The sequence below is a fragment of the Myotis myotis genome, unplaced genomic scaffold (assembly GCF_014108235.1).
Source record: "Myotis myotis isolate mMyoMyo1 unplaced genomic scaffold, mMyoMyo1.p scaffold_m19_p_2, whole genome shotgun sequence".
Taxonomy (NCBI): domain Eukaryota; kingdom Metazoa; phylum Chordata; class Mammalia; order Chiroptera; family Vespertilionidae; genus Myotis; species Myotis myotis.
The window spans coordinates 78,811,219-79,099,576 of NW_023416324.1; the positions used below are offsets into that span (position 1 = coordinate 78,811,219).

The following is a 288,358-nucleotide window of genomic DNA, read 5'->3' on the forward strand; positions in this document are numbered from 1 at the left end:
ATCATTACATAAAAGGGTACGGTCTTTTTTTTTTTTTTTAGTTTTATTCATTTCAAGCGGGCCGTAGTTTGCCCACGGCTGGTCTACAATCATATAATTGAAAAACACTCAAACTCTTGTTATAAACTTAATAAACGTAAGCCCATTTATTACAGTATGCCATGAAGAAAAAATACCATCTTAAAAATACTATATTAAATGGTATAACTTATGAACTGTATTGATTACTTAAAAATTTATCATTTTTATAAGTATATAGTAGATTAAGATAAGAACTTACGTTGTAATGCTAACATTTGAGGAAGGAATCACTAAAACCCGACTTGGTGCAATAAGCACTGACGTGTCACATGTCACAACTCGAAGCCCCAGCAAGAACTTCCCTGGGGTAGCTCCGCCTGCTCCCCAAATGCAAATTATCTAAGGAAAGAAGGATAATTTAAAAATAATTTACTAGCTCAGCCATACCAATTTTAATTTTTTTCAAACTGATTTTAGAGAAAGAAGAGGGGAGGGAGAGAAACATTGATTTGTTGCTCCACTTACTCATGCATTCATTGGTTGTTTCCTGTATATGCCCTGTCTGGGGATTGAACCCACAACCTTGGCATACTGGGAGGACTCTCTAACCAACTGAAGTACCTGGCTAGGGCTCAACCACACCAATTTTAAGGTTAAGCTTTCCTGCCATGTTATTCATGTTTTAAAAATTTCAAGTTGGAGGAATTTCACAGAATACGGAAAGGTTAACCTTTTAATGTGTATTACTGAAGATATAAGAGATCATTTTCAATACTACCAGTTGTCTACTATAATATTTCTCTATGATCCAGTTGTTTCTATGGAAAAATACATCTCAATTTCCACAACCAATTTATAAATATATCTTTGGACCATGAGACTAAAATATATTACAACGAAATTATAAAATGTCTCCACTCAGAAAGTTTTAAAAATAAATTTATTTTTTAATCCTCACTCAATGATATATTTTACTGATTTGGGAGAGAGAAGAGAGAGAGAAAGAGAGAGATGGTTGCCTCCCGTACGCACCCATACTAGGGACCTGAACTCGAAACCTAGGTATGTGCCCTGACCAAGAATCAAACTGGCAACCTTTCTGTGCATGGGACGATGCTCCAACCAACTGAGCCACACTGGTGCCCAGGGCAGAAAGGTTTTTTTTTTAACTTGAGAAGTTTTATGTTAAAGAAAATTTGAAAAAAAGTAGACATTTGACAAATACACGATTAACTAAATTTCCACTGGTTTTGGGTTGATAAACTAAAATTAGACAGTTAAATATTAATATTTGCTGAAGTCAGTAGCTTACCTCATAGAAACAAACTAGTAATCTGTATATAAGAGCCACAACCATCATTTTCTGCAAGTCTTCCATTGATGTGTCTTCATCTATTTCTTCTATTATATAATGCATAGCAAACTTAGAGATATCCCTACACAAAATAATAGTGTTGGGTTATAAAGAATTATCAGAGCAGTTGCATTGATTTTTTCCCCCATTAGTGTTAGTCACAGACTTTATTTCAAATTCTAAACTAATCTTTAGGTGTTTCACAAAACAGCTTATTCAACATATAGGCAGCACTATCATGAGCAGGCACTGTACTAGCCCTGGTGAGTGAATTCACCATGGTCTCTGCTTTCATGGGACTCTAACCAAGCAGGGAGGGTAGGACAATAAGTGATAATAAAGTGAGATGAAGACTTGCGATAGGAAATTATAGTGTACTATGGAAACATACCAGGCACATTTAACTTGTGAAGCTCTCCAGAAGTGACATTTAAGCTGAGATCTGAAGGATGAAGAGAAGTTAGCCAGACTAAGGGAGAAGTTTCAGAGAGAGGGACTAACAAAGGGAGAAAACCTTGAAGCAAGAGTGATGGAAGCTATAAGCAGTTTGATGTGACTCAAATCTTAAGTATGAGTGGTAACAATGATTAAGAAATAAGGGCATCTTACTTAAAGTTAAACCATATGAAAAAAAACTTTACCTGATGGCAATGAGGAACCACTGAAGGAAGGATTTTAAGGCAGGAAAGGAGCAGAATCAATTTATGATCTCTTTGGTTTTATATCAGAGACTGGATTAAGATAAAACAGGAGACAAGGCTGAGATACCAGTTAGAAAACTTCTGCCATAATCCAGGCAAGGCATGACAGCAACTGGACTAGGGAAAAGCAATGATGATAAAAAATGGTCTGGGTTGAAGGCTATTCAGGAGATTCAACAGAAGGAGTTGGTATTTGGATATGTAGAGGGTAGGAGAGGAAGAGAGAGAAGGAACCACAGTTAACACTCAGATTCCTGGAAAGAGCCCTGAAATCTGACTACAAGGGTTTGTATCTTGATTCTGTCACTTATTATTACCTTTGTAACTTAGTAAATTCTGGGCTTAACTTCTTGTAAACCCAAATTTCAATCTCTATAAAATGGAGGTATTAAGCTCTGTGGTTCATATGGTGGTTAAGATTAAGAAAGAATCCCTATAAAGAGGTGAGCTCAAAAGAAAGTTGTTCTTTGGGAAGGGGGAGGTGAGAAGACACTGAGGTCAGAGCAGTTTTTAGAGCATTAAAGGGGTAAGAACGCTGGCCTTGGGACCTAACGCCTCAGTGAGGGGTCCCTTCACCTTGTCATAGAGGGGCTTTGCGAGAAGACTAAAGTTGGGAACCCAGAAGCCAAAGTACCCAGCAAGCCCAATAAAGGAGATATTTTTTGTCTAGAGGAGGGGACATTCATGGAGGAGACAGGCATTTACAGTCTAAGGCTCTGAAGAAAAAAAAGAGGTGAGTTCAGTGCCTAATATGTAGAGAGTACTTAGTGAGTAATAATTACTATGATTATTAATGTGAGGGGAGGATTATTCAAACAAATGGCTTACTTTTCAGTTCACTTGGGGACTTTCCTGATAGTATAAGCAATCCCATTTGGAAATGCCATCTAGCTGATTATTAATAGTTCACCTACCAAAACCTCTTTATGCATAGTAAGAGGGAGACGAGTTCTGCCTAAGAAAATAGCTGAATAAAATCAAGCCAGGCTTGGGGCTCCTCTTACCTACTTTTGACAGGTGAGATTCCCACAGATCTGGCAGAATTTATTGTGTTAGTCTCTTTTTTGTAGTTATTTCTTAAAACTAACAAGAAAAAAATCTCACAAAGCTCCTAAAGAAATCATGACATTGGCAAACCAATTATCCATCCAGTCACATGCAGGCATAAAAAGAACTTAACAAAATGAGATCTCTAGATAGGTTTTAATAAACCTTCCTGCAAATAGTCTTAACTTACTTTATTCCACTGAGGTGCATAATGCTTAAGACAATAGTTGCTTTTATAAAGAAGAGAATGAAGAAATCCACCATCTCTGCCATAAATCTGTGGGCCAAGGATGGAATAACATACTCTCTGCCTGTAAAAAAAAAAAAAGAAAAAAGAAAAGTTAGGAAAACTAATAATTTCACAGGCCTTGGGACCCAACCTAGGTAAACAAATGGGGAATGTAAAGTCAAGGTACAACTTACTAATAAAAAAAAATCCTTGCAACAAGCACTAGCATTGGCGCCACTGAAAGTACATTTTATTAAAATGTAGCATACTCCACTATTTTTGAAGAATTACCGTTTGCTTTTACCTCTGTTTAAAAAGTGATTTCACAGACAAAGTTAATTACTTAGGGTACTCCATGAATTTCACTAGGGACTCAAATGAGAATCCAGGTGATCACCGCCTATGACACAAAACCAACGTTATGCATAGAAAATTAGTACAAAGTAAATCCCTGTGTTATCTCGTATTCATTTAGTTTGTCTTGCTTTCTATGTAATAAATCAATCTGTCATACTAAATTCTGAATGGGATCAAATTCAGAAACTTATTCTAATCCCATATATATGTAAGCTGAATAAACAGACACTAAATGAAAAACTGTAACTAATGCAAAATATTCTAATTCTCATACAGACATAAACAGACACCATAAAGATCACTCAGCTAGGCCCAAAGGTTCATAACTCCATTTGTATTTACATAAATCTCCTTTTCTATCCATCAGTTCCACTGAACCTAATATAAAATATAGCATTGTTATTTCTGTAGTATATATTCTATAATAAATCCACGCCTGGTTATTTCCAGCATTGCCGTCAACTCCCTAACCCCCACCCCCACGTAGGTTTGCCATCTGAGAATTCAGCTGTGAATCTCATTCTCCAGAGCGTGGAAACCAAGAGGATAATTTAAGGAGCAGAAATTCCTTTACACGCGTTAAGGAGTAAGGGCATCGATTCGGAATGCCGGGCCTAAAGGAAAAGAAACGGTACAGCCCTCCGTGCACTTTGGGCATCTAAGGCTGGGGCACCGGCAGCCGGCGCGAGTGGAGGAGCATCCCTCGGAGGGGCACAGCAGCTACGCGTGTAAAACCGACCCCGCCCCGCCGCCCCGGCAGAGCCCCGCCGCCCCGGCAGAGCCCCGCCGCCCCGCCTCTCGCTCGCGCTGCTCACCTGCCTGGCGCCCGGTCTCGCTTGGGGTTCGAGAAGGGGCGGCGGACCCCGCCCTCGTTACTGGGGTGGCCCGGACAGCGGCCTGAACGTGAGGAGCCCGGGGCCCCAGGCCTGGGACTGGAGCAGGAGAGGCGCTGCCGGGAGCGGCCCCCGGCCCGGGCCCCGGGGCCGCGGCGCTCAGGAAGTAGAAGGGGCTGTAGTAGCCCGGCGGCAGGGCCGGCGGCGCCCCGGCCTGGGGGGCGGCGCCCCCCGAGGGGTAGCTGGGCGCGGGCAGCTGCGGGCAGTAGGCTGGCAAGGCGGCCAGGCAGCTGTGCCAGGTGAGGTAGCCGCAGTAGGACTGCCACAGCCACTCGTGCACCTGCCGCGAGTACTCGCGGGCGCTCAGCCGCGCCGGCTTCTCCCGCGGCCCCGCACCCGGGTCGGCCGCCGCCTCCTCCAGCATCCCGGGCTCGCGCGGCGGCTCCGACTCCCCGGCGGCCGCCGCAGGGGGCGGGAGGCCCGCGGCGGGAGGCCGGCCCGGGGCCTGGGGCTCGGCTGGCGGCCCGTCCCGGGGGCGTGGGGCGGGGGCGGCGGCGGCAGGAGGGCCTCTCAGGGAAGGGACGGGTTCGCGGTCCCCGCCACCGTCGCCCTGTCCCGGGGGGCGGCCGCGCGGCTGCTCCGGCCCCTCTGCCATCGCCTCAGCAGCACCCGCCGCTGTCTGGTTGCTGCGCCTCTACCTTCCCTGCTAGCCCCTCCCCAACCGCCCCGTCGCCACCGCAGCAGCCGAGGGCGTCAACAATCCGACACCGGAAGCGGAAACCCCGCCCCTCCGCAGCGTGGCCGGCGCGGGGGCGGGGCAAGGCGGGGCGGAGCGGGCGTGGGAGGGAGAGGGTGCTGGGGCTGCGGGCCAGGGCGCAGGCCGGGGGGCGCGTGGCTCCCCTGCTGGGTCCTCAGGGGGTAGATTTGGGGCCCACCAGCCGCCCCCCTCTAAGGCTTTAATGATGCCCGAGGCCGAGGCCTCTGCAGCTGGTCCCGGGGGCGGGGGCTTGGCCGGCGGGGAGGGATGCTGACGCGGGAAGAGGGTTCCTAGAGAGCTCCCGGGGCCAGCGCCGCCTGTTCGGTCACCCGGCCCCGCCCGTCTCACTCCCCGGGCGCGGGGCTCATTGCTTATTTCCGCTCGAATTCATTCCAAATAGCCCTCGGCCATTTGCATGCCAGGTGATACGGGACGTATCCCGTCAGAAGGAATGAATAACCTAGTTAAACGGACATTTGTCCAGTTCGTTTGGCTCCGCTGCAGAGAGTTGCATTGTGAGAGAAGAGGGATCGTGCTGATTTAAGAGCTAGACTGTCCTTATTCTGGAACTAACCTTTTAAAATCTTATTTTCCACTGCTGTAGACAGAAGCCTACTGCTCCAGCAGAACTGCGCCTTTCCTCAAATCCAGTGTCCCCCACCTTGGGTGCCTTTCCTTTTATTTTCTGTTAAGGCAAGACCTTTCATATCGCAGGGCTTTGGAGCCTTCTCTGAGTATATTTGTATTTTAATACACTTTCCTATGTCCTCAAGTTGATTAAGTGATAGCAGTATGTGTATGCGTTGGTGGTGAGAACAGCACCAGGTGTTAGACTGGTGGAGCCAGACCAGACCTTGGTTTAGCAACCTCGTACTTGAGTTCTGGCTAATTTAGAGCCAAGACTTAAACTATGAGAGAAAGTTTATTTAGAAAGTCACAGAAGTAGAAGTGAGCTGTAGAAGAAATGGGTGCAGGAAACAATTTACAGGGGCAAGAGAAGGGCCCTGGGAGCTTAGGAGAGAGAAAGGTAAAGGCAATGAACCCAGGGGTACAAAGAGGGAGAGGGGAAAATTGTGGGGATGCTTCCGGAAGGAGAGCGCAGCTGGGTCCTCCTGTCGTAAGGGCTTTTTTTTTTTTTTTAATCTTTAATTTCTTTATTGGTTGAAGTATTACAAATGTGTCCTTATCCCCCCATTAACCCCCAAACTCCCCCCACCCCCACTCATGCTCTCATCCCCCTGTTGTCCATGTCCATTGGTTTGGCTTATATGCATGCATACAAGTCCTTTGGTTGATCTCTTCCCCTTACCCCCACCCTCCCCTGCTTTCCCTCGGGGGGATTGATAGTCTGATGCTGTTTCTCTGTCTTTGGATCTGTCCCTGTTCATCAGTCTATGTTGTTCTCACATTTGAAGACCTATTTAAGACAATATTAGTATACTATGAATCTAAAATAAGGGAAAGGTCATGGTAGCATATAGCTAGAAAGGTTACCCTTACAAATTTGGTTTTAAAATAAACGAAGTGTAATGTTTAGACAAGCATTCCAAGTTTGGGTGGTGGAGGCAGGAGAAGCAGGAACAAAGAAATGAAGATGACATAAACAAGAGTGAAATATTGTGCTTATTGGACACATGGACTTTGTTTGGAACTCCACTGATTATATAGTAGCTGGCACAGTGCCACTCACATAGTAGACATTTAATCAGGACTATTGGTTACAATTGTCAGAAGTCCAAATGAATTTATTGACTTGCATAACTAAAAAGTAGAGGAATAGGTTTAAAGGATATCTAGTTACAGATAATCAAATGATAACTTCAGGGGTCACTTCTTTTTTTCTTTCTCTGACTTTGCCTTTGAGAAAAGTAAGAGTGTTTCTGTTTTAGTGTGTGTGTGTGGGGGGGGGGGGTACTAATTTTAACTTGCTTATGTAACCAACAAATTAAGAGGTTCTACATTTAAAAGGCATTTCAAAGGAGAGAAGAGAGGCAAAGTTCAAAGAAATGTTGGCCAATAATTTTCTAGAATTGAAGAAAGATGACTCTTTAGATGGAAGAAACACAAGTTGTTGTTTTTTTAAATATATACTTTGTTTATTTTTTGCAGAGAGGAAGGGAAAGGGATAGAGAGTTAGAAACATCGATCAGCTGCCTCCTGCACACCCCCTACTGGGGATGTGTCTGCAACCAAGGTACATGCCCTTGACCGGAATCGGACCTGGGACCCTTCAGTCCACAGGCCAATGCTCTATCCACTGAGCCAAACCAGTTAGGGCAAGAAACACAAGTTTTGAGAACATAACATACAATGTGATGAATATAAACAAAGAAAAAAAATTGACAATCTTAAGAGCAGCAATTAAAATATAACCTAGCTACAAAGAAGCGAGATTTAGATTAGAAGCCAAATTTTCAAAAGTAAAAATATGTGTGCAAAATATATATTACTGAGGGGAAATTATTGATAACCTAGAATGTTATAACCAATTGAATTATCACTCAAGAATGAGGTTGAAATATAATGCATCACTGCAAATTCAAACAACATCCTGATTAACCCTAGCTCCTTCCCATCATATCAGCTAAGGCTTAAAAGCTCAGGGATGTAGAAAGAGAGTATTCATGAGTCAAAATGTAAATGGATTCTGTAAATATGGCTGTACATGAGTTTTGAATCTCCACGAATCCCCACATAAACACAGAGTATACAGTGAAACCAAAAATGCATGGGACAATATTTGCAACAATACTAGATCACAGATAACTCCACAAACACAAAATACAAGAAGGTGGGGTCAAACTACAAATGCAAAACTTGCACAGTATCAATACTGAAAAAGTCCTATTAAAACTGTTAAAATTTTAAGAAAAGTATATAGGATATGACAGAAAAAAAAACCAATAAGAAAAATTCAGAAATGAAGTAACAACTTGGGAAAGAATTAGAAATAAAAGAAAAAAATACTAAACTAGAAGGAACACTGGAGTAAACAAACACAATGATAGTGCCTAAAGAAAGCTAGAATTTGAAAATAAGGTTTTCTTAAGTCAAAAAGAAATACAGAAAGACATAGAAATTATTTGAGAGAAATGATAAATATTAAAAATAGGCAAAGAAGATCCAACATATGGATAAAGAGTCTCTGATAAAGAACACCAATCTTGCTAACAGAACAAATACAACACATTATAATTCAAGAAAATTTTTCCTGAAATATATATTCTATTTACATATATTCACATATGTTTTTATATAAATATGTATATACATTTGAAACCATTTTTAGAAAGAGCATACTGTGTATCTGAAAACATTGAGAATGAAGAACAACAAGCTGTATTCTAGTAAAATTACTAGATTTCACAAATTTGAAAAGTAGTCATTAGGCCAAAAAAGTAACTTATGAGTGAAAGAAAATGAAATCATCATAAGACTGCAACCTTAACACTTCATGTGAGAAGAAATCGGTGAAACATTTAAAATATTCAAAGGAAGAAAAAGAGAACCAAGGTCTTTGTACCCAGCAAAACTGACTTTCAAGTATAAAAGCATAAGTATAATTTGTTTTCAAAATGAAAGAATGCAGAGAACATTATTCACTTGAATTCTTCCTGAGGAATCTACTGGGGAATGAATGATGCCACCCAAGTGACTGACAATGACAGGAGGACAATTGGTGAACATTAAATATTTAATTACATGTCGATTTAAGACTAAATGAAGGTTTGTTTTGGTCAGAGAGATTGAACCCACAAACTTGGCATGTCAGGGTGACACTCTCACCAACTGAGCTACTCCACCAGGACTAACATCACACAGTAATTTGAACAGAGAACATTTACTATAAAGAATTAATGGAATTGGAGTAAAGGGGAGTTAACTAGCATGAGGCAAACATAACTCCTACAATATAGGATTAGTAGATATAGAGAGCAGTCATCACTCCTAGGATAGAAATAGAGTGGCCAAGGTACAACCCTGCTGCACTTACCCCCACCCCCACCCACCCACAGGCAACTCGTTGCTGGAGAGGGCATGACTGTGGCTCACTGGTTGTCACAGAAGTTCACTGAGGAGTGGCCTCAGTGGGACTCATTAGAAATTTTCTCTTGAGAGTGTGGGAGAAGCTATCTACAGGGAGAGGCCTTTATCTCAGAATTCCTTGCAAAGTGTCAGAGAAGCCACTTACAGGAAGGTGCTTTGCCAGCAGCATAAAGCCATCCAAGAAGCAGTGTACTGGGGGGAACGGCCGTGGGAAGCTGCTGCTTGTTGCTGGTCATTGGGCACTGCTGAAAGAGACCATGTGCTCTGCAGGGGCCCAATGAGAAAAGCACATGAGAACCAGAAAGAGAAGCCTCTTCCTCCTCCAGTGGCATCCCAGTGCCCTCTACCAATAAAACATGTCAAACCTACTGGCACGGGAGAAGTATTGACAGAGTTCGGATTCGTTACTGCAGAGCAAGCAAATATTTGGAGCGGAGAGTCAATAAACTGATATATAAAACAGGGTTAAAAGAGAATATACTCTGACATGGATTTATATTCTGAAATATTGATACAAAGATTACTATAAAACGAGAGTATGGGGAGAACATCAGCAAACAGGGAGAACATCAGCAAACATTTTTAAACTTTTCAGTATATTGATGGTGGTAATAGTATTATTTTGACAATGTGTGTGTAAAATGAGTGATTATCATTAATATGAAATCTCTTTTCAATTTTATTTTTATTTTTTTTAATTTTGTTTTATTGCTTAAAGTACTACAAAGAGTATTACATATGTCTCCCTTTTTCCCCCCGCTTACATTCTCCCTGCCTCCCCTACCCCCCAGTGTCTTGTGTCCATTGGTTATGCCTATATGCATGCATACACGTCCTTCGGTTGATCTCTTACCCCTCCCCACCCCCCGAATTCTCTCTCTTAAAGAATTACAGAAACGTGATGACTATCAAAGTCAGGATAATGATTACTATTAGGGTCACCAAATGAGGTACACATGAGGCTGAAAGTGGTAAAGAATTATAACTTTACTAGAGGCCCAGTGCACAAAAATTTGTGTACTCGGGGGGGAAGGGGGTCCCTCAGCCCGGCCTGTGCCCTCTCGCAGTCTGGGACCCCTCGGGAGATAACGACCTGCTGGCTTAGGCCCGCTCCCGGGTGGCAGAGGGCAAGCCCAATCCCTAGGTGCAGCCCCTGGTTGGGCTCAGAGCAGGGCCGATTGGGGAGTTGGGGCACCGCCCCCTGTCATTCACAGAGCAGGACGGATTGGGAGGTTGCAATGCCACCCTCAGTCACGCTCAGGGTAGGGCCGATTGGGGGGTTGGGGTACTGCCCCCTGTCACACTCAAGGCAGGGTCGATGGGGAGGTTGCGGCGCCACCCCCTGTCATGCACAGAGCAGGGCCAATGAGGGGGTTGGGGCGCTGCCCCCTATCATGCACAGAGCAGGGCCCATCAGGGGGGTTGGGGCTCCGTACCCTGTCACGCACAGAGCAGGGCCAATCAGGGGGTTGGGGAGCTCCCCCCTGTCATGCACAGAGCAGGGCGGATCAAGGGGTTGGGGCGCCGCCACTGTCACACTCAGGGCAGGGCCGATGGGGAGGTTATGGCTCTACCCTGTTACACACAGAGCAGGGCCCGTGGGGGGGAGGGGGGGGTTGGGGCGCTGCACCCTGTCACACACAGAGCCACAGGGCGATCAGGGGGTTGGGGAGCCCCCCCCTATCAGGCACAGAGCAGGACTGATCAGGGGGTTGGGACGCCTTCCCCTGTCACTAACAGAGCAGGGTGGATAGGGAGGTTGTGGCCCCGCCCCCTGTCACACACAGAGCTGCAGGGCGATCAGGGGGTTTGGGCGCTGCCCCCTGTCATGCTGATCCCGGTGCCGGGAGACCTCTCGGCTCCGCTGATCCCGGTGCTGGGAAGCATATTACCCTTTTACTATATAGGATAGAGGCCTGGTGCATGGGTGGGGGGCGGCTGGTTTGCCCTGAAGGGTATCCTGGATCAGGGTGGGGGTCCCCACTGGGGTGCCTGGCCAGCCTGGATGAGGGGATGATGGCTGTTTGCAGCTGGTCACACACCCTTCAGGGTGGGGGTCCCCACTGGGGTGCCTGGCCAGACTGGGTGAGGGGCTGAGGGCTGTTTTCAGGCTTGTGGGTGACTGAAGCTCCCAACTGCTCCTTTTTTTCTTTTTTTTTTTTTTATTATGGGCCAGCTTTAGCTCTGGCTCCAGCTCTGAGGCCTCTGCTGCTGAAAGCAGGTATCTGGTTTGTTTGGGTTTTATAATCGAAACACTGTATCAACTCCAGCTCTGAGATCCCTGTGGGCTAAAAGCAGGTTTCTGGGGTTTTGTTTAGCTTCTATGTTTGTAACAATGTTTCAAACTGCAAGCTCAGAGGCTGGCAAGGCAGGTGGGGAACGTTGGTTTCCTCCGTCACTGAAGCAAGCAAGCCTCATGTTAGCTTCAAGCTGCCTGGCTGCCGGCCGCCATCTTGGCTGTTAATTTGCATATCGCCCTGATTAGCCAATGGGAAGGGTAGTGGACGTACACTAATTACCATGTTTCTCTTTTATTAGATAGGATTAGGTCATCTGGAAACCAAATGGGCTGAGCCCCAAAATGGCACCCATACCCAGGGATAGGGAGTAGAGATTTTAAAGGATTCTAGGTGGGCTTTTTTCAATTGGGAATTCTCTTGGCAGGTCCGGATCCTGAGCAAGTCCAGAGGGGAAAGTTACTGGTCTTAGTAAATGGAATGTGGTCTAAGTGAAAGGAAATGTTGGTTGTGAAATGATCTACTGATCAGTTTCCCAGGGAAAGGGTACCAATTCAGTTATGTGATCAGACCTAACAATTACTTTTGAGGGAGGGAAGGGTTTGTGATTGAGATGAAGCACACAGACAGGCTTCTGGGGTGGCTGACAAAATTCTGTCTCTTCATTTGGGAAGTGATTACAAGGATATTCACCTTATAATAAACCATCAAGCTGTTAGAGAAAGTGACACAAACGGAACCTCTTTCACTCACACACCTGAACTCTGAAGGATATCCTTCAGTAAGAGGGAAATGGAATTCAGAAGCAAGGAGTGAGATGTAAAAAAAAAAAAACAGACTTTAAGAAAATGAGATCCTGCAAGGATCTAATGAGTTAAATGAATTTGAGAAACAGAGTCTAGAAAAGCATGGTGAACTGATCATTGCTGGAGACCAGTTCCAGCATGTCATAATTTCAAGAGTTTCATCAAAACGTTGATGAGACTTGGGGGCTCAACAGGGTTGAGTCACACATGTAGTCACCTGTTGGGAATGGCTGAAGGCATTTATCCAAACCTGAATAGGATACATTAAACCAGCCGTGGGCAAACTACGGCCCGCTGGCTGGATCTGGCCTGTTTGAAATGAATAAAACTAAAAAAAAAAAAGACCGTACCCTTTTATATAATGATGTTTACTTTGAATTTATATTAGTTCACACAAACACTCCATCCATGCTTTTGTTCCGGCCCTCCGGTCCAGTTTAAGAACCCATTGTGGCCCTCGAGTCAAAAAGTTTGCCCACCCCTGCATTAAACTGATTGCTGGCTGCCAGACAGCTAAAAGGCATCTTAATCTACATGTTATTGCCTCCTACTGGCCAAACACCTGAACAGCTGTAGGCTAATTCCCCCATTCTGACAATGGACCCTGTAACAAACCCTGACCCTTTGAAGTGTATATCTCTGCCTTGCCTCCGGACAAGTTGTGTTAATAAAAATTATGGGGTCCTGGGGATGAGGAGAACCTAAGAACTTAGACTTAAGATCTTGGATCTTAGCTCCTTTAGCTAAGCTCCTCTGACTCCCAGTGCCTTTCAAAATTATATCTCGTCTCCAGACTCTTTATTAGTCTCTGGATTCCTATTAAATCTACGCACAGCCTTCTCCAGATTCTTGAACCCTTCTTGATGCTGGGACAAGAACCACGGCAGATCATGTGTATTAATTTCCTTTCCAAAATACCCATTGAAAAGAAACAAAGGACTAAAGTTGTAAACCTACAAGGCGAATATAGTTTTGCAAGGCAGGAGGCCATTGACATAAGGAGGAGAGACTCAGAGCTTGGAGGTGCATGAAAGTGGAAGTGAAGTACAGTAAGTTCACAGGAAGCAGATTGAGTAAAAGTCTGTATGCTAAATAGTGACTCCTCAACCCCACTCCCCCCTCCTAACTCTGTTCTTAAAATTCTATCAGCCAAACCTATGCCTCCAAAGCTAGATACTGAAATTTTTTGAGAAACTGAATGCTCTCAGAGAAAACCCTCTATATGTTGTCATTTGGGTATCCAAGAACCAAAGTTTGGTTTGCAGCTTATCACTCTCCTCTGAAACATACCAGGATATAAAAATAAAATGCTAATGTCTCAAGAGCAACAGTAGAATCTAATCTGTAAACATGTTTGAGATGGGAAAATAATATTGAGGAGCATTTAACAATTTAAAAAATAATTGCATAGATATACAAAAAACAACAACAACAAAAATTGAAAGGCAATCATTAAAACCATGAAGAGCAAGCCTCTCTGAGCTACCCAGAGAGTGGTCTATACTGCATTGTTCTGAGTTCCTGTTGTGACTTAAGAGAAACTTGCACCATGTCCGGAGGCTTTGATGTTCTGCAAAAGAAGGAGGAAGATGTCCTCAAATTCCTTCCTCCCCCGTAGGTGACACTAACCTTGATTGTACATTATAAATCTAGAGAGAACCTGGGATAAACTTCTGCTGGCAGCTTTTGCCGTTGTTGCCATTGAAACCGCGCTGATGTCAGTGTCATTTCCTCCAGAAATACTGACCGGGGAGCTGTGCTGAAACTGCTGCTGCTTCACTCCAGCTTTCTGAGAGCGGTGGTTCCTGATCCCGGGGCTGAGCACCAGCCTCTCACAGAGGTGTCTACGGTAGCCTGCTTACCGTTGCTCCGTGTAACCCAGACTCTCCTCTGCGCTGTGTGAACAGTGCCATCCTGTGAAACCACAAGGGAGCTCTCACTCAGTGGGTCTGATGTGGTGATCGATGCTGGCCCGGGAAGTTCTGCGCATGCGTGGCACCATCTCCAGTGACCACCGTGGGCGGTCATGCCTGAGCTCTACTTCTACAGCGACCCTGAAGATGTCGGAAAGAGCAGGCCACTGCTGAAAGGCTGTGACCAAGGAGGTGTTCCTGGGTGAATGAACCGCTCTCGCTCTCACAGTGACTGCTGCTCAAGTTGAAGTCACAAACTGGTCTGAAGGCATGCAGGTGCCCTCTGCGCCTGGTTCCCTACTGGGGCACTCAGCCTGCCACTGCCCAGAGCCCCGAATGGGCAGGAGCAACCACCGAGTGGCCTAAAGCTGTTCTTCCACAGACTCTTGAACAGAATGGAAATAAGGGTGATGAAAGTTAAACAGTTAAAAAATACCAGAAGAAAAGAAGAGCCCCAGGGAGCAGGATGGGGGCTGGGAACGGGGAATGTGGGGCAGGGTATCGTCATTTATCCTTTACTATATTTGTTTTTAAAAACTGTATATATGTTACTCTGACGGCAACAGAAAAGGAAGGCAGGCAGAAAAAAGAGAAAGGTGGGGCTTACTTCAGGTTTGGCTACATAGAGAGGGTGCAAATAATATCATCAGGACCTGGGTTCTGTCTCAGCAACGCAAGCTATTTTTTTTTTTTCTCTCTCTCATTAGAACTTGAATCTTGAATGGTGATGGGAAGTGGTTGGATATCTATCAGTCTAAAAAGACCGTTCATGAGTTTCTGTTACTGGATCCTTGGATTATCCTTGGTTCCTGATAATTTTAAGGTCCAGTTGTTCACCTTTCCTTTAGATTTTGTGAGCCTGATTCTTTGGATTTTAACCAAAGAATAGTAACTATAGCAGGATAATAATCACAAAATTCTGTATCAGTTGAACACATAAAAAAGAATTATTATTATTTTTTTGCTTTTCAACATCTCTTTGGAGAACTATACCTCCCTCCATTCTTAATCTATGTAGTTCGGATAAGATTGACTCCATCTCTGTGTCCCTAAAAGTAGACACACGAGAGTATTCATCCCCTCGCCACAGGTTCGGGGATAGGAAAGTGGTATGAACTGGGCCACACCGAGTCATCTTTGGAATTTTGCCATTTGAAGGAGATACTTCTGATTCGGAACCTATAGCTGCCAGTGGCCATTTTTTATGCCGCATCAGTTGACCTTTCCTAAAAGTGAAACCAACATAGAGAAAAGTGAAACTGTGAGATGGAGAGAAACAGAGAAAGTATTCTTGTGACATCCTGGATCCAGCTATATCTGAAACCATCTCCTGGAATTTTACAGTTGCCCAGGCTAATAAATTCCTCGTTCCTTTGTTTCTGTCACAACCAAAAGAATCCTAATGCAGACTGGGATTCCAAAGTTCTTCACATGCCTTTTTTTGCTTTGCCATTGACCTAAGTCACTCACAAGTTCTCTCCTGCAGCATTTTTCCATGAAGAGAAAGGTTAACATCACAATTTATAGCTTTTTACAAGTGTTGACTTTCAACAAAACCCCTTAGAGCTGGGTCGCACATATTTAAATGGTACCGTTTAAATGGTGGTGTTGCTCTTGAAAGCATTTCTCTTCATTGGTTACAAACCAGTGCTCAGGTCAGAGACCAGTGGTGTTAACTCTCTTCCTTTGGTGGGGAAGCTGTTTGCCATCTGGGCATTCTTCTCCTCATCATCCCATAGTCCAGCTGGTTTATGTCATGAGTACTATGTGCCAGGGGCTGCACACTACAATCTCTGAGGAGCCTTAAAAAACCACCCATGACTGGGTCTTATCCCTAAAGATTCTGATATAACTGGCCTTGGTTAGGGTGCAGCCATATTTTCTAAAACCTCCCCAGGCCATTCTATTGTGCAACCAGAGTTGAAAGAGCCGCTGGCACACACTGCATCTCTAGAGAAGCCTCGCCCGTTCTAACCAAAAGGTGTTGGTAACTGTTCGCCCTGAATTGCCCCAGTGAGTATGTAGACTTTCTTCACCTCCTATAGCCACAAATTCATTTCTATACTCATTTACTGAGCATTTATACTCATTTAAGCATTCCTGGATACTAGGAATACAAAGGTGAATTAAGCCATGTTTTTTTGTAGTTGAGGGACTACAGAGTAGATGGGAGAGATTGGTAGGTAAGCACCTACATGACAAAATGTGAGCCCAAAGGAGGGTACGGCCAGTTCTCCCTGCAAGGAGACAGAGTTGTAAATTGGAAAGGGCTTTATATAGGAGGTGACTTTGAGCTGAGTTGACTCTTAATTTTTTTATTGATCTCAGAGAGAAAGGGAGAGAGAAAGAGAGATAGAAACATCAATGATTAGAGGGAATCATGGATCAGTTGCATGCCCCCCACTGGAGATTGAGCCCACAACCTGGGTATGTGCCCTGACTGGTCAGTGCTTAACCACTGAACCATGCCGGCCAGACAAGCTGAGTTGACTCTTAAAAGTGTTTATTATAAGGACACAGTAGGGAAGGTTATTTTGGGAAGAGGGTGCAACATGAGCAACTTTCATGGAAATAGCTAAGCTGATATTTAAGGTCTGGGGTGAACTGAGTAGAGATAAATTTGGAAAAGTAGGGAGGGGCTGGATTAGGAAGGGCTTTTCTCTCTTATAAGAGAGTTTGGACTCTATCCAAATGCTGTGGACAACAGAAGCTATTGAAAAGAGATAAATCTGGTCAGATTTGTTTTTTAGAAATATCTCTCTGGTAGCCATGTGAGAGGTAGGTTGGAATGTTATAAATTTGGAGACAAGGACTCCAGCTGGGAGATTATAATCTGGGTAAAATGACGTGAACCTGAGTCAAGGCAATAGCAATGTGGAGTTAAAGGAGAGAAGGCATTTGAGTGAAATAAATGAAGCCCAATTTGCAGAATTCAGTGACTGAATGGATTTGGGGAGAGAGAGAAGCATCACACTGTCTTTGGTTTAGATGCCTGAATGAGTGGACTGTGATGCCATTCATAGAAATTAAGGAAGGCAGAAGGAAGCACAAGATGGGAGGAGGGAGGAGCAGTAAGGTGCCTGTGAGATGTCCAATGGATACTGGCTGTTGAATATATTGTATCATAAAGATACAGATTGAGGTGTTGTAAGCATACAGGTGGCCCTTGACAAGTAGGTGGAAAACTGTGAAATAAGAAGAAATGAAAGTCAAGAGCAAAGGCCAAGGGACTATTGAAGAAGAAGGAGGAAGAGGAGGAGTAAGAGGAGGAGAAAAAGGTGAGAAAGGATGCTGAGGTGGGAGGGAAAGTAGGATTGAGTAAGAGGAGAAATTTTTCATAAGAAAGGAAAACCATAAAGTGTCAAAACCATAAAGAAATCAAGAATTGTAGCAGGTGCCCAGCTGGTGTGGCTCAGTGGTTGAGTGTCAACCTATGAACCAGGAGGTCACAGATTCGATTCCTGGTCGGGGCACATGCCTGGGTTACGGGCTCGATCCCCGGTAGGGGATATGCAAGAGGCAGCCAATCAATGATTCTCTTTCATCATTGATGTTTCTATCTCTCTCTCCTCTCCCTTCTCTAAAATCAATAAAAGTATATTAAAAAGAAAAGAATTGTAGCAGGCATTTTTTTGTACCCTAGCTCTTTTTTCCTTCTTGTGGTAATAGCACCCCAATTTCCTCTTATCGAGTAACCCTTCTCTCAATATATGCAGTTGGGGAAGGACTATCAGGGCCTTCTACTCTGCCACTCCAAGCCATGTGGTGGGCATGTGACCCAAGCTCAGCCAACTGGACATGCTCACCTGGAACTTGGAAAGTTGGGCAGATGGTTCAGGGATGGTATAAATATAACACCGGCAGAGATTCCTGGTAATACTGTTGGTTATTTCTTGCTATCTATACTTCTTTCTTTAATTTCAGAAGCTGTGATATCCTTCCAATAAATTCCTCTTAAGTGTAAATTAGCAAGTGCTGGTTTATTATCCTTCCAACTGAAGAACCTTACATGAATTCAGCCATTAGGAGGTCACTGATGGTTTTGCCTGGTAATTTCATGGAGTGAAGGGTGAAAGGCTGATTGAAGAGGGAATAGAAGGTGAGCAAGTAGGGATAATAATTGTATTCTAATCATCAAGGAGTTTCTTTTGGAAGAGAAGGTGTTAGGGAAATAGCTAATTATTCTGAACCATATTTAAATCCATGCTTTGCTAGGACAACTGACAAGAGAGTTTCTGAAAGTTGGGTAGCCATGAATCTGTTATTTTAGTATTGATTTCTCAAGTTTTTAGTGAGATTTAGTTTATCAATATATTTTAACTCTTCTCACCAGTAATATATGAGAAAGCTACCCCATGATGACAAATTGCTCTTTAAAGTGTCTACTTCAGAACAAAAGTTTGTCTGATTTGATATCCTGATAGAAAACAATGTGAAAAAAATAAAACCACCATGAAAGGTTTCTTCTGACACATTGTCCAATGCACCCAATAAAAGATTAAATTTAAAAATAATTTAATTTCAGTACTTTTAGAAATACACATTAAATATCGTTTCTTTCTTTAGCCAAACATTGAGTGAATTACCATATGATGCTTTTCTGCCCTCCAGTGGTTGTTATAAGCATTAAGAAATTTATTATCTGTTTTTTAAATATTTTATATTATAAGAATATATTTTCTTTATAACAGAAATTTTAGAATTCAAAGTGATTTATAAATATATCAGCATTTACAAGAGGCGCATGTTATTCTTAGAAATGGGCAGCACTCATAAAACAACAGCAAACCTCATTCTATAAAGTCAACTGACTTGAGGCAACCAGTAGGTGGAGGAATTTCCAAAGCTAAGAACTCTACCATGCTATCCAAAACCAACTTCAGAAGCCAAGGATCTTAAAAATAACTGGTTCAGTCTTCCCAGTTTTACACTAACAGGAACTAAAGACTGCTGAATAGCCCCAAGCTATACATACATACATATACACTTCGTGTCCATGAAATTGTGGTAAAAGGAAAGACTATTCTAGATTAAGATTAGATTTTACTTGTGAAATATGAGACTTGGGGGTGAAGTGGAAACTTGTTAGGTATGGATAGCATGAAATAAAAAGCTGAAAGTAAGTAGGGTATATGAAGAAAGTTATTATGACAGTAGAGTCTCGATGCACAAAATTCATGAAAGGGGCTTGGCCCTCGCAGCCCTGGCTTTGTCCGGAAGGTCGTGGGGCTGTCTGGTCTAATTAGCATATTACGCTTTTATTATTATAGATAAGAGAGGAAAAGTGGCCGAAAGTGGGAGCCCTGATAAAACCTTAGTGTTATGATATGCGGAGAGGTAAAGGGAGGGAGGATGAGTTTGGCTTTGACCTGGTTAGCAATAAAAAGCTATTATGAAAGACAAATGACAAATATTTATAAAATATGAAGTGTGGGTACAAATGAATGTGAAAAGCACTGATTTGCCTCTTCCTGCTGCTCCTTTATTTATCAGCACTGGAAGCAACCAATGCAGAGGGAGAAGCCACAAAACCTCCTAAATACCTGGTCGATTTAGCCTTTCTATGCCGAACTCAAATTCCTTCCTTAGAATTTCTTTCCTAGCTGTGGTACCTCCCCTCCCAAACTTCTTCCTGAACTCCCTCCAAGACAGAGTCGACTAGTTACTCTCTCCCTCTCCATGATTGTTTACTTTATCTGCACGCTTTTCCCCAATTGTGTTACCATTTTCATAAAGTGGGACTGCACTGCCGGGCCAATGTGGAGTTGTAAACAGGCAGGACATGAACTGAAACTTGAATTCAGCTTCATCAAATTTCACTCTGTTCTTGGCCCTCTCTCTTGTGGTCAAAAGCATGAAAAAATTCCACAATTCTCCAGGTTTCTTCTCCATTTTCTCTTTTGTCATAGGGTTTTGTTGACCTGCACCCTCTTTTCTAAATTTAATACCCTGGCTCATTTTGTTCTTTTTTTTTTTTCCGTTTTGTTCTTACTAACCAACCATGATAACTTATCTTCTTTTTATATAATAGGCTCCCCTGCATTCTCGGTCAATTTTATGTACAGTTTTATAGGCCATATCATGTTTTTGCCTGGAAAAACTTACTAAGACCGATGGTACCCACTATTGTTGAAGTATGGAAAAATAGGTTCACTCATACAGTTTGTGGGAGTGTAAGTTCGCACAACTTTTTGATGGCTGATTGGTAGCATCCACCAACATTAAAAATATTGGAGACTTATGACTAATTAATGCCCCCTTTGGAATCTGCCTTTCAGAAATACGAGCACTAGGTAGGAAGATGCAAGTCTAGTATATTCCTTGCAGGATTAGTTGTAAATGTAAAGTAGTAAGAATAAATGAGATAGCCATCAGAAATGAAAAGATCAGAAAGCAGGATAGTATAATTTGTCAATAAATCCAATAACTAGATCTTTAAAGAAAAAAATAATAAATTCTGGCAATTTAATGAAGAAAAAAGAAGAAATCACAGTCATGGAACTTTAATAATAAGAAAGAACATATAGTGCTAGCCAGTTTGGCTCAGTGGATAGAGCGTCGGCCTGCCTACAGAAGTATCCTGGGTTTGATTCCAGTCAAGGGCACATGCACAGGTTGTAGGCTCGATCCCTAGTGGGGGGGCATGCAGGAGGCAGCCAATCAATGATTCTCTCTCATCATTGATGTTTCTATCTCTCTCTCCCTCTCCCTTCTTCTCTGAAATCAATAAAAAAATTTTTTAAAAAAAGAACATGTAATTTAAAATCCTGAAATAATTAAAAAATAAAACAGAATATGTTTAACATCATTCCAACAAATTTAAAATATTCGGAGGAAGTGAATTATTTCCTAGAAAAATAGAAATTGCCAAAATTGACTGAAGAAGAAAACAAAAACCTAAACATTTTTATTACCACTGAAAAAATTTAAAAATCAAAGAACTATCCACCAAATGGTTAATCTTTTAGTTATTTTTTAATTCTCATTTTCTAATTTCATTGTCTTGAGCTCAGAAACAATGCCTGTATATTTTTGCACTTTGGAATTTGACATATTAATATTGAACTATTACATAACTAACTTTTAAATGTGTTCTATAAGATGTTGGAAAAATAGTCTATACAATTGGCACTTTCTAGCTAAACTGCATAAAACCCCCACAATATTCCTTATTTGCCTACCTCTCACATATTTTCAATTACAAAAGCAAAAATATGATTATTATAACAAATTCAAACCATAAAGAAATATCTTTGCACCCCAAAGAGAGTTAAAAGGTCAGCCATAGAAGAGGTCAGAGAGACTGGACGTGAGAGTGATCCTCATGCTGGCCTTGAAGGAGGAAATAGCCATGCTGTGATCTATCTATGGAAGGGACCATGAGGCAAGGACTTGGGGGATGGCTTCTAGAAGCTGAGAGTGGTCCCCAGACAACATCCAGCAAAAAAAACCCAGAGACCTAACTCCTACCACTTCAAGGAACTGAATTATGCTAATAGCCAGGATGAGTTTGGAAGAGAACCCAAAGCCTTATATGAGCTCTAGATGAGAACGCAGCTCCATGCTACATTCATTGATTTGATTTCAGTCTTACCTGACTCTGACCAGAGCACTCAATTACATCATGCCCAGACTTCTGACTGCAAAACCTAGGGGATAATAAGTGGGTATTATTTTGAGCTACAGAGTTTGTGGTAATGCAGCAATAGAATAATACAAATACATAAAGACTTCTGAAAGTTATATTTTCAGTGTGAATTGTATTCATTATTATAAAATAAACTTTAATTTTCTATTTAATATATTTAATTTTCTATTTAATATATTTACTTTTTAAATTAATTTTCTATTTAATATATTTACTTTCTATTTTATATATTATTAATGTTGTGACTCCTGCTTCTTGTTTGCATTTATTTAATATCCTTTTGCCCATTTTTTTTAGATCTAACTTTTTATGATGCTTTGTTTAGATGGGGCTTTAAAAAACCGTGTGGAATATCCTCCCTTATTCATGGTGTGTACATTTCTAACATCCCCAATGGATGCCTAAGGCTGCAGATACAATCAAACCTTATATATACTATGTTTTTTTCTTATAATACATACCTATGATTAAGTTTAATTTATAAATTAGGCACAGTAAGAGATTAACAACAGTAGCTAATAATAAAAAGAATAGTTATAATAATACTAGAGGCCTGATGCACGAATTTGTGCATGGTTGGAGTCCCTAAGCCTGGCTGGCGATCAGGGCCAATCGGGGCCATCTCAGCCAGTCCCAATTGGGGCCGGACCACGGGAGGTTCGTCAGCCGGCTGGGGGGAGGGACCATGGAGGTTGGCCGGCATTGGGAGATTGGCTGTGGGAGTGCACTGACCACCAGGGGGCAGCTTCTGTGTTGAGTGTCTGCCCCCTGGTGGTCAGTGCATGTCATAGCGGTGGGTTGACCGGTCATTCCGGTCGTTCTGGTCTTTTGGTCATAATGGTCATTTAGGCTTTTACATATATAGACTAGAGGCCCGGTGCACAAAAATTTGTGCACTCGGGGGGGGGGGCGGGGGGGAGCCCTCAGCCTGGCCTGTGCCCTCTCGCAGTCTGGGACCCCTCAGGGGATGACCACCTGCTGGCTTAGGCCCGCTCCCCGGGGGATTGGGCCTAAGATGGCAATCAGACATCCCTCTGGCAGCCCGGCAGCCCTCGGGGGATGTCCACTTGCCAGCGGGGAGCAGGCCTAAACTGCAGTCGGACATCCTTAGTGCTGCTGAGGAGGCAGGAGAGGCTCCCACCACCACCGCTGTACTGGCAGCCATCAGCCTGGCTTATGGCTGAACAGAGCTCCTCCCATGTGAGAGTGCCCTGACCACCAGAGGGCAGCTCCTGCATTGAGCATCTGCCCCCTGGTGGTCAGTGTGTGTCATAGTGACCAGTCATTCCCAGTCATTCTGCTGTTAGGGTCAATTTGCATATTACCCTTTTACTATATAGGATAGAAGCCTGGTGCATGGGTGGAGGCCGGCTGGTTTGCCCTGAAGGGCATCCCGGATCAGGGTGGGGGTCCCACTTGGGTGTCTGGCCAGCCTGGATGAGGGGATGATGGCTGTTTGCAGCTTGTCACACCCCCTTCAGGGTTGGGGTTCCCACTGGGGTGCCTGGCCAGTCTGGGTGAGGGGCTGAGGGCCGTTTTCAGGCTGGCGGGCGACTGAAGCTTCCAGCCTCTTTTTTTTTTCTGGGATTTATTTACCTTCTATGGCTGTCACTGGAGCTGAGAGCCGGCTCCAGCTCTGAGGCTGTGGCTGGCTGAAAGCAGGTATCTGGGGTTTGCTTAGCTCCTATAATTGAAACTCTGTTGCCATCACTGGCGCTCTAAGCTCTGAGCCTGCTGGCAGCTGAAAGTAGGTTTCTGGGTTTGTTTAGCTTCTATAATTGCAACATTGTTGCATCCGGAGCTCAGAGCTGGGCTGCGGCAGGCGGGGAACCTTGGCTTCCTCCGTCACTGGAGCAAGCAAGCCTCATGTTTGCTTCAGCTGCGTGGCTGCCAGCTGCCATCTTGGTTGGCAGTTAATTTGCATATCTTGCCAATTAGCCAATGGGAAGGGTAGCGAAGTTACGGTTAATTACCATGTTTCTCTATTATTAGATTGGATACTGTAATAAAAGTTATGCGAATCTGGTCTCTCTCTCTCTCTCTCTCTCTCTCTCTCAAAATATTCTAATGTACTGTATGTTCAGTGTGGACAAAGAGGTGGTTCACATCCCGAGGAGGATACAGAGGTGAGAAGCAGCATGAGATTTCATTACACTACTCAGAATGAGACCCAATTTAAAACTTACAAGTTGTTTATTCTGTACTTTATGAGTTGTTTATTTCTCTAATTTTCCATTTAATATGTTTGTACCACAGTTGACTGCAGGTAACTGAAACCACAAAAGTGAAACTGGGGATAAAACTACTGTATATACCTGTTGAATTGAGTTTCTGTATTCTCATGGTAAAATTTGTCACATTTATACCTATTTTTGTAATATCTTTGGTTTTATTTTTTATCTTGCTCCATTTTCTTTCTATCTTACTCTTCCTTTTATTTTCTGTATTTTGGAATATAAATTTTTTTTGTTTTCTCTTTTCTAGTGTTTTAGAAAGTGTGCATTTATTTTTTATAAATATTTATAAATTAAGGTTCTCTAAAGAAATCCTCAAGACAGAGACTATGAATCTGGCCTCCTTATATCCTCAGTACCAATTACATAGAAGTGTCTAAAACACGTTTAATTTGATCAATTGATATCACTAACATCTATGCAATTATACTAGCTTTTGCCACTCTTTTGTTCCCTTTGGAATATATTTTTTCATGTTAATTATAAAACATGAAAAATATTTTTTTACATGCTCATTAGAATTAAGGGGGAAGGTTTTTTTCTAACCCCATACTCCAAAAATAGGCATTGTTGCCATTTAAAAAATATTTTTATTGATGTCAGAGAAGAAGGGGGAGAGAGAGAGAGATAGAAACGTTAATGATGAGAGAGAATCATTGATTGGCTGCCTCCTGCACGCCCCACACTGGGGACTGAGCCTGCAACCCAGACATGTGCCCTGACCGGGAATCAAACCATGACCTCCTGGTTCATAAATCAACACTGAACCACTGAGCCATGCCAGCTGGGCGGCATTGTTGCCCTTTTAGAGTATATCTTTCCATATTTTTCTCTACTTTTTAATGATGATAACAATAATAATAATTAATACTTATTTAACCTTTCTATATACTATATGTATATTGATTAATTAAGTCCTCAAAACAGTCCAATGAGTAAGTACTATTTTTACCATCTCTGAACTAGGGATGAACAAACTGAGGTGTAGAGAAGTTAAGTGATTCCCTGCCCCCAAATTATGCAGCCAATAAGTGATAAAACTATGATCCATTCTCTCAACCATATATTAAACTGTTTCATCAAATATATTTATATAACTTTATATACAAACTAAATATAGTTATTTTAATTGACTTACATTCAATAAAAATGTTCTTATAATCTATTTTTCTGTTACACTAGAGGCCTGATGCATGAAATTTGTCTGGAAGGACGCCCGCAAGGTCATTCAGCTGTCCGATCTAATTAGCATATTATGCTTTTATTATTATACATGCTCATTTTACTTACTGTATTTGTATATATTTCCAAATTTGCTGAAGGTATTTCTGGTGAGTGAAGCAGTAAATCAGAGAATTCCTTAGGTGGCATATTAGTTTTGGTAGGCTAAATTTCTCTGATAAGTAAATCCAAATAAAGTTTATTTCTCATGCAACCACCTAGGGCAGGTTCAGATCAGTGAGTGGCTATTTTCCATATTGTGACGCAGGGGTCCAGGCTAACTTGTTCTTCTTGCATAAGCAGAGTATATTGTCATTTGCATGATTGAAGCTGGATGTCATGTCCAGTATTTGGTTGGTGGAAAGGAAAGGGAACATGAAGAAAACATACTTTAACAGACTGAATCCTGAAGTAGGATTTATATTGCTTAACACTCATATTCCTTCAAGGAGAATCTAGTCATGTGGCCATTGGAAAGAAAATAGATTTTGATGGACAGCTAGTGACTGCCACAGGCAGTTTTGTCGCATATTTGTTTTATCATATTTGAAAAAGAAATTTAACACAATTATCTCATTTTTAAAGAATTACATGTTTTTAAATGTATCATAGGTATTTGTTAAATGGACACACACCTCTGGTTAGTGGCAGATCCACAATAGAAACCAGATCTGACTCCCAGGCCAAAGCTCTTTCTAATTAATACAAGACGTACTTTACTTTTTAAAAAAACTTAATGAAATATGAAGATATTTTTTTTCCTGGTGAAGCCAAGTCCTGAGGTGTTGAAGAGAGACTTATTTCTGAAAATGAAAGAGTATGGAATTAATTTAATTTGGGAAAACAGCTGTCTAGCCTTTTGGCAGAAGCAGCCTGCAGAATGTAAACCATATTGCTGGTATAATTATTATAGTTGCTAACAAATGAGAGAACATTTTGATAACTGTAGAGAGCCAGATTTTAGTTGTTAATAGTGGGACATCACTCTCTGAATTCCACAGCCACTGAATGGGCTTACATTAAACTATTCTTTCTTTTTTTAAAAAAAATATATTTTATTGATTTTTTTACAGAGAGGAAGGGAGAGGGATAGAGAGTTAGAAACACCGATGAGAGAAACATCTATCAGCTGCCTCCTGCACACTCCCTACTGAGGATGTGCCCACAACCAAGGTTCATGCCCTTGACCAGAATTGAACCTGGGACCCTTGAGTTCGCAGTCTGACGCTCTATCCACTGAGCCAAACTGGTTAGGGCTAAACTATTCTTTCTTTATTCTTCAGATACTTGCATATCAGTGGTGATTGAGCATAGAGGGAAGTACTGACCACTTACGAAGTGATTTAGAACAGTTAATTTAGGTAACTTAGGTTTTCAAATAGTATTTCTTTTTCAAAAAGCATATGTAATTTATTTCTTTTTGCTTAAATTAGTCAGATAAATATAAAAATCTCTCTTTCAATTTATCATTGTAGTTAGAACTAAACAAGTGAGATTTTCAATGGTGGAGGAAATTCCTGGTTATTGCAGCCAACTTTTTTCTCTCAGGATATGGAGAATACATATAACTTACTGCTCCTTTAATAACATATTACAATAAATTTATATCCTTTTAAAAAATATGTATCGTATGTGGCTCTTATAAAATATGTCTTTGGATCTCTATACATCTTCCAGTAATACTACAGGACAATGTCTTTAAGTATCCATGCAGGAGGATAGATTTTTATCATGCTTGATTGCAGAAGGCAATCACTTCCCTGGAACTGACCATCTGCATCAGCCTAACTCTTATATTTTCTCTTTAGCTTTTAAATTGGAGAAGAATGCCCAAAGTAGGGATGTCATAGTAGCATCAGCTGCATGCAGGACATGTGTCATTAGCTCCCCCTTGCCAGGAATGTGCCATTCATTATGTGTGGGTACGATGCTCATAAGGACAAGGAGCAGGAAAAACCAGTCTTCCCAAACAAATCTCATTCCTTCCAAAAATATCTATAGAACTGTTATGTTCGTGGGAAGACTTTCCATTATAAGTTTATTGGCTTATGAGCTGAAATGAGGTCAAGACGTTATTATTAAAAATAAAAAATTAAATGCATATTTCTAATTAGTCTTTAAGATTAATTATTGATATAATGGAAAAATCACCAACTGAATTTTAATGAAAAAAACCTCTATGATATTGGTGAATGGGATTTAAAAATTAACATTATTGTTTAGTAAGTGTGGTCAGTGGTGCCTCTCTTTCATCTGGATCTTCACATCAGTAAGAAGTATTATTTTTTGACTATGATGGTGCTAAAAGCAAGGTATTGAAATAAAGTGGACTTAAAACTAAAATATTGAAAGTTGTAGTTGAAATTTTTTAAAACAAATTTATCTTTATTGTTGAAAGTATTGCAGATACCCCCTTTTCTCCCCCTTTGATTCCCTCCATGCAATACCCACCCTCCCAGGCCTTCACCACACTACTGTCTGTGTCCATGGTTTATGTGGAGAGCAGCTACAGCGTTCGGACAGGTTCAAGCCTCAGACTGATGAGAGGGCATGGTCCTCTTGTGGCAAAACCACACACAAGTCCCAGCTTGGAAGGCAAAGCCCTCCCAGCACAATTATAGCCAAAGGCTATGGTTATAAGCTTGACCTTATGGTCCGACCCTGTGGTCCTAGGTGGCTGAGGGATGTGGGCTGCGGGAGGTGCAGCAAGTGCTTCCAAAACAAAGTTTGATAGAGTTCAGATAAGTGCAACAACAGGAAAGAAGTAGATTTGAAACTCGAAAGAACATTGTAAACATCTTGACCACTTCTTTGTTGTGCTTTGTGTGATCTGACTATAAAATAAAGACTCGGCTTACAGGCTGTGTCACTGTTTCCTCATCCAGGTGCAGTGATCCACCTGGCCCCAACTATATTCTCTTGTTTGTTTTTTAATCCTTCACCGCTCTCCTGACCCTCAGGTTCACCACTGGCCATGCTGGACATGGTTCAGTTTAGGCATATATGCATATAAATTCTATGGTTAATCTCTCCCCATCCACCCATTTTAGATATAAAATAACATATTGTACTGGAAGAAAAGCTGAAAAAAATTATCTACTGATAGGAAAATGTTAGCCTTTATTAGTTGCATATTCTTTGCTAAGTTACTAAAAAAACAAACCATTTGCAGAAATCTGGATGAATTATCGCTGGTTAATTTGAGCTGCCTTACTTTCCACTTGCAGCACAGGTATAAGCTTCATCATGTACAGAAACATTGAAATGGTTAAATTTGCAAAAGAAAACTTTAAAAGACTTAAATCAGCTTATCTCAGTTGAAACAATGAAGCCCTTAAAATTGCATTTGTATCTGAATTGGTGCAGAAAGTGCCAATAGTTTAAAATAATTCAAAGAGAAGGCAGGGGTGGGTGAGTGGGTGGGGGAGAGATTAGCCAGGGAACTTATATGCATATAAGTAGAGCCATGGACACAGACAACAGTGTGGTGAAGGCCTGGGATGGGCGGGTACAGGGTGGAGGGAGTCAATGGGAAAAAACACAAAGGGGACATCTGTAACACTTTCAACACCAAAGATAAAATTTAAAAATAAAATAATTCTTTTGAAATAAACATGATTAATTAAAGTCATTTTTTTGGATATTAAACTTACAAAATACTTCCAAAGGATTTGAAGCAGAGACAATGGAAAAGACTCAAGACCCACATCCACCTGCCAACTCTCAATTTCCAATGAAATATCACAAAGATGCCTTGTTAAACATGTTCAAGACTGAACCATGGGAGAAAAACTAAGATGGCGGCATAGGTAAACACCGGGAAATTGTCGCCTCACACAACAATTGAAAATTACCGCAAAGGACTGAGCAAACATCATCCAGAACAACAGGAAGGCTGGCTGAGTGTAAATTCTACAACTAGAAGGAAAGAAAAGCACGCTGAGAGCCAGAGGCGCTGCGGAGGTGAAGTGCAGAGGTACGGCGGCTCGCGCGCGCGCGCGAGGAAAGGGGGTGGCGCCTGAGGACGCGGCTGTCTTTTTGAATCATAAGCTCCCGACTGCTCTGAACTCCGGTTCCGGGAAGTCTCTGGGGACCCAGGACTCATACGGGGAGAGGCTGGTCTGTCCGGCAACGGGCGAACTTGAGGGCGGCTTTCCCTCAGAGGTGCTTGCAGCCATTACCGGGACACTGAGACGCGAGACTCCGGGCGGAGAATCGGCCATAGCTCCCTGATCCGCCCTTTGACTCCCTGAGACCCCGCCCCACCCAGGCTGTGGCAGAGGCTTTTGCATGTGAATGTACCTAACTGCAGCCCAGGCAGGCAGACCCGGAACTTCCAAGAGAAGGCCCAAGGCCCCGCAGCGGCTTGCATTGCTTCACAGCTGAGCCTCTTCGTGGCTCCTGCTGTGTGGCCTCAGGCAGAGGCTGAATTAGCACCTCCTTAGATCCAGGAGCCACTGTACCCAGTGGTCAGAGGGGGACCATCCAGACTGCAACTCCTCAGATCCATAAGGGACACACTCAGGGAGCAGACTCAGTGAGCACCAAAGCCCCACTGAAGCAAGTCTTGCCCCAGAAGGGTGTCTTCAGCACAGAAGTTCTCCCACTTTAGACACAGCTGATTCTCACAGCCAATTGGCCTGGAGGTCAATTCCTCCCAGTGATTCTACAACAACCAAGGCACCAAGAGTGCACCAAGAGTGTCCACCCCAGGTAACTGGGGAGGCTGAGCTACTGGGCCCTACAGGACACCTGGCGCACAGGGCCACTCTATCAACACAGGGAAGCTGCCAAAATGCGGAGACAAAGAAACAGGTCACAAATGGCAGAAATGGAGGAAAGCAAACGATTGGATATAGAGTTCAAGGCCACGTTTATAAGGTTTTTCAAGAATTTTATGGAAACCGCCGATAAATTTAATGAATCCCTCAATAAGTATAGTGAGACCATGGAGGACATGAAAAAGGACCAACTAGAAATTAAGCATACACTGACTGAAATAAAGAATAATTTACAGAGATCCAGCAGCAGACAAGAGGATCCCAAAAATCAAGTCAAAGATTTGAAATACAAAGAAACAAAAAATACCCAACCGAAAAAGAAAAAAGAAAAGAGATTCCAAAAATATGAAGATAGTGTAAGGAACCTCTGAGACAACTTCAAGCGTACCAACATCAGAATTATAGGGGTACCAGAAGGAGAGAGAGGGCAAGATATTGAAAACCTTTTTGAAGAAATAATGACAGAAAACTTCCCATACCTGGTGAAAGAAATGGACTTACAAGTCCAGGAAGCGCAGAGAACCCCAAACAAAAGGAATCCAAGGAGGACCACACCAAGACACATCATAATTAAAATGCCAAGAGCAAAAGATAAAGAGAGAATCTTAAAAGCAGCAAGAGAAAGACAGTCAGTTACCTACAAGGGCGTACCCATACGACTGTCAGCTGATTTCTCAACAGAAACCATGCAGGCCAGAAGAGACTGGCAAGAAATATTCAAAGTGATGAATAGCAAGAACCTGCAACCAAGATTACTTTATCCAGCAAAGCTACCATTCAGAATAGAAGGTCAGATAAAGAGCTTCACGGATAAGAAAAAGCTAAAGGAGTTCATCACCACCAAACCAGCATTACATGAAATGCTGAAAGGTATTCTTTAAGAAGAGGAAGAAGAAAAAGGAACTCTGACCATTTGCCACAGCATGGATGGAACTGGAGAGCGGATAAATACCACATGATCTCACTCATTTGTGGAATATAATGAACAACATAAGCTGATGAACAAGGACTGATCCAGAGACGGAGAGGCATTGATTGGACTGTCGGGACTTGGAGGGAAGGTAGGGGAGGGTGGGGGTAAGGGGGAAAGATCAACCAAAGGACTTATATGCAAGCATATAGGCCTAATCAATGGACATGGACAACGGGGGGGTGAGGGCATGAGCGGGGGTGGGGGGGGGTGGGGATGGGGGGTAGAGGGTAACGTGGGGACAAGGACACATATGTAATATCTTAATCAATAAAAAATATATTAAAAAAAATAAATAAACAGTGATGAGAACTTAAAAAAAAAAAAAAAAAAAAAAGACTGAACCATGGTTCCCCTCCAGATCTGGTTGTTCTCCTTTGTTTCCTATCACAGGAAATGGCTGGTTTGAAATCTGTGATGAGAATTGACTAATTAGAAAGGTGTTCAATGAAGTAGGGATGGGCAAGAATACTCTGTGGACACTTGGAGTTAAGAATTTGGGGAGATGGACTTGGGTTGGAAATGTGGATTTGGGAGTCATCTACACTGAGGTGATAGGAGAAGTTAATGAGCATTTGAGAGGGGGGAAAAGTAGAAAGGAGAGAAGGCAGAGAAGTTTATTGTGTATCAAAGTCAAAAGGAGTTTAATAAGAAAAGGACAATGTCAAGAACCTTGATGGATGAGGAATGGGATAAAATGGGACTAAGTGACTTTTGGGAGGTTTAGAAATGCGGTTATAAGAGAAGCCAAATTACAGTAGTTATAAGAAGTTGTGTGTGTGTGTGTATGTGTGTGTGTGTGTGTGTGTGTGTGTGTGTGTGGTGTGTGTGTGTGTGTTCTAGTCCTTGCTTTATCTCTAACTGGTTGCTTCTCTAATGTCAAATTTCAAATGTCTAATGTCACAGAACTTTAGCCTTTCCATTTTTAAAATGAGGGGATTCCTTAGATAAACTCATCTAGAAGTTGATGGTACACATTTTCAATAAATGAAAGAGTGAATGACTAAACTACATGCATTTCCTATCAGTTCTAGAAAGAATTTCTATAGATAAGGAGAAGTGGTTAGTACCAACTGCTCACTTTAAGACGTCTTGCTGTGAAAGGAGGACTATCAGTAAGAAGCAGATTATCTAATGGAGTCAGTATTATCAAAGAAAGATTTTTAAAGAAAACAAAGGCTCTTTTGGATTATTTAAAAAATCATTTTGATCCTATAGCATGATACTTAATAATATGACAAAGTAAACAGATCCTTGCACTTAATTATTTTTACTGACATTTATTCTAGTTTTGATATTTTGTGAATTTGTATGACATGCAATTCTACTAAGTATGGACTCCTTTTCTTCCTCCCTCCCTCCCTCCCTCCCTCCCTCCCTCCCTCCCTCCCTCCCTCCCTCCCTCCCTTCCTTCCTTCCTTCCTTCCTTCCTAACTCTGGCAAGTGCTATTTTATTTAATAACTAGAGGCCTGGTGCATGAATTTGTGCATGGGTGGGGTCCTTCAGCCAGGCTGGTGATCGGGGTCCATCGGGGTTGTCTTGCCCAGTCCCGATAGGGACCAATCGGGGATGGCCCGCTGGGGAGAGGCACCACAGGAGGTTGGCTGGTGTGGGGGAGGGACCGTGGGAGGTTGACCAGCCGTGGGAGGTTGGCTGTGGGAGCACACTGACCACTAGCGGGCAGCTCCTGCATTGAGCATCTACCTCCTGGTGGTCAGTGCGTGTCATAGCTACTAGTCGACCAGTCATTTGGTGGTTCGATCGACTGGTCGCTTAGGCTTTTATGTGTATAGATGTAGCATATCCTTTTTAGAGTTTTTTCTTCCCGGTTAAATTTTTCCTCCAGAAGTTAATTTATTAACTAGAGGCCCAGTGCATGAAATTCGTGCACGGGGGTGGGTCCCTCAGCCCGGCCTGCACCCTCTCCAATCCAGGACCCCTCCGGGGATGTCTGACTGCCTCTCAGAATCCAGGACCACTGGCTCCTAACTGCTCGCCTGCCTGCCTGGTCACCCCTAACCCCTCTGCCTGCCTGCCTGATCGCCCTAATTGCTCCCCTACCGGCCTGATTGCTTCTAACTGCCTCTGCCTCGCCCCACACCCGGAACCCAGGATTCCCTCCTCTGGCCAGTTGCAGGCACCGAGGACCCGGGCTTCCCTCCCTCTGGCCTACCGCAGGCACCCAGGGCCCAGGCTGGCTTTGCCCAGGCTGTCCACAGCCGCAGAGGACCGTGGGCAGGCGGCTTTGCCTGGGCCACAGCCATGGGTGCCCGGAACCACAGGTGGGTGGCTTGTCCCTCACCCAGGCCGCAGGTGTAGGTGCAGCCACTGGTGCCTGGGACTGCAGGGCGGGCAGCTTGTCCTTCTCCCAGGCCACAGCCTGGCTGGTCCCCATTCCTCTCTTGCAAGCTCATTTGTGCCTGGCTGGTCTCCATTCCTCTCTCGTGAGCTCATTTGTGCCTGGCTGGTTCCCATTCCTCTCTCGTGAGCTCATTTGTGCCTGGCTGGTCCCCATTCCTCTCTCCCCAGTGTTGAGTGTCTGAGCCGTTATGGCGTGACAGTGTGAGGGTGTGATGGCCATTAGCATATTAGCTCTTTATTATATAGGATTGATTATAAAAGTTATTTATATTTATATTATACGTTAAAACATAGTATCTCTATATATAAAAGCCTAAGTGACTGTTCAACCGTTTAACCAGTCCCTATGATGTGCACTGACCACCAGGGGGCATATGCTCAATGCCGGAGCTGCCCCCTGGTGGTCAGCGCCACTCAGCTGACCAACGGGTGCCAGACGCTGGGCTCATGGCTGGTGAGCGCAGCTGCGGCGGCACAAGCCTCTCCTGTGGACACTCCCCTTGTGTGCCCCTCCCCCATCCAGACCGGGACCGGGATCGGTACTAGCATTGGGACTGACTGGGCATGAGCCTGTGGCCACTTCTCAGTCATGGGCGTGCTGGTATTGCCCTAGGACGGGTGCGCAGAGACTGCAGCGGAGTGGCAGTGAGCCTACTGAGTGGTGGCAGCGGCAGGTGCAGCGGGTCCGGGATGAGTGGTAGTGGCATGGCACCCGGCCTGGCCTCGGACTCTTCCCCAGCCACCTGCCGCTTCAGCACTACTATACCCCTCAGGGGATGTTGGACTGCCTGTTTCGGCCTGATCCCCACAGGCCATGCCAAGGGATCCCACCAGTGCATGAATCAGTGCACCGGGCCTCTAGTTTATAATACTTATAAATTAAATTTATTTTCTAGGGTTTACATTAACTAAGATCTATGAGGGAGGTTTTCTCAGTGAAGAGACCTTGAATTATAAAACAATTCTAGAATTTCCTGACTAACTATTCCAACTACAAATGGCTTTATGTGATATGTATCTCAGAGAAGCCATTCTTCAGAGAAGGTGAGGGCATGCTGGACATATTCTTTAATTCAACCAGAAAGACAGCTATCTTTCCTAAATCTGACAGATGAGCAAGAGGCAAATCAAAGGAGAAACAAAGAGCTTTAATACCCAGAAGTCATCATAGCATTTAAACGATTAGAATATTACTTTATTTCATAATAAATTTACAGTTGAAAAAAAGATATTTACTAAAGCCACAACATTATTCATATAGACAAAACTTTTATTGCAAAACCTTGGTACAGGAGCATTAGTAATTTTAATTCCATATGGATATAGAGATATTTAAAAAAACAGAAACAATGTATTCCAAAGGCTGTAATAGGCACAATATATATGCTTGTGTTTGGTCTGCAAGCATTATACTATAACTCAGTATATCTGATCTAAGAAGTTGCAGATTTTCATCCCTATGTACTAAAAACATACAAAAGAGTATCATACTATGTTGAAAAAGCATGTACTATCAATACTACAAAATAGGAGCAGCAAGCCAAACCAACAAACGATTCCTTGGGTTTTGGAAGAAGTAATACATTTATGGCTTTTTCATGTTTGTTTTTGAGACTGGTTAGCAAGTCTGGCAAGTGGAAAAGAAGAAAGTGGTCTATAACATAACATTAAAGACATCACTTACAAGGCATCTGATATTTAACAGGTGCATAATTAGAAAACAAAAATTGAGCTTGATCTTAGTGCAAAATTGTAAGGTAACATATCAGCTTCCACCCATCAATTTTTTGGCATAAAGACCTTTATGCAGAAAAGTAAAAGTTTTCCAAACGACAAGTGGAAATATTTAAGACAGATCATTAGACCTGACTTTTGGTTTTTAGTAACTGTAAAGAATACAGGTGTCCCAAGGACCAAGAAACTGGATATGGTCCTTTGTATGGGATTTTCTTTTGTTCTGTAAAAACATGGGTTGAAATATGTGTTCATGCTGACAGTGTATCCATGCTGATAAAGCTGAACATGTGGTAAAAATAAGAAAAAAAAAGGCAAATTTTTCAGAGCATACTATTGCTACATCATGTTGAGATTGTCTTAAAGGTAAAAATGTACATCTTAGATTCTCAAAGGTTTTATTTTCCAGCTAGCAATTAAATATAAGTGCAAAAGTGAACCATGCAATATTTTTACCTATCAGCTACTGTGCTAATGATATGAAGGGAACAGAATTCTTTTTTCCCCTTTAAATGCATAATGCTCACAAGTTATCATTGGAACTCAAGTCATACACAAAGGCAAATCATGAAGAAATGTTAAATATTTCAAAATGCCCATGAAAGCATGCCAGAAATGATGCTGTTTCTATAGCACAGAATTGTTGGAGGCCACTGCTAAAGCAGTGGGAGCGACTGCAACTTCTAGGTCTTTAACACTGCTTTTTTTGAGGGGGAGGGGGTGATACAGGTCAGGGAGTCTGGTCTCTCTGGAGGTTAACCCATAATTTCTGCAGGTTCAGTGACCAACTTGGATCCATCCCATGCAGTCTTGAATTGTTCAGGAATAGGGAATTCTCTCTGGAAAAAGGCAAGGAGAACTCAGTTATTTAAGAAGGCTTCCTTTTGCAAACAGATGAAAGGCTGATTAGTGTCATACGATGGACAAAGTCATTTTATGGAACTCAAACCTGTATCATGGAGACTTCTATGTCACATGAAGACTTGCATAGTCATGGATCAGTTTTGTGACTGTCTGCGAGTCTCATCATTAAAGCTAGGACTTATTAAGAACCAGATATATATTTTTTAATCCTCACCCAAGGATATTTTTCCATTGATTTTTAGAGGGAGTGTAAGGGAGAGGGAAAGACAGAGAGAAACACTGATGTGAGAGAAACACATTGATTGGTTGCCTCCTGCACGTGCCCTGACCAGGGCCTGGGCTGAGGAGGAGCCTGCAACTGAGGCACATGACCTTGACTGGAATCGAACCCGGCACCCTTTGGTCCACAGGCGGACACTCTATCCACTGAGCCAAACTGGACAAGAACCAGACATTTTTAAAGCACTGGATATACTAGTATGTGAACTGAGTCAATCGCCTACATCCCTGTGAGCTAGATACTGTTGAGATGCCATCTGCAGCAAACAGAGGCCTGAGAGGTTAAGCTATTATCTAGATGACGTTACTAGCAAGTAGAACAGCCAGACTTCACACCTAGATGGCCTTTCTTACCCATGACTCTCTACCAAATTCAAACATGTACAGGAATCAACTGTTAAAATGCAGATATGGATTCATAGATCTGGGGAAGAGAATGGCAATCTGCATTTCCAACAAGTTCCCAGGGGCCACTGGGCTACTCTTTGATGAAATATAAGATATGCTTTAGGTTATGCATCCATTTCTTACCCTTCATTCTGCCACCCTACTCTTCTCATTGTGAAATACATGCACACATACCACACACATACATCACACATGCAACACACACACACACACACACACACACACACACACACACACACGCAGAATAACCAAAATAAAAGTAGTTTAAACTCTCTCCTTTCCCCAGAGAGGTTCTCCAGTCATTTCAGAAGAGGATGAAAAAGGAAGGTGAGGAGTAGTCGTCCTTGGCCCCAGCTTCTGTGGCCTTCCTGGACTTCCTGTACACACAGCATTGCTGAAACCACACTGTCTGATAGTGGATGCCTGTGCTCACCATTGGTGAGATGTGAAGTTTCATGGGATACACCATGAGCCCATATCTTCCTAGATGTAGGATCCAACTATTTCCTCTGGAAGAAGCTATTTATTTATTTATTTATTTATTTATTTATTTATTTATTTATTTTAAAGCAGTGGTTCTCAACCTTCCTAATGCCGTGACCCTTTAATACAGTTCCTCATGTTGTGGTGACCTCCAATCTCACGGTTACAAATTGAAGATAATTAAAGCATAGTGATTAATCACAAAAACAATATGTAATTACTAGAGGCCCAGTGCACAAAAATTTGTGCACTCAGGAGGGTCCCTCAGCCAGGCCTGTGCCCTCTTGCAGTCTGGGACTCCTCAGGGGATGTCCACCTGCTGCCTTAGGCCCACTCCCTGGGGAATCAGGCCTAAGCTGGCAATCAGACATCCCTCTGGCAGCCCGGGAGCCCTTGGGGGATGTCCATTTGCCAGCGGGGAGCAGACCTAAGCTGCAATCAGACATCCTTAGCGCTGCTGAGGAGGAGGGAGAGGCTCCCGCCACTACCGCTGTGCTGGCAGCTGTCAGCCTGGCTTGTGGCTGAGCAGAGCTCCCCCTGTGGGAGCATACTGACCACCAGGGGGCAGCTCCTGCATTGAGTGTCTGCCCCCTGGTGGTCAGTGTGTGTCATAGTGACCAGTCATTCCCAGTCGTTCTGCTGTTATGGTCAATTTGTATATTACCCTTTTATTATATAGGATATATGTGTTTCCCGATGGTCTTAAGCGACACCTGTAAAGAGTCGTTTGACCCCCAAAGGGGTCACGACCCACAGGTTGAGAACCACTGTTTTAAAGGGAAGGTCCTTTCTATAGTGAGTGATGAATTCTTCTTGAGTGAAATCTGCAATGTAAATTTTGATGAAGCAAAGAAGCCACAATCTTAATGACCTTGTGTTTGTGTGTGTGTGTGTGTGTGTGTGTGTGTGTGTGTGTGTGTGTATAGCCAATACCCCTTCTGGGGCTCTTCTTGATGAGTAAAAGAATACTACTCTGGGGTGAAGGCACCTCTTTGATAATAACTGCACTGCAGCTGTTCCAAACTTTTTTGGGGGTGTAAAGTGAGAGTGATATGATGACAGATTTCTCTTGGGATGAATCATTGCTTCCATCCATTGCCAGATGACAGTGCCCACAGCAGGACTTCTGTATTGCTCTCTATGACCTCCACCTGGAAAATGCATGAAGACGGCCTAGGACAGAGGGCACAAGGTAATTTAGGAAGAGAGGGAAGACTACATTTTCATGTTCAGGTTTTGACCTGTACTCATTCTTTATATCAGTGGATCCCACTCTTGGCTCCATACTGAAATTATCTGGGAAGCTTTAACGAATACAGATGTCTGGATCCCATGCCCATGAATTGTAGCTTAATTACTATGGAGTGCTCATCCAAACCCAATGCTTTTCGTAGCAGATCCAGTCCCCATGCAACTGAGCCTTCTGCTTAAATAGCTGCAAAGGCCAGGCCTCACCCTCATTTTTGGCTCGCTTCTCTGGGGCCATTCTTTAGTGGCTATAGCACTTCAGTAGTTTGTTTTAGGTGGAGAACATGCAAGGAGCCTCCTCTAGCCCAGGGTTAGGCTGTCCATAGACCTAGCAAAGTGCTGGCAGAGTCTTGTTTTTTACACTTAAATGATGAACTATGAGCTGCAATATGTAGGTGTGTCTGGGTAGTGCTGGAGAACTTACTGAGAACTGGGGAAAGGAGACATTAGCAGGCATTGGTCCTGTCCATACTTAGAAAACATTCTTGAGTTCAAATAGTCCATAACATTCATTTCTAGTTTTGGTTTACATGATTAATATATAAAGAATACTACCATGTTTTAGTGACCTCATCATTGTGTTGAGGCTATATTGCCAATAATCACTCTTCTTGTCTCAGTAGCCTGGCTTGTGAAAGCACATGGAATTGGTAGGTGGATTGGGATTTGAATTTTGCAGAAGAGCAGGATTATATTTACTACTAGAGGCCCAGTGCACGAAATTCGGGAGCCCTCAGGGTATGTCTGACTGATGTCTTAGGCCCACTCCTCAGAGGGAGAGGGCTTAAGCCTTCAGTCGGACATCCTTAGCGCTGCTGCGGAGGTGGGAGAGGCTCCTGCCACTGCCCTTGCGCTCGCCAGCCATGAGCCTGGCTTCTGGCTAAGCGGCGCTCCCCTTGTGGGAGTGCCACCCGGGAGCAGCTCTTGCATTGAGCGTCTGCTCCCTGGTGGTTAGTGTGTGTCATAGCAACCGGTTGTTCCGCCATTCGGTCTATTTGCATATTAGCCTTTTATTATATAGGATGAGCCAAGTGTCTGCATGGACGTTTTGGACAGGATCAAACGCCTTGCAAGGAAAGGACATGAGAACAGTCATGTTGTCTAAGGAGATTAACCCAAGTGCTGACAGTGGTGTAGATAGTTGGTTGATTGACCCACAGGTTGATGGGGGCCTCTACATCCAAACGTGTGCCAGCTATGTCATGTTTTCTCCCACCCTCCCTGCTTCACTGCACCCTCACACAGTTAGAATCAGAGGGAACAATCTCAGAAGTAATAACTAGTGGGAAGCAGTACTTGCTTCCAAACAGTAACAACTGGCAGTCCACCACACTGGGGATGCAGAGAATATACTTCTTTATACTTCCTTGGCAATGTGTGAGGATATCCACACACTTCTGTCAGAGGCTGCTCTGTCGGGGAGAGGAGGCAAAGAAAATAAATGGTGGCAAAACCACGCAGGCTAGTGTTGCTCTGAGGGTTGCTGGGTACACTGTTGGCTTATTAAAATACAGATTCTCAGCTCCAAGTCTCCCAAATCCCTTTTGGGAGCAGGCATTTTCATGAAGTTTCCTAGCGAATTCGTGTGCTGAGTTTGAGAACCTCCCGCATAAGAATAATGACATACTTTGGTCTACTTATTGTTACTGCTCCCCCTCCGCTTTTCCCCCAAAGCATTTCTCCCTCGTTTCTGTTTGCCTCCGCCATAGCAAAGGACAATATTTACTCCTAACTAATATGGACTCCGATGTATGCTGTACAGTTTGATAAAAGCTAGCCCATTAAGCTAATGATTAGTGAACTGCCTTGAGTCACACATTTAGGAGTGAGCGTAGTCAAGGAAATTAAGAGGGGAAAATATATGGATTATAAATTAGGCAGCTAATTATGTAAAGGCAACTCTCGGAATGCCTTTCCTGTCTGTGAATGAGGCTACAAATGAAGCTCATAGATTGGAACCTAATTGAATCAATCTCAAAGAAGGTTAACGATAAAGGCTCCAGAACAATTCTTTAGTCTTTTGAAAGTTACTTACATAATCACCGTCCTGAGGGATAAGTATATTCATTTCAGATGACTTGGCACTCACTATCTCACAGTCTAATGCATCTTCACTGAGGTATATGTGGCAGCCTTCTGTCTTATTAATGGAAATTGTTGGCACTTTCCCCATGACCTGAAATAGAAAAAAAATAATCTAAGCAAAGAAATAAAGATTACAGTATCCCCAAATAAATACAACACATAGGCCTAACCAAGCATTAGGAATAGCAGGGTCAGAGCTGGAGGCTGGTTAAAGGTGCGGTCTCCAGGCTGAATTGGTGGTTGTCATTTGGGGACAGAATGAAAGGACCACACAAGGGGATTGTCAAACCTCAGGGTCTCTTTCCTGAGACAAAATAAAGGGATAATTTGAAAACAGCAGCTAAGTGTTGAGGAAAAAGTCTCACACCCCTGTTAGTGGATTTGAAACATATATTTGATTTCATGATAAAAAGTAACAAGATGCATTGCCTTTATGTGCTTAAAATTTTAGTTTTGACAAATCTCTGTAAAAGTTGGATTAAAAACAAGTGCTAATATTGTCATTTAAGAGCAAAGAAATTATTCTTGTAATTGAGATTTCTCCTGAACCTAAATAAGAAACACTACAATTCTTTTCACATAAGTCCTTTGCTAGATAAAAATCTCACTGGCTGAATACGAAGCTTAAATGAGAGAATGAGGGTCTAGGTATTTTGAAATGTATTCATTTCAGGAGTGAAAACTGGAGACTTCGTTCAAGCCACTCATTGTATAGGTAAAAGGGACCATACACAAGAGGAGGAGATGCTTTGTATTGTTTACAAAAATCTAAGTGCTATAAAAATTCCTATCAGCCTTAAATGTCTCTTTTACCAGTCAGTTTTCAGACGTCCCCCCCAAATCTCTATAGGGGTAGACTGTTCCCCCAAATGACCATATTACATCTCTATAATTTTCCTTTTTGTAATGGTAATTGAAGCGATAAAGACATCTCCTCTTTCCCCCTGAAGAAAAGACTGGATTGCAAACCAAAGGAGCAACTCCTGTTGATAGTGCAGGTGATGTAAAGAATTCCTTTGGGGGAGTCTAGCCAGGTCACCACACTTCTCTGTTTTCTCCTCTCTCCACAGAAACTGGACACTGATTTGGATTTGAGCCCCAGGCAAAAGAAAAAAAAAGAGAGAAAGGCAGAGGTAGTTCAAGGTCAGGTAAGCACAGGGCTTTGCCATAAATAAAATAGAATAATAATACATATATCTATATTTCAAAAATGTGTCAGCAATAATGTTTTGGCAATCTAGACTTGTGTATTTTATAATGCTGACGAGCATACACGTACTGACCAGAACTGTACGAATAGCAAAGGAATAAATTGCCAGTGAGTCGTAGGTGGTTTGTTTATGAGACCGAGTGAGGCCAGCACATTATGCTAATATACTGTATTTATATATTGCTATACTAGTGTTATGTTAATAATGCTGAAACGCCCTGAAAACCTGAAAAGCAATAGTAGAATTTAAGAAATAGCCCCGATATGGTAGGAATTGTCATTTCCACAGCATTTTGGTCGATACTGTAGAGAGTAGGTTATACACACGCCCTTCCCCCTGGTAGTCTGTGAACACTTGAGAACAGAGATTGCTTCTTATCAGAACTGGGCCAAAGAGTAGCTCCTCTGCTGAGTGGCAGGTGACATGTGACCATGCCCAGGCCAGCACTCCAGCATTTAATACATGTTTCTGGATGAGTTTTGCTTTTCAAAAATTTATTTCTCCATAAAAGTTTCCAAAATTTCCATGGAGTACCCTAGTCTCTTCTCTCATAACATGCACTCTTTTCTGGGATAGTTTGCCAAAACTAGAATTGCTGGATCAAATCAGATTAACTTTGGTCCATGCCCTTTTCTCCCTTTCAATCTTTTTAACAATATTCAGGTAAAATCTGCAAACATAACATTCACCTAGTCTAAGCGTACAATTTAATTATATTTAGTGAATTTACAGACTAGTGCAACCATCACTTCCATTCAGTTTTAGGCCATTTCCATCATCCCCCCAAATAACCCTGGTGCCCATTTACAGTCAATCCCTGTCCTCACCCCAGGAAACCACTAATCTGCTTTCTGTCTCTCTTGTGTCCAGGCCCTTTTAAAACAACATAGTAAATGTATTAAATAGATAATGACATTCACTTGGTTTGAACACTCAAAAGTTCAGAAAGCATTCAGTAAAATGTGTCTTGTCTCTGAATTACAGATAACATGGCTTACCCTTCCACATTATTTTTAGAAATCCTGACCATATCCTTAAAAAATTATGATATATTTTAAACATAGAAGGAATCTTGTAAAAATATATAAATATGGATATGCCTGCCAAACAGCTTTATCAGAGTTGAACATTTGGCTTATTTGCCTTTTTTAGGACTGTAATCTTACAATATCTTTGAAGATTACCACCCACCACCTCATTCACCAACCTTTTTCTCCCCCCAGATGTAACTAACTCTTCTGAATTCTGTGTTTATATAACCTTCTGTGTTTGTCCCTTGAGTAAAGTGACTTTGAGCCCTCATAAGCATAATTAACATGTGCGTATTGTTTTGCATGTTTTCAATCTTTATGTAAAGGGACACGTTGCCAATGTCTGATTCTGTAACTTGCATTTATTGCTCATTGTTGCTTTTGAGATTTATGTTTCTATACATGTAACTATAGTTCATACATTTTAACTACTGTACAATATTCTATTAGTGGAATTTATTTATTCACTCACCAGTTGGTGGACATTTAAATTGTTTTTTTTAAAAAATATATTTTATTGAATTTTTACAGAGAGGAAGGAAGAGGGATAGAGAGTTAGAAGCATCGATGAGAGAGAAACATCGATCAGCTGCCTCCTGCACACCCCCTACTGGGGATGTGCCTGCAACCAAGACACATGCTCTTGGCCGGAATGGAACCTGGGACCCTTCAGTCCACAGGCCGATGCTCTATCCACTGAGCCAAACCGGTTAGGGCTAAATTGTTTTTTTTTATTGTCATGCATGATACTGCAATAAACATTTTTACACATCTCACGGATGTATGTCGTAGAGCTTCTTTAGTGCAAAAACCTAAGAGTGAAGTTGATCGGGCACAGGCTATGAATGTCTTTGACTTTATTAGATGGTGCCAATTTACTCTGCACCGTGAGTGGGATAGATTTATTCTCCTAACACCAGGGTATCAGAGGTCCCATTGTTGCACTTCTTTAACAACCTTTGTACCATGAGGCTTTAATATACCACAGTCCGTAAGCTCACAGTTGTGACATACATGAGCTTCAGCTAATATGTCCCTTGTAAAGACAGCCTGAAAGCAAAACTTTTGAGTGTGAAAAGATATATGTAATTATAGTACTAATTTGTATTCCTATTTCTGTTAAGTGGGTCATGAATATTTTCATATATTTATAAAAAATTCAGTTTTTTTCTTCTCTGTATTGCCTTAATATTATTTGCCCATTTTTCTATTGGGTTATTGTTTTTTTTTCTCATAATGATTTGTGTTAAGTTCTTTATAAATTCTGGTTATAATCCTTTTTGATTATCTACAAGTGTCATTTTTCCACCCATGGCTTATCTTTTAGCTTTGTGTCTGATGTCTTTTACTATATAATTTTGAATTTAATGTAGAGTCATCTGTCCTTTTCTTTGCAGTTTGTGTTTATTGACCCCAAAAGCAACAAATGAACAAATAAAACAAACAAAGAAAGAGACAGACAAGAGGATGATGCTTACCAGAGGAGAAAAAGGCTGGAGAGATGGTGAAAAGGGTAAAGGGGGTCACATATATAGTGACAGAAGGAGATTAGGTTTTGGGTGGTGAACAAACCATGGAGTATACAGATGTTATATTATAAAGTTGTACCTCTGAAATTTATATTAATGTTATTATCCAACATTACTGCAATACATTTAATAAAAAATGTTTTTAAAGTGTCAGTGATGAAAAGCCCAGTAAAACAAGAAAGATCTATAAAACTAGAACAAAATTTTAACAAACATTATTAGGAAATATCAGATAATAAGGGGTAATTAGCAATATGAAAAGAGTGTAATCAAAGAAATAAGTTATACTTGGCCAAAGGTAAGAAGTCCTTTAACTTTTTGCATAGTATAAAAGCCCATTCAGCTAAATCAAAATTATTAAAGGGATGCAGATTTTCTCCTGTTTTGCAAATTCAATTTCAACCCTATTTTCCAGGTTGTATATCTGATCTCATTGACTCTTCAGAAAACACCTCTCTCCCCACCCCTGCTTTTCCTCAGAATCAATAGTTTCCTGAGGGGAAAGATTGTCTTCAGGATGGCGTTATTATGTTTGGAGAATCTCTTGGTATTTTTTGTTCATTCATTAGTTGATTCATTTAAATCTCTCTTTTTTTTATATATATTTTTTATTGATTAAGATATTACATATGTGTCCTTGTCCCCACGTTACCCTCTACCCCTCCCCCCCCCCCCGCTCATGCCCTCACCCCCCCGTTGTCCATGTCCATTGATTAGGCCTATATGCTTGCATATAAGTCCTTTGGTTGATCTTTCCCCCTTACCCCCACCCTTCCCTACCTTCCCTCCAAGTCCCGACAGTCATCAGCTTATGTTGTTCATTATATTCCACAAATGAGTGAGATCATGTGGTATTTATCCGCTCTCCAGTTCCATCCATGCTGTGGCAAATGGTCAGAGTTCCTTTTTCTTCTTCCTCTTCTTAAAGAATACCTTTCAGCATTTCATATAATGCTGGTTTGGTGGTGATGAACTCCTTTAGCTTTTTCTTATCCGTGAAGCTCTTTATCTGACCTTCTATTCTGAATGATAGCTTTGCTGGATAAAGTAATCTTGGTTGCAGGTTCTTGCTATTCATCACTTTGAATATTTCTTGCCACTCTCTTCTGGCCTGCATGGTTTCTGTTGAGAAATCAGCTGACAGTCGTATGTGTACTCCCTTGTAGGTAACTGACTGTCTTTCTCTTGCTGCTTTTAAGATTCTCTCTTTATCTTTTGCTCTTGGCATTTTAATTATGATGTGTCTTGGTGTGGTCCTCTTTGGATTCCTTTTGTTTGGGGTTCTCTGCGCTTCCTGGACTTGTAAGTCCATTTCTTTCACCAGGTATGGGAAGTTTTCTGTCATTATTTCTTCAAAAAGGTTTTCAATATCTTGCCCTCTCTCTCCTTCTGGTACCCCTATAATTCTGATGTTGGTATGCTTGAAGTTGTCCCAGAGGTTCCTTACACTATCTTCATATTTTTGGAATCTCTTTTCTTTTTTCTTTTTCGGTTGGGTATTTTTTGTTTCTTTGTATTTCAAATCTTTGACTTGATTCTTGGGATCCTCTTGTCTGCTGCTGGATCTCTGTAAATTATTCTTTATTTCAGTCAGTGTATGCTTAATTTCTAGTTGGTCCTTTTTAATGTCCTCCATGGTCTCACTATACTTATTGAGGGATTCATTAAATTTATCGGCGGTTTCCATAAAATTCTTGAAAAACCTTATAAACGTGGCCTTGAACTCTATATCCAATCGTTTGCTTTCCTCCATTTCTGCCATTTGTGACCTGTTTCTTTGTCTCCGCATTTTGGCAGCTTCCCTGTGTTGATAGAGTGGCCCTGCGCGCCAGGTGTCCTGTAGGGCCCAGTAGCTCAGCCTCCCCAGTTACCTGGGGTGGACACTCTTGGTGCACTCTTGGTGCCTTGGTTGTTGTAGAATCTCTGGGAGGAATTGACCTCCAGGCCAATTGGCTGTGAGAATCAGCTGTGTCTAAAGTGGGAGAACTTCTGTGCTGAAGACACCCTTCTGGGGCAAGACTTGCTTCAGTGGGGCTTTGGTGCTCACTGAGTCTGCTCCCTGAGTGTGTCCCTTATGGATCTGAGGAGTTGCAATCTGGATGGTCCCCCTCTGACCACTGGGTACAGTGGCTCCTGGATCTAAGGAGGTGCTAATTCAGCCTCTGCCTGAGGCCACACAGCAGGAGCCACGAAGAGGCTCAGCTGTGAAGCAATGCAAGCCGCTGCGGGGCCTTGGGCCTTCTCTTGGAAGTTCCGGGTCTGCCTGCCTGGGCTGCAGTTAGGTACATTCACATGCAAAAGCCTCTGCCACAGCCTGGGTGGGGCGGGGTCTCAGGGAGTCAAAGGGCGGATCAGGGAGCTATGGCCGATTCTCCGCCCGGAGTCTCGCGTCTCAGTGTCCCGGTAACGGCTGCAAGCACCTCTGAGGGAAAGCCGCCCTCAAGTTCGCCCGTTGCCGGACAGACCAGCCTCTTCCCGTATGAGACCTGGGTCCCCAGAGACTTCCCGGAACCGGAGTTCAGAGCAGTCGGGAGTTTGTGATTCAAAAAGACAGCCGCGTCCTCAGGTGCCACCCCCTTTCCTCGCGCGCGAGCCGCCGTACCTCTGCACTTCACCTCCGCAGCGCCTCTGGCTCTCAGCGTGCTTCTCTTTCCTTCTAGTTGTAGAATTTACACTCAGCCAGCCTTTCTGTTGTTCTGGATGATGTTTGCTCAGTCCTTTGCGGTAATTTTCAATTGTTGTGTGAGGCGACAATTTCCCGGTGTTTACCTATGCCGCCATCTTAGTTTCTCCCCTCATTTAAATCTCTTACTCATCAAACGTTTATTGTACACCTACTATGTGCGGGTACTTTGCAAATTCTGGGGCTGTAAAGATTAATGAGCTATTTTTGAAATAAAGGTGGTAAACCAGTATTTGGAGTGGACAATAGAATGTATTCTAATAGATTGAAAAGGATGAATCAACACTGCCTAGGAAGTAAGAGAGGGCTTCGGAGGGGAGGTGATGATAGAGCTGTGTTAGAGGAAAGGGAACAGGAGTGTTGTAGGCAGACACAAAGGGCTCTTGCAGGCAGACTGAATGGTCTGTGCAAGGCCATGCTGGGGGCAGAGCAGGATTAAAGGGCACTTACCTGCATCTGAATATCCTTAGAGTTGATCACTTCCACAATGCCCACCACATTGTCAAACACCAGACCAAACTTCTTACAGTTGTCTAGGAAAAAAACACTCCACTAAATATACACACCACATTCATACAAGCAACTTATCACGGTAACTACAGAGCCGTAGTTCTGCCCTACCAATTGTAATGGAATTTATTTTCCCTTTTATCTGTAGGGTAGACTTGTCGCACTTGAAAATGTAAGCCACTTGTTTCAGTTCAGTCTCTGAAATCACAAGGTCATTCCTGTCCTCTTGGTACTCCTGCGATGAAAACATATGCAAACATTAAATGTAAGGATGTGTAGATAAATTGAATCTATTGCATACTGAAATTACTATGGAGCTCAGCATGCATTCATTATAGCTTTTTATTTATTTTTTAAAAATATATTTTATTGATTTTTTATAGAGAGGAAGGGAGAGGGATAGAGAGTTAGAAACATCGATGAGAGAGAAACATCGATCAGCTGCCTCCTGCACGCCTCCTACTGGGGATGTGCCCGCAACCAAGGTACATGCCCTTGACCGAAATCGAACCTGGGACCTTTCAGTCTGCAGGCCAACACTCTATCCACTGAGCCAAACCGGTTAGGGCTCATTATAGCTTTTAAATATGTTTCTTCTTTTAGAACCATTTTCTTACAGCCCAAACCACAAGTCTCACTTTGTCATTGCAATGTTGGGATCAGATGGAACCACTGGTTGGAAGGGGGGTTGGTGCCAGTTTGCAAACAGTCAGGCATCAGGCACCCTGGTTAGGGGCTGGGGGCTGGAGCAGGGATGGGAGAGCTTGATGCTGAGTCTGGATGCTGAGTCTGGACTTAATGATGCTGCAGCAAAATCTGCTGTGCCAAGTACGAGTTGGGCAAATCTAGGTGTATTTTCAGACCATGGTAACCTTTCCTGTGGTTTTGGTCCTCAGTCTTTAGGGAAGCTCTGGGATTGGCAGGGGGGCACTAGCTTCATTCAACGTGTCTTTATCCTGCTCACGTGGTGGTGGCGGCGGGTGAAGCGGCAGGTTATATCAGCACCACCATCAGTGGGGTAGAATGAAACATTTTACAGCCGATCAGAATGGGGCGCAGATGAACAGTTTATGGAAAGAGTGGTCAGACTCATAGAGACAGAAAGCAGAGTGGTGGTTGCCAGTGGCTGAGGTGAGGGGGGTGGGGCGAGGAGTTTGTGTTTAAGGGGTATAGAGTTTCTGTTTTAAAGATGAAAAGAGTTCTGTGGATGGATGGTGGTGATGGTGGCACAAAGTATGAACTTAATGCCATTGAACTGTTTACTTAAATCAGTGGTTCTCAACCTTCTGGCCCTTTAAATACAGTTCCTCATGTTGTGACCCAACCATAAAATTATTTTCGTTTCTACTTCATAACTGTAATGTTGCTACTGTTATGAATCATAATGTAAATATCTGATAGGCAGGATGGTCTTAGGCGACCCCTGTGAAAGGGTGGTTTGACCACCAAAGGGGTTGCGACCCACAGGTTGAGAACCGCTGACTTAAATGTTAGGACGGTAAATTTTGTGTTCCGTTATTTTACCACAATTAAAAGTAATTTTAAAAGTTGAATGAAAGAATAAATGGGAAATAATGATAAAAAATGTTTATGGAAGCATCCAAAAAAGCCCTGGTTTCTAGTGTCGCCATTTCACTTGGATCTTTAAGGTCCTGGTACAGTTTTGCCTTTCGTCAGAGCGCGTCAGGAATAAAGGCTACAGGCTTCACTCACCACTCTCCATTTCTTCCCTTCCAGCTCGAACACAGGGGCATGTTTCTGAAGAGGATGTGACTGGGGAGCCTTGGGGCCCGGAGAGTGGCTTTTGGTGGGAGATGCAGTTTGTCCTCCTTGAGTTCGCAGGCTGGGGTTCTTGTATGTCTTCTGCGCATCGGTGACGTGCCGCAGCCCTGGGAAGGCAACGCAGAGACACAGTTCTGTGTAGGTTATGCAAAGGAAAACGTCCCTGTCTTCTTAGAGTGACACGTGTAAACAGCACAAGAATTTTTTTAATGCTATTTTCATAGCAGTCAAGTTAATATGCAGAATTTGAGACGTGTATAAGTTAGAGTTAATGGAAACACTGTAAGCATTTTTCAGTTTGAGGAACCTCTTCTTTAAGGAGATAAGATGACAGATAAAAGTTTTGCAAAAAGAAAACCATGGTGCCAAAATGGATCACTTGATTTATTTCTCCCATGGCTAAATCATTCCGCCCAATAGCCAAAAGGTAAGGGCATTCCAGTGAGTATATGTCAGAGTACAGGATCATTTAGGGTTACAGATCCATTCCCTTACTCTCCAGATGAGAAAGTGCAGCTAGTTGAAGCCAGAGAAAAATTCAGAATTTTGGGTTCTTAACTGCCATCCTAGTTCATAGGGACACTTATACTATAATTCCTATTACCCATGCAAAACTACATTTGCATAAGGCGTTTGGCAACAGGACTTTATTAAATGTGGTATGATTTTTAAAAAAATTAACTGTTTACTGTGAGGAGAAAGTAGTTCAATGATATGATTTCTTGATAAGCCTGTGCAAGGCTTGAGGACACAGGTGCTATTGTTTGTCATTTGTTATTTTTATTTCACTTGATCTTGATGCCTGGGTTGCAGATGGTGCCATAACATCAGGGGCTGAAGTGTTGAGGCAGCGTGCAGTGGTCGATTTAGAACCTAGGGTCTTTGAGTTCTTTCTGGTCCGGCCACTGAGTCCATCTACCCGAGATGAAGACACTGCAGGCTCCTGCCTTCCCACAGCAGCTCCCTGTGTGCGGGGGACTGGGATGGAAGGGTGCAGCCGTCACTGTGGGCTCTGGGGGACCTGTGTGCCTCCAGGGAAACAGCTCCAAGGTGAGAGCCAATGTTTCTCACCTTTCGTAATGGCCTCCCCTTGGTTCAGTTGTGCAAATAAAGCTGAGCGTGAAGGGGAGGACTGCTCTTTGCTGCCTTCAGTCTCAAAAAGTGGAGGTGGCCCGGGAGGAGGTGGAGGAGGCGGGGGTGGAGGAAGGCCAGGCCCAGGGGAGAGGGCAGACAACGCGGCTGCGGCGGAGGCCACCGGACCCTGTGGGAGAGAGCAGATGGAAAGCACTGTGTTGAAACTGATGTCCTTGCCCAGCACGGGGATTTTGTTAATGTCACTTACAACCAATGTTGCCAATGAGGAATTGGGGTGCAAGACTCACAAAGGGCACCCCAGAGGTACGCTTGTACATCATGGGTCTGTGGGATGACCTGGGACCCAGAGAGGGTTCACCTTGAGAACATGGAGCATGACTCAGCTGTCCAGACCTGTCAGTAGGAACTCCACACCCTGGATTCACGCTGCTAACTGAGGGGCAAACAAAGCCATACTCACAAGTTCATGTCTAAGGCTCAGAGTATGAAGGAAACTGAGCCTTTTGCCAATGGAGAAGCATAAGAAAAAGTGGTCCAACTGGTAAGAGGATTCCCTTTTTTGGGACACTGGGAATGGCCACCACCAAAGAGCGAGAGAGTGTTGAAAAGTATTCAGTGAGTATTAGATGTTTTTGAATCTTCTTGTGCAACTGAAGAAAGAGACACTGAAATCCTCTCTCTGGAACTCATTTTTCTAGTATGATGCCTCACACTGACCGCCACGCAAGGACCACGTGTGACCTGGATGCTGTCGTGCCTGAAGGTGGTCAGAGACCAGGACCCACCTGAGGATTTGGCTCCTCTAATGCTGAGGGTTAACGAACCAACTAGAAGCTGCGATATCTATGCTTAGTCTCACTTTCTTTGCTATGTGAAGTGCAACCCCTGTTCTAACAAATTGAAATGGCAGTAAAAGGTGATAGACAATAGAGAGATTTGTTTTATCACTTCGAGAGGACTGCGGCTTGAAACTGGCAGGAAAGAAACACATACACAATAAAGCTGTCTTACATACCATTTTACTTTTAAATTCTGAAGAAGAACACTGTATTCCTAGGATAAGGAATTTTTTTCCCCAATGGTCACACAGTTCTTGAGACTGACCAATTTTTTTGGATGAAAAAAAGTAAGAAATTTAAAAGAGAGTGATGGAAACATGGCTTAAGCTCAATTGTTTTCAATACCAAATGCAGTACGTGAAACATTACATAGTGCTAAATATTAACAAAGGTAGCATATCCTTATTTTCCTAAACAACTCACTATTACAGGGGTCAATGTCAGGTTTTTAATCTGTGGGTTTTTTAGTTAAAAACAACAACAACAAAAAACCCCACATGACTTTCAAAGTGCTTATATGATCCCTATTATGTGTAGAATTACCTTGAAATGAAAATTCTCTTAGTAAAAATTGCCAGTTACAAAAATAGTCATGGGGATGTAAAATAGAGCAGAGGGAATACAGTCAGCAATGCTGTTATAACTATGCCAGATGGATATTAGCTATACCAGAGTGATCACTTGGTAAGGTATATCAATGTCTATCCCTCTGCTGTACACCTGAAACCAATATAATATTGTATGTCAACTATGATTGAAAAATACATGTACAAAAAGATTCTTCTCTATTCATAATGCAGATCTTAAAAACCAAGCAGGCTGGAGATCTCACCTCCTGAAGGAATAATATGTGATGGGTTTTGTTTCTAAGGAAAACCAGCCTGACTCCATCAGGATTTTCGGGTCAAGCGGAAAATGATCACACAGTTCTTGAGACTGACCTTTAAAAAAAAAAAGGTATCTTAAATGTTTCTATTGTGTTACTGAGGTGAAATGAGAGACTTTGCTCTGAATCATAAAGAGCATAAAAGATAAGCTTTGCGCATCAAACAATATCCCAGCCCTCAGCTCCAGACACTGAGTATTGCTTTTACTCATAAGCACATAATAACTCAACTAGTCAGTGAAAGGACAGCCCTTTCTCCCCGTCTGAAACCCGGCAGCTTTACAGCCCTCCTATTTGTGGAAAGGAGAGACGATGCTGGCTTCTAAATCGCAGAGTGATTTACATGGCCCCCTGGCTCTCAGAATTCAGAGCCGCTCTCCAAGAGCCATAAAAGGACACTGAAACCAATAAGCCACATATTCAACTTTTTGGAACTTTGATACGTTCAGATGGCTGACCCAGGAACACTAAACAAAGGATTTACGGCAACAAATGTTGCATATAAAAGCCAAAAAATAAGAGAACTCAGGACCAGCTGAAACTCTGCCTTCGCCTTATCCTTTGTGCGTTCGGGCTCATGCCAGGATCAGCCGCAGGGAGAGCACAAAGCTAGGCTCTGGTTTCCAAGGGGACTTTGTAATTAGCATTCCGGGGCTTTGCTGTGTACGGTGCACTTGAAAGCAAACTCATTAGACATTCCCTTAACAGGAGCTCTGTGGGCCGCCCCTGGCAGCGCAGTCACTTCTTTCTCCTCCCCTCCTCCTGTAGGGCATCACAGCACGTGATACCAGAGCCTTCTGCGCATGTGCCCACCCATGAGTGACAGCCACATCGACTGGAATCACACCCAACGTTAAGTCTTCAGACGTTCCAATAAAAACAGAGGGGAGATGGTCAGGGAAGGGAAGGCAGCCAAACATGCTGGAAAGTCTAGTGTGGGCCAGGCACTAATTGTTTCCATTCATTTAACATATATTCAATGTTCATTATAGGAAGGCTTTTGCCAGTCTCGATGCCAAACTTGTCTGAACCTTAGCATCACCTGGGAATCTCTGAGAAATTGCAAACTCTGGGCCACGTTGCAGAAACACTCTCCGGGGAGGTGGGACACAGGCATCGGGTTTTTTGAAGCTCTCTAGGCCAGTGGTCAGCAAACTCATTAGTCAACAGAGCCAAATATCAACAGTACAACGATTGAAATTTCTTTTGAGAGCCAAATTTTTTAAACTTAAACTATATAGGTAGGTATATTCAACTTTAAATTCAACGTTAAATTCATGGTTTTCGTCTTCCGTCTTTCTTTGCTTCTTCTTTGTAGCCATCTCAAACAGGGCACCTAAAAAAATGTTTCATTTTATAATAATAAAGTCACCAACACAAAAGAATTACAATTCTTAAGTTGATGACAAAAATACCTGTAGGATTTGCAGCTGGTTGGAAAAATACAGGTCACCCGCGCGCGATTTGCGGACGCGACTAGCACTAACCACTGCACAATGAGACAGCTGACTGACTGGCTCACTCAACTAGTGCATGAATCACGTGCGCCTCCCCCGCGCTGTGTCTCCAGTCGCCTGCCCGACCGACACCCCCGACTTCTTCTAATGCCATTTCTTCAAAATAGACTCGCCCAGGCCAAAAACCGACTTCAGCGCATGGGACACGAAGTTTCAATCGCACTGTATGTGCGCGCCTGCATGTGGTATTTTGTGGAAGAGCCACACTCAAGGGGCCAAAGAGCCGCATGTGGCTCGTGAGCTGCGGTTTGCCAACCACTGCTCTAGGCGATTCCAATGTGCTGACAAGTTTGGGAAAACCATTCTATGTGCTGAGATTGATTATAGTCATCACAATAGTATTACCAGAACTGTATTGAAATCCTTTCTTGACAGAAAATAAAGCAGAAAGTCAGAAAGGCTGACCCAATATTAAACGGCCAGAAAGTGGCAGAGGCATAACTCAAGCACATACCTGCTTGATTCTAAAACCTTCAGGATTGGTGTTTGCCTGAGGTGGGGGTCCAGGGGAAATGGGTGAAGGGTGTCAAAGGTACAAACTTTCAGTTATAAAATAAGTAAGTCCTGGGGATGTGACTATAGTTAATAACCCTTTATTGTATAGTTGAAAGTTGCTAAGAGAGTACATTTTAAAAGTTCTTATCACAAGAAAAAATTGTAATTACATGTTGGATGGGTGCTAACTAGACTTACTGTGGTGATTTTTTTGCAATATATACAAATTTCAAATCATGTTGTACACCTAAAACGAATATAATGTTATATGTTAATTATAGCTCAAAAAATTATTTACAAATTAAAGCCTTCTTCAGGGAAATCTTTTATACCATATTTAGACTTTTAAAAAAACGAGTCACTAGTCGAATGAAAGAACCAGAGGTATGGGCTACCTGAAGACATACCAGGTATGTAGTGTTGCTCTTGGGCCTCTTGGAGTTGGTGTGAAACTGGCTTCATTTTTATCTCCACTACAGCTTGCTCTATCCCTCTATCGCCTAAGCAGCTGACCAGCGCCTACAGCCACCCTGGAACCAGGCTTGATCCTCTGAGGACATAAGAAGTCTTGGGTATTGTCCTAGCTGGTTTGGCTCAGTGGATAGAAAGCCTGCCTGTGGACTGAAGGGTCCTGGGCACATGCCCAGGTTGTGGGCTCGATCCCCAGTAGGGGGTGTGCAGGAGGCAACTCATCAATGATTCTCTCTCATCATTGATGTTTCTATCTCTCTCTCCCTCTCCCTTCCTCTCTGAAATCAATAATAAAAAAACAAAAAAAAAAACAACCCAAAAGGAAGTCTTGGGTGTTGACACTGGTACCTCAGCATCAAGTCACCGTTGATGCTGGTTTGCTGTGACTCTGTGCTCTGGATCTGGAAACTGGTCTCCTGCCTTACCCAGTTTTCCCGAGTATCCACAGGTTCTAGTAATGGGATACTTGCACCTAAACCTTGGTTCCCTGCCTATTGCTCAAGCTGTTCTGGGATGGAGACCTAATTCCCCTGCTGGGGATAGCTGTGACGTAAGGGCATTGCCTCTCAGTGTGGTTTCCTCTTAGAGAGAAACTCTCATGGCAGAGGTAGCGCCCCAGGTTGACTAGACTGAACAGGAAGCAGTGGCTCAGATCAGGGCCTGCAGCCTCAGTTGCCTGTTGAGGGTCCACTGCTGCTCATCCTCAGTGGGATGGAGGCCCCGTGGGAAGCAGAGCTAAGCAGGAAAGGGGCACTGGGAGAGGCAGGCTTGGCACGGCTCATACTCCGTTAGGTCTGTGTAGGGATATTAGAAGGATCACTTCAGAAGGGCAGGTTGTCTGGAGATGCTGAGACCAGGGCTCCAGGAACCCGAGAGAGTCCTGGGAGAGTCACAGGGCAACATCTCATTAGCCTGCAGAGTGCATTAATTTCTCAGGACAGCGGCCACGGTACGGGTCAGATTTCCCATGCAGAATAAAACTAAGACATCAAAAAGATGCTATTTACTTGTAAATTACCCAAATATTTCTGGTCCTTCTAAAAGAACCTGTTTCTTAATAAAAAATTCTTTCCTGGTATGTTTTACCCTGACAGTTACTTTAATGGTATTTCTATGGCGTAGAATTATACATCTAAAGCTCAGGTCCTACAGGACTGTGATAGCCTGGGACTGGCACAGGTCACGTGGATTGGAAAGTAAAGGGGAGGAACCTGGAGGGAGACCCAGCCTTGGCTCAGCAGCTATGCCTCCCTCCACCCCCAAATGCTTTTAAAGACACGACTTCATTAGGTTGATGAAATGAGTCTCGAGTACCTTAGAGCCCCAGACTAAAAAAAAAATGGAAAAAACAACATTTTATTCAAGTCATGTTAATAATGGCTTACAACCTAAAAAAAGAAAAGCAGCACATTTATGATTCTAAGTGGCCATATTCAGGGGACAAAAGTTCACTTATGTTGCAAGAACACAGCACAAAATCTAAAAATGCTGCTTTTGAAAGCTCTATTAAGATTAATTTTGAGAGCAGATGTTTGATTATATACTTTTTTTTTGGAGGGGGCACAAAAGACCTCAAAAAATGTCTGCAAATGCCTTTCTCTAAATTAATTTCAACTGTCCCGGGAACAGCTGCATCCTCTGATGTTAAATATACGAACTATAACTACCAGATAATGAAACCATTGTATGTGACATTTGGAAAGCTTGCCTTTTTTGCTTTATACAAATACATTATATAAAAATTATATATATTACATGTAATGTATTTATGTACCAATGTGCATCAACTTTTTCATTAAATGTTACTTGAAATAATTACTGATTTTATTACTTTATAATTTAGATTTTATTCTGAAAGGGAAAGTACTTCTAGTTCTTAAATGAAATCTCCACATTGTTTTGCTGTTGGCAATTACACATGTACTTAACAACCCATTTCTATCCCCAACGACAGACACATTTGCATTAGTTATCCAGTTAATTTGGGCGCAGTCTAGCTTTGGATCTAAATAATCTACAAAAAGGACTCCAATTTTCCATTTTGTAGAGTTTGTACAAAGCAGAATACTGGTACTTTTAGACAGAGGTTTTATGTCTTTGTGACAAAATTAAGCAAAATGTGAAACACTGCTGCTTAAGTAAAAAAACACACACACACACACACACAAAACACACACACACACAAAACACACACACACACACACACACAAAACACACACACACACACATACACAACACAACTATCAGCTACAAAGAGAAGTTTCCCATCTAAGATTTTCTGCTTAATAATTAAATTGGAGATTTTCAACTTTCACACTTTAAATTCTAAGATTTTTCAAACCCAACAAATTAGGGCATCAGATGATTTGGTCTAAATAGACTCTAACTCAGTGGTCGGCAAACTCATTATTCAGCAGAGCCAAATATCAACAGTACAACGATTGAAATTTCTTTTGAGAGCCAAATTTTTTAAACAGAAACTATATAGGTAGGTACATTGTTATTAACTTAATTAGGGTACTCCTAAGGCTTAGGAAGAGCCACACTCAAGGGGCCAAAGAGCCGCAGTTTGCCGACCATGGCTCTAACTCTTTAATAGATGGGTTGAAAAGTGAATTAGAATAAGTTGGGCTCATTTGTCAGTTCATCCAACTAATTTACCGAGGTCTGCCTTGCAAGGACCTGGGATACGATGAAGGAGGAGGCATGCATCCTATTTGTTAAGAGGTTTATAACCCAGTGGGAGTGTGAAGTATATAAATAAGTTAACTGCAGATGCAGCTGGACATGTGCCATGTGTCACATGAGCCAAAGACACTGGGGGCACACCGGAGGGTGTGGCCATCTCTCCTCAGGAGAGTGGGCCCAGGACAGGCTGCTGTGGCCACACCATCCAATTCTTTGTAGAGAACAGAAGCTCTACGAGAGACACTGAGGGGTTGGTTCTCAGCATGGGAGAGATGTAGATCTAAATAACATTAATCTCCAACTCTAAGAAGAGGTCAGGCAACCTATATCTTGGCCTATGTTTTTACAATTTTTTGAAAAAGCAGAGAGCAAGGAAATAAAAATAACACGTGACAGTGTCTTGGAACAAGTGGATTGTGTTTCTTATCACCGAGCTTTTGTTGATGTTTTTTTCTATAACATGAGCTTAGTGATAGTAATGTTCTGAGCCACCTGTCTTTAAATATTTGTGGAGAGCACAGATAAAACTGAAAAATAAAGCAGCTGACATGTGGTGGTGCTGTTTATGGGTTTTACCACTCCTGCCCCCATCCTTTCCTCATGTCCAGCTCCCCACCTCCTCCCCCCCAACACACACACAGCTGTCTTCTGTTTCTTGGTTATATTCTCTCTTTAGCTGTCCACCCTGAAGCCATCCTGGCCCACTAATCACCTGGTATCAGTGACAGTTGACATGTGCCTACTTACAGACTTTAAAGCAATTTAAAAATCTCCAAACCATTTTAATCACAAATACACTTACATTACCATGCTAAAACTACAGGAATTCACAATGTTTTATAACTGCCCGTTTTGTTCAAATGCTGTTTTATTGATTTTACCAAAGAAAATGAATCTCAAATGGTCCTGTGTAATATGAGAAAAATAAGAGGATGATTAACTTCTCATATACCAAAATAGGAGGGAGGGCTTAAAGCAGTGGTTCTCAACCTTCTGACCTTTTAAATACAGTTCCTCATGTTGTGACCCAACCATAAAATTATTTTCGTTGCTACTTCATAACTGTAATGTTGCTACTGTTATGAATCGTAATGTAAATATCTGATATGCAGGATGGTCTTAGGCAACCCCTGTGAAAGGGTCGTTCAACCGCCAAAGGGGTCGAAACCCACAAGTTGAGAACTGTTGGCTTAAAGGAAAGAACTATCAGTTTCAGAACCCAAAACTAACTTTCTATATACATAAATCAGAAAGTTTGCATAGCAGCAAGAAATGCTTTGCAAATTCGTGATTTGGGGTTTGTTTATAGTTTCGATGTCAAAACAAGTTGCTTTCTATTTTCTGAAAGATATAGTTTGATCAATAACTGAGTCAAATTGATACATTTCCAAATTTGTAAATTTCTATAAGTATTTGCAAATTTTACATTCATATTGATATCACACTTTAAAAATATATATTTTCATTGATTTCAGAGAGGAAGGGAGTGGGAGAGAGAGAGATAGAAACATCAATGATGAGTGAGAATCATTGATTGGCTGCCTCCTGCATGCCCCGCACCGGGGATTGAACCCGCAACCCAGGCATGTGCTTTTGACCGGAATCGAACCTGGGACCCTTCCGTCTGCAGGCTGACGCTCTATCCACTGAGCCAAACCAGCTAGGTCTGGATATCACACTGTTACTGGAAAACAACTATAATCAAGAAAAAAAGATTAATGGATGATCATCCTGTACAACATAAAGTATAAGCCAAAGTGAATTTATGACTTTAGTTTCTATTCTCTTATTTTTATCACTTCCTATAATTTTGGGACTTCTTCTGCCAATGAAAACAAAGTTTCTGTGGGCCTTTCCAAGGAAACAGAATTGTTAAAAATACAACAATGAAATGCTGTATTATATTTTAAGCATGGGTTTATTAATATTTTTTAAAAAGTCCACTTAGGGAATATTTCCCATTTCATCTGTGGCAACAGAACACCACTCCCAACGATAAGTCCATGCAGTTCAATAAAAAGGTGGTTCCACAACCTGAAGGAAATGTGGGATCACTTTCCTTCAGAGGCAAGACTCCAAACACCCTTATAGAAGTAAAGAGGGAGGTAAGGAAGACTCCAAATCTCATGACTTCATCAATGACTTCCGGTCGCCTCACTCTTCCAGTGGTCCCCACTCTCCCATGATCTCTGTAAGCTGTGTTTTTGATGACCTGGAGGGATGTGAGCTATGGCAGCAGATGAAAAAAAAACAAGAGAAAAATCCCTTCAGAGAAGGAAAAATCCTCTTGGGTTGGAAACCATCTGGGAATAACGTTCACAGTCTATAATAGTTTGTGGAAACTGGTAACTTTGTTTTTATGTTCGTTGCTCTTCTAATTTATATATTGAATGTGGCCCTTCATAAAACATAGGTGGTGATTCCTGTTTAACGAAAAGTAGAAATGTGTGATGGAAGCAGACCATGCCCTCAGAGCAGCTAGTCCAGAAGAATATATTGAACACTTTCTAATTTGCTCAAGCCATCCAGCTATTTTGCACAAATTGTCTTGATGAGTAGTCCCAATTATTAGTTTGGCCTTGCTTTGCTCCTGCTATCAGAACTAAATCTGGAATTTCCAGATCGCCTTTTCTTCTTGTCTGCCAGCATTGGCAGCTTGAAAATAAAATTTCTCATAAAATAAAAGGAAAGATAAAATTAATTTTCCATGGGAAAATATTCCAGAGTTAAAGATAGCAGAGTATACTCACCAAAGAGACAAACCACAGATAGACGACAGTTATATGAAGACCCAGAGCGACTGACATGCGGCTTGAATTATCTGGACACTTACTTTATTTGGACAGAAAAGCCTAGGTCCGAACTTCATTGAATTAAAGTCTTCGATTTTCGGGTCATAAAGAAACTCTTGTATTATTCAAATTATCCATACTTGGTAGATGGCAGAGATGGGGGTGAGGAGGCATAATAATAGCTGTTATAAAGTTGATTTACATTTGGCTCTGTTTTCTATCTTATTTTTTTAGGAAAAAATAAAAGCACCAATAGCTGCTGAGCATTACAGTTGAGGCATACTAACACAGTAACTTTTGTCTCGATTTCAGTTCCAAAAAATGCAGGAAAGGTTAATTGGCGCTTACTGGTAGGTCTGGGAAAAGGTCTGTTATTAGCCTAGCTTGCATCAAGGGTACAACCTGGACCAATACACTGTGGTCTGGCCTTGACCCTGTGTTATATTAAGAGTTTGGTTTTTTTTTGTTTTTTTTTTTTAAAATATATTTTATTGATTTTTTACAGAGAGGAAGGGAGAGAGATAGAGAGTTAGAAACATCGATGAGAGAGAAACATCGATCAGCTGCCTCCTGCACATCTCCTACTGGGGATATGCCCGCAACCAAGGTACATGCCCTTGACTGGAATCGAACCTGGGACTTTTCAGTCCGCAGGCTGACGCTCTATCCACTGAGCCAAACCGGTTTCGGCAAGAGTTTGTTTTAACTTCAGAACACAATCTGCACCTTTCCCTTATTCCTTCTCAAGAGAATCTTTTTGCTTAATCTAATATTACATGCATTTCCCGAGTTTATACCAACTGGGATTAAGGGGCATGCAGGTGGCAGGTGCAGGGGAGGCACTGATGACCAATACGCCCTTATAATAAAATGCATTGCTCATTTCTATTACCATCATTTGGTAGAAGGAAAAAATATGATTTATATGGCTTTTGAGCGATGGACACAATCTGTATAGGTAATGAAATAACACTATGAAAATTCCACTATGAAGAACTAACAAGTTCAGTTTAGCAAATGTATTTGGACTTGGTGTGTGTTTAAGGCCCTGGACCAGCCACTGCTGCAGATTCCAGCGGAACGGGAGAAGGACTCTGCTTTCAATGAGCTCCAGCCTTGGGGAGAGGAGACACTTCTGTTCTCCCCAACTACGGGCACTTGGCTGTAGGCCTTTGTGTCTTTGCTCAGCTGGGCTGTGCCTTCGTTTGGAAGGCTCTTCTTCAATTTACTATCTGGAAAATTCTTAAATATCCTTCAAGATTCAGCTCACAGTTCTCTTCTTTTGTAGGTTTTCTGGGGCTCTCCTAAGAGGAAATGTCCTGTATCTCTATTACAAGGAACACCTGTATTTGTCTGTGAATTCAGGTTTGTCACCCTAGCCTGGGTTCTGAAGAGCCACTCATTATTCATATTTTTTGTTTTGTTTTGTTAACCCTCACCTGAGGATATTTTTTCCATTGATTTTTTTTAGAGATAGTGGGAGGGTAAGAGACAGAAAGAGAGAAACATCGATGTGAGAGGGACACATCCATTGGTTGCCTCCCGCATTGACCCGGACCAGAGCCAGGTATTGAGCCTGCAACCGAGGTACATGACCTTGCCCGGAAGTGAATAAGGAACTGCTTTATAAGGTAGAAAGTGCTAAGCATCATGCAAAAAATACAGATTTTATTTATTGCTTTAATTTTTTCATTGATTCTTTTTGAGAGAGAGAGAGAGAGAGAGAGAGAGAGAGAGAGAGAGAGAAATTTGTTATTCTACCTATTTCCGCATTCATTGGTTGATTTTTGTATGTGCCCCCTGACTGGGGATGGAACTGGAAACCTTGGTGTATGGGGATAATGTCGAGAATTATAATGCTCTAATGAACTAAGCTACCTGGCCAGGGCAAGAAATACAGATTTTAGGAAGTGTTGCAGAGGTTCTGTGGAGGGAAAGGGTAACTTCTAGCTTGGGGACAGGCAGAAATCAGAGCAGCTTCTTGAAGAGCAGACCTTTTGAAATAGACTGTGCAGGATGAACGGATCAGATTTGATACAAGGAAGCAAGAGAAATGGAATTCCAACAGCAGGGACACAAGTACTGTCATTACAACACATACATGCAATTGGATTGTTAGCAAGCACACGGGAACGCACAGATCCACATTGTTACTGTCTTTCCACGCATTACCTTTGATGTGACACACCTGCTAATGAAACGGTCACTACTCAAAACGTTCTTTTAGAGACGCCTTCAGCCCTGTGTACCAAAGCATGCCCACCAAAAAACCACTCTGGCCTTCATACTTTCCTTCTTTTGACTAAAAAGAATATTATTCAGATGAATTTCTCTCTAAACAGGGTCTCAATGGTTTGTGGCCATTTGAAAAAGATAAAATTCACCTTTAAAGAAGGAAGATTTGCTACCACTGAGCATCCTAAAAAGGATTAGCCAGCCGGAGGCTTTCTGTCAAGGCCCTTTCTCACTGGGGAGGGACAAGGAGATGGAGAAAGCCATGCAGCTATGAAGGTGATTACTGGAAGGCCCGGTCTCAGGAAATCATGGTGGAGGGGGGTCCTGGAGGTGTGGAGGCTAAGAGGTTGAACCCCAAGGCAAGGCACCTTATTAGTTAATAAGAAGCTGGGGTGCCCACTGAGTCACTCAGGGTGTCCTCCACTCCAGGGACCCCAGCCCTCCTCTGGGAAGAAGCTCAGCATGCACCCCTAAATCACTGCCTCCTGATTTTCCCGAGAGGGGCTGGGGGAGAGACTGGGAAACAGGGCACCCCAGTTACACACTGCCTTCAACATTACACATTAAAGAATTTTATATAAGCTCACCTGAATTAAAATAGTCCTAAGGTGATGGTTTAAATGAATCAGGGACATATATTAACTTGCTGGCCCTCAGGTTTAGAGAGTTCAAGTTCTTGGTTATGAAAAAGTTCTGGCAAATCAAATAATCTTGATCATTAAAGCAGGCAGTTTTAAAAGCAACTACTGTTTTGATTTAGGGAGAGAAAGATTAAAACACTCTAAAAAACATGTGTTCTAATCAACTAACAAAACTAACAATAAAACTCAAAGGTATTTATGAGACAATAAAAATAGTTCTAACTATAAAAAGCTTACGGCTTTATAGTACAGATAATTCTAAACTATTGTGTATAAAATTATGGATATCTATTTTAACCTACACTTATTCTAGTGAAGATATAGCGCAGGTAAAAATAAAATCATCCCCAAACCTCAAAAGACAGACTTTGAAGTTATAGGCAGTAATCTATCAAATCAGACAGCTGGTCAGTAAATAACCAAGAGGTCATTACATAAAACCTTACTCCTTAATTCCTTAAACCTGCACCTACCACTAACGCTCCAGAAACTGCTTTCTAAAGGCCAGTGATAAGATAGACGGGCAGCCTTTCCCAATCTTACTCCCCCTGACTGGCCCAGTGATGGTGGCAACCAGCCTCACTTTCTTAGAGTCTGGACTCTAGTTGTCTTGTCTCCGTGACTGATTCACACCGTTCTCTAAATAATGGAGTCGTCCAAGCTTTTATTCTCCACAGTATTCTCTTTTGTCTCTGTTCTCATCTATTTAACTATCATCTCTAGGTCCTCCCCGCACGCCTTCAGTGATTTTTTTAAATTGGTTGCCTCCTGCATGTATCCCGACTAGGATTGAACCCACCTGACTGGGAATCAAACCTGGGACCTTTCGGTGTACAGAACGACGCTCCAACCAACTGAGCCATACTGGCCAGGGTCCCATTCAGTGATTTTCATACCTGCATTTCACCTGCTCACTACACCTATTCATCTCCATGGATGCCGCATCTGCACCCAAAAACAACACAGTGAGAGCTTGTGAGTATTTTTCATGCTCCTCTACTAACCCCTCCTGTTGATTTCCCTATTTTCGTTAATGTTAGTATGATTCTCCTAGACTTCCGGATTGGAAACTTTGTGTTTGGAGGTAATGTCTCTCTTCACCTCTCTCTCTGGCTCTTCCCTTTGTCCTCCAATTCGGGGTCCACTCCATCTCTTTCTTTGCATTTGCACCGTCACACTCTAGGTCACATACTACCCCACCTCCCCTGCCCATCCACTCGTCTCCTAACATGTACCAGGGCCTCTAATCTCTCCCCGTTCCATCTGTCTTGCACATCTCCGACATCATTACTTACAGTGTAAGGTTCTGAAACAAGGTCTAGTGTGAGGAAAAGAACCCTGCACATCACATAGGCACATCTTCTTAGGAACACAGAAGGCCCCGTCATTTGGCCCCGGTTGGCCTGTCTGACCTCACCTCTTGCCTCGTTCAACTCTGCGAAACGACCCGCTTTTCTCTCAAAGCACTTTGTTCACGTCCTATGTGCGTGTGCTGAATTCTCTGCTAAGAACTGCCCTTTCCTTTACTGCTGGCTCAGGAACACCTGCTCGTCCTTCAAGACACAAATCAAATATCTTGCCCACCCAGGAGCCCGATTAGCTAGGTTTATTTCCAACATAGCCCTGTGTTGTTGTTATTCATTTTTGCTTCATAATTAAAATCTGCTATTTGATGGCAAAAACTGAAGCATAAATATAATGCCTAATGTATGCTCTGTACACGGTAGGTAGCAATAAATAGTTATGAAATAAATGAATGAGTAAAAATTAATGATATCCCTTGAGTCTCCCTTAAGTTGGACTCCTTTGGTCTAACTTAAATACATGAGAGAAGTGCTTTTCAAACTTTAATGTGCATATAAAGCCCCTGGCAAGTCTTATTAAGAGGCAGGTTCTGATTCAGCAGGTCTGGGCTGGGGCCTTGGATTCTGCATTTCTAACAAGTTCCCAGGTTGCTGCAGGCTCAGGGACCAGGCTGCATTGCAGGATTGGGTGTCCCCCCCCCCATATTTTCCTGGCCTATGATGTACATCATGCTTCGTGTTCCCTCTAGCATGCTACTCATCCCATTATCACGTTGTATTGTTTATATATTCATCTAGAATGGGAGTTTCAGTGGACAAGAACTGTGTCTACTGAGTCATAGATCCCTCTTTGTATTCTCAGAATCCGGGGCATGGTAGGTGCGTCAGCGATGTTTAATTAGTAGTTTCTTTCTGGCTGAACTCACCACCATTTCCAACCTAACTCCATTATCTGTGCATTGGAGCTCATTTGTTAGTCAATGACCCTCCCAACTCCTTCTGGTCTCTTCCGTAGGAGAAGAAAGGGAGCTAAAAACCCAAGAGCAATGGAGCTGACTGAATGTAGCTGTGGTCAGGTAGACTGGAGAGAGCCAGTCTTTGTAGCCACTGAGATCGATGGGCTTGTGATCCAGACAACCGGCACACCATCCAGGCTTTATCCACTCACTATGATTAATAAACCCCAGGCAGAGGTTTGGGACAAGTTTAAAATATGGCGTGTAAAAAGCTTGTATCATATGTAAATAAATGTGCACTCTGCCAAAAAATAGCAAAAATTATTACATTTTTTCTTGAAAAAATACATAAAATAATTCTGTTTAAAGCCTAAATGAAAATTTAGATATAAGAGATTGAGTTTTTGCTTGTAAAATCAAGAAGAAGCCAGAGAGGACAGATGACTTGAAAATTTAAAGACATACATATTTAATGACATGCTAGAGCATCTACATTATTTATAATAGTCAGGGTACCCTCTGGCTGAATTTTAATTTGATCATAAGCAAACTGGTAAATTTTTGCTTTGTAAATGGACGTTTGTTCTTTATGTTGAGAAACAAGCTGAAAAGAAATATGTACCTGCAAGAAAAGGAGTGATTTCAAAGTCTCTTGCTTTGTGATAAATAAAACCCCACCTTGTATAATATTATAACCATTTCCAATGATATGCATTTTCTGGAGGTTCAGGGGAGGTTAGGATGGATGACAATTGGTATATAGGATAGATTTTTTTAAAAATCACCTTATTAGCAAAGCGAATTCCATCACCATTATATACTACTTTATACACATTCATCTTTGTGTAGTTTTATCCTGCTTTACAAATAATTATATCATAGTTGTTCTCAAAGCTAAAGTAGTTCAGACAGACATGTAAAAGGACAAAAATCCGTCAAGTTTAATATCAGAAAGTGAAGAAAACAACAGCACGTTATCCTATTTGTGTGAACTTCTTTTCATGACCTTTTTTCTGGCCAGATCCTCACAGAACAGAGTAACAGCTGGAATGTTGATCTGGGCAATTCATAGAAAGATCAGTTATTTTGGTAATTACAAGTGTAAAGATTAGGCCTTAGTGGTTCAGCGTTAGTTATCTGATTTGTAGGAACTGCCAACAGATATTACAAATCTGACCTACTGCCCAGGAAAATAATGAACAGTATTGGGTTCCTGCCAAAAGATCATTTTATTCCACAAAGTGCATTTGAGACTAGTGCATATGAGGAAACTATGTAAATTAATATGGAGAAGAGTTCCTGATCACTAAATTACCCCCAAACTGCAAGAAGTTTCTGGTGTAGAGTCCTAGTCCACGGCCATGTTGCAGAAAAGAGAAGATTCCATTTGCCACAGTGAATGTGAGGAGAAATTCCAGACGCATTACTTCACAGCTGCTTCTTCCCCCAGCGTACCCCCACCCGCGCCAGCACACTTGTGCACACAGGGACCCCTCGCCAATCACTGTCCTGAAAAACTGCTGGCCGCAAAGTTTTTATTTCACCCTGACAACTGAAGGCAGGAACAGTTGTCTGACACAGCTGCAGCCTGGACGCAAAGTTTAGGAGGTGGGAGCAGGCAAATACAGTTCCAGTGCTAATGCGGGGATGATCTTTCTTAGAGCATGTACCCTTGGAAACTCAGGCTCAGCAGCAGGCATGCAGTCAGCTGGTCACTCAAACCCACAGAGCGCAAATCTCAAAACCCAGTTTGAAAGAAGAAAACCTGTTACTTAAAATACTTAACATTTATATTTAAATTAAAAAATATAATTAAAAATATTTTTAATAGTTGTTTTTTACTCCAAATCTAAGAAAGGAACAAAAATATGAGGAAATAGGTTTCTATGTATACGTCTTAAAACTTGTCAGAAGACTTTGTACATATAATGTTATCTCTGGACCAACATTTTCTTAGCATAGTCATTTCTCACTTTTAATATCTGGCCAAAACTTTATCATACTGCTCTTCTATTAAAGAAATGAAGTAGATGCTCTGCTTTATAATGATTACCATTTTGAATAGAATTTTCCAGGAGCATGACATGTGCTCAATAAATAATAGCTGTCATTTTTTATTATGGCAACCCATGCTGCCCAATACATGCTCCAAGGATCATTTACATTTTGCACAAATATAACATTTTTTGTTTTATAACATGGTTTTCAAAATGTGGAATATGACCCCATCAGTGGGTCATGAATTTAGTGAATCTCAGCCAGAATTTTATAAAAAATGAAATAAAATGTAAAAGAAAATATCTGAATGCATATCATGTGGTAAGAAAAAGTATTGTTTCATGAAACTTATTTTAGTGTTGTGGGTACAGTGTGTGTGTGTGTGTGTGTGTGTGTGTGCAAAATGTATTTCTAACTATGGGTTGCCTTAAAAAAAGTTTGAAAGTCATTGTTACAAAGCATATATTTCTAATGAACATAATGAAAAGGTAAGTATTCACTCTAGATAGAACAAAGCAAATTACATTTATTTATCTATAATTAATAATAAATTGTTTTTAAAAATATTTATTGTTTCCCTAGCTGGCTGGGCTCAGTGGATAGAGCATCAGCCTGTAGACCTAAGGGTCCCGGGTTCGATTCTGGTCGAGGGCACATGCCTGAGTTGTGGGCTCAATCCCCAGTAGGGGGTGTGCAGGAGGCAACCAATCAATGATTCTCTCTCATCATTGATGTTTCTATCTCTCTCTCCCTCTCCCTTCCTCTCTGAAATCAATAAAAAAAATATTAAAAAAAATCTTTAGTGTTGAGAGTATTACAGATGTCCCCTCTTTTACCCCCCATTACCCCGCTCCATCTGGTTTCTGCCCCACCTCAGGCCTTCATCATCCTATTTTCTGTGTCCATAGGTAATGCATATATGCATATAAAATCTTTGGTTAATCTCTTCCTGCCCCTCCCCCCTGAGATTTGTCAGTCTGTTCCATGTTTCCATGCCTCTGATTCTATTTTATTCACCAGTTTATTTTGTTCATTGCATTTCTGTTAGTTTATTTTGATTTTTGATTCAATTGTTGGTAGATATGTATTTATTGCCATTCTCCTCCTCCTCCTCCTCCTCCTCCTCCTTCTTCCTCTTCCTCTTCCTCTTCTTAAACAGTACACTTCAACATTTAATGTAATACTGGTTTGGTGGTGATGAGCTTCTTTAGCTTTTTCTTGTCTGATCTTCAATTCTAAATGAGTGTTAGCTGGTTAGAGTAATCTTGGTTGTTGGCCCTTGCCACTCCCTTCTGGCCTGCAAAGTTTCTGTTGAGAAATCAGCTGACAGTCGTATGGGGCTCCCTTGTAGGTAACTAACTGCTTTTCTATTCATGCTTTTAAGATTCTCTGTCTTTAACCCTTGGCATTTTAATTATGATGTGTCTTGGTGTGGGCCTCTTTGGGTTCCTCTTCTTTGGGACTCTCTGTGCTTCCTGAACTTGTAAGTCTATTTCTTTGGCCAGGTAGGGGAAGTTTTCTGTCATTATTTCTTCAAATAGGTTTTCAATATCTTGCTCTCTCTCTTCTCCTTTTGGCACCCCCATAATGCGAATGTTAGTATGCTTGAAGTTGTCCCAGAGTCTCCTTACACTATCATCATAAATTTTTTTATTCTTTTTTCTTTTTGTTCTTCTGATTGGGTGATTTTTGCTTCCTCATATTCCAAATCATTGATTTGATTTTTTGAATCCTCTACTCTACTGTTATTATTTATTTCAGTTAGTGTATGCTTAATTCCTGTCTGGTCCTTTTTCATGTATTTGAAATTCTCACTAAGATCCTTGAAAGTTTCAGTAAGTCCCTTGATACTCTCATTAATTCCCTTGAAGCTCTCATTAAGTCCCTTCGAGCTTTCATTAAGATCCTTGAGTAACCTTAAAACCATTGTTTTGAACTCTGTATCCAGTAGTTTGCTTGCTTCCATTTCTTTCATTTGTGACATGTTTCTTTGTATCACATTTTGGCTCCTTCCCTGTGTTTGTTTCTATGTATTAGGTAGAGCTGTTATGGCTCCTGGAATTGGTATTAGGTGTCCTGTATTGCCCAATGGCTCAGTCTCCCCAGCCAGCTGAGCTGGGAACTCTAGGTAGGCCCCTGTGTGGACTGTGTGCACAGTCTTATAGTTAAGCCTTGATTGCTGTTGGTGTCCCTGGGAGGAAATGACCCCCAGACCAATTGGCCTTGAGGACCAGCTATGTCTACAATGGAAGAGCTGCTGTGCAGGAGGCACCCCTATGCAGCAGGACTTGCTTCAGTGGGGCTTTGGTGCTCACTGAGTCTTCCCTTTGAGTGTGTCACTTGTGGATGTATAGAGTTGTAATCTGGTATGGTCTAAAGCTTACCATTGGGTGCACTGGCTATGAAGCCTCCCAGGAGATACAAACTCAGACACTGCCTTTGTGAGATCTGCAGGTGGCTGCTACTTGTTTTAGGCTTGGAAGTGCCCAGACATGGCCCAGCTGTGAAGCAAGGTAAGCTGCTGCTAGTGCCAGGTCTTGGGCCTTTTATTGATAGGTTTGGGGCACGATGACACCAGCGGCTGCTTATTTGAGAGATTTTAGCAAAGTCTGAAGCCTGAGCCAGGATAGGCCATTCATATGGAAAAGCAGCTGCAAACAGCTTAGGTGGGGCTACATATTGGATTGGATGGGGTTTCAGGGAATCACCAGGGTAGAACAAACAGTGTGGGCCATGCTGATGGAAACTCAGATATGGCTGTCACTCAGCTCTGCAACAGGGGAAGTCTCAGCACAGGAACAATGACCCCTAGGAGCACCCCTGTCTGGAATAAAGACACCCCAAGTTTCTGACCTGATGCCAGACAGTCCAGTTCCTCCCCATATGTCCCTGGATTCTCCCAAAGTCACCACCCAGCTCTAGAGCTCAGAGGAAACAAGACCATATAAGTTTGTGTGTGGGCCCTTTAAGAGGAACACCTAGGACTCCAGCAGCCTTTATGTTACTCAGCCACAATCCCCACTGGTTTTTATATCCTAAAGTTAGGAGGACTTCTCTTTACAGCTCTGGGACCCTGGGCTGGGGGTCTGGTGTGCAGCTGGGAACCCCTGCTTCTCACAGGAGGCCTTGGAGATATACCTCCCAATTAAAAAGATGCCACATGTGGGTATTGGACCAGCCCGTTCTGCACCTCTGCTTCTCCTACCAGTGTCAATGTGCTTTCTTCTTTACTTCTCTAGTTGTAGGACTTCCATTCAGCCAGCTTTCAGATGGTTCAGAATGATGGTTGTTCAGTATTTTAATTCTAATTTTGATGTGGTTGTGGGAGGCAGTGAGTATAGGCATTTACCTATGCTGCCATCTTGGTTCCAATCCCAATCAATTCTTTTTTTACATTTAAAACAAAATTACTCAGCTCTGCATATTGCATTAAAGGTATTCAAACCATTTAAAATTAAATTTCTATTCATTTTCCATGGGCACCATTAGAGAATTAACATTTGTTCACATGATTATTTTCAATAAATTGCTGCTTATTCCTGTTTCATTTGAGATATCCAAAGACCATTGATGTTTAGTTTGTTATTTTCTCATGATGACCTATCTTCATGGCAAACTTGTGACAATTTTCCTTGATGACAGATTACAAAACAGCATCTCATTGGAAATGTATGAAAAATAATTCCACCTACACATTTCCACACATACCCTTCAAATATTTATGAACTCTTCTCTCAGAATTCATAACATTGTGAGCAAAAGAAAAATAATCAACTCAATTATTGTTTCTCACACTATACATTTCAGTTTATGGAGAAAATAGTCAAAGTAGAAAATAAAAAGAAGTGTCAGTCTTTAGGGGTCAATGTTAACATTTGTACAAGCATTAGGGAACAAATGCATAAATCCCACTCTCCCTTGAAAAATCACAAACTCTGCTTTCCTATTAAGCCTAATCTACTAACATTAACATTTAGAATGAGGTTAGGTCAGTGGTCGGCAAACTCTTTAGTCAACAGAGCCAAATATCAACAGTACAACGACTGAAATTTCTTTTGAGAGCCAAATTTTTTAAACTTAAACTATATAGTTAGGTACATTGTTATTAACTTAATTAGGGTACTCCTAAGGCTTAGGAAGAGCCACACTCAAGGGGCAAAAGAGCCGCATGTGGCTCGCGAGCCGCAGTTTGCCGACCACGGGGTTAGGTGATACAGTACAGCTATCAGGAAAGTGTGGGTTCTACCCTCAAATAGAATTCACAAATATGCCATTTCAACTCAGCATTTACTCTAGTTAGACCATCCACTGTGACCACTGAAAGGTAACATTCATTTCTAACAGAAGGGATTTTTCCATGAGAAGCATTTCCCAAACAGGTACATAGTCTTAAAAGGTCAAAGAAGATTCTAAAAGACCCATAATTCACAACTTAGTTCAAACTATTTGCTGAGCACTTACTCCATGCCAGGTACTATGGTAGGGGCTAAAGGTAGAGATGAGTTTCCAGTCAAATGAGAGAGCTCTGGAAGCACACAAAAAATTACAATTCTATATACTGAAGGCTATGATTGAGGTATAATAAAACTATGAAAGAGGCATAAAGGGAGGGCCATCCATTCCAGATGGAGAGCCAATAAAGATCGATGGAAAATTCTTGAAGAAGTGATGTTGAAGCTGAGTCTTGGAGAAGAGGGAAGGTGTACTTCCCCCAGAGAACTCAGGCCACATAACATACTATATGTTTGGGACATTGCAGTAAAGTCTGGCCCATATGAAATTTGAAAATTTTGAAATAATGACAATTTGATTTGGTTCAGCCTAAACATTGCATATGGTCAGGATTCCATGAGCAGTTTCTCAGTGTTGGGATGCAGTGAGATAAGGGAGGGTAAGAGAGGAAGCTGAAGAAGGCAAAGTTCAGATCAACATCTCATGCAGGAATTGAAGTGGGAACAGACACAGCTTGGGATTTTAACCCAGGACTAGGATATCATACAGACTAGTAGAATTGCTTAAGTATTCAAAAATATTATTTTATAAACTTTAAAACATCAGAAGAGAAAGCAAAAACATTACAAAAGACATTTTATTCATAATACTGTTTCCTTAAAATTAATAACAATTTGAAACCTTTCTACTTCCTTCCATTTTTATGACAGTTTTTTTTAAAAAAAATTAAATCTTTATTGTTCAGATTATTACAGTTGTTCCTCTTTTTCCCCCCATAGCTCCCCTCCACCCGATTCCCACCCTACCCTCTGCCCTTACCCCCCCAACCCCACTGTCCTCATCCATAGGTGTACGATTTTTGTCGTCTCTTCCCGCACCCCCACACCCCTTTCCCCCGAAAGAATAGTCAGTCTGCTCCCTTTCTATTCCCCTGATTCTATTATATTCACCAGTTTATTCTGTTCATCAGATTATTTATTCACTTGATTTTTAGATTCATTTGTTGATAGATGTGTATTTGTTGCTCATAATTTGTATCTTTACCTTTTTCTTCTTCTTCCTCTTCTTAAAGGATACCTTTCAGCATTTCATATAATACTGTCTTGGTGGTGATGAACTCCTTTAGCTTTTTCTTATCTGTGAAGCCCTTTATCTGACCTTCAATTCTGAATGATAGCTTTGCTGGGTAAAGTAATCTTGGTTGTAGGTCAGTGACGGCGAACCTTTTGAGCTCGGTGTGTCAGCATTTTGAAAAACCCTAACTTAACTCTGGTGCTGTGTCACATATAGAAATTTTTTGATATCTGCAACCATAGTAAAACAAAGACTTATATTTTTGATATTTATTTTATATATTTAAATGCCATTTAACAAAGAAAAATCAACCAAAAATATGAGTTCGCGTGTCACCTCTGACATGCGTGTTATAGGTTCGCCATCACTGTTGTAGGTTCTTGGTATTCATCACTTTGAATATTTCTTGCCACTCCCTTCTGGCCTGCAAAGTTTCTGTTGAGAAATCAGCTGACAGTCGTATGGGTACTCCCTTGTAGGCAACTGACTGTTTTTCTCTTGCTGCTTTTAAGATTCTCTCTTTGTCTTTTGTTCTTGGCATTTTAATTATGATGTGTCTTGGTGTGGTCCTCTTTGGATTCCTTTTGCTTGGGGTTCTCTGCGCTTCCTAGACTTGTAAGTCTATTTCTTTGACCAGGTAGGGGAAGTTTTCTGTCATTATTTCTTAGGTTTTCAATATCTTGCTCTCTCTCTTCTTCTGGCACCCCCATAATTTGGATGTTTGGTGCGCTTGAAGTTGTCCCAGAGGCTCCTTACACTGTCTTCATATTTTTGGATTCTTTTTTCTTTTTGTTTTTCCAGTGGGTGTTTTTTTGTTTCTTCATATTTCAAATCTTTGACTTGATTCTTGCAATCGTCTAGTCTGCTGTTGGAACTCTGTATAATATTCTTTATTTCAGTCAGTGTATGCTTAATTTCTAGTTGGTCCTTTTTCATAACCTTGAGGGTCTCACTAGATTTCTTGTAGATCTCATTAAGTTTATCGGCAGTTTCTAGAAAATTCTTGAAAAACCTTATAAGTGTGGTTTTGAACTCTATATCCAGTAGTTTGCTTTCCTCCATTTCTGTCATTTGTGACCTGTTTCTTTGTCTCCGCATTTTTGATGCTTCCCTGTGTTGTTAGAGTGGTTTTCTGTGCTAGGTGTCCTATAGGGCCCAGTGGCTCAGCCTCCCCAATCACCTGAGGTGGACACTCTTGGTGCACCCCTTTGTGGGCTTTGTGCACAGTCTTGTTGTAGTTAAGCCTTGATTGTTTTAGGTATCGGGGTGGGAATTGACCTCCAGGCCCATTGGCTGTGAGAATCAGCTGTGTCTGCAGTGGGAGAACTTCTGAGCTGGAGACACCCTTATGGGGTAAGACTTGCTTCAGTGGGGCTTTGGTGCTCCCTGAGTCTGCCCCCTGAGTGTGTCCCTTATGGATCTGAGGAGTTGTAATTGGATAGTCCCACTCTGACCACTGGGTACACTGGGTCTTGGATCTCTAAGGAGGTGCTAATTTAGCCTCTGCCTGAGGCTACCCAGCAGGAGCTATGGAGAGATCTGCAGATTCCTCTTCTTTGTTTGGGGTTTGGAGGTGCCCAGATGAGGCCCAGGTGTGAAGCAATGCAAGCTGTTGTGGGGCCTTGGGCCTTCTTTTGGAAGTTCTGGGTCTCTCTGACCCAGCTGCAGTTTGTTAGGTAATTTTCAGATTGCAAAGGGCCAGATCTTTCATATGCAAAACCCTCTGCTCACAGCTTGGGTGGGGTGGGGGGGGGGTCTCAGGGGATCAACAGGGTGGAGCAAGCAGCTATGGCTGCTCCTTAGTCCTACCCTAAAACCCCACGTCTCAGTGTCCCGGTAATCACTGCAAGCACCTCTGAGAGAAAGCCGCCCTTGAGTTCCGACCGATGCCAGACAGTCCAGTTTCTCCCCGTATGAGTCTGGGTCCCAGGAGACTTGCCCGGAACTGGAGTTCAGAGCAGTTGGGAGCTTGAGACTCCCTCCCGATTGAAAAAGACAACCATGTCCTCAGTTGCCAGCCCTTTCCACGTGAGCCTCAGTACCTCTGCACTTTACTTCCACACCTCCTCTGAGTCTCAGTGTGCTTTTCTCTTTCCTTCTAGTTGTAGAATTTCCACTCAGCCAGCCTTCCTGTGGTTCTGGATGATGTCTGTTTTGTATTTTAGTTGTATTTTTGAAGTGGTTGTGTGAGGCAGCAATTTCCGGTGTTTACCTGTGCTGCCATCTTGGTTTTCATGACACAGTTTCTTAATAATACATGCCATTTAGGATTCATAAACTTTTGCACTCTAGCGCTAAACTGACTACAAAATCATTTCCCATGTAATTATAATGTTACTAAGAGAACCAGTGCATTGAATTTGTGCACTGGGGCAGGTGGCGGGGGGTCCCTCAGCCCAGCCTGTGCCCTCTCGAAGTCCGGGAACCCTCTGGGGATCAGGCCTAAGCCAGTAGTCAGATATCCCTCTCGCCGTCTGGGGCTCTCATAGTCTGGGACCCCTGACTCCTTACCGCCTGCTGGTGGGAGAGGCTCCCACCACTGCCGCTGCACTTGCCAGCCGTGAGCCTGGCTTCTGGCTGACCAGTGCTGCCCCTTCTGCATTGAGCATCTGCCCCCTGGTAGTCAGTGCACATTATAGCAAGTGGTCATTCTGCTGTTTGGTCAATTTGCATATTAGCATTTTATTATATAGGAAAGGATTTTTAAAAAATATTTTATTGATTTTTTTACGGAGAGGAAGGGAGAGGGATAGAGAGTCAGAAACATCAATGAGAGAGAAACATTGATCAGTTGCCTCTGCTCACCCCCCAAGTGGGGATGTGCCCACAACCAAGGTACATGCCCTTGACCGGAATCGAACCAGGGACCCTTCAGTCCGCAGGCTGATGCTCTATTCACTGAGCCAAACCGGTTAGGGCTAGGAAAGGATTTTTAACACTTGCCCAGGGCTCTTACCATAGACAAGTTTTCTTCTCTCTTTTGTATGTCATGTAGGCAATTCCCAGATTTTCCTATGGCAAATGACATTTTTATAAGCAGTTTCTACATGTATGTTTTATCTTATGCTTTCCTTGAGGTAAATTCTAGTGTGAGGTTACTAGGCTACCAGAATGAATACTTCTGTGATGTTTTGCTAGCCAGGTGAAAGAGGGCTTGGTACTTACTATTTTGCTCCAAGTAAGGCCTGTGGTGTGGTGTTCCTTGATGTATGCTTGAAGCTCACTCCAGATGTTCAAATATGACTTCACCCAATCTACATGGCGTAAATCACTTTATTATGAAAGAGAAAAAATGAGAATGGAGTTAGGATCTAAAATCAGATTTAAAAGAAAAGCAGGGAGGCACATGATAATCCAGTAACTAAGGCTGGATGACCTTGGAGCCATTGTCTCTCTAGTTTGGTCACTGTGAACTGATTCCAAAGAGAACCTTGAAAGAAAGGCATTCCAGGTCTCTCCTGAGGGGAGCCAAGTGCCCTGGAGGTGGGGAACAGAGAGGATCAGGGAGGCGGACCCCACAGAACCAAGTTGATTCAGGTCACGTGTCCTCATGTCACCTGTAATGGGAAGATAACTGTAGAGAGGTGACTCTTCCTTTCTGTACTGCTTCCAATGCACAATGAAAAACTAAGTGTTTTCAGGAAGGACAGTGGAAAAGAAAAAATGTCCTTTGGTTTGTTTTCTAATAATTTGGTTGAGTTATTCAGTTGAAGTATAACCAAATTGGAGGATTTTCAACTGGTAAGGACACTGCTGTTATAAGAAAAATGATTTCGGCCCAGCTAGCGTGGCTCAGTTTGATTCCTGGTTGGGGCACATGCCCAGGTTGCGGGCTTGGTCCCCAATGGGGAGTGTACAGAAGGCAGCCAATCAGTGGTTCTCATTATTGATGTTTCTGTCTCTCTCTCCCTCTCCCTTCCTCTCTGAAATCAATATGCATATATATTAAAAAAAGAAAAATGACTTTCTACAAATGGGTATCATTTCATACATCTAAAGGTAACATTCGCCAAAACCGGTTTGGCTCAGTGGATAGAGCGTCGGCCTATGGACTGAAAGGTCCCAGGTTCGATTCCGGTCAAGGGCATGTACCTGGGTTGCGGGCACATCCCCAGTGGGGGATGTGCAGGAGGCGGCTGATCGATGTTTCTCTCTCATCGATGTTTCTAACTCTCTATCTCTCTCCCTTCCTCTCTGTAAAAAATCAATAAAATATATTAAAAAAAAATAAAGGTAACATTCATTTAAATTACCTTAATTTGATACTCACAACCACAATGTAAGCTAGGCGGGGCATTACCAGTACTTTTATCCCAATTTTGCTGAGCCAAGATGTAGTCAATGCTCACCTTTTACAACAGGATTAACATACAGGATTGAGCTGACTGTTAGAAATATTTAACTTGTAGACAGGCAAAAATAGTTGCATTTTCTTTGGATAATTTCCACCCACACATTTTCCCCACTTTGAATGAAGTAGTGGTAAATGAGACAATGATGAAATCTCAGTTAACAAAAACGTAATCACGAACCAGGGCCATTAATCTGAAGACAATCACTGAAGGAGAGCTCTATTACTAAAGCTCTTGTCAATAATGACTTTTTTCTGGATGTATTTTGTTTTGTTTTCCTGGAAATGCTCCATGAAAAGTACCACCAGCACACTAGAATCCCACTATATTAAGTCATGCCATTGAAGAAAAGTGAAATGGGGAATTGAAGTCATCATTATCTACCCTTCAAAGAGGAAAAATGTGAGTGTGGTTTTGTTCTATATTTTTAGATTTACTGATTATATTAATCAAATCTTTGAAAAATCTCATTTTCCCTTTCTTGCACTTTCAGAGTCAAAACCAGAAGGGCTAAGTGTAGTTCCATATGTCTCGTGCATCGGTTTCTTTATCCTATGAGGTGTGCGAGGGTCTTAGTATAGAGTGACCTGCACATAGGAGGCAGTATATACAACAGCTATTGTTAAAACACTAAAATCATTTCAATATAATGTACACACATATTTATATATGATTATTTAATACATATATTGCATAAGTACATATGTGTATGTGCATACAACACACATGTCTATAGACGTTCTAGAAATAGCAGGTTGCATATTTAATATATTTAAAAATAGAAAAGAATATATTTTCTATTTAAAAACTCTAACAAGCAATGAAGTTCAAACATGTATATGCAAATTCATTTTTAACTGTTATGATTTTGACTTGAAGAAAGTTCTATTGAAATAGTGAGGAATAACAATATGATATCTTCTAGCCTGAAATCAGCCTCTATGAGACAGCACATTGAGCAGGACCCAACGACACATCAGGAGCTGCAAACCCATCCTCAGTTTAATTTACTCTGGAGGAAGCTATGGTGGGGGCGTGCGATTTCAATGAGTATGACTCGGAGAGGCCATTCCTCTATAAAGTCAAATTTACTGAAAAAGAGCCAAACCAGCCGAGCCAGTCATAAGGGTTATTTACACAGAGGCAGAGCTCACTACAGCTGGCTTGGGTGCACCCATAAATGGGTGTTAGGTGAGCAGTGTGCAGCATTCTCCTTCTGTCAGGTTAGCACCCCTGGAAGTCCGACCAGTGACTTGGGACTGGTTTGACTACTTCTGGAAGTGAAGTGAAGGAATCCATACCTCTGGCTGCATTTCCCCAGCTTCTGATACAGTCTTCAGGTGGTCCATTAAGTGTCATTGAGTTGTCCCTGATGCTGCCAGCAGTATATTTTCTACTCAATAGCTGACATTGAGAGGCAAACACTGGGCTCTATTTGCATGTGTACAAAAAGCAAAAAACCACAACCCTCCTGGCTGTGCGGCCACCTGGAGAGAATCACACCCATGGCCCCAACACACACTCAGATAGGGGCTGGGAGGAGGCCAGGAGCTGATGACATGAGAGGAGAACAGAAATGACCTCCAAGGGTGATATGCAAAAGAGCAGAGACCTAGGTGTTGCCCAAGGGGTCCAGTCCTGAAAAAAAGGCTAGGCACAGAAGGTCTTTATGATGTGGAAGTCACTATGGGCATAGGTTCGTGCCAACATAATTTTTATGTCCAGCTTTTGTAACAGACTTCATTTCTGAATTGTTATTTTTATGTGAGAAGAGCAGGCTGTCTTGGATTGTTGATGCTTCTTCTCATTCATATTGCACAATTCTATAGTCTCTAATACAACACGGCAACATTTGGAGTTGTATCCTTGGGCACAGTCACCTGCACCACAGTCCTCTGGGTATAGGAAGTCTGTTACTGGGTATAATAATCACTTTATTGAAAGTTCCCGGGGGGTAAAAGGAAAGAAGCATGCTTAAATCTCCTACAGCTGCCCTTCTTAAAAGCTACAAGAACTCTTTTGCTAACATGGGATAAATGAACTATGAAGGCAGCACTGCAGTTTAGGAGGCGTTTTCCTGATATTCAGCTCTAGTGTCTCTCCATTTGGTCCCATTTTCAATTTTAACCCTAGTTTAGGTCTAACATCAATGATCTGGGTTGTAGAAAGCAACAATTTTAAAATTTAGAAGCTGGGTCTCTGGGCATACCCCTTGGTTCAGACTCATCTGCACTTCCAGCAGCCCTCTGAGTGGCTGCTGTTCTTACAGATGTCTCTCTGTCCACCCTGATTGTATTTCATCTTAACGCAATCTCTGGTTTCCCTCAAATTGGCCTGGTTTATCGTCTCATCTCATTTTTGTTCTTCATTTATACTTCATTTCCCGATTCCTCCTTTCTTCTCTCTGCTCACCCACCAACTCTACTTTGAACAGTGTAAAAGTTTTGGGGCCATATAGGGCCGGTCCATCACAAATCATCACAGAGCTCTCGCATTATTGTGGGAATTTGTAATAGATGACATGCATTCAAGTGGGAGAGTCTATTTATTCATTATAAGAAAACTAAGGCAGACTTTCTAAAACACACATATTATCTGGACAACTGTTTCACTTTCCATGTTGCTTTACCTGCAAAGATAGGATTTTTCATTAACATTTGTAGTAAATTAGCTAATAGCCCCTGAAAGGAATCAGGAATGAACTATGTTGAGTTTTAGGATAAATGCCTAATAAGCTATTAACTAGAAATTTAATTTAACACACTGCACATACCTGTGTTTGTAGTCCTTTAACACCCTGTTAGTGTAAAAGGTGGCGGCATCATTCATCTCCTTGACATAAGGGCCGGGTTTGGGGGACTGAGAGAACAGCACCATCACCCAAGCATAGAAGGGAAAAAAAATAGGATAAGAAATAAAATGCCTTAAAGAAGAAGAAAAGCAATGGAGATGTTGACTTGAAAGTTGGAGACAAATTTTGCTCTGTGAAGACTGATGCAACACTTTGCACATCGGAGAACACAAAGCACTGAACTTCAAACAGCACAAGAGCAGCACATTCCGCCTACACAGCCTCGGCCTTCAGTAGCAGACAGAGGACGGAGGCTGAAGGGAGCCGTGGCTTCTCTGAAACGCTCCACAAATGTGACGAGGTGCAGGGCCCACACTGCACCCGACTCACCACAGCTATCCACCCCAGCGCCGGGATGCTTTCGCTGACGGCTGAGAGATGGTTAAACATGGTGCTGCCCCGGTTCCTCTCTCGGAAAGTTTGGATTTCCTGAATCTTTTCCGATATTGGTTTCAGAAGTGCAGCCACGTCATTCTGTAAGCAAACATTGAGCACTGTTACTTAGGACGGGACAGAAGCAGGTGGCCTCCATGCTGGCGTGAGCCGTGGTCAGGACGCACCATTTGTCAGTGGCTTTCAGAAAAGAATGACATTTTTTTCGTTATGATAATGCTATATTTTCATTCTCTGAAATATGAAAATTGCACATAGTTTTAGCAACATTAATGTCTCCTGAGACATGGAAAACCCCCAGCATATGATACAGCCCAGTTAGAGAATTATGCATGGAACAGAGTGAAACTGGGTGAAGATCAGTTACATTTTAAAATGGGATGCGTAGCTCACATGCTGTAATAACACAGGTCTAAAATCAGGGTGGGTGAGAGGTTGGTAAAAGGACAGCTTCCTATTCCTGTGGGAAAATGATGTGAGGGAGGGTCCTTGCCTTTATTAGAGCTACCCTCATCCACGTGAAAAAGCAGAAATCTTTTGTTGAGGCTCTTTTTAGGAAAATGTGATGACATAATATTTATAGTTACCTTAAAGTCTGGTTTGACTTTTTCTACATGTCCTGGGTCAACTGCCTATGACGACTTCTGATTAATTCAACAACTGATTTCACCAGCTATATTAAAAATGACTTTCAAAAGCATGTGAACTGACTTATGGCGTATCACAGAGGTAGGTGCTTGCAACATCTCTCTGCCTATACCCTTCGCATCCTCTACTTTCTCTGGTTTTGAAGAGCAGATATAAGGTTACCTGATTTTTTTTTTGTGTGTGTGTTTGTGCTCCAAAGAAATAGCAAGTCTTGTACTTCAGCTTTGTAAAAGCAGTTGAAGAGGTTTCTAAGTCTTGTTTGCAGGAAGTAGAATAGAAAAGCTCCTAAAGCTCTTTAATTTCTTTAACCAAGACTTCAAAGGTTCCAGCCTTGGCTGCATATCGGAATCACCTGGGAGCTTTCAGAAGCAGAGGCCGGGTTTCACCCCCAGAGACTCTGATTTAACTGGTCTGGAGGTGACCTGGGGTGGGGGAGATTGGAAAAGTTCCCCAGGTAAGATTTTAGTTATTGTTAATCCTTACTTGAGGACATTTCCCCCTTGATTTATAGAGAGAGTGGAAGGGATGGGGGGGCCGGGGGCGGGGGGGAGAGAGAGAGAGATAGAGAGAGAGAGAGAGAGAGAGAGAGAGAGAGAGAGAGAGAGAGAGAGAAACTTTGATTGGTTGCCTCCTGCAAGCGCCCCGACCAGGGCCAGGGATTGAGCCTGCAACTGAGGTACATACCCCTGACTGGAATTGAACCCTGGACCCTACAGTCATGGGCCAATGCTTTATCCACTGAGACGAACCTGCTAGGGGCCAGGTAAGATTTTAATCACTGCTACAGTGGTGGATTAATATCCCCAAATACTAGGGACAGAAAACAATTAGGGAAGTAGTAGTTATGTTCACTGCTGCAGCTTCCAGACCTCACTTTTCCTTCTTGAACCCTAAAGATTCGCTCCCTTAAAATAAATGTATGTAAAGGCTTTAGAATTAGAAAGAATTTAGTTCAAATCTCAGCTCTGCCACTTAACTAACTTTGTGGCCTTAAGCAAATTACTTAATTTGAACAGTGGTCTCCTCATCTGTAAATCAGATATAATACTTATAGCCTATAAACTATAGGAGATACAGCATATTAAATCTCTGGCACATGGAAGGTACATAGTAAGTGGAAGTTATTATTATTACTATTATGCAATTAGCTCAGACTAGAGGTAAAAAGGATGTCCCTTGTAATATGTGATATTGATTTGCTTCAAATAAATGTATATTTGACATTTTTATTTTTCAATTACAGTTGACATTCAATATTATATTATATTCATTTCAGGTGTATGGCACATGGTTATATGTTTATACAACTTATGAAGTGATCCCCCAATAAGTGTAGTACCCATTTGATACTAACATAGTTATTACAATATTATTGACTATATTCCCTTTGCTGTACTTTACCTCCTTGTGACTTTTTTGTAAATGCCAATTTGTACTTCTTAATTCCTTCACCTTTTTCACCCAGTCCTCCAACTCCCCTATCATTTGGCAACCATAGTCTGTTCTCTGTACCTATGAGTCTGATTCTGTTTTGTTTGTTCATTTATTCTGTTCTTTAGATTCCACATATAAGTGAAATCATATGGCTTATTTCACTTAGCAAAATATCCTCTAGGTTTATCCATGTTGTCACAAATGGTAAGATTTCATTCTTTTTCATGGCCAAGTAATATTCCATTGTATATATGTACCACATCTTCTTAAGCAAATCATCTATTGATGGACACCCAGGTTGCTTCCATATCTTGGCTATTGTAAATACTGTTCCAACGAACAGAGGGGTGCATATATCTTTTCAAATTAGTGTTTTGAATTTCTTCAGATAAATACCCAGAAGTGGGATTGCTGGCTCATACTGTAATTCAATTTTTAATTTTTTAAGATGCTTTAGGACTTTAACATCCTTCACATGTTCAACATAAAGTACTAGCCTGCTGGTGTGGCTCAGTGGTTGAGCATCCACTCTTGAGCCAAGAGTTCGATTCCCAGCCAGGGCACATGATGGGTTTTGGGCTGAATCCCCAGCAGGGGGCATGCAAGAGGGTGCCAATCAATGATGTTTCTCTCTCATCCATGTCTCTCTCTTCCTTTATCTCAATAAAAATCAATAAAGCAGGAAGAGAAACTAAGATTGCGGCATAGGTAAACACCGGGAAATTGTCGCCTCACACAACAATTGAAAATTACCGCAAAGGACAGAGCAAACATCATCCAGAACAACAGAAAGGCTGGCTGAGTGTAAATTCTACAACTAGAAGGAAAGAAAAGCACGCTGAGAGCCAGAGGAGCTGCAGAGGTGAAGTGCAGAGGTACAAGTGCAGAGGTACGGCCGGCTCGCGCGCGCGCGAGTAAAGGGGGTGGCACCTGAGGACGCGGCTGTCTTTTTGAATCACAAGCTCCCGACTGCTCTGAACTCCGGTTCCAGGAAGTCTCTGGGGACCCAGGACTCATACGGGGAGAAGCTGGTCTGTCGGGCAGCGGGCGAACTTGAAGGCGGCTTTCCCTCAGAGGTGCTTGCAGCAATTAGCGGGTCACTGAGACCCGCGACTCCGGGCGGAGAATCAGCCATAGCTCCTTGATCCGCCCTTTGATTCCCTGAGACCCCGCCCCACCCAAGCTGCGGCAGAGGCTTTTGCATGTGAATGTACCTAACTGCAGCCGAGCCAGGCAGACCCGGAACTTCCAAGAGAAGGCCCAAGGCCCCGCAGCGGCTTGCATTGCTTCACAGCTGAGCCTCTTCGTGGCTCCTGCTGTGTGGCCTCAGGCAGAGGCTGAATTAGCACCTCCTTAGATCCAGGAGCCACTGTACCCAGTGGTCAGAGGGGGACCATCCAGACTGCAACTCCTCAGATCCATAAGGGACACACTCAGGGAGCAGACTCAGTGAGCACCAAAGCCCCACTGAAGCAAGTCTTGCCCCAGAAGGGTGTCTTCAGCACAGAAGTTCTCCCAGTTTAGACACAGCTGATTCTCAAAGCCAATTGGCCTGGAGGTCAATTCCTCCCAGTGATTCTACAACAACCAAGGCACCAAGAGTGCACCAAGAGTGTCCACCCCAGGTAACTGGGGAGGCTGAGCTACTGGGCCCTACAGGACACCTGGCGCGCAGGGCCACTCTATCAACACAGGGAAGCTGCCAAAATGCGGAGACAAAGAAACAGGTCACAAATGGCAGAAATGGAGGAAAGCAAACGATTGGATATAGAGTTCAAGGCCACGTTTATAAGGTTTTTCAAGAATTTTATGGAAACCGCCGATAAATTTAATGAATCCCTCAATAAGTATAGTGAGACCATGGAGGACATGAAAAAGGACCAACTAGAAATTAAGCATACACTGACTGAAATAAAGAATAATTTACAGAGATCCAGCAGCAGACAAGAGGATCCCAAGAATCAAGTCAAAGATTTGAAATACAAAGAAACAAAAAATACCCAACCGAAAAAGAAAAAAGAAAAGAGATTCCAAAAATATGAAGATAGTGTAAGGAACCTCTGGGACAACTTCAAGCGTACCAACATCAGAATTATAGGGGTACCAAAAGGAGAGAGAGGGCAAGATATTGAAAACCTTTTTGAAGAAATAATGACAGAAAACTTCCCCTACCTGGTGAAAGAAATGGACTTACAAGTCCAGGAAGCGCAGAGAACCCCAAACAAAAGGAATCCAAAGAGGACCACACCAAGACACATCATAATTAAAATGCCAAGAGCAAAAGATAAAGAGAGAATCTTAAAAGCAGCAAGAGAAAGACAGTCAGTTACCTACAAGGGAGTACCCATACGACTGTCAGCTGATTTCTCAACAGAAACCATGCAGGCCAGAAGAGACTGGCAAGAAATATTCAAAGTGATGAATAGCAAGAACCTGCAACCAAGATTACTTTATCCAGCAAAGCTATCATTCAGAATAGAAGGTCAGATAAAGAGCTTCACGGATAAGAAAAAGCTAAAGGAGTTCATCACCACCAAACCAGCATTATATGAAATGCTGAAAGGTATTCTTCAAGAAGAGGAAGAAGAAAAAGGAACTCTTACCATTTGCCACAGCATGGATGGAACTGGAGAGCGGATAAATACCACATGATCTCACTCATTTGTGGAATATAATGAACAACATAAGCTGATGAACAAGGACTGATCCAGAGACGGAGAGGCATTGATTGGACTGTCGGGACTTGGAGGGAAGGTAGGGGAGGGTGGGGGTAAGGGGGAAAGATCAACCAAAGGACTTATATGCAAACATATAGGCCTAATCAATGGACATGGACAACGGGGGGGGGGTGAGGGCATGAGCAGGGTGGGGGTGGGGGGGTAGAGGGTAACGTGGGGACAAGGACACATATGTAATATCTTAATCAATAAAAAATATATTAAAAAAAATCAATAAAGCATATTTTAGCCCAGCCAGCATGGCTCAGTGGTTGAGCATCTACTCATGAACTGTTCATTTCTCTGTCAGGGCACATACCCATGTTGAGGGCTCGATCCCGAGTGTGGGGCATGCAGGAGGCAGACGATCAATGATTCTCTCTCATCATTGATGTTTCTCTCTCTCTCTCTCTCTCTCTCTCTCTCTCTCTCTCTTCTTCTTTGAAATAAATAAAAATATATTGAAAAAATAATAAATAAAACATATTTAAAAACACACACACAAAACTGTCATAGGGAGAAAGAGTCTTCAGCAAGTATCTTCCAGAACTGACAGCATTACATGGAGAGGCCTGGCTACCTCCCACAGACCTAGCCCTTTCAGGGAAATCATACGGAGCCCAAGAGCTTTATCTGAAGCTAAACAAAACAAATAGCTTTATCGAGAAACATTTTTTCTAAAGCATCACCTCCTTTTGCCAATTTGGAATGGAATTATCATTTTGCTTCTATTCTGGGGCTCCCTTGGACTGCCCCAGAATCCTTGAGAACTATCAACTGTTAGAAGAGCTGGAGCTAGAACCCAGGTCTTCTGTGAGGCCCCAAGATGATTCTCTACATTGAAAACTCAGAAAAATACAGTTAGCTTCCTGCACACAGGTTTCTTCTCTGCCAACAGGACTAAGGAAAAGTATTGTGAAGAGATTAAAGGCTCAGGTCTGGAGTAGGACTACCTGGGTTCAAATCCTTGCTCCCTGGTACACTAAGCTCTAGAACTTTCCACAAATTACCAAATGTGTCTATGATTCCATGATCACATTTGCAAAATATTGTTGATAATGGTACGCACTTCCCCGGGCTGCTATGAGGAGTAAATGAGAGAACAGGCCTACACTTGCTACAGCATTAGGTACATTGTGGGTACTCAACACACGGTCGGCAATCTCCAAGGTGTCTGCCAGTTAGAAAGTCTCTGATTGATGGGATGCATTGGCCAGCTCTTTCCTATCATTGATATGCAAACACAAGGAGAGTGACAGCCTAACTGAGATATGCAGATGGACAGAGGCATGTGTTTACTTGGGGGAAACAAAAAGAAATACAGGGAAAGATAGCAAAGTGTGCTCAAAGTTCTCAGTGGACTTTCTAATTCTCCATGTTGAAAGAGGGGAAAACCAAAAAAGAGTTGCTGCAGTAGCCAGCCAGGCCTTGTGAAAACCTCATCAACACTTTCCCACTTCTCACTTTCCCTTCTGGCCATCACTGGGAAAAGGTCTTACAGATTTGTCCAAAGGACCCTGAGTCAGGTTTGTTTTGGGCTGAACTGTCCTTCCCAAATTCCCATGTCCAAGTCCTAATCCCTGGTACCTCAGAATGGGATTGTGTTTGGAGGCAGGGCCTTTAAAGTGGTAATTAAGTTAACACGAGGTCATTAGGGTGGACCCTAAACCACTATGACTGTCCTAATATGAAGACGAGATTAGGACACACTGACACTCTGTGGGAAGACACCAGGAGAAGACATTAACTCGAAGCTAAGGAGAGAGGCTCCAGGAGAAGCCAACCCTGCCAACACCTTGACCTCAAACTTCCAGTCTCCACAATTGGTAGAAAACAGTTTCTGTTGTTTAAGACCCACCCCATCTGCCCTGTCTGTGGTACTTTGTTCTGGCTGCCTGAACAAACTAATGCCAGGGTGAAATGCCAATGCAGGAAAAGCAAACAAACACCCCCCAAAACCAACAATAAAAGAGACAAAACCCTCTAAACATTGCCTGCCCCAAACACAGCTATTTCATGCTTGTTTGTTAATGGCTGCAAAAGTCAGGTTTAATGCCTCTCCCTGAACCATGCTCTTTAGAATGCAACACCTATCAAAGATGTGTTATCAACTTTCCCAGAAGGCAGCCGGCTTTAATTAAGGCAAAACTACCATAAACGTCTTAATTTTCTCCAACAGCTTGCTAAGACATAATATTCTTGATGCAATGACATTTTTGAGAAAGACCAGAATATCTGAATTGTTGATGAAACTTGGCCTATTGCCCCAAAGAGAAGAAGAACCAGAAACTGTGTATTTACAATGTTAGATAGATTTATTAAGGCCATATTTGTTTATCTCCAACTTCTCAAGAACAAACTCTAAAGTCTGAGGAGACAGAGTATTCTGAAAAGTATTTTATATTGGTTATCTGATGAAAGCATTATAAAGATGGAGAAAGTTTCCTTCTGCCTTAGTTTGGCAATTTCGTGAAGAATTGTCTTCATTAAAAAAAGAAAAGAAAAAAAGAAAGCAATGCAGAGAGAACTAAGTTCCACAGCTGTGTGCACAACCTCAATAAACAGCACAGCTTTTATTTTGTGCCAGGAGATTTCTCCTGTGCTTGAAAGCAGGCTTACATTCTCCAGCTCATCCCTAACGTTCACAGCTGGAATCAAAAACACAGGGAGGACATTAGAGTTGTGATGTGATTTCCATCCAGGCTGATCGTGTGGGATGTCACATGAAAAGCAAGGGGGAGGTTGTTATTTAGAGGCACTTGCATCTGTTTAAGTATTAAGCGTGCATTAGGCGTACTCAATAAACACAGGTTGAATTGTACTGATGTCAATTAACACTGCAAGAGGGCTTGCAACTGATAGAAGGAGATACATTTAAGAGGCACCCTGGGCTTTTTTTCAATGGAATGCATTGGCGGTGGCTCCTCAGACACATCTAAAAGCTACTGTGCTTTGAAATGATTTCAGATCTGTCAGTTTTACACAGGTCTCACTCAGATTATTATTATTATTTATCACTTATGTTTCTTTTATTCTAGATGTTTCTCTGAAAGAAAATCATTTTTCAAGGCTTATGTGAAGATTAGCTGAAAAATCTCCCCCACCCTTCCCCAGGTTTCCGTGGCTTTAACAGAAGGTGAAAAATGGCCACAGCGGAGGAGATACATGCCCAAACTGTGAATTTCAGCAAGTGTTTCCAAGGGCTGTTTAGCTTGATGGGGCTGTGCTTTGGAGAGAGTATGTCAGGGCTTTATGACTTTAGTTTCTGCTTTAACGTTGAAGAATTGAGACCCATTATCAGCTTCATCTCAGTTTAGCTCCAGAAATAATTGTTTTGCAGAAAGAAAATTAAAGAGCTTTATCAGCAGGCTTTGTAGAAACGTTACCCAAAAAGGAAAACTAAATTCCCACTCATGCTGTTCTGCAAGGAATGGAACAAACCCTGGGAGTTTGACCTCAAAGATTTGTCATTAAATTAAGTGAAATAAGTAGTTTTTTTTTTTCTGGAATCCAGGGTTTTTCTGTGGTTTCTACATCAGGTAAAAAATAGATCAATCTATTGTTACTTCTTTAAAAATAATTTCTTTTTCTGATTATAAAATTAATACATTTGCTCTTTATGAAACATTGGAAAATACAGGTTGGAAAACATAAGTAAACAATAAACATTCCACCACATTGAGAACTACTGCTAAACTATTTTTCTTGTAGATATAATTATTTGCGATATCTTCAAAAATAACATAAATGATTTTAAAACAATGGTTTATTAAGACCATAAAGAATGGCCCTAAGAGTTGAATTCAACTCTTAGTTCAATTAAAACAAACAAGCACAAAACAACCATCACTATATTCTTGGCAAGTATTATGAGAATGCTATATTTTAGAAAGGATGTTTTAAATATAAATACCACAAAGGCATTACAACTCAGGCAAATTTAATGGCATTAAAGTAAAAATTAGACTTTTTCGTTTTTGGATCCCACCTACATTTTAAATTGTAAGAAAGCTCAGATTCAGCAGTTCTTCTTAGCCAAGCATATTACCAAATATTGATTTTTGTTTCCGTGCAAAGTTTTAGCAGTTGCTTCTGTTTGGGTGCATGTATGTACATGTGTGTGAGTTTTAGCATAGAAAACATATGGAAAGTATACCTCAAAGTATTAATATAAACTTTTATTTAATTTTATTGGCTTATCAACATTCTCTAAATTTTCCAGAATGTACATGCATTTCTTTTGTAATTAAGGAAAAAGTCTGAAACATATTAACCAGGTTTGTAGCTTCAATGGGTACAAAATTTCACATAGGTGTGATTAAGTTTATATATATCCAAAAGTACTAAGTCTCTTTCTTCCCATCAAGGAAGTAGCTTCAGGAAAACATATTCAGAAATTATTAAAATAAATTATTCAGATGAAGAATAGTTAATATTTTCTTAGGCAAAGGTTATCCAAATTAGAAAGAGCCTTTGTTCTAAAAATATATTATTTGGGTAAACTCAAATAAATAAAGCAATTGTCTTCACCATTTTAAGTGAGGAGCTAATTATTTTTATCAGAGATATTAATTTGAGTTAACTTGCTTTGGTAGATATTTCCAGAGGCTCGTTCCCCTTCATGTTCCTCTTATGTAAATATTTTCCACTGCTCAGGAATACTTTGGAGATTTCAGAATATGCCTCATGGAAATACTTTCAGAAACATTTGTACATTTAAGACAACTTGAAAATTTAAAACATTTGCAAACTGTCACGGAAGTCAATCTAAATAAACAAAACCTACTGAGCACCACAAAAATACACGATACCATGGTAGTTACTATTATATTGCATCATGACAAATTCCGTGGAAAATATTTTTATATGTTCATAAGGCTTTACATTCCACGTATGTTTTTTACTTCGGGTTGCTAAACTCTCTTAAAAAAACACTCTAGAATTCCAAAGCCTTTTGCTTATATTCCTTAAAAATCATTCGTAAAGAGTAAAAGCAAGGAGATTTGGTGTCCTGGGGGAATGAACTGCTTTGGAGAGTTGCCTTGTCCTGACACCTAAGAGAGAAGCTTACAACATGCACGAACTTTTATTTACATTTAAAATCAAAGGTTCAACAACTCATTATAGTCATCAGCACATTTTTTTTTAGTAATAACTCGTTTAAAAAAGAAATGATTTCAGACATCCAGAAAAACTTAGAAAGTAATAATGCCATGCACCATGTATACAAAACATAATTTAATATCCTACCGGGCCCAGGATCATCACTGTGATATCCCTTTACTGACATTTGCTAAAGAACAGCTGGAAACACAGAGGTCTGGAGCCTGGGACGTAGAACTATTTAGGTAAGATCTGAGGGGTGGCGCTAAAACTTGGTGCCATGTTGTTCTATTTTTCTCAGAAAGGTAGAACAGTGTGCACTTGCAGTTGTCAATTGGGCATTTTTAATGTGAAGTCTTTTCTGCAAAAGCATTCAGCAAACTATAGGCTAAAGGGCTTCTCCAAAGTCACTTTCTTACTTTTCAGATAATAACTTACACTGTTGCTATCAATGTATTTTAACTTGTCAGAGGCATTCAAAGCCTTATTTAGGATTTTGGGGCCATTGGCACAATGAGCAAGGGGCATGTCTTGGTCAGTTCCCACTGTGTTTTGTCTTTGCCCCTGTTCACAGGTGTGAGCCCTATCTCCCATCATTTCTAGTTTCTGTGCTGCTGTATTTGGGGGAGCAATCACTTAAAAACCTATAATTTATTCATCAGAACAGAACAGAGTTCTGCTCATATTATATGTGGGCCACAATTTTCTCTAAGCTCTTGATGTTTGACATGTCTTGGAAAGTAGGGTGATATAAAACGTCAAGTTCTATGGAAATCTAAATGCTTACCCATTGCCCCACAATAGTTTGTGTCCTTACAATATCACATATCCTGAATCTTGTTGCAACAGGGGTCGGAAGGCAGTGAAAACCAAATCCCAAAACGCTTAACATGAACTATTCCCTCGGGTTAAGAGTTATTGTTTTCATTAAAGCTGTTCTGATAGGTAGATTCTTTCACTGGTAGTGCAAAAAGATAGTAGCCAGTCTGAGAAAACATTGCATTGATGTGCAGGCTAATGAGTGAATCTGGGATATATACGAAGCTCTAGTGAAACACTCCTGTACAGCTGGGCTGGACAAAATGGGTTCTAGAGAATGCCAGGGTCATGGCAGGGACATGGGATTAGCTGGATTATTTGAAATCCGGGAAGGAAGCAGTGGATCAATTACGGGGAATGACAAATGAAGACATACAAAATCACGGCAGAGAGAAACCGGAAGGGAAAATCAGGCTGAAATAAAAAGCTTAACCTGGTTATCCACAATAATAGACTGGGTGGCCAAGAAGAATTTGATCTTGCATTTTGTTATTCTTTCAGCTGATTTTATTGGCCCAGCCAAAAAGATAGCAACTCTTCCCCTATCTGGGTAGGCACCACCTGGCTTCTGACAGTGAGGGTGCTTATAATCACCTATAATTTTACTTTATGGGATTCTGAACATTAATGCTGAAAGGCAATAGATCTCACTTCAATGCACAGGGACTTCACTAGCCAGCTATCTTCAGAGATATAAATCGGAGAAAACTGCCAAAACCATTCAAACTCACCAGCTTTATAAAATCTAAAACAATAGACTATAATCAGACATTAGTTTTTTGAAACAGGAAAAATTCTGAGCTGCCATTAATTTTTTTCTGCCATTTGTTGAGCATTATCTGTATGTCAATCAACCACGCTGACTGGTTTACACCAGTTGTGTCTGCTTTCTCATGATCTCAGTTTAAACTACCAAAGCCAACATCTGAAAGACCCCAGCCCAGTCAACTGTATTGAGTGGGTTATATTTTCCCCTGGATAAGTCCCATGGGCCAGATCTTTCCTTGGAGATTCATTTAGGTGGAGCATTGCTGAGATGACATCTATAGCCTGCATTCCAAACTCAGGGGTGAGTCTGAAGACATTCCATTATTGTACCAAGCTACTGATAAACTTCGCCCCATCATCCTTAACCAGAAATTTGCTTTCTCTTTGAAAGTTAGCACAATCATTATAAGCTTCCATGGTTTGTTTTTCTCAGGAACAGTGCACCCCACAGAGCACCGGCCCCAGCTTGGCGGCAGCTCAACACAAATGGTGCCTCCTGGTCAGTGGAGGGGAGGGACTTCTGTGGATGGCATCCCCTTCTGGCCAGTGACAATTCACAACAGAAACCTATTGAACTATGCTTCACATGACATATTTCAAGCTTTTCTTGCCTCTTTAATTTTTTTATTTCCCCCACAGTTTCCAAGGAACTGGTGTTCTGTGGAACAGACTCTGGGGAAGGCTGCCAGAGGGTCTGTGAGTGACTTTGTGGATTCATAGAGATCTGCTGGACTCTTATCATGTATTCATTTGTTCTTTTCCTCTCCAGTTATTCTTGCTTATTACCATGGAGACACTTTCAGGGGCATTTAATGGAGGAAAAGAAGTCTCTTCTCTCTCACCTCCAACACACACACACACACACACACACACACACACACACACACACACACACACGCTGCTTTTGGGAGCTATAATAATCTCTGGGAGGCTGTTGGCCTAGCCCTCCCCCTCTGCACTGAGATTCTAGCTTCTATTGCTGTCTCCCTGTCATTCTTTTTTTGGCCAGCCCTGCTCCCTGCTTCTAATCACCATTGACAGTTACTATCTTTTCCTCTCCTTCCTCCTTATCTTCTTTGTTTTCTCTTCTCTCACACGGCTAACCTTGCCTGTGGAAAGGTGGGCCATTTAGAAACAATGCCACTGAATCATAATGTTCTTGTCCTTCTGCTGAGCAAAGGAATGGCTAGTGACATTGCCTTTAGCCTTCAGGTCTTGAGCTCTTTTCTCGCTGAGCTGCCCATGGCCATGGACGCTTTTTTTTTGTTTTGTTTGTTTCTGAAGAGGGATTTGCCTACTCCCAAGTCCAGAGGAATCCCATAGCTTTTCCCGATTTAAGGCTTCCTTATGCCATGGATCACACACACTCAAAAGTCAATCAGTGTTTGCAGATTGCTGTGCCTGGCTTTTCACACTGACCCCAAAGTGTGTGTGCAGCCAGCACCAAATGCGAGGCACATCCGGATTGCTTCCTAGGAGGCATGTGCAGGAAGACCGATCTTTGGCTCAGCTATAAAGCCTATAGCTCTGCATATGTAATATAAGGGAGATGACTGCATGCATTATATCTCTAAAGAGAGTCACCTTATTACCTGTTAGTTAATTTGTTTCCTCAACAAATATATACGAGTGCTGTTTATGCCAGGGCTGGTCAGAGGAGGAAACAGTACAGATAAGTTACAGCAGCAACATGCAGGGACTCTTAGGTCCCTGTCCACTTTCATTCAAGTGTGATGGGGAGCACATTACTCAGGGTTTTCCTGGATTGGGGAGGCTGACAGTGAGTTGGCAGGCTGCAGACCCAGGAGAGCTGATGGTGGAGTTCCAGGCTAAAGGCCAACAGGCTTGAGACCCAGGAAGAACTGGTGATTCCGTCTGAGTCTGAAGGCAGGAAAACGCTGGTGTCCCAGTTGGAAGGCCTGCAGGCATGATGAACCCACTGGGGAGGGTCAGCCTTTTGTTGTATTCAGGAACTTGAACTCATCCGATGGGGCCCACCCACTTTAGGAGGGCAATCGACTGTACTCTGTCTACTAATGTACATGTTAACCTCATCTAAAAACATCCTCACAGAATAATATTTGACCAAATATCTGGGCACCCTGTTTTCCAGTCAAGCTGATGTATAGAATTAACCATCACCGGGGGAGACAAAGGGCAATAAACATAATAAATAACTAAATTATATAGCATGTTAGGTGTCAGAGGCCATAGGGGAAAAAAGTAGTCAAGTGAAGTGGATCAGAAACATACATGAGGATGGGTTTCAATTCAAACAGGTCCTCAGGTTCTCATGGGGAAAGTGGCATGTGGATAAATACTTGGAGGCGGTGTTAGCCATGTGGGTACCTGGGGAAAGCAGACACAATCATGGCAAAAGGGAAGTATCATTGCAAAGGCCCTGAGGCTGGAATGTGTCTCCAGTGTTGGAGGACTAGCAAGCAGTTAGAGCTGAAACGAGGGAGGGGAAGTGGTGGGTCTGAGGTGGGAGCAGACATAACAGGGGCGCGGATCACACAGGCTGTTGAAAGAATGTTGGCTTTTATCCTGAGTGAAATAAAAATCATCATAGTTTTGAGTAAAGAAATTACATGATATAATTTTCTTTTGTAAGGATCCCGGATGCTGCAGTACTGAGAACAGACTGGTGGTGGTGGTGGGGTGGGGGGATGGGGGTAACGGTAGAAGCGAGGAGCTCATATTTGAGACTCTGCAGCAACTTGGATGAGGGATGAAGAAAGCTGGGAGCAGAGTGACGATAGTGGAGTGTATAAGGAGTAGATTCTGGATTGGATGTGGGCTAACTGAGCAAAGGAGGGGTCAAGAATGACTCCTTGGTTTTGACCTGAGCAAACTGGAAGAATGGAGCTGCCATCACCAGAGGAGGAGAAATTGCAGAAGGAACAGGCTTTAGCAGGAAGACCAGGGGTTCAGATTTAACACAATATTTAGTCTACTCTTAACCACACTTTCCCAGGGACTGCAATTCACTAAAATGATCTGCAACGTGGCTGTTGATGTCCTTAACTTCTCCTCCCGACAAGCTTTGCTCTCTTCTGGTTTCCACTCTTCAGCTCACCTTGGTTTGGGAGCATCTTCTCAATTTAGTGCAACACACAGGTCAATGTTCCTCACAGACAGAGATGGTGCTTTGGCCCACAGTCATCTGGGGTGGGCTCTGCTGCGTCTCTCCTGGTGATGGCTTGTGCCCCAGCAAATGTTTGTGAGGCAGCCAGCTGGATTATGGGGACATTCTGAGGATTCTGATATCATAATTGGTGAATGAATATCTGGGCCCTTCTACAACATGGTCTCTGACCTGGCTTGAGTAATCAAGCCATTTTGCAGTTTAAACTCTGCCTCTACCTGATGTACTCCATTCTTTGCATTTTTTTTTCACGACAAAACTTGTTTTACTAGTTTATTTTTCAGACTCCAAGAGAAACTGAGGCACTGGCCCTGCCTTGTCTCCCCCACCTCCTGTGCTGAACATGGCTCTGTTGGCCATATCCTATGACTCATGACTACTACCTGCTGACCATGAGTCAATAGAAACTACCCATTGTCCTTATCTCACAATCCCACTTGTTGTCTGCTGACTTAGCAGACCCCTGAAAATCCAGTCCCCCGACAATCAGAAAACAAATGACCAAAAGTTTATAGTTTTGTTTTCCTAGCAACCCATTCTTTTGATCAGCAACCCTCACAACTCTGGCCTTTAAAACTCTTGCCTTATTCTTCCTACCTTAGAGCTTGTCTTTGGTTTGTGCTGACGGCTATATTCTCTGATGTGCAAATCTTGTCAGAATAAAAATTTCTTGTATCCCTCTGAAGAGTCCTATGGAACTTCTGTTTACATTGCTATAGTTGGTGGTAAAATTATTTTTGTTAATTTCTTAGGTCAAATACTCATTATATCCTGAAATTAGCTGGCCCACAGAGAGATCAAACCTTTGGTCTTGATTTCATCTGTACCATAGTTTAACTAATAATAATAACTGATAGAGACATAGTATTTAAGACGGTTGATCATGTTATATGAGTGTATGCTGATTATCCAGCCTGCATTTTTATACTAAGTATAGTGCTTGTCACATAACACGTGAATGAATGAAAGAGTGAATTAATAAACAAATTGTGAAGTTACAAATAAAATGAACCTTCTGAGAAGTCAGATATGATCTAGGTAGCAGCAATAAACTTATCTATCTAAAGATGGAAACAGTTTATCCTGTTTTGATGTGTATTTTTTTTATTCATAAATGAAATATATTACCAGATCTTTTCTTTTACATGCTTCTCTTCTGTTTTCTTTCATAAACTCCTTTTGTGCTTGGTGTCCACTTACCCGGACTTCATCATGTTTTCTTGTTCCTATTATCTATTAAAATATTTATTGAACACCTATTATGTGCCAGGTATAATCCTAGCTATTTGGAAGACAGTGAAATAACAAAGACCTCCCTATGAGGTTTACAGCAATGAACAGACCATAAACAATGAGCACAATAAATACATCACACTATGAAAAAAAGGAGTTGAGCAGTATATAGGAATCAGGAGTGCTGGGGAGTTTTTATTTAATATCAAAAGGTTTAAGTGAGAATGTTTGGCTATCTGAATATCTGGTTAATTCTATTTGCTTTAGCTGGTCTGACATATTGTAGCAGCTGATGAGAATGGAATGTGGGGCATCAACGAGGAAAAAAACAGGAAGAAGAAGGGGACAAAAGCTAATTTCCCCTTCAAGTGGCTAACGTAAATTCAGCCACTTGTAGGCTATAGAGTTCACTATCAATTCCAGGTACTCTTGACCTTGGCACATAGTACAGGATAATATGCTTGCTGCTCAAGAGCATTACAGCATAAAATCTGCCAGCTCCAATTCCAAGGACCTGCTTGGCCACCTTGGTGTTTTAATAATTTTTATTTTATTTTATTAAACTAGAGGCCTGGTGCACAAAACTTGTGCACTGGAGTGGGGGGTCCCTTAGCCCACCCTGCCCCCTCTCACAGTCCGGGAGCCCTCAGGGAAAGTCCTACTGACGACTTAGGCCTGCTCCCTGTGGGCCTAAGCTGTCAGTAGGCCTCCCTCTGCAGGAGGCAATCTGGCTGATCAGGGGAAGGTGCCACCCCCATCACCCCGCTGCTGCTGCCACTGCCAGCCACCGCAGCCGCCAAGGTGTTTTCATCCACACAGACTCCAGTCCCTTAACCACGAAAAAAATGACAACTTTCTTTAGGCATTTTCAAGGTGTCTCTTTCCTAGGATATGACATTTCTTTCTTTCTTTTTTTTATCTTCAACTGAGGAAATTTTTCCATTGATTTTTAGAGAGCGTGTAAGAAGGAGGAAAGACAGAGAGAAACATCAATGTGAGGGGGACACTTCGATTGCTTGCCTCCTGCATGAGCCCTGACCTGGGCCCCAGCCAGGGAGGAGCCTGCAACCTAGGTACATGCCCTTGACCACAATCGAACCTGGACCCTGCAGTCAGCAGGCTGAGACTCTATCCACTGAGCCAAACTAGCTAGGGCAGGATATGACATTTCTTAGCCCCTCCAGCAGTGGACCTTCATTTTTTCCTCCAGGAGTGTGGTGGAAAAACCCTAGATCACCTTCTTGGATTCTTATTAGGCAAGTTACCAAGAACACTGTGAGTAGTGTACAGGGAGCTTAACCAATGAATGGTCAGAAGGTGTTTCCTCTGCAGCTCACACACAGAGGCGGGACTGCTGGTGAGGATGGACCCTCTCCCTTTCCCCCTCTTCTCCCCCTCCCCCTTCCCCTCCCTCTCCCTCACCCTCTCCCTCTCTTTTTCCTTCTCCCTCCAGTCTACTCTCTCTAAAAAGCAGTGAAAAAATATCCTCTGGTGAGTATTAAAAAACAAAACAAAACACAGAATAATAGGCCTCCACCTTGGAGACACTGAATATGAAGGCCTGAAAGAGAGAATTCTTGGTTCTGTGAAGATCCCTACATGAATTTTATTAACAATATTTGAAAAATTAGCCTAAGCCACACCAATGATTCAAGTTTGTGCTTTTCTGTGTTCCAGGGAAGAATCAAATGATCTTTTGTTTTATTGTGCCAAAACAAAATTTTGCATGTGTTAAATACATAATTCTTATTCAAATATATAATAGCAGATGCAAAAGTTCTGTGTAACTCAATGAAGGGACTGGCAGGATGATAATGCTGTTCCAAATGTGATTTCCAAAGATGAAAGCCTAAAGTAAAACTGCTAAATTAGATAAAATCTGGCTAATGTCCTATAGGACAATAAAACCGTCACTTTTTGAATTGGTGTGTCTTCTAGACAGAAATTAGTTACATCTTTAAAACCTAAAAATTCTTTTCATCTTCTCACTTTGCTGATCATTATATGTAACTTTCCAGGGCTGCAAAATGTCAAAATATGTGGAACTTATTTAATTGTAAATAGTGTGTCAGAGTTATGTGTTTCATAGAAAAGGAAATGACCATTCTGTGGGCCTCTAATGCCCCAATTATACTGAAAGGACTTGCTGTCAACATTTTACTCTGGGCCTGTGCTGGGCTGAGGCCTGCACTCACCTCTCAGGGCCGGTGATGGTCCCAGGAGGCTGTGGGCTTGCTTGGTGTGGCCTGTGCTCACCTCCCAGGGCCAGTGATGGTCCCAGGAGGCTGTGGGCTTGGCTTGGCGTGGCCACCCTCGCCTCCTGGGGCTGGCAATGGTCCTGGGAGCCTGCAGGTGTGGTGCCCATCCTTGGGACCCAGGCCAATTGGCGCCACCCTGCCCCCGGCCACTTGGCGCCTTTGTATGCAAATTAAACCGCCATCTTTGTTGGGTTAATTTGCATACTCACACCTGATTAGCTGGTGGGCGTTGCAGAGGGATGGTCAATTTACATCTTTCTCTTTTATTAGTGTAGATATTTTTATTGATTTCAGAGAGGAAGGGAGAGGGAGAGAGATAGAAAAATCAATGATGAGAGAAAATCTTTGATCAGCTGCCTCCTGCATGCCCCACACTGGGGATCAAGCCCACAACCTGGGCATGTGCCCTGACTGGGAATCAAACCGAGACCTCCTGGTTCATCAGTAGATGCTCAACCACTGGGCACACCCACCAGGCTTGTTTTTATTTTTTACTTTAAGTACCTCTTGTCAGCTCTGGGTCCTTTTGATTTTCAGCCTGTAGAGCTACTTTATTAGTCAGTTTCCTTTTTTGCGGGGGGGGCTAAATACAAAATTAAAATATGAATACATGCACCCTATCACTGGCCAATATTATAAGAAGTTGATGAATTTACAGATAGGAAAAATATTCCATCATTTCCCAGAGTTGGTTCTAAAAGATTTCTCTTAATTTCTAAGATGCTCCTTTCCAGTATCATACATTAGGGTTGCAAAGTACAAAAAACAATTTCTGCAAAGGAAAGGCCAAGAGGTCACACTCCTTCCTTTTGACACATTACGTGCTTTTTCCAGAATGAACCTAGGTACAGGTCAGGGCCTAGAGCAGCTGAGTTGGGCAGTCAATGGGATTTAGTCCTCATCAGCATGTCAGGAACCCCACAAAAGTCTGTACCAGTCCTTTGGCATGTGTATCATCTGAGGATCTCTTTGGGGAAGGAGGAAATAAATTATTGATTGCTGCTATAAACCAGGCACTATCCTTTGTAATCTATATCTTATTTTAAAGAGCACAAAATCTTGAAAAGATTGGCATTATTATTCCTGCTTTATGAATAAGGAAACAAGGTTGAGAACTACTTAATGATTTGCTCAAGATCACCTGGCTAGAAGTGGAATTTGAACCCAGATATGTCTGGTTCCGAAAGCTTACATATTCTTAAGGTTAACAGAAAAAGCATTGGCTTTAACTCTCTGGGTTTAATTCTCACCTTCATGTACGCTAACACAGAGTATGTTCTTCAATGACTAACACAAATTACTACTTACTGAGATGCTACAATGCTTACTGAGTGATACTATGGTTTCCACCTCAATAACTGCTAATTCTCATAATGATTTTAAAATTAAGTACTATTATCCCCATTTTTTTCAGCAGAGGAAACAGATTTAGGCAGATTTAATATTTTATCTCTGAAATTAATGTTGGTTCATAATACAAGTATATATATTTTTAAATTAGAGAATAAAATTCATCGAATAATTACTATTAGTTAACTGTGACTACATTCCTGGCACTGTGCTGTCCACAGATGACAGAGATGGTCACATGAACATATGGTGACTGTGGTCAGTGGAGCTGTGTGACTGAGCCTCAGGAGGGTGGCTGCGCACAGGTCTGAGGTGGGTGGGGTCAGGGGGGACAATCCAGAGGGGCCAGTTTACTCATTGTTTAAGGATGAAAAGAAATGTGAGGGGAAGGCATTCTAGGCTGAGAGGACAGCAGACAGAAAATACAAAAAAATCACAGCATGGCAGAAGTGACACATTTTCCTGGATGGCCTGGAAGATGAGTCCTGTGGGGGTGTGCTGGGTGAGGAGGCTGCTAAGCCAAATGGGGATGTGGGTTGCAGTAAGGAGCCCTGGGAGGACCTTCAGCAGAGCAGTGCCTGAAGTGGACGCTTAGAATGACCAATCTGGCAGGGAGGAGAGATGAGCAACGAGCAGTGAGGCAAAACCGAAGCAGGGGCAGCGGGGCCAGCAGGGCGTTTGTAAGGTACTGGTGCTGGGCTGAGGAGGCAGTGGCAGGAACAACTGGGAGAGGGAGACAGATCTGAGAGGAATGTAGGACGAGGACGGATTCTGTTTCTTTTATGCTGTGTCTTGATCACTGGGCACATGATAGGCCCTCAATAGTTGAGTGCTGAGTTGAATGAGGTGAGTATGAAAACTGATGGCAGGGGAAGACACCAAGAATGATTCCAAGGCCCCTTGTTTGGAAGATGCTATTTATGACTCAGAAAAACCACTGGATTCCATGTGCAAAACAGAGATGGCACACACCACCCGCAGCAGCTCACCTGGAAGCTAGAGGTGACCATAAGACTACGCTGTACAAGGGATCCCAGGCATCCTGAGACTGCTGCAGGACATGCGATGAGAACTCAAGCCCATCTTAACTGAGCCTTAAGGGGAAGAGGGACTTCAGTTGGCCTTTGGGTTATGGTCATAAAGTCAATAAGAGAAAACATTTTTAGATCCGTAGCCTTTAATGATTCCATGTGATGGTATCTGAGCTCTTTATAAGAAGCATTCCTATAGTCCTTTTATGACATCCCAGGCATACTTAAATATGTTATTTATCTAGGTTTTTCCTTTGAAAAGTATTTAAATTATCATTGGTAAAAAAAATCCGGGAGTTTCACTTCTGACTATTTTGTAGGATTTTTCTATTTTATTGGATCTTAGAATATGTTTGGCCACAAAAACAGAAGATTGTCATACAGAGGGATGTTGAGGTTTTCAAACTTTCACAGCATTATAGATCTGTGGATGGTGGGAATAAGCACAGGTCGTCTTGTCCTTTTCCCTTGTCCGTCCTCATCCTCAGAAGGCCTTGCATTATGTGTGGGCCTGGCAGAGCCTGCCATGGAGGTGGGGTTTGACAGCTACTTTAATAAAAGGTTCTATGCATCCCTGGTTGCTGACAATGAAGGGACAGAGCATTAGAAACAGGGAAAAGGCGGTAAGACATGGCCGCCCTTTAGATTTTCCTTCCTAATGATTTACTTTTTTGGAAATACACTTTTTGGAAAAGTATGGCCTTATTAATAATTACTAACCTCTTTTGTTATCAATTACCATATTTTCCCATGTATAAGACGCTATTTTTTTCTAAAACCATTAGACTGAAAATTGAGGGGTGTCTTATTACACAGAAGTCAGCTGAGGAGGGCGGGTGCGAAGCTGCTCACACCTTGTCAAACAGGCTTCCTCCACACCAGCCTGATTGTTACTGACGTCAGCTGATGCCGTAATTGGAGGTGGAGGTGGAGAGTGTGCAGATGCAACAGGGACCGAAGCGTTCTGAGCCCATAAAGATCTCAAAAAATAAAAAGATAAATATCGGTAAGCGATTGTCTTACTCTGCAAAATTCAAACTGAATGTAATCAGCTATGCAAAAGAGCATGGAAATAGAGCTGCAGAGAGACAATTTGGACCTCCTCCCACTGAGTGTATGATCAGACAGTGGAGAAAACAGGAAGAACAACTCCTTAAGATGCCAAAAAAGAAGCAAGCCTTAAGAGGAAAACCAGCAAAATGGGCAAACTTGGAGCAGAGGCTACAGACTTAGATTATGGAGCAGCACCAGAATGCCTTATGTCTGTCAACCAAGCTTATCAATGTCAGGCAAGAATGTTTGCAAGCGAAATGAACATTGTTGATTTTATAGGAAACACAAAATGGTGCTTCAGTTTCATGAGGAGAGAAGAGTTGGCCATGAGAACACAAACAAAGTTAGCTCAGAAAATGCCACCAGTTTATGAGGATGATCTCACATATATAGACAGTGACTCATAAGACAGCAGTGAGACAATAGAAGTTGAAGGATTTGATATGTCTGGAACTAATAGTGATAAAGAAGAAAGTAGTGATGCAGCAGAGGCTGAATAAAGTGATATGTTGCATAATATCATAGTACTGGTATGTAAACATTATCTGCGGTAATTACTAAATAAAAATGTGTTCTGTTTTATGTTTAAAATGTTGATTTCTTAATTTTGGGTTGGAAAGTGGGGGGCGTCTTAAACATGGGGATGTCTTATACACGGAAAAATACGGTAACCCTATTTCAGAGTCAGTAGAAATCAACCAAGGGCAATGAAGCAGCTGACAAGAAAGGATAAGGGGTGGATAGGAGGTGGGAGCTTGCACAGCAGGCAAAGGGTGCTGATATGGGTGCTGAGAGGATGAGGTTTAAATTCACCATTCCCATTGACCCCAGAGCTAGCCATAGACCTGATTCCCAGAACCAGCTCACTTGCTGTCTTGGGTCAGAGTGGCATTGGTGACAAACCTTGCTGGGGAAGGCTGGGTGGCACTGGTAACCAGAGGCTTGCGTCCTGTGCTGTAAAATACCCTGTTGATCACTGCAGGTCTCTGGCAGGTTCTGTAACTGAATATCTGCGAGCTTTGATCCCTCCATCTGTAGATGGAGTATAACATTATTACCCACACGCTCGAGCGTGACACTGTGAAAATTAACAGGTGATAAAAGAATTTGAGATTCTTGAATTAAAAGGTCTCTCATAAATATTCACACAAAATGCCACGAGTATTTATGCAAGTCATATTAAGACTCGGGAAAGATGTAATTTTTATTTGCCGTTCTACTTATCTCAATTTCTCTCCCCACTGAACTCATCAAAGTCACAAAACAAATACTGTCCCTTCCATGTTAGCACTCTCAGTATGAGTAGACAAGCTGGTCAGTAGCATTTCAGTCTTGCATTTTGGATTCATGTAGAAGAATCCTCATACTAGAAACTCCTAAAGAATGATTTTCAAAGGGAGTGAAGGAAAACCATCTTTGGTTCAGGACAGTTTGTGTCCAGAGAAGCAATGGGACATGGGCCCTGAGATAATGACACAATCCACCCTTCCTCTGTCACAGGGACAGCTCCTGGTGTCCACAGGCAGCTGCTGAACAGTCTCAGAACCAGATTGCCTGTTGGATTTTCTTACTCAAGACAACTCCATGTACTGCCACAGTCAGGTTTCCTGGTCAGGCACACAGATATCACGGGCACGGGACTCTGTACCACGTTAAAACTACCTCCACACTCGACTGACACTCATAACACACACCTTGGCCCATGTGTATCTCACTTGACGTTTCCATTTGTAAAACACCCAGGAAACATGTTAGCTTGAGATGAAAAGGAAGGTGTTTACAAATTGGAAAAGAAATATGATATTTATCCCATCAGGTGAAATGAACCTGACAGATGTAATTTTGGTTGAAATTAAAATTGTGAGACCGATCATGTTACCCCGGGCGATGTCGCCAGATGCACAGCGTGTGTATGACAAAGAGGCACCCACTGGTCATTTGAGCCAGGCTGTGGGTTCCAGCAATTCATTACCAGCGCTTGCCTGAGAGGGGGCCCCCGCCCAAGGGCTGAACACACAGAAGCAGGCTTGTGAAAGGGGTATAGCAATGATTCTTTTCTACCTTTCGAGCCCACAGACCTCCTCACTCTCAGGGAAGAGCTATGGAAAGAAAATGAATGCAGTCAACCATCTGTGATTCTGGTTTGCCAAAATGGTTTTCATCTCCGACTAGCAGCCTAGACATATCCACCAGGACATAATAATGGAAATGGACCAGTTCTCCCCACTCTACTTGCTGGGATCCCTCTTCCCACTGGAATTACAACTCCAACCTGAACGTGTGCAGAAGACATGGAGGAGAGACACAGGCCTGTTTTCTCAGGCAAGCACCTCTGGTTTTCATCAGGCTCCTCCTGCACACAGTTTATGAGCTTTGTTAACACTGAACAAGGAGCTGGTGGTTCCTGATGTGAAAACACTTCTGGCAACAGGAGAGAAAGATCTCTGACCTGTCTTTAGGGCCAGCCTCCCTAAGGGCCTGTGGTCCCGCAGTGGGAGCTGGGCATGGGACAACGCTGTGTCAAGGGGTCCTGGGCTCTGCATAGGTTTGAACTTCCATCCTTGCATACCTTCCCATAATGGACCAGTATTTGCTTCTTTAGTTCAGGGGCCTAAAACCAACCCTATCTCTTTGTAATAATGAACCTGGTCAAACTATATGCGCTGTCATCACCTATCTGTACCCCATAGAGTTCGCCTACTACTGATTGTGTCTCCCTGGAGTGTGGCTACCCGCACGCATGTGTCCCATGTGTACACATGGCATCTTAGGAAGTCACACAGATTCTCATAGAACTGGTCAAAAGAATTAGAAAGGAAACAATAGAGGGGGAAAAAGAATTAAAGCAAAGAGCTGCATATTATATACCCTGGACTCTTGAGAAAGAATTTTGGGGATGGTAAAATTCCTCCTGTCCCCTTAAAGTGATCTGAAATAGGGAAACAACAAGACACAACAAACACAATATGATGTGCTTCATAAATAACAAATAAGACAAACAAATAAAATTCACTAATGAACAGCCCGAGTTCTATGTAACAGTTTTGCAATTTAAAGGGGAATGAGCAAAGCCCCACAGACCTGGTCTATCTACTTGAATAGGGAGTGATGTGAAGCTCAGCAAAACTTGTGAATATTATGAAGGAATAAAAACACCAAGAGGGGAATTGGAGCAGCACAGATGGTGAGTGTTACCATGATGTGCTAGAACTGGCCCACATTTGGCTGCATCACGCAGATAATAATACTGGAGCAGTACCTGAAAAACCTAATGTTAATCATTGAATTATGTCTCCCCCAATTCATATGCCGAAGTCCTAACCCCCAGCAACTTGGAATGTGATCTTATCTGGAAACAGGTGTTACAGATGTAATTAGTTAAGATGAGGTCGGTCATACTGGAGTAGGGTGGGCCCCTAATCCATTATGATTGGTGTCCTTATGAACAGGGGAAATTTTGACACAGAGACTTGCACACCAAGAGAATGCCATGTGAGCACGCGGACAGAAACCAGGATGATGTGTTGACAAGCCAATATATGGTATATACCAGGTTGCCAGCAAACCCCCTAAGCTGGGAGACAGGCCTGGAAAAGACCTTCCTTGGCGCCTGCAGAAGGAGCATGACCTGCCGACACTTTGATTTTGGATTTCTAGCCTCTGGACTGTGAGACAATACATTTTTGTTGTTTATGCCATTCAGCTTGTGGTACTTTGTTATGACAGCCCTAGCAAAGTGATACACCTAGGAAGCAGAATAAAGAATCTCAAGTTCTGAAGAGCAGGAGAAACGGATTGTGAAGAGCACAAAGTTAGGCACAGAGACAACAGAGAATGTACTGAATGGAAACAGAACTTTGGCATAAACATCATGAGAATTCAGTCAAATTTACTCAGTGGTGGGTGACTCCCATACCTACATTTCCCTTCACATGCGTGTCTATCACTTCCCTAAAAAACATAAGGACAAAGACAAAGCTTTAAAGCTATCACAAATACAGGAAGTTGGTATTTAATGATGTAAGAATAATAATGTCATTATATACCCCTCCGTGGCCTTTGAAGGAGAATAGTGCTGTGTGGACAAACTATGACAAAGCCAAGACAAAGTACTTGACCAGGGTCACCTTTCTCTTTAGAGGCAGAGAGAAATATTATAAGACTTAGAGGATGAAAAACAATTGGCCAACTAAAAATTCGGTGGATCGCAAAGGCTCCTAGCCATTCTGATATTGTAGGAGATAAGTAAGGCTAGACAGAGATTTAAAGACCTCTTTGGGAAACAAATGAATTAGAGGATTAAGCAGGTGTTAATTAATAATCCTTTCACTAATAATAAAAGCAATCAGTATATTAGCAAACAAATTCTTGAAGCTATCAGGTATTAGCAGAATATCAAAAGGATCTCAGATAATAACTACAAAAATAAACAGTAGCAGGGGAAACAAAAGGTTTCTTTTGTTTCCAAAAAGGAATCAAAGTTTATTTAGTTAATAATAGAAACAAATAGAAGCAATTAAAATGGATTTCTGAAATACACTAATGTTAAAATGTTAACAAATTGACCACTTAAGTCATCTTTTATTTAAAAAAAATCTTAAAACATATTTTTTTTTATTGATTTCAGAGACATGAAAGGAGAGAGAGAGAGAAACATCAATGATGAAAGAGGATCATTGATCAGCTGCCTCCTGCACACTGGGGATCCAGCTTGCAACCTGGGCATGTGCCCTGACCAGGAATCGTGACCTTCTGGTTCACCCAACCACCGAGCCACACCAGCCGGGCTAAGGTTATCTTTTCACCTAGCTCAAAAAAGAAATAGAGAGTTTAAAATCCACCACAGAAAACAGAGACATGAAAAGGGAAAGGAGAAAGTGACTAACAAATAGAAATTTACTTGGGCTGAAGGACAAATAATGTACATAAAGTAAATGTGAACAGTCGAAACTTGCTTATTAAAAGAAAAAATTGGATTAAAATATAAAATTCAATAACCAGTTGTTTAAAATAAAAACATATTCAGCATCAGGGCACCCTGATAGCTGGGGCGGGGGAGAACAGCCTGAGATTAACCCTCTCAAAAAGAAGAGCAGAGGTACTCTGGGCTTTTCTGTTTGTCAGATGCAATTCCATACACTTGAATCCTGCTTATCTTGCAAGACTGGGTTCAAGAGGCCCTTTCTCTGTGACTTCTCCAACTTCCCCTGAGCAATGTCCAGGACTGCTCAGCCCTTGTTACAATGCACCACATTTAGATTTATCTCTTGCCCCCATTAGGCCTTAAGCTCTTGGAGAAAGCAGCTCTTGGTGTTTCCAAGCATAACTAATCAAAATACGGGATATCATATATCTGTCAAAATAAAAAATTTATGGATTAGAAAGAGAAAGATGGACATTACTGGCCTATCAATCCTTCACATGAGCAAAGAAAGACAGGCACAAAGTGTACATGTTCAGAGAACTCTTCGGCTGTGTGATGGGGATATTAGATTTGCTTTGGGGAAGGGATTTAGGGAGAGGACTCAGACACTGACACAAGAAATTGCAAAGGGTCTTGAGTGTCATCCCATGGAGTCTATGGCATTGATTGCAGAGGCAATGGGAAACAATGAGGCAGGATTAGCTTTGTTTTTGCTTTGCTCTCTTTGTTTGGTACCAGTACCTCTAATGAGAGAATGAGGAACAGTCTGGAGGAGAGGGAGCATTGAGGCAGAGAGACTAGTTACAAGAGGCCACAGCTATAAGGTTTGTCTGTGAGTAGTGGAATTTTTTCTTCTTTGTATGCCTTTATTTTAGAGTGTTTTAAAAAGCAAGCTTGTAATATCTTTGTATTAAAACATTTTAAAAGCAGGCCATCTTTCTTTTCCTCTCCCTTTCTCTCTTTTCTTCTTTCTCCCTTCTCTTTTCCTCCCTCCTACCTTCTTTTATATTTTCCTTCCTCCTTCTCTCCTCCCTACTTCCCCCCCTTTTTTTTTTACCTCCTTCCTTCCTTTTCCCCTTCCTCTCTCCCACCCTTTCTTCCTTTCTGCATTAGGGAAAGGGGAATGGAGCACAGATCCCATAGATTCTTGTGGCCCGAGTATTGTCAGGTCTCAGAGATTGGTTAGATGTGAGGGGTAAAGGGAAAGGAAGAGTTAAGAGGAGTTAGGAATTTCTAGTTCAACTGACAGGGTGTTTGAGGATCCACCAACTGAGAGAAAGAACCAGGAGGAAGAACCTTGGTTGAGGTGTGTGTGTGAGTGAGTGTGGGTGTGAGTGAGTGTGTGTGTGCATGTGTGTGTGTGTGTGTGTGTGTGTGTGTGTGTGTGTGTATGTGTGGTTTTGGACAAAGTGCATTTGTATGGCACCCAGACCTGGATTGAGAAGAGCCTGGAGTCTGGAGATGTACAGTTGGCACTATTGGCACAGTGGTGAGTGATATCACCATGGAATTTGATGAAATTGACTAGGGACAGCCTAAGTTCAAGAAACTCCTCTTCTAATGATAGAAGAATGAAATTTAAAGAAATATATACACTTCAGAGGTATAGAAAGGAAGAGAAGTCAGAAAAAGAAATAAAATGAAATAGAAAGAATAGAGTTTCATTTCCAAGGTAAGGAAAAACTTTGAGGACAGTGATGGTTTGTGGGAAAGATTCTTCAAGGAGCTTGAATGGAATGAGGACAATTAGAAAGATACTAAGATACCAAGAAAGTCTTTTTTTTTTTTTTTTGTAAAATGATAAGAAGAGAAGACAGATGACAGAAGACTGAAAAGTGACAGGGAAATGATGACACAAAACCAGGAGGACAGAGTGTTCTTAAAAAGTTTGGAAGTGAAGGGAAGGTAAGAGATGACTTAGGTGGTCAAGAAAGTTTTTTTTTTAAGGCAAGGGGGACCTGATTTGGTTTGTAGACTAAACAGAAGGAGCCAGTAGAAAGAGAAAGAAGGAAATGATTGATAAGGTTGCAGAGAAACTAGGAGGGAAGTCCCACAAATGGGGATACATATAATGCCATCAGATTAAAAAAAATAATTCTGAATAAAAAGCAATGAGAATTGTAATAGACATAACCTATCTAAAATAGTAAATACTTATGAAAGAAAAGTGGGGAAAATGCAAGAAGAAATACAATTAGTAATTGCATAACAAACTCTATTCAGAACCCACCAGAACAAAGAATAGAGACAAAATAGAAAACTGCAATAATGAAGAAAAAACTAACAGATTAACAGATATGTGAGACAACCTAACTGACAGAATTAAAAAAATACTTTTTCCATTAAAAACAGTTCTCTCCCCCAAATTTATCACATAACGGAGACAAAATCACATTTAATAAACATTTGTTCACAGCAGTTCGTAGGCCAGGAGATAATTAAGCTAGGGCGTTTCACGATGGCTGTACTGAGTGAGAAGCTCCCTGTGCTAGAGAACGTGCACCCCGTTAGCATGGAGGAGACTCTCCACTCCCAGACTCCCGAGATGCTTACTGTAGAAAGTGATTGGGGTTGACTTTCCCTGTATTGCTTGTTTCCACAGACACAAAGACAAGAGGAGGTTCCCAGAGACTCAGGTAATAAGTCATCTTGGGAGAAGGTCTTAGTCATCCAGAATATTTGGGGTCCAGTTGGTTTACGAGGGTTTACTCATTCTGTGGGGCACCTACTGTGGGCACTGGACAAGGGCTAGGCTTTCATTGCTTGGCAGTACTGAGTAATCACATCCTACCATATGAATTCCTCCCTGGTACTTACTGGTAGTGATTCAAGTGATTACTCACTATCTAAGTCAACAATCAAATTGATTTGGTGCCAGGGACAACATAAGAGCATAAAGAGTCCATTAATACAGGGAAGACAACTAAGTTTAGGGTAACCTGACAGAAAATAGAGATTTTACAAACTAGTGCAAGGAAATTAAAGTGTTCTGATGATATGTGGTAACAGCACAGGCAGTCCTGTATGTTGTTACGGCTCTATTCCTTCATTACTGCCTTCTGATGAACTAATATCTACACCTTACTTTTCCTGCTTTGGGGGCTACAAATGATGGACAAAGACACAAAGAAGAAAACAAGAGCAAATGAAACTGGATATCTTTTTGCACAGATAAGTCAAGTGGTAAGAAGTTCTCGGGTGCAGAGCCACGTGCTCAACCCAGAACTGCCTCCCTCCCTTCCAGCTGACAGACCACAGGGACATGATTTTCCTTCTCTGCCTCTTTCCTCACATTCCTTCTGCTACTCTTCCCTGAATCCCTTTCCCCTTTAAGTCCTGGGAGATGGAAGAACAAGGAAAAGTTGAATGAGAAGACCGGGGCCCAAGAAACATCCCAAATGCATCCTTAGGAAGGCCTCTGAGTGTTGTAGTTCTTTGGTTGCTGTTAGTAAAGAATAATTCAATCTCAAGTACACCATTAGAGAATTACAGAATGATTCAAAATGTCTCTATCCAGGCCAGGGAAAGGCTGTCAAGAGAGGAAAAGAAAAGGCAAGAGTTCTTACTTTCCTACAGAAAGTATTTTAAAGACAATGGGTTGCAGGAGGATGAAGGGGGTAAAGGGAGTCAAATACATGGTGATGGAAGGAGACTAGAGCTTGGTAGTGAGCACACAATGGAATATGCAGGTGATCCCATCTAATAAAGAGAGAATATGCTAATTGACCCTCATGCTGTCACAAAGATGGCAGCGCCCACGGCCAATAAGGAGGGAATGTGCTAATTGACTGCCCCTCTCTCAAAGATGGTGGCACCCACAGCCACAGGATGGTGGCGCCCAGTCCCCTCGGCCCCGCTGGGGTGGCAGGCGCGCGGCAAGACCTTGCTGTGCATATGCCTCCAGAGTCCCCCAGTCCCCTCAGCTCCCCAGCCACCCAGGGTCAGCCTGAGGTGCAGGCAAGCCTCGGATGTTGGCTGCCCAGCCGCCCAGGGCCACCTGAGGCTCAGGTAACCAGGGCCGCCCGAGACTTGTGGCAGCAGCAGAGGTGTGATGGGGGCATCACCTTCCCCTGATCGTCAGGTCACCTCCCGCCCCTGAGGGCTCCTGGACTGTGAGAAGGGGCAGGCTGGGCTGAGGGACCCCCCATCTAGTGCATGAATTTTCATGCACCAGGCCTCTAGTGTATTATAAAACTGTACACCAAAACCTACATAATGTTATTAACTAATGTTACTCCAATAAATTTAATTAAAAATCAGTTAACAGAGAATAGTCATTTTAGTTGATATAAATAGAAAAGCTGAGAGAGTAGAAGAGTGTTTTGAATGTCCTATGTGAAAGGGTGAGTCGTCGCGGGGCCTACGTGGGCCGGCCGCCGGGCCCCATGAGGCACAGCCTGACCACGCTGCTGGCGGCCTTGGGCACCGACTCCCCAGCCCATGGCGGGAGCCCGGCGCAGGCCACCACCCGCCTGTGGCCCCCGGAAAAGACCCACGCGGCAGCAGCGGCGGCGGGGTGGGGCACGTGCCCTCGCCCGAGGAGATGGAGGAGGAGGCGATCGCCGGCGCCCCCGGGAACGAGACGGAGGACGTGGACTTCCTGTCTGGGCTGGAACTGGTCGATCTGCTGGACCCCCGGCAACCGGACTGGCCCCTGGAGCCTGGGCTCAGCTCGCCCTGGGGGGCGGGGAGGGGCTAGGACTGCGCCCTCCATCTTGCCCTGGGTCCTCCATTTTTGGGGCGGCCGCCATGTGCTCTGGGCACTTCCCAGAAGCCCAGGCCCCTGCTGGCCACGCCCAGGATTTCTTTAAACTAACCAATGACAATCAAGGGACGTGTGCACCATAGAGATGACCACATCCTGTGTAACAAGACCCGACTCGCGCCTGGCCAATCGGCGGGGCCCACAGTCCCCTCCCCTGCCCTTACTATAAAACCCACAATCCCATCAGGCCTCGCTCTCTTTTGGCCACTGGGCTTACCGTTGTTGTATCGGTGAGTGTGGTCGGGGAGCCGAACTAGTTCGAACTGAAGGACTCTTTGCTTTTGCATCGGACTCGCTGGCTCCCTGATGGGCTTTTTGGGAACCTTGAAATCTGGGCACAACACTATGTATGGCTATGTATGGTGCATACTATACACTGATTTGAGGGCTGAGGTTTGGTGTTTTCGTAGAATTCTATCTTATCTTGTGGTGTATTTTACCTCAGCATGAGTAAGTATCCTGTCTTCTATATCAAGTAAAAAAAAAGCAAAAATTATAGCTCATCCAGTTCATTCTACAAAAAGACTATTCAAAACCTGAAAAATCAAGTAAAATCATAACTGATGAATATTTATTACAGCCATCATCAGTTTCAGAAAGCTAAGTTATGATATAGGCTCTTTAAAAAATATATATTTTTATTGATTTTAGAGAGGAAGGGAGAGGGAGAGAGAGACAGGCACATCAATGATGAGAGAGAATCATTGATTGGTTGCCTCCTGCAACCCCAACCCCCACTGGGAACCGAAACTGTAACCCAGGTATATATCCTGACTGGGAATCAAACCTTGACCTCCTGGTTCATGGGGTGATACTCAACCACTGAGCTACACTAGCTGGCGATACAGGCTTTCTATGAGTTGTATAAGCAGTTAGAATTCATTAGAAACTCGTAATTAAAGTGAACAGTATACTAGTATTTACAACGACCATGCAGAACTTACAGCCACATTTTCCCATTTTAGATAATTATAATATTTTAGTTGTATCACATGTGTAGTTTGCTCTGTCTGGGCTTTATTTGTTGTCAAGTTGGTAAAACATGAAGTTTCAAATTATATCCATGTTCCTTGGGGAAAATATAATCCAATTTGTGACTTTCCAAGAGGAATCCTGTACACATTCAACTATAGGATATTCAGTCAAAGAAAATGATGAGACTCTTGTTGTTTGAATCACTTAAATCCAATTTGTGTGTCGTGCTGCCCATTATTCCATACAGAGAATGCATCTGGAGGAGATGGGCTAGGGCCTGGAGTTCTTCTGCAGTTTCTGTGGCTCTAACTGCGTGACTACTGGCTCCAGAGGGCTGACACTGGGCACTCACAACAATTTCACAGCCGCTAGAAAGCACTGTTTTCCACAATTTACATGGAAGCCAAGCACAGGGAAGAATCCATCTAATTGGAACATTTTTCAGCAGAGCTTAGATATCAGGCCCGCTGGATCTCCACAGCTCCTGTGAATTTAATCAGCACACTCTTCCCAGAACCTATATTCTATAACCACTGAAGGCTTGAGCTACATCTGTCACCCAAATCTGGTTGGGACCATTTCTCATCATTAGCTCTGCACACCCAGAAATGGACCGTTCTGTGGTAGCCTCAGAGGCACTCACTTTGTAAAAGAGCCTATGAATGAGAGCCTAGGAGAAATGGTGTCTTTGAAATAAAATGCCTACTAACACCCTCTCACTTGTCCTTTCCCTAATCTTCCTTTTCCAAATCCCCATGAGGAATTCTTAATATTTTTCAAGGTTTATTCTATGTGGCAGACCCATCACTTACATTTGATATCTCATTCTCTACCAAATATTGCTCCAAATGTTGAGTTCTGTTTCCTTTTTTTTTTAAAAAAAATGTTTTTATTGATTTTAGAGAAATAGAGGGAGAGAGAGGAAGAGAGAAACACTGATGAGAGAAACATGGATTGGCTGCCCCCTGCATACTCCCTACTGGGGATTGAGCCCAAAACCCGGGCATGTGCCTCGACCTGGAATTGAACCACTGACCTCTTGGTGCACGGGACTATGCTCAACTAACTGAGCCACACCAGCCAGGGCTGAGATTTATTTATTTATTTATTTATTTATTTATTTATTTATTTAGGCAAAAGTTAATAGTATTACTAAACAAAAATGTCATTTCACTCTGTTCCATTCCTGTGCCCTTACCTATTAACCCAGCCTTTATTTCTCAAACAAACTAAGAGTGATCAGGAGTCCAAGCCTCTTTTCTTATCAAATTTGATGCCAAATAAAATATAGTTAAGAATACAATCTATCTAATAATAGGATAATATGCAAATTGGTCAGGACGCCATCACATAATGACTGATCAGCAGGCTGCATCCCTGCCCCCTGCACTGGCCCGGAGACATGAAACTTGGGTCCCCAACCCCGGCAACGGGCCCGGGGATGTGAGGCTTGCGTCCCTGACCCCTGCACCGACCTGAGGGTCCACAGGCACATGGAGAGGCCCCTCCGCCGCGGGCCTGGCCCGGTGTCCACAGGCACGAAGAGGTTCACAGGCCTCCGCCGTGGCCCGACCCAGGAGTGGGGTCACGGTGGGGCCTCCGTGCTCCTGTGCCAGGGGTCTGCAGGCCTCCAGGGCAGCCCAGCCCGGTGGTCCCGCTGGCCTCCCCCGGCTCTGGCCTACCTCTTTGGGGCAATCCATCGAGGAGCCCCAGATGGGTGGGTGGGGCCTACCTCTTTGGGATGATGGATTGTGGGGCTCCCACACTGTGACAGGACACAGGCCATGCTCAGGGAACCCTCCCCCCACCCCGAGTGCATGAATTTTGTGCACTGGGCCACTAGTATGTCATAAAAGCAAAGACACACCTATTATAAAGATCTCTGAAACTCTTAGAATCTTGTCAAGGGGGTGGAAAATATGCACAAAGACAGCAGTGGAATGTTTCTAAAATAATACACAACCAAGTTACTTCTGTTTTGACAGAAACTATTATAGAGACGCTGATAAAGTTCAGAGCTATAGACTATCAGAAGGCATGGTTAATATGTTCCTTAATCGAATAAAAGTTAGGAAGGTGGCTGTGGTGGAGGCATGAGGGTGGTAACAGTTAAGATAAGTGCAAAGCACAGGAAAACATGAACCATGACAAATAACATCACCCAGACCCCATTTCCCCAATGCATGTTCTTATTGAGAACATGCAATTGAGATAAAAGATGTAGGAGTGCCAAATGCTATGAATGCTATACAGTAAGCACCCAATACATGTTTGGTTAAAAAAACCCAGAAAAATAAATTAATGGAGTTGAGCAATTAAAAAAGGCTGGAGTACAAGGTGAGCAGGGCCTAGCAAAGGTTGGAAGCAACTGTTCACAGGCAAATTTATCTCCTAAGCGATTCCAGAAATGGAAGTACTAGTCCTCCCAGCAGCGAATCCACCAAAACCTGACAAGACATTTTTTTCCTGTCTAGTTTATAAAAAGAAGAAATCATCATGCAAGTACATTCTGTAGGTGTTTGCCACTTAGAAACCTGAAAGGGGGCGGGAGGGGGGGAAGTGATGTGGAGAACAGAGGGGAAAAAGCTTGTGTGTGTTTTCTTCTCTCGATTAGTTTGGGAAATGTAATTCCTTTAAAATAAACTGCCATCAGCAAGATGCCCCCTTGTTCAAGTTAGGAGAGGAGCTAGGAGATGTCAAATGGTGAATTTGGGTTTTTATTAACCTGGCAATGTTAACTTGTTCCTGTTCAAAATTTATGTTTTAAAAATCTCTGGAAGGCACAGTGCATTTCAATTTAGGACATACAGTAGTTTGTCTTCTCCTAAAATCAATTATGTACAATTTATTCTGGATTATTTGTAATGTTAGTAACTCAGGGAAATATCTGCATTTTTAATTAAGAGCTAAGTATACAAATTAAAAGTACTGCACAGTGAAGCTTAAATCTTGCCCTCACTAGTTGGAGCACATAAACACTAATATCAAATGATGGTTTTGTCATGTGACCCATCCATCCCCCAGCACATACAAATATAGAACATGACCATAAAAAGTAATGGATCATGCCCTCTGCTAAGTAATTTATGACAGCGCACCCAGACTGGAATGCCAGCTGGAATTACCTTCTCCCCGACTGCTATTTTCGCATATACAGCTTTGAACAGATGATAGAAGCTATGTCCTGCAAAGAGGACCTAAATTAAGGCTGCTGGAACAATGAACAAGTAGCAAATCCAAACCAAAGGCCAAAGTATGTTTAGTTTTTAAAAAGATTTGTTGAATGACTCAATGAATGACCTCTTTTAAAATTAATTTTTGATTCAAGCTGTAAGAGAAAAACTTGCAACACTTCCAGTTTGTGTTTTTTCTTTTTTTAGATTAATGGTGGCAAGCAAGCAAACATTTAGCTTCACGGTGGAGAATGAGAAATAGTGGATAATTATTTTATTAAAAATACAGAGTGATCCCAACGTTTGACTAAACAGAGAATGAAAAATTTCCTAGCCACATACATAGTTCCAGCCTTTAAGAAGAAACTGCCATCAAGGCAGTCTGGAACTGTAACAAACTTGGTATGAAATAGTTGATAAAACAAAAGATATTATTCTTCTTTATTGACCTTTACCCCTCAGATAATCCCCAAATCCCCTGTGTGTGATAACCACCTCACTTCCTTTGGGCGGCCATTCATTATCTAATTCATGTCTTACACAAAGACAGATGAGCTAATGTGCCTTATCAGATTAAACAAAAAGTCACCATGAGTGATGTCCAACAGGACAGGATCTTAGCAAATCCTTTCTGCCTCCATACTAACCAGGGTCACAGCGCACAGGGCCATTCACAGCTTCATGTTGCTAAAGCAAACAGTCTGGGCAGAAGAATGACAGAATTACCCTCCTTTCTGATTACCCTCCTCTCTGCACCCTGATAAACGAATGATTAGCTTTCCTGTTGGGATTCAGCACCGACTGGGTAGCTTCAGGCTGTCAGCTCCCGCAGACCCCAATGATACCACCCCTCCCTTGCCTGTGCTTCCTTCTTCCTGAACCAGCACTGCAGCGAGCCTCCCCATGGCAGCCAGGGTGTAATTACTGAGGTGATTTTCTTGCCGTGGAAAAACTCAGATGGAGAGTAAAGGCCTCTTTTAGCCTCATTTCTCCACCTACAACAGGAGATGCGCACAGAAAGCTGCTGGTTACCATACAGCAATCCTGGAGGTATCAGTCAGCAAGCAGTTTTTACCTGCTTGAGCAGATATTTTAGTTGGGGTTAAGCCTATACTCTTCTCTAGAAATTAAAAGCATTGCCTTTGGGTGCTTTGGAGCTGGCAGTGAAGAGAAGCAACCCATTCAGTAATATGAAGTGAGACTCAAAAATTAATTTAGAAAAGGCCATAAAGTGAGCCACTGGTTAGATTCGAAAGTGCTACCTCTTCCTGGAACTGTCAACACAGACCACTGGGAAATACTTCTATTTGAGGAAAAGATAACAGTATAGTACAAAGGGTAAACTTTTTTTTTACCTTTTATTTCTCTTATAGTTTTTCTTTCCTATTTTCAAGATTAAAAATACTTGCTTGGCACATATAATTAATACCAGTTACTCAGTTCCTGATGCTTTTGTATTAAAAAAAAAAAGCTTCGTAACGATATTTGAAAGTAGGCATTTCATTTTACATTAGGGCCAGAATTACTTCCTTGCATTACGTTTACCTGCCACATCCCCCCTAACAACAGAACTTAGCACTAATTATGGCCAAACCTTTCACGAAGATTCAGCAGCCCTGACTGAGCAATGTGGTGACATTTTCTGGGCACAGATGTAAGGAACGCTTGGGATTCTGGCTTTGTTCACTCGTTTGCCTTTCCTTACAATTTCCAGACCTGCCACAAGCACCAACTAATTTACCCAAGACATGCTCTGAGATCAAAGTCACGTGACCATTGTGTTAGACAATACTTTGACACTTGATGGCAAAACATTAAAGAGAAACAAAGGATGAACACACTCTAATAAGAGAAACTTTAAGATGTTTGTATACATGTATCTATATCTGTATTTCTCTATACATATCCAAATGCAATAAAAACACATTCAGCTGTTAGAGTTGCAAGCCTTCCTGTCTACTGGGCTAGTAACCTGGAAAAACTCACATGAGTGTTTAGAAAGACAATCTACTTCCATTGAAATAGACCTTATTTTAGCCAAACCAAGTTCCCCACTCTGGCAGATTGGATGCTCACCAAATCTATGACTTCTTCGTCCCAGGCACACGGGTTGGTTACATTCCTCAGCCTCCCTTGTGGCTAGGAATGGCCACGAGACTGAATGAAGCTGGAGGGGACACATGCCACTTCCAGGCCTGGCCCATAAAACTTCGCAGGAACCACCCTGCATTCTCTTTCCCAATTCAATGGCTGATGACCGGATGGAAGAAGCCTGGGTCCCTGAATGGCCATGCAGAATACCATCAACCAAAATCACAGAGCAGACTTTATGAGAGCAAGGAAAAAACGTCTACTTGGCCAAATCTCTGAGAATTGAAAACTTTTTCCTAACGCAGTTGGACTACCTTGGCTTACAGTGAACTCTCCTCAGTTACCTGATACTTTCTGCTTTTCTCTTTCAATCCTCACTGTAACTTTACGAGGTAAAAACTATTATCCCCATTTTAAAGATAAGGAGACATAGGATTAGACTAGAGTTTAACTGCCTTCCCCTAAGTGGGTAACTTGGCAAATGGATTCAGTTAAAATGGCGCAGTGGAAATGTACTGTGGATTTTACCAAATTAAATTGCCACAAGTCACCCTGAAAAAGAAGACTTTAAAACTTAGGAGACATAGATGAACTTGTTGTTTTTTGCATGTGGAGTAGCAGAGCTAATGAGAAGGTCTGTGATTCTAATCCAGATAGGCCCAAATCCAAAGTTTCTACCCTTGACGACCCTCACAAATTACTAAGTCTTATAAAAATCTCAAACACATTTATGCCCACTAGTAAACAGTAATCTGGATCTATTGATGCCTCAAGTAATTAGCAGAAATCTTGAAGTGACCCCCACTAGGCTTTCCTGCTTAGTTTAAGAGTAACAAATCATTTGCAAATTAGATACTGCTCCATGAATTTAAAAATCCTTCTGAGGTGAGTGCTTTGAGCAGAGCACTGTGCTGGGCGTGCAGTCTCTCAGAGCCGGAGTCATGGCCAGAAGGAAGCTCTCTGTGCAAATTTTCCAACTGTATACAAGTGAAAGGACCAAGAATCAGTTTTAGATTCCTTCTCTGCACACAAGAAGGCACTATTTCCTTTAAAAATGCAAGTCCAAATAAAGACAGAAAAGGAGAGGGAGACTCAAAGAAACTCACCTCTCACTTCTGGAGGAATAAAACCCTCAGACTCCTAGTCTTTTCAATGGAATAAAATCCACAGGGCAGTCAGTGATCATAAATCATCTTCTCTGAAGTTGGAAACTTAGGGTTATTTTTTCCCCTCTGTGTACCAGTAAGCATTAATAACACACACACACACACACACACACACACACACACACACACACACACACACACCATTTCATTGTCAGGACCTAGCAGTATAAGAAATGTTGGAGAAAATATGGAAAGTGTGCCTAGGAGGGGAGGAGAACAGCAGTTCCCCAGCCCACCAACGCCTCCTATTTGTCTGCAAATTAGCCAGGGCCTGAGGAGGTGGGCCTCAATGGGTGACCATCCAGGAACCCCCGGTGACAACCTTCTTTGGGTGGTGCCCATCCAGGGTACTGGCCTACTAGAGGCTCCATTTTCAGCTCAGGCCAGAGTTTTGGGGTCACTCATGGTGGAGATGATTAAAGATCATGTTTCACATCTCTCCCAGGTGATGTGGAATGTCTCAGTGCTAAATAAGTATTTCTTTCAGCTCTCTATTCAACTAAACACTTTCTACAGTTTTATTTCGACCTACAGGTCTATAAGTGACTACGCAGTATGGCTCTTATTATGTGTAGTGTCTATGAAGAGGACTTCGGATGGTGAGTAAAGGAAGGGACCCTGGTCTGGATCCCAGGGCCAGATACATTAATGTGTTACTGAATTTCACACTTCATGCTTGTAAAATAGAAGTAGCACATTTCCCTTCCACCCACCTATTGTAAAAGTAAAGGAATAGTTGGATGTGCCAGTGTCCCTTGAAATTTCCTGCACCTACAGAATGGGGGTTTCTTGACCATTTTCCATATGAGAATCCTTCCATCAGCTGTGAAGAAACAGGCTTCATCAATTGTCACTAAAACCCACAGACAACAATACTGAAAGGACGAGGCCATTCTTTTGCCCACAGATCATTCCTATGAATTACAACAAGGGGAGAGAGGACGAGCATGAGATATTCTTCACATGTTTTATAACCTGTTGTATGTCACGAGCATTGTAATATATCAACGAGAGAGGCGCTTTCAAAATGCAAGGTGTCATGACCCATTAGTACATCATGAAATCCACGCAGTGAGTCATGATCATCATTACAAAAGGAGGAAGAAAAGAGCAGAGCAATAGAATGGACTAGAAGAAAAATGTCAGAATGCAGCGAACTTGGTAAGGGGAACTGTTGTGAAACTGGGTGGTGAAATAAAATATATATACTTTTCTATGGATGATGGCTTAAAAATTTAAAAGCCCTTATATTACAGAATACAAGAAATGTGTTTCTTAGTTCAAAATGAGAAAGGAAACTTGAAGTTGGATGTCTTCATTGCCAATCAAGCCTACAGACAAACCTCTGATACTGCTTCTCCCAGGGTAAACAGGAGGAGAGGGTGGGGGAACTCTTAGGGCAGGGAAGAGAAAGCAAATGGCAGGGTGGCTTCACATTTTGGTCTGTGGCTCATGGCCTTATTAAAAAAACAATTCTCTTAGAGTCTTGTAAGGAGAAGGGACGCAAGGTAATCTGTATTAGTTTTCTATTGCTGCACAGCAAATTACCACAAACCTAAAGACTTAAAACAATATCCATTTATCATCTCAGTTTCTATAGGTCAGAAATCTGGGCAGAGTAAAGCTATGGTCTCTGCCCAGGGTCTCATAGGGATAATCGAGGTGTTGGCAGGCCTATATTCCCATTTGGAGCTAGGGATCCCCTTTGAGGGTCATGTAGTTGTTGGTAGAATTCGGTTACTTGTAGTTGTATGAGACCCCTGTTTTATTGCTGGCTGTTGGCAGAGGGTCTTTCTGAGCTTCTGGAAGCTGTCTTCTCCCTACATGGCAGCTCTTGTCTTCAAGGACAGCAGAAGAATTGGTCTCCAGTCACTTTGACAGTTTCCTATGTCACAACAGAGTCACTGGAGTGACTGTCCCGTCACCCTCCTCATAACCTACTCAAAGGAGTGATATCCTATGAACTCACAGGTTCCATCTACATTCAAGTGGAGGGATTTTATATTAGGTGGTGGGAATCTTGGGGTCCATCTTTGAATTCTGCCTTCCACAGAATCTCCCCTAAAAGTCAGAATTCACCTAAAGTGACAACCATCAAGCATTTAAAGCAACTTAAAAAAAATGTGCAACTCTGCATTTTCCAAACTGGTGCACCAGCTTCTGCAGAACTCGAGTAGATATCCTTCTACAAGAAGCCTCTGTGGTCAAATAAGTTTTTGAAAACGTGGGTATAATAATGTTTAACATGTTTCTTTATTGAGCACAGTGTGGGGTTTCCCCCCCATCATATTTAACCCAGGAAATAGATTTTTGGGTTTGTGCTAAATAAATCCACCACTTTATGAATATTACTGTAATATTAATGTTACATTGAAGGAGCTGTATTACTACTCTTGCACTGTCATTTTATTTCCTCTATGATGCCTTTGTTGATCCTTTGTCTACAAGATCCCTACCTCCCTGAATTTTGGTAGCACTAATGGTCTACCTCAGTTGATTGGCAGTTTGCTTATAATTGACTAGAGGCCTGGTGCACGACATTCATGCACTGGGGGAGGGGTCCCCTCAGCCCAGCCTGTACCTTTTCTGGGAGCCCTTGGGGGATGTCGGACTATAGGACATCCTTAGCGCTGCTACGGAGGTGGGCTGCTGTGCTCGCCAGCCATCATCCCCGCTTGTGGTTGAGTGGGGCTCCCCCTTTGGGAGTGCACTGACCACCAGGGGGCAGCTCCGGCATTGAGCATCTGCCCCCTGGTGGTCAGTGCGTGTCATAGTGACTGGTCATTCAGCCGTTTGGTCGACTTGCATATTACCCTTTTATTATATAGGATAAGTATAAAATACTTTTCTTTTTTGATGGTCACCTTCTACTAAATTTAATCTCTTTGAAGGCTGGCACTCTGGCTTAAAGCAGCAATGTAGAGCACCACACACAAATGTGCAGTGGTGGAGTGTGTTGGCTGAGATATCTGGGAATCAGAGTTATCCTGGGGCATTTTGTCAGCTTTGGAGCTAAGGAGTAAACCAATTTCTCTCTCTGAAGCTCTCCTAGCTCATCTTTAAATTGAGAACGCTATGAGAGATGGTTTCTAAGGGCTCTTCCCAGCTAATATTTAATATATGCCTATCCTCAAGCCCTGCCCCATCTCATAGGTGTTTGTTTTTACAGTGCCTGTTAAGCACTTGATGAATATTTGTCCACTGATTAACTGTGAGCTTGCATTGTTGTGGGTTCCAGTATTTTATCAGTTCTCTCCTGTGTTCCAGGAGGTTTCTAGCTTCCAGCTGGCCAGGGTGCACAACCTCAGTTTTTGGCATCAGCTTATACAACCCTCAGACCCTAACTGACCACTGATGTTGGTTTGGCCTTGTCTCATGCTTCTGCAGAGTTAGAGGTCACCTCCATCAGCAGGATTGGAGGCACCCCTAGCAGATTCTCCTGCTTTAAAATAGCTTCCTTTTCTAATGCTTGAAACTCCTATTAAAGATTCATCCTCTACCATTATATTTCAGAGCCTTATTACAACTCTAAGTAAAAAATTATATGAATAATTATTTAATAACTCATCCTCTAGAAAGTAAGTCACCTTGTATAGGCATGACATGTGAGCAAGAAATAAATCTCACTAAGATTTTGAAGATGTGTGTTACTGCAGCATAACACAACTTGCTTTGATGTAGACATGTTTGGAGAAAATAACACAAGTTTGATATTTGACTACCGAGGAATTTTGTGCTTCTGGAGATATTAGGTGGTAACACCTAAATTCTCGCTGCTCAAAGTGCAGCAGAATCACCTGGTCAGAACCACAGATTCTTGGGCCTCACCAGGGACCTGCTGATCTAGACCCTGAACTTTAACAAGATCTGCAGGTGATGAAGTGAAGATTAGAGCCTGAGAAGCAGTGCTCAAGAGGTAGCTGGACATGACAGTTGGAAACATCTGAAATAAATGTGAGCTACAGGCATAACTGTGAGAGCCACAGGTTCTGAAAATGTGGTCCCTGGACCAGCAGCATCACCATAAGGTGGGAACTTCCAAGATGCAGATTCTCAGGCCGTAGCCAGGTCCTATTGAACTGAAAACTCTGTAAGTGGAGCCCAGAAACCTGCAACTTAACAGCCCTGCAGGTGATTCTCAGGTATGCTGAAGTTTGGGAACCATTGCCCTATGCCAGCAAAAGTTGAAATTACAGGAGTTAATATTCTCCTGAAAAAAGGAAGAGGGGATGACATGGACAGTTACAATATTGTTCCCATAAAAAACTATAACCTGCTTTATGATAATCTTTTTTTATGATGTATCTTTTAGAATGTACATAGGGAAAATAAAGGCCTGGTCATGGACCATTCTCACCACTGTGGTGGTAACTTCCCAAATCTACTTTTCCACTGAGTGGAAGTACTAGAACAGTCCTCTGGGCAAATATGGAGGGGATGAAAAAGGGGGGTGGGCATCAAAACATTGCTTTGCATTTCACCTACCTGATACTGCTGGGGTTTATTACGCTCAGAGCACTGTAATAAGTGCTGGAACACTGCCAGCCCATGCCCTGCCTGGGTAACAGTGCCCTGGAACCGATCCATTTCTTTCCCTTTGATCAAGAACGCAGTGGAGCTATACCCAAGATATTACACCCAAGAATCTGCACAGCCACACACTCAGACACACATTATCCCTGACCATGGCTCCTCCCAGTACATTCATTCATTTCTTCACCCAATACTTAACGAGTGACTTTTATGTGCAAGGCTGCAAGGCCAACGGAGAAGCCTTTTTGTGTGCTTGAAGAAGTGATTGAGTGGGGCACTGGCCAAGAAAGTCATGGTCCTTCCCTCCATCTGAGACTCTCGATAATGCATTGAGTTTACTTCTCCTCTCACTTTAATCACAGAAAAGCCAGGCTAAGTCTGTCTCTCGAGTGCATCACATTGTGATTTCCTAGTATCACTGTTCTCTTTTGCAAAGAGAGGAAAAATCAGGGATTGAGAAAGCCAAGGAAGAAAATGCATCCACAACGGAACACAATATTTCCATCCCTACAAAGCTACCTGCCTAGGCTGTGTGCTAACTCGTTTCCTGTAAGGGAAGTGATCCATCCATCTATCCTGGTGGGGCTTGGTAGCTCTGGCTACAAAACTTTCAAGGCCAAGACCACCTTCTGACGAATTAAATCAGAACCTCTTGGAGTGAGAACTAGGCACTGATATTTTAAAAATTTTCCAGGAGATGCCACTGCACAGGCAGCGCTAGGGACCATGGTTCCAGGGAGGGTCTAGGGCAGTGGTCGGCAAACTCATTAGTCAACAGAGCCAAATATCAACAGTACAACGATTGACATTTCTTTTGAGAGCCAAATTTTTTAAACTTAAACTATATAGGTAGGCACATTGTTATTAACTTAATTAGGGTACTACTAAGGCTTAGGAAGAGCCACACTCAAGGGGCCAAAGAGCCGCATGTGGCTCGCGAGCCACAGTTTGCCGACCATGGGTCTAGGGTCTTAAGTGCTGGTCCTTTATGGAGCTGAGCTTCATTCCCTGAAAGTCAAAGTCCTAGTTTCCCAGGATTCTCAGCTTTACTTTTCCAATTTCAAGAGTTTGTTTTAGAATTAAAAGTGAGCTATTAAATTTAAGATATTGTGTTATAGTGAATATTCAATAACCTTCTATATTTATATAGTTGTACCAAAATTCAGATGCAGAATATTTAGTCAAAACAATTATTTTTTTCTTATTTAATAAGGAATGCTGGTACTAGATCTACTTTTTAGCCTATCTATCCTACTTATGAAATAGAAGATAATAAAATTCATACATAGAATATATATATGATGATAGATGTGAACACATTTTGATAACAAAGCAGCACAAAGTATGAATTAAAAAGTAGTAGTGAACACTTTCTTGATTATAAAACTATTGTGAGAATAGCAAAAAGAATAGGATAGGAGAGGGTGTGTGGGTGGGAAGAGATCAACCAATGAACTTGTATGCATATATGGAAAATCCATGGACTCAGACAATAGGGTGGTGAAGGCCTGGGGTGGGGGGAGGGGGCTGGTTGGAAGAGGTCAATGGGGGAAAAAGGGGACATATGTAACACTTTCAACAATAAAGATTAAAAAAATAAACTGTTCATTCAAAATTAAAAAAAGAAGATATAGGTGACATAAATAAATTGACCTTTTAAACTGGTGATGTCAATTTTTACAGAATGAATTTGGCCATATTAAGATTATGAAGACAGATGAAATGTTCCATATCATGGTCTGGCTTAGAGACAGAGCCCACATGTGCCATAACTCTCATTTTCAGGTTGTCACTCACAGCAGCTGGTTCTGTTGCTTCCTATTTACCTTACACCGCCCATTGCCCAGGCAGCCCTGTCTCTAGGGATGCACGCTTACCTCCTGGGGTTGTTGGTACTGAGAGGCCATGAGGAGGAAAGCCCGCTGGGCCTGGAAAGCGCTGTGCACCATTTCTGCCTGGGAACAAAGAGGAAGAGGAAGTTTAAATGTTTGAGCTCCTAAACAGAGTTACCACATGATCCAGAAAGCCCATTCCGAGTATATACCCAAGGAAAATAAACAAATATGCTTACACAAAAGCTTGTAAATAGAGGTTCATAATGGCATTACTCATAACAGCTCAGATGTGGAAACAGCCTAAATGTCCACCAACTGATGAATGAATAAATGCAAGGTGATATACCCGTACAATGGAATATTACTTGGCATTAAAAAGAATGGAGTGCCGCCCGGCTGGCGTGGCTCAGTGGTTGAGCATCGCCCTATGAATCAGGAGGTCATGGTTTGATTCCTGGTCAGGGCACATGCCCGGGTTGTGGGCTCGATCCCCAGTGTGGGGCGTGCAGGAGGCAGCTGGTAATGATCCTTATCATCTCTCTCTCTCTCTCTCTCTCTCTCTCTCTCTCTTCTTTCCTTTCTGAAAATAAAATATACTTAAAAAAAGAAATGAAATACTGATGCATGCTACAACATGGGTTAAACCTTGAAAACATGATGCTGAATGAATAAAGCCAGTCACAAAAGACTGCATTTGTATGATTCCAATCATATAAAATGACCAGAATAAGCCTATCCGCAGAGTGGTTGCCAGGGGCTGGTGGGTGGGGTGATAGGGAGTGATTGCTAATGAGAATGGGGTTTCTTTTGGGGGTGATGAAAATGTTCTGGGATTAGACAGTGGTAATATCACAACTTGGTGAGTATACTAAAAACCACTGAATTGTGCATGTTAAAAAGTGAATGTTATAATATGTGAGTTACTGTATCTCAACAAAGCTGTTAAAGAATGTTTGAACCCCGAAGTGTTTTCAATGGGTGTCTCTCTTGTCCTTTTTCCTAGTGTGCCCAAACCTGTTCCATACCTTCTGGTGGAAGGAAAATTGTCTCTTATGCTACCCCCATACAGATATGCTCACTGAGAGCTAGTGGATTCCGCAATCATTCATTAAGATGGTTCCAGAAGAGATTTCAGTGCTACCTGGACTCAACCCCCCAAAAAGGAGTTGAGTGGATGGGAATATCTTTAAACACAGGGTATCATATTCTTTATCCTCACCCTCTACACACTCTTAACTAATTAATTCTTTCATTTTTTAAAATTAAAAAGTTACAGAAGAGTACCAAGAAGAAAATAATTCCAAATACTCACATCCCCCATAATTAATCACTTTTGGCATTTTTTAAAATCTTTTTTTTTTTTTTTTTTTTTTAGTTTTTAAGAAAATTTGCACAGTTGTTTTTAATAACACAAAGCATAATGATATAAAATAGGTTTTTAAATGTTGAAGGTTTCAAAAATTAAAGTTTTGAAAAAAATGTCTCACAACCTAGAAAAAAATCATTATTAACATTAGCTGAATATTTAAGATACATGTACAGAGAGATTTTGAAAAATGAGACCACACTCTAGGTGCTATTTAAAAAGTATGAATTTTAATTCTAACTGAATAGTAGCAATGAAAGAGAAATGACTGATAAACTTCAAATAAAAATTTCTGCACTATATAATTATGCCATAAAATGATCATTCTAAGGTTAAAATTATAAAATGAGATTGGAATAATTATGTGTGGCATTTTAAAGTACATGATATAATTTTAGATAGTAGTGATTGGGAATCAATTGGCAAAGATAAAAACAAAAGTACTTTCTCACTGCTATCTCTAGTCCCCTATCGTCCATATTTTTTAGTGGTTGTTTCCATTTAGCCCAATTGATAGCATTCATATTCTACCTGCAATATTAATTCCCAGAGTTGTTTAGGACTAATTCTACATTTAAACATACCTAATGGTTCTCACCAGCTATTTTACCATGACTTCTCCATTTCTGAGTTATCTGAATGTTTTTATTGACTGAACTCTCATTATCAAGTATTTTCTTCAAAACAGTGTCAAGGTTGCTTTAGTTCTTCAGGATTAAATATATTTCCCTATTGTCTTTATACTTAACAACATCTTGGCTGGATGTAAGATCCCGGGGTCTCTTTCCACTTTCAGATACCCTGGCACTAAGTGTGGCAATGCAAAGTCTGAAGCCAGCCTGATTTTTTTCTCCCTTGTAGGACATTGGCTTTTTCTAGTTTGACATCTGAAGATTTATTTCTTTATCCTTAGAGATTAATAGCTTAAACAAGATGTTTAGGTTTTGAGCATTCTATATTCTATATCCTGGAATAGATTTGGTCCTTCATTTCTGGGAAACTTTCTTATATTTTTCAATATTTCTTCCATTTCATTTGTTAGAATACCTATTCAAGGACTCCTATTATAATCCTCAGATTATATAATATTTTAATGTCCTCATATCTTATAGATTCTTTCTCTGCCTTTAATTTCCTTGTCTACCATCTGTATTTACTGTGATTATATGTATACTTTTCTCCATTGTTAGTAACCAGATTTTCAACACGGTTTCTTACATACATTAACATTTCTATTTAGATATGATTTTTACAATAATGTTGTTTTTGTTCTTGATTTGTTAGACTTTCAATTTTCCTTTTAATTTTATTCTTGTTTTCTAATCTTTCTTTATGCTTTTAAAAAAATACATTTAGCCCGGCTGGCATGGCTTAGTGGTTGAGCATCAACCTATGAACCAAGAGGTCACAATTCGATTCCTGGCCGGGGCACATGCCCGGGTTGTGGGCTTGATTCCCAGAGTGGGGCAGGCAGGAGGCAGCAGATCGATGATTCTCTCTCATCATTGATATTTCTATCTCTCTCTCCCTCTCCCCTCCTCTCTGAAATCAATAAAAATATTTAAAAAATACATTTATACTCTAAATTCTAAGAATATGGTATATTCTTATTAAACCTTGTGAGGAATCCATTTCTGTTCCTGAAGTTTTGTTTTCTTTGAGGGCTAGTACGTCTGTCTTTCGCATGCTATGTTACTTTCTGACACTATGTAGCTTCCATGTGCTGATTCCTTGAGCCTTTGGCCACGGTATCGGAGGTCAGTTAATTTTCCCTTTCAATAGACAGTTCGAGGGCTAATTGCCTTGTGTTCTCTACTCTATTAGGGCTTGATGGACTAGGGAATAGGGAAAGGGAGACTCAGCTGTCCAGTCTTTATTTGAGAATTTGGGGACTCATTCTTCTGGGAATATGTTACATGTCCTAAATCAGGATTCACTTCACCTACATGAAACATAGGCCCTTTGATGAAGCTTTGGGATCATTTCTCCAATTCCAAACCCAGACGGGAAGCCGTTACATATGCATAGGGAAGCAGCCCTGTGGCTTCCATTTCTTGTTTCATATTTTCATCTCCTAACTTCCTTTTTTAAGGCTTGTTTTTAAGGAGTGGGAAATAGATGCAGAGTTAGGAACCAAAGGCTGCTCGGCCACCAGTTACTGAAATGTGTTGCTTTAGATTATGGCTTTTTTTGTTTGGTTACTATCAGTGCATTTTTAAAAAATCTTTTCCTCCCTCATTTGTGGGAGAGAAAAATTCTGACTTAGTTGTATGTGGTCATAAATTTATATTCTTTTATCCTTGTTGATTTCACCTTTAATCTCATCCTGGTTAGCTTCACATCCGTTTTGGGCCAGTTTCTATTTCTCTGCCTTCTCGGATAATGTCTTACTTCTCTGAGAGATAAGTAAGAACTAGCTTGATACATTTCTAAAAAACAACTAGAATAGCATCAACAGGATTAGGTTAATTTCATCCCAGTGTCAATCAATATCAGAAAATTTTCTGGGCTTGACGGGTAAAGGTGTTAGCTAACTGGGAAATGACTAGTTTTCGTCATTCCATTATCACGTTTTGGTATCTGACAAATTTTCCAAAATATTTACTGAAATTTTGTTTCTAACTTTTCTCATTTCTCATCCAGAAATTTTTTTCTACTGAGAAATGGTTGAAATCAAACCAAAATTAGTAAGCCGTTTATTTTAAAATCACAAATTCAATCATCAATAGTATGACAGATCAAGTCTAATGTTTAAATGAGGGCATAGTTTCCATTTTGGGATACATCGTCTCATCTTATCTTTGCCCTGGTATCTGATTGCTGGGATTATATTCGGTGGAATAGAGGAGTTTTGAATTTTCCTGGAGGCCATTATGACCTATAAATAAATGTGAAGCTCTGAGCTGCATGAATGTTTACCCATGAATCAAAACGTGTGTTTTCAGTGGTTCAAAAGGACTGTTGTTGTCTCTAACAACCACAATTCCAAAAAGAAAGCTATTAAGTACAACTTTCCATAGCTTGGACATAAATAAAAGAACTGCACTTCTCCCAGCAACAATAATATGGAGGTATTGTCCTCATCTATGAAAAGCCTTGCAGAGCCCACTGAATTACAGTTGCTATGGGAACAGCAATTTGGGATCACCTGACTTCTGTAGTTGAAATTGCAGCTCAGAAGTAGCATTAACAATATTTTTGTAGTTATCCCAAGATGAACACTATCATTAGCCTTTTTTACTTTCCCTAGAAGCAACATTTAGCATGTTGCTAATAGAGTAATTTTCTGGTGGCTTAGATTAGTGAAGATGGCCAATTTCATTAATTAGTCTCTTCCCCCAATGGCCTCTCACTCAACAATAGAGGTGGAGGTTGGAGCAGAATCTGGCTGAATATCTAGACATCTGCTTCACCTTTCCCTCTCAATTTGCTTATGTAGACAGATCTTTCTGAAGATTCAGCTGTGTGCTTCTTCCTGCTCCCGGGAACTCTGGGCATAACCAGAAAACTCTAAACCATATTCATTTTTAACCTCATTGGTCCAAGTTTCAAAGGATTTTCACTTCACCTGTGAGATATTCTAATCCATCTGCTTCCTGCTTCTGGAAAGTTCCATGAGTTCTCTCAACCAGACAGCATCCTATTTAGGAGCAATTTTACTGAACCTGCTGAGTTCTGATAACTTGAAAGGGAGAATTTGGCTCACTCAGGCTATTCAAAACATTGTGAAAGAAAAAGCCAAACGTAGGGATTTTCAGTCACGACAAATAACTGACAGTTTTTGCTGAGTTTGTCCATCACACATGTGCAGGACTCAGTGGCCTTTGTGGGTAAATATGCACATCTATCTGCCTGTGAGCACGTGTGTGTGGAGAGGAAAGGGACAGTGTTGGTAAGAGCCAGGGCTGTGCATTTCTTTGAACCCTATTAGTTATCACTTAGGCGACTGGGGTTCTTGGACAGATAGGTTGGTGGACCATCGTGTTCTATAATCCTAAGGGAGAATGTAGGAGAATGACTTTCAGTAATCAGTTTAAAATAAGCCTTGGGACAAGCAGATATGAGCTAAATACCAGTATGACTTATTTTCAGCTAATCCCCTTGGGAGAGAGCTGGGTCCCTGAGAAAGGTGAATCTCTGAATAGTTGTCAAAGCTTTGCATGGTTTAAGCAGGAAAGCTATGGGCTGCAAAGCACCATGGAGATGACAAAATGAGCAGGTGCCACAGAGGGGAAGAGCACAGGCAAGACTTGAAGGAGTTGCACAAAGCATCCAGCCAGGGTGCCTGTGCCAGGTCTTCTGAAACTGGGTCAGCCTCTTCATGAGAGCCCGACAGTGAAAGGAAGGGGCTTCTCCGTGACTAAGGTCAGGGGAATGGGCATCTGCTCATCGGGTGCAATCTGTGGGCCCTGAGAAGGTCACTGTCAATGCCATCCCCACATTCCTTCCCAATTAGTCTGCCAATGCTCTATATTCATAATTAGAAATTGTATTTTTAGATCTTATTCCATAGGGGCCTCTAATCTACCCTAATGTAGAAGTCCCTTGAATTGCAGCCACCGAAAAGATAAAGAGGGACCTGATACATAATAGCAAGACAGGAAAATGGGCCGACAGGAAGGTGATACGATGCCAAAGATATATTTCACCTGCATCACAACTTTGCTTAAAACAAGATTGAAGATGCCTCATTTTGTAGACATGAAAATAAGCACTGACTTAAATCAGATTATGAAAGGCACTTGGGTTGACATATTAAGAATCATGAAGAAGGCTTACACCAGTGGTTCTCGACTGTGCAAATAGCCATTTGGAGGGTTTGCTAAAACAGATTGTTGAGTCCCATCCCCAGGGTTTCAGATTCAGTAGAATTGGGTGGGCCTAACCAATGTTCTAACAAATGCTGTTTCCGTAATCACTTATTAGTATCAAAGGTTGTGGTTGTTCTGTCCATTCTTTTAGATTTCGAACATAGAAGACAATGTCATCTGCAATAAAAGACAATTTTATGTCTTCCCAGTTTGTACACTTTTAAATTCCTTTCTTGCCCACTGGCATTACCAAGAACTTCCAGTATGATGTTGAAAAGAAATGGTGAAAGGGAACATCCCTGCCTTGTGTCTGATGTTAGCTTTAGGGTTATTGCAAGTTGAGCAAACTCCCCTCTAGTAGTAGTTTACTGCATTTTCACCATGAGTGGGTGCTGGATTTTGTCAAATGCTTTTCTGCATCTCTTGATGTAACCATGCGACTTCTTTAGTCTGCTGATGTGATTACATTAATTGAATTTTGAATGTTGAACCAGCCTTGCATACCTAGGATAAATTCCACTTAATCGTGTTGTATAATTCTTTTTATATATTTTTGGATTTGATTTATTAATATTTTGTTGAGAGATTTTGCATAGATGTCCATGAGCTATATAGGTCTGTAGTTTTCTTTCCTTATAATATCTTTGTCTTATTTTGGTATTAGGGCAATGCTTGTCTCATACAATGACTTAAAAGTATTCCTTCTGCTTCTATCCTCTGAAAGAGATAATATAGAACTGGTATAATTTCTTTCATAAATGTTTGGTAGAATTCACCAGTGAACACATTTGGGTATGGTGCTTTCTCTTTTTGGAAGGTTATTAATTATTGATTCAATTTCTGTAGTTGATATAGGCCTATTCAGATAGTCTACTTCTTCTTGTGTAACTTTTGGCAGATATGTCTTTCAAGGAATCTGTTCATTTAATCTAGGTTATCAAATTTGTGGGCATAGAGTTGTTCAGTTTTCCTTTACTATCCTTTTATTTTCCATGGGATCTGAAGTAATGTCTCCTCTTTAATTTTTGTTATTAATAATTAGTGTCCTTTCTCACTTTTGCTTATTTAGCCTGGTAGGGGCTTATCAATTTTATTGATCATTTCCAAGAATCAACTTTTGGCTTCACTGATTTTCTGTTTTCAATTTTATTGACTTTTGCTCTAATTATTATTTTCTTCTTTATTTCTAGTTTCCTAAGGTAGACACTTAGATCACTGATTTTATATATTTCTTCTTTTCTATATGATTACATATTCATTTTCTATATGATCACACACTCATTTAATACTATAAATTTCCCTCTTAGCGCTGTTTTCAGTTTTTACTGCATCTTCAAAATTCTGATCTTAAGCTTTCATTTTCATTTAGTTCAAAATAATCTTAAAACTATGGTATAATTGACATATGAAATATATAGTTTTAGGTGTACAGCATACTGATTTGATACTTGATATATTGTGAAATGATCACCACAATAAGTCTAATTGACATCTGAGTTCAAAATATTAAAACAAATTTTTTGGACTAAGTGTCATTTAGAAGTGTGCTGCTCTGCTGGTGGGAATGCAGACTGGTGCAGCCACTATGGAAGACAGTATGGAGTTTCCTTAAAAAACTGAAAATGGAACTCCCATTTGACCCTGTGATCCCACTTCTAGGAATATATCCCAAGAAACCAGAAACACCAATCAGAAAGGATATATGCACCCCTATGTTCATAGCAGCACAATTCACCATAGCTAAGATCTGGAAGCAGCCTAAGTGCCCATCAGTAGATGAATGGATTAGAAAACTGTGGTACATCTACACGATGGAATACTATGCTGCTCTAAAAAGGAAGGAACTCTTACCATTTGCAACGTCATGGATGGAACTGGAGAGCATTATGCTAAGTGAAATAAGCCAGTCAATGAAGGAAAAATACCACATGATCTCACTCATTCATGGATAATAGAGACCATTATAAACTTTTGAACAATAATAGATACAGAGGCAGAGCTGCCTCAAACAGATTGTCAAACTGCAGCAGGAAGGCCGGGGAGGGTTGGGGGCAGGAGGTAGGGGGGTAAGAGATCAACTAAAGGACTTGTATGCATGCATATAAGCATAACCAATGGACATAAGACACTGGGGGATAGGGGAGGCTAGGGGACTGTCTAGGGCGGGGGGATAAAATGCCACATATGTAATACCCTTTGTAATATTTTAAGCAATAAAAAAAAAAAAGAAAAAAAGAAAAAAAAAGAAAAAGAAAAAAAAAGAAAGAAAGAAAAAAAAAAGAAGTGTGCTGCTGATCCCCAGGTATTTGGAAATTTTCCAGTTATCTTTCTGTTATTGATTTCTAGTTTAATTCCATTGTGATCTGAGAGCAGACATTGAATGTATCTATTTTTTAAAGTTTGTTAAGATGTATTTTATGACCCAGAATGTGATGTATCTTGGTGAGCTTGAGAAAAATGTATATCATACTGTTGTTGGATAGTCTATAAGTATCCATAATATCCGTTTGATTGATGGTATTGTTAAGTTCAACTATATCCTTCCTTACCTCATTTTCTGCCTGATGGATCTGTTGATTTCTGAGAGAGGGGTGTTGAAGTCTCCAAATATGATAGTGGTGTCATCTATTTCTTCTTGCAATTTCATCAATTTGATGCTCTGTAGTTAGGTGCATACACTTTAAGAATTGTAATATTTTCTTGGAGAACTGACCCCTTTATTATTATGCAATTCCCTGATAACTTTCCTTACTGGGAAGTCTTCTCTGTTTGAAACTAACATAGCTACACCTGATTTCTTTTGATTCATGTTAGCATGGTATATTTTTTGCATCTATTTACTTTTAATCTATATATGTCTTTATATTTAAAATGGTTTCTGTAGACAAACATAGTTGTGTTGTGTTTTCTGATCCACTCTGACAATCTCTGTCTTTTAATTGGTATATTTAGACCATTGACATTCAAAGTGATTATTGATATAGTTGGATTAATATTTACCATATTCATTACTATTGTTCATATATTGCCTTTGTTATTTGTTTCTATTTTTGCCTTTCACTCTTTTTCTATCTTTTGTGTTTTGTTTTGTTTTATTTATTTTTTGCCTTTTGTGGTTTTAATTATTTCATGATTCCATTTTCTGTCCTTTCTTAGCAATACCAGTTATACTTCTTTTTTTAAGTGGCTGCCCTAGAGTTTGCATATACATTTACAATGAATCCAAGTTCATTCTCAAATGATACTATACCACTTCACAGTAGACTAAGTATCTTAGAATCTTAATCCCTCCCTCCAGTCCCTTGTATCATTGCTCTGATTCATTTCATTTATATATGTAAGCATACATAAGTATACATATGTAATATATACATACATAAGCATACATGATTGAATACATTGCTGCTATTATTATTTTTAGATCAAATAAAAATATGAAAAATAAAATTTTTATTTTACCTTCACTTATTCCTTCTTTGATGCTCTTTCTTTCTTCATATATTCAAGTTTCTAACTTAGATTCATTCTCTTTAAAGAACTTGTTTTAACATTTATTGCAAGGCAGGTCTACTGGCAACAAATTCTCTCAATTTTTGTTTGTCTAAGAAAGCCTTTATTTCTCCTTCACTTTTGAAGAATAATTTTGCAAGAAACAGAACTCTAGGTTGGTAGTTTTTTCCTCTCTCCACACTTTAAATATTTCACTCCACTCTCTTCTTTTCTTGATGATTTCTGAGAAGAAATAAAATGTTGTCTTATTTCTGTTCCTTTATAGATATGGCATTGTTTTCCTTTACTTCTTTCAGAATTTTTTCTTTATCTTTGATTTTCTGTAATTTGAAAATGATATGCAGTGGTATAGAGTTGTGGTGTATTTTATTTATTTATTTATTTATTTTATTTATTTATGCTGCTTGGTGTTCTGGATCTGTGCATTGGTGTCTGACATTCATTTTGGGGAAATTCTCAGTCATTATAATTTCAAATATTTCTTCCATTCCTTTCTCTCTTCTCCTTCTAGTATTTCCATTATACATATGTGACACTTTTGCAGTTGTCACAAAATACTTGGATATTCTATTCTGGGTTTTTATTTTCAGTCTTGTTTTTTTTTTCTTTTTAGTTTTGAAGACTTTATAGATACACCTATCTTCTACCTCAGTCTTTCCTCAGCTACATCCAGTCTACTAATAGGTCCATTAAATCCATTTTTTTTCCATTTCTGCTACAGTGTTTTTGCTCTCTAGCATTCCTTTTCAGTTCTTTATTTATATTTCAGAGAGGAAGGGAGAGGGAGAGAGAGATAGAAACATCAGCGATGAGAGAGAATCATTGATTGGCTACCTCCTGCATGCCCCACACTAGGATCGAGACTGCAACCTAGACATGTGCCTTGACAGGGAATCAAACTGTGACCTCCTGGTTTATAGGTCGACACTCAACCACTGAGTGGGCCTCTACAATTTTTACCTGAAATGCTTCTGTTAGTTAAAAATGGCAATGTTGCCCTAGCTAGTTTGGCTCAGTGGATAGAGTGTTGGCCTGCAGACCTAAGGGTCCCGGCTTTGGTTCCGGTCAAGGGCACCTACCTTGGTTGCAGGCTCCTCCCTGGCCCAGGCCCTGGTCAGGGCGTGTGCAGGAGGCAACCAATCAATGTGTTTCTCTTACATCAATATTTCTCTCTGTCTTTCCCTCCCTCTTCCACTCTTCCTAAAAATCAATGGAAAATACCCTCGGGTGAGGATTAACAACAACAAAAATGGCAATGTTCTCTAAAGATGCTTTTATACTCACTAAATGAGATTTTGTTTTTTTGTGCTTATCATGGTTATTTTTGTCATATTTATCTGAGGATGCTTGGTGACTAATGAAGATAATTGGGGAAGATTATCTTGGGTTGTGATGGCATAAACTGCCTCTCTATGTCATCACAATCCAAGAAAAAATATCCAAGTACTTATGCTTCTTTGCTATGACTTCTTTAATTCCCATGGAAGTTTGCCAAGTTTGCATAAGTTTGGGAAAGGGCTTTCTCTCTTCTCCATGTGCCAATAGAAAAGGTCACAAGAATCCAGAATTACCATTAGCAAAGAAACTGGCACATCTGCTTGTGCTAAAACTTGTTCTGAGGGCAAAATCTGTTTTGTCAGCAACATAGTCTAAAGCTGGAAGTTAAAAAATGAGAAATCAGGTTGATTGCTGTTTGTTGTTGAAATAGCCACAATGACACAGGATAAGGGTCACCTTCCCTTGGCCTATAATTGGCTATATCATTTCAGTGGGCATCTTCATATCCCACCCATTGCTTGGCATGTGTCACTTGTCTCTTACGTATGGCTGCCACATATTATGGTGTTGATTCTATCTTATTGAAGAGAAAACAGAATTTTGTCCTTATGAAATAAGTTAACCATCAAATCGATGGCAGTTGTTTCTCAGAAGTGGGACTATAAACGGTTTTTGCTCTCTTCTTCAAATTTATTGTCAATTTTTCTACATCAAATATTTAAATTTTATTATGAGAAAACTTATTTCAAAGATATAACTGAGTGAAATAGAAATTTACTAATTAGTTTTTTTTTAAAAAGTATTTTCTGAGTAGCTTCTATGTGCCTAGGTTCTACTAGGTATAAATCAGAGGAAACAAGTGGTGAATACAGTGAACGGTCAGTGAATATGAGTGATAAGTGATAAGGTATTAGCTGTATGGAATGGACAACAAACATCCAATCTTAAAAAAGTGGTTGGCTGATAACCAGGACTAAAAAGTTAAGTTTTCCCATTTGGTTGGCTTGACAAAACACAAGAAACATTCTCATTAAAAAGGGGAATGGCTATCACCAATAACAGGTGTTGGAGAGGTTGTGGAAAAAGGGAATCTTCATTCACTGCTGGTGGGAGTGCAGACTGGTACAACCATTATGGAAAGCAGACTGGTGATTTCTCAAAAAACTGAGACCCAGCAATCCCCCTCCTGGGTATATACCTGAAAACCTCGAAAGCATGTATTTGCAAAGATATATGCACCTCTATGTTCATTGAAGCATTATTCACAGTGGCCAACACATGGAAACAACCAAAGTGTCCTGTGATAGAGAACTGGATAAAGAAGATGTGGTGCATATACACAATGGATACTGCTCATCCATAAGAAAGGATGAAATAGCGCCATTTGCAACAACATGGATGGACCTTGAGAACACTATGCAAAGTGAAATAAGTCAGTCAGAAAAAGCTAAGAACCATAGGATTTCACTCATAGGTGGAATATAAAACTGAAACTTGTGAACACAAACAGCAGTGTGGTTGCCAGAAGGAAGGGGGTGGGGAGAAAAGGGGATCCTAATATAAGGTGACAGGAGAAGATTTGACTTTGGGGGCTGGGTGCATGGTGCAATATACAGATCTTGTAACCAAGAAACCCACACTTGAAACCTATATGTTCATGTTGGCCAATGTCACCCCAAGAAATTTAATTTTTTAAAAAGGGAATGGCCTTGGCTGGTATGGCTCAGAGGTAGAGCATCGGCCCGCACTGTGAAGGGTCTTGGATTTGATTGACAGATTCCCGGCCAAGGGCACGTACCTGGGTTGCAGGTTTCTTCCCTGCCCTGAGTCCCGCAGCCAATAGATGTGTCTCTTACATTTATGTTTCTCTCTTTCTCTCTCTCTCTCCCTCCCAATCCCTCTCCCTCCCTTCCACTCTCCCAAAAAATCAATGGAAAAAAATATCCTCGGGTGAGGATTAATACAGAAAAGGGAATGTATCCTTTTTTGAAGAAAAGAACTCTTCTTTCTAGAACCCAGGAATCACAATGGTTAGTACCCAGTCATTTCTAACCAGCGTTTCCCTTATCATGGCTCTCTGCTGTTCAAAACAACAGGTTTTGCTAAAGCCTATGACTCAGCTTTGGCTGCCTTTTTGAAGTATCCAGTGTGTGCACAATTTACATCTAAATTTACAGTCTCACTAGGGAAAGGAAGCAATAATGTCACACTCCACTTACTTAAAAATATGTTGGCAGTGCTCCATTAAATCATAAAGACAAGCTAATTTAAAGACTCTGGCCTGCTCAAATACCAACAAAGTCCCAGTCAATTTCAGGCTCTGCCTTAGCCAAAACATACATCAAAAGGGCAATAATTTTATATTGGGTAATTGTTATAAATTAGTCTATTTACTGCCTTTACAGTTGACTGGTTTTTTCCTTTCAATGATACCACTCTCATTGGCAGAGAAAGGAGGCATGCTTATTGAACAGAGCTAAATAGTTTTTCAGTCTGGAAAGGAAAGATGAGTAGGTAGATTGAGAGTCAATGTTAGACTACGAGGCACATTTTGTAAAAAAAAAAAAAATCATTCAGGAACTGACAATAAAAGAGGTTTATTCTTCATTAATAGGACTGTTGCCTTGGCAACTCACATAAGTATTTACAGCAGCCCTGGTGCACAGTTCTGACGCTAAGACAGCTCTAATGTGTCCTTGCTGCAGCTAAACCTGGAATCTCCCATTATGTATCTCAGCTGCATTTTTGGTCCAGTGATCTCAACACCCAACCAATTCCACACAAAACTTGTCAGATCCAGCCCCAAATAGGCAATTTAAACAAATTTTTTGGTAAGTCAAAATGAAAACCGGAGATTAATGGTTTTCTTTCGTTAAAAAAAAAAAAGATTTATATAGGGAAATATAGCTTTGCTTTTATTTTCCTGCTTATCCAGCAGAGGGCAAAGTATTTTTAAAAAAGAAATGCCATGAATGTTACTGTGCATTCAAATCATTTCCCTAAAATCCTTATTTTCCTAGTTTGTAATGATCACCACATAGCCTAAAGCATGTTTAGACACTGCAAGTATATGAATTAGTACAATGCGTGTGTGGGGGAGAGAGGGGGTGGGGACAATAAATATTAGGGAGCGCTTGCCATTGACCTAGCACACTTCCTATTCTAGGAATTTGCCTTGAGGAAATAACTGTACAATATGAAAGAATGTTTGCAGAGGGAGAACCAAGATGGCGGCATAGGTTAACACCGGAGTTTGCTGCTTTGAACAACTACTTCAAAAGTGAAACCAAAAAACGGAAGGGACATCACCCAGAACCACAGGAACGCTGGCTGAGTGGAAGTCCTACAACTAGGAGGAAAGAGAAACGCATACGGACACTCAGAGGAGGCGCAGTGCTGAAGTCAAATTCTGAGGTGCGGAGGTGCGCGCGGAGCGGGCTGGCGGCGGAGGGAGCGGTTGGCGTTTTCAATCGGGAGGGAGTCGCAGAATCTGAGATCCAGATCCGGGCGAGTCTTTAGGGACCCAGACTCAAACGGGAGAAGCGGGACTGTCTGGCTTCGGTCAGAGCGAGTGCAGCTTTCTCTCTGAGCTTTGCAGCGGGTGCTGGGACTCAGAGAGGCAGAGCCCCTGGGGACAGGACTGAGAGCCGCCATAACTGCTCTCTCCGGCCCACCCTGTTGATCCTGTGCGACCCGCCCCGCCCAAGCCCTGCACACAGGCATTTGCCGGATAGCCTCAGGCAAAGGCTAGATTAGCACCTCCCTAGAGGACAGAAGTTCTCTCACTGCTGACACAGCTGATTCTCATAGCCACTTGGCCTGGAGGTCAAACCCTCCCTGGAATTAGCTACAACAATCAAGATTTAACTATAAAACTGCGAACAAAGACCACTAGGGGGTGCACCAAGGAAGCATAAAAAAATGCGGAGACAAAGAAACAGGACAAAATTGTCAATGGAAGATATAGAGTTCAGAACCACACTTTTAAGGTCTCTCAAGAACTGTTTAGAAGCCGCCGATAAACTTAATGAGATCTACAAGAAAACTAATGAGACCCTCGATCTTATATTGGGGAACCAACTAGAAATTAAGCATACACGGACTGAAATAACGAATATTATACAGACTCCCGACAGCAGACCAGAGGAGCGCAAGAATCAAGTCAATGATTTGAAATGCGAGGAAGCAAAAAACACCCAACCGGAAAAGCAAAATGAAAAAAGAATCCAAAAATGCGAGGATAGTGTAAGGAGCCTCTGGGACAGCTTCAAGCGTACCAACATCAGAATTATAGGGGTGCCAGAAGATGAGAGAGAGCAAGATATTGAAAACCTATTTGAAGAAATAATGACAGAAAACTTCCCCCACCTGGTGAAAGAAATGGACTTACAGGTCCAAGAAGCGCGGAGAACCCCAAACAAAAGGAATCCAAAGAGGACCACACCAAGACACATCATAATTAAAATGCCAAGAGCAAAAGATAAAGAGAGAATCTTAAAAACAGCAAGAGAAAGAAACTCAGTTACCTACAAGGGAATACCCATACGACTGTCAGCTGATTTCTCAACAGAAACTTTGCAGGCCAGAAGGGAATGGCAAGAAATATTCAAAGTGATGAATACCAAGAACCTACAACCAAGATTACTTTATCCAGCAAAGCTATCATTCAGAATTGAAGGTCAGATAAAGAGCTTCACAGATAAGGAAAAGCTAAAGGAGTTCATCACCACCAAACCAGGATTATATGAAATGCTGAAAGGTATCCTTTAAGAAGAGGAAGAGGAAGAAAAAGGTAAAGATACAAATTATGAACAACAAATATGCATCTATCAACAAGTGAATCTAAGAATCAAGTGAATAAATAATCTGATGAACAGAATGAACTGGTGATTATAATAGAATCAGGGACATAGAAAGGGAATGGACTGACTATTCCTGGGGGGGAAAGGGGTGTGGGAGATGCGGGAAGAGACTGGACAAAAATCGTGCACCTATGGATGAGGACAGTGGGTGGGGAGTGAGGGCGGAGGGTGGGGCGGGAACTGGGAGGAGGGGAGTTATGGGGGGGGAAAAAAAAAGGAACAAATGTAATAATCTGAACAATAAAGATTTAATTTAAAAAAAAAAAAGAATGTTTGCAAAAGAAAATGCTTGCAATTATATTCCTAATAGGGGAAAATTTGAAAATATCAAATGTCACTAATTTTTAAAATTATTGTAAATAGTATTAGATGATCATCACTGCAGGGAAAAGACCAGGGTGAGGCTAGGCAGGAGGCCAGGTGTGCTCCCTGTCAGGTTCACATCCTGGGGCATCCCAAGTCTGGGCCCTGCATAAGTGTATACCAGTATACATCATCTCACCTACATACAGTTTTGATTGTGTAAATCAATTATGGTGTAACTATACTATGCAGTCATTAAAAATAATGTAGACCTCAACTTACTGACATGGGAAGATGCTCAGAATATTTGGTCTAAGTTAAGCAAACAGGGTACAAAAATTGAATGTGCAGAGAAATTTGCAAAATCTATAATAATAAAACCAATCACTCTAATTAAAATAAAAACCAAATAATTGTTGCAATTTATATTGTAAAACATCAAAGATTTGAAAGAGTTGTAAAACAGTGAGCATTTCTTAAGACATAGGAATAGAAAATAAAAGAACCCACTATTGTTTAAGTACATTGGCTTTTCTGACGGGTGTGAATATTGTTACAAGTTTGTAATCTGGAAAAAACTATTCTAAATTAACTTCATTTTCAAATTCAATCATTGCGTAGCTACAAAACATTTGGCAGTTTGGCCCCTCTCCAAATCTCTAATTTGTTTTTCTAACACTTAAGGTATCTAAAGAATTTATCAACATGTTTAAACCAAATCTTTTGATGTAGGAAGTTAGAACTTCCTGGTTGATGAGTCTTGGGTCTACACAAGGGAAGAATAGTTGATGGTTCCAAGACTACTCCGAAATACTAGAGACAACAGGCACTCCTTATTCTAGAATGTACTGCGACTCTAAGCATTGTCCTTCCACTTGGGTATTGAAGCCATTCTCTTATTTAACGGCCATGCACATACACATATGCCTTGTGTCTCCAAGGAGGTAATGCGTTCTTGAGGACTACACCAGTGGGTGCCTTACACAAAAGGGTCTTTCTTACAACAGAAGCTCAATAACGACTGCTTAGTAATGAATCACTTAAATGATTAGAAAGCAGTGGTGTAGCAGAGAACCTGTGGGCTTTATATCTTCAGACAGACTTGAGATATAATCCAACTCTGCCCCTTACTAGCTGCAGGGCCATAAGAAGTTACCTGACCTTTCTGAGTCTTGGCTTCTTTATCCCGAATGTTACCTACCTAAGGGTTCTCCTAATAATTGAGTGAAATAATGCTTGTCAGTAGCTGGCAAAGTGCTTGCACACAGCAGGCCCTCAATAAATATTAGTTTTCTCTTCTCTTCTTTGCAATGGCCTCTTTTAATAATATGAAAAGTGAAAATAAGGCAGGAAAATAAAGTTGATCCCTACTAATGATAAAATTACCTATGGACCAGATTTTGTTCATTCGACAATGATATCTACCCCACATCAATCCATCTATACTGAGATCTTCCCGTGAAGAGTCGTTGCTGAAACAGTGGTTCCCCACGTCCCTATGATTTCCCAGGCAGCTCAGAACCCTGACGACTAGGGTGCCCTACAGCAACGCTGCATGGGCTGACACCACCTGGTGCCTGCATTTTGCTCACTTGTCTTTTGCTGTTCCGTGAACTCCCTTCCAGGCAATACCTTGATTCCAAAAATTTTTTTCTTAAAGTACCCTTTCCCCTTCATCTAGTGATAACAGTAAACACATACTTGTTGTAAAAATTTCAAAAGACATGGGTGTTTAAGAGGTAAAAGCTTTCAGTAAGTCCTCCCACTAAAAATGACCATTGTCAGCAATTCTATGAGTACTGTTCCAGACTTCATTTTTAATAAGGGTGAACCTTTTAAAGTGTCCATATGATCTCTTTGCTCTCAATTCCTGCTTAGTGGTCCTCAGAAAAACTCTTTTCCTGCTTTTTAAAATCCCATTTGTGAATTCCAACGTTATTCTTATAATCAAAGGAGTGTGATATACACTCATAAGGAAAAAAATCCTAAGTTTGGTAGTGAATGTAGAATCAGGCCCGATATCAGCTAAAAGTATAAATAATCTGTATAGAAATCATTATTTATTTGTTTATTTGTTTATTTATTTATTTATTTATCTTTCTCTAATTAAACTCACACTCCCTCAGCACCAGCATTTATAATAAACTACAGTTTTTCATTTAGTGCTATCATTTTCCTGCTTCATTTAACTAAAAGCAGAGTGGAAGAATTTTTCTAACATTCTGCATTACATAAGTGCTGCTCAAAAAACCTTTGGTGAAGGTTTTTATTTTTAATTTTTCATCTGTCACAGACTAATACTTTTATAAAATAAATTAAAGAGCATCATTAGAAACATGAAATGAAAACCAGATAATAGATTTAACAGACTTAAAATGACTCTGTTAGATTGTTATAAGAATTTCAGTCTTACTCACAATTTCTGTACTTATCTTGTGGTGAACCATTAGCAAAGACTTTGTAGACAGCAGTGGTCTGTGTCCTATAAATGGAGTAATGCTTTTCTGTATCTTTGTGTAAAAACTGAGCCACCCATCTCTTACATTAGGTCTATGGGCAAATGTCTTCCAGGTTTCTAAGAACTAATTTATGAATGAACTTAGAGGTAGGATCCCCATTTAAAAGTTTGGGACTGTCTGTATTTGGATATATTTAGACAAGCTACTGAATTTTTTTCCCCACTTTCTATCCAGATGTTTAAAATTATATAAATACAGGTAAAGACTCTTGAAACCAGGGAGAATTAATTGTTGGAAATACACAGTGAAGTCCCAGACAAATATTTAATTTCCCAACTGGCCCTTTCAGACTCCAAAGTTATTTCTTGCCTGATTACCATCATTCTGAATGCTAATGATAGAAGGGGAAAGCATCTGCCAAAACCCAATCCCGAAAGAAACACCAAACAAAATTCTATTTCTCTTTTAATGTGACCTTTAGTTTAAAATACATATATAAGGTTCAGAAAAATATCCTGTCTCCTATAGAGCTCATGGGATGTCCATTGGCAATGACTACGTCAATATATTGATGGATTTTCATGTCACTTATGAATTCTCATTTGGCTTTCTGAAGATGTCTTGGAGCTCTAGACTGTCAATGGCTCACTTTCCTTAACTACAAAACAAGAATGAGAATGAAGGAAATAAGGGAAGTACTAGATTTATTGTCAGAGCTATGATAAATTCAGGGTGTGTGTGTTTGTGTGTGTGTGTGTGTGTGTGTGTGTGTGTGTGTGTGTGTGTATGTGTGACTGTGTGTGGTAAACAAATATCTATAGTCTATATTTCTTCCTATTTCATTTGCTACTTCATGACTTAAAAACCTGGCCTTGATTTTTTTTAACTGTTAGTCTAGGGCAGTGGTTGGCAAACTCATTAGTCAACAGAGCCAAATATCAACAGTACAACGATTGAAATTTCTTTTGAGAGCCAAATTTTTTAAACTTAAACTATATCGGTAGGTAAATTGTTATTAACTTAATTAGGGTACTCCTAAGGCTTAGGAAGAGCCACACTCAAGGGGCCAAAGAGCTGCAGGTGGCTTGCGAGCCGTAGTTTGCCGACCACGGGTCTAGGGCAGTGGTCGGCAAACTGCGGCTTGGCAAACTGCGGCTTGCAAGCCACATGCGGCTCTTTGGCCCCTTGAGTGTGGTTCTTCCACAAAATACTGACTTATGGGCATGGGCCACGAAGTTTCAATTGCACTGTGTGTGCGTGCCCGCACGTAGTATTTTGTGGAAGAGCCACATTCAAGGGGCCAAAGAGCTGCATGTGGCTTGCGAGCCACAGTTTGCAGACCACGGGTCTAGGGCATTCTTGATTCAAATTGTCAGCCATAGCATATCCATACATCCACTGATTCAATAATTCATTAAAGAATTGATTCATGCATTTAAACATTTGTTTTCATTCATTCACTTAGCAAACATATATTAACCATTTACTATGGGCACAGTGCTGGACACTGAGAGGGCCAGAGGAAAACAACATACTTCTGGAACCTTGAAATAAAACCCAACACTCAACAGGTGGGCCCCCAAAGGTAAATCATACTACTTCTATTGCAGATTCATCTGTTTTAACTAAAGCAGTTGAAAGTATCAGCATTCCAAGTACCTTACTATTTAAACTATTCACTTTGCCAAGTGTTTTCTGAAAGGGGAAGGATTTCTACTGCCAATGCACATGAGTGATAAGTTACTAATTCATTGAATACCCTGTTTTCTTTTACATTACCAAAACATCTTATATTTAATATAGTAAAAAGTTACTTGCAATGTGTTATAAAATGTATAATGTTATGTTTTAAAGCTTGCAGTGTTAAACCACAATCTAAATACAACTAGAAAGTGAAAAAATATACTACAGGTGAGAAAGCATATCTTGTTCTTGCCTTATGCACCCTGACAAATTTGCAAATACATTTCTTACAATTCGAGTGACTCTTGGGTCAGAGCTCTCATATACTTGACCAAGACTGGTTTTTTTCTCATGTGTTGCTAATACAGAATTATGAGCAATCCTTAGGTGAATGATGCATATGCACATGTGAATGAGTGTGCATGCATGTATGTGTGTGTGTGTGTGTGTGTGTGTGTGTGTGTTTTGTGGAGATAGATGCATGAATATAAATAACAAGATAATCTAAATGAAATCAAGCCATTACTTTTAGACAAGTATTCATTTTCATTCACTGAAACAGCCTCTAGGCAAACAATTAAATAATCCTAAAGTCTAGATAGAAAACAACAACAAATGTTCCAATTATTGGCATAGTTTTAGAAGGAAGGAAAGATAGGGAAAAAAGAAACAGGCAAGAAAAAGGGAAAGGGGCTTGTGTAGCCCGCCCCCATCCAAGGAACAGCAGCCTCCTGATCACCACACCCTCGGTCTGAGGAACAGCAGCTGTGTGTGAAGCCTCCTCCCACCAGCCAGAGGAGCCACCACAACTTTGAACAGCACCCACCAGAGGAGCTGATACCAACTGAGAAGCAGCTGCTACCACAACCACCCGAGGAGCAACCGCAGCCCAAGGAGCCACTGCCACCCAAGGAGCAGCCACTGAATGACTCAAAATCTAGATATGGCGGTAAGATCAAACATGGGTAGACAAAGAAACCCCCAAAGGAAAGAAAAGGAGGACTCGCCAGAAAAGCAGCTAAGTGATACAGAGGCATGCAACATGACAGAAAAAGAATTCAGAATAAGGGTCCTAGAGTGCATAAACCGGATGGAGGAAAAAATCAACAACTTATGCAAGAAGCAAGAAGAAACGGATAAAAAAATCAACATCTTATGTAAGAACCAAGAAGAAATGAAGAGCGATATAGCTGCAATAAAAAACACCATGTAAAGTTTCAACAGTAGACTAGGAGAAGCGGAGGACCGAATTAGCGAATTAGAAGACAGGGAAACAAAACACACCCAAACTGAACAGCAATTGGAGAAAAAAATTAAAAGACAGGAGGACAGCCTAAGGGAGCTATGGGACAACATGAAACAAAACAACATACGAATAATAGGGGTGCCAGAACAACAGAAAGAGGAACAAGGGTTAGAAAACTTATTTGAAGAAATAATATCAGAAAACTTCCCAGAGGTGGGGAAGAAAAAAATCACACAAGCACAGCGAGTCCCAAACAAGGTGAACCCGAAAAGACCCACACCAAGACACATCATAATTACCATGGCAAATGTTCAGGACAAAGAGAGAACTTAAAGGCCGCAAGAGAGAAATGGAAAGTTACATACAAGGGATCTCCCATTAGATTATCAAATGATTTCTCAACAGAAACACTTCAGGCCAGAAAAGAATGGACAGAAATTTACAAAGTGAAGCAAAGCAAAGGACTGAATACAAGAATACTCTATCCAGCAAGGCTATCATTCAAAATTGAAGGGGAAATAAGAAGCTTCACAGAAAAAAAAAAGGCTAAGGGAGTTTATCACCACCAAGCCAGCAATGCAAGAAATGCTAAAGGGACTGGTATAAAAAGAAGAAATAAAAAGCTCAGAAAGAAAACAGCCACACACAAAAAAAGAAATGGCTACAAACAAGTACCTTTCAATAATAACTTTAAACGTAAACGGACTAAATGCTCCAACCAAAAGACATCGAGTGGCTGAATGGATAAAAAAACATGACCCATACATTTGCTGTCTATAAGAGACCCACCTCAGAAGAAGGGACTCACACAGACTGAAAGTGAAGGGATGGAAAAGTATCTTTCAGGCAAATGGAAATGAAAAAAAAAGCTGGGGTAGCAATACTTATATTGGACAAAACAGACCTCAAAGTGAAGGCCATAACAAGAGATAAGGAAGGCCACTTCATAATACTAAAGGGATCAATACAACAAGAAGATATAACCCTGGTAAACATATATGCACCCAATGCAGGAACACCCAAATACATAAAAAAACTCCTGGAAGATATCAAAGGAGAGATCGACAACAATACAATCATAGTAAGGGACTTTAATACACCACTGACATCACTGGATAAATCCTCTAGACAAACAATCAGCAAAGAAACAGCAATCCTAAATGACTTACTAGATCAGATGGACTTAATTGACATCTTCAGAACAGTTCACCCCAAAGCCACGGAATATACATTCTTCTCAAGGGCTCATGGGACATATTAAAAAATAGACCACATATTGGGTCACAAACAAAGTCTCCCCAAATTCAAGAAGATTGAAATCATACCAAGCGTCTTCTCAGACCATGATGGCATAATATTAGAAATAAACTACAATCAAAACAACCCAAAATACTCAAACACTTGGAAGCTGAATAGCATGTTATTAAATATTGATTGGGTTACCAATGAGATCAAAGAAGAAATTAAAAACATCCTGGAAACTAATGACAATGAAAACACAACAATCCAAAACCTATGGGACACAATGGAAGCAATCCTGAGAGGGAAGTTTATAGCTCTAGAGGCCTATCTCAACAAACAAGAAAAAATGAGAGTAAATCATCTAACTCTACAACTCAAAGAATTAGAAAGAGAGCAACAAGAAAACCCCAGAGTGAGAAGAAAGGAGATAATAAAGATCAGAGCAGAAATAAATGACATAGAGACCAAAAAACAATACATAAAATCAATGAAACCAAGAGCTGGTTCTTTGAAAGGATAAATAAGATTGACAAACCTCTAGCCAGATTCACCAAGAAGCAAAGAGAGAGGACCCAAATAAACAAAATCAGAAATGATAGAGGCGAAATAACAGACCCCACAGAAATACAAATGATTGTTAAACAATACTATGGACAACTCTACTCCAAAAAATTAGACAACCTGGAGGAAATGGACATATTCCTAGAAAAATACAACATTCCAAAACTCAATCAGGAAGAATCTAAAAATCTCAACAGGCCAGTAACTATGGAAGAAATTGAAGCAGTCATCAAAAAGCTTCCAGCAAACAAAAGCCCAGGACCAGACGGCTTCACAGGGGAGTTTTACCAAACATTCAAGGAAGAACTAAAACCTATCCTCCTCAGACTACTACAAAAAATCCAAGAAGAAGGAACACTTCCAAGCTCATTCTATGAAGCCAGCATCACCCTAATACCAAAACCAGGTAAAGACAACACAATGAAAGAGAATTACAGGCCAATATCCCTCGTGAACATAGATGTCAAAATCCTCAACAAAATCTTAGCAAATCGGATCCAGCATTACATCAGAAAGATCATACACCATGACCAAGTAGGATTTATCCCAGGGATGCAAGGATGGTACAATATCCGCAAATCAATAAACGTGATACATCACATAAACAAATTGAAAGAAAAAAACCACATCGTCATATCAATTGATGCAGAAAAAGCATTTGACAAAATCTAACACCCATTTTTGATAAAAACTCTAAGCAAGGTGGGAATAGAAGGATCATACCTCAACATAATAAAAACCATATATGAAAAACCCACAGCCAACATCATACTCAATGGACAAAAACTAACACCATTTCCCCTAAGAACAGGAACAAGACAGGGATGCCCACTCTCAACACTCCTGTTCGATATAGTACTGGAAGTATTAGCCATTGCAATTAGGCAAGAAGAAGAAATAAAAGGCATCCAAATTGGAAAAGAGGAAGTAAAACTGTCCTTATTTGCAGGTGACATGATATTATACATAAAAAAACCCTAAAGACTCCATCAAAAAACTATTAGACGTAATAAATGAATTCAGCAATGTAGCAGGATACAAAATTAATGCCAAGAAATCTATGGCATTTCTATACATCCATAGTGAACTTATAGAAAGAGAGACTAAAAAAACAATTCCATTTACCATCGCACCAAAAAAATTAAGCTACCTAGGAATAAACTTAACTAAAGAGGTAAAAGACCTCTACTCAGAAAACTACAGGACGTTGAAAAAAGATATAGAGAAAGACATAAACAGATGGAAGAACATACCATGTTCTTGGATTGGTAGAACCAACATCATTAAAATGTCCATACTACCCAAAGCAATCTATAAATTCAACGCACTTCCCATTAAAATACCAATGGCATATTTCACAGATCTAGAACGAACTCTCCAAAAATTCATCTGGAATAAAATAAGACCCCGAATAGCTGCAGCGATCCTGAGAACGAACAAAGTAGGTGAGATCTCAATACCAGATATGAAGCTGTATTACAAAGGCACTGTTCTCAAAACTGCCTGGTACTGGCACAAGAACAGATATATAGATCAATGGAATAGAATAGAGAGCCCAGAAATTGGCCTGAACCAATATGCTCAATCAATATTTGACAAAGGAGGCAAGAACATACAATGGAGTCAAGATAGTCTCTTCAATAAATGGTGTTGGGAAAATTGGACAGATATATGCAAGAAAATGAAACTAGACCACCAACTTACACCATACACAAAAATAAACTCAAGATGGATAAAGGACTTAAATGTAAGATGGGAAACCATAAAAATACTAGAAGAATCCAAAGGCAACAAAATCTCAGACATATGCCGAAGCAATTTCTTCACCGATACAGCTCCTAGGGCATTGGAAACGAAAGAGAAAATAAACAAATGGGACTACATCAAAATAAAAAGCTTCTGCACAGCAAAAGAAACCATCAACAAAACAACAAGAAAGCCCACTGCATGGGAAAACATATTTGCCAATGTTATATCTGATAAGGGCCTAATCTCCAAAATTTATAAGGAACTCATACAACTTAACAAAAGGAAGATGAACAATCCAATCAAAAAATGGGCAAAGGACCTAAATAGACACCTTTCAAAAGAGGACATTCAGAAAGCCAAGAGACATATGAAAACTTGCTCAAAGTCACTAATTATCCAAGATATGCAAATCAAAACAACAATGAGGTACCATCTCACACCTGTCAGACTGGTTATCATCAACAAATCAACAAACAACAAGTGCTGGAGAGGATGTGGAGAAAAAGGAACACTCGTGCACTGCTGGTGGGAATGCAGGCTAGTGCAGCCACTATGGAAGACAGTATGGAGTTTCCTCAAAAAACTAAAATTGGAACTCCCATTTGATGCTGTGATCTCACTTCTAGGAATATATCCCAAGAAACCAGAAACACCAATCAGAAAGGATATATGCACCCCTATGCTCATAGCAGCACAATTCACCATAGCTAAGATCTGGAAACAGCCTAAGTGCCCATCAGTAGATGGATTAGAAAACTGTGGCACATCTACACGATGGAATACTATGCTGATGTAGAAAAGAAGGAACTCTTACCATTTGCAACAGCATGGATGGAACTGGAGAGCATTATGCTAAGTGAGATAAGCCAGTCAATGAAGGAAAAACACCACATGATCTCACTCACTCATGGATAATAAATACCATTATAAACTTATGAACAAAAATATATACAGAGGCAGAGCTGCCTCGAACAGACTGTCAAACTACAGTGGGAAAGCCAGGGAGGGTTGAGGGGGGCGGTAAGAGATCAACTGAAGGATTTGTATGCATGCATATAAGCATAACCAATGGACATAAGACACTGGGGGGTAGGGGAGGCCGGGGGATTGTTAAGGGCAGGAAGAAAAGGAGACATATGTAATACTCTTTGTAATACTTTAAGCAATAAAACAATTTAAAAAAAAAAGAAAGAAAGAAAAAGGGAAAGGAAGCATATTTTGCAGTACTGGGTGGCATGACTAACATTGGGAAGTGATCCTCTAAAAGGGACTTTCTAGGGAGAAAAATCTTCAGAGAAAAGTTGCTGGTTACCCCCAGGAACTCCTGGCATGGACTGAGCTCTAAATTCTTGCTATGCTTTTTTGTAGAGCAACACCATTCATCTGCGACTCAATAGTCTACATTTTTTCATAGGTGCAGGCTAGCGGGTGGGTGACATGGCTTATCTCCAGCCACCGCAGCCTGGGCCAGCTCAGAATGCACCGCCGCATCAATCTATTTTGCTTATGCCAGTGAACACAGAAAAAAGAAGGAAAGCCAGGATTGATGATTTACCACAGGTTTCCTTAGAAGGTTCCCTTTAAGAAGCCAAAAGGAAAGCACTCAGGTAGATGAAAGCTTAGCAAAAGCACATTGACTGTCCAGGAAGAAAAAAAAGGCAGGTATCATCTTAACCTGAGAAATTAATAGAACCGTAATCATTGTTTCAGCAACATATTTTAGTGACATATTTTATTTTTGGTAGAGTAAATGGGGCAATCCTGGTGGTTACTGATGTCTGGTGGCCCTTCAATAGATGTTTAGATTCCAAGTCCAGTTTCTCATTAACGTTCTAATATGCTATGAAAATAGAATGCTCAATGAAACAGACAGGGATTATAGGCCCTAAAAACAAACATTCTTAAATAGAAAAGTGATCTCAAGGATGTCCAACTAAGGTCAATGACTTAGCAGGAGATGGGCTGTGAGTCAAAGTATATGTTTAGTAGCAAATTATGTATTCAGTGCTGAGAATAAAAATTTTACACATTCTTGGGAAGAAATGAAAACAGAGGCTGATATATCTGTGAAGTTTCTGAATTCTGCAAATATGGTGCAACAGCTCAAGCTGAGACAAGGTCAGTGTGATGAGGCAGAAGTGAAGTCCCATGAGGGATGGAGTTCATCTGTCCTGGAGGTCACCATTTTCCCTATTGCCTCACCCAACACTGCTCTGAGAAGACACATGAAAGACATGAGTTACAGTGATGTTCCACCCTCTCCCCAGCCCTTGTGCCTGAGCAAAACATCATAATGAGCTGTCTTCATGTGGTGGAAATTTGGTAAGGGGAAAGGTAAGTCCAGTTACCGACAAAGGTGCTGGGAGACAGCTGCTCAGCAGGTCCTGGCTCTGCCCTCAGGACACGGTGCTCCATTCAACACCTCACCTACATCACCTAACCTCTCTAGCTTGCAGTTTCCTTCTCTGAAGGAAGAAGGAGAGGAAAAAGGGGAGGAAGGGAAGGAGGGAGGGAGGGAGGAAGGAAGGGAGGGACGGAGTGAGGAAGGGAGGGAGGGAGGGAGAAAGGAAGGAAGGAAGGAAGGAAGGAAGGAAGGAAGGAAGGAAGGAAGGAAGGAAAGAACAGAGAGAGGAAGAGAGGGAAGAAGGGAGGGAGGAAGGAAAAAGAGAAAAGTAAAAGAAGCTATATATTGGAATGTATGATTTATAAGTTATTTCACCTCAAATAACTCTGACTATTGTAACTGGCTCAGACAGTAAGAAAGGAGGTTCCCAATTTACAGCCTGTATGAAATCTAGAAGCAGAATTCTTTATACAAGTCATTTTTTAGAATCCTGCCTTTTGGAGAATGTAGAAGACATACAGATCCTTTGGGCTTGAGATCACCAAGGCATCTACCTCTAGTTATAATAAAAATGAATGTTAAAATTAAAACAATTAGCAGGAAACCAGAAGTTAATGGGAGACCAACTTGGCTGAAGGCGAGCAGAAGAGTGAGGAAAATGTGTAGAATGGGCTGTTTTGCTGAGTCAAAACTTGTGCTTCTGATGTTTTTGTGTGTGTGGAGGCAGGAGGGTGCCTATGTAGACCCAGATCATAAAGCACCAACATTACAAATGGTCACTTTATAAATGAGTATAAATTACCCATAGATGTTTTCTAAAATCAAAGGCAGAATACAAAAAGAATGAGTAAAACAAACATGTATTCATGTATTATTGATTTCTGAGATAAGGTTCTTAATTGTCCCAGAAATAAGGTCCATGTAAAGAAGTGACAACCTGTAAGACCAAGAAGAACAGACTCATGGCGACCTCGGGTCTTTTTAAAGGTTGGAGTCTGACTTTCTGCTATCGCCTGGGAAAGCAGGATGCTATTTCTCTTCAGGGTTCTGTGTATCCTTTCCCGGACATGCTTCCTGTGCTTGCTTTGCATGTCAGATGGTTGAGGTGCTTCCCCTGGCACGGCTCAAGATGCTTCTTATAATGGTGCTGCTGCCGCCCTCTCTCAAGCTTTTCAACTGGAAACCAAACTGTCCCCTCAGGCTTTAATGCCCAGGCAGCGGGTGAGTCACTCAAAGGGGCTGTGAGAGCCGAAAGGTCCTTGGATGTGAGGTGTCCAGCCTTATTACTGAGCAGGTCAGGGGACGAGCTCAAGGTCATGCCATAAAAAGCAGAGCCAGCTTTAAATTCCAAGTACGAACGGCCAGTGCTCGTCAGAGGAAGATACTGCTTATTCTGCCACTCTTTGAACTTGTTACCTAGCCAGCCTAGGATAAACTGAACAAAACATTTTGTGAAGGGTTCAAATAAATGACGAAGACTAGGAGCATCTAGAATAATGATGGTGACCCACCAAAAGTGCAGCTACAATAATTGTCTAAAAGGGTTCGTCCTCTATAAAATCAGGGAACTCAATTGTGCAATGTGATTTAATCATACCATGCTTACGTATGTTATACCTCTTAGTTGTTTCTTTCTTATCCATTTTAATCAAAACAGTAAACAAATGTTCCAGACTCCCAGAAGCATAAATTCTATAAATTTCCAAAAAGGGTCTGAGTTAGGAAGAGCCATACGATTTGCAGCTGTTTCATGATTTCCAAATCAGTTAGAAGTAGACCCGAGATTAGTTCCATATAGCATGAAAAACAACAGGATAGCTTTGCTAAAAAAAATCATATTTGTCCACTTAAGGATAAATGATGTCTGACCTAGGGCTTGGTATTACATAGGCCCAGTTCCTAGAGAATCCTTTGCTGTGACATTGAGGGCTGTGTATACTCTAAACAGCTATTATAAAATTATGTGTTGTTTATTCTTTCTTAAAAGGGGTGCAAGCTTTGCCAGTGGTCCTGGGTTGAAAAGTAATTCGAATAAGCCCTTTGGTTTACGTTGCATACAAGAAGGCTTTACAAGATCTAATCTTTGCTAAACCTGTTATGTTCTTCGGTTCAGCAGAGCTTCCTAATTGTAGCTATTAGTTCCCCCTTTTTGTGGTCTGTTCTGTCAATAGACTATTGAGTGTTCAGTAAATTAAGCCCAACCAGCAGCCAACACATCGAGACAGACGTTAAATCATAGCTTGGCTGCCTGTATTCATTATTAGGATCTGTGAAACAGCTTTTAAGCACAGGGACAGGATTTAACATGATGCACATTTGTGTCATTCTCAAATTTCCATACTGTACAATCAGGTATGTGAGGTTTTCTTTCTTTCTTTTTTTTTTTACTCTAGGCAACAGGTGTGTTCTTGGAACAAAGTCCAACCCCCACTTCTGGCTTATGTGAAAGGCAGCAGCTGCAAGCTTACTGTCAACGACACATGGTTCTATAAGAGAGGAAAAATAAGGTACTTGTTCAGTGTATTAAAGTAATGGGCAGATGGATGATAGCTGCCTGTACTTTTCTTTGTCTTGTAGAATCAGAGTCCAAACTTTCAGATAACAAGTGTATTTTTCTCTTTTTCTTCTCTATCTATCTCCCCTCCCTCACTCCCTCCCCCTTCCTCCCTCCCTCCCTCCCTTCTTCCCTTCCATCTTTCCTTCCTTTCTTCTCTATCTCCCTACCTTCTTCTTTCCTTTTTAAAAAACATTATGTATTGATTATTGTGAATATTCCTTCATTTGAGTCATACTGTTTTCAGGCTAATGAGTGGAAAGAAGAAAAAAGTTTATATAATAAATCAAGCTATGCTTTATTTATAACTCAAGTTTGTTCTAAAAAGATTTTAAATGAACTGTTTACTATGCAATTTGAAGAGACTTAGTATTCAAATGCTACATTTAAAAAAATAAAAAATTAGCTTGGCCAGTATGACTCAGTGGTTGAGTGTTGACCTATGAACCAAGAGGTTACGGTTCGATTCCCAGTCAGGGCACATGCCTAGGTTATGGGCTTGAACCTAGTGTGGGGTGTGCAGGAGGCCGCCAATCAATGATTCTCTCTCATCATTAATGTTAATGTTTCTATCTCTCTCTCCTTCTCACTTCTCTGAAATAAATAAAAATATATTAAAAATAAATAAATAAATAATTAAATGTACTTATCTATAGGCTTCATTATTATCTGGTAAAAAGCTTCTAAGACATGTAATACTGTAAACAATAAAAAAATAAAAGCTTCTATACAAAATTTTGTGAAATATTACTAATAAGAGTTATAATATACTATATACCTCAGAAGCACAATGTCAGCATTAATTCATAGTAACAATGAAACAATAATTATTATGACTGTGTTCAAGCAAGTAAATGTTTGTCAATGACTCAACAATCATTTTTAGTTTATTGGGGTAATAGTCCATTTTATATGTTAGCTTTCAGGTACCATCACACCTTAGAATATAAGAAGCTCAGCCACTCTCTTACTGTATATGAGCTCAAGAACAGACCAGAGTAATTATATAGCTCTGTGATATATTTGAAGCAAACATATTTCACTACATAAACATTTCTAGAACTCATGTATGTTAGAACTTTTCCTCTTTAGTCAGTGGGTATTTCAACAGGAATATTTAATAAAAATAGATGTCATGAGAAGAATCTTCATTTTTCTCAGATGTGTCGAACAAATTTGTTGCAAATGTGATAAGCAAAGCATCTATTCAATTACAGTCCTGGGACCTCTGGTAGAACTTGAGTCACCTGATCCCCTGGGAGACTGGTGTTGGGTGTTGCACATAACGTCTAATTGGGGAAGGAGCAAAGCGAGAATCCCTTCTTATGTGTTTTTTAACCCCAAACCACAACTTCATTCAATAATCAGATTTTATGCGAGTCTAATCTGAAAATGGTTTTGCCAGGACTGTCTCATTGCTGGGAAAGCTATAAGCAGATGGAGTTGGAATTCAATCCTCTGCGACAAACATAGGCAAATGAAAAAGAAGAACCTGGTGATAAACTTGTAGGTTTTTAATTGGTTTGGCTATTGCATTAGATTTTCACTAAATGCATACAAATAATGACTAGCCTTAGAGAGGATGCTAAACATTTAAATATGTATAAAAAGTGTCTAAAACTGGAAAGCAGTCCTGGATATCATTAAAGGGCTCTACTAACCCAGAGATCATCAAATTCTATGACTTTGCTTTCCTCAAGCTATATATATTTAATTGTAGTAAAATACACATAGCACAAAATTTACCCTCTTAACCATTCTAAGTGTACACTTTAGTAGTGTTAAGTATATTCACACTGTTGTGCAACAGATTTCCAGAACGTTTTCTGAAGTTAGTTTGCATCACAAAACTAAAACTCTATACCCATTTAAGAAATTCCAATTTCTCCCTCTCCCCACCCTGGCAACCATCTTTCTACCTTCCATCTCCATGAGTTTGACTACGCTAGATACGCTATAAATAGAATCACACAGCATTTGTCTCCTGTGACTGGCTAATTTCACTTAGCATAATATCCTCAAGGTTTATCTTTATTGTAGCATGTGTCAGAATTCCCTTCCTTTTTGTGGCTGAATAATATTCCCTGTATACCACATTTTGCTTATCCATTCATGGTCCACAGACACTTGGGTTGCCTTGTCTTTTGGCTGTTGGGAATAATGCTGCTGTTAGCATAGGTGTACAAATATCTCTTTGAGATCCTGCTTTTAATTCCTTGGGGCATATATCCAGAAGGGGAATTGCCAGATTGGATGATAATCCTACCTTTAATTATTTTGAGGAACCACTATACTCTTTTCCATACCGGCCACACATTTGACACTCCCACCAGCAGTGCACCCACCTCCCACCGTCTCCTTTCCTTGCCGACCGTGTTATCTTTCCCTGCAGGACGGGAGAGGAAAGTACTCACATGAGTCTCCACGTCGCCAGCAAGGATCCTACTCTTCTTTAAAAACTCGGCCACTGTGCTGTTCATCAGCTTATCAAAGGCTTCCACCGAGGGGGCCACACCTTTGGAGGAAGAACATGCTATGATTCCCTGGTAGTTTAATGAACAGCTAGTACTGCTTTGCCATAGGGAACATGCAAGTTTAATATCATTCATGCCATTTTCATTCTCTTCACTAAGTCATTCATTCCTTCAATCAGTGTTTATTACACACTTCTCAAGGGCTCAAGAAAACAATACTTTCCTATTTTTCACCCTCCCCAGTAAGCACTATCACCTACAAAATTTCACTTAATTCTCCCCCAAACTCATGAGGTAAGGAGCACCACCACGGCTTTTCTGATCAGAAATGAAAATGCAAACAGAGCACGTGACTTGACCAAAGCCATATGCCACATAAGAGGCAGATCCAAAACCAGAATCAAGCCTCATTCATCCACAGCCAGTGCACTTCCTTCTAGACCAGCAGTTCTCAACCTGTGGGTCGCGACCCCTTTGGGGGTCGAACGACCCTTTCACAGGGGTCGCCTAAGACCATCAGAAAACACATATATAATTACATATTGTTTTGTGATTAATCACTATGCTTTAATTATGTTCAATTTGTAACAGTGAAATTGGGAGTCACCACAACATGAGGAACTGTATTAAAGGGTCGCGCGCGGCATCAGGAAGGTTGAGAACCACTGTTCTAGACTGACCAGACCAGGTGCTGTAATAGCTTTGCCAACTGTTACCAATGTTATCCAGGGCAACTAGAAGCTAATATGGACTGTGGGCAAGTGGGAAAAGAAAGCTGATGTCACACATTCTGTCCCTTCTTCACCTCCAGGGGAGGAGAGGTGGGCAGGAGAGACTGCTGAGCTACTGCAGAGTAAGTCTGATGTGTCAAATCCCTATAAAAGCTGCAGTGACAACGGCTCAGCCTGGTGTGCTCTGAACTCTCCCTGCCTCTTAATTCACAGGAAAAATTTGTCCAAGTCCTAGCCTTCATATGCCTAATCTTGAGAAGATAACATGGAGAACCTCAGCACTATAGGCTGCTAAAATCCAAAACAAAATCTAGGATTGCCTTTCTCATATTGGACAGAAATATCCAAGCTCATAGATCTGTCAGATAAAGTTTTCCTTCCTTTTCCCTTTTTCCCAGTTGCCCATTTCCACAGGCCCAAAGGATGACTGAAACAGCTGTCTTCAGCTTTCGGCACCTAGTTTAACTTCTAACTTCCAGAACCTAAAAGGGGTGCAAGCCCAAAGATTCCTTATGGATCCATCTGGAAACAGGCAAACCTGTTTGCTGGTGTGGGAGAGGCCGGAGAGGTAGGTCTCTGTTGAGTATTCAAAGTAGTGGAAAGTTTTAGAAATGAGGTGGAGAAGGTACAATGATAAAAGGGAATGTTTTCTGATGGCTTTTCATCACTCAGCTCTGCTCACATCTCCTCCAGGCGGCCTCCGATGACCTGTATTTCTCCCCAGCCTGCATTTCTTTGAGCACCCCGCAATCAAAGCATTTGTGGCCCTGTATAGTAATGCATCGAGACCAAAGATCCTAGAACTGTGGTCGGCAAACTGCAGCTCGCGAGCCACATGCGGCTTTTTGGCCCCTTGAGTGTGGCTCTTCCTAAGCCTGAGGAGTACCCTAATTAAGTTAATAACAATGTACCTACCTATATAGTTTAAGTTTAAAAAATGTGGCTCTCAAAAGAAATTTCAATCGTTGTACTGTTGATATTTGGCTCTGTTGACTAATGAGTTTGCCGACCACTGTCCTAGAGGATTAGGACTGTGTACATGATTCATCTTAGATTTTCTTGCACCTATTACAGTGCTTGCCACTTGGCAGGCATGCAACAATATTTCTTCCATTGCTAAGCCAAACTTACCTGATTGTCAGGGATAAAAAAGCATAGCAAACACATCATAACACCAGTATCATTAAGAAGGCAGTTCTTTGGTCTGTGCAAAGATGGATTTGTAATGGACCGGATTCCTTCCAAAAGTTTTTTTTTAAATAAAAAATAATTTTTAAACTTTAATTATAGCATCATTGTAATGCTGATGTTTATATTTAAGGTGAGAGGTTGTCCTTAAGGGTTTTTTCAAAATAGAATTTAGATAATTACAAAAGCTTACTAATTAAGAAGAAATGAAAGCAATGTTGAAAATGTCTTAAGGATGGATATCATTCAGACATTTTACTAACTATCCTACTTACTAATTATCACTTCATTTTAAATAGGATAATAAATTGGTGGCTAGTTGATTTAAAAGACCTGACTTTAATAAGTGAGAAAATATTTGCTTAAATACTTAAGTAATTTAATTATATGCCTTTCAATTTTGCTTAGCCTATTAATTTTCCCAGAATGTTTTTTAATCCTCACCCGAGGATATGCTTTTATTGACTTTTAGAGAAAGGAATGGAGAGAGAGAGAGAGAGAGAGAGAGAGAGAGAGAGAGAGAGAGAGAGAGAGAGAGAGAGAGAGAGACATCGATTGGTTCCCTCCCGTATATGCCCTGACCATGGACTGAACCCAAAACCTAGGTATGTACCCTCACCTGACTGGTAATTGAGCCCACAACCTTTTGGTGAACAGGATTACACTCCAACCAACTGAGCCATCCAGCCAGGGCCCCGGAATATATTTTTTATAAAGAAAATAAAAAGTGCAGTCTAGTAGCTCTTTGAGTAAGCGAAGTTCAAATTATGGAGGGTTTTTTTTTTTCCTTTATTCAACAACACTACATAATCTCTGGGTAGTTGGATTTAACTTTATGTATTTACCAGCTTTATATTTGTGGTTGGCAATTTTAGAGAAATGTCTTTGTTCACCAGATGCCAAAGTAATAGGGACACAAATTTACTGAAGAGAACATAAAAATATATTCTTGCAAATAAGGTTAACTGAATCTCACAGAGCAACTGTAGAGTTAACAAAAAGAGGCTTAAAATGAAATCGTAGATGTGTCTCTGTTGATGCAGAAACAACTTACAGGCCCCTGGCAGCCTTCCTTTAAATAGCACCCCCTTTCAATGCACTCAGAGCATTTTAATTTTCATTATGTTCAGCGGGAAAAACCAGCCTGCACATTTGTGCTCACACAGTAATTTTTGTCCCAGGGCATGTAATACAAGGCACAGCTCCAAATACGCCTGAAATTCTAGAAGCACCACTGTGGATCTTGCCTGGCAAAATCTTTGTTTGAAACCCCCTCTTCCACAAGTCTCTTCTTAGCCCCCAAAGCCTAACAGGATTCAAAATGGGTCAGATAAGGAGGAACCTTATGTGAGACAAGGATAGAGTTGCTAGGTTAAATACACATAGCCCAGTTAAATTTGAATTTCAGATAAATAAGGAATAAATTTTTAGCATAAGTGTGTACCATGCAGTATCTGGAACACACAACTCCTCGCCCCCCCCGCCCAAGTCAGCTTATCTAAAATTCAAATTTAACTAGATGTCCTGTATTTTATTTGCTAAATCTGCAAGCTTAGGCAAGAAGAAATTGGAAAAATTACTGTAGATAACTTAGAGAGTTTGCAATACCTGGTATCATGTTAAAGAAATAGTTAATTTTTTATATTTGCTCAGATAGTTTTTAGGATCTATTTTTTTAAGTGTGGTGTTAGCATGTAATTTAAAAAATGCTTTTATTGATTTCAGAGAGGAAGAGAGGGGGAGAGAGAGTGATAGAAACATCAATGATGAAAGAGAAAATCATTGATCGGCTGCCTCCTGCACGCCCCACACTGGGGATTGAGCCCTGCACCCCGGGCATGTGCCCTGACTGGGAATGGAGCTGTGACCTCCTGGTTCATAGGATGATGCTCAATCACCGAGCCACACTGGCCGGGCCTTTGCATATATTTTTAAAACTGTGTTTGGTTAGGAGCAGGCACAAGTAAAACAACATGAAGGGATCATGTCACTAGGAATTCACATTCGGATTCACATCAGGTTCATTCCTTTAAAACTGCCGTTCTTAAATTTAATGACTTGTTCTTTTGAAAATTAAAATCTACAGAATAATAATTCCTTCCAGTTTACATTCCAACTGAGGACATTAGTTTCTTTTTGATAATCACTTAGATAATATATTTAGTCACTGAGCGTGGAAGAGCAGCATAAACACTAAAACGAAAGAATAATGATACTTGGCACATGGATTATGCTCTTAACAGGCGGAGGTACTGGTAATTTTTGTGGAGTGTGTGTTGAAACTTTTTTTCCCTTTCTATTTTTCATGGATTGCTTGCATCTGGTGAATGTCATGGTCACATATAAAGGAAGGAGTAGGGAAGTTGAAGAAAGTAGATAGAAATATTTCTTTCTTTTTTAAAATATATTTTATTGATTTTTTTACAGAGAGGAAGGGAGAGGGATAGAGAGTTAGAAACATCGATGAGAAAGAAACATTGATCAGCTGCCTCCTGCACACCCACTACTGGGGATGTGCCTGCAACCAAGGTACATGCTTGACCGGAATCGAACCTGGGACCCTTCAGTCCGCAGGCCAACGCTCTATCTACTGAGCCAAACCGGTTAGGGCTAGAAATATTTCTTGAGAACTAAATGATGGGGACAAAATGAAGTGACCCATGTAGAGATGGGTAATGACAACGGTTTGTGGCCCTACCTCCGTTGACACCGTTAATTTCCCCACAGTTCCCAGGAGGCCGGTGTGACACCGCAGACAGCAACTCCAGTCGGCCGACTGCCTGTTCCAGTCTCTCCACCAATCCCTGCATCGCCTCCATTCTAGAAGACAGGAACAAATGGAGTTCATGTGAGCTCAGGCAGGATTAGCAAGCTGACACCATCACACTTAGCAGTGGCAAGAAGGAAAATAAAATTTGCTGGGAAGGGCTTTAATTACCGAGAGAGTATTTCTACATGTCGGGGAAATATGTGAAAAGCAAAAGAACATGAAACTTAGAACACCCCCCTCCCCCAAATTTTATTGAGTTTATTCAATTCAGTGACTTTCACAAGCCCCATATGCAATACACAAACATTCACTCTCTTGACAGCATTATCAAGTGTTTCCTTGGGTGGGTCTTTGAGCTATGATACAATCTATGTCCACCACTTACTTAAAAGCCCAAGAATATATATTCACAATTAATACTGTCAACTCTTATTGCTAATGGGGGGAGGAGACTTTAACCATTTCCAATAATTCTTTCTGTTAAAGCATAATTCTGCAGGGGACACTAACGCCTTGTTTACGTAGTTGCCTTAAGCCAAACAGCACAGCCCAGGAGAAATGTGAGTTTGTGAAACTGTGCATCATTGAGGAGCCAACAGAGGCCACTGCCTCCAGAGTGAATTGTCTTCTACCTGCTATTAGTGTGTTTCAGGGGTCTGCTGTTAAATTATTTTAAATTGCAACTATTTTGAATGGTGGGTATTTTAATTTAAAATATTATTTCCCTTTGATGTTGGTTGTTTTTAGACAAAATTCAGTTTTAGGTGCGGTAGCTTTGGAGACAGCGATCTTGAGTTACCCAACACTCCTGGCAGGAATAAGCTGGCTCTGAGGTTGGCTAAGGAATTGGGGGTAAAAGTGAGGCTGGGTACCAATCCATCCTTTCTGCTTCCAAACAGATGTTAGATAGCCACACTGAGTATACACAAGGTAAGTCCCTTAGAGTCACTGACCCGGAATGTATGTTATTAAGGCAGCCTCTGAGGAATGGAACCCAAGCTCGTTTGGCCAGATTTCCTGAGATCTCGCTAATAGGTACCATAACTCTGACTGTACCAACCTATGGTCTTGGCAAAATCAGGCTGCTGCCTCAGAGAGAGTAAAACAGGCCTCATCTCAGTGTCTGCACTTCTCACTGTTAGGAACTTTCCAAGCATCATTCTGAGCCACAGATGATGACACGCTCCTGCATCTCAGACAACACTGCCCAGAATGTGGGTAAATTTTATTGCTCTAAGATGTGTAACTATTTTCTCTTTCTGCCAGGAAGGCACTTCTCTTTTGTATTTTCTAGTCCCTTAGTTTTGAGCTTAAATGTAATGACTTGCCATTGCCTTATTTTAAAAACAAAGTTATATTTATCAAAGCACATGGATAGTTCGGCAATTCTGCATCCAAATGTCAGATGGTCATCAGACGCAGATGGGGAAGGCTCACTGTCTGATTTGGAAAGTCATCTCCTCTAAAATTGCCAGTAGCCACTCTTTCAAAATATGGGGCAGTGTTCTCTGCATGGCTGAAATCAGCATCTAATCCCAAGGGCACTCAAAATTAGAAGTTTCTCATCTATTCTCTTCCTCTTAATGTCAGAGTTTTTGCTTCCATTGCAAGTGAAAAAAAAAAAAAAAAAAAAAGATTGTCAAACTGCAGCAGGAAGGCCGGGGAGGGTTGGGGGGCAGGAGGTAGGGGGGTAAGAGATCAACTAAAGGACTTGTATGCATGCATATAAGCATAACCAGTGGACATAAGACATTGGGGGATAGGGGAGGCTAGGGGACTGTCTAGGGCGGGGGGATAAAATGGACACATATGTAATACCCTTTGTAATACTTTAAGCAATAAAAAAAAAAAAAAAAAAAAGGAAGAAGAAAATTAAATCCATTACGTAAGCTTGTGAAGGAACTGGGTATCCTGTAGGTAGGTGGGTGAAGGCCATTTGAGAAATGATAAAAGCCCCTCTAATCTTTTAATAGTTGCCCATCTGTTCAGTTATCTGTTCCCTGTTACTCAACTTGCCAAATGTTACCACCATAGACCAAGCCCACACTAGAAAAGAATGTGTTTGCTTTCCTAGTGAGCTCATTGTCCCCCAACAGAAAAGCACCAAGTACCTCCAGTCACCCCAGAGCTGTTAGAGGAAGGCCTGTTACATTTCACACGTAGGATTGCTGCCCCAGACTGTGGCTTAATCAGCTTCCCAGACAAGACCCAAATCACACATTATCTAGTGCTTCATATGTTGAAAGACAATAGGAATTAGCCCATAAACTGCAGGGCTGGGAAGACTGGTGTGGAATGCAGTCTAAAAGTGAATCAGATGTCACTTCATGTGAAATCACCATGAACTGAAGTCTTGCCACAGCCTCATACGAGGTTAATATGCAACTTCATGCAAGGAAGCTAGAAAAATGCCTCTGGGTTTAAAATTTTAGAACAGTTTCTAGAAGAAATGGAAGAATAAATAAAAGAAAGAATACACCAAGATATAAAAAAACATACGTTAGTATTCCCAGGGTCCAAGATAGCTGTGTCTTCTTCTCTAAGACACACACACACACACACACACACACACACACACACACACACACTTCTCCCCACATGCACCCTCAGCTGCTAGCCTGGCTCTCAAGAATGAAGAAAGAACAGAGCTGCAGATTCTCCAAATTCTTCCCAGGCAATTCCATTCGCCTTGGTTTTTCAAAATGGATTTAGCCAAGTTTTGACGAGGAGGTGGGAGCCAGGAATTAAGAATTAGATTGAGGAAATGGATAGGGGAGCAAATGCAGACAGCTAGATCCAGGTATGGAATGAGCCAGGGTCAGTGGACAAATGATGTGGATCAGGAAGCCAGCGAAGAAGGGAAAATGGCAAGATGGTGGATGTAAGATGTTTTGGGAATGGGATGAGACACCAAGAGAAGCCAGATGTACAGCTGGAGAATCAAGAGACACGGTTAGATGCTGCTGCTCAGATTTTCTACTCAAGTACTAGCCAACCTTAGCTTATAGAGGATAAACACCAATGTTTGACCAGAGTGTGAGGGTGAGCGAAAAGAAAAAGGTGGAGGAACACAGAACTTCACAACTTTCTCTTTTTAATGTTTTAGGAAATGATACTTGAGGTTAATCTTAATGCTTTGTTTTGCATTATTTTTTTGAGTATTCTCTTTGGAGTTTCTCTATAATGAGAAGTATAACTTCTCCTTGCTTGTCCTTTTTTTCTTATTTAAATTTCTCCTTCACCCTTCATTTTTTATAGTTTAATTTTTATTTTTATCAAAGCCAAACATGAGCAGATGTAGAGTTAACAGTTCTTCAAGGCTTATGATAAAACAGAACAGTCCCCTGACTACCTCCTTCCATTCTTTGATTTGAGAGTCAACCATTTGCAATTCTTTTAGCTGTTTACTTTAGTACTGTAATTGCCTCCTTATTTCTAAATAATATGCTTATAGTTCTATGTCTCATTTGCTTTCTTCACTTTCAGACATCATCCACTGAGTTCCCACCAAAAACAAAAGCGTTTACTGTTCTCTTGTCCCATCCCCACCGGCACATACATGCACATTTCCTTTTATCCCATTCTCCCAATAATGTTATATCTCAATTTTTCTGTGACCAATAATCAGTGTTAATACAGTTATGGCTATTCACAGCTATGTCATGATTTTCACTTTTTGCATAGCTTGTTTTCTTTCAGCTTCTCAGTTGTCTACATAATTAAAAAATTAATCATCTCCAAAATCTTCCCCCAGTTGTGTAAGTCCACTTTCAATGGGGCCAACCACATCTGGAATTCTTAGTTCTTTCTTCTCAGAGTTATCTCTTCTGAAGAATTACTCCAACTGCATGGTTATTCCGTAGGCCTGCTGCACATCTGTAACCTGGGACCTGCCTTCACCGTCACTGAAGGTGAACAGAGAAACCATCCTAGGGATTTCTCTCCCCCACTCCTTATGTGCTATCACCTGTTTTCTGGACTCTATATCCTCCTCTTTCTTGGTGTATTTCCTTAATTGGAAAGAGCATTGTCTTTTGAAAAAAGGTACATGAAAGGCCAATTTTTTTGAGATTTTGCATGCCTGAGAATATCTTTATTTTGCTCTCACACTTGATTGGTGATTAGGCTGAGTATAGAATTTCAGGCTGAAAATTTTCCTCAGAATTTTAAAGGCATTGCTCCATGTCTTCTAGTTCCCTAGGTTACTGTGGAGAAGTCCAAGCCATTCTGATTCTTCATCCTTGGGATATTCCTGTGTTTTCCTCTCTGGAAGAAGTTTTTGGAATCCTTCTCATTGTCCCCAGTGTTTAGAACTTTTATGATAACACTAGAGGCCCGGTGCACAAAATTCATGCACGGGTGGGGGGTGTCCCTCAGCCCAGCCTGCACCAGCTCCAATCTGGGACCTCTTGGGGGATGTCCGACTGCCGGTTGAGGCCTGATTCCACAGGAATGGGCCTCAACCGGCAGTTGGACATCCCTCTCACAATCCGGGACTACTGGCTCCTAACCACTCACCTGCTTGCCTGCCTGATTGCCCCTAACCACTTCCACCTGCCAGCCTGATCGCCCCCTAACCGCTCCCCTGCCAGCCTGATTAATGCCTAACTGCTCCCCTGCTGGCCTGATCACCCCCAATGTTCTCCTCTGCTGGCCAAATTGCCCACAGCTGCCCTCCCTTGCTGGCCTGATTGCCCAAAACTGCCCTCCCCTGCCGCGATCTGCCTCCTCCGCCAGGACCCGCCTCCTTCGCACAAGGCGGTAGAGACACCAGGACTGACCTCTTCCGTGCTGCACAGAGCCGTGGGACCCCCAGGCCTCACCACATGGAGCAGTTGCTGGGCCCCACCTCTGCTGTGCACATGGCCATCTTGTGGTGGCTACCTTGTGATGACATCGCAAGCGAGGGCGCGAGGACCACCTAGGCTTTTATTAGTATAGATACTTTGTTGTTGATCAAATATTCTCCTTATAAATAATTTTCAAAAGGTGTAGAAAAGGTAGGAGAATGGGTATTGCACATTGTATGTCTCTGGGTGAGTTTATAAACCAAAGTTTTGAGTGTTTTTTTTTCAAATAAAGAAGTTAGCATTCTAAATATTTAAACAATTCAAACATCTCTCATACCAATTTCATACATTTACAAATATTTCATATACTTCAACAAGAATATAGCCAGTAAGTATTCTCAAAGGCATCTCTGAGAATAATAATGTATCTTGGAATAATAAGCTGTACTAGAAACATTATTGTAGGATAAAAGATAGCTATCATAACAAAAAAATTTTTTTTTGCTTCATTGGTCATTTTATAGATCCCATCCTCAAAGTACAAGAATTTGGTTCCTAACACTGTTCAATGGCCAATGTTATACCAACAGTACCATGATTAAGCTTAAAGCACTGAGGGAGAGAGCGTGCACACATTTCTATCCTTCTCATGGCAGTTTCCAGAAAACCAGAGTTCCCCACACTTTCAAACATTTTATAAGACCTCAATTGTTTTGCCCATTTTTAACTAGGGTGGTATAGAGCCTTTGGAATCACTAGCTGGGAGACTCTGGGAAAACAGCTTAATTTTGCTTTGTTTTAGTTACTACCTATACATAGAGTTGATGGAAGTATGCATATGAAGACATACAAAGAACGGCACATGGTCAGTGATAAACTTGCTAGCTCCTGCTATGAAGACATCCCATCTCATTTTTCTTTCCATGGGAGTAGTTAGATCTACATACCGCTACATCAAGTCTTTGGGGATTTGCAATATTCAGCAAGATCTGGCCAAGGAAAATGAGCAGCTGAAAAGTTGAGGCCATTATTATCATATTATTATTTATTATCATTATTATTTTCAACATTTAATTTCTCTAAAAGAGGTTTTCCCAAAACTTATGTGTAATGGTTACTATGAAATGAAAATTTGGCTATGTAATTAGTACTTTTTTAGTCATATATTTCCCCCTAAACATTTTTATGATGATTCTTTTGCTTTTAAATTGTCCCCTGCGAAGGACACAAGCATAATCTCTGTGGAATCATTTTTGGAAAATAACACTCCTTCATCCCTCATATATTGCACCCAAACCATTTTATGCTCAGGGTCTACAAAGGCCCTACCTACTTGGTCTAAGCAGTTATAAAAAGCAGCTTTCATAGTCACTTTGAAAATTGACACCCCATGGCCCAGAATAAATGGTGATAAGCCCAGAGTAACAGCGTGTTTGTCTGTATAGCCTTCTGGTGCCTGGAAGACATACTGCCCAATTAAAATACCACCTCATGCTGTCTTTTCTGCCAGCACATGCACACCTTGCCTCCCAAGGAGATTAGTCCGAGCTTTTCATGGGCTGATTCTCCTTGTATCTCCCACCGAGTCTGCATGCTGCCATGTACATGGAGAATTCTATAAATACTTTCTGATTGACTAATTAATTGGCTACCCCTCACTGCCTTTCCCTCGCCTGCCCACATCCTGGCATAATCTCAGATCAGGCAGAAAGCCAACTTTTCATGGGAGAAATGTCCATGTAAAAGAAGATAGTATATTAGTTTTCCCACTTAAAACCACAGTGATTCCCTGGCTGGTGTGTCTCAGTTGGTTGGGCATTGTCCTATGCACCCAGGAGTTGCCAGTTCAGTTCCCAGGTTGCAGTAGTGATCCCTGGCTGGGGGAGGCAGCCGATTGGTGTTTCTCTCTCTCTCATTCCCTCTCCCTTCCTCTCTCTGAAAATCAATTAAAAATCTTTAAAACAAACAAACAAACAAACAAACAAACAAACAAACAAACAAAACCAAACCACAATGGCTTCCTGCCTTGATTTAAAAGGGCACATTTGCTCTCTCTAATGTAAACCGTAGGCTTTTCCATGATTCCTCCTTTTTTTTTAGGTTTCAAAAATTTTATAACTACATTGTCCAAAGGGTTTTTTGTTTGTTTGTTTGTTTTGTAAATTCTTCAGAGCAAGTTCTTAAGACAAGTAGAGCAGAAAGCTACTTTGGTAACTCTTTCCTGTTAATAAAAGGGCTGGGTCTTCTGGGTGTCCGGGTTGCTAGTTTACAGCTCTCCTTAAGAGGCCAAAGGTGCAGAAATAATTGTGGTGAGAGTTTCTCTTCTGTTGTCTCTGTGCCTAACTTTGTGCTCTTCACGATCCATTTCTCCTGCTCTTCAGAGCTTCTGATTCCGTAAGGGTCCAGTGGATTTCAAAGATCATAAGACGAAGATTAACTAGAAAATAGACTTGAAGTGACTAGGAAATTGAAGACTTCCAAACCTTGTTTCATGGTGAGGCTGGGCAGATTGCTTATGGGTGAGCTCTCTGCGAACAATAAAGTCGCAATAGGCTACTTTCTCGATAATTCCACCAAATTTAAAAAATGTTGTTAAACTACCATCAAACTAGACTGTCCTGGATTGTTAAATTCTCTTTATCATGACTATATTAATTATATTTTTTTTTTCTGGAAGATCTTGTGATTCAGTCTTACTAACTGGAATAATAGTATATATAGAAAAACAATGATATTCATTCATTCACTCATTCAGTGACTATCTCACTGATTATGCTTGCTTCATTCATTCAGTTAGTCTCCACGACCTGCTAAGCACAATGCTCATATCTAGAAAATCAGGACTGATTAAAATACTCCTGCCCAGCGGTAGTGGGAGGGGCTGGAAGCAGACCCTGCTTGGTCAAGCCAAAGAATTATTTTACTAGGAGACGCATTCACGTTGCCGAGGTGCCTGCCTTCATGTCTTTTGCTTACTCTCCCACAGAGCATTTCTGGAGCCAGCTTCTTACCAAACAGAAAAGAAAAAAAGGCACTGTTGTCTTTATATTGCAAAAAAGTTCCAAGAGTGGTTGAGTGTTGAAATAGTGTAATCAGAATATAAGAGATTAGGGAGTTATACAGGAAAAGAACACTTAAAATTTTTCACAAAACTGGAGAGAACATATATGAAATCCTGATTGGCCATTTGCTTAATGTCTCACTACAGAGAAAAGAAGCAAATCTTCAGTTGATTTTCAAAAGGACCTCACTCCAGCTCTCTGTACCTTGTCAGACTCCTGAGATCCAGTCATAGAGATGACCCCCCCGCCCCCCCCGCCGCCTCATACTTGTCCCCCGCATCTCTCCTCTATGCTGTAGTTCTGCTGTTTCCACTGCTTCAAGGTCCTTCCTGGCACTGCTGCACCCACTTTCCAAACCTCAACTTCTCTGAGGAGTCATTCAGCGTCCCACAAATCAGAGGTAACTTGCCTCCAGGTATTAACTTCCTGTCACCTGAAGGTAAAATAAGCAACCACATATAGAAATCACCTCCCCATTCATTTGCCCTCTGTACTCTGGTGGCACCACTCCTCAGAACCACCCCTGATCATTCTCATATCATAAACATTTCTCTTCAAGGTTGGAATTTATGAAGATAAGAGGCTAGGGTTTACAACCTGAGGTAGTGCAAAAGCATTTTTTGGCATCAGAGAATCTTAATTTGAGACCTGCCCCTTAATTGCCTGCATAATGCCCCTCACTTCCAAAACACAAACTCTTTCCTTCTTCATTCATATGCATATGTGTGAGCTGTGTTCTGTGCTGGTTGCTGGGGCTACACAGGTGGATGAGACTCAGAGTATGTCTTCAAGGCACCATGATCTCCTTGAGGAGAGGACAGTTGGGCTGTTGGGGACAGGCCAGCACTCTAGGACACCAGGCTGCAGGGAACTGGGTAATTTCAGCTGGAAAGAGCCCAGTGAGAACTGAGACCCTGGAGGAATCTTAGTATATCTTGAAGGCTTGCTCTGTGCCTTGACTTGGAGTGGTGGGACTGGGTAAGGACACAGCCATAAAGTCATAGGCTGTGAAGGCTGAGTGGAAGCAGGACAGACCCCTATTCCACTCCTCTATCCTGAAGTGGGAACTCCTTTAGCTAAGCGTGAAGTAAGGGCCCTCCATGGAAAAGTAGCTCCCTCCCCAAACCCTGCCATGACCCTTTCTAGGCTCCAATGTTGTTGGGGAAGCTCTTTCTATTCCTGTGTCCTCATGCTGCCCCTCTGCTCTTGTTAGGCCACTGAGGAGGAAGAGGTCAAAGAGGTGCTCTAGGAGTTCCCCAAGGGCCCCACCAGGCACTGGGAAAAGAAGAGCCATGGAGATGCCGCTGGCCAGGTTACTGCGGCCTGGGCAGGGCTTTCATGGACCTTTTGTCCCTCCAAAAAGTACACCGTTCTCCTTGTATCCAGAATATACAAAGAACTCTTAAACTCAATAATAAGACCAACACTCCAATTTAAAAATGGGAAAAATATTGTATAGACATTTTCCCAATAGTACCTATAAAGACATTCAATATTAATAGTCATTAGAGAAAGTGAAATACAAATCAAACCACACAATATCACTTCATACCCAATAGGATGACTAAAAAGACTTATAATAACAAGTGCTGGTGAAGCTCAAGAGAAATTGGGACCTTCCTATATTGCTGGTGGGAATGCAGCTGCTGTGGAAAACAGTTTGGAAGTTTCTTAAAAAGTTAAGCATATATTTGGTATATGACCAGTCATCCCACCCATAGGTATCTACTCAAGAGATACAAAAACATGTACACACACATAATAACTTGTCTACAAATATCCCTAGCAACATCATTCATAATGGCCAAAAAAGGAAACAACTTAAATTTCCATTGATAGATGAATGGATAAAAGAAATGTGGTATATTCATTCACTGGAATATTACTTGCCAATAAAGAGGAATGAAGTAGTGATCATGATACAACATGGATGAACTGCCAAAACACTATGCTACATAAAAGAGGCAGAGATAGAAGACCATGTGTTCTACAATTCCATTTATATGAATATCTAGGAAAAGCAGATCTGTAGAGACAAAAAATAGATTAGGGGTTGCCTAGGGCTGGAAACAGGAAAGGAGAGTGACTTTAAATGGACACAAAGTTTCTATTTGAAGTCATGGAAATGATTTAAATTAGAATTGCGGTGGCAGTTGCACAGTGCTGTATATGTACTAAAAATTACTGAACTGTGCATGTAAAATGGGTGAATAGCATGATATGCAAAATTTTAGCTCAATAAAGCATTTAAAATCAAATAAAAAATAAGTACTGTTCCTCTTTATAAAGGTACAGTTTAAAACCTATTATCTCTGATAACTTGATGCTCTCTTCTCCGAGCAAAGTGATTGATGGTAACTTAGCCAGAGACTGCTCTGAGAGGCCACAGTCCTCTCTCCTGGAACTAGTTGTAGGGGTCAAGATAGGGGACAGAAAAGAGTGGCAGTTCTCACTGTTCCTCTCTCCCCTGTGCATCAGAATCACTGGGAAGGGTTGGGCCTTAAATGCAGATTCCTAAGCCCCACACTCAGCTATACAATTCAGTGGTCCTGGGTATTGCTAGGAACCTGCATTTTTAATAAGTACAATATGAGGCCCCTCACTTTGAGAAGCCCTGTAATGGAAGAGTGTAATATGGGAGCACGTGGGAAGGGCCAAGAAATGAGGTACTCAACTGAGCCCTGGGAAGTAGGAGGCTACTAAAGTTTGAATAGGAACTAAACTAAATCTCAAAGGATGAGGAGGTGTTGTTCAGAGGAAAGGTAAGTAGAGGTGTTCCTGAGCTTATGGCCAGTTTGTGCAAAGACATAGAGACAGTACAGCCAGAAAATATTTATTGAGCATTGACTATGTGCCAGGAGCTTTCTAAGAAAGCAGGAGAAAGAAGAGCTTGATGGAGAGTTAGAAAGAGTGGTTGATAAAGCTGGAAAGGGACCTGGGGAATTACTGCCGTGATGACAGCGGACTGAAGATCTGAGAGATGTATAAAATAGGTAAAGTCTGAGAAAGGATTAAATGGGATCAGGAGGGAAATGCAGGAGGTGGGATTTCTTAGATGTCTTGCTCTGTGGTAGGGTGGTGTCGATCAAAACAGGGATAGGGAATGGAGGTGGGTAATGAAGAGAAGCAGTTTTGGACCTGTGAGTTTCAAGTGCCTATGGTGATACTGAGAGGATAGCTGGCAGCTGCAAATAGGAACCTAAAGTCCAGGGGACTTCTGGAATGGAATTATAAGTATTACCTACCTAATAATAATAACTGCCCCGGGACTCTATGGAAGATTAAAGGAGACTGTGAACTATAAGTGATGCCTAAGTGCTGTAATTTATCTGTGAATGCTCCACAGCACTCATCATCATGATCTGTCCCGAGTGCTCAACCTGTGAACTATTATAGAGTGTATTACCACCTCTCCTATTCCCAAACACAACAACCCTAACATTTCACACACCACTCATCCGAGACCATGACACAGAACAGGGGTGGGGAACCTTTTCCCTTCCAAGGGCCATTTGGATATTTATAGCATCATTCATGGGCCATACAGAATTATCAACTTAAAAATTAGCCTGCTATATTTGGTCAAACATTTAATTAACTCACCCCGAATGCCTTGCCAGGGCCAGGCTAAATGATTTCGTGAGCCTTATACGGCCCTCGGGACGGACATTCTCCACTCCTGCCATAGAACAAAGAAACTACAGAAATGCTATTGACTGAAAGCATAAAGGGGAAAGCATTTTTTTATGGTCAGTTATTTCTCTTAGCATAACTAGAAGTATTTTACTTCATCAAATCTTGTCTTTCAGTGTTAAGACTGCCATGTTCTCTCTGGACTAATGAAGGTAAGAAGGTTTGCTGAAATTCTTCCTAATCTCAACATTCTGGCACTCACTGTAAAATTTATATACAATTGAATAATAGATTCAGCAACTCTCTTAAAAGAAAAGCTGTAAGGATCACTTCTTAAGTGCTGGGCCAGATTTGTGCATGGATATTTTCAACAAATGTGACTGTGATCTTTTGACTTAAAGTAGCCAGGTGATGGATTTGGCCCAGGCACTCTCCAACTCCCTTTTCTTCTTCATGTGTCTCCAGCCTCTGGGTCTCCTTTCAGACTTGACTTTGATTTATTAGGAGTGACAAAATCAGTTTTCAAATAGAGCTGTGAGCCATCAAAGAACTAGAGGTTCTTCTTTTTTGCTCTTTAGACCTGACAGCCCAAAAGAAATGGGAAACAGATAAAGGGCAAGATGAAAAGAAAAAAATGGCAGGGTGTAGGGAAAACAGAGGGGAAAAGGGGGAGGAAACTACCAGTGACATCTTGAAGGTATAAGCCTACTGTAGCCTGTCTCTAAATTATATTCAAAATGCAAAAAGCAACTCCCTGACTCTGAAAGATAAACAATAGCAAGTGAGTTGAGGAGAGCAACCAAACCTGAAAACGGGGCCCATTTGGGGCTATGTGTTGGGGCTTTTCTTTTTCTCTCCAGAGTCTGCCTAAAGGTTGGACCTGTGCAGGAGGTGCGGGCAAGAAAATCTTCCAGAGAACCCTCCTCTTTTTGGCCAGAAGACCTGGAAAGGAGGCCACTGTAAATTGAAGAATGTGAGGAAACGAGCAGGTTTTTCCCATTTTTTTTCTTCTTTGAGTAGCCACAGTCACAGAATTGTGTGGCATAAGCAGCTAAAAATTTCTGCAAAAGAAACCTAGTCTTATTGCCAAAGAGCGGGGGTGGGGGGTTGAGGGGAAAGAACCCTTGTGGTTCAAAGAGTGTGGGAGAATCCCTGTTATTTTTTCTCTCTCATTTTTCTCTCAGGGCTTTGCCTTGAGGGTGACTCTAGTCTATACTGCAGTGCCGTGAGCAACTAGAACTTTAAGAGAAACCAAACATTTCTGGCAGAAGATCAGGAAAAATTGGTTCTTAAGGAAGAGAAGAGTGTGGGAGGAATCCCAGAGGAGATAACTGAAGAAGGGGATCCTCTGATTGTATGCATGGAGTGCAGGCCATGGTTTCTCCCCTGGGCTGTGCAGATGTGGGGCAGACCCAATGGCTTTGAGAACTGAACGATGATATAAGCCACTGTTCAAGTCCCAGTCTAAGCCCTAACTTATGCTTCCACGAGACCCAAAACAGCACAGCAAAAGCTTTGAAAAATGAACTAATGTTGGAACCATTGCCCATAGAATACAAGCCAGAACTGGATAAACTGCCTGATAAGACAAAAACATTGAGCATTTTAAAAGGATTCAGAGTCTCAGAACATAATATTCAAAATGTCAAGAATTCATCCCAAAATGTCTGACATGCAAGGGACTGGGAAAATGTCATCATTTCTCAAGAGAAAAAACAATCAACAACTCCACAATGACACTATGTTGAAATTATCAGATTTATAGGAGCTATTTTAACTATGTTCCAGGTGATAAAGGTAAACACTCTTGAAATGAATGGAAAGATCAAAATTCTCATAAGAGACACAGAACCAAAAAATACAGTAACAATAAAAAACACAAATACACTGGATGAATTCAATGGCAGAACAGAGAAGTCAAAGGGAAGTGTCAGTGAACTTGATGATATAGATATTATCTAATTTAAAGAACAGAGAGGAGAAAAGATTGAACAACAACAACAACAACAACAACAAAATGAACAGAGCCTAAAAAGCCTGTGGGACAATATTAAAAGGTTTAATATTAATGTCATTGGAATCCCAGGTGAAGACAAAGAGATTTAGGCAGGAAACATATTTGAAGAAATATTTGCCCCAAATTTCCCAAACATGGTGAAGGCTATCCATTTACAGATCCAATGATAGTGCTATCTATCTGGTCCTTATACACATACATGCATACACACATAATACCTTAAAGTGAGTGCCTCCAAAGGGAAGAACAAGAAAGATGAGCAAAGTGAAGATATAACTGCCTAAAAATAAATAAATAAAATGTGATGGGCCATCATCTCCTTTTAAGTGGTATCCCAAGTACCAAGACCTTTACTTCTAAATGTCTTTCCTAAATCTAACAGAACAATGAGTCATTAGAACTATGTCAGTCATTAAATTGGTTCATTTACCAATACTAAACTTACAGATGGCATTTACCATATTACAGACCCTTGATTTTTGGTCAGAAAACAGAGGCAGGATGAGTTACCAAGAGATTTTCCAATTTGTATATAACTTAAAAGATCTTTGTAAAACTCTCTTGCGTATTTTTAGATAGGTATATAAAAACTTTCACCAAAATGTAAATAGTTGTGAAGAATGTAACTTCCAGCATTCTGCAAAAGTAAAACTATTTTATCACTAGCTGAAATATGTCCATTGAAATTCATCACCATTCATTTTAAAAGGATACATAAACAGGCTGCTCTTTGAAAGTCATAAATTTTGCATAATAACATTTTCTCCTTGAACTTATATTTCCATTCTTCTTCCTCCATAGAATTTTATCCTAGTTTTATGTGTGTTATGCTTTAATGTCTTTTATTCAATACCCTATCATACTTTTTTCTGCATCAAAATATGTATATACACTTAATTTAAATCCAGTGGCAAAAAAAATTCTTCTAGTTGTTATTTTTGTAACTATTATTTGAATGCAAATTATAAAAGTAATACAAATATGACAAATGTTGACACATAATTACTAAACGTAAATAAAAAGTAAATTTTATTGGAAACCACTCTCTTTTTGAGAACTTTGATTTTTCAATTATTTCATGCATAAGGGGATGAATATTCATGTTATTAGAATGAGTAAAGATTGAAAACCAATTTGACTCAATTTTTGTTTTTATCAATGAAAATGCTAGGAAACTATTCACATAAATAAGGAGATAAGAATGAATGAGATTTTGTAACAGAAACATTACTCAATTCTTTGAATTCCTTCTGAGTTATATACTAAACATCACATGGTGATGAAATATCAAAAATTATTTTAACCATCAGTGGAAGGAAAAATTGGGGAAGACTGAAATCTAGTGAGTACCCTATCTATTCATCCATCTGGGTTATCTCAGCCATTCATGGTCTTTGCCTAAGCAATTCACAAATCTGTACACAGAGATGTGAACTTGTAGAAAACTTCTAGTGGAGCCAGTAATTATGTTCTATGGGAATGCAAATACATTTTATCATGTGGAAGTCCAATTGACTTCCCTCTCAAACTATGAAGAAGCCAGTGTTATATCTATTAAGTAAATTCATTTCAGCATTCCTATCAATGGTCCTCTTTGATTGTAGACTTTTCTGGCTCTCTTATTTTTAAATTTTTAAAATGTTAATTTTATTACTTGTATGAGAATCATGTTTCATCCGCTTTTAAATTTTTCCTTTAACATTAGTTTACAGTTTTATTAGAGTACCTTCATTGTTGTTGTTTCTTAAATCAAAGACTTAGAAAACATATGACTTGCAATGTCCAGGAAATATAATTATTGACTTTCTCATCTCCAAAACTGATATTCTGAAATGTCCCCCTTTTTTTGCCCTCCCCATTCCCTAGATTTTTACATTCTTTGACAATACAATTTAATAAAATGGGTTAGAGATAGACCTTTTAGTAAAATGGACGAATAAGATAGGTTTGAGATAGGCCTTTCTTACATAAAATGAGAGAAAGGTGACTGTACATGTACCTTTGGAAGTCTCTGCATGTAGTTAATGTACATAGTTTGAAGAATGGAGGAAGCACAAAAATTGGTCCCAGCCTGGCCAGTGTGGCTCAGTAGTTGAGCATCGACTTATGAACCAGGAGGTCACAGTACGATTCCCAGTTAGGGCACGCACCTGGGTTGCGGGCTCCATCTCCCGCATTCAGGAGGCAGCCGATCAATGATTCTCTCATCATTGATGTTTCTATCTCTCTCCCTCTCCCTTCCTCTCTAAAATATATATATTATTTTATATATCCTCTCATATACATGTACTTTTTAAAAATGAATTCCACCCCTCATTGCATACTACCTGGACTCATTTGCATTAACAAACCTCTTCTTAAAGTTTTCAATTACTGAAGAACTTAGATAATTGTCCACCTTCCATTCTGAGGGAAGAGGAGGCCTATGAAGGGAGAGGCCATTAGGAAGCAGGATGGAAGAAGGGGGTGCTGTCTACAGAAGGAACTTTGAACAACCAGAGGGTACCATGAGAGTACTAAGAAATGAAAAAGAAGAAGTGGATATGAAGAAAAAACAAAACTTCAAGCTTTAAAAATTTTGTCCAAATATATGCGAACCTACATTGTACCCCTGAAAATGTCTTGCTACAGATTCTAGCATGGTAGAAGATGATGCCAGGAAAAAGACAGTGTTTAGCCTAATGCCAAGCAACGAATTAGATAAACTCTTCCGTCAACCTACTAATGGGCCAAATATCTCAGCTTCCTGCCACTTGAGAGAGGTGAGCAGAAGCACCAGACTGTATTCATTAGGTGGAAAGACCAACCTTACATGACACTAGTCTATTACCTACACATTCTGGGCAATACAGAGGTTTCTAAACTCAGATTCTATAAAATGAACACCTCCAACTACATGTCAGACTACAATCAGACTGAAATAAGCATTCACCACTGTGAAGCTTATTTTACCTGGTTCTGAAAAATACGATTGGCCAGTGTTCTTAGTGTGGTCCAATGTGGCTGCTTCTTGTTACCTTAGAGTAAAATAACTGATTTGTCTCATTAGAATTCAGTGATTCTCCTCAGAATAAAACCTCCTAGAAACAAGGTTGGACCTAATGATGACGACCACCTAAGCAGATCCTTTGAGATCTATGTTCACAGCTTAGGTCATCTTCTGTTCTGTCTCAGATCAGACCCTTCACTGATATTCATCTTTGTATCCCTTTTGCTTCTCACTGGACATATAACAGCCACTCAGTGTGGCGGAATGAATAAATAATCAGGGGATCCCAGAGTGTCTCTGGATTTCGATGGGGACTGATGCAAAGCAATAAAGGTTATTTTCTCATGAAACTGAGTACAAGTACAGACACAAAACAAGGTCTGTCTTTGGTGTCTCCAGCATCTGGCTTCTCCAGGGACCATCATCCTCTTCAATACTGCCATCTATACCACTCCATTTCTACTTGCAGTCTCCCAGAATTCTCTGGCTCTTTATTATCCCTTTCTATCAAAACAAGAATAATTTTAGAGCAGACTTTTATACTGTAGAATGGCCCTTAAGTTCTGTTAGCTGGTGCTATGATTTCACTTATACGTGGTACCTAGAACAGGCAAATTCATAGAGACAGAAAGTAGAATGGTGGTTGCCAGGGGCTGAGGGAAGGGGAGAATAGGGGTTTATTATATAACTAGAGGCCCAATACATGAAATTTGTGCAAGAGTAGGCCTTCCTTCCCCCGGGACCTGGGCTTCACTCGCAGCCCCAGCTTTGTCCAGAAGGTCATCCAGAAGGACGTCTGGAAGGACATCTGGAAGGACATCCAGTCTAATTAGCATTTTATTATTATAGATGGGGACAGAGTTTCAGTTAGGGATGATGAAGAAGTTCTGGAGATGATGCTGATTATTGCACAACTTTTAAAATGCACTTACTGCCACTGAATTGTACAATTTAGAATGATTAAAATGGCAAATTTTATGTTATGTATATTTTACCACAATAGAAAATAAACTTTAAAAAATCCCTTACAATGGCTTGTTCTGACCTGAGGGTGCTCCCCTACTTCCTAAGTGGAAATATCCCGAATAAACTGTAAAAGCTCACAGCCTGAATCACAGTAGGCCTACAAAGTGTCCAAGGCTAAAATTCCAGATTTTCAACTGGCTTGTTACCAGAATAACCAAACTGATCGTGTTGGAACATTGGAGTACCCAGCAGGATACCATACAAGGAAAATGTTAGTGAAGATTAGTAAGCACTTACTAGTATGTACCTTGCTTAAAGTAATGTTCCTTTGATATAATAAAGTTGTCCTCTGTCCCATCCTAAACCCAGGGGATATATACCAGTAAGAGGATGGAGATGCTCATAAGTGATTGAGGTAAGTGGTCCTGCTGTGAAATTGTTGTAAAGTTTTAGATTAGTATTTTTCCATGCTTCTTAGGACATGAGAAAATAGATATTACAATTAGAATTTAAATAGGATGAGAAGTCAGGTTCTCACCTCTAGTTACTTTATCTTGGTTTGAGGGAGTGAATAAGCAGGGTAGATAGCATTTATCTATAAGTCAGAGGAAGAATCAACCTTTTTTGGGTCATTAAAATACAAGGCACATTCACAGTCACATGGAAGAATTCTTGCACAAGTGTGCTAAGACATGAAAAGAAAGTTTTCAAATTACACTCTTTGTAATAGCAAAACAGGGGACCCAAACCAACTGCCCATCAATAAGAGAATGGGTAAATAAATTATGGAATATCTAACAATGAATACTATATAGCTACATGCAACAATTTGGATAATTCTTAAAAATATAATGTTGAAATTTTAGAAGTGAGAATATTATATATACCCTTTTTATAAATCAAAAATAAGCAAACCAAAACAACATATTGTTTAGGAATACATACATATGTCATAAAACTGTTTTACAGTACAGGAATGATTAACACAAAATTCAGGGTTGGGAAGGAATGGGAATGGCATAGGAGAAGCTCACAAAGAAAGATGCAACAGCATAGGTAATCTAGTCTTTTTTTCTAGCCTTCTGTTTATTTTCTTTATTAGTCTTATTGAGAGATAACGCACATGAGATACAATTCACCCATTTGAAGTGTACAATTCAATGATATGTACAACCACCACCACGGTTGATTTTAGAACATTTTCATCAGCTCAAAAAGAAACCCTGTGCCCTTTAACTAACACCCTCCCTAACTCCAACCCTCAGCCCTAAGTAACCACTAGTCGACTTTTTGTCTCTATAGATTTCCCTGCTCTCAACATTTTCATATGAACAGAATTATACAATGTGTGGTATTTTGTGACTAGCTACCTTCACTTAGGATAATGTTTTCAAGGTTCATACACATTGTAGCATGTATCAGCACCCCATTCCTTTTTATGGGCAAATAATATCCCATTGTATGGATATAACCACATTTTATTTATCCATTCATTAGCTGATGAACATTTGGGTTGTTTCCACCTTTTGGCTATTATGAATAATGCTGCTATAAACATTTGAATATAGGATTTATGTGGACATATGCCTCCATTTCTTTTGGATATATATATATACTTGGAAAGAAATTGCTTTATTACATGGTAACTCTGTTTAACTTTTAAGGCACTGTCAAATTGCTTTCCAAAGCAGTCGTACCATTTGATATTCCCACCAGCAGTGTATAAGGCTTCCAATTCCTCCACATCCTCACCAACTGTCATTATCTGACTTGAATGTAGCCATCTGAATGGGTGCGAAGTGGTATCTCACTGTGGTTTTGATTGGCACTTTGCTGATGAATAAGGATGCCGAGCATCTGTTCAGGTGCTTATTGGTCATTTCTTTGGAGAAATGCCCATTCAGATCCTTTGACCATTTTTATTTGGGGCTATTTATCATTTGATTATTGAGCTGTAAGAGCTCTCTCTCTATTTTGGATACAAACTCCTTATCAGAAATATGATTTTAAAATACTTTCTTCCATTTTGGGAGTTATCTTTTTACAGTTATTAGTTCTTAAGTCCTAGTTTTAAAGCTGAGTGATGGGATCACAGGTGGTCATCTGAATGTAATGTTTGTAGCTTACATAAACTTAAAATATTATTTTTATGTATGAAATATTACATAATTAATGAATTAAAGACGAAACCTTATGCATAAAGATGTCCATTAGGTAATATTCAAGACAAAACACTGTAATTCCCAAGATGTTAATGCTACTGTTGAAGACATTTAACTTAACTCCTAGATATATATGCCTCTTAGGCACTAGAAGAATCTGGTTCATCAATCCTTTCAAAAGGTTCCTCTCCAAACTCTGTCACATGGGAGTAGCAAACTACTACCAACAGAACAAAACTCTCCCTTCCCTCCTGTTTTTGTCCCCCCCCCCCCCCACCTTCTCTCCCAAGCTAAGGATGATTTTTACATTTTTAAATGCACGGGGGGAAAAAGAAGACTATTTCGTTACTGGTGAAAATTATATGAACTTCAAATTTCAGTGTCCATAATAAAACAAAATGCAACCACACCATTCCTTTCCGTATTGCCTGTGGCTGCTTTCAACCACTGTGGCGCAGTTGAGTAATTATCCTAAAGAGACCACGTGGCCAGCAAAGTCTACCACTGAGTGTCCTCTACTAAAAAAGCTTACCAACATTCACACTCTGTTGACAAACTGACTTCTCACTCAACAATGAGCAGCAAAAACTTTTTCCCACTAGCCAAGACCAACTTGACGGCCACCTTCATGATTCTTCATAGTCAATTTCTTTTTATCTTTATTTTAACAAATATTTACATGACACATTGATTCTGATTTTATTCAGGATTTTTAGATTTGGGGTCCTTCCTTGCAAAATATGCAATTTCCAGAAGTCATGATTCAGCCACACTCAAGAAGTCATGATTGAGTTCATTAGTTTAATTGAGTTCATTAGTTTAATAAACTTTTATGTCTGCGCATTACGTGCCCTGAGTCAAATACTGTTTGGTGCTATAAGAACGGCCAAAAGCCACCTTTGCCCTCAAGAGGCTTACAGTCTAATTAGACTCTTGTCACCATAAGAACAATTTCCCCAAAGATCACTCGGCTGTTGTAATCTTACATTAAGTGGCCTTAGATATTTTACCCGAGAATGCTAAAGCGTGGTCCTTAAAGGAAAAGCAGTGGTTATTCGCGATAAAGAAATAGTGCTCTGCAAATAACTCTGGAAAACTAAGGTGCGTGTGGCCCATAGCTTCTGCTTTCCCACGGATTCTTGATCGTTTTGCTAAGTGTTCACCTCCTTCCGCTTGGGCCGTTGGGACCTAATCAATATCGTTAATGCAGACACCTGTATTTATTCATTGTCAAGAATGCATCAATTCAAGTATTGCTAAAACTTGCAGCCTGTTATTTATGATGAGACTAAAGGAAAGGCCATCCGAATATGTGATTTCAGCCCAAAAAGTGATGACAGCGCGACTGCGAGCAAGAACCACCCTCTCCCCAAAGTGGTCCGCGAGCCAGCGGTGAGGCGCCTTCTCCAAGCTGCCCCTCAACGCCTCCGTCGCCTTCGCATTTAAGGGTGACTCCTGGCCTCAGGTCAGGTTCCGCAGGGAAGCCGGGTCCGCTTTCCCCCCCGCACCTTCTGATCGAGATGGCTGCGGTCAGATCCAGCCCAACGACAGCCCCCGACCCTCCCTAACCCGCACCCCCGCGAGGCGCAGAGCCCGGCGCGCGGACACCCGCAAAGTTTGACGAGCCTGGCGCGCCAGGCCGCCCCCGCCGCCCGCCCCGCCGCCAGCCCGCACCCGCCTGGCCAGGGCCCGGGCGCCCCGAGCAGGACGGCGGCGGGGGCGGGGTGCGCGGCGGCGCTGACCCAGATGGGGCGGCCTCTCCCGCCCGCGCCCGCGCCCCGCGCAGGGGCCTGGAGCGTCCGGCCCGGCTCCCGCCCGCGTCCCCGCCCCGGGTCCCCGGCGTCCGGCCCCCACCGGCGCCCACACCGCCTCTCTTCCTCGCGTCCGGGCCCCTCTTACCCCACCCGTTCAGCGCAACTTCCGAGCGCCGGCCGCGGGCGCCCCCCGCACCTGCACCCGCGGCCCTCCCCGCCGAGGCCGCGCCCAGCGCTCCAGGATTACCTGCTGGGGCGTCCTGGGGTCTTGTCCCCGCGATGCCAAATCCGTGACCCGCCACTCGCGACCTCCTCCCGTCAGCCCTCCTCCCCTCCTCCTCCCCTGAATGGGAGTCGGTGTCGGTCACGCTGCTCCCGGGGAGAGCCGCCGGCGGCTTCCGGGAGCTCCAAATACAGACAAGTCAAGGGGGAGAGAGAGGGAGCGCAAAGCCACGCGGGTGGGGAGTGGAAATAAAGGGGAGCAGAGCGGAGAGGGGGGTGGAGGGAAGGAGGGGCAGATGGGCCGTGGGAGAAAAGAGAGGGAGATGGGGAAGGAGAGGAGGGGAGACAGCCTGCCAAGCGCCAGGCTGGGAAAGCAATGAAGTCACCGCATCAGGCAGCATTGCAAAGGAGCCTGGAAAGATACAGGACGCCCCTGGCTGAAGAAGCCACCGCTAGAGTGGACCTCATACTAGTAAGACCTGTGCAGATAAATGATGGGTCCTTAGGAAGCCACAGGCAGGCCTGTGTGTCCCACAACCCGGTACATGGATAAAGAGCCTGACAGGAGAGGGCCGGACATCTAAGGCTTTAGGTAGACGTCAAGTTGAGGTGCACTCATATCTTGAAACAACATTTAAAAATGTACTTTACATACAGCATCTTTAAAAGCGGAAAAAAAATGTACCTGATTATTTAAAAACAAATGCTCACCAAACCAATCTATTTTTTAAGTGTGTATTTGTGGCCATTGTCCCATTATATATTGATTAAAATTTCAAAATTGGAAGCTTTTTTACTTTTTCATCCAAACCATTAGAAGGAAAACATTGATTTTTCAATTTTCATCAGTTTATTTCAATCTGCAGAAGTGGACTTGAAGCTCTTTGCTGAATAAATGCCAGGAAAATAATTACAGGCAAGAGAGAAAAGGGGGGAGGTATAATTGATACTTTTTAAAGCAAATTTTCCAAACAAACACAAAGATGAATGTCTAAAAAGCCAATATTCTGTGTTGATGCTAAAATGGCACCTGATTTGGTTCTGTGCATGACAAGGCTCATTCTAACACCACAGGACACAACTTAAATGAAGGTCACTCCTATTACACATTGCTCTTGGCTAACAGTGGTGATGAGGAGTGCCTCTGCATATGTCCAAACCAATGCATCAGTATTAGGCACATGCTTCACATTTGGTAGGTACTCAATACATTTATACTGAATAATGAGTGCATGAAAGAATGAACGAATGAGTAAGTGAATGAATGAACGATGTATTATGTATTTAGAACATTTATGTTCTGTGCCAAGCCAGCTCAGCCAAGGGTTCGAAAGCCTGTGTGAGGGTGGCGAATGGATCAAGAAATGACAGACAAAGAATAAGCTGGGTCTAGGTGGATCTCCTGTGCCTGGCTAAGGCCACAGAGAGAGACCCAGACAGCAAGCTGAGCCTTTATTTTATAGCCAGAGGTAAACAAGGTAGTGGTCACCATAGTTACAATGTTCTTATGAGTTTCACTTATTTTGGCAGCACTTGCTGCAGCTCCCTCAGCCCATTAGCTTCCCAGATAAGATCTAGGGAGCTTCATAAGGTCAAGCTTATTTATGCTAAGAGGGCTGTGCCCTCTAAACTGGGACTTGTTTGTGGCTTTGCCAACAGGTCAGTCCGAGGCTTAACCCTATAGCCGTGTCCTACAATGTTCCAGCCATATAAAAAGAATGATGTCCATAGGACCAATTTGTGCAGGTTCACAGGAAACTTCCAAATATTCAGTCTAATATGAGTTTTCCCCCTTAGCATTAGCGTCATCAAATATTAGTAGAACATTTCCTTTAACTAAGTATATTTTGCATTGGAGTATGAGAACTATGGAGTATATAGGCGAGTAATGCAAAAATCCTGCCCTTAGGTTTATAGTATAGTAGGAAGATGAGGAGAGTATAAAAGTAAACACAGTGTAAGAAAGACTGCAAAGGAGTGTCCTAAGAGAAGTATGAGCAAAGTTATGAGAACGTGCAGAAAAGAGCAAGGTTGCTTCTAATGTTGGGGATCAGAGAATGCATCCCAGTGGAAATGAGAGTTGAGCCTTCAAGCAGAAATAAAACAGTAAGAGTGGATGGTGAAGGAAGGACACACAAGGTGAAAGGAGCAGCTGGGACAAAAACAGGGGAGGTGACAAAGGATGTCTGAAGGGCAGTCAATGAGTTTAGCTGGAATGGAGAGTTGTGGGAGCCAGCAGTTGTGGGAGGTCTGGGAAGGAAGGACACATCCCAGATGGTGGATGCCTTCAGTCTGAGCCTGAGGTGTTTGAACCCTAGGGGGTAGGCAGTGGGCAACTATTGACAGTTTTGGAGTAGAATCATGATGGCAATGGTTAATTTGGTGGTTCTGTCTGGGATTGGAAAGGGATACGAGGCAAAAAAAAAAAAATCCTCTCATTCTTTCAATTCTCCTTGAGATTCCAATCCAAATCTGCATTTCTCCTTAGCAGATCATCTCAGCTGCTGTACAAGATCCACTGATGCCATGTTAACATCTATGCATTCAACTTTTCTCAAAACTTCTCCTTCCTCTCCTCTCCTCTCCTCTCCTCTCCTCTCCTCTCCTCTCCTCTCCTCTCCTCTCCTCTCCTCTCCTCTCCTCTCCTCTCCTCTCCTCTCCTCTCCTCTCCTCTCCTCTCCTCTCCTCTCCTCCCCTCCCCTCCCCTCCCCTCCCCTCCCCTCCCCTCCCTTCTTCCCCTCCCTCCCCTACCTCCTCCCCTCCCTCCACTCCCCTCCCCTCCCCTCCCTTCCTCTTCCCAATCCTCTTCTCCCTTCCCATCCCCTCCTTAGATTTCATTTGAATTAATTTCCCTTCCTTGTCAGAGTCAACAATGTTCTTGTCTTATTCCATCTTGGGCCCCTCCTCTTGCATCTGAAACTCCGCCTCTCCATTGATTTTGTTCCCCTGGATTCCCCTGCAATTGCAATCAGCCAGGGCTATACCAAGAGCTAATGATATGGTAGACACTTGGAAAAGGGGGCTCATCATTGGAATGGCTCTACTATTCCTCTGCCTTTCATTATATAGCGTAAAACTTTTAAACTCTTTCATGTGGAGGGGCTTTGCTAGAATCTTGACAGAAAGTACGTGACTCAGAGCTTCAAAATTCATAGCCCGTAAGCTTACACAAGTATCAGAGGGAATCTAGGCTTTCAGGATCACCTTCCAGATTCTGCTCCTGGGGTCCAACACGCAGGGGGTTAACCATCTCTGCACTGGCTCGGTGGACAGTTCTCCCAAAGGGGTGCATTGGATGGAAACCAATGAACCCAAATAGACCCTCTTTCTTAAGCAGTGCTCCATAGTCACGGAGAGAGTGTGTCTCTGGATTCCAAGTGGTGCCCTAAATGCTGGGCCCCAGGTCTCTGTGAAGCTGCTCCACCCACATGGCTGCTGGGACAACTGAGATCAGATTATTGCCCTTGCACTGTCTTACCTTAGCCCCCTTCACCACACTGGCATGTCTTTTACTGGCAAATAGAAAACACCCAGTGAACACAAGTTCTTTTTTGGAGCTTTTCCTGGCCGCGAGAGAAAAGGATAATGATGGCGTGCCTTCACAAACATGCCTTCTCAGGAGGCAGAAGACCTGAGAGCATGTTCCCAGTGTACCATGGTAGTTTGTATTTTATTTCAAGGACTGACAAGTGGACAGTTACCCATGGTAATTTTACCAGCAGTTGATTCACACATTGTAGATGCTGAGAATGCAGGACTCTGAGCAAGCAGGCTAATAGCCATAGCGAAGACTTACTGAGCACTTACCTATGCCGAGCTCTGTTCTAAGTATTTTATATGTATTAACTCACCAGCCTTACGAGGTGGGCACTGTTCTCGTCTGCACTTCATAAATGAAGAAATGGGCATAGAGTGGTTTAGCCATTTGCTCAAGATCACAAAGCAACATTGTAGCGGGATTTTGGATTCAACAGTCTACATTGACTTTATGCACTTAACCACCACACTTTGTAGGAACAAATAAAAACAAATGGGGACGAATGTAAAACTACTAGTTAATATTACAAATACTAGAAGACTAGATATCTGAACAGTTGTAATGGGGATGATGTCTATACATCACCAAGAATACCTAAAAATAAAACTGGTATCCTGCTTCCGTTGAGCTGATGTAACAGGAATGGATAAATCTGACTAAAGGAAGTGATAGAAGCTTATAGCGTTGCAGAGTGCAGAAAAGGGGCAGATGAGTAATACTATCTTGAGTTTATGAAATGTAGACGAAGATAAGTTGTATAAGTTGTGTCTTCATCTCTGTAATACAAACTCCCTTGGCAGGTGTAGCAGTGAGTCACTGATTGCTTTGGGCATATGAAGTCTTTACATTCTTCTCAAAGGAGGAACCAGGGTAGCTCAGCTCCTGCATCTTGATCCTTCTCCTCTCCATTGCAGCATTGGAAGCTCGTGCCAGAGAAGTCAAAGACCCCGAAAACAAGTTTAAAATAACCCAAACGTGAACCATGCAAAGCCCCTAGTAAGGATTTCTATCTTATTTACTTTCATATGTCCTGACCCAGAGCCTATAAGAGAGAGAACTCCTTGATGGCTATGCTCTGTAGCCTGATTTTCCCTAATATGTTACACTGAGCTTTCACTTGATGGAGCAGCAACAAGTAGGCAGACCTGGCTGCATCACCTCACCTCTGCAACAGCTCCTCCAGTGCCCACCTTCTCCATACCCTGGCTTCCTTTGGCTACCTCTTGCTCTCTGATACATAATTCTAGAACTTGCAAACAAATTGGAGGTAGCAGCACACAGCCCTTTTTTTTTTTTCCAGTTGAGGATCCTTAGTCATTATTTTGATGGGTCTGCCCACCCACACATGATGTGGGGGAGGGGAAGGGATGAACAGGGCAGTTGAGTGGATCAACTGTAAATAGAGGGAAGGTAAACACTAGCTTCCCCAGCACTAAAGACATTGAAAATGATACTCTATTTGCTCAGTGAACAGAGATCCTTAACCCGGGACCTCTAAACAGGCTTCAGGTATCTGTGAGCTCCAGGAATTATACAGAGTGGGGCAAAAGTAGGTTTACAGTTGTGAGTATGTGAAACACAATGCATTCTTGTGTTATTATTTGTAGTGTCTTAAGATAATGAAAATACAGAAAAGATAAATATAATCCTATTATCCATTTCTTTCCATATCTTGTATGTGATATATTTTGTAGTTGTAAGTTAAAAGTGAAGCTATAATATATAGCTAAACTAGAGAATTAGATTTCAATTTTTAAATAAAATTGTGTTTATTAAATGGAATACCTTTTCCTTTCTCATTCCTTTCTCATTCCTCTCATCCAGATGTAAGGGCTTTTACTAGTGCTATAAGATGAGGAGCTAATTACTGATGATGAAGAAGGAAAAACCGAGAGATGTGGAGAACTTAGCCAAAATTAACAACCTCCTTTTAAGTGGCAGAAAGGTTAAAATATCCATCCACTTGGCACATGGAAGGCTCCCAATAGATACTGGTTGAACTGAATATTGTGATAAGTAACACTCAGCGAACGATCTGAAAAATATAAAGAATCTAGAAGAAGCTTTCATTGTTCAAAATAATTTTAAACAGTAACTATAATAATCAGTGGTCTATTATGAATTTAATATTGTATATATATATTATATACTTAACATGTATTAAATACAGAATACACTTAATACATATAAAATAAAGAGTGGTTGACCTGCAATTTCATGGAATCTTTAAGAGAATAAGTGGAAAATTCCAAAACAGTAACTCCTTCCAATTAGATATATTCCCACTCAGGGAACCTGAAAACTTTTTACAATGACCAGCTCTATATACTAGTAGTCAAGTTTCTGCATGCTTTAGTTCAATAGTCATCAACAAAAAAAGGAAGGATTAACTTCAAATAATTTTCTTGGCCAAATCTCATACTTGGAAAATAATATTCTATTGAGTTTTATGGATTGTTCAGTTTTTTGGAAACAGTGCAATCTGGATTAAGTATTTTGTAATAATCCTTAAAAGGAAACCAAAACAAGACAATAAGGCTGTTTTAAGACTTGACCCTTATTTCTAACACCTCAAAAGCTTTGTTGATAAGGCCCAGTTGTTTCTCATCAAATGGAAGGAATGGAATCATGAGTTATTTAGGTGTCTGATCTATGAGCCATCTTAGCCAGTTCTGGTCAGAGCAGGAGCATTTGTCTCCTCCTTCTCTCCCCCACACTTCCCATCCTAGATTATCTCCATCATCTTGTGACCAAAGGAGAAAATAACTCTGCAGCTGTCAGTGGCTTTCTCAGCTGCCAACACGAGAACTTGATCATACAGAGGGAATTTCCTGAATTCAGGAAAGACAGTCAACATGCACACTTTTGATTACACCATCCAGGCTTCTGCTGGAAGTAGTGGGGATCGGGTGCCTCTGTCTGCACCCACCAGAGCTCTGTAAAGAATGTCTGAAGCTACAGTTGCCTTGGCTCTTTTTATTATTCTTTTAGCTTCTGTGTTACTCTTTTGAATGAACTGTCATGTGGGACCAGACCTTTCGCAGCTGGGTTTCATTGATACAGAGAAAGCATTCCTTGTGCACTGTATGCCACCTTAGAAATTCTCTGGGTCCTATTGAATCTGTTCCTAGTGGACTGGCGGTGGGAGGAAGGACTGGCAGTCCAGAGGACTGGCTCCTCTGACTGAGGAGCTGAGGTCTTGCTCAGCACTGCCTCTTTTCCCAGGCTTCTAATTTTGAGACATCAATAGGGCTGGAGGCTGGAGAAACTGCAGACACGATGCTGAAAGAAGAAAGATAAGGATACCCATGGATCCACCTGGCAGTGCATGGTGGACGGGGCCCTGGAGGAGGCAGCAGGAGAGGTGTGGGGCGGTTTGCAGGGCAGAGAGGACAGGCAGAGCCAGAGCCAGCCTGCAGTGCCAGGGTTGGTGAGAAGCCTGGCTGGCTGGGGTGGGTATCATGGCGTGGTGGGGGAAGGGTGGACAGTGCAGTATGTGTGTGGGGAGGGCTTCTGGGACAAGGGCCTGGCTGAATAAACTTTCAAGTCTACAGTCTATCACCATGTGTCAGGTCTTACTGAACATAGTCCTGAGTCTAAATGGAAAGAGCCTAGAGAAGCTACATTTTAGAGTTCATGGTTTAAAAATAATAAAAACAATAATGGGTGAAATTCTTTATTTTTGAAACTTTAATAAGTACCTAACTATACTTTTGTGGATTTCCCTAGTTGTGATGAAATAAAAGTGGATGAACTGCCACAAATGCCTGTGGGGAGAGGGCTGTCAACAGGGAGGAGGAAAATTCTATGCAGTTTATAGGGTGGGGCAAAAGTAGGTTTATGGTTGTTCCTATGGAAAATAATGCAATAATTAATAAATAACAATACAAGAATAAACTCTATTTTGCACATTTACAGCTGTAAACGAATTTTGGCCCACCCTGTTTATTTCCAGTTTCTGACATGAAGAAGAAGGAGGAAGAAGAGGAAGAAGAAGAAGGTGAATAATAATCTACACTAATAAAAGACAAAGATGCTAATTGACCATACCTTTGCTATGCCCCCAAGCCACGCCCACCAGCCAATCGGAGCAACTATATGCAAATTAACCCAACCAAGATGGCGGCCGGCAGCCACAGAGCTGGAGCAAGCAGGAGGCTTGGTTGCCTGGGCGATGGAGGAAGCCAAGCTTCCCGCCTGCTCTGAGCCTGCTGTGGCCTCCGTTCATGGCAACAAAGTTTCAATTATGGAAGACAAATAAGTCCCAGATACCTGCTTCCAGCCAGCCTCCACTGGGAGCTTGGGTGGCTGGGGGTGGCTGGGGGCTGTAGCCAGCCTGCAAATAGCCATCAGCCCCTCACCCAGGATGGCCACACCCTCATGGGGTGAGGGTCCCTGCTGGGGGGCTAAGCCAGCCTGAAAATGGCCCTCAGCCCTTCATCCAGACTGGCCAGGCACCCCAGCAGGACCCCGCACCCTGAAGGGGTTGTGGACAGCCTGCAAATGGCCCTTAGCCCCTCACTCAGGCTGGCCAGGCACCCCAGGGGGGACCTCTACCCTGAAGGGGCTGTGGCCAGCCTACAAACAGCCATCAGCCCCTCACCCAGGTTGGCCAGGCACCCCAGTGGGGAACCCCACCCTGAAGGGGATGTGGCCAGCCTGCAAACAGCCATCAGCCACTCACCCAGGCTGGCCACACCCTCATGGGATGAGGTTCCCTGCTGGGGGGCTTGGCCAGCTTGCAAACAGCCATCAGCCCCTCACCCAGGCTGGCCAGGCACTCCTATATAATAAAACGGTAATATGCAAATTGACCCTAACAGCAGAACTACTGGGAATGACTGGTCACTATGACACACACTCACCACCAGGGGGCAGATGCTCAATGCAGGAGCTGCCCCCTGGTGGTCAGTGTGCTCCCACAGGGGGAGCTCTGTTCAGCCACAAGCCAGGCTGATGGCTGCCAGTACAGCGGTGGTGGTGGGAGTCTCTCCTGCCTCCCCAGCAGTGCTAAGGATATCCGATTGCAGCTTAGGCCTGCTCCCTGCTGGCAAGTGGACATCCCCCAAGGGCTCCCGGGCTGCCAGAGGGATGTCTGACTGCCAGCTTAGGCCCAATTCCCCAGGGAGCAGGCCTAAGCCAGCAGGTGGTCATCCTCTGAGGGGTCCCAGACTGTGAGAGGGCACAGACTGGGCTGAGGGACCCTCCTGAGTGCACAAATTTTTGTGTATCGGGCCTCTAGTAATAGTAATAATAATAATGGGGACTTAGATCTAAGTTGATTTGGGAGGAAAGTGATTAACTTGTTACTTCTTACAGATGTAGTAATGAAAATCCATTCTTCCCAAAGACTGAGAAACAGCAATCAGGCTATCAATCCCCAGAAGGAAAGTAGGGGAGGGCGGGGGTAAGGGGAAGAGATCAACCAAAGGACTTGTATACATGTATATAAGCCAAACCAATGGACATGGACAACAGGGGGATGGGAGCATGAGTGTGTGTGCGGGGGGGGGAGGTTGGGGGTTAATGGGGGGGATGAGGACACATTTGTAATACCTTAACTAATAATAATAATAATAATAATAATAAAATAGCCATCCTAAAAAAAAAAAAAAAAAAGAAAATCCATTCTTCATTCAACAAAACTTGATCTTCACACAAGTCTTGAATGATTTACTAGTACTTCATATAATATGTAAGATATAAGAGACCTGTAAGATAAGACTAGGCTGCTTCATTAAAAAAAAACAACAGCCATAGAAAAGTCTGAATAACTGTGTGGTGTCATTCAACATGTTTGATGGTTGATAACCCATCTAAAATTATAATTATACACTTGAACTTTTAAAATTTGTATTATGTACATTTATTTAGAAGATGATTAAAAAATGAGGCTCTTTTAGCATCATGAAAACTCACATTTTACAATCTCATAACTGTGCTTCTCTTTATTTTTAAGTTCTATAACTCAGAAGAGATTTGTGTGTCTGATTTTTCCTATATTCAGGATTTTGCATAAAGTCTGATGTGGTCATTAATAAAGGTCGCAATGAAAAGTAAGTGTAATCATAACCCTCTTGTTATCTAAAAACAATGGTCAGGAAATGGCTATCTTGCTGAAATGTTTAGTTATCATCTTCTTGAACATGTCTAACCAGAACCTGAATTTAAAAACTTCCTGAAAACAGCAACATCATAAGCCTTTCATTTATTTGATCTGATTCTAAATATCCATTGAGAGATTTTTGCCCTCTCACTCACCCCCGAACAGAGAACTGGTTGCAAACTGGAGCAAATGCTGACACAGATTTGCATTTTCCTGGATTCGTCAAAGCACAAGTAAGAGCTCCACGGCCTCCCACGGAGTGGCCAAAAATAGCCAATTTTCCATGGTCCACTGGAAAACTGGCATTTATCAGCGAGGGAAGCCTATTCATTATGTAAGAGTACATTCTGTAGATAGTTTTTCAAGTATCCACCTAAAATCCAGCCCCCGTGCCAAAGTTCCAGATCTCGTCTTTACCTGATATCTGGAGCAATGACGACCAGCCTGTGTTCTGAGCCCACTAGATGATGGCTGATTCATTGTAGTATTTGCTGTGTGTGTTTTACTACCGGCAGCCTGCACAGCTCAATGACTTTTCCAGTTCCTGGCTTTGGAAGGAACAAGACAGCAGATTTCATTTTGTGCGTTACGTTAAACCTGTCATGTTCGAACACCTCCAGCAACCCTCTAGAGAGCAGTGCTGTCCAAAGAACTTTCTGGGATGATGAAGGTGTTCACCTAAGTTGGATGTGAAAAGTTCAGGTGTACTTCCCTCCTCCTCCCCGCCCGCTTCATCTCCCCCAGCAGAAGTCTCCACCATCACTGCCAGCAACCACCTTCTTTATCAGTCACCCTTCGGTGAGGACGGGAAGATTAAAATAGCAATCAGAGGGAGAATGACAATGAAACAGAATTCTGGCAAGTTCTCTAGAGTTGCTCTGTTCAATATGGAAGTCACTAGACACATGTGGCTATTATAATTTTAATTTAAATTAATTGAATGTATTAATTAAAATAAAATGTAATGAACAATTTAGCCCTTCACTAGACACATTTCAAGTGCTCAATAGCTGCATGTGCTGGTGGCGACTGCTTTGGAGAGTACAGCATTCGGCCATTCAATAGGATGTAGGAGAAAACGAGTTGAAAGGAGAAACGTGTTCTCCCACTTAAACAGTCCGACTCTGACACTCCTTTTCTCATCATCACCATCATCTAATGCTTCTAAGTTTTAAAAACCACAGCTTGCAGTTTAAACTCATCAGCATAGCTTCTTATTTATGCAATACTAGAGGCTTGGTGCATGAAATTCTTGCTCGGGTTGGGGGTCCCTCAGCCCAGCCTGCACCCTCCAATCCGGGACCCCTCGGGGGATGTCCGACTGCCTCTTGCAATCCAGGACTTCTGGCTCCTAACTGCTCGCCTGCCTGACTGCCTGCCTGATTGCCTCTAACCCCTCTGCCTGCCTGCCTGATCACCCCTAACTGCCTCTGCCTCACCCCACACCCAGGACCCAGGATTTCTTCCTCTGGCCAGTCACAGGCACCCAGGACCCAGGCTTCCCTCCCTTTGGCCAGCTGCAGGCACCCAGGACCCTGGCTGGCTTCACCCAGGTTGGCCATAGCCACAGGGAACCAGGGGTGGGTGGCTTTGCCTGGGCCACAGCTGCAGGCGCCCAGAACTGCGGGGTGGGCAGCTTGTCCCTCTCCTGGGCCACAGGCACAGGCACAGCCACTGGTGCCTGGGACCGCAGGGACTGTGGGGCATGCGGATTGTCCCTCTCCCGAACTGTAGCCCCAGCCACTGGCACCCGGGACCATGGGGTGGGTGGCTTGTCCCTCTCCAGGGCCGCAGCCTGGCTGGTCCCCATTTCTCTCTCCCCAGTATTGAGTGTCTGAGCCGTTAGGGCATGAGGGTGTGAGGTCATGATGACCATTTGCATATTATCTCTTTATTATATAGGATATTTATAGTAGAGGCCCGATGCACAAAATTTGTGCAAGAGTAGGCCTTCCTTCCCCCAGCTGTCGGTACTGGGTTCCCGCTGGCACCCGGGACCTGGGCTTCCCTCCAGCCACTGGCAGGCACCTGGGACCCGGGCTTCCCTCACAGCCCTGGCTTCATCTGGAAGGACATCCAGTCTAATTAGCATATTATACTTTTATTATCAGCCGTGGGCAAACTACTGCCCGCGAGCCGGATCCGGCCCATTTGAAATGAATAAAACTAAAAAAAAAAAAGACCGTACCCTTTTATGTAGTGATGTTTACTTTGAATTTATATTAGTTCACACAAACACTCCATCCATGCTTTTGTTCCAGCCCTCCGGTCCAGTTTAAGAACCCATTGTGGCTCTCGAGTCAAAAAGTTTGCCCACCCCTGTTATAGATGATAGGGAGGTCAAAACCTTTTCAGATATTGCTTTTTAGCAGCTTTATTGATGGCTAATTGACATAAAAATAAATCACAACTATTTAAATTGCACAATTTGTTAAGTTTTGGCATCTATATACACCCACAAAACCATCACCACAGCCAAGATAATGTGAACATCTGTCACCCCCAAGAGTTTCCTCTGGCTTTTTTGTAATCGTCTCTTGACCCTTCTCGCATTCCCAGGCACCCACTGATCTGCTTTCTGTCATTATTGATTAGTTTCAATTTCTAAAATTTTATGTAGGTGGAACCAAACAGCTGTTTTTTTTTGTTTTTGTTTTTGTTTTTATTTTTTGTTTGTTTGTTTGTTTGTTTGTTTGTTTTTTGTCAGGCTTTTTCCCTCAGAATAATTATTTTGAGATTTACCCATGTTCTTTTTGTTGTTGCTGTTGAGTAGTATTTCATTTTATGGATATCTCTCAATTTATTTATCCACCTATATGTTGAAGGACGATTGAGTGGTCTGGGAATATAAAGTTCCTATAAACATTTGTGTAAAAGTCTTTGTATGAACATATGCTTTACTTTCTCTCAGGTAAATACCTACTGATGGAATGACAGGGTCATGTGGTATAGGTATTTTGAAACTTTTTAAAGAAAGAGACAAAATACTTTCTAAATTGGTTGCAACATATTATATTCCCACCAGTGGTGTATGACAATTCCAGTTGTTCTGTGTCCTCATCAGCACTTGGTGTGTTGTCTTTCCAATTATAGACATTTGGATCTCTAGTAAAAATCCCATTGCTCCACCTTCTAAGCTTTTATTTCTTCATCTGACAGGAATGTTTGAGCATGTGACATTAATTTCTTATTATTTTTAAAAATTAAGGTCACCAAAGTGATGTCATTGATTTTTTTTTAGAAATAAATGAAATAATATCAATTTTTACTTTATGGTGAGGTCTGAACTAAGGAAATTAAAAAGAAAGGATGAAAGGGAGATCTTTTTATAGATCCAGATGCAACCCCCTTTAAAGCCTGGATTACCTATAGTTGTTTGGATAACTTACTATCTCTGTATTTTGCATATGAAGCTCTATTAAAGGATTAATAAAGCAAAGAGATGTTTTTATATAAAGGAGAAATTTTTAAAAAATTAACTTAAAAATTTTAAATAAACTTGCTATTGACAAAATTTAAATAGTACATAAATAAGAATAGAATGTGAATTGTAGAAGTCTTTCCCCACGCCCAGCTACTGCAAATCTTTCCCATTGTGTCATTGTGTACAATCACGATTAAGAATGTGTGTGTGACCCTGGCTGGTGTGGCTCAGTTGGTTGAGCATCATCCCATGCACCAAGAGTCGCCAGGTCAATTCCCAGTCAGGGCACAAGCCCAGGTTGCGGGTTCAATCCCCAGAAGAGGGAGTGCAGGAGGCAGCTGATTAGTGATTTTCTCCCTCTCCCTTTCTCTCTAAAAGGTGCTTCCCCAGCTACCGTGATCCTGCCTGGGACTGTCCTCCCGCAGCTCGGCAGCTTGTTAGACCTGGGCCTTGGTGCGTAAAGTAGAAAGTTAGACGAACCCAGATGACTCTAGTCCCCTTTCTGAGATCATATTTTTAAGCTCTTCATTGACAATGGCTTTTTTTATACTTAACATGTAGAGAGAAAGTATGTTGTCTAAGAAAAATGTGCTTGACCAATGTGTTATTATATAAAACTAGTGGCCCGGTGCACGAAATTCATGCACGGGGGAAGGTGTGTTCCTCAGCCTGACCTGCACTCTCTCCAAATTGGGACCCCCTCAAAAAATGTCCTGCCAGTTTACAGGGATTGGGCCTAAACCAGTAGTCAGACATCCCTCTCGTAATCCGGGACTGCTGGCTCCTCACCGCTCACCTGCCTGCCTGCCTGCCTGATTGCCTCTAACCACTATGCCTGCTGGCCTGTTCGACCCCAACTGCCCTCACCCCTGTTGCTGGCCTGCTTGCCCCAAATGCCCCCCGCCAGCCTGATCACCCCAAACTGCCCCCCCCCTGCTGGCCTGCTTGCCCCTACCTTCCATCCCCACTGGCCTGCTCATCCCCAACTGTCCCCCTGCTGGCCTGCTCACTCCAAACTGCCCCCCCCCACTGTCCTGATCACCTCCAAATGACCCCCACTGATGGCCTGCTTGCCCCCATCTGCCCCCCCTGCTGGTCTTCTTATCCCCAATGGCCCCGCCCCCCACCAGCCTGATCACCCACAACAGCCCTCCCCTCTTGGCCTCTAACCACCTCTACCTCGGCCCCACCACCATGGCTTTGTCCAGAAGAACATCTGGAAGGTCTCCTGGAAGGTCTCCCAGTCTAATTAGCATATTACTCTTTTATTAGTATAGATATATTTGTCTGTAAATATGGTTATGATTGCAGATATGAGTAGGACCAGGTAAAATTTTATAGAATGGACTTTTTATTACAGATGGTGTGCCATGTATGCATTTTTTCTAAAGAAGTAAAAATTACTTTAAAAAGTGTTTCAGGAAGACTTTGAGAAATTTACAGTATCTGCTTTTCTTCCAAGAAAGTTGTCACTTTTATGCCAGAGTGAGAATTATTTGTATGCTTTGTATGTCAGCATTGGGCCACTGTGACTGGGGGGCACTTAGCTTGACTTGAGGGTAATTATCTTGCTCACTGGCTGGGAGGGATGGTGTGTGGCAGAGGAGATAAATGCTGGGTTCTGGATTATTCATAGATTGCTGATTTTCTGGATTGATTGTGCAAGCCCCTCCTTTTATTGATGTCCACCTTCTGTTGACAGACATCTACCCTGGGAGAGAAATGAGATGAAACTCTCTTTCCTGTCATTGTAAAAAGCATTTGAATTCCTAAGGTGTGATAAGGCGACCCAGCCATCCACAGTCAAGGTACACATTTTCATGGAGGATGTTCCCACTCTTGAATAAATTAAAACATTTTTTTTCTTTTAATTTAAAGTTTCTTCTATAACTGGTTTCTTGTTACTTAAAAGCTAGTGTTTTTTTTGAAACTGCTTCCAAAGCTTTTCAAGCTGTATATGTCCTTGGAATGAATTTATAAATAAGAATTGAGCCCAGCGGGTGTGACTCAGTGGTTTAGCATCGACCTATGAACCAGGAAGTCACAGTTTGATTCCTGGTCAGGCCACATGCCCAGGTTTTGGCCTGACCCCCAGTACGGGTGTGTAGGAGGCAGCCGATCAATGATTCTCTCTCATCATTGATGTTTCTATCTCTCTCCCTCTCCTTTCCTCTCTGAATCAGTAAGAATATATTTTAAAGAGAGAGAGAGAGAGAGAGAGAGAGAGAGAGAGAGAGAGAAGAGTGTATATGTTTGTAAATAAGAAAACATGTATTTGATGCTCTTAGAAAGTCTTATTTTCTTTCATTAAAACTTGTGCAGTATAGGGAACTCCATAGATTCTCTCAATTTGAAGAAAGTTAGAGGGAAAGGTACTAATTCAGAGTTCCTTGGGAAAATGTATCATATATATATATTTTAAAAATATATTCAGAAACTATATTTGGATCTAAATATCTTCTAATAATTTTAACCCTAAAATATCAATTTAAATATTTTAAAAACGGTTGGGATGTTTGCTTTTTAAATAAGTTAGGTTACTGGAGTTCTACATGTTACTGGATCACCTGGGGTAATTTTCTGATTGGAAAATTAAGAATTATAGTCAGAGGAAAGGGCATTAGAATTTTAAAAGAACATATTCAATTTACTTTAGAAGCCAAACCTATCTTATCATGTGACTTGTTTTGTATGTCTGTTAAACTATATTATCACATAAGCATTGCTGCTATTGGGACAAACAGTGACAGCTGATTCAGGTCATTTGAATGTCCACTATCTGTTTTAATTTGTGTGTTCGTTTTGACTCTGTCATATGCTCAATCTTCAGTGGAAGTCATGAGAGCCTATTATTTTTGCCCGCTCCCTCCTTTACGTTGGAAATATTCTTTTTTCCCAGAGGGACCTTAACTTTGATGTAAGGGATTGTTTCCATTGCCAACTTTTTTCATCCTTGCCAAGTAAGAGAGTTGTTGTGAACTCTTCAGTGATGCCTTCCCCAGGATATTTGCAGATGTGGTTGGGAAAAGTCATTTCAAACCCGACCTTTGCATGTCAGGTGCTGGGGTGCCCGGGTGCCACCACGCCTGCGCCCCGGCTCTCCCGCCCTCCCATCCCCATGGTGGGGGTCCGGGATTTCCGCCTCTCCTGCGCCCCGGCCCTCCCGCCCTCCGATCGCCATGGCGATTGCCAGCGCAGGCCAGCCAGCAACCCTGGCCCCAGGGAGTCCGAGGTTGCCGCCTGGCCTGCGCCCCGGCCCTCCTGCCCTCTGGTCACCATGGTGGGGGTCCGAGGTTGCCTCCTGGCCTGTGCCAGGCCCTCCCGCCCTCAGATGGCCATGGGATTACCGGCTGGCAGCCGGCAACCCTGCTTTCCGATCACCGGCTGGGGGGTGGGGAAAGGCGGCCTTTGCCCACCCCCCAGCTCTTGCCTGCTGCCTAGGTTGCTGATCACCATTCTTCAGTCCTTCCCCTTTCACCTCCCATCATTGCGAGTATGCAAATTAACCGCCATCTTTGTTGGCGGTTACCGTCATCTTGGCTGGCAGTTAATTTGCGTATCGCCCTGATTAGCCAATGGGAAGGGTAGTGGATGTATGGCTAATTACCATGTTTCTCTTTTATTAGATAGGATAGTCTCATTAAAAATCTAGGTTTCCCCCCTCTAACAAAATCTATTTTAAATATATTTTTGGGCCAAAGCCATTATAAATGAGACTCTTGAGAAATAAACTTCTTTTAGCTTGAAAAATAAAAGAAAAGAAAATGCAAATTAATAAAAACATATTCTTAAAAAAGTGTGTGTATTGCTAAAAAATGTCTTTATATAAAATAAGCACAGTTAAAAATGTTAAATACTAATCATTAAGGAAATGTAAATTAAAATTATGAGATACTGTTTTAAAAAATAGTTAAAATAATAAAAAGAAAAATCTGACAACACCAAGTACTGACAAAGACGAGGAACAATTAGAAGGCTCCACTTCTCCTGCCAGTTTCGTTGTGTTTTTTTCTTCTCTAGTTGTAGGACTTCTATTCAGCCAAATTTCAGGCTGTTCTGAATGATGACTGTTCTGTATTTTAGTTGTAATTTTGATGTAGTTGTGGAAGGTGGCGAGCACCTATGCCACCATCTTGGTTCTCCACATTTACTTCTTCCTTTCTAATGTGGATGCTTTTTATTTCTCTTACTTAATTGCTCAGGCTACATCATCCAGTTCCATATTGAATGAAAGTGGCAAAAGTGGGCATCCTAGTCTTGCTCCTGATTTCAGAGGAAAAGCTTTAAGACCCTCATCATTGGGTATGATGTTGGCTGTTGATTTTTCTTATACAGGCTTTTCTGTTGAGGCAGTTGCCTTCTATTCCTAATTTGTTGCATGTTTTTATCATAAAAAGGTGATGAATTTTGTCAAATGCTTTTCTGTATCAGTTGAAGTGATCATGTAGGTTTTCGACTTCATTCTTTCAATGTGGTGTATTATGCTAATTGATTTTTATATGTTGAATCATCCTACATATGTTTTTGATCTGTATATTAGCTGATATTGAATGGTGAGCCAGTACAATATTTACTGTAATAAATAATCTTTGACTGCTTAAGAAATTGTTTCAGCTTTTGTATGTCATTTTCTTGCTTATATATTTTTTCTTATACAATTGTTTTTTACGATTATGGAAGTCCATCACTCTCATTTTATATAACAAGATATTTTAGAGAGGTATAAAATGAATTGGTTAAAAAAAATTTTAAATGAACTATTTGGAGAAAGTACTTATTACTTTAAAGAAAATTCTTGAGACGATTTAAACTTGTGAAACAATGTATTTATTGTAACACTTTACTGGACCTATTCAATTGTAGTTATAGATATGCAGTTTTCTCATTCTGGGAGTTTTTTAGCTCTTGATATATTGAAATTTAACTTTCTCTTTAAAAGTGGTAAAGGTGGCATAAGCATGTCAAATGAGGTCCTCAACGGTCCTACAAACTGGAGGAGCAGGGGAAGTGTGCTTTTGGAGCAGCACTCTCCCACAGAAATGTAACGCGAGCACATATATAATTTAAAATTTTCTAGTAGTCACATTTTAAATAGTAAAAAGAAGGGGGGAATTAATTTAATATGTTTTATTTAACTCAATATATTTGAATAGTATTAGGAGTGTAATCAAATTAATTTTCTGTGAATTTATCTTTGAGATCATTATTGTATTAAATCTTTGAAATACAGTATATATTTTACACTAACAGCACATCTCAATTCGTACTAACCACATTTCAAGGGCTCATTAAACACATGCGGGCAAGGGCAACGGTGCAACTTTAGTTCTACATCTTCTGAATTTACAATAGTAGAATTTTTATACCTACGAAATCACATGACGCAATACTTGGTTATATCTCAGCATAATGTTTGTGAAGGCCCTCTAAGGGGGAAGAGACTGAGGGGTGATGAGAAATGGTCATATCACTACTTGCTAGGAATTTGGGGCCTATTGCCAACCCCCAGAATCCTTGGATAAACTCTTCTATTCACAAAAATTGTTGGTTCCTGATTGTTTTTTCTTTTATTTTTAAACCAGAAAGTTAGGCTTCTGTCAGTGCCCACTTAGTGGTTAATGTAGTTGCCACTTATTTCCAATTTATAATATTTGAACTCAATTAAAACATTTTAATTTTAAATAGGCATATAAATGTCCAATTGATAAAAAGTCATATAATGGAAAGTCTCTCTGTTACCCTTGCCGCCTATCATCTCAGTTACAGAATCTCCAGTGCTTAATCATTGTTATGCATCCTTCATTTTTTTTTTTTTACCTAATGAAGCTTAAGCTTTAGGAAACTCTATTTGCCTATGTCTCTTCCAAGGCCCTTGGTGGGGTCCCAGCTATGTGCTCAGAAAGAAGTAAATTTTTGTAAATATTGCAAAAGCATAAGATATTTTCAATTATAGTAAGTTAAGACCATTGTCTCTCTCCACTCCAACTTACCTTCCAGTATACCACCCCTCATTTGGGTGGTGATAGAATGGTTATATTCAATTTTGGAATCTAGCCAAAGGAAAGTGTGTTATGTTTAGAAGGATATATTTAAGTGGTTTACAGTTATTTTCATGTATAGTTAAGCTATTGGGAGCTGTTCCAATACAAGAGTAGATTCTAGGCATATTCCTACTGTTTACCGTGCTGAATTACTTGCCTTAGAACACATAGGTGCCAGGCCAGGGACTGTGCCATTGCATGGACATGCCATAACTTACACAACACTGGAAGAGCATGTTTAGTGGAGGAAAAACAACGTTTGAAATATAGAGTCAAAAAGAGTTTGTGGGGCCCTAACCAGGTTGCTCAGTGGATAGAGCGTTGGCCTGAGGACTGAAGGGTCTCAGGTTCGATTCCGGTCAAGGGCATGTACCTTGGTTGTGGGCACATCCCCAGTAGGGGGTGTGCAAGAGGCAGCTGATGGATGTTTCTCTCTTATCGATGTTTCTGACTCTCTAGCCTTCTCCCTTCCTCTCTGTAAAAAATCAATAAAATATATTTAAAAAAAAGAGTTTGTGGAAATTCTTCCAAACATCAAACATATTTAATTATAAATCAAGAATTTAGTTTTCACTAATATCTGATCAAAGCTAAAGTTCCCTTTTGTTATGAATATATTCAATAACATAGCACATATAATTATAAATGTACCATGCATTTTTTCTCATTAAAATTGTGTAAAATAACATTTATCAAGAATTTATACATTTGAAAAACACAAACATGTAGCACTGCCACAAAGAGTGAGTATGACTGTTTAAGAGGTCACAAATTTTATGTATATTAATATATTGGACTTACCATATTTCATACAGTTTGCCCTAACAAAGTCTGGTGCTTTCTGAGAAAACAGAGCCCCAAACTTCTAACTCAGGAAATGATCAATCATGTTAGAGAAAAAAATGAAAGAATATGCCTATTGTCTCCAATATAAAAGAATATTATAAATTGTATTATGTAAAGAGGCAATAAAAGAGTAAGCAGCCCCAAAAGTTGGGGGAAGGGGCAAAGCATTTGGTGATGTCACACATTAATTTAAAAAATATTATGATTTTTATCCCTAGATTTTGTAACATTTGGAGTATTTTCTCATATATACCCGTGGTTTGGTGAAATTCTCCATCTTTTCATCTTTTTTAAAAACATCCTTTCCTGATAACTACAATATTTGAAACATATACATTCTGTTTCTATTATCTGTTTTCTCTTGGTTTCCAGTCATATAGTTTTGTTGCTTGGAGTGCCTCATAATTTATCTTTGGCTGTTAGACATTGTATATAAAAAATTCTAGAGGTTCTGGAGATATTATATTCTTCCAGAGAGGGTAAATCTTTAATTTGCATCTTAGACTGGAGTTGGCACACTCTTTTTGTAAGAGACAAGACAGTAAACATTTTAAGTTTTGCAGGCCAACAAGCAAAATCAAGGGTATTATGTATATATTTATGTAATATGAGAAAACAAACTTTCAAACATTTTTATTGATGAAATTCAAAATAGAATAATAATTGATAACTTTTTGGTAAAATGTCTAGTAATAAGAAGAATGGAATTCTTTTTAGGGGATGATATATTGCCTAATTGGGCTTAAAATTTAGTGTTTCCTATCATCAAACTCAAATCTCAAATGTGCATCTGTTAATGCTGATCTATAATGAATTTATGTATTTTCTTTGAAAATGTCCTTTTACACAGATAGGTGCTGTCCAATATTGATATCAAATTACAATCATATCATTTTAACAAAGCATATTTATTACTTGGAAGGCATTTATATAATTCTATTAGATTCTTCTCTTTTTAAGATCAGAAAATATATCCACTGAAAATTGGCACATGAATAGAAATCTTCCGTCTTGTTTTAACTTTTGCCAGAACAGGAGGTTTACAAAGCATATTGACATTACTTGTAAACAACATTAATTGTTATCAAAATGACTTCACTCCAGTATAAGTTTCACATATATGTGCTGGTTTGCCTGGTAATTTTAAATTGAGTTTGTTAAGAAACATCAAGTCTGTAGTAAAGCTAATTTCTAAAAACAAAGAAAGGTCTCAAATGTATAAGCTGAACTTCTAACTTAAGAAACTAGAAAAAGAACAAAAAATTAAACCCAGAGCAAACAAAAGGAAGGTAATAATAAAGATTAGAATGGAAAAATCACTGTAATTAAAAAATATATATAGATAAAAATAGCTGAAAGTGCAATAAAACTAACCCTTAGTTAGACTGCCAAGAAAATAGAGAGAAGGCATAAATGACCAAAGTCAGGATAAAGAAGAGATGTTACTACTGACCTTACCAACATTTAAGGATGCCAAACAATTAAGTGAAGACAGGATAGTCTTTTTAGTGATGAGTCTACTATGTCCATTTGCAAACAAAACAAGACAAAACAAAACAAACAACAACAACAAAAACTAAAACAAAACCAAAACAAAAGCCCCGTGGAATAAAGAAATAATATTAACCAACAAATACAGAATCTTGCCTCACACTATACTGAAAAGTTAGCTCCAGGCCTCACCAGTTTGGCTCAGTGGCTCATTTGGCTCAGTGGTTGGAGTGTTGGCCCTCAGACCAAAGGGTTGAGGGTTCAATTCCTGGTCAAGGGCACATAACTCATTTGCAGGTTTAATCTGGTCAGGTGCATGCAGGAGGCAACCAATTGATGTGTCTCTCTCACCTCGATGTTTCTCTCTCTCTCTCTCTCTCTCTCTCTCTCTCTCTCTCTCTCTCTCTCTCTCTCTCCTTCCTCCCTCCCTTCCTCTCTCTCTCTCTCTCTCTCTCTCTCTCTCTCTCTCTTAAAAAAGACAATGGGAAAAGATACCCTCAGGTGAGGATTTTTTAAAAAAATTAGCTTCAAAGGAGCTGAAGGTTAAACCTCTATAAAAAACAATAGGAATAAATTTTCATGCATTTGTGTTAGCAAAGAATTCAGTCATAACACTAAGAGCACAATTTCTAAAATTAAAAAAAAAGATAAATTGGACTTTATAAAAATTAAAAATGTGTGCTTCAAAAGACAATATTAAGAAAATGAAAAAATAAACTTGGGAGAAATATTTGTAAATCATACATTTGATAAGGACATGTATGTAGAGTCTATAAAGAACTCTTACAACTGAAAAATAAGAAGATGAACAACCCAATTAAAAATGGGCAATAGACATTTTACCAAAGAAGACATATGAGTGGCTGGTAGGCACATGGAAAAGTACTCAAAATCATTGATCCTTAGGGAAATGAAGTTTAAAGTCACAATAAGATACCACTATTTGCCTAGAAAGAATATTTATTCTAAAAAAGGACAAACAATACCAAGTATTGGCAAGAATGTGGAGAGACAAATGCTCATACATTGCTGGTGAGAATGTAAAATGGTACAGCCACTTTGGAAACATTTGGCAATTTCTTTAAGTGTTAGAGGTAAACATATCATGTGACTCCCATATTTTATTCTTAAAAATCTAGCCAAGAGAAATAAAAACATAGGTCCATGAAAACATACATAAATGTTCTTACCAGCATTATCTGTAATGGCCCCAAACAGTGAAGTTATCAATCAATAGACAAATGGATAAACAAACTGAGGTATATCTATATAAACAAAATACTAAAAAAGCCTAAGAAAGAAAATACTAGTACATACTACAACACAGATAAACTTTGAAAGCATTATTATAAACTAGAGGCCTGTGCACTTAGGGGGGCGGTAGTCGCTCAGCCTGGCCTGTGCTCTCTCACAGTCTGGGACCACTTGGGGGATGACCACCTGCTGGTTTAGGCCCCCTCCCTGGGGAATTGGGCCTAAGCTGGCAGTCAGACATCACTCTGGCAGCCTGGGATCCCTTGGTGGATGTTCACTTGCCAGTGGGGAGCAGGCCCAAGCTGCAGTCGGACATCCTTAGCTTTACTGAGGAGGCGGAAGAGGCTCCTACCACCACTGCTGTACTGGCAGCCATCAGCCTGGCTTGTGGCTGAGCAGAGCTCCCCCTGTGGGAGTGCACTGACCACCAGGGGCAGCTCCTGCTTTGAGTATCTGCCCCCTGGTGGTCAGTGTCTGTTATAGTGACCAGTCATTCCCAGTCGTTCTGCTATTAGGGTCAGTTTGCATATTACCCTTTTATTATACAGGATAGCGGCCTGGTGCACCGGTGGGGCCTGGCTGGTTTGCCCTGAAGGGTGTCCCAGATCAGGGTGGGGGTCCTTCTGGGGTGCCTGGCCAGCCTGGGTGAGAGGCTGATGGGTGTTTGCAGGTTGGTCACACCCCCTTCAGGGTGGGGGGTCCCCACTGGGGTGCCTGGCCAGTCTGGGTGAGGGGCTGAGGGCCGTTTTCAGACTGGCCAAGCCCCCCGGCGACAGAAGCTCCCAGCCTCTCTTTTTTTCCTTTTTTTTTTTTATTCTGGGATTTATTTACCTTCTATAATTGAAACTTTGTTGCCTTCAGTGGAGCTCAGAGCCGGCTCCTGCTTGGTCCAGCTCTGTGGCCATGGCCGGCTGAAAGTAGGTATCTGGGCTTTATCTTCTATAATTCAAACTTTGTTGCCTTCAGTGGAGCTCAGAGTCGGCCATGAAGCTTGGCTTCCTCCATCACTGGAGCAACCAAGCCTCCTGCTCGTTTCAGCTCCGTGACTGCCGGCTGCCATCTTTGTTGGGTTAATTTGCATATAGTTGCTCTGATTGGCTGGTGGGCGTGGCTTAAGGTGTAGCAAAGTTATGGTCAATTTGCATGTTTGTCTTTTATTAGATTAGATGAGAGAAGCCAGATGCAAGAGATTACATATTGCATGATTCTATTTATTTGAAGTGTCCAGAAAACGTAAGGTTAGAGTCAGAAAGCTAATCAGTATTTACCTAGGGCCAATGCTGGGATCAGGAATTAATGAAATGAGCTTGAGGGGAAAAGTGGATTTTAATAGTTACATAAATCTATAATTTACTAAAAGTCATTGAATAATCTACTTCTGATAGACAATACAAATTTTATGAAATCTCAATTATACTTCAATGAAGTTATTTTAAAAATTAAGGCTGTTTTTTTCATATAACAAGACATCTGGGTATAGACACTCTACATCTAGGAAATGGTTTGACAATGTTGTCAGGATGTATCCAATACTTTTCTCTTTCCAATCTGCCATTCTAATGGTGTTAGCTTTCATCCTCATGCTAGTTGCCTCATGAGGTCGCTTGCCACTGATCTAGGCATTATATTCACTTTCAACTCAGAAAGAAGGGAGGGGGAGGAAATAAATGCTGATAGCTGTGTGTTCCTTTTTTCTCATAAGCTCTAAGTAGGCTTTCACTTATATCTTATTGGGCAGACCTGTTAAACATGGCTTATTTTGTTTTAAAGCCTCTCTTCAGGAAGACAAAGAAGAGATAATGGCAATGATTATTAGGATATCCAACCAAGAATTTCTGATACTTCTTTTCTACCAAGGAATAAATAATAGATTTCATTATATTGAATGGTGTCAAACTATTTATGTAGATACTAGAGGCCCGGTGCACAAATTTGTGCACTGGTGGGGTCCCTCGGCCTGGCCGGTGATCGAGGCCTATCAGGGGGTTGGCTGGCTGGCTTGGGGGAGGGGTCATGAGAGGCTGGCTTTTGGGGGATGGGGTGAGGGGCTGCAGGAGGTTGGCTGTGGGAGTGCACTGACCACCAGGGGGCAGCTCCTGTGTTGACTGTCTGCCCCCTGGTGGTCAGTGTGCATCATAGTGACTGGTTGACAGGTCATTAGGGTTGCTCTGCTTGTTTGGTTGTAATGGTAGCTTAGGCTTTTATATATAGAGATTTTCTGAAGGAAGGGATGTCATTGGTGTAGAAATCATTCTAAAGATACCTTTTCTTCTTACAACCATAAAGCTTTGTTATGAAAGTTTCTTCTTTGATATAAGAATACAAATTCAACTTTACAAAGATGGGAAGGACCTCAAAATAAATATTAGAATAGCTGCAATTTTCATTCTTAAAATACTTTTTTAGTAAGAATGCAAATTTAGACAGCTGATCAAAATAGTTGGCTAAAGCACAGGAAAAGGAAACAGATACTCCTTTATTTTAAGGTACCAGCCCAAACCAGCCTTAAATACCTCTGTAAAATCTTTTATGAAGAAAGATTCTCTCCAGGTGTCAAATATTAAGGCATTTGTTTTTCTACTCTCAATACCCAACTAAGTTTGTTCCCCCACTTCCAGTTGAGGAGGCTTTCTTAACTCATCAGAGACTGTAATATCTCTTCCCAATGCAAACTTGAGTGGTATTGATGTTGGTAGCTTTAAATCAACCACAGTGGGAGTATTTATACCATAGAAATTGGAAAATGCTAAAAACCAGGGCTGTTTTCTTTTTTCTTCCCAGAGAGTAAACAACTACTAGCATATTTCTGCCCAATCGCATCAATTTTTAGAGTGACAGCATTGCACACTCACACAACACAAATATCTCCCTGCCATCCACAACCCAAAATGAATCTATTTGCCTTGTCCTTTGAAGGTTTATTTTTTTCCTAACTTGACAACAGCATACATACCAATACCAACAGCAAAACCAAGGCAGCCAGTAGCAATTTTATGCCCTACAAAAATTAAGCCATGAAAATATTCAGATGAGTAATTTGATTTTTTTTTTTTTTTTGGTTGGGGGGATGGTTAAAAAGTAAATTCATGGCACAGTTGTTTTGTATAAGAGCAACATAAAATCTTTTGGCAGAAAAGTAGTTCCTATTAACATCAGTAAAGTCAGCAGACATAGCACAATGTAAACTCCTCCGCCTGGAGCTAGGTACAGGGCAGAACATTTATCTACAGCTCTGGTCTTGTTGCCTAGGAGGTGAAGGATTTTGTTTCTGGAATACCATCAATAACTATTGTCAGAATGTTATATGAGTATGGTAGAGGAATCACTACACCACTACTACCAGGATCTCAAGTGGTAGCAGCCATCCTTGACACTAGGTGCTCTTGTGTGATTGTGGCCAGGGTATAGGAATGAAGGAATGAAGAGGGGATCTACTGGGATGAGGCTGAGGTTGAGCACAAAGGATTCTATCTGCTTCAGGCATGCAATTCTACTTCATCTTCAACAAGATCAGTCTAGACGAGATGTTCATCTTCCCTTTTAGGTTTGGAATTTAAGGAGGTACCTGTAATAAAGGAGTATATACCATATTCTCTGAGGCAAACTCCCTTGGACCACCTACTCTACTTCCTATTCTTACCATAAACTATCATTCTTGATAGAATTGGTCAAATGAATAAACGTATTTGTTTAAGCTATGATATTACTTTTTTAACCTTAAAAATTACAGGTCAGGTCAGTTATTAATTCATGTCATAAAGTTGTATGTTTTTAGAATCCCATAATTGGCCTTTAAAGCTGTCCACCTGGTACTTTTCATTCAATCAACCAAGAGGATGCCACACCTCACAAAACAATCCATTTTATAGAGACCTGAATTTTGTCTTCATGAAACTTCCCCTCTTTGGTCCTAGTTTGAATCCTGAGAAAACTTTTTTCAACTATGTAATTGTGAACAACAAAAGGGGTTCTATAGAAAGTAACTTCACAGGGTGATCTGATAAAAAATTCCTAATTGGGCGGTCATGTGGATAGTAATGCCCCCTCATAACTTCTTTAGTAAAGGGTTTATCTTTGTCTTAAGTAACCCCTGTTCACTGTGACTGTGCATCTAGTTTAACACACATTTGAAGTAAGCTTTAACCACCTTCAGGAAAGCACATATTCTTGTTAACTATCCTGTAACCCAATCCCTGCCTTGCTTTCCCCCACCTCCATATAACCTTTCTTAAATTCCCTCCTTAATTTCAAATGCATAAAAGAAACCACAAAACTGATGTTCTCTGGAACATTTGAGATCGTGCTCTCCAGCATATGTTGGCAGTTTGGCTCAAATTAACTCTTATAAACATATTTTTACAGGTTTGGACATTTCTTAGGTCGACATAATCAAATGTGGATAACAGCCAAAGTATATCCTTAGCTTATTTGAAGTGTCAGCCAGCTAAAAATCCCTGTCTTGTCAAATTAGATTTTATTAAACCATGTTTCCCTCATTTTGTACTTGTGTTGTTGGATTTCTAAATTTAAGGGTAGGGCTTTACATTAATCCTAAATCAATTTCATTCTCTTAGATTTGATCAACATTTCCAGACAGTCAAAATATTTTTAAATTCCTAGTTTTAGAATCCAAAGAATTAACTATTTTTTTTCCAGCCTCACATCATTTGAAACTTTGATAAAATGCATTTTTCTTCCCTATGAAAGGCATAGGTAAAAATATTTTAAAATAGGACCTGGGACAGAGTCCTGGAGCACACCACAAGTTACCTTTCTTGGTGGTGAATGGAGATCTGGATTTGGTTGTTTCTAACAATTTCAAATCCACCTCATTGTCCTTGAATCCAATCCATTGATAAGGACATTGTGATATTGTGATATAATAAGAAATATATATATTTTTGTTCTCTGTCCTTAATTCCTGGCACAGAGCTCCCCAAACCCTTGTAATTTCTTAAGTGATAAAGTGATAGAAACATTTTTTGTTGTAATATTTGGTTTTTGTTCCTGGGTCCTGAAACAGCTTCAAAGCAATAAAGGGGAAAGAAGTCTTTTTTATAACAAGCCCTGGTCAACCACACTGTATTTATGTTAATGAGGTGACTTTTGGAAAGCCTGTAAGGATCAGGGCTGGTTGCCAAGGGAATCAAGCATGTGATTAGAAAGTTGGAACTTTCTGCCTGGCGCACATGGCTCAGTGGTTGAGCATCAACCTATGAACCAAGAGGTCATGGTTCAATTCCCTGTCAGGGCACATGCCTGGGTTGCAGTCTCAATTCCCAGTGGGGGACATGCAGGAGGCAGCCAATCAGTGATTTTCTCTCATCATTGATGTTTCTATCTCTCTCTCCCTCTCCTTCCTTTCTGAAATCGATAAAAACATATTAAAAAAAAAAGTTGGAACTTTCAGCCCTACCTCCTGACCTCCAGGGAAGAGAGAGGGGGACTAGAGGTTGAGTTAATTATTATGGTTAATGATTTAATGAATCATCTAGATAATAAGAGCCTAAGAGACCGTTACAGCATAACGATCAGAACGACCAGTCGTTATGATGTGCACTGACCACCCGGGGGCAGATAGTCAATGCAGGAGCTGTCCCCTGGTGGTCAGTGTGCTCCCACCGCTCAGCCAGAAGCCGGGCTCATGGCTGGTGAGTGCAGTGGTGGTGGCGGGAGCTCCTCCCACCTCTGCGGCAGTGCTAAGGAGCAGCGTAGAGCAGTAAGGAGCAGCAAGCAGGTGGGCGGTGAGGAGCGAGGGGTCCCGGTCTGCGAGAGGGCACAGGCCGGACTGAGGGACCCCTCCAGTGCAGGAATTTTGTGCACTGGGCCTCTAGTGCCTACATAATGAAATCTCTATAAAAGACCCTAACTGAAGTGGTTTTGAGAGTTTTCAGGTTGGTGACCCATCAGGGTTGGGGAGGGTGGTACACCCCATTAGGGCACGGAAGCTCTGCAAACCTCCCCCAGATCCTGCCCTTGGCATCTCTTCCAGCTGGCTGTTTCTGAGTTGTGTTCTTTATTATAAATATGTATTAACTATATATATGTTTATTACTATAATAAGAAGTAATAGTAAGCAAACTGTTTTCCTGACTTTTGCGAGCACTATTCTAACAAATTATCAAGCCTGAAGAGAGGGTCTTAGGAACCCCTGATTTATAGTCAGAAGTCTTGAAGGCCCAAATTTGTGATTGCCAGCTGAAGGGGGTCTATGCTAGCTCCAGGCAGTCAGTGTCAGAATTACTTGGAGTGGAAAACCCACACATTTGGTGTCAGAGTAGAGAGAGGAGCAGTAGTATTGAGATAGGGTCTGTGGGGAAAGGGCTGTAACTGATAAGGCCTACAAGGACTGCCAAGGAGATAGTAAGACCCACCCCCAACAGATTTATGGTTTAGAACCCCCAGAAGACCAGCTGGATCCAACATGGCAATTAATTTCACCTTAAGGTAACCCCTAGCCTCATTATACGCTCATTGTAAAACATTAGCATAGTAAACCACACACCATGATCAGAAACAAAAAAAGCTCATAAAAGAACACAACAAGGTCATGGGGCTCTTCAGAGAAGTCTCCACCCCTTTCCAGGAAAAATCCTCAATATCCCTCCCCTTTGTGGAATGCCCTACCCCTTCATTAAATGAGCCTCCATTAAAGAAGTAAACCCCACTAGGGAGAGCTGCTTTGCTTGTCGAGTAGTCATACTCTGTCTCACTGCTTCACTAATAAGCTCTCACTCTAAACTCTATGCTGGCTCATGTTTGAACTTCCCTGCTTGAAGCCAAGGACCCACAATGAGTTACAGACCTTCAGGTCCCCAGACCCCTGGTAAATCTGCACAGTGTTAGAAAAAAACAGAAGTTTTCTTTTAGAGATCATTCATGAACAGATTCCTAATGAACCTACAGCAACTTTCATTGGTCACTTCTTACCTTTCTATTAAGAACAATCACAAAATTGTAAATAAATTCTCTTTGTTAAAGTACATAAAATACAGGAGGAAAATGACTAAAAAGTTAACCTTTCTTCAGAAGAAACCACTGTGAAATGGACGTGTGTTCTTCTGGATCCTTTCTTATATATTTACATGTACGTACTGACATACACACTCGTTTCTTCAGTAAATGTACTGGATAGTGTTCTATATTGTCTCTTTTAATAAAACACCTGAAGATCTGCCATAACAGCAAACATGCCCTATAATGACTTTAAAATAGTCCCCCGTTTAATGTAATCTACTTTACTACTTCCCTACTGAGAGATATTTAGGTTGTTGTCAACATTTTGTTTTTATAAACAATGCAACAGTGAACATCCTTTTGTCTTCAGGCAAATGAGAGAAAATAGTCATTTCTAGAAATAGAATTACTATAAAAAAGCATGCACGTTTTAAAATCCTAATGAGTATTATAATTTTTTCCAGTTTATATTTCTTTCAAGAATGTAGCCTAGCTATGCAAAGGATGGTCCAATAACAAATAGAATTGGCATCATCTGGGAGCTTGTTAGCAATGAAGACTCTCAGGTCCCATCCAGACCCACTGAATCAGGATCCGCTATTTAACAAGATTTCCGGTGACTCACATGCTCATTATAATGTGATAAGCACTGCTCTCTATCTTCTTTTTCTCACTAAAATAAGATATTAGCAATCTCTTTAATGCTTGCCCGTTCCCCTTTATTTTCCAAGTACTTAAAAACTATTCATTTAAGAATATTTCCTAGAATTTTATCTGTGATCTCTGCTGAATGCATAGACTAGTCATCCACAGAATGTACCCTTTATGAATAAGAAGATATTATTTTCATTTTTCTAATTTTTGGGGACATTATTTCATTCTCCAAGATACCTTAAGGACAATTTACAATTATTTAACAAATTCATTTGCTGGTTGCCTCTGTTTTCTGGGACATAATTTATCTGGGTTGGGAGACCTACATTTATTTAGAGCAGTGAGGTGTTCTTTTAACCTCTCACTGTGCTTACATCCATAGGGAATTCACAGACCACCTGGAGGATATTTAGAGCCATCAGAAACATGTGTGCCCCCCTAGAGAACTATCTCAGGGGAACATTTAGCAAATGCGCATGGAACTTCTACATTCCTTTTGTTGGTTGGTTCCTGAAGAAGGGTTTGCCCTCTCTGTCCTCTACCTCTTACCACGTTTCAAGGCAAAGAGCTCCTCTGCTTCCTATGGAAGGAAAGGCAGAGTTGTGCTAATTGGAGTGGATTGTTCCCAAATTATTGCCTAAAATGGCTTTGTATGCACCAGTTTTTGAGTCATTCTTTGACTTTTATGTGGCTAATAAATGTTTATTGACTGCCTACTGCATCCTAGATACCTTATTTATAAGCACTGGGTTTCTTAATCCTCAGGGCAGCCCTGTAAAATAGATCTCATTACTAGCCATTTTCCAGAATGAGAATTTGGAGATTGAGTGAATAATAGTATATGGTATGATCTGACTTGACTGCTAAGTACCACCCTATACCTCCTACAAGTGACCAGCAGAACTATTAGGAGGATCAGAAAAGAGACAGCAGGACTGAAGACTTTTCATGCAAAGCATCACTTTGATTGAGTAAAGAGTATGAGAGAAAATGTTGCCATTTATGGCATTAGTAAATATAAAACTAAAACAAAGTTGCTTTATCTGTAAACATAAGTAGCATTCTTGGGTCTATTTGTTCCTATGAATACTCTGTTTCCTGGGGAGCTTAAGGCTCAGACTTGACAACGGCCCCTATTTATAGATTTCCTGAAAGGGTAAGTCAAAGAAAAAATAAACTCATGATTCTCAACCCCTGTTAGCAAGCAGGGCTCTGGTTCACTATTAGGGTTAACTTACCTTCATGATCCTCCTTTGAAATCAATTTCAATGAAAAATACGTATTTCCTTCTCAGTACTTTAGGGGTGTGGTTGTTATAATATACAAGACCTTAGTAATTATTGCTCAAAGAACTATAATGATCATTTATTAAGAGATTTCCCAGAAGCTAAAGATTCTGTTTTCTCAAATATCTAGTATACTCTGAGCAATAATTTATGGAGAATCTGAAAAATATGTGCAAGCCCAGATTACTTTAAGACCTTCTTGGGGGGCATTTCTCGAATTTGAACTCTTTCACAAACATACTGTATACATAAATATCAGATAGTTGCACTCTGTTGGCTCAATTGTTTTAGATATTAAAAAATAAAGAAAGAAAATGAAGAGAATCAATGATATATAAAGTATATATTAAAAATGTACCCCAAAAGGGCCTGGCTGGATGGCTCAGTGGTTGGAGTGTCACCCTGTAAACCAGAGGGTTGTGGGTTAGATTCCTGGTCAGGGGACATACCTAGGTTTCAGATTCAATCCCTGCTCAGGGAGCATATGGGAAGCAACTGATCAACATTTATCTCTCACATCAATCTTCCTCCCCCTCTTCCTCACTCTCTAAAAATTAATGAAAACATATCCTCAGATGACAATTTAAAAATGTACTCAAAGGTGGGGGAGAAGCAAATCTAATCCACTAATGGAATAGCCAAGGCCTCTGTTTGATGAATTTTCTTGACTTAAGCCCTCAAGGAATTTTGTGAGTGTAAATTGATAGGGGAAATGAAATAATCCTATGAAATTATAAGAAAACTAGAGGCCCACTGCATGAATTTGTGCACCAGTGGGGTCCTTTGGCCTGGCCAAAACTAGCTCTCTGACATCCCCTGAGGGGTCCTGGATTGCAAGAAGGCACAGGCCAGGCTGAGAGACCCCACTGGTGCACAATTGGGGCTGGGGAGGGGTGCAGGAAGTTGACCAACTGGGGATGGACCATGAAAGGGCTCCAGGGCGTGTCTGGCCCTTCTCGCTCAGTCCTGATCCGCCAGACCCCAGCAGCAAGCTAACCTACCTGTTGGAGTGTCTCACCCTGGTGGTCAGTGCACGTCATAGCGACTAGTCGACTGGTCCACTGTCTGCTTCCTGGTGGTCAGTGCATCTCATAGCAAGCAGTTGAGCAGTCTTAGCATATCATTACCATATTACGCTTTGGTTGAATGGCTAATTGGATGACCGGACACTTAGCATATTAAGCTTTTATTATATAGGATAATTACTTGCAAAGTAAAGATGATGTGCTGGGGGAAATAACCATATTTCCATATTATGTGATTGGGAATGAGAACCTAGAGGTCCTCTTGCAAAATGAAGGGGTAACTTGAGTAATTTAAAAAATTAGTTAAATCCAAATATATAGTAATTTGTTAAAGATAATTTTCAAAAGAGATAAAATCATGACTTTTATATACATATAAAATATGCTAAAGGGCTTATTTAACTCAATAATTAAAAAGGGAACCAGTTAAATCTTGTAACTGGTTCCAAGGGGAAATAAGAAAGCAGAGGCATAGGTAGGCCATAAAACTAATTTGCAAATAGGTGCAAAATTGGTTATTTCTACAGAATAAGGAACAGAAAGCAATTGTTTCTCCACTTGACAGAACATATTTGCAGGTTTATTGACAAAAAAATATTTGCATTGTAGATATTATCTTCCACTAATAAAAGGATAATATGCTAATTAGACCAGACATCTTCTGGACATCTTCCGGACGTCCTTCCAGACAAAGCCATGGTGGTGGGGCCAAGGCAGAGGCAGTTAGGGGCAATCAGGCTGGCAGGAGAGGGCAGTTAAGGGCGATCAGTCGGCAGGGGAGCAGTTAGGGGGTGATAAGGCCAGCAGGGGAGAGCAGTTAGGGGGTCATCAGGACGGCAGGGGAGGGCAGTTAGGGGTGATCAGGCCGACAGGCAGATGTGGTTAGGGGGTGATTAGGCTGGCAGGCAGAGGCAGTTAGGGATGATCAGGCAGGCAGGTGAGCGATTAGAAGCCAGAGGTCCAGGATTGCAAGAGTGTTGTCTGACTTCCAGGGATCAGGCCTAAACCGGCAGTCGGACATCCCCCAAGGGGTCCCGGATTGGAGAGGGTGCAGGCCAGGCTGAGGGACCCCCCCGACCCCCCGTGCACAAATTTTGTACACCAGGCCTCTAGTCTATAATAATAAAAGTGTAATATGTGAATTAGACCAGACGTCCTTTCAGACGAAGCCAGGGCTCTGAGGGAAGCCCGGGTCCAGGGTGCCGGAGAGAAGCTGGTGCCGGCAGCTGGGGAAAGGAAGGCCTGCTCTTGCATGAATTTCATGCATTGGGCCTCTAGTGGAGTTATAAAGTAGCTCAAAGACAATAAAAGACACAAGCTCTTCAAAACTAGATAATCCAGGAGAGTGTGATATAAGCAAAACATCATTTTTCTTTCTTTTGTTTGTATTTTATTTTATTTTATTGTTTAAAGTATTACAGATAGTAGTACATATGTCTCCTTTTTATTTTTCCCCCATTAAACTTCCCCCAGCCTCCCCTACCCACCGGCACATGCCTTCACCTCCCCTCCCCCCAGTGTCTTGTGTTCACTGGTTATGCTTATATGCATGCATACAAGTCCTTCAGTTGATCTCTTACCTACCCCCCCCCCCAACACTCCCCAGCCTTCCCACTGTAATTTGACAGTCTGTTCAATGCTTCTCTGCCTCTGTATGTATCTTTTTGTTCATCAGGTTATAATGTTCTTTATTATCCATAAATGAGTGAGATCATGTGGTGTTTTTCTTTCACTTCCTGGCTTATTTCACTTAGCATAATGCTCTCCAGTTCCATCCATGCTACTGCAAATGGTAAGAATTCCTTCTTTTTTTTGGCAGCATAGTATTCCATTGTGTAGATGTACCATAGTTTTCTAATCCACTCATCTATTGATGGGCATTTAAGCTATTTCCAAATCTTGGCTATTGTAAACTGTGCTGCTATGAACATAGGGGTGCATACATTCTTTCTAATTGGTGTTTCTGTTTTCTTGGGATATATTCCTAGAAGTGGTATTATAGGATCAAATGGCAGTTCCATTTTAAAATTTTTGAGGACATGCCATACTGTTTTCCACAATGGCTGCACCAGTCTGTATTTCCACCAGCAGTGAAGGAGGGTTCCTTTTTTTCTGCATCCTCTCCAGCACTTGTCATTTGTTGATTTGTTGATGATAGCCATTCTGACAGGTGTGAGGTGGTACCTCATTGTCATTTTGATTTGCATCTCTCAGATGATTAGTGACTTTGAGCATGTCTTCATGTGTCTCTTGGATTTCTGACTGTCCTCTTTTGAAAAGATTCTATTAAGTTCCTTTGCCCACTTTTTGATTGGATTGTTTATTTTCCTTTTGTTGAGTTGTATGAGTTCCCTGTAAATGCTGAAGATTAAACCCTTATCGAAGATAACATTGGCAAATATGTTCTCCCATGCAGTGGGCTCTCTTGTTGTTTTGATGATGGTTTCTTTTGCTGTGCAGAAGCTTTTTATTTAGATGTAATCCCATTTGTTTATTTTCTCTAGCCCTAGGATCTGTTTCTGTAAAGATATTGCTACGACATATGTCTGCAATTTTGCTGCCTATGGAGTCTTGTAGGACTTTTATGGTTTCCCATCTTACATTCAAGTCCTTTATCCATTTTGAGTTTGTTTTTGTGTATGGTGTAAGTTGGTAATCTAGTTTCATTTTTTTGCATGCATGTGGCCAAATTTCCCGGCACCATTTATTAAAGAGGCTGTTTTGACTCCATTGTATGCTCTTGCCTCCTTTATTGAATATTAATTGAGCATAATGGCTTGGGTCAATTTCTGGGTCCTCTATTCTGTTCCATTGATCTATATGTCTGCTCTTGTGCCAGCACCAGGCAATTTTGAGAACCGTGGGTTCGTAATATAGTTTGATGTCTGGTATTGTGATCCCTCCAATTTTGTTTTTCTTTCTCAGGATAGCTGTGGCTATTTGGGGTCTTTTTTTATTCCAGATGAATTTTTGGAGAGTTTGTTCTAGATCTTTGAAATATGCCATTGGTATTTTAATAGGTATTGCATTGAATCTATAGATTGCTTTAGGTAGTATGGACATTTTAATGATGTTGATTCTATCAATCCATGAACATGGCATGTTCTTCCATTTGTTTATGGCTTCCTCTATCTCTTTTTTCAATGTCCTGTAATTTTCCGAGTACAGGTATTTTACGTCCTTGGTTAAGTTTATTCCTAGGTATCTTAATTTTTTTGGTGCAATGGTAAATGGGATTTTTTTTTTCATTTCTCTTTCTGTGAGTTCATTATTGGTGTATAAAAAGGCCATAGATTTCTGGGTGTTAATTTTGTATCCTGCTGTATTGCCAAATTCATTTATTAGGTCTAGTAGTTTTTTGAGGGAGTCTTTGAGGTTTTCTATGTATAATATCATGTCGTCTGCAAATAAGGACAGTTTTACTTCTTCTTTTCCAATTTGGATGCCTTTTATTTTTTCTTCTTGTCTCATTGCTATGGCTAGTACTTCTAGTACTATGTCAAACAGGAATGGTGAAAGTGGGCATCCTTGTCTTGTTCCTGTTCTTAGGGGAAATGGATTTATTTTTTGTCCACTGAGTATGATGTTGGCTGTGGGTTTGTCATATAGGGCTTTTATTATGTTGAGGTATGATCCCTCTATTCCTACTTTGCTAGAGTTCTTATCAAGAAAGGGTGTTGGATTATGTCAAATGCTTTTTCTGCATCAATTGATATCATTATGTGATTTTTGTCTCTCAGTTTGTTTATGTGATGTGTCACATTTATTGATTTATGGATATTGAACCATCCTTGCATCCCTGGAATAAATCCCACTTGGTCATGGTGTATGATCTTTCTAAAGTATTACTGAATCCTATTTGCTAGGGTTTTGTTGAGGATTTTAGCATCTATGTTCATCAAGGATATTGCCTGTAGTTCTCTTTGTTTGTGGTGTCTTTATCTGGTTTTGGGATTAGGGTAATGCTGGCTTCATAGAAAGAGCTTGGAAGTGTGCCTTTCTCTTGAATATTTTGGAATAGTCTGAATAGGATAGGTTTTAGTTCTTTGAATGCTTGGTAGAACTCCTCTGTAAAGCCCTCCAGACCAGGGTTTTTGTTTGCTGGAAGGGTTTTGATTGCTGTTTCAATTTCTTCGGTAGTTATTGACCTATTCAGGTTTTTTGACTCTTCTTGGTTGAGTTTTGGGAGCTTGTATTTTTCTAAGAATATGTCCATTTCATCTAGGTTGTCCATTTTGTTGGAATAGAGTTGTTCATAGTATTTTTTCATAATCATTTGTATTTCTGTGGGATTGGTTGTTATTTCACCTCTTTCATTTCTGATTATTTTATTTGGGTCCTCTCTCTTTGCTTCTTGGTGAGCCTGGCTAGAGGTTCATCAACCTTGTTTATCCTTTCAAAGAACCAGTTCTTAGTTTTGTTGATCTTTTGTATTTTTTTTTTTTTTTTTTTTTGGTCTCTATGTCATTTATCTCTGCTCTGATCTTTATTATTTCCTTCCTTCTGTTACACTGGGCTTGTTGCGCTCTTTCTAAGTCTTTGAGTTGTAGGGATAGATAATTTATTACCATTGTTTCTTATTTTTTGAGGCAAGCCTGTAGAGCTATGAACTTCCCTCTCAAGACTGCTTTCACTGTGTCCCATAGATTTTGTATTGTTGTGTTTTCATTGTTGTTTGTTGCCATGATGCTTTTTATTTCTTCTTTGATCTCTCTGGTAACCTAGTCATTGTTTAATAGCATGCTATTTAGCCTCCAGGTGTTTGATTTTTTTAAATTGTTTTTATTGTTGTTGATTTCTAGTTTTATGACATTGTGGTCTGAGATGGTCCTTGATATGATTTCTATCTTCTTGAATTTGAAGAGACTGCCTGTGATCCAATATATGGTCTATCTTTGAAAATGACCCATGTGCACTCGAGAAGAATGTATATTCTGTAGCTTTGGGGTGAAATGTTCTGAAGATGTCAGTTAATCCCATCTGATCTAGTGCATCATTTAGGATTGATGTTTCTTTGCTGATTTTTTGTTTAGAGGATTTGTCCAGTGGTGATAGTGGGGTATTAAAGTCCCCTACTATGACTGTATTGCTATCAATCTCTCCCTTGATATCCTCCAAAAGTTTTTTTATGTATTTGGGTGCTCCTGTATATGGTGCATATATGTTTACCAGAGTTATATTTTTTTGTTGGATTGTTCCCTTTATTATTATGCAGTGCCCTTCCTTATCTCTTGTTATGTCCTTCACTTTGAGACCTAATTTGTCCGATATAAGTATTGCTACCCCAGCTTTTTTTTCATTTCCATTCGCCTGAAAAATCTTTTTCCATCCCTTCACCGTCAGTCTGTGAGAGTCCTTTTTTCTAAGGTGGGTTTTCTTATCCACTCAGCTACCCTATGTCTTTTGATTGGGGCATTTAATCCATTAACATTTAAAGTTATTATTATTATTATTATTTTTAATATATTTTATTGATTTTTTACAGAGAGGAAGGGAGAGAGACAGAGAGTTAGAAACATCGATGAGAGAGAAACATCGATCAGCCGCCTCCTGCACACCTCCTACTGGGGATGTGCCTGCAACCCAGGTACATGCCCTTGACCGGAATCGAACCTGGGACCTTTCAGTCCGCAGGCCGACGCTCTATCCACTGAGCCAAACCGGTTTTGGCTAAAGTTATTATTGATAGGTACTTGTTTGTCACCATTTTTACGCTTTATGCCTGTGTTCCTTCTTCATTTCTTATTTCTTCTTTTTTACAGCAGACCCTTTAGCATTTCTTGCATTGCTGGTTTGGTGGTAATAAACTCCCTTAGTCCTTTTTTGTCTGTGAAGCTTCTGATTTCACCCTCAATTTTGATTGATAGCCTTGCTGGGCACAGTATTCTTGGATTCAGACCCTTCCTTTGCATGACTTTGTATATTTCATTCCATTCCCTTCTTACCTGATGTGTTTCTGTTGAGAAATCGGTCGCTAGTCTGAAGGGGGATCCTTTGTAGGTAACTTTCTGTCTCTCTCTGGCCGCTTTTAAGATTCTTACTTTGTCATTGGTTGTTGCCAATTTAATTATAATATGCCTTGGCGTTGGTCTTTTGGGGCTCATTTTGTTTGGGACTCTGTGAGCTTCTTGGATTTGTGTGAGTTTTTTCTTCCCTATATCAGGGAAGTTTTCTGTCATTATTTCTTCAAACAGGTTTTCTATTCCTTGCTCAATTTTCTCTCCTTCTGGCACCCCTATTATGTGAATGTTGTTTCGTTTCATGTTGTCCCAAAGTTCCCTTAGGCTCTCCTCCTGTTTTTTAAGTTGTTTTTCTAGATGCTGCTCTGCTTGGGTATTTTTCCTACCTTGTCTTCTAGCTCACTGATGTGGTCCTCTACTTATTCTAGTCTACTTTTGATGCTTTTTATTGAGTTCTTTATAGCAGTGATGTCATTTTTCATTTCTTCTTGGTTCTTCATTTCCTCTTGGTTCTTATACATATTGTTGAATTTGTCTTCCATTCTTTTTATCCACCTTATGACCATTTCTCTGAATTCTTTCTCTGACATATTGCTTGCCCCCCTTTCATTTACTTCCTTTTCTGGTGATGCCTCCTTTTCTTTAATTTGGGGGCTGTTTCTTTGTCTCCCCATGATCTCTCTTCTTCGGGTGTCTGGTTATGTAGCTCTCTCTCTCCTTTCAGTGAGGAGGAGCAGGGCTCATCTGAGTCCACATATTCGAGCTGCTTGAGATCTGGTGTTCCTGGGTTCGTAGCTGGTCCCGGGGTGCCGTGGTTGCAGGGTCCCTGGATGTATCAGCAAAACATCATTTTTCATTGAAAATATCTTTTGGTACAATTTTTTCCTACATAGAAGATATAAATACAAAGCCAAGTAACCCTATGTTTGCCTAAAGTTCTTACAGTTGTCTCCCCAGTTTGTCATGTTGTTTTCTGTGGTTTCAGTTACTGGGGTCAGCTGTGGTCTGAAAATATTAATTGGAAAATTCCAGAGAGAAACATGTTTGCTTTAAACTTTGTGCTGCTCTGAGTGTTGTGATGAAATCATGAGCTGTCCCATTTTGTCCTGCCCAGGTGTGAATCATCTCTTTTTCCAGTATCTCCACACTGCAGATGCTTCCCACCTGTTAGTATGTAACTTAGTAACCATTGTGGTTATGAGAGAGAGAGAGAGAAGGGAAACCATACTCACATAATTTTATTACAACATATTGCTATAATTGTTCTATTTTTATATTAATTATTGTTAATCTCTCACTGTGAATACTTTATAAATTACACTTTATCACAAGTGTGTATGGGTAGGAATAGCATAGTATACTACATAGGGTTTGGCACTATTCTCGGTTTCAGGCCTCCACTTGGAGTCTTGGAACGATTATCCCCCTGAATAAGGGTGACTACTGTAGTTTATATTTCTGACATAGATGTAATTTTATCAAATATGATTTTAATCCAAATAGAGAAATGGTATATATCTATTTATTTTGATGGTGAAGATTTGTCTTTTACTTGCAGAAGCAGAAGATTAAAATAATTATTGAGAGCACATAACCTCTCTTGGAATGTGCATCTGATGTGGTTTTATAATGAGGTCATGCTAGATGACATGGAGACATCAGAACTGGGAGGTGAAGGTTGGGGGACAGCTGACTTTGAATTTTTGGTGGGTCTTCCCTCTGGAGTCATCAAAGAAAATATCAAGAAGCACTTTAAAATTGTTCAGTATTTTTGGAAATTTATTTATAAATTCTCTTAAACCTTGAAAAATGTTATATTTTTAATCAGATCATTATATTAATTGTGTCTCCCAGATGAGCCATTAATTCTCTGGGTTCTTCTCTCTGAACCGCCTGATCCAAGAGTTGCATATACTTTGCATGAAGCCCATCCCTTCATTTATTTTTTATAACTTTTTAATTCTAAAGTTCAAATTGCCTTTTAACCACCAATAATGTACAACAGTAAAGAAATTGTTCAGACGTAGCTCTCGTGTTCTGATCAAAATGATTTTTCTCAAGAGGATTCATATTCTCACACTTTCAAAAATGTGCAAACTTTTATGTTGTTACTAATATACCAGCAAGGCTTCAGCTGTACCAAAGGCTAGAAATAAAATTAGAGCAATGATCTAATTAGCATTGTATGTATTTAAGAGAAACGGGCAAGTATTTTTTATATTTACCACTTGGGAATGGGAGGGGAGGGTTTGTCAAGTTTAAAACCCAAAGCATCAACAAAATTCTACCCAAGTCTTTTCAGATTCAAATAGTATTATTAGTGGCAGTGTGCAATGTCATCTTTTAGAAATATAAAAACTGGCACCAGAGAACAAACTGCTCTGCTTCTGGGAAAAAGAATCGAGTGCATTTTGGCTTTTGAGCTTTTCAGAGAAACAAAATTGCTTCTCTTCAGACTGAGAAGCTATAATTGTAGCTCTGATAAAAAGATTTCTTGAGACAAATTCTTCTTTTAAAATGCCTTGATTAGGTTGTTTACTCTTAACTTAAATCGTGCTCTGAGTGAAGTTTTGTACAAAATTGAGTTAGTGTCTTTACTGTTTTTCTGTAGGATTTAAAAGCTAATGGTCTTTGGGCTGGTCACCTCCACTCCTTCAATGTGAATGGTTGACATGACTTCACGCTTGCAGGGGAAATTATCACTTAGGATGGTTTGGTCTGTCTGCCTTTTAAAAAGCTTTGCAGAGGTCATTGAAAATAAATGCCATAGAGTGGGATGGAAGTGGCTCTCCGTGCCTTTTGCCATCTATATTTTTCTCTTCTTCCTCAGTTTTTTCACATGCTAATGCTGGCTACTGAAAGCATCTTTCATTCCTTGTGCCTAGCATCTGGTCTCCTTCAGGAATGGACCATTGTGGATTGTGCTTCGTCAATGGAGAGGAATCAAGGCCCATCAAAGCTTAGCATGGAGCCTTGCACCAGAGAGGGGAGGGTTTGAAGTCCAGCTCTAGTGTTATAGCCCTGTGACCTGGGACAAGTCACTTTATTGCTCTATTCTCAGTTTCCTCATCTATAAAATAGAGATGACGGGATTAGTACCTACTTTAATGGTTTATTTTAGAGATTAGACGAGTTCACTTTTGTAAAATGCTTTAGAACATAGTTTGGCACTTGGTACATGTTATATATTTTGAATTAATTAAATTAATTGCTTTTAATTGTGAAGGCTAGAATAAAAGCTAAACATCCATCAATAGAATGCTAGTTAAATCAGATATAGTACATTCATAAAGAAGTATATGATGCAAATATTAAAAAGAATGTGACAAATTGACCTAAGTTGGGAAGATGTCCAAGAAAAATTATCACATACACATACATATGTACATAGAAAATGAAGTCTGGAAGACTATGCAGGTAACTATACTTGATTATTTCTGAGTGACAGAGAGATGTGGGACTTCAGGAGGTTTCTTTTTTAAAATATATTTTTATTGATTTCAGAGAGGAAGGGAGAGGGAGAAAGAGGTAGAAATATCAATGATGAGAGAGAATCATTGATCCACTGCCTCCTGCATGCCCCCCCCCCCCCCCCCCACACACACACTGGGGATCGAGCCTGCAACCCAGGCATATGCCCTTGACCAGAATAGAACCCATAACCCTTCAGTCCACAGGCTGACGCTCTATCCACTGAGCCAAGCCGGCTTGGGCAGGAGGCTTCTTTTTTATTACATTCCCTTTTGCTCTAAAAATTTTAATCCAGTTTTAGTTATTTAATCTGAAATTTAATCCAGTTTCAATAATTACTTTTTCATTTAAAAATCTAGTTAATTTGGATTTTTAGGGAAATAAGAGAATTGTGAAAGATTAAGGGCATGAATTTAAATTTGTTGCCTAAAAAAATAAAAACCAATATAAAAGATTCTGAACTACTTTGCTGTTGTCTTTTGTGCTAAACACACTTAAATGTTTTCTTCAGGAACTGACAACTAGCACTGGAGAGTCTCAACCCACATTCTCTTCTCCAACGCATGATTTTGGGCATGACGTCATCAATATCCACTATAATTGAGGTTCATTTTATTACTTATAAGTATGAGATTGAATGTGCTTCAGCCTGCCTATCCCCACTTAGGACTTTCCATTTATTTTTTTCAAGAGGTGGCTCCACGTTAAGGGGATAACCATAGAACCAGAAGTGAGTCTCCACAAGGAGGACACAGAACACCAGTGGTTGCTTATAAACTGGTAGCCCGGTTGCCCCAAACATTGTCCCTATTAGTCTACTGTGATGCCTATGATTCCCACCATTAGTGACTCCTTAGAGTTACGGTATAGACTCTGTGGACAGGGATTTGACTACAGAGGAACCATTATGCATAGAAGGCAAAAAAAAAAAAAGGAGAAATTGAAGTGAGTGAAGGTTAGTTAGCTAGAGTGGTTGTGGATTTCAGAAAATGCATCCAGCCATGAGAAAGACATTTATGCGGCCAAAATTAGGTTTGGATCCTGGCTCTGATACTCTTATGTGCCCACCTTGGAAGTTAGTTCACATCTCCAAGCCTCATTTTCCTACTCTGCAAAATGAGGGTGATAATATGTATAGCAGGTATGATAATACAAAAAATCTGGTTTTGCTGCCTATTTCTACAGCCTAGAATAACACCTGACATATAATGGGTATTCAATAAATATTTGTTGGATAAACAAATGAATTAAATGAGGTCATATAAACTACTTGAAAGTAGGGGGTGGCCAGTGTATCTTAGTTCTCTTCTTTTGGCTCCTCCAACACATTTGACAATGTTCTTCACAGTGTGTAATGGATACTATGGGATTAGTAACTGACTTCAATGACTATAATCAAAGGTGGGTTAATGAATCACTGTCAGTCTGGTGGTGTTTGAAGACTTACCATGATACCTTGTTCTTTTCATCAATTAAACATTTTTGTCATTTCCTTCGGTAGAGTATAAATGGTGTAGTTCATAAAATATTTTGCATGACACCAAGCTGAAAGAAAGGATATATTGGAGGAACGAATCAGGAGATTTTGATTGATTAACTTCAGGGACAGAAATAAGATGAGATTTAGAAGGATAAATTTAAAACCTCGCATTTGGGTTCAAAATCCCTTAAAGCACATGAACATGATGGAGGAGACTTTGTTTAATAGCTATGTATGTGGACAAAACACGTAAGTTTTTGTCTTCAATAAACTTGATATGTACCAACTTCAGATATTGTTTGCATCAAATAAGTCATGCAATCTTGAATTTCATTAATGGAAGCATGGTATCAACTAAGCATGGTACCAACTGAAGTCAGGGCATGGTCCCAATTTACCATGTGATTACTGGAAGCTGCATTCTACTCTCAGAGTCCCAGCTCAAAAACAGTATGTATATGAAAACTAGTTTGAGTTTAGAGATGAGGGATCAGGATCATGAAGGGACTAGGCACTATGTGTGTGAGGTTTGATTAAAGAAATAGAAAATTTAGCCCTTGCTGGTTTTGCTCAGTGGTTGGAGCATCAGCCCAAGGACTGAAGGGCTCTAGGTTCGATTCCAGTCAAAGGCATGTACCTTAGTGGCAGGCTCGATCCTGGGCCGGGTCAGGGTACATGTAGGAGGCAACCAGTCGATGTGTCTCTTTCACATCGATGTTTCTTTCTCTCTCTCTCTCCCCTTCCCTTCCACTCATTCTAAAAATCAATGGAGAAAATATCCTCAAGTGAGGATTAAAAAAAAAAAAGGAAAATTTAGCTTGAAGGAAAAACTTAGATAAGAATAAAATGTCGCTAGGTTATCATATGGGAAAGAAATTAGGTTTGATCTATAAGGCACCAAGAAGTAAGCTATCTTTCAGGAGAGAATTAATAGAGATTTTTGTCTCAGCATAAGGAAGACATTTTATGGGCAAAAACTATCCAAAGATGGTATAAACAATAGTGTTTTTCTTCATTACAAAAAGAATGCATGTCCTTTTTAAAAATCAGAAAACAAAAACTGTTGGAATATAAACATTGTTAATATTTGGAAACTCCACCATCTGCTTAAACTCAAACATGCTAGTGCATTGTTGAAAAAAGTTTTGAATTTAATAGTTCACTAAACTTGGCAAATGTTCATACAGTAGTTGGTCCAGACCTCTGGAGTGAAACTATAGACAGGATGGCACTAAGATTAAATAACATTTGGGGCCTTCAAACCTTAGAGCCTATTATCTTTCAAATACAGGAAGCATCAATTCTATTGAGAACCTAGCTCAGTCACTGACCTCAGCTCTGAGCCTCTTGCAAATATGTGAGAGTCAGCTCAGTCCTTGGCCTCTTAACAGGCTCTATCCACAGCTGGTTAACTGGAATGGAAAGCGGATGCAGTTGCCAAGCAACTGAGATTGGGAAAAATATGCCTCCCTTTTCTAGTGTACCGGATAAGTGGATAAACAAACCTCGAGTATGACTCAATCTCATCCTATGGGTGTTTTTCTAAAATGAATGAAAGAACCAAGACAGATATTTAGGTAATTCAGGACAAGAATTTCTATGGATAAATAATCTAATAATTTAAAAGCCCAAATGGCTTGAGCCATGTGAATAATTTCCTCCATTTGGCATCTCACTGTGTGAGTAGGAGGAGGTCTCAGAAGCACTACGTTTATCCTTAAGTAGGCGGTGTAACTCCAGAGACAGAAAACGGAGACAATAGAACTGGCGGTGGGTATGTGACTGTATTTCTTCTACAGTTTGCAGTTGATTTGTGAGTTGGGATGTCTTTTTTTAGAACCTTGGACCATAGTCAGTAGCTGCTAGCAAGACAATGAGGTCAGTTTCTGGCAGCTATGAAATGATTGTTCCCCTAACTAGACTGTGAGCTCTTTGAGGGCATTTATTTTTGTGTTTCACAATGTCCAGAAAGCATAGAGTGCTAGATATTAATTTATTATGACTACATAAACGGATGTCTTTGACATAGTGTATATTCACTTGTTTCCCCAAATTTTAACACACAATATACATATTATACTGAGCGTATAGAATAATGCACGTACCAGTCAAGATACCTAAAATGATGCAAATGTATCCTCTGAATGGAGTTTTTATCATTGTGATACCTTAAAGCTTAAGCCAAGAAAAGCATTTTTTTCATGAAACTGGTGAAATATGATAGTCATTTATCAAACCCTTTTCCTGCAGTTCATTACCATGATGTGTTTAAAAGATAGTGACATTTCAAAATATTAAGAGCTTATATTTCAACATTTTTCTTTTTTTTTTTTTTTAAAAAAAATGTATTCCTTTTACAATGAAGAAAAACGTCATTTTACATAAAAAGAAAAGAAAAGAAAAACTAAGAATATTCCAACTATTCCCAGTGGAGAGGATGACATTTGCCTAAATCATGCTAAACTAGCCCTGTTGGTGCCCATATGGCAGGGGGTGAGAAGTGGGGATGGAATGGAAATCCTGAACATTGAAGCTGAAGGCTGTTGATCGGTTTCGATCTAGAGTTGACCTGGACCGAAGGTCTGGCAGCCACACTTCAATTACAGCTGAGGAGCCTTCAGTGGCTGCTGCTACAACTTTCCTCGAATCTCCTCAGGCCACACATCCTACTGAGCTGTCCCCCACACCTTACTCTTCACTCTAGTGATTTCTAAGGGTTTTGCATTGCCAATAGCTTTAGGAGTCATCAGACTAAGAGACTCTCTGCTACTTACACGGTTACAGTTCTAGTGGTTAAACATTATGACTTTATTTCTAGATAAAGAAATTGAGATGCAAAGAGGTAAATGAGTGAGCCAAAATTTGTTTTCTCAGCCTGCTGGACCAAAGCCATTACCTGACCTTTTGAGGAAGATTGTTTAGAGAAGACAGAGGCTCATAGGTCACTGGTTCTCCTAGTGCCAGGGCTGGGCAGGTGGTGACACCGTGCCCCCTCCAACACTGTGCCCAGGTGGGGAAAGCACTGGCCTGGCTTGCCCCTCCCCACCAGTTCCATTCTTCTGATGTGCCTTTCGCATCCCTCCCATCAGGACAACCAGCCTCCTTCTGTTCGGGGCCCTCTTTTCTCTCTCTCTCAGCCCTCCTAGCACCCAGCCACCTGCTCAGGGGTGCCTTCTCCCCACCCTCCCTTGGAGGCCAGCCCAGCTTGTTTTGTAAGATACTGGGTTATGCACAGTGATTTTTTTTCCTTGTAATTTAAACAGGCCCAGCATTGTTGGTTCTATTTAATGGACACGAGATAATGTTGGAGGTTTTAAAGTGATTAAACGTGCAGACTATGCAAAACAAGAAAAAAAAAAAGAAGCAGAGGCTTTATTTACTTTAAATCATCATTCTCTCTACTGTTCTTACATGAGCAGAGATGACTCTAATCAGGGCCTTCCCATCTTTCTCATTCCTTGATTCTAAAGATCATGAGCTCTTGAAGAGCAAGATCATGCCTCAGTCCCTTTTGTATCCTTAGCACCTTAGCACAATGCCTGACGCCTGGCCTAGAGGTATGTAGTGAAGCTGATGGGAGAGAACCATTGCCATATTATTTCCCTAAAACATTGTGAAGGAGTTTCAAGCTAAGGAAGACCTGAGGTTGAATTTTGCCTGCGCCGCTAGTTTACATTCTTGGGAAAGCGACTTAGCGAACCTGTGCTCTGATTCTCTATGAGTAACATAAGTAGGTTGAGTTGTGTGTTCGTTATGGTGCCTTCCCCCCAACCTTCCGTGTCTGTAGGAAGGTTTATGTTTCCATGGAGAACAGCACCATTTTGCTGGAATCCTTAGTTCATCTCCTCAGCAGCACCCGCCAGTTCTTCCAGAGCTCAAATGTGAGATGCATAATTTATCACTTTAGAGGGAGCGCCTGTGCTCATAACAAGAAATTAAGGGAAGCATACAGAAAACAAGCCCAGGCACCACTGACAAATCATCATGGGAACTATGGGATCAGCTTTTAGATGAAAGTAGCTATTGGTCCTCATTTGGTGGAGACCGGCCTGGAGACCTACTAACAAATATATAATATGATTTTGTCCTATGTCAGAAGTTGCTTTCTTTAGGAAGGGGATCCTTTATTATGCTTGAAGGATTCTACTTACTTATGGAGGTATGGAAACGTTAACATTCAGAATCTAAAGAATATACAGACTCCTCTTAGGAGACGTGTTGCTAAGGCAAAATGAGGAGCACAATACCAATACGCTTTTACGCGTGTGCAGGAGAATTTTAAAAAAATCCAATTAATTCTTAATTTAAGACGTTGTCTTAGTAACTACTATTTCAAGATGCAGAGTGCTTGCAACATAATTCAGAGCTTCACCAAGGCAGGAGGAAAATACAGAACCTTAAAATATCTTTGCCAATTAAATCCTGAATTACTTATGATTCTGAGAACAGCCAGTCATTTTATTTAGGTTGTTAAGAATGAATAAGAACACATTGACTTTTTATGCTTCCACTTATATTTTCATTATTTCGAAATCAGCAATGCTTTGGGGTTTCATCTAATCTAATCTCCTTTATTTCCAAAGCCAACATGTTAAAAATAGGTATAACGCTGAGCTTAATACTGGACCTTTACCTTGAAGGCTAATGTCAAAATAATGGAGTTCATGACCCAAGTCACCAAATTGCCGTCATCCCAGGGCAAGTTCAAGAAAGATGTACGAAGAGAAAAGCAAGTGGTGCAGTGGAGCCAGAAACCACACACCAAACCCAGATAACGCTTTCTTATTTGCTCTTTGTAATGAGAAGGTCACTGTTAAAGGGCACAGAGACCAAGATAACTGATGGATTCAGGGCAAACCTCAGAGGTTTATTTAAAATTCCAATATATTCAGAATGAAAAAGAATGAAATCTTGCCATTTGCAGCAACATGAATGGACCTAGAGGGTATTACACTAAGTGAAGTAAGTCAGACAAAGACAAGTACCATATGATTTCAGTTATATGTGAAATCCAACAAAACAAAAGAATAAATAAAACAAGACAGAGCAGACTCATAGATATAGAAAACAAGATGATGGTTGCCCAAGGGAGTTCTGGGGTTCCGGAATTTAAAAAAAATAATTCTCATAACTACCCTTTATTAAGCCCTTTCTTTTATGGTAGGTTCTTGTGGAAGGTCCTATTCATTGGTTATGAAAAAGCTATTCCCAACTCCCTTTCCCTTGACATCTTCACTACAGAGGCTTAAAAGCCAAACATTTGCTTTTTGTAGTTTTTGTCTAGCTAAGGATGATGACATGATGGCACAGGACCCAGAAGATCAGCAGAATTCTGCTGGGCATTTCTAGATGAACTTGTTGTCCAAGTAACAAGGGGGTAGATGCATCTAGCAGGACATTTTCCCTTTCCACTCATTTCTGCCTTGAATGCAGACATGACATCTGGACCTTTAACAGGTGTGTGCCCACCATGAGATCACAAACATAAGACAAATCCCCAGAACTTTCAGCAACACATGCCACTGGACTAATGCTAGCAGCCACCTACCTCCCATACTTTCAATATGAAAAAAATAATCCCTTATTTGTTTAAGATACCATAAAACTGGGTTTCTGTTGCTTGCAACCAAAGCATCCTTAGCTGATAGAGTTTACATGCATCATTTATAATTCCTGCAATACCCAGCAAGGTAGCTATTATTATCTCTATTTTACAAATGAGGACACGAAGGCACAAAGAGTATAAATTACTTGGCTACACGTGGACTCATTACTTTTCTTTACTGGTGTTTCCAACTTTTAAAATAGGTTTCATTTACTGGCTAAACACGAATGCTTCATGTACTTACAGCATTCTCCTACTCTGTGTGTGTGTGGTATTATTCCCACCAGGAAATTTTAGTTCTAGTCTAGCTCTACTACACGCTATCTTCAGGGCTTCTCCTCAGTCAGTTTCTTCTTCTGTAAAACGATGAGCTTGGTTGAAGTTCAAGAGTTTCTTTCAGCGCTAAGCTTCTATGATGCGGTCATGTCTTTATAGCATTGTAAGCTTCACGGCACTAGGGAGTGTCTTTTTTTTGGTTTGTTTTCAAGCCCCAATTACTCTGCCTTGGCAGATATGCAGTAATGCTACTGAGTAAGTATGGTTTAATTAAATTCTACTCTAAGGACCTGTAAAAGAACTATGAGCATGAGGGGCTGAAGTACCATGGGGAAATATTATGGAGAAATATTAATTCAAGCTCATAAACCAGAGATTGGAAATGATACCCCTTAGAAGAAAGATACCATTCCAGTGCAAAATTCATTAATCTACTCAAGGAATGCTTGCTACATATCTCTCACGAGTCTAGTCTCTTATGAGCCCAGGGCTGGCTGTGTTTTTATGAGGTGTTGGCATTACAGATAGGAGATGCACATAAGGAGTTACAGTACAGCATAGTGAGTGCAATTGTACAAGGTGTACGGGAGAAAAGACCCAGTCTGATGAGATGAGGGGAAAACTCCACAGTGGAAGCAACGGCTGAGCTGTTTGAAGGAGGATTATAAATTCCAACAGTAGGCAAGAGGATCCAAATAATACCAGGTAAAGGAGAAAATAAAAAAACTCAGTTTATTTTTGAAATAAAAATTTAGTAATCACATAGTCCCTGCAGAATGCATTTATTTGTTCATTCATTTAACAATTCTTCATTCCTAAATTGTTAACTTCTAGGTTTCAAGAACAGTTTTAGGCACTGGGAAAATGGGAGAGGAACAAAAGAGACACAATCTCTAACAGGGCAAGACATATAATAAGCAAATAAATAAGTCAATATTAAAATGATTTCTTATGGGAAGGGCTATGAGAAAATAACATAGACTGTTGGGATAAGCAGTGACTGGTAGTGAGGGGGCCACTTCAGATGACAAAGTCAGGAGCCATATGAGATGTTGGAGATGAGAAAGAGGCAGCCAGGGGAGGAGTCAGTAGTGACCTAAAATGGAGAAAAGCTGAGAGTTTGAGGACCAGAAGGAAGACCAGAGTATAACGTTTGACGACGAAATCATTATACTAAACACAGGTTGGAAGTTGAAGTTTATTTTATTTATTTATTTATTTTTTATTTTTTTTAATTTTTATTGCTTAAAGTATTACAAAGGGTATTACATATGTGTCCATTTTATCCCCCCGCCCTAGACAGTCCCCTAGCCTCCCCTATCCCCCAATGTCTTATGTCCACTGGTTATGCTTATATGCATGCATACAAGTCCTTTAGTTGATCTCTTACCCCCCTACCTCCTGCCCCGCAACCCTCCCCGGCCTTCCTGCTGCAGTTTGACAATCTGTTTGAGGCAGCTCTGCCTCTGTATCTATTATTGTTCAAAAGTTTATAATGGTCTCTATTATCCATGAATGAGTGAGATCATGTGGTATTTTTCCTTCATTGACTGGCTTATTTCACTTAGCATAATGCTCTCCAGTTCCATCCATGACGTTGCAAATGGTAAGAGTTCCTTCCTTTTTAGAGCAGCATAGTATTCCATCGTGTAGATGTACCACAGTTTTCTAATCCATTCATCTATTGATGGGCACTTAGGCTGTTTCCAGATCTTAGCTATGGTGAATTGTGCTGCTATGAACATAGGGGTGCATATATCCTTTCTGATTGGTGTTTCTGGTTTCTTGGGATATATTCCTAGAAGTGGGATCACAGGGTCAAATGGGAGTTCCATTTTCAGTTTTTTAAGGAAACTCCATACTGTCTTCCATAGTGGCTGCACCAGTCTGCATTCCCACCAGCAGTGCACAAGTGTTCCTTTTTCTCCACATCCTCTCCAGCACTTGTCGTTTGTTGATTTGTTGATGATAGCCATTCTGACAGGTGTGAGATGGTACCTCATTGTTGTTTTGATTTGCATCTCTCGGATAATTAGTGACTTTGAGCATGTTTTCATATGTCTCTTGGCTTTCTGAATGTCCTCTTTTGAAAGGTGTCTATTTAGGTCCTTTGCCCATTTTTTGATTGGATTGTTTATCTTCCTTTTGTTAAGTTGTATGAGTTCCCTATAAATTTTGGAGATTAGGCCCTTATCAGATATGACATTGGCAAATATGTTTTCCCACACAGTGGGTTTTCTCGTTGTTTTGTTGATGGTTTCTTTTGCTGTGCAGAAGCTTTTTATTTTGATGTAGTCCCATTTGTTCATTTTCTCTTTCGTTTCAAGTGCCCTAGGAGCTGTATCAGTGAAGAAATTGCTTCGGCATATGTCTGAGATTTTGTTGCCTTTGGATTCTTCTAGAATTTTTATGGTTTCCTGTCGTACATTTAAGTCCTTTATCCATTTTGAGTAAACACAGGTTGGAAGTTGAAGTTTATTCAAAGTATCATATGAAGCCACTGGAAATTTTTAATCAGAGGTATAATATGATCTGATTCACATTTTAGAAAGTATGTTCTGGAGACTTCAAATTATGATAGCTTAGCAGACTGGATTTCCTAATGAAATATAAAAGGGGAAAACAATCTCTCCCATTCAAAACAATGAAAAATCCTGGGTAACTTTATATTTTTAATGCTTTAAAGATCTTGCAAACAAGTAAGGAATTTGCAGATGCCAAAATGAAATAAAGATAGGGGTCTGAGAGGTACATCCCTGAAAGTGGCTTTTATCCTAAGAAAATTTCCTCAACTCTGGTGAACTTTAATCTGTTTTGATTGATGTTCAGAGCACAGAGAAGGAGATGAAGACGAAGGCTCATCCAAATTGGCAGCTCAGACCACAAAAAGCAGGAACTTAAAGAGAGAACAAAAAATAAAACCAATAAGCAGAAAGAGAAAGCAGGTGCTCTCAGACAATGTTGGTGGAAGTAATGAACAAACTAAACTAAGGAACAAAATAGAAACAGAGGCATGGATACATGGAACAGACTGACAGAGTGGAGAGTGGAGGATGAGATTGGGTGAAAGAAGGTGAAGGGATTAGTCAAAGAACATATACCCATATCTCATAGACACAGACAACAGTGTGGAGATGGCCAGAGGGAAGTGGGGGAGAGGGCTGGGTAGAGGTGGGCAAAGGAGGGGAATGGGAACATCTGTAACAGTGTCAACAATAAAAATAAAGTTTAAAAAAATCATTTAACCAATTTGAAAGATGATCTGGAAATTCCTTATATAACTAAACATAATCCTACCCTATGATCCAACAATTCTAACACTAAGATCTTTAACCAAGAGACTTGTATGGAAATGACTTCTATATAAATGTTCATAGAAGCTTTATTTATAATAGTCCCAAATTGGAAACAGCCCAAGTACTCACCAACACAAGAAAGGATAAACAAATTGTGGGATGTGACCCTGGCTGGTGGCTCAGTGGTTAAAGCATCAGCCTGTGCACCAAAGGGCCTCAGGTTTGATTCCCGGTCAAGGGCACATAGCTGGGTTGCAGGTTCGACCCCTGCCCCCAATCAGAGGCAACCTATCAATATTTCTCTCCCGCATAGATGTTTCTCTCTCCCCTCACCTTCCCCTCCCTTTCCCCTCCCCTCTTCTCTCTCTCTCTCTTCCCCTTCCCTCCCACTCTTTAAAAATCAATGGAAAAAAATATTCTCACTCTTTGGGTGAGGATTTAAAAAAAAATAAAAAATTGTGGTATATGTACACAATAGAATACTAGCGGACAATAAAAAGGAGAAAACTATGGATACATTTAACAACATAAATAAATCTAAAAAAACATTCTGCTAAGTGAAAGAAATCTCACACAAAAGAGCACAAACTATATGTTTTTATTTATATGAAATTCTAGATCTAGCTAAACTAATTTAAGAAAAAATAAGAACAAGTGATACCTCCAGGGTTGGAAATGGGGGACATGGAAGGGGCATGAAAACTTCTCTGGTGCTATGTTCATACTCTATATCTTGGCATTAAAATGTAAAACATGACTATCATCAATAAATCAACAAACAACAAGTGCGGATGAGGATGTGGAAAAAAGGGAACACTAGTTCACTGCTGGAAGGAATGCAGACTGGCACAGCCTCTATAGAAAACAGTATGGAGTTTCCCCCCAAAATAAAAAAATGGAACTGCCATTTGATGCAGCAATCTGACTTCTGGGAATATATCCTAAAAACCCTGAAACACCAATCAGAAAGAATATATGCATTCCTATGCTCATAGCAGCATTATTTACAATAGCTAAGATTTGGAAACAGCCCAAGTGCCCATCAGCAGATAAATGGGTAAAAAACTGTGGTACTTCTACACAATGTAATACTATGCAGCTGTAAAAAAGAGGGATCTATTTATCCTTTGAGACAGCATAGACAGACCTGGAGACTATTATGCTAAGTGCAATAAGCCTATCAGAGAAAGACAAATATCACATGATCTCACGTATTTATGGAATCTAATGAACAAAATGAATTGAACAACAAAATAAGACCCAAAGCACAAAGGCATGGAACAGATTGACATACCTTAATGTGAGAGTGGGGGGATGAGGAGAGCTAAACCAAAGAACTTATACACATAACCCATGGACATGTGCAGTAGGGTGGGGGTGGGTAGGGACTGGGTGGAGGGAGATAAAAAGGAGGAAAATGCACCTGGCTGGCATGGCTCAGTGGTTGAGTATAGACCTTTGAACCAGGAGGTCACAGTTTGATTCCGGATAAGGACACATGCCCAGGTTCAGGCTCAATCCCCAGTAGGGGGCATGCAGGAGGCAGCTGATCAATGATTCTCTCTCATCATTGATGTTTCTATCTCTCTCTCCCTCTCCCTTCCCATCTGAAATCAATAAAAATATATATATTAAAAAAGAGGGGAATATGGGAAACATCTGTAATACTAACAATAAAAAATATTTAAGAAACAAGAAAAGCTTTATAATAAAATAAAAATTAAAAGATGTACAAAAACCACAAAAAATCTAAAACATAATTTTTTAATTTTTATTTCACTTACATTTTATTCTGTAAAACAAAAGAACTATAAACAAATATTAACTCAATTAATTATATGTATACTAGAGGCCCAGTGCACAAAATTCATGCACTCAAGGGGTTGGGGTCCCTCAGCCCAGCCTGCGCCCTTTCGCAGTCCGGGAGCTCTTGGGGATGTTCGACTGACAGTTTAGGCCCGCTCCCCATGGGATATGCTAAAGTGCTTTGGGGTGATGCTTACTTTCAAATGTATCAAAAGCATGATGGAATAATGGATAGATAATGGGGTAATTACATAGGTAGATATGTGATAAAACAAATGTAGTAAAATGAAAGTTTTCATAATAAAGTAATAGAAAAAGAAAAGAAAGTACAAAAATATGCCTATCTTGACTTTGATGCAGATGGAAAGCAAAAAATAATTCATAGTATCTCAAAGGAAGAATTTAATTTAATGCTCCTAGGTCATTAGTAGCCATAAGGCAACTGGGAGAAATAAATGCAAGAAGAATGCTAGTTCAACTCAGGCTCAAAGGATTATCCTATATAATAAAAGGGTAATATGCAAATCATCTGAACAGCAGAACGACCGGTTGCTATGATGTGCACTGACCACCAAGGGGCAGACATTCAATGCAGGAGCTGCCCACTGGTAGTCAGTGCACTCCCACAGGGGGAGCACCACTCAGCCACAAGCCAGGCTGATGGCTGATGAGCGCAGTTCGTGGCAGTGCTAAAGATGTCTCACTGACAGCTTAGGCCCGCTGGGAGTGGGCCTAAGCCGTCAGTTGGACATCCCCTGAGGGCTCCTGGACACAGGCTTCCTGCTAAAGGGCACAGGACAGGTTGAGGCAACCCCACCCCCCATGCACGAATGTTGTGCACTAGGCCTCTAGTCTTAGATAAAGTTTTAAGAATAATGAACTCAGCACTAGTGGGTTTAGCTCAGTGGATAGAGTGTCAGCCTGCAAACTGAAGGGTCCAGTGTCCCATTCCAATGAAGGGCACATGCCAAGGTTTTGGTTTTGGGCTCGATCACCAGTGAGGGGCGTTCAGGAGGCAGCAGATCAATAATTCTCTCTCATCATTGATGTTTCAATCTCTCTCTCCCTCTCCCTTCCTCTCTGAAATCAATAAAAATATATTACAAAAATTAAAAAAAATAATGAGCTCATAAACAGCAATCACTCAGAATGTAAGGAAACAAGAGGTCATGAGTAAGAACCAGCAGAAAGAACAGATCTCAGAAATAGAGTATTTGAATTATCACATAGAATATGTTTAATGTTTAATATGTTTAAGGAAATATGAGTTTTGTAACCTATTAAATATTAACAATGAAAATATTAAGTAAATAAATAGTATGAGAAACTGGAGGAGAGGTCAGGGCTTGAGATATCAATTAGGAAGTCATGAGAATAGAGTTGATATATTGCATTATTTGTAAAATTAAAAGATATAAAAAGTGACCTAGCCAGGTGGCTCAGTTGGTTGGAGCATCACCCCATACACCAAAAGGTTGCAGGCTCAATTCCTGGTCAGTGCACATACCCAGGTTATAGGTTCAATCCCTGGTGGGGGCACATATGGAAAGCAACCCATTGATGTTTCTCTCTCTCTCTCTCTCTCTCTCTCTCTCTCTCCATCCTGCTCCCTCTAAAAATCAGTAAAAATATATCCTCTGTGAAAACTTTTTAAAAAAAGATACGAAATGTTTAAAGCTAGCTACTTATATAAGTTGTGGTATTCATAATGGAATATCATGTAGCCCTTAAACAAGGGTATAGGTTTACATAGACTGATACTTAAGGTGTTCAGAACATATTGTTCAATTAAAAAAGCAAATGGGATATGTATTATATGATTTGTGTAAAAAATAATCACATATATGTGCTTATGCATGGATGAAAAAATTTGGAAGATACATAAGCAGGTGTCAACAATGGTTGCTTGTCCAGAGGTGGGGTAGAAGCAAGATATGGGGAGAGTGAATTTTGCTTATCTATTTTTATTTTTTAAATTTTACTTTGAATGTGTATTTTATAAGCAAATTTTTTAGGAACTGATTGTGGTGGTAATGTTTTTCCAAAAAGAGCTTCAGGCTATGACAGAAAGAAAACCAAACTAGGAAAGAGGAGACCTGATTTCCTCACGGACTCTGTGCCATGGGACCAGTCATCTCTTCCAATTGGGCTTTAATTTTCTCCCTAGTAATGTAAGCTCCATGAGTACCAAGGCTGTGTCTTTCTACTTCTATATCCCCAATGCCTAAAACAATGCCTAGCACATATGAAACACAATAAATATCTGCCAGATGAATAATTAAGAAAACCAACAATTACACTACCTAACCTTTATTGAGCACTTACTCCTTATCTTGCTGTCTGCTTTACATTATTGTACTTCATGTTGCAGCATCCCTCTTATAGAGGATGAATAGAGACTTAGGGAGGGTGTGTAACTTGCCTAAGGTCACTCAGTTGGCAAGTGGTGGAGCCCAGTCTCAGTCCCAGGTCTGTCTGCCTCCAACTTCATGCTCCTAGCCATCATACATTAATGACCTTGTCCAGCCATGATTTTGGCAAACTCCCTAGTGAGCAATCTATTAATGCACTCTTAAATTAGAACCTTAAAGTAAGGAAGGATTAATAATTAAATGTTACCATAAAGAAGAAGTGGAGAGACCTAGAAGATTGAGCTTTAAATGACATAAAAAATAGATTTGGGAATTCTGTTGATTTTCAGTCTTTCATATTGGATTGAAAACCATTCAGATAATATTTTTATACTTAAACAGTAACCTGATATAAAGCCAAGGCTCCATCCAAAATAACTCAGTGCCCTTTATAAGTCTTAAAGGCAAGCAAACTTCTGGTCAAGTTCCCTTTCCTCCCTCCCTCCCTCCCTCCCTCCCTCCCTCCCTCCCTCCCTCCTCCTTCCCTTCCTTCCTTCCTTCCTTCCTTCCTTCCTTTCTTTCTTCCTTCCTTCTTCTTCTTCTTTCTTTCTTTCTTTCTTTCTTCTTTCTTTCTTTCTTTCTTCTTCTTTCTTTCTTTCTTTCTTTCTTTCTTTCTTTCTTTCTTTCTTTCTTCTTTCTTTCTTCTTTCTTTCTTCCTTTCCTCTGAGATATAGAGATATAGTTGACAAATTGATCAAGTGTATTTCTGACCAGACTTTGACCCTAACAAATTAGGCAGGCCAAAAGAAGAGTCACATGTTGAATGTGTCTTCTAAAATTGCTTCTGATCTAAGCTATCTGGTGATGTAACTGGAAAGTTCAGAGAGTACCACATCTCTCTGAGCATATCTGTTTCCCTGGAACGAGGGCATCATTGGCTCTGTCTTCTACAAACAGCAGCATTTCTTATTAATAGGGTTCTTTCTCCACAAGGCCATGGATTATTGATGGATTTCACTGTTAGGCAAAGCCCCTGTCACCCTAGACAAATATGACACAGCTCTTCAGCTTCACTCCAGCAGGCACAGATATCCCCTCATGTTGGCCCATGTGCATACTTGCCAGAGGCAATGTGAGGGCAGCTGTCAATCAAACTACATATCAAAGGAAGATCACCTTTTCCTGGCTGAGTACATACAGAAAAAGGAGGGGAGGGACACTGACAATTTTCATTGCCCTTGACAGACAGCAGTACTGGATGTGTCTCAAGTTGATAAGGGAGCTCTCTCTGGACCCAGAATCTTAATTGTAACCTATTTGTACCAAACTACCTTCTCTTCAAGCTTAATCTTTTTTCACATCTTTCTTTTTTTTAGTTTAGGCATTTCATTACTCATAAAATTGCACTGAAATGTGCAAAATGCTAGAAGATAAAGTAGGTTACCAAAGGAATGCTTGTTTAATTATTTTTCCTATCTTTTTTTTCATGCTGTCCCAAAAGGGTAAGATTTCCTCCTTTTTTAAATGGCTGGGTAGTATTCCATTGTGTAAATATACCAAAGATTTTTTTTATCCATTCATCTACTGATGGACACTTGGGCTTCTTCCAAATCTTGGCTAACGTGAATCTATATATATAAAAGCCTAAGTGACCAAATGACAGGAACGACCAGTTGCTATGATGCGCACTGACCACCAGGGGGGCAGATGCTCAACACAGGAGCTGCCTCCTGGTGGTCAGTGTGCTCCCACAGCAAGAGTGCTGTTCAGCTAACTGACCTGTCCCAGTGGCCGGCAGCCACTCACTCTCTCAGTAGTCTTGCAGATCCAATCTCCTGAGAACAGGCCAGGCACCAGCAGACCAATGCCTCTGGCATGATCCCAATAGTGCCACCGGCCTCCTGGAAGTCAGCCTCAGGCATAACAGCCACTTCCCCTCCCTAGATGCTCTGCAAGGAAGAAACAATATAAAAGCGGCCGCCAGGTGGCTCCTGACAACCAGTACGAATGTCAGCGGGATGGATCTGGATCCAGGCAAGCAAGGGCGTTCCACTGCCAACATAGAAGGCTGATGGCGTTCTGCCCACACCCCCACCTCGGGACCCCACCCATGCACAAATTTGTGCACTGGGCCTCTAGTAATCTATACTAATAAAAGGGTAATATGCTAATTAGACTGGACATCTTCTGGACATCCTTCCGGACAAAGCCACGGTGGGAGGCCAAGGCAGAGGAGGTTAGAGGTGACCAGGCTGGCAGAGGATGGCAGTTAGGGGCGACCAGGCAGGCAGGCAGAGTTTTTAGAGGGGCTATCAGGCAGGCAGGCAGGTGAGCACTTAGGAGCCAGGGGTCCTGGAATGGAGAGGGTGCAGGCCAGGCTGGGGGATCCCCCCACCCCTCCCCCGCCATGCAGAAATTTCATGCACTGGGCCTCTAGTGCTATAATAAACATAGAGGTGTATATATTCTCTCAAATTAGTGTTTCAGATTTCTTTGAATATATTCCCAGAGGTGGTAATAGCTGGGTCATAAGGCAGTTCCATTTTTGATTTTTTGAGGAAACTCCATAATGCTTTCCACAGTGGCTGTACCAATGACATTCCCACCAGCAGTGCACAAGGGTTCCCTTTTCTCCACATCCTGGCTAGCACTTGTTGTTTGTTGATTTATTGACCATAGCCATTTTGACAGGTGTGAGGTGATATCTCATTGTGGTTTTAATTTACAATGCTCTGGTGATTAGTGACACTGAGCATCTTTTCATATGTCTATTGGCCATCTGTATGTCCCCTTTGGAGAAATATCTATTCAGCCCTTTGCCCATTTTTAAATTAGATTCTTTGTTTTCTTGGTGTTGAGTTCTATAAGTTTTTTTTTTAAATTTTGGATATTAACCTCTTATCAGATTATCATTGGTGAATATGTTCTCCCATTCAGTGGGTTGTCTTTTCATTTTGTTGATGGTTTGCTTGGCTGTGCAAAACCTCTTTAGTTTGATGTTGTCCAATTTGTTTATTTTTTTCTTTTGTTTCCCTTGCCTGAGGAGATATATCAGAAAAAATATTGCTATGAGAAAGGTCTGAAATTATACTGCCTATATTTTCTTCTAAGATTTTTATAGTTTCAAGACTTACATTTACATCTTTTGAGTTTACATTTTGAGTTTTTTCTTGTGTATGGTGTAAGAATATGGTCAAGTTTCATTTTTTGCATGTATTTGTCCAATTTTCCCAACTCCATTTATTGAATAGACTATTTTTACCCATTGTATCTTCTTGCCTCCTTTGTCAATTGTTGATTGGTCATGTAGGTGTGGGTTGATTTCTGGGCTCTCTATTCTGTTCCATTAATCTATATGTCTGTTTTTGTTAATCCTCACCCAAGGATATTTTTCTCCATTTATTTTTTAGAGAGGGTGGAAGGGAGGAGAGAGATATATTGAGAGAAACACCGATGTGAGAGAGACACATCAATTAGTTGTTTCTATGCACTATGCAAACAAATAATGGTGCTTACTGGTGGGGCTTGGATTAAAATTACAGCCTTTGTCATTCCAGTCCAGTTTCCTTCTAATTATATAGTCTGATTGCTTCTTCTGGATGTGGGTTCCTGCCCTTTATTGTCATGATTCACTCCATGCTTCTTAGATCTGGCTATTTTTCCTGTGGTGTATATACCAACCCTAGGAATTTGGAGTCACGTCCTAACAAATTGGTTATCAGGTTTAGAAAAAATGTCAGTCTCCTAAAAAGTTGAGTAATTAATTATATCTACTAATTACTTCACATATCTTACTCACCTTTGAATTTCTATTTTATTATTAAAACTAGTCATTAATATGTCTTAATATATATGTCTTACACATATATATCTTGGGGTTCTGCCACTCATACCTCAACCAATTCCTACATTTCAAAAATGAGCAAATACAGCCACAGGAAGAGGCAAATAACTTGACAGATTTGAAATTGCAAAAATGATTTAATATTTTATGATTATCATTGCAAATAATTTTTCTGAAATAATTATAAGATTACTGATTTATAAAAACAGTGATAATATTAATTTGAAGAAACAAGTTTCTAGCCCTAGCCGGTTTGGCTCAGTGGATAGAGCGTCGGCCTGTGGACTGAAAGGTACCAGGTTCGATTCCGGCCAAGGGCACATGCCCGGATTGCAGGCTTGATCCCCAGTAGGGGCCATGCAGAAGGCAGCCAATCAATGATTATCTCTCATCATTGATGTTTCTATTTCTTCCTCCCTCTCCCTTCCTCTCTTAAATCAATAAAGAAATATGTTAAAAAAAAAAAAGAAAAGAAACAAGTTTCTACTATTTTAGTTACTCCTACTTTATTTTATCAGAGATTGAAAAAGTCATTTAGTCAGCCCTGGCCGGGTGGTTCAGTTGGGAAGAGCATTGTCCTGAACATCAAAAGGTTGCAAGTTTGATTCTCAGTCAGAACAAATACCTTGGTTGTGGGTTCAATCCCAATCAGAACTCATATGGGAGTTAATTGATTGATGTTTCTCTCTCACATCAATGTTTCTCTCTCTTTATCTCTCTCTCTCTCCCTCCCTCCCTCCCTACCTTCCTCTCTCTCTAAAAATATCAATAAACATGTCCTCTGGTGAAGCTAAAAATTTTTTTGAAAAAGTCCTTTAGCCAAAGGTTTGGTAAAAATTAATAATTGTCAAGGGAATGTTAGCTGCCACATACTGGCTATTATACAAAAGAAAAAATTTCATAAGCACATATTGAATTTAACATGCCTTATACATAGGAAATGCCCAGTAATACCCAATAATGATTATCTAACCATTAGTGTTGATATCTGTAATAGAACAGGTTAATGGAACACTAGTATGATAAAAAAAATGCGTAAGAACAACTCTAAAAATAAAAACTAATTACAGCTTTAGTTTTTAAGTTGTAATTTGTGGAATCTACTTACTACATCCTTTGTCTGCCCTAGGGCTCTGAAGTACTGAGCCCATTCAGTTAGATTACAAATTTTGGGAATTGCAAGATCTCAAATATGGCACCAGTTTGTTTACAGTTATAGAGCTTCTATTCTTCTAACATAAACTATTTCTATCAGGATCCAAACTGTTATCTAATTAGTAATAGCTAAAAAGAATTTGTCCTTTGTAACTTGGAGGTGTGTGTGTGTGTGTGTGTGTGTGTGTGTGTGTGAGTGAGAGAGAGAGAGAGAGAGAGAGAGAGAGAGAGAGAGAGAGAGAGAGAGAGACTGGTTGTTCTTTGTAGTAGATTATAATTAATGAAGATTTCTATAGAATACATTCAGATGCAGCAACTGATTCTGATTTAGAAGGCAGTCAAATGACTAAATCCAGCTTGGATAGATCTTGTCTGTTAATTTTTCTATCAGCCTGAGAACCTAGACTTCATTAAATATATAAAAAGTTCCCATTTACTTCAGAGCAGTGCAAGTATGCATTTCTATACAATCAAGAGATTTACCTTAATATTGGTTCATATCATTTTTGGAATAATAATCATAATAGCATAATAGAAACACAAAGATATTTTAACAAATGTATTCCAATTTCCTGGGTTAATATAGAAGAAAGCAATTTTGGCTAATACCAAAGGAAGTAGGATGTTACCCAAGATATCTGTACTTCTTGAGCATGTTCCTGAGTGGGAATAGCATAAGAATTGCCAAACTAGAAACTCTTAACTGTGCTCAGCACTGTGGCATTCTGAAAGTTCTCCCTCTCTGCTTTGCAGAGGTTCTCAAGCATTTATTACATAGTTTTTGAAAAACCTGCCTCCACCCAAACCAAGATGATGCTATTTCTCTTAGCCAATCAGAATCCATCAAGTTAAGAAAATCTGATAACCCCACAGAACCACTAAAACTCTCTTGCAAGAATTCCCCTGAGGAGCGGAAATCTCATTGAATATAGGAGTTTAGAACCAACTAGAGGGATTGGCAGCAGGTAAGTGAAGACGAATAGTTTCCCATATGAAATTAAATTTCTCCCCAGCTTGTAGCATTTACATTTCTATACCTAGTGGGGTGCCAGTTAACATGTTATCCAACCGAGATGGTGTTACATAAACTCAGTAAGGCTGCAGCCACAGAGAATCTGCATTTCTAAGGGGAGAAATCTCTCATTTTGCACAAGTAAACACCCTGTAGTTCTCTCTCACATTTCTTTGTGCAAGCCTTCAGGGTGTCTCATCCTTTCCGAAATGCACAGCTTGATCCATGGAGAGCAGGTTGCATGAAAGCTCAGATGAAATTTTTTCTTGACAGAGTTTAAGGCTCATTTTGAAACTGCATTGTTGTAACTGTTATGTTCCTTCCCCACATCAGCCTGCTGAAATGTCTCATTCTGAGAGAGCTGAGCGACAACCACTGTGCCCAAAGTGGCAGCTGGCAAAGATTAAAAAATATATATACAGATAAAGGAAGCAAGGGCTGAGAGGCAAGAAAGACAGCTGGGAGATTTAAGGGACATGGCCCCTAAGCAGCTGAAGGGGACAGAGGTCCAGGGAGAGGCTGTTTGAGAGATAAGAGGCTTTGTGTGTGCTGAAGAAATATGCCAAAGATGATAAGAAATGCAGCTGTTACAGAGCATGAATTATCAAGATTCTCGGTATGCCCGGGATAGGAAGACCTTCCGCATGTGTGCTTAGAGGGCAGGCACAGTGACTTCTTTTTCCAGTCAGTTTCACTCCTCTTAACTCTCTCCAAGTGAGGACACCACATGCCTCTCACTCAGCCATTCCCAAGCTGCTTTGGCTCCTGCTCCTGGCATTGCTTCTTCTTCAAGTTCTCCTAATCTCCTCTCACTTTTCATTGAGACAGCCAAGCTATTATTGGCAGATGACTTGAACCATATACCTTTAAGAGCTATAGTCTGCATTTAAATTCAATGTCATTGTTATTAAAATTGGCAATATTCATTAAAACCTTACAATTATTTGACATCCTTTGACACAAACGGAGATAAACTCTTATTCAATTTTATAGTAGCTCGTTATAGCTAACTGCAGTATTAGTATAATATTTTTCCCATAAAGACATAAGTGGCTAGAGGTCAAGATGATTATAGTTATTATAATCCTTAGTGCTATGACTGAACAAATGTTGACCAAAAGAAATTAAATTACGAAGATGAGCGTGGAGACATTTATGCTATGTGATTTTTATTAAGGGTTTTAAAAATCATGTATATGACTTGCCTCAGGCTCCTTAGATTTGTTTTTGACCCTAGAGTCTATAGAACCAAAGGCATGTTTATTAAGCTCCCCTTAAAAATGTCTGGGAGGATTCCGAGTGACACAGAAAGTAGTTGCTAAAATAACCCAGTGGCAGTTAATCGGTGGCATCAGCCAGACCTGGATTTCAACGCACAGTTCCACCACCTTCAGTTGTGACGTTAGGCCAGTTCACTAACCTCTCTGTCAAAGGAAGATAATGCCAAGCCGACTGTGAGGTTGTGAGGATTTAAGATAATGTGTGCAGTGTCGGCATAAATGGATGCCCGGTAAATGGTAGTCCAAAATGTCGATAATTAAAGTAAAGATGTAAACAATGGTAATGAAGAGAAGTGTTCAACTCAATGTTGATTGTTGCCAATATTCCTTTGCTAATATAGATCTAAGACACAAAATGATTCTTTAATAGTGAGAGTAAGGGCTGTAGGAAAGCACCAAGCAAATGATCTATGAGGTGAGGTTTATACTTAAATTCTCCTCTGAGCTCTCATGGGACTTCAACCACTTGCTTGAACTTCACACTTGCCCTGTCACACTCTCCCAGTGTTTTATCTTCCCATCAGGCATTGGTTTATGACAAGCACATTGCCAAACATGGTCAATGACAGAGCAGATGGAGTGTTTAGGAAACATTATTAAGGAAGTAGGATACACCTGGAAATCCTGGTTCTGCCCCATCCTGACACTGGACTTTGGGCAGCTGCTTACTGCATCTGCACTCCTTTCTGTCTGAAAAATTGGGACACTATTCTCTACTCAATGCTGTTATGAGGACTAAATACGAGTACTTGGTCCATGGCATGTGATTAGTCATGTAGGCCTCTTCCCTTGCACCCCTTCACAAACTTCCCGCTGTGTTTCCAAAGGCCCATCAACAGGGGGTCACTAGTATCTGGAAAGCAGCAGCACAGATCTCGTGTGTTTTGAGACACAAATGACATTTGAATTTTTAAAAAATCCTCACAAGGATATGCCTCTATTGGATTTTAGAAAGAGAGGAAGGGAGAGAGAGAGAGAGAGAGAGAGAGAGAGAGAGAGAGAGAGAGAGAGAGAGAGAGAGAGAGAAACATTGATGTGAGAGAGAAACATTGATCGGTTGCCTCCCATATGGGCCCTGATCAGAAATTGAACCCTCAACCCTTTGGTGTATGGGATGACACTCCAAACAACTGGGCCACCAAGCCAGGGACACAAGTGACGTTTTAATATGGTAAAGGCAAGTACACTGGGTAGCAAGGTAAATACATTTGCTGTAATCTTTCCCTTCTTTCTTCTGACTCACTTGTCTGCTTCAAATGGGAAGGGACAATAGAACAGATTAAAAAAATGTTCGTGTCTCCTGTCCTTGGAGGTCCAAAGTCTGTGACGAAACTCTATCTAATCCCACCAGAGGCACCACAATGGTCTGTTTTTAAACGTTTTCAGTTATAAAGGATACTCCATTTCTTAAGATGTCTAAACCTTTGCAAGTTCAAAACCTCAGCTGTTGTCCTAAATGTCTTTTATTTAACTAGAAAACAGAAGAAAAACACATGTCTAATTACTGTCCTTTAAATGATTTCCCCACACCTCATCCCCAGATGAAGTCTCCTGCCACTCAGCAAGCCACCTCTCCGTGTCTTCCCTCTGTGGCCCTCTCCGTGGCAAGCCCGTGCCTATGTGCTCTAGCTCTCCTCACACCCCTTCACAAACTTTCCATCTCATCCTCTTTTACCTACTTTTGAAGGTGATTTTTACCTTAGTGCCTCTTTCTTCATTATCTTCTTCTCCATCCTTTCACATCCCTCTTTTTTCAAGATTCAAAACCTATGAAGTGAATGCAGAATGGAAACTCATACCCTGAGACTCTCTAAAAGGCACCCACTATATCTCTTTCGTCTCCACTGTACCCTTCTGAATTTCTGACCCACAGGTATCGATTGTAAACAAATTGCCAAGAGTCAGAGTATTTAGAAACTAAACAAACTCATAAATGATTAAGACTGTCCAATGTACATAGTTTCAAAACAGAGCTAAATCAGAACTTTGTACTTGGCAAAGCTATGTTTGTTTGTTTTTTCATTTTTAAAAAAATATATTTTATTGATTTTTTACAGTGAGGAAGGGAGAGGGATAGAGAGTTAGAAACATTGATGGGAGAGAAACATCGATCAGCTGCCTCCTGCACACTCCCTACTGGGTATGTGCCTGCAACCAAGGTACATGCCCTTGACCGGAATTGAACCTGGGACCCTTGAGTCCACAGGCTGATGCTCTATCCACTTAGCCAAACTGGTTAGGGCGCAAAGCTATGTTTTTGTATTTAAAACTCATTTTGTAAGTTAGTTTCAGATATTTACCCTTTTATGAACATACTAGAGGCTCGGTGCATGAAATTCGTGCAGGGGGCGGGTGTCTCCTCAGCCCAGCCTGCACCCTCCCCAATCTGGGATCACTCGGAGGATGTCCGACTGCCGGTTTAGGCCCGATCCTGAGGATCGGGCCTAAACCGGCAGTCGGACATCCCTCTCACAATCCGGGACTGCTGGCTCCTAACCATCACCTGCCTGCCTGCCTGATTGCCCCTAATTGCTTCTGCCTGCCAGCCTGATTGCCCCCTAACTGCTCCCCTGCTGGCCTGATTGATGCCTAACTGCTCCCCTGCCAGCCTCATGGCCCCCAACTGCCCTCCCCTGCAGGCCTGGTTGCCCCCAACTGCCCTTCCCTGCTGGCCTGATAGCCCACAACTGCCCTCCCTGCCAGCCATCTTTTGGTGGCCATCTTATGATGATGTGAGGGTGGCCATCTTGTGGAAACCATCTTGTGATGATGTGAGGGCATTGTGCGAGGGCGCAAGAACCACCTAGGCTTTTATTAGTATAGATTATCTGAAAAGAAATAGGACTGGAACTCAATCCCCATTATAATGTAATCAGAATTATCTCTCACAGTTGAAAAATAGAAGACAATGCATACCCTCCAACTCATGTAGAATATATGACTAGCTTAGTGATAGCATCTTGGATTTTAAAAAAGCAATGGCATTCATCTTCCGGGAGACAACTGACTGGAGAGAAAGGGACTTTATAGAATTTCTCTCTGAAGAAGTTGGTAAGGAATGAGCAAGCACTGTGCCATAAGACAGAACTAATTTATGACATCAATGCTATCAATGTATAACATTTTTCTTATCTAAAATGTCTAAAGTGCTTATAACATGTATTGTGATTTCTTTCTCATTTTGATTGACGATTGGGATTTCAACGCCTGGAATTTAAATGACTTAGCTATAAATCATTTCTGAACTTCTAAGATTCAACTGAGAACAAATACCCCAACTGAAACCTCTTCTTTATCAAGTGCTTAAGCAAAATAAGCTAGAATTTCCATGGAAACAGCCTGGAATTCTCAACGGAGGAGAGAGGACAAAAGTAAGCATGAAAATGCATTTATTTATTTTTTAGTTTCTTTTCACCTCTGCCCCTCCAAACCACAGACTGCCAACTTAATGAATGCTTTCAAGCCTCGGAGGGAATTAAGAAGAACAATATTTGACAGGAGTGAGGAAGGAACTAAATATAGTTCCCCTGTAAGAGAAATGTATTCCACAATCTTCTCTCTTTTTCCTTCCCCTAGCTGAGCAATCACTCCATCTTTTGATGTTATTTTTTGTGTTGCCCTTGTTGTACAGTAAATTTAGCTATTACTTGGCTGGGACAGAAAAAAGATAACCACACAAGGTACAAGTTTGTCCTCTTTGGAAAAGTCACTTAATATGAGATACTTGAGATCAATTTCCAAATTAAGATTGTGCATAGTCCTTATAATTTCCATTTGCCTACTACTTAAGAATTTCTAAAATGCTCTCATAAAATTAATTCATTTAACCAGTATAAAGTGAGAGGTAAGTAGAGTCACTATGTTGGGAACTATCAACTCACATTTTACCAGGGTAGCAGGGTTCAAGATCACTGTGCTGGTGAGTAAAGGACAGCCAGCTCTTTGGATCTCAGACCTATTGCTTTTCTAACTCTACAAATACAACTAGCCTTCCTGACCAATGTAAACATAATGTCCAGGCTACTTGCCCCTCTTTGTTAGATATTGAGAACTTTATTTTTAGAAATATATGCTTTAGCACTATAACATAAAAACTTCCCCCTCTCTACAACTGCTAATACTGATATTATATAGATCAGGAAATACTCAAAGAAAGGTACAGCCTTCTGGCTTTCCTGGGTATGGCTATTTTTGACAAGCTTTCCCCAGAAATGTCTGACTTATTTTTAATTGATAAATCAAAGAATGTTTTATTTTAAAGTTCAGCAATCAATGTATGGCTTATTGAGAACAAAAGTGACCTTGCATAGATCTGAACAGTTAAATGTAGAGCATGTCCTTTGACATAAAATAATCATTGATGCATTGAATGAATTAAATAGCTTAGAAATTATTTTACCAATCCAAGATAATACATTGGGGTACAATAATCTCTCTCCCTAGGGAAAAGCTGGTATCATTTTTCTTTGGAAAATTAAAGGCACTTAATATTTGAGATTGTGATGACTCTAAAGATAGTTATCGTAAAGCAGCAAGTATGATAGAATCTGTTATCAAAACTTTCTGCTGTTTATAATTTTTGAAAACGGATGGACTTAGTAAAAGATATGTCATAGATTTGGGAAATATTAAGACCAGCAAGCAATCCTTTCCATAATTATGATAACATACTATATACACTTTAAAACAATTAATATGACAGTCATTCATTTGATGTTCTAATACTCACCTTATTAGGCATTGCCATGTCAGAGTGGAAAAAATTTTAAAAATGGTAATGTCTTACTAGGTGACTTCCTTTTTTGTTAGTTGTCACTACCAGGCATTACAACTGCTACTAATGATCATTTACCTAGGGCTTACCATATATTTGGCTCTGTACCAAGTACAGTCAAACCTCATTGCTTGAATGACTATCATCTTGGACAATTTGGTTCTTGACCAAGTTGTTCACAGAAAAATATATCTTGGTTGTCAAGCAAAACTTTGGTTCTTGATGCAACACCCTTTTTATGCTGATACCTGTATGACCAGTCACGCATCTCTCAGGTGACAAAAGAATGTGTGAGTATGAGTCATTTTACTGCTAAATCTCATTTGTTAATATCTCAGGAAATTGTGCTGTGAATATTCGTGTTTTATTGCTTTTGTTTCTGCTTATTATTATTAAATTATGTACAGTAAGTCACCATGGATCCTAAGAAGGTTAGTGATATCAGCAAAGTGAAAAGGAAAGTTGTGAGAACAATGATGGAGCTTAAAAAGAAATAAATGCAAAATATGATAGAGGTGTTCACATGTCTGATACGGCTACCAAGTATGGCATGGTGAAATTGATGATTAGCACAATTTTAAAACATAAAGAGGCCATCAAGAGTGCTGTTGTTGCTAAGGGTGTAAAAATGCTCATGAAACAACCATCAGGCAACTGAGAGAGGTTAAAACAGGGAATCATTTGGGGGTCTGGAATAGATTAATTCAATTTACATTATTTCTAATGGGGGGAAAATGATTTGGTTTCCGAACATATCGCTTCTCAAACAGCCTTCTGGAACTTGTAGTTGATATAATCTATTTAATATTCAAATAACCATGTGAGACAGGTATTACTCCCAATATTATAGATAAGAAATAAATAAAAACCTCATCCAAAGAACAAATTACAAAAAACAACTTGTTCCACTCTGGCTGGGTAGGTCAGTTGGTTAGAGTGTCATCTCAATACTCCACGGTTGCAGTTTAGATTCCCCATCAGGTCACATACAAGAATCAACCAATGAATGCAGAAATAAGTGGAACAACAACTCTCTCTCTCTCTCTCTCTCTCTCTCTCTCTCTCTCTCTCCCTTTCTCCCTCTCTAAAAAATTTAATCAATCACCAAAGGACTTGTATGCATGAATATAAGCATAACCAATGGACACAGACAGTAGGGGGGTGAGGGCATGTGCTGGGGGCTGGGGGTGGGAGAGGCTGGGGAGAGGTTAATGGGGGAAAAAGGAGACATATATAATACTTTAAACAATAAAGAATTTAAATTTAAAAAATCAATCAATCAATTTAAAAAAAGAAAAGCAACTTGTTTCATTCACATTGTTAGAAAGTGGTACAACCTAGTGCCAAACCTCAGTTTCCCTGCTCCCAGCATCACTGTGCTCCCTCTACAGCCCACTCAGCAATCTTCAGTTAACCAAGTAGCAGGGACATGAATAGTGTTTGTGAGTTTACTATTGGGGAAGGACCTTATGTCATTTGCTACATATAAAGTAAATAAATGAGTTAATAAAATTTACTTAGAAGGTATAAAAATGGGGTGTCCAGGAAGCTTTCTGTTCACTGAAATTGTTACATGTAAATCATGGCCATTAATTCTAATTAAAAGGAGAAATCATTCTACTTTTATGACAAAATTAGAAACAATCAATGCAACAGGAGTTTTTAAAAATTATATTTAATACAAGTGAATAGATGAGAAGATCTGAAATGTTATAAAGCAATGTACATAATGAATAAATAATCTGCACAGGAGAGTCATGTCTACATTACATAACACTGTCTAGAATGGGAATACTTAAAGTAAATCCAGTGGTAATGGAGAAAGTCCATAAAAATGCTAACCTGTCTTCCCTTGTATGAAATTGTTCAAGTATAAAAATCCAATACAGTGTAAAATAGTATTCAATTTAGCTTAAGAATAAAAATTGCAAGTATTGCAGTTTCAGAAGAAAAATGTAAAGCAGCATTTAAAAACTACATAAACTACATGAGAATAGTGTTAAATTAATGAAGTACCAATAAATGAGATCTACACTAGCAAAAATTAGAGAAGGAAGCATGAAACTAGCAATATAGCCTGTTTGTTAAAACCTAAAAACTAAAATGTGTTCATGTAAGAGTACTCTCTTATACAGTGCACATATGAATTTAAATAAATCCAAGTCAACATCTTTAGCTGAATAGGTTAATATTTAATATGCTACATCTAGACCTACTAAATAATTTATGCCATGAGATGAATACATAATTTTACAGTGTCACATCTAAAGTTCCTTCCTTTAGAGTGCAGCATAGTAAAACTTAAAAATAAATTATCTTAAATAGCATTACTATTAAGGCACAGTATAAACCACATTATCATTACCTCTGAAGAACTGTAATCTCAGTAACTTTGTTGTCTCATGTACTGTATTCACTAATAAATAGTTTTAAATAGGACTCTGAAATAGATACTAAAAAGTGTAAAATTATTCAAAAAGGGAAAAAAAAATAAATGCCCTTAAGACAATTCTTAAGGGTTTAGAGTCTGCAAACTTTGCCTGCCTTTAATCATAAGCCACGAGTCGACACAATAAATAGAAAGAGAAGGCTGTTGTAGTAAAAGCCTGATCCTATTTCAGAATCAGAATTGCTGACACCAGCAGATACAAGTTTCCCAAAATTGAAACAGGATGGGGAGAGGGATTAGAATGTGACAAGCTCATCAAACAAGCACAAGTGATGTGTTCTTTCCAGAACTGTGCGTGTTATTGATTGTCTGTACAGCTGTTGCACCCATTAATTCCACATCACTTGTTCCACAGTCCCACTCATCCACAGGATAGATGAGAAAATAGCTTTGGTGCCTGTCCACCATTTTACCCACTGCCACGCTCCTAGATTGATTGTTCGATGCCCATTTTTGAGAGAGTAAGAACATTACCTTCTTACTTGAAAAAGTTCTATAGGCCATAGCAACTTAAAAATGACAATCAGTGCTTTCACCATTTTGTTTTTCTAAAAAAAAAAAAAATCTGCTTTTAAATGAAATTCAAGCTATGTATTGCTCACTCTGTATTCCCTGGTTCAACAAGATTCAAATAGCATTTTCTAACTTGTAAAAGGCAGTTTGCTTCCCTGATACTATAAAAAGAGCAAAAATAAAAATCCCATTATAAAAGTGAAGTTCCATTGTTACTTCCGCCATCCTTTCCTAGCGGCCTTTCATTTCCTCAGGCTCTTTGGGATTGGTTTCCAAAACTGCGCCCACTCCCCTCTCTCTCACCTCCTTCTCATCTAGAACACTACTGGAGTATAAAAATAACAATAATTCTGCTTCACAAAGCATAGCTTTTTTTTTTTTTTTAAAGCTGTTAATGTTAACTCTTATTAGCTACTAAAAATTGGGAAATTGGGAGGGAAAGAGAAAACAATTCAACTTTGATCAGATGGCTGGTCTATTGCATTCGGTCTGTTTGCAGCTGCTGAGGCTGATACTGGCCAAACGCTGCAGCGGCGGCAGCTGCTGCAGCAGCGGCGGCAGCTGTCCCAGGTGCCGCGGCGGTGATTGGCTGCTGCACAGCGTAGCCGTAGCCCCCGGCGGTGACGTATCCTGCAGCAGCTGGAGAGGCTGCGTAGGGGTACTGGTCATAGGCGGCGGCGGCGGCGGCAGCAGCAGCTGCGGCAGAGTATTGTGCATACGCAGCTCCAGTGTAATCAATGTAAGGTGTGGTGGAGGCAGCAGCTGCAGTCGGCTGGACGTGTGGAATGACCACTCCAGGCTGCACAAAAGCCTGTGGATACACATAGTGGGCAGGTATCCTGTTGAGAAATGGAAAACAAAGTCAGGCAGTAGTTGCCCCCTATCTGTAGCACTGCTTGCTCAGAAAGACGACAAACTCAAATTTAGTGGTTATTATGAGCATAGGGTTGCCACAATATCTGCTTTCCAGGGGTCCGTGAAAGTCCTCTGGCGGTAGCCAAAGTCAGGGAGGGCCCCCAAAGGAATTCAGCTATCAAAATATGATGATACCCTCTCTGCTAACAGTTTTGTTTATAATCATTTAGATCCAATAAATATCATTTAGCAAAAGTTTGGAAAATAAATCAAGGTTCATGAGGGCTATGCAAATAAGAGGTATTTAATAAATGCTTAATGGATTAAGACTTGAGAAAATTGTAACGAGTTCACAAAACAAAACCGTTTGACAAATAGAAAAATTCTGAGCTGTGAACACAGCACTCAAAAGGTGATCCATGACCATTCAGTTCCCAGGGGGTGATGGCTGGTTTGTCAAAACAAAAATTTCAACAAAATCTGTATGTTTATTATCATGGCAACCCTACTTCAAATTGCTATGCAGACTCAGCACACATTAATCTCTCTGCAACCTCAGTCACCCTTATTAAAAATAATAATAAAAAAGAAGCAGGCGACAAAATAAAAAAAGAGTTTAAAAGTTCACAGGTGTGGTAAACACAGCAGAATCACACTTCTCAAACGAACTGTAGTGCAGCTCACTCTATCACAAGAGGCTGTTGTGGTAAGCTACAGAAATGCTATTAACATTCAGGGCAGTGATCTGAAAGAGAGGTGCAGCACGCTTTTGTCTTTCTTTCTTTCTTTCTCTCCATAAAATTCATAAGGACACAAGGGTCAATCAAACCTGTTTGACTATCAGGCAACTGAAGGTCAGCCAGCTTGTTTATCTCTATGCAAGACAGACAGAAGGGATTTTGGGGAAATGATGAGGTTGAGGGAAAAGGCAGGGACAGGGAAATACAACTGAATATTTCCAAAATTAATAAAACTTAAAAGGTTTACACAATAGAGTAAGGAAACATTTTTTTTGCATATGTACTAATTCTTGTTTTATCCTCCAAATCAACAGAAATAGATTTATTAGCATATCTGCTTTAATTCTGCCTGTAAGTAGATATTTTATATGAATCAATTCTACTGTTATATATTATCCTGCAAAAGTTCAAGAAAGTGAAACACAAACAAATGCCTTTTAAAATTATACATTCAGAGATCACATACATAACACACTCCAATGAATTTACTTAAACATTCATTAAAAAAATTAAATCACAAGAGGTATTCCTAAAAACCCATGCATCTCAGTTCTCACTCTTGGGATTCATTACTGTCCATTTAAAATACTACCATGAACATCTGGTTTATTTCATCTTTCTTTAAAATAATCTCCAACAAAACCCCTTAATGTTTCTAAAAATATGACACTATAATGCCATCTGGTTGCTGGCAAAGCCAACTTATAAGAAGTACAAATAACAATCTTCAAATTTTAAAGAACTCAAAACAGAAAAATTCATGTGTAGATGTTCAAAAACAGATTTTTCTTTGCCTTTTCAGAGTTTTACTGAAAACACTCATTAACGAACATCCATGGAAAAGATGAATTTATCACAGAGGGTACTGAACTTTGACCCCAATGATAAAAATACACTCAAATTTACTAGACTTGTAGATCTTTCCCAGTGCCAGGGGAAACCACGTCATCAAGGGTTTTTCAGGACACTCAGCGATGTGCTGAATTGCTTGTCAGAAACCAGACGCATGGTCATGCACACACTTAAAACGCCTCTGTAGGTCAGGTGATTGGTTCCTTCACAGCGACAGGTGTGGCTTTATAAAACACTGTCCCTGGAGGCCGCCAATGTGTGGACACGGCTAAGAGAGCCTACACTCATGCCAGTTTACATGTGGTGATGGACAGCAGGGGCTGCAGCCGGGCTATTTTTGATCCTGTCATGCGACAAGGGTTTCCAGTGGGTAAAATGTCTTTATAAGGCCAAAGTAAAACATCTATCAGCTGCAAAGGCCAGCCAGTATGAAGCTCACTGATATGGAAACATTAACCCCTGGACTCCCAAAGTTTTAAAGACAACATAACATGATGGTTGCTAGGTTTGTATCTTCAAATAAAGGTGTTAACTGAAAATAACTTTATCCTACAGCAAGGAGGAGAAAATTGTGTGTGTGCATCGGTATGACGAATGCATTAAAAGATAAGCAGGGTTGCTTATAAGACTCTTGTCTCTACATTTATTTTACATTACTAGTTTTTATTTGATAATGTACTTATGAGAGTACAAAGTTCCTTGGAATGTCAGAATCCTACATGAAGTCTCGTATGGGTTAGGAAGATGTTTGGAAGACAAATGAAATCCTGGAGTCCTTTAAGACTCAGAGAAAGGAGAATCCAGAAGACAATGTAGAGTCTAAAATATCTGAGTTCAGGAAGGAAGGCAGAAATGGACTAAAACATAAGGTGAGACTTCTGAAAAAAATCCCTGTATTACGAGTTCTTTTCATGGTCTAGGGAACCCAGTAAGGCAATTTGAGAATCTCCCTCCTACTAAATATCTATCAACATACTTTCCCTCAACTAATCATAGAATGTACAAACCTAGCAGTTACAAAAGCATGAGAACATAGCAGATACTTCGGGCAACTTTGAAAGAAATTTTACTATGCTTTCCTTTTCTTCCTATCTCTTCAGGTCCCTCTGTGACCTTTGACATCCCAATTGGTTTCCTCTTCCAATCTATCACAAAACTACAAAGTCTTCATCTCATTTGCTTGCTCTAGTAATCTATGGCCCCTCACATCATTCCTAAGCACAAATTTCTTAAACTTTGGTATGCTAGACCTTTAATAATTCTGGCTCCAACATACTTCTCTCAGGATTACTTTCTACCTTTCCCTTAACCCAAATCAGCTGGGCTCCTCAATGTTTCCGCGCGATACCACACATTCCTAGGTCCTCACCTTTGTTCATGCCATCCTTTTGCCAGCGATGCCAATCCTCACTCTAAGGGTTGAAATCCTCTCTACTGGTTGAAATCCAAATCCGACCTGCCCTAGCTCCTACACTCACTCCGTGTAGAGCAGTGGTTCTAAACCTTCCTAATGCCGCGACCCTTTAATACAGTTTCTCATGTTGTGGTGACCCCCAACCATAAAATTATTTTCGTTGCTACTTCATAACTGTAATTTTGCTACTGTTATGAATCATAATGTAAATATCTGATATGCAGGATGTATTTTCATTGTTACAAATTGAATGTAATTAAAGCATAGTGAATAATCACAAAAACAATATGTAATTATATATGTGTTTTCTGATGGTCTTAGGCGACCCCTGTGAAAGGGTTGTTCGACCCCCAAAGGGGTCGTGACCCACAGGTTGAGAACTGCTGGTGTAGAGTCTTCAGGAATTCACTTCAACCTTTTAATCTCATATATTTACTATATGTGAAATAAACCCAATAGTTCCAACTCAAATTGCTGTGCATTAAATAAAATTATGTAAAGAGCCTACAATGATGAAGATAGCTAAGTACTCAATAAGAGTTCCTTATCATCCACCACCCTTTAAAATCTAGGTCAACTTCTACCTCCTTTCTGGATCCCACCAACCTGATGTCTCTCTCCCTTATCTGAAGATGCAGGAACAGCCATTATGGGTGCATGTAAGTTTTCTTACTAGATTACAAGAGAGAATAAAGTTGGATCTTATTGTCTACAACTTGATACAGAAGAACATGGCTTTTGAAAGGTAGGGAAAACCATGATTATGAACCTAGAGTCAGACTCTACCACTTGCTAGCCCTGGTAAGTTAATTCACCTCTCTTTATCTCAGTTTTATCACCCAATGGGAAGGACATTAACAGTGCCTTCATCAAATAATGTGAGAATTAAATTATATAATTTATTTAAATCCCTTATCAGTACTAGGCATGTAGCAGATGTTCAGTTAACGTTAGTTATCGTCCCTCGTGCCCCTTTTAGTGGACAATATAATACCCAGTATGGTGTTAACACAACTAGCCTAAAACTTAGCACTTAGAGGTATATTGAATAAATGTTTAAGTATATTTCAGCCTGACTGAACTAGCCTAGACATTTCTGCTCATAGATCTGCATTCTCTCTTCTCCAAGGTTTCAATAAGAAAATGCTTCTTTCAAACATAAAATATTCATAATATATTGTTCAGAAAATTCACAAATTTCTATACATGTACCCACTGTGTTACATCAGAAATTCTTTAGGCCAAAGTTTTCACTTTAAAGGCCCAGAGTAATTTGGGGGCCATTTAAGAACTACAATTAGGAAGAAATAGTTCAGTTACTAGAACTTCAAATAAGTCAAATAAAATAAGAAATTTGCAAGCTTCTTTCCAGGCCTAAAATAAGAATGTGTAGCATTCAAATAGAATTCAGGATGACCAGGTGTGATTTGTTAGGTACAGACTCTGGGACTCAGAGCAGTGTTGAGAACCCCTTAAAAAAGAAAGAGAAGGCTGGCTTGGTTCATCTGGAATGCTATCTATTTTTAATAAGAATCTCAAGTTCAAACAATTTATGCAAACAGTAATAATCACCATCCTTTATAAAAGACAGCTAATATTAAAAGAGATGAAAAACAAAAGGTTACTATCAAAACATGCTTGATCTCAAACTTCCAGGTGACACAATTCACTCTGGTTGCTCCTAGATGCCTCATGCTGCTTTCTTGAAGAACTAGAAGGACTCTGACAACCAGTCTAGATTTCTATGGCTAGTTCTCAAGACCCTCCATAAACATTCTTCATGCTGAGCCTTTTCTCTGTGCCTTTGCTTATGCTCACCTCATCCTATACCTTTGAGACATGTCCATTCTTCCTTTTACCTGTCTAGGATATAGCTATTGGTTCAAGTCTAGTTCTAGTTCAAGTCCCCACAAAGCCTAGTTCAACTCCTCCAATCACCTATTTTCTTGCTATTCTGAATTCCTTTTGTACTGAAAACAATACCAAGTATCTTAGCAACCAAGTTTCTGATTGGTTTGTTTGAGTTCTCAAACTAAAGTGCAATGTCCTTATTTCATACCACCCTTAGCACAGAGAAAAATAAACACATACTAATACATGTTGATCAATTCCGTTGTATAACTGTTTCAAGATTATTAGTGTGAGATCATGACTAAGTTCACCATCACTTCCTAAGATGTATGTTTTCCTTCCCAATCCCTCCTTCAACATAGTCTAGACCAGTAGTTCTCAACCTTCCTAATGCCGTGACCCTTTAATACAGTTCCTCATGTTGTGGTGACCCCCAACCATAAAATTATTTTTGTTGCTACTTCATAACTGTAATTTTGCTACTGTTATGAATCATAATGTAAATATCTGATATGCAGGATGTATTTTCATTGTTACAAATTGAACATAATTAAAGCATAGTGATTAATCACAAAACAATATGTAATTATATACGTGTTTTCCGATGGTCTTAGGCGACCCCTGTGAAAGGGGTCGCGACCCACAGGTTGAGAACCGCTGGTCTAGACCAATGATGGGGGAGGGGCTCACACAAGCAGTTGAACCAATAAACCTACTAATTATTGTCAGTATCCAGGATGGTTTGGATGGGGCATTGGTAAAGAGCTATGGATATGAAGGTCCTTTTTAATGATATTGGACAGAAGACTCTTCCACAGTTTAAAAAAAGTAACAGTTGCCAGTAAGGGTGAGGTATTGATATGTTACAGGGAGGGTTATAAGAAGGTATTCATGAAAGATATAAATTGACTCTTCAAAAAATTATTACTTTTTGGGGGGTCTATTCTTAGAGACACATAAGGTAGATATCTATCTAAGCAGAATCTAGCCTTCCACGCTACATACACATATAGGTGTTTAGGTGTTAAGCTAAGGTGTTGCTGAGGATAAAGTTAAAATATTTGAAAAGAAGTTTAAATCTCTGACATTAGAGTTACAGCAATACTGATCATGTAGAATACAGCCAAACAGACTCTAAGTGTTCAGAATAAATTTAGGTGTTAGGGGATCTCCCACCCATATCATGTCTGAATGAAAAGAAAATAAGGGAGCGCAAGTGAGGAAAGCCCAGAGATAAAACCCAGAGATAACACAAATATGAGCAGGCTATTCACCTGAGTTAGGGCTGAAAGGTGAAAGTTAGTGCTGCTCTACTGAAAAACTTGACTAGTGTTAACAAATCTGATGAGAGTCGCTGAACCTTTCATTAGAAGGCCTAAAAGTGGATACACATTGCAAAAGAAAGAGCCCCATTCCCAGAAAACTCCCCGGTAAAACAGAAACGTAGGACATGCAAGCAATGTATCTGTATTCTTACAGAGGGAAATCACACGATTTAGCACTCACTACAAAAGTATGGTTAAATGGAAGTCACAGGCTATAGCTTAAAAGCAAGAAAAAAAAAAGAGGCCCTTTGCTTCCCATGGCAAAGTCAAAAGTCAACACTCCTCAACACCACCACCAAAACCAAAACACAAAGAGCCCCTTCCCCGAGGAAAAGAAAACACTTTCACTACAGCTCTTTTCAATTAAGTAAAAAGCACACAGTTTAGCTATCAACACCACTTCATTACTGTAATAAATAAAATAAAGCACACGGAGGTCTATTGACTATTGTGAAAAGTAAAACAACAACACCAACATCCATGCATCGTTAATCACCATCTGAGCTTGTGTGTCTGAGTCTACTGGTTACAGTTTAATTCCAAACAGAACTATTCCACCTCTTATCATGGTATCCTTCTGATCAGTTAGCTTAACTGTATACGAGCCCTGTCAGGTTAGAAAGAGATAAATAAAATTGAGTCAAGTTGAACAGTAGTAATGGTGCTGGGACACAACGGTCTTGTACACAAGTCATACCTGGTATTTTTGTTTTGTTTTGTTAATCATAAGCTCAAAATTTGTCTGGTTTGGAGGCTGCATACATGGCCAGATAACTTGACTCATCTAAAAATATTTATGTTATCAGCATTAAGAATACACAAACATATATAAATATGTATAATCAGGAACATTCTGTGGCCTGATGGTCTTGTCTGTATATAAGAAGCAGGTTAACAAATGATAGCAGTTGAAAGTTAGGAGGGCCTGTTAATTGACTTACCCAAAAGGTCTTTGTATAAGGGCTGGATGAAGTTGTTGAACACCAAAGGCAAAACCTAACAACAAAACATATCACATTCTCTATTTGTGCATGGTTAGACACTTATAACTCCTACATATAAAGAGCAATCACAACTTTCATTTATCTTAGAAAAGATAACCATCCTCTTAATACTTTAGAGAAAATATTAGATATATATTTAAAAGACAGTTTTATTAATGCTATTGCTGATCCAAATAAAAATTTTAATAGGCTACAAGTGGAAACTAAAAATTATCTGCAAAGTTTAGTTGACATAGAATAAGACCTTAGAAAATTAGTTCAGGGAAAAATTCTCATGGAATAAAAGCAACAATAGGACCTGATAATGAAGTTACATGCACAAATATTCCTATGATTCTGAATAATGATCTATAAAAATTCTTGGTAATTTGGAGCACTCTGGAATGCTTTGAACAATGCTTGGGAAGATTATGGCTTCTACAGATTATAGTATAAAAATTCACCAAAACAAACTCTCCTTTCCTTCTTCTCTGGATAGTATCTACACTCAATGTGTTAGACAAATACATGTTTTTTAATGTTCATAGATAGTTGCTCATGCACACACTTTCTTGACAACCTAGTTTCCTAGTAAATCTGTTTGGATGGAAGGGTCAATCTCCAAAATTTCGAGAAAAGATTACATCTGTTCAACAGTCAACTCTCAATTATTTGTGCTCATGCAGAGGGCAGTGTTATAAATGCAGAAGGTCATGTTTTCACATAGACAAAACCATGCTCCCTCTTGGCGGTTAATAGCTACGTGACTTTGGAGTAAATCATTTCTCATCGCTATCAGTTTCTCAGTTTTTTCACCTGTAACATGAGGGTAACTGGAGTATGTGAAATCTATTTTAATTACTAATATCCTGTGACTTTATGTTAAACATTTATCATCCAGACACCTCCACCTGCACCCCTATGCTTTTCTTGGGTCAGTGTTCAAGTCTGAGTGCCTGCTTTGGGCCCAGGCAACTGGTGGTAAAAGGAGAGACATTCCTAATGTTGCGTTAGGAAGTACAACCAGCTAGAACTGACAAGTTTGGCCCATATAATCCACATCTGAGTTATCTACAAGTGTCTAAAAACTCAAAAATGGAGAGTGGACTCTGACCACAGAAAACAGGTGAGTCATGTCCAAGCCTCGTGTGCAAAAAACTGTCCAGTCCCCCAAGATCTATTTTTGTACACAGGTATATTTCAAGTCCTAAAAGGAGTGGTTACAACTCTCCTTTATTTATCTTTAATGCCTTGGCACAATCACCAGGCATGGTTTAACTTTACTGAATACATCTACCAATGTTCTAAATCGAGGATTCATGCTATGCGGTAGTGGGCATCTCTAGTGGGGAGGGGAGGTACAAAGGGACCCCTGTTTCTCACCTGGTTGCATGATCCTTGGTTTTGCTCCCAAGTATGCCAGGTTCACATTGGCCTTCCTGCCATCAATTATGGGGTTGGGATCCTTGCAGGCTCTTTCCGCAGCAGCCCGGTCAGCCATGGTGACCTTAGCAACATACACACACAGACATACATACAAAGCTCTAAATCAACCCTTGAAGGAAACCAGAATCGCACTGGAAATATCATTCATGATAAAACTAAGGGGGGGGGGAGGGGTGTCTTAAACTTTTTCTTTCTTTTTTATTTTTCTCACTGGAACTTAATCCTTGATCCCCCGTCCAAAAAGAAAAGGAAAGAAAACAGAAAGGAAGAAATACCACCCCCACCACCCCGACCACACACACACACACACACACACACACACACACACTCCAAAGTCTTAAGGGTGCTAGCAGGGCCTAGCAAAAATTTGGAAGCCTGAATTCTGACTTAGAATTCCTCTCTAAGTCCTCTTCACCCCGCCCTCAAAGACCCCAGGTCTCCACCGGACCTGAGGCACTGTTTGCTTTAAAAAAGAAGTCCAACCTCACATCCGCCTGTGCTCCCAACTACCCAGCAAACACTCCCCAACGACAATAGCTATTGTCCTGCTCGGGAGCTCCCTGCTCCTGAGCAGCTGAATCTACACGCGTCAATCTCCAGGAAGCTTAACATGCTCTATTTCAGTTCTGCAAAGAGCCATACGATCATATATTTAAAGAACCCATCTTTGCAGTTAAAAGAAAAAGGGTGGGGGCTGGAGGGAGAAGAGCCCCAGACCTCCTGGGGTGTCGCCTCCGGGCCCCAGCCGGAACGCCAGAAGACACACGCATTTTTACAAAGCAACAGCGCGCTGCCCGACCGGCCTCCAGCCCCGGAGCGCAATGCCGTGGGGTCGCAGCCCCTCCCTCCCAACCCTCCCCGATCCCTCATCCCCATCCCCGATCCCCGATCCCCGATCCCGCAGTCGTTACAGTTTTCTCCTTCCACTCGGGCCCCGCCAGTCCCTGACACCGCGACGCGCCCCGTCTCCTCGGAACCCCTGGAGCCAGGACCAGCTCTCCCTCCACAGCTCCGCCGGGACGAAGGGGCAGCGCCGCTCAAGCCCGAGGGGTGCTTCGCACGGTCTCGCCGAGCCCCCGACAACGATCACCCTGGCTGAGCGCCACTCGGTTCCTCCCACCCCGCGGGCCCCGGTTTCCCCGCGGGGCTCCTAGCCGACCCCCACTACCCGCGTCCGCGCCACTTACAAATCCGTAGCCCCGCGACTTGCCCGTCTGCCGGTCGGTGATGACCACCGCCTCCTCGATCTCGCCGAAAACCTCGAAGTACTTGCGCAGGCTGGCGTCGGTGGTGTGGTAGGGCAGCCCCCCGACGAAGATCTTGGTGTACGTCGTGTCCTTCTGAGTCGTGTGCATCTTCGCGCCCGCCCCGCGGCTCGGGCTCCGGCTGCGGCTGCGGCTGCGGCTGCGCCTCCTCCGCCGGCTCCGCGTCTCCTGCACCCTCTCGCGGCCGCCGGGGGCCGGGGGCGCGTCCGGGGGCGAGGGCGGCGGCGCGGCGGGGGCGGGCGGCCGGGGGCGGCCGAGGGCGCCGGGCGCGCGGCTGCCGAAGTCGCCAGCAGCCCCGGAGACTTGACTTGCCTCTCTCCTCCCGCCCCCCCTGCCGGTCACGGTACAAATTCTCCGGATCGTCTGGGTTAGGATCCGGTTCAATAGAATGTGCAGGCGGCTTCCACTCACCCGGCGGGGAGGCCAAAAAATGACAAGAGAGGGTGGTCCTCCAGCGAAGAACGGGGTGCGTGTAGAGGTAGATTTTTCTTGCTTAGCAATTAGGTGTCTCGGGTGGGGCGTGGGTAGGGTCGGCGGGCGGCGCGGCCGGGCGCGGAGGAGGGTGGGTGGGCGCGGCGGTAGGGCCGGGGGTGGGCGACTCCGCTCGGCTGCGGTAGACGCTCCGTCCCTGCCGCCGCGGAAGCTGGAAGACAAGTGGCGAGGACGGCTCTCCCCCTTTCTGCTCCCTTCCCCCGCGGGCCGGGGGTCGGCGCCCGGCTGGGGAGGGGGCGGGCCGGACGCCTGCGATTGGCCGCGGCCGCACCTGGGGCGCCCGGCGCCGCCGCCCCCCAGCTGTTGGGAACAGCTGCTTCTCTCCGGGCGCGGCGCGGCGCTGGGCCGCCGGGCTCGGTCTCTGGAGCCGAAGCTGGGTTGGGGCTGGGGAGGGCTGGAGGCGGCCTTGCTCTCAGGGTCTCCGGCTCTCACACGTCAAAGTCCTAGGAACCCCTTGCGGCCCCAGCTGGGACCCAGGGCGCGGGGACTGCGCCCGCGGAGGGAGCTGCGTCGCTTTTCCAAAACGAAAACGCGAGCTCTTTGCGCTCGGCCTCATTGACAGAGCCCGCGACCTGGACAGCCTAGCTGGGGGCCCCGAGGCCTGGGGAGGTTCGCTGGGAGGCCAGTGCCCCCCCTGGCGCGGAGGGCCATGGAACTGGGGCAACCTTACCCCGAGTTGGGTTACCTGCGGTCTGGAGAGTGAGAAGGAGGGCCCCCAACCTTCCTTGACCCCAAAGAGCTGGTGCTGGGGACAACTAGCGAGGCAAAGCCAGAAAGAAAAAAAAGGTCTAAGCTTAGGTGTGCTGGGGAGAACATTAGCTCTAATTGCTCTGGGCCTAGCCAAGCTAAGTAACTGTAGACACCTAAGTTTATCAGGCACCACATTCTGTTTCAGAGGATCATACATTAGTACCCCAAAATGACAAATTTGTGTTTCCTCCCTAACTCTTGGGGAAGATTGGTACAGCTTTCTCATGATATATTGTCTCTGCTCTCCCTCCCCCTCAGCAAAGAATTAATGTATTTCCTTTTATTTGAATTGTGACAATATTTAGGGACTTTAGCTCAACTATTTTATCAGGATGTAATCGTAAAAGGTGCAATCTTTTGAAATCGACTTGTTACATAACCGCTGGTTTCTATCAGCAGACCTTTAAAGCATTTGTAGAAAATACACTATTTAGTGATTTATATATATATATAATTTTATATATATACATATATAATTTTATATATATATACATATATAATTTTTATATCGGCTTTTTGCAATTTCTTTTTATTAAGAGTACATTCAATTAGGCCATAAAAATCATTGTCATATTGAGGTTTGGACGAAGATATTTAATGAGAGCAGGATGTTTTCACCCATATAATTTTTAAGTAGTTTCCACCAGGAGTGGTCACTGAAGTCCATACATTAATTGACCCAGGCCACACCATTTATTCCCTTTAAAGCAGTTTAGTATGTTAACTTATGAGAGAGGCACAGACTTCTGTTTCTCTTCCCAGGGCACCTCTGCAGTCAGCCCAAGAGGATGAGATATATTGCAAAAGTTAACGGGAATGTAAATATTCTTATACAAAATGTTAAATTCTGCTTTTCATCTTGCTGACTTTGGCATGAAGTTGGCCTTTGGAGGTGTCATCAGTGTTTTTTTTAAGTTTGAACTCTCAGTGGGAGAAATGGAGAAATAAGAAATCTAAAATTTTTTTTGAAAATGTTTTTTTAAAATCCAATTGAAGAAAAATAAAGCATTTTACAGGTATATGAGAGCCAGCAAGTGAAATTGTAAACACTCTGTCTTCATTGCTTAAGTAAAGCACAGGTTTAAAAGGGACTGTGTGTACCCGTATGATGAAAGATAATTTTTAAAAATCAGAAAAACAAAGTAGGCCGTGAAACAGAGGAGGCGTGTTTTTTAATATTTAACAGCCATCTTGCAATGTTACTTAAGAATCACTGTACTTAGATGAGGCTCAGGCAAAAACTCTTTTGTGAGGAGAAGCTTGGTACTTATAGAGAAGACTTTAAGAGAAGAGTGACTTTGGCTGTTTCACCTCTCTTTCTGCCTGGATGGGGAGCCCACCTGGGAGGGGACTGTGATAACATCAAGGAAGGAGGGTGTCTGGGAGTGCAGCCAGCGGCTTGGATGTTCACGAGGTATAGTGGTGAGATCTACAAGGAAATTCTGATCCCAGGTTGGGATCCCTGTGTCAAAAACTCGGCTTCTGGAAATTAGATGCTTCCCTGCCATAGTCCCAGAGAAAACGTAGCCACTCTCCCCCTTCCCCATATAACCCCTGACTGGCGTGCTTTTATTCTTTCAATGGAAAAGTCAAAATTTGATAGCTTTGTGTGAAACTTTGTTCCTTTTGTATAAAATGGTGCCCGGATAGCCCTGATTTTGAATTGCAGAGATAATGCAAGCATTGCTAATAATCTGGTATTGTGTGGTTCTCTGAAAACATAAATTAAGAGGAATGGAGGTTCCTTATTTTCCAAGCCAATTTGTTCTTTTTTTTTTAGTTGTATTTATTGGAGGTGACTGGTTAATAAATTACACAGGTTTCAGGTACACAATTCTACAATTTATCATCTGTACGGTGTATTGTATTGTGTGTTTCCCATCCCAAGTCAGGTCTCCTTCCAAACCAATTTAAATAGAAGCCATAATTCATACCCAGTTCAACTTGATAAACCATCCAGCGCCCCCCACAGGCAGGCACCGTGCTAGGGCTAGGCATTATTGTTTTACATCAGCACAAAGGTGGGTACAGTTACAATGGCCAGATCCATTCTTGGAGGATTTATGAACCTGAGCCAACAGACCATGTAGCCTTAGAGCCATAAAATCTTTTTGAATTCAAAGTTTCAAGGTTATTAAGTACCAAATATTTCTGTACAATTACCCATTACAAAGTCAAAGGCAGGTTGGAAAAACAATCCTTGGGTAATCCTTTTGCTTTCTCAGCTGCTTTTGGCAGAGAAGAACACTTGTATATTAACAAACCTTGTGCAATATGATGTGCGCTTCTTTGGAAAGAAAGAGCCATAAAATACTTTAAAAGTTATAAATAGGTTTTAAGCTTGCCATATCCAAATTAGTACACATGGATGGCTCTGAATCCTTGGTTCCTATTCCATGGCAAGATCAATATTATTTTATTAGTCACAATAAGTTATTGTCCACTTTGCTCAAAATCATAATCTGACTATTAAAGGCCAGAACCAAACTCAGAGTCTCACACTCATTTATCTATTTTCTTGCTTTCTCTTAAATTAATCATGGAAATCAACTCCAGGCCCAAGGTTTATGAAGAATTTTTGAGAAAAGAGAGTAATATTTCATGAAATTCGAGAAGCATTACTGCTGCTCATGGAGGTGCTGCTCCAGAGCCAGTATGATTGGCACAGCAAGTCTCCTGCCGGCAGGGTTGATCTCTTAGATGTCGCTGCATCTCCTTCAGGTCAGTTAGATCCTCTGCAGAATTCTACACGGATGAGCACTGAAGGAATATTTACTGAAGAGGTGTGATACCTTAAAGATATCTACCTATCAACTTGATGTTTGGGAAAAAATACTTTCTTGATTAGAACTGACCACTTGAAGAGTATTTAGGCCAGACACTTAAAAAAAAACCCACACACAAATATATCTTTGGTGAAGACTTCTATTTTGATTGTTTGGAAACATTTGTTTTTGTTGTTGTTGTTGTTTAAGAGTGTGTGAACATTCTAAGTGTAACCAACAGGTTTCTGTTCTTTTGAGTAGTCTCATGATCCACTGTATTTCTGTTTCTCTGGGTGGGTTGGTCATTTTCTCTTAGTAACAGATAACAAATACATGTATTAGGTTATGCTGCTATTTTAGTGTGCAGAAGAACTGGCAGTCAGAAGCCTCATCAGTTCAGCTCAGAGCCACCTTTGGGAGGATTCTATTCATGCTTCATTAAACCACATCTGAGCAAAATGAAATGAAAATTTGTAACTGTTATTCAATCATTAAAGTCATAATTTCTCTTTTACATCAAGCATCCAGAAAATAGCACAATAGAGTTTCCTGGAGAATGAGGGAAGGGCAAAAATGAAAGTAAGGGGGGGACAAAAAGAGTTTACTGCCAACTTCACCCTACCAACAGTTTCACTCTGCCTGTGTAGAAGTAGCTGTAAATGTACACACACTTTAAATTCTACTCTATAAATTTGAAAGGCAAGGAAGAGAATGCAAATGTTTTAAACCCACACTGTGTATTTCTTTACATTTTAAATTCAGGGTGTACTTTGGTTTTAAGTTTTTAAATAGTGGCCCTCGGAGCTGCCAAGCTATTTTTGATACTCTCCAAATGTATTGAATGACTCTCTGTTGATGACAGATTCATTCTAATGGTGTTGCCTGTGTGCTGGGCAGAGGACACATTGTGGTAGAAATAGCCCTCTATCCCAAGACAAGAGACCTAGGCCCAGCCCAGGCAGTCATCAATCAGCTTCAAGTCCTGGTTTACTATAGTCCATTAAAAAGTAAAACTTGTGACAGTCTTCCCCGAGTAGACATGACCTAGAATGGAGGATGCTAATCTGACCCTTTATTTACACATCTGTTTACAGGGTCACCTTGGATTTATGAGGCAGTATAATATTAATGAACACTCAAGTGTTATTTATTTACTTTTTAATTTAAAGTACTTGAGATCATTCTTTAAGATTGATATTTTTTCTGCTAATAAAGGAAAGGCATTTTTATAACAGGAAATATAAAAAAGCATAAAAATGTACAAAGAAGAAAACCAAAAGCACCCATAATTCTACTCAGAATAATGTATCACTTTAGAGTGTCTAATGGCAGGTGTTTCTTGTACATAAATATACACATATAAGTTCATAAGCATGAGTTGCCCTTTACATTCTTACTACCAACTTTTTTCAACTAATAGTATAAGGTAAATTTCCCTCTCATTAGTTTCCACAATTCATTTTAAATGCCTGAATGGCATTTTATTATGCCAATGCCCCCAAATGTATTTAAGCAATCACCTTTTTTTTTTGGCATTTATATTGTTTCTAATTGTTCCCTATTATGAAGAGTTCTCAGGTTAACATTCTTGTAGGTAAATCCTTGAACACATTCTGATTATTTCGAAAGGCTGGTTTCATGAAGAACTTTGTTTTGTCCAGTGCTGAACTCCTGACTCCTGAAATAGTGTTTAGTACATCAAAAGTGCTTAGATATTTATTGATTGAATGAATAAACTCTTACAAGTTTATATATTAGGTTGAAGGATATGCCCATACTTAGATCTTTTAATACATATTGTCAAATTGCCCTCCAAAAGGTAGTATCAGATTTTATTTTTACCAGCAGCATATTGATGTTAGCATTCCAGAATCTGCAGTGACGCTGCTGAGATAGAATACCTTTGTTTGCAAAGTAAAAAAAAAAAAATCCTAACTCACACTGAGTTAAGTAATAAAAAGGACCTTTGGTCCTCTATAATTCCAGGGAATGTGGTTTGACCACAAAGGTCATGTTGTCACCAAGACTCTGACGCCCTTTGTTGAGGTCCTCCTGCCTTTGTCCTCCGCTGCTAGCTGGCTTTGTTCACTTTCTCAAGGAACCAAGGTGGTTGCCAGCAGCTTGCAGAGCCATGAACCTCCTTGTTCACATGCAGAGGAAAATAGATTTTTTTAAAATCAACTGTCACACAAAAGTCTGATCTTTCTTTTGGTTTTATCATCTTAGGTGGCAAACTCACCTTTGAACTAATCTTAGAGGCCAAGGAATGTGATTTGCATATTTGCTCAGGCCTGGGCTCCATTCTATTTTCCCACCATGGGACAAATCGCTAGAGGACAGGGATGAGACACTGATTTGCTCAGGCCCGTATGGCCCACACCTGGAACTGGGGAACACCACTGAACATGGTTGGGAGATGCTGAGTTCTTTTGGGAAGAAATGGTAGAGTAAATGCTTTGGAAACAACAAAAGGCTTCACCAACTATCAGCATTTAATTTTTAAAATATGTGTATTTTTTAGGGCAGTGATGGCGAACCTTTTGAGCTCGGCGTGTCAGCATTTTGAAAAACCCTAACTTAACTCTGGTGCCGTGTCACATATAGAAATTTTTTGATCTTTGCAACCATAGTAAAACAAAGACTTATATTTTTGATATTTATTTTATATATTTAAATGCCATTTAACAAAGAAAAATCAACCAAAAAAATGAGTTCGCGTGTCACCTCTGACACGCGTGTCATAGGTTCGCCATCACTGTTCTAGGGTAAAAATGCTCTAGGCCTGCTGTCTCTTGGATTTGCTTTTCATAAAAGTTATGGGATCAGCTCTTCCAGGATTCTGGTGTCCCTTTTCTTGAAAGAACTTAGAAGTGGAATGTTAGTGCGATGAACTACAGCTTCCATGGCTCCAGGAGGCCTTAAGGATGCAACAGATGACTCATCTTCCCTTCTTTGCTCTTCTAGATTCCACTCATCCTCAGCTAGCATGCTGCTTAGTCTTGGTGTTTTGCCTAGAGTTCTTCAGATATATAAAAATCATATAGATAGATGGATGGATGGCTAGATAGGTTGATTTAAGGAATTGGCTCATGCAGTTGGAAACTCAGGCAGAACATCTATGTTACAGTATTGAGGCAGAGTTCCTGCTTCTCTAGGAAACCTCAGATTTTGCTCTTAAGCCTTTCAACTAGTTAAGGTCCACCCATAATATCTAGAACAATCTCCTTTACTTAAAGGAGTGATTGTAAATGTTAATAACTTGACATAATTCCTTCACTGTAACATTTAGACTAGTGTTTGGCCAAAAACTGGGGACTAGAGCTTAGCCAAGTTGACAGATAAAATTAACCATTACAGGCTGTTCATCAAGACCCTCAACCCTGAGGGTTTGAGTTCCTGGTCACCATGCCCTCTCATGATGTGATTGCTGCACTTGTCTATTTATTATTAAAACTAGGGGCCCAGTGCACAAATTTGTGCACCTTGAAAGGACCTGTGTGCTGCGAGGCTGTGGTGAGCACAGGGGTGGGTCTCGGCCCATCCTCCATGCCCCCACTGCTGTCCCCTGTCTGACAGCAGCCCTGCTGCCGCCGCTGCCACCACCCCCACACGCTGACGGCACTGGACCCGTTTGCACCTGCTGACACCTTGGAGCGATTGGGGCTGGCACCAGCAGCAGGTGCAAGTGGTGGTTGCAGCCCCAATTGCCCCTCAGGAGCAGGGGGAGTTGGAGAAACCTCAGGGGTGATCGGGGCCGCAGCCACCATTCGAACCCACTGACAGCACTGAGCGATTGGGGCCGGCGCCGGGAGCCGGCAGCGGGTGTAAGCAGCAGCTCCAGCACCAGCAGCAGGTGCGAACTGGGCCAGTGCCAGCAGTAGGTATGAGCACTGGGCAGGACCACAATGCACAGGAGCAAAGAATTTTCAGTAACTACCAGAAGCTTGCCCCGATGACAGTGACCAGTGCCCCGCCTTGGTCTGGCACCCCGCTCACCTGCTCCACCATCCCACCATGGCCAACGCCCTCCATGTTCCGTGTTCTGCCACCTGCTGCCGACATAAGCCATGTTTTTCGTGTGCCCCTGGTGGTCAGCGCACATCATAGCGACCAGTTGTTCGGTTGTTCCACCATTTGGTCTATTTGCAGTTTAGGGTTTTATATATATAGATAGAGCAAGGAAGTACCCAGAAGTATCCAAGTGGATCACATGAGTGACAAAATTATTCCTGTCACTCTAGTATAAACGAGCCCTATTTCTTCCTGACAACTGTGGTCAATTATCCTTGTCAGGATTGTGACTTCTCTTCTTGTCTGATGGTCCCTGGATATAAGGAGCCTGAAGTGCTCAGGTGCCAACTGTAGCTTTTAGTTCTATGTAACTCTTTCTGTGTCTCCTGAAACAGGAATTCTCTCTCTACCTCCATTTACCCTCTACATGTTTTGCTATTCTTTTTAAAGATATTTTCTGTGACATATGCCTTCAACTAGAAAAACTGTATTTTTCTTAGGTCATTAGGCTTTTATATTTACCCTTCCTTATTGGGTGCTTTTTTTTTTTTTGGCTTCTTACACTTCTGTGCTCTGATTTGCAATTATTATTATTACTAGAGGCCCAGTGCACAAAAATTTGTGCACTCGGGGGGGAAAGGGGGTCCCTCAGCCCGGCCTGTGCCCTCTCGCAGTCTGGGACCCCTCGGGAGATAACGACCTGCTGGCTTAGACCTGCTCCCAGGTGGCAGAGGGCAGGCCCAATCCCTAGGTACAGCTCCTGGTCGGGCTCAGAGTAAGGCCGATTGGGGAATTGGGGCGCCACCCCCTGTCATGCACAGAGCAGGGCAGATTGGGAGGTTGCGATGCCACCCTCAGTCACGCTCAGGGTAGGGCCGATTGGGGGGTTGGGGCACCGCCCCCTGTCACACTCTGTCACGCACCCTGTCAGGCCAATCAGGGAGTTGGGGAGCTCCCCCCCCCCCCGTGACGCACAGAGCAGGGTCAGTCGGGGTTGGGGAGCTCCCCGTCATGCACAGAGCAGGGCCGATCAGGGGGTTGGGGAGCTCCCCCCTGTCACGCACAGAGCAGGGCCCATCAGGGGGTTGGGGAGCTCCCCCCTGTCACACACAGAGCAGGGCAGATCAGGGGGTTGGGGCGCCGCCCTCTATCACCCACAGAGCAGGGCCGATCAAGGGGTTGGGGCGCCGCCACTGTCACACTCAGGGCAGGGCCGATGGGGAGGTTATGGCTCTACCCCGTCACACACAGAGCAGGGTCCGTGGGGTGGGGGGTTGGGGCGCCTTCCCCTGTCAGGAACAGAGCAGGGCCGATAGGGAGGTTGTGGCCCCGCCCCTGGTCACACACAGAGCCACAAGGCAATCAGGGGGTTTGGGCGCTGCCCCCTGTCATGCTGATCCCGGTGCCGGGAGACCTCGCGGCTCTGCTGATCCTGGTGCTGGGAGGCATATTACCCTTTTACTATATAGTATAGAGGCCTGGTGCATGGGTGGGGGCTGGCTCGTTTGCCCTGAAGGGTGTCCCGGATCAGGGTGGGGGTCCCCATTGGGGTGCCTGGCCAGCCTGGGTGAGGGGATGATGGCTGTTTGCAGCTGGTCACACACCCTTCAGGCTGGGGGTCCCCACTGGGGTGCCTGGCCAGCCTGGGTGAGGGGATGATGGCTGTTTACAGCTGGTCACACACCCTTCAGGCTGGGGGTCCCCACTGGGGTTCCTGGCCAGCCTGGGTGAGGGGATGATGGCTGTTTGCAGCTGGTCACACACCCTTCAGGCTGGGGGTCCCCACTGGGGTGCCTGGCCAGCCTGGGTGAGGGGATGATGGCTGTTTACAGCTGGTCACACACCCTTCAGGCTGGGGGTCCCCACTGGGGTGCCTGGCCAGCCTGGGTGAGGGGATGATGGCTGTTTGCAGCTGGTCACACACCCTTCAGGCTGGGGGTCCCCACTGGGGTGCCTGGCCAGTCTGGGTGAGGGCTGTTTTCAGGCTGGGACTGAAGCTCCCAACTGCTCCTTTTTTTCTTTTTTTTTTTTTATTCTGGGCCAGCTTTAGCTCTGAGGCTCCAGCTCTTAGGCCTCCGCTCCTGAAAGCAGATATCTGGTTTGTTTAGGTTCTACAATCGAAACTCTGTATTAACTCCAGGTCTGAGATCCCGGCTGGCTGAAAGCTGGTTTCTGGGGTTTTGTTTAGCTTCTATATTTGTAACTATGTTTCAAACTGCCAGCTCAGAGGCCTGCAGCGGCAGGCGGGAAACATTCGAGTCCTCCGTCACTGAAGCAAGCAAGCCTCATGTTAGTTTCAAGCTGCCTGGCTGCCGGCCACCATCTTGGCTGGCAGTTAATTTGCATATCGCCCTGATTAGCCAATGGGAAGGGTAGCAGTCGTACACCAATTACCATGTTTCTCTTTTATTAGATAGGATTATTATTTTTTTATCTCAAAGAACTCCCTTAAATATTTCTTGTAAGACTGGTCTTCCCAAGATGTAATTACTTTGAACTTTTGTCTTTATATTGTTTCCGTTTGTTGGGGATATTTTCTCTGGTATAACCTTTAATTCAAGGTTAATAGTTATTTTTTTTTTGATACTTTAATGATGTCTTCTGGTTTCAATAGTTTCTGTTGAGAAGTCAGCTGTTACTCTTACTATATTATTTTTCTTTTAAAAACTGCTTTTAAAATTTTGTTTTTGTTTATTTTTATTTTTTAGCAGTTTGACCATGAAATGGCTAGTTATGGTTTTCTTTGTATTCCTCCTGTCTGAGTTTTATTGAACTTCTGGAATTTACGCCTTTCATCACAACTGGAAAATAATTTGAGTATTATTTTCTTAAATGTTTATTCTCTGTCATTCTCTTTTTTCCATTGAGAGGACATAGCCAATTTTCTCTTAAATGGCATTTATGTTAGTAATCATGTTCCTGACGGCTCTTCTTTTTTCATTCTGTGCTTTAATTTCATTATTTCTATAAACCTGTCCTTGATTTTATGAAGCCCATTTCTCTGGTGTCCAGACTTCTGTTAAACACATCAAGTGACTTCTAATTTTAGATTGCATTTTGAAGTTCTAGAATGTTTAACATTCTTATGAATTATAGAATTTTCTGCTGAAATATTTCATATTTTAATCTAATTTGGATATTTTTCTTTAACTTATTATTTGTAATTATTTTGAAGTCCTTGTAAGCTAACTCCAATAGTTGGATCTTTTCTATGTCTGCTTCTATTGATCATCTTTTCTCTTTATTATCATCATATTTTTTCTGTTTATTCATGTATCTAGTAATAGTTTATTATATGCTGGACTATGTTAGAGAAGCTCTGCATTATGTAATTTTCCTCTGAAGTATATTGAATTCTGTAACAGTAGGCATTTATATTACAGGCAGATCACTTAGATTCTGTCAATATCTGTTTAAGAATGTTTATGGTTAGTGATTTTCAATTATTTTCTTATTTCTGAAAGGTAGACCTCATTCTCAAGCATGAACTTTCTGGAGTCTCAACTCCAGAATGAGTGGAGTGTTTACTAAGATCTTTACAATTTGAATGGGATGGAATTTTAAAATCTTCATAGCATTTTGCAACCCCTAAAAACTTTGCTCATCAGTTAGCCTCCCAACAGCTGTTTTTTATTTTTCTTTTCTTAAAATATGGGCTTCCTTTCTTTTTAAGTATATTCTGTTTGGTTTAAAATCACCATAGAATTTTTATGCATATTTTTTGCTCCTTATCTTTACTTCTCCCTCACTTGGTACTTTCCTCCCCCCGCCCCCCATCCCAGCATTCTTAGCAGATAAGCTCTGCTCTCTGTTTCTTCTGCCCAATGAAACTGACGCTTTGTGCTTGGCTACTACTTCCCTGAGTCAAGGATTTGAAAATAACTTCAGGAAAAAATCTGGAGTAAATATAGGACTCATATATTTCCATTCTCTTAAGAATTATACCCTTGAATTGCTTGCTGTCTAATGCATTTCAGCAGTTGTTTGATATATTGTACTCAACCTTTATAATTCTTATTTAATTATTTGTGTTTGATACCAGCTACTTTATCATGGTCTGAACCAGAATTTCTTTAAATCAATTATAAATATGAATATTTTGGTAAAAACCTATTTACACTAAAAATATCAATGTATTTCTTTATTTTTAAAATTTATCTTTAGGCTTATTGTATAGCAACTAGAGGCCTGGTGCACGAAATTAGTGCATGGGGTGTGTGTGTGTTTGTGTGTGTCCCTCAGTCCAGCCTGCACCCTCTACAACCTGGGACCCCTCGAGGGATGTCCAACTGCCAGTTTAGGCCCAAGCAGGATTGGGCCTAAAAGGGCAGTCGGACATCCCTGTCACAATCCAGGACTGCTGGCTCCCAACTGCTCGCCTGCCTGCCTGTCTGATTGCCCCTAACCGCTTCTGTCTGCCAGCCTGATCACCCCCTAACCACTCCCCTGCCAGCCTGATCGACGCCTAACTACTCCCCTGCTGGCCTGATTGCCCCTAAATGCCCTCCCCTGCTGGCCTGATCACCCCCCAACTGCCCTCCCCTGCTGGCCTGGTCCCCCACAACTGCCCTCCCCTGCTGGCCTGATTGCCTACAACTGCCCTCCCCTGCCGGCCATCTTGTGTCCACATGGGGGAGACCATCTTGTGTGTTGGAGTGATGGTCAATTTGCTTATTAACCTCTTTATTAAATAGGATTAGTGTTGGTTGCTACATAACAACAACACTTAGATTATCAGCAAACTTTTACCAAAAATACAGATTTTTCTTTGTCTGTTTATAATGTACATATTCATACAGACAAATTTATCAGAGTAAATAAATATTTTCTTAACACTAAACTTTTGCCTTAACCAAAAGACAAGAAACTGTTCACTTTAATAACAGATTTTGTAATACAGAAGAAATTTAAAAATCATGGGCTCATCAAAGTTAGCTTCCAGCTTGACTTCCTTTTCCATCAATTTCTGGGCAAATTGTGTGAAATATCTCAAAGTTTAGCCTAGAAAATGTTTATATTAATCACAATGCTTAGGAACAGTGTAAATAAACTAAGGTCAACACAAAGAGACAAAATTACAATGCATATGTGTCTTTCAAGAGATCCATAGGCTCAACGTGTGTAAATATTCACTGCCTCCGAATTCTTTCTTCTTCCTTCATAGATATGTGAGTTTGTTCTTTACAAAAGTAGTTTTTGGCCTCCAAGCATAGAAAGTTTATGCTTATTGACATAAGCACTTGCAAGCATTGCCTAGGTGTACGTATGTGAGTTTTTTGCAAGGACATGGGAGGGCAGAAGAAACAGAAGTGTTTGGGAAGACCAGGCACACCCCCCTGTTCTGCCTACACTGGACAGAGAAGGGGCATGTTTCTAGATGTGTGGTTTTGCCAGAAAATCATAGTGCTTTATACTGGCTTGGCTTTCTCTTTCTAGGTGAAAGTTTCTGGGCCTGAAAATGTCATTATAGATGTTTTCTCTGATGTCTGAATATTGATCTCTCCTCACCCAGCAATACTCTTGCATAACAGCAGGTATATGTCCTGGTTGTGAGAAGCAACTCCAGGAACTTGGAATGCAGAGGGGAGAAATAAAAAAGATAGCGTAGCAACCAGTTGGTGGAGTGTAGGAGTGTCAATTAAGGAAGGCAGGCAGTCTATCTATATGCTTAAAGTACTCCAGTTAGAAAGTAATTCATCAGGTTCTGCCAAAAAGACAAGTGCCAATATATTAGCTACAAAGCACACTGAAAAGTCAAGCACAATCAGGGTTTCTGTCAGACTCTGGCAGTAATTCTGAGGGGACCTTTGTATAAATCAAGAAACTTTTCTGCCCTCTGTTGTAAATCACATAAACAGCAATAAAGTCATGTTATAAAGATTAATATATGTGCAGATATGTATAATTATTAAGACATCTATTTCTGTTGGCAAAGCAAAATAATTCATCTAATTATACCCACAAAAACACAGTGAAACTACCCAAACATCTTATGAAAATACTTTATTTTGGTTTATCTGTTCTGTTTCTATTTATATTACACTTTGTGAAAGTACTTAGCCCCCACTTATATATGCAACAGGGTCAGTTTCAGCTTTCATCAAGAATCCATCTTACTATGCAACATTATAATTGAAGCAGTATTTTTTTAACTTAAAACAACAATTGAAGAGATGAATTCGGTGGTACAAAAGTTATTTAATTTAAGTAACTATACAGTTGGTAATTTTTCTAATCTTTACAAGATGTTTATAAAATATTTTTCTTCACAACATTAAAAACAGATATCCTACCAACTGTATTTCTCTCCCTATTTATTTATTTTTAAAATATATTTTATTGATTTTTTTTACAGAGAGAAGGGAGAGGGATAGAGAGTTAGAAACATCAATGAGAGAGAAACATTGATTAGCTGCCTCCTGCACACCCCCTACTGGGTATGTGCCCACACCAAGGTACATGCTCTTGACTGGAATCAAACCTGGGACCCTTCAGTCTGCAAGTCAATGCTCTATCCATTGAGCCAAACCAGTCCGGGCTCTCCCTATTTATTTTTTATTTTATTTGTTTTGAACACTTTTGGCGGAAAATGCTATCATTATTTTTTTTCTTAGGAAAATAAGCCCAGCAAATATTTTACTAAATATTTTATTAAAAATAGCAAATAAACATTTTCATTGGATGCTTTCTTTTCTGCAAGAAATAGCGTAGTACTAGGTATCAAAGTAAATTAATCTAGATCCAAATACTAAGTACACCAATGGGCATTAAATATTTACTTTTTCTTGAAAATATGTTTCTCTCTGTGTGTATATTTTTTTCCTGTTGATGTTGAGAAGTCATCATCTCAACCAATTGGCAAGTTTGGAAAAAATAAAACATGTATACTAGTAAAATATTGCAGCTTTGCATATTTTTTTGAAACGTTAGAAAATCTAAATTGACCTCATTTTCCCTGGAACCATCTTGGAAACTTCTATTATAAATCCCTCTATATGCCAAATTTATTAGTTAAGGATCTTCAGAATTATCCTTAGATCGTATCAATCCATAAACAAGATGAGTTAAAAGATAGTCAATTTTCTATCTTGTTGGTTTAAGACAGAGAAGAACGTTTCTGAGAAATAATTATGTGCATGACATGCATCAGTGTTCTAATTTGCCTGCCACTCTTTCATTAATATTAGATGGATATACCTGAGCTATTTTGTACCTCAAAAAAGTCTTATTAAACTGCATAACCAGGAGGAAGGGGGTAGAATATGAAGATTTCAGAATAAAATAAAAATTTAATTAACTATAAATAGAAGCTGAATGTAGGAAGAAAAGACTGCTTTTTCCTCACTTGGAAAACAGTGAAATGCTCAGCATTATCCATTTGCACATGTCAAACCAAAGTAACGGGCCCCCCATGAAAGGATTCTATTTGAAGATGTAGCCTGTAATAGTAGTGTAAACTCTATAAAATATGCAATACATTAAAAGGAGTGAACAGAACTTCTACATGTGATTTTTTTTTTTTTTGTCAATAGGAATCAAACAATATGAACACCTAGTTTCAGAATATACTAGAAGATCCCAGCTGGTGTTGCTCAGTGGTTGAGTGTTGAGCTATGAAGTAGGAGGTCATGGTTCAATTCCTGGTCTGGGCACATCGATGTTCCTCTCTCTCTGTCTCTCTCCCTTCCTTCCTCTCTCCCTAAAAATCAATGGAAAAATATCCTTGGGTGAGAATTAACAACAACAAAAATTTAAAAGAACAATTTTATTTATTACCATATCAAAATAAAATACTTATGAATAAACTTAACAAAACTAATACAAGAGTTATACATTAAAGACTACAAAACTTCATTGAAAGAACCTAAAAGATACCTACATAAATGGAAAGACATACTCTATTCATAAATTGGGGAACTTAATATTAAGATGGCATTGTTTTTCCGAACTGATCTACAGATTCAGTACAATCTCTTTCAAAATTCCAGCTGCTTTTTTTTGCATAAATTAGCAAGCTGATCTTAAAATTGACATGAAATTGCAAAAGACTGAAAATAGCCAAAACAATATTGAAAAAGAAAGCAAAGTACTTGAAATCATACTTCCTGATTTCAAAACTTACTATAAAACTATACTAATCTATTACAAATAAACTTGTGGCCACAGGTGATGTCAATAAGCACAGGTTTAGAGGTTTGCTCTTATATTTTGTATTCTAGAGAAAATGAGTATCTCAGGATAAATAGTAATAAAAATAAATGTCCATGTGTGATATAAATAACACATTTTAGGTGACATTTTACAAAAAATAGTCTACCAAAAATATTTCTAAAATAATAATATTTTATTTACCATTTTCCCAATGAGTGAATAAAGGTTGATAGTCTGTTTCAGAATGACTATTATGGCACTGGGTTTGCTCTAGTCTCATAATGTTTCTCTAATGTAATTTATTATGCATATTTTAGTATACAGTGTGGGATTGAACAAGTTAAGAAGTAAAAAGCCCTCCACTATTTCTACTGCCATAAATAAAATATACTTAGTTAAAAAAAAAGATAATGTGATACTGGCATAAAGTTAGACATATGGATCAATAGAATAGGATTCAGAAATACTAAACCCATACATTTTCAAACAATTTATTTTCGACAAGTGTGCTAATAAAATTAAATGAGAAGAGTATGGTCTTTTCAACAAATATGCTGAGACAACTGAATATCAACATGCAAAAAAAGTTATATTTCTCTCTCATACCATATGAAAAAATTGACTCAAAATGGACCAGATCCCTAAGTATAAAAAGTAAAAGCATAAAACTCTTAGAAGAAAACACCAGAGTAAACTTTCATTATCTTAGAATAGGCAATAGTTTCTTAGATGCAGCACCAAATATACAAGTACCAAAAGGAAATATAGATAAATTGGACTTCATCAAAATAAAAAAAACCCCTTGTGTTTCAAAGAACACAATCAATAGAGCAAAAACACAACTCACAGGATGGGGAAAATATTTGCAGATCACACAGTTATTTTAAAAACTTGTATCCAGAATATATAAAGAACTCTTAAAACTCAACAAGAAAAAGACAAGTACCCCAATTGAAAAAAAATGGGCAAAGGACTATATACAAATGGCCAATAAGCATATGAAAAGATGTTCACCATAAGTCATTAGGAGATGCAATCAAAACTACAATGAGATACAACTTCAAACTCATTAAGGTGACTGAAATAAAAAAGAAATAACAAGTATAAACAAAATGAAGAAACTTAAACTCTCATACATTGCTGGTGGTAATATAAAACAAAGCAGCCACTTTGGAAAAGTTTGATTGTTCTTCAAAAGTTAAATAGAGTTACTATAGGATCTAGAAATTTTATTCCTAGCTAGGTATATACTCAAGAGAATTAAAAATATAAGTTCTAAGAAAAAACCTGTACATGAATGTTTTTAACAGCATTATTCATGATAGCCAAAAATGGAAATATCTGTCAACTAAGTAAAGAATAAAGAAATGTTGTTTATCTATGTAATAGAAATTATTTAGCAATAAAATGGAATGAATTGCTGATACATGCTACAACATGGATGAACCTTGAAAACATTAAAATGGTAAAAGAACCAGATATAAAAGGTCACTTATTATATGATTCCCTTATGAAATAGGAAGAATAGACAAATCCATAGAAACAGAAAGTAGATTAGAGATTGCTAGCAGAAAGGAGATGGGAAGTGACTGCTAATGGTTTTGAGATTCCTTTTGTGTAAAAAAAATTTCAAAATATGATGGCGATGATGGATGCACAACCCTGTGAATATACCAAAAACAACTTAACTGTATACTTTAAAGGGGTGAATTATATGGTATGTAAATTATGCCTCAATTAATCTGTTATTTAAAAAATATTATATTGAGAGAATGATACCCTTATGAGCATGGGCACTGCTTGGAAGGGATCCACCTGGGTTGTTGAGCACTGAATGGCAATCAGAATTTACAGCCTAAGATGACTCTTAAACAAACAAGTGAAAATATTTTACACAGAAGAATGTATTATCCCCACAGGCACCTGTATCAGTCAGGATTCTCCAGAGAATTAGAACCAATAAGAGATAAATATATATCTATACATATATTAAAATTATTATGAGTAATTGGCTCGTATAATTATGGAGGCTGACTACAAGCCAATGACTCAGGAAAGCCAGTGGTGTAATCCAGTCTGAGTCTGAAGACCAGGGAACCAGGGAATTTGCAAATTCAGGTACAAGAGCAGAAGACCAAGGTCCCCACTCCAGTGTCCCAGCAGGAAAAGAATGAGCCCCCCTCCCCTTTCTCCGCCTTTTGATCTGTTTAAGCCCTCAAAGAATTGAATGATGTCCACCCATGTTGGGAAGGGTGATCTACTTTATTGAGTTCACTGATTCAAATGTTAAACTCATCCGGAAATACCCTCACAGACAGACAGAAATGACATTTAATCTGGGCACCTTATGGCCCAGTCAAGTTGACACTGAAAATTAATCATCACAGCATCATTTTGATAGTAAATGATATGCTGATTTGAGTGAGGTTGCTATTACTGACATTTCTTAACCTTTTTTGGCAGTTGCTGAGGAGGCAGTTGGACATTCTTTAGTCTTTATCAGTACTGTCAAACATTTCATTGATGGTAGACTGATTTTTCTACAAGTTAAAATTTATATATAGCCAGTTTAATTAATAAGGTGAGAGATGAAAATGATCAAGTTGAATAACACTATTTGGTGTTTAAAATGAAATTTAATGGCTATTTTTCTACATGTTTTATAACCTGACTTTTAAGGCATAGTAGATCAATCCCAGTCCTCAAACTTTGTTGAAAAGGAATGTAACTTTCATTAAAGTATAGCATAGGTGGTACTGCCAGACTGCCTGGGTTTAATTCCTAGCTCTGCTTCTTTCTGGCTGGGATAAAAACACTTGCTAGTATTTCTTAAATATTATCCTGCTACAAGGAAAATCCAAATTAGAAATGACAAAAACGTTTTGAGCATTGGTAGCATCATTGGGATAAGTGAATAACTTACTATGGTGACTTCTCTGATCATAATTATTGTTATACATAACTTCTAGTATGTTTGTAAAAACAGTCTTTTTATTTTGTGGTCATGTTTTTTATAGAATCATAGATTTTCAGATAGAATAGATCTTATAAATCTTATTGTAAATGTGAGATATCTGACATTGAATCATTCCTTGATTCTCCCAAGGGTCACATTAAGTAGTGTCAATACTTAATTGGAAAGAACAACTAGAGGTGAGATAGGTGGGTAATAGGAGTCTTGCTCCCATTCAACATATATTACTTCCACTTAATATAGCTTTCCACTTAATATGATTTCTCCAACTTATTTTTCAGCTTTTCATTTTGGGATTTCCCATTTTCTTTTTGCACAATATTATAAAACATAATACTTAAAACCGGCTCACTGTATCTCTGCTCTATTAAATTGTGGATGGTATACTTAGCTTGTTTCATTTGAGTGTGACAACACACTTTTCCTAAAAGTAATAATAATAATAATAATAATAATAATAATAATAATAATAATATAAAACCTTTCGGTGGCAGTCCAGGGTATCTTCAGTTAGCTCAAAATACCATTAAAATGGCAAAACCAAATTAAGTTAATTTAAAAATAGACCATATGTAGTGTTTCTTGTGATGACGAAGCCAGGCACTATTCTAACTTAGAGTTGCCAGATTTAGTAAATAAAAATATAGCATGCCCAGGTAAAATTAAATTTGCAATGGACATACTTATACTAAAACAAATTATTCATTGTTTATCGGAAATTCAAATTGTACTGGATAACTTTTGTTTTACCTGGCAGTCCTAACTTAGGTGCTTAGAGTCCATCACTGAATAGAAGTTTCAGGCTCTTACAGAGCTTATATTTTATTTTATTTTATTTATTTATTTTTTAAATATATTTTATTGATTTTTTACAGAGAGGGAGGGAGAGAGATAGAGAGTTAGAAACATTGATGAGAGAGAATCATCGATCAGCTGCCTCCTGCACATCTCCTACTGGGGATGTGCCCGCAACCCAGGCACATGCCCTTGACCGGAATCGAACCCGGGACCTCTCAGTCCGCAGGCCGACGCTCTATCCACTGGACCAAACCGGTTTCGGCAGAGCTTATATTTTAGAGTGAAGAGTTAAACAAGACAAGAAGCATAATTAATAAGTAAACTATGCAGTATGTTAGAAGATAAATGCTTCAGAATTAAAGAAGAGAGTAGGGCCCCTTAACATGTGTGCGTGAATATACAGAGGGCAGGTTTTACATTAAATAGGGTTGTGGGTGAGATAAGGCTCATTGAGGGGCGAGATTTGAACAAAGACTTGAACCATCCCTCCAGAATTCAGGGCAAGACTGTCCCTGACTGAGGGACAATGTCTACAATATTTGAGGAACAGCAAGGGAGAGGAGAGAAATGGGAAGCCAGATCGTAGGGCCTAGGAAGCCACTGTAAGAACTTTGGAGCCATTGCAGGGTTTTGAACAGAGTTGTGATGTGACCTGACTTATCTTTTTAAAGGTTATAGCGTGATAAGTAAAAACCAGGTAGGCTCTTCAGTGGTGATCACAGTTATCTTGGTGAGGGGTAAAGCGGCTCAGACTATGGTGATGGCAGTAGAAATGATGGAAAGTGTTGGGATTCCAGAGATATATCGAAGGTCAAAACAACAGAATTCTCTAAAGATTGAATACGGGATATGACAGAAAGAAAGGACTTAAGGGTTATAGCAGGGAATTTACTCCAAGCAACTGCTTTATGAGTAGTATCAGTATAATGGCTTCTCTCTAAGAAACTTGCAATTTTGTGAACTACAAAAAAGTTAAACGTTCATTTGGTGCTATTTATTGAGTTGCACCAGTTGTTTCCTGACAAAATGTTTTTTTGCAGATACAGCCAATGTAGAAAACAGGCAAACAGAAAGCTTGCCCCATCTGCTCTTCCCACTGGAGTTTCCTTGTTGACGTATCTCTCACCTTTGCCACAGGTGGGAGTCGAAAGGCACAAAGCTGTTCCTGTCATTAGGATTTCAGTAGACTTCACTGAACAAAAATAACATGCTAGCTGTGTCAGACATCAGGTAATGACTAGCTGTGTCATGGAAAGCCCTGATGGCCAGGCTGGGGATATTTGTCAGGAGCTGTGTATTGAAAGCTCTAAGGACTGCTGGCGATTACCTTGAAGTGTCATTTAAATAATATATTAACATACATCTACGGACACAAATTAGAGCACGACCTACTACTTCTTTGGGGAAACTAAAGACAAGCACAGACTATCATGTACTATGAATAGATTTTTATGGAGACATTTCATTTTATTCCACCTGTCAGGATGAAGAGCAGGGCAGACAGCCTTCCAGCTTACCAAATGTTACCAAGCCCTGAATGCTTCAGCCTCAACGTAATTATATCCTTTTTATTTATTGATAAACACCATATGCCTGTCATGTCAGAGATCAGTGAATGTCAAGGAGTCGTTCATTAGA

General features: G+C 40.9%; 3 protein-coding genes across 3 annotated transcripts in view; all 3 read right to left on the bottom strand.

Moving 5' to 3' along the window:
- Nucleotides 1-5,278, bottom strand: part of FAM8A1 (family with sequence similarity 8 member A1) — a 10,698-nt gene extending 5,420 nt beyond the window's left edge. The window contains exons 1-4 of the mRNA XM_036349434.1: nucleotides 4,525-5,278; nucleotides 3,314-3,434; nucleotides 1,334-1,457; nucleotides 281-420 (exon numbers count right to left, since the gene is read on the bottom strand). Of these exons, the coding sequence (XP_036205327.1) occupies nucleotides 281-420; nucleotides 1,334-1,457; nucleotides 3,314-3,434; nucleotides 4,525-5,197 (1,058 nt within the window). The 5' untranslated portion in view covers nucleotides 5,198-5,278. The remainder of the gene's footprint in view (nucleotides 1-280; nucleotides 421-1,333; nucleotides 1,458-3,313; nucleotides 3,435-4,524) is intronic.
- A 29,369-nt stretch (nucleotides 5,279-34,647) lies between these two features.
- On the bottom strand, nucleotides 34,648-184,440 carry CAP2 (cyclase associated actin cytoskeleton regulatory protein 2). Its single transcript, XM_036351357.1, has 13 exons — nucleotides 184,180-184,440; nucleotides 162,488-162,609; nucleotides 157,811-157,911; nucleotides 125,471-125,548; nucleotides 80,342-80,485; nucleotides 79,934-80,019; nucleotides 75,974-76,079; nucleotides 50,437-50,626; nucleotides 49,297-49,472; nucleotides 47,695-47,818; nucleotides 47,524-47,606; nucleotides 40,570-40,710; nucleotides 34,648-36,091 (listed from the first exon to the last, which is right to left on the bottom strand). Exons 2-13 carry the CDS (start codon nucleotides 162,606-162,608, stop codon nucleotides 36,008-36,010), a joined length of 1,434 nt encoding a protein of 477 aa, XP_036207250.1. The 5' UTR covers nucleotide 162,609; nucleotides 184,180-184,440; the 3' UTR covers nucleotides 34,648-36,007.
- A 70,302-nt stretch (nucleotides 184,441-254,742) lies between these two features.
- On the bottom strand, nucleotides 254,743-267,563 carry RBM24 (RNA binding motif protein 24). Its single transcript, XM_036351223.1, has 4 exons — nucleotides 266,702-267,563; nucleotides 265,452-265,575; nucleotides 264,027-264,081; nucleotides 254,743-256,887 (listed from the first exon to the last, which is right to left on the bottom strand). Exons 1-4 carry the CDS (start codon nucleotides 266,867-266,869, stop codon nucleotides 256,524-256,526), a joined length of 711 nt encoding a protein of 236 aa, XP_036207116.1. The 5' UTR covers nucleotides 266,870-267,563; the 3' UTR covers nucleotides 254,743-256,523.
- Between the last annotated feature and the right edge of the window lie 20,795 nt (nucleotides 267,564-288,358).

What these genes read in the sequence shown, in the direction of transcription:
- CAP2 (XM_036351357.1), bottom strand. Translation starts at nt 162,608, where the DNA reads ATGGAGGCGATGCAGGGATTGGTGGAGAGACTGGAACAGGCAGTCGGC. An exon ending in CGCTGGGGTGGATAGCTGTG is followed by an intron (nt 80,020 to 80,341) that starts GTGAGTCGGGTG and finishes CTGTTCTCTCAG; the next exon opens with TCCCCCAAACCCGGCCCTTA. An exon ending in AGGGGAGGCCATTACGAAAG is followed by an intron (nt 49,473 to 50,436) that starts GTGAGAAACATT and finishes TTGCCTTCCCAG; the next exon opens with GGCTGCGGCACGTCACCGAT.
- RBM24 (XM_036351223.1), bottom strand. Translation starts at nt 266,869, where the DNA reads ATGCACACGACTCAGAAGGACACGACGTACACCAAGATCTTCGTCGGG. An exon ending in AGTCGCGGGGCTACGGATTT is followed by an intron (nt 265,576 to 266,701) that starts GTAAGTGGCGCG and finishes TATGTTGCTAAG; the next exon opens with GTCACCATGGCTGACCGGGC. An exon ending in CTTATACAAAGACCTTTTGG is followed by an intron (nt 256,888 to 264,026) that starts GTAAGTCAATTA and finishes ATTTCTCAACAG; the next exon opens with GATACCTGCCCACTATGTGT.